This window comes from Leptodactylus fuscus, chromosome 9 (genome assembly GCF_031893055.1).
Source record: "Leptodactylus fuscus isolate aLepFus1 chromosome 9, aLepFus1.hap2, whole genome shotgun sequence".
Taxonomy (NCBI): domain Eukaryota; kingdom Metazoa; phylum Chordata; class Amphibia; order Anura; family Leptodactylidae; genus Leptodactylus; species Leptodactylus fuscus.
The window spans coordinates 12,720,588-13,008,945 of record NC_134273.1 but is presented as its reverse complement, the minus strand read 5'-3'; the positions used below and the strand labels follow the sequence as shown (position 1 = coordinate 13,008,945).

At 45.4% G+C, this 288,358-nt stretch overlaps 9 protein-coding genes across 13 annotated transcripts; 4 read left to right on the top strand and 5 right to left on the bottom strand.

Annotated features, from left to right (window-relative positions):
* The first annotated feature begins 5,058 nt into the window (after window positions 1-5,058).
* On the top strand, window positions 5,059-22,703 carry ZYG11B (zyg-11 family member B, cell cycle regulator). The gene is made up of 14 exons (XM_075287861.1): window positions 5,059-5,238; window positions 7,296-7,461; window positions 8,333-9,087; window positions 9,879-10,019; window positions 10,097-10,273; window positions 11,673-11,737; window positions 11,901-12,000; window positions 12,686-12,736; window positions 13,077-13,238; window positions 13,437-13,484; window positions 13,577-13,774; window positions 14,015-14,067; window positions 15,438-15,535; window positions 16,481-22,703. Exons 1-14 carry the CDS (start codon window positions 5,236-5,238, stop codon window positions 16,663-16,665), a joined length of 2,202 nt encoding a protein of 733 aa, XP_075143962.1. The 5' UTR covers window positions 5,059-5,235; the 3' UTR covers window positions 16,666-22,703.
* A 63-nt stretch (window positions 22,704-22,766) lies between these two features.
* ECHDC2 (enoyl-CoA hydratase domain containing 2) lies at window positions 22,767-31,997 on the bottom strand. The gene is made up of 10 exons (XM_075287531.1): window positions 31,894-31,997; window positions 28,461-28,528; window positions 28,191-28,278; window positions 26,471-26,557; window positions 25,323-25,415; window positions 25,179-25,235; window positions 24,879-25,066; window positions 24,193-24,243; window positions 23,747-23,794; window positions 22,767-23,005 (listed from the first exon to the last, which is right to left on the bottom strand). Exons 2-10 carry the CDS (start codon window positions 28,509-28,511, stop codon window positions 22,928-22,930), a joined length of 741 nt encoding a protein of 246 aa, XP_075143632.1. The 5' UTR covers window positions 28,512-28,528; window positions 31,894-31,997; the 3' UTR covers window positions 22,767-22,927.
* Window positions 31,998-32,238: 241 nt separating this feature from the next.
* On the top strand, window positions 32,239-46,464 carry SCP2 (sterol carrier protein 2). Its single transcript, XM_075287750.1, has 16 exons — window positions 32,239-32,382; window positions 33,840-33,891; window positions 34,222-34,293; window positions 34,465-34,596; window positions 35,647-35,711; window positions 37,355-37,481; window positions 37,846-37,909; window positions 38,155-38,241; window positions 39,070-39,220; window positions 39,307-39,454; window positions 40,366-40,473; window positions 42,589-42,745; window positions 43,945-44,035; window positions 44,825-44,954; window positions 45,266-45,345; window positions 46,133-46,464. Exons 1-16 carry the CDS (start codon window positions 32,332-32,334, stop codon window positions 46,226-46,228), a joined length of 1,611 nt encoding a protein of 536 aa, XP_075143851.1. The 5' UTR covers window positions 32,239-32,331; the 3' UTR covers window positions 46,229-46,464.
* Window positions 46,465-51,043: 4,579 nt separating this feature from the next.
* PODN (podocan) lies at window positions 51,044-85,960 on the top strand. 2 transcript variants are annotated; one of them, XM_075286263.1, is made up of 11 exons: window positions 51,044-51,230; window positions 60,415-60,670; window positions 61,074-61,167; window positions 61,309-61,373; window positions 70,037-70,146; window positions 79,740-79,896; window positions 80,487-80,602; window positions 81,378-82,035; window positions 83,146-83,294; window positions 83,372-83,530; window positions 84,729-85,960. In XM_075286263.1, the coding sequence occupies exons 2-10, from the start codon at window positions 60,419-60,421 to the stop codon at window positions 83,511-83,513; spliced, it is 1,743 nt and encodes a 580-aa protein (XP_075142364.1). In that variant the 5' UTR covers window positions 51,044-51,230; window positions 60,415-60,418; the 3' UTR covers window positions 83,514-83,530; window positions 84,729-85,960. The 2 variants fall into 2 exon arrangements, with proteins under 2 accessions (XP_075142364.1, XP_075142363.1); XM_075286262.1 differs by lacking the exon at window positions 51,044-51,230 and having other exon boundaries at window positions 60,311-60,670.
* Window positions 85,961-87,630: 1,670 nt separating this feature from the next.
* SLC1A7 (solute carrier family 1 member 7) lies at window positions 87,631-127,732 on the bottom strand. Of its 2 annotated transcripts, none has more exons than XM_075287862.1 (11): window positions 127,466-127,732; window positions 125,162-125,241; window positions 106,747-106,962; window positions 105,005-105,047; window positions 104,536-104,758; window positions 103,012-103,111; window positions 102,047-102,280; window positions 98,976-99,170; window positions 91,516-91,650; window positions 90,997-91,102; window positions 87,631-88,889 (listed from the first exon to the last, which is right to left on the bottom strand). In XM_075287862.1, the coding sequence occupies exons 1-11, from the start codon at window positions 127,604-127,606 to the stop codon at window positions 88,665-88,667; spliced, it is 1,698 nt and encodes a 565-aa protein (XP_075143963.1). In that variant the 5' UTR covers window positions 127,607-127,732; the 3' UTR covers window positions 87,631-88,664. The 2 variants fall into 2 exon arrangements, with proteins under 2 accessions (XP_075143963.1, XP_075143964.1); XM_075287863.1 differs by having other exon boundaries at window positions 91,003-91,102.
* Window positions 127,733-130,133: 2,401 nt separating this feature from the next.
* Window positions 130,134-136,035, top strand: CPT2 (carnitine palmitoyltransferase 2). Of its 2 annotated transcripts, none has more exons than XM_075286131.1 (6): window positions 130,134-130,168; window positions 131,066-131,246; window positions 132,348-132,428; window positions 132,520-132,626; window positions 133,596-134,900; window positions 135,110-136,035. In XM_075286131.1, the coding sequence occupies exons 2-6, from the start codon at window positions 131,080-131,082 to the stop codon at window positions 135,439-135,441; spliced, it is 1,992 nt and encodes a 663-aa protein (XP_075142232.1). In that variant the 5' UTR covers window positions 130,134-130,168; window positions 131,066-131,079; the 3' UTR covers window positions 135,442-136,035. The 2 variants fall into 2 exon arrangements, with proteins under 2 accessions (XP_075142232.1, XP_075142231.1); XM_075286130.1 differs by having other exon boundaries at window positions 130,147-130,234.
* Window positions 136,036-136,654: 619 nt separating this feature from the next.
* On the bottom strand, window positions 136,655-143,141 carry CZIB (CXXC motif containing zinc binding protein). Its single transcript, XM_075287786.1, has 8 exons — window positions 143,090-143,141; window positions 141,933-142,016; window positions 140,466-140,522; window positions 140,215-140,296; window positions 139,860-139,891; window positions 139,341-139,418; window positions 138,444-138,509; window positions 136,655-136,895 (listed from the first exon to the last, which is right to left on the bottom strand). The coding sequence occupies exons 1-8, from the start codon at window positions 143,093-143,095 to the stop codon at window positions 136,818-136,820; spliced, it is 483 nt and encodes a 160-aa protein (XP_075143887.1). The 5' UTR covers window positions 143,096-143,141; the 3' UTR covers window positions 136,655-136,817.
* Window positions 143,142-145,289: 2,148 nt separating this feature from the next.
* Window positions 145,290-149,106, bottom strand: MAGOH (mago homolog, exon junction complex subunit). Its single transcript, XM_075287287.1, has 5 exons — window positions 148,942-149,106; window positions 147,125-147,183; window positions 146,149-146,259; window positions 145,880-145,962; window positions 145,290-145,512 (listed from the first exon to the last, which is right to left on the bottom strand). Exons 1-5 carry the CDS (start codon window positions 149,027-149,029, stop codon window positions 145,413-145,415), a joined length of 441 nt encoding a protein of 146 aa, XP_075143388.1. The 5' UTR covers window positions 149,030-149,106; the 3' UTR covers window positions 145,290-145,412.
* An 8,734-nt stretch (window positions 149,107-157,840) lies between these two features.
* Window positions 157,841-273,968, bottom strand: LRP8 (LDL receptor related protein 8). 2 transcript variants are annotated; one of them, XM_075287858.1, is made up of 19 exons: window positions 273,844-273,952; window positions 272,168-272,290; window positions 208,630-208,758; window positions 199,572-199,700; window positions 174,687-175,055; window positions 174,335-174,457; window positions 173,306-173,434; window positions 170,524-170,643; window positions 169,490-169,615; window positions 168,425-168,596; window positions 164,484-164,711; window positions 164,152-164,270; window positions 163,536-163,675; window positions 163,139-163,280; window positions 162,325-162,477; window positions 161,156-161,395; window positions 160,793-160,861; window positions 160,431-160,609; window positions 157,841-159,001 (listed from the first exon to the last, which is right to left on the bottom strand). In XM_075287858.1, the coding sequence occupies exons 1-19, from the start codon at window positions 273,917-273,919 to the stop codon at window positions 158,963-158,965; spliced, it is 2,805 nt and encodes a 934-aa protein (XP_075143959.1). In that variant the 5' UTR covers window positions 273,920-273,952; the 3' UTR covers window positions 157,841-158,962. The 2 variants fall into 2 exon arrangements, with proteins under 2 accessions (XP_075143959.1, XP_075143960.1); XM_075287859.1 differs by lacking the exon at window positions 272,168-272,290 and having other exon boundaries at window positions 273,844-273,968.
* Window positions 273,969-288,358: the final 14,390 nt, after the last annotated feature.

The window sequence follows — 288,358 nt, the reverse complement described above, 5'->3', positions numbered from 1 at the left end:
CTGTATTTATGGGGTCATGACTGTATTTATGGGGTCATGGCTGTATTTTTGGGGTCATGGCTGTATATATGGGGTCATGGCTGTATTTATGGGGTCACTGGCTGTATTTATGGGGACCCTCTACAGTCCATTGGTTCTTCTGACAGGAGATGAATCCGTTATGATTCCTGTTACGTGTGAATAGTGTCTTTATGTGGTAACCAATTGTGTATAACCACAGTGTGTCAGCTCCGTGTGACCTGGGCTCTCTAGCAGTTATATAAGCCGCTTTAGTCACTGACCCCCTCTGTCCTCACTGACCCCCCTCTGTCCTCACTGACCCCCTCCGTTCTCACTGACCCCTCTCTCCTCACTGACCCCCTCTTTCCTCACTGATCCCCCTCTGTCCTCACTGATCCCCCTCTCTCCTCACTGATCCCCCTCTCTCCTCACTGACCCCCTCTGTCCTCACTGACCCCCCTCTGTCCTCACTGACCCCCCTCTGTCCTCACTGACCCCCTCTTTCCTCACTGATCCCCCTCTGTCCTCACTGATCCCCCTCTGTCCTCACTGATCCCCCTCTGTCCTCACTGATCCCCCTCTCTCCTCACTGATCCCCCTCTCTCCTCACTGACCCCCTCTGTCCTCACTGATCCCCCTCTGTCCTCACTGACCCCCTCTCTCCTCACTGATCCCCCTCTGTCCTCACTGATCCCCTCTGTCCTCACTGACCCCCCTCTGTCCTCACTGACCCCCTCTCTCCTCACTGTCCCCCTCTGTCCTCACTGACCCCCTCTCTCCTCACTGATCCCCCTCTGTCCTCACTGATCCCCCTCTGTCCTCACTGACCCCCCTCTGTCCTCACTGATCCCCCTCTGTCCTCACTGACCCCCCTCTGTCCTCACTGATCCCCCTCTGTCCTCACTGACCCCCCTCTGTCCTCACTGATCCCCCTCTGTCTTCACTGATCCCCCTCTGTCCTCACTGACCCCCTCTCTCCTCACTGACCCCCCTCTGTCCTCACTGACCCCCTCTCTCCTCACTGTCCCCCTCTGTCCTCACTGACCCCCTCTCTCCTCACTGATCCCCCTCTGTCCTCACTGATCCCCCTCTCTCCTCACTGATCCCCCACTGTCCTCACTGATCCCCCTCTGTCCTCACTGATCCCCCTCTGTCCTCACTGACCCCCTCTCTCCTCACTGACCCCCTCTCTCCTCACTGATCCCCTCTGTCCTCACTGACCCCCCTCTGTCCTCACTGACCCCCTCTCTCCTCACTGACCCCCTCTCTCCTCACTGACCCCCTCTGTCCTCACTGACCCCCCTCTCTCCTCACTGTCCCCCTCTGTCCTCACTGACCCCCTCTCTCCTCACTGACCCCCTCTCTCCTCACTGACCCCCCTCTCTCCTCACTGACCCCCTCTCTCCTCACTGTCCCCCCTCTCTCCTCACTGACCCCCTCTCTCCTCACTGTCCCCCTCTCTTTCCTCACTGACCCCCTCTCTTTCCTCACTGACCCCCTCTCTCCTCACTGACCCCCTCTGTCCTCACTGACCCCCTCTCTCCTCACTGTCCCCCTCTCTCCTCACTGACCCCCTCTTTCCTCACTGACCCCCTCTTTCCTCACTGACCCCCTCTTTCCTCACTGACCCCCTCTCTCCTCACTGATCCCCCTCTCTCCTCACTGACCCCCCTCTCTCCTCACTGACCCCCCCTCTCTCCTCACTGACCCCCCTCTCTCCTCACTGACCCCCCTCTGTCCTCACTGATCCCCCTCTGTCCTCACTGATCCCCCTCTCTCCTCACTGATCCCCCTCTGTCCTCACTGATCCCCCTCTGTCCTCACTGACCCCCTCTCTCCTCACTGACCCCCTCTCTCCTCACTGATCCCCCTCTTTCCTCACTGACCCCCCTCTGTCCTCACTGACCCCCTCTCTCCTCACTGACCCCCTCTCTCCTCACTGACCCCCTCTGTCCTCACTGACCCCCCTCTCTCCTCACTGACCCCCCTCTCTCCTCACTGACCCCCTCTGTCCTCACTGACCCCCCTCTCTCCTCACTGTCCCCCTCTCTCCTCACTGTCCCCCTCTCTCCTCACTGTCCCCCTCTCTCTCCTCACTGACCCCCTCTCTCTCCTCACTGACCCCCTCTGTCCTCACTGACCCCCTCTGTCCTCACTGACCCCCTCTCTCTCCTCACTGACCCCCTCTTTCCTCACTGACCCCCTCTTTCCTCACTGACCCCCTCTTTCCTCACTGACCCCCTCTCTCCTCACTGATCCCCCTCTCTCCTCACTGACCCCCTCTCTCCTCACTGACCCCCTCTCTCCTCACTGACCCCCTCTCTCTCCTCACTGTCCCCCTCTTTCCTCACTGATCCCCTCTCTCCTCACTGACCCCCTCTCTCCTCACTGACCCCCTCTCTCCTCACTGATCCCCCTCTGTCCTCACTGACCCCCCTCTGTCCTCACTGTCCCCCTCTCTCCTCACTGACCCCCTCTCTCCTCACTGATCCCCCTCTCTCCTCACTGACCCCCTCTCTCCTCACTGATCCCCCTCTGTCCTCACTGTCCCCCTCTTTCCTCACTGATCCCCTCTCTCCTCACTGATCCCCCTCTCTCCTCACTGTCCCCCTCTTTCCTCACTGACCCCCCTCTCTCCTCACTGACCCCCTCTCTCCTCACTGACCCCCTCTCTCCTCACTGACCCCCTCTGTCCTCACTGACCCCCTCTGTCCTCACTGACCCCCTCTGTCCTCACTGTCCCCCTCTGTCCTCACTGACCCCCTCTGTCCTCACTGTCCCCCTCTGTCCTCACTGACCCCCTCTCTCCTCACTGACCCCCTCTCTCCTCACTGATCCCCCTCTGTCCTCACTGATCCCCCTCTGTCCTCACTGACCCCCTCTGTCCTCACTGTCCCCCTCTGTCCTCACTGTCCCCCTCTGTCCTCACTGACCCCCTCTGTCCTCACTGTCCCCCTCTGTCCTCACTGACCCCCTCTGTCCTCACTGACCCCCTCTGTCCTCACTGTCCCCCTCTGTCCTCACTGACCCCCTCTCTCCTCACTGACCCCCTCTCTCCTCACTGACCCCCTCTCTCCTCACTGACCCCCTCTCTCCTCACTGACCCCCTCTCTCCTCACTGATCCCCCTCTGTCCTCACTGATCCCCCTCTGTCCTCACTGTCCCCCTCTGTCCTCACTGACCCCCTCTGTCCTCACTGACCCCCTCTGTCCTCACTGTCCCCCTCTGTCCTCACTGACCCCCTCTCTCCTCACTGACCCCCTCTCTCCTCACTGACCCCCTCTCTCCTCACTGACCCCCTCTCTCCTCACTGATCCCCCTCTGTCCTCACTGATCCCCCTCTGTCCTCACTGATCCCCCTCTGTCCTCACTGACCCCCTCTCTCCTCACTGACCCCCTCTCTCCTCACTGATCCCCCTCTGTCCTCACTGACCCCCTCTCTCCTCACTGATCCCCCTCTGTCCTCACTGATCCCCCTCTCTCCTCACTGATCCCCCTCTGTCCTCACTGATCCCCCTCTGTCCTCACTGATCCCCCTCTGTCCTCACTGACCCCCTCTCTCCTCACTGACCCCCTCTGTCCTCACTGACCCCCTCTCTCCTCACTGTCCCCCTCTGTCCTCACTGACCCCCTCTCTCCTCACTGTCCCCCTCTGTCCTCACTGACCCCCTCTCTCCTCACTGATCCCCCACTGTCCTCACTGACCCCCCTCTCTCCTCACTGATCCCCCTCTGTCCTCACTGACCCCCTCTCTCCTCACTGACCCCCCTCTCTCCTCACTGATCCCCCTCTCTCCTCACTGACCCCCCTCTCTCCTCACTGATCCCCCTCTCTCCTCACTGATCCCCCACTGTCCTCACTGACCCCCCTCTGTCCTCACTGACCCCCTCTGTCCTCACTGACCCCCTCTCTCCTCACTGATCCCCCTCTGTCCTCACTGATCCCCCTCTCTCCTCACTGACCCCCTCTCTCCTCACTGTCCCCCTCTGTCCTCACTGACCCCCTCTCTCCTCACTGACCCCCTCTGTCCTCACTGTCCCCCTCTGTCCTCACTGACCCCCTCTGTCCTCACTGACCCCCTCTCTCCTCACTGACCCCCTCTCTCCTCACTGACCCCCTCTGTCCTCACTGACCCCCTCTGTCCTCACTGACCCCCTCTGTCCTCACTGATCCCCCTCTGTCCTCACTGACCCCCTCTCTCCTCACTGATCCCCCTCTGTCCTCACTGATCCCCCTCTGTCCTCACTGACCCCCTCTCTCCTCACTGACCCCCCTCTCTCCTCACTGACCCCCTCTCTCCTCACTGATCCCCCTCTGTCCTCACTGACCCCCTCTCTCCTCACTGACCCCCCTCTATCCTCACTGACCCCCTCTCTCCTCACTGATCCCCCTCTGTCCTCACTGACCCCCTCTGTCCTCACTGATCCCCCTCTGTCCTCACTGACCCCCTCTCTCCTCACTGACCCCCCTCTGTCCTCACTGACCCCCTCTCTCCTCACTGATCCCCCTCTCTCCTCACTGACCCCCTCTCTCCTCACTGATCCCCCTCTGTCCTCACTGACCCCCTCTGTCCTCACTGTCCCCCTCTGTCCTCACTGACCCCCTCTCTCCTCACTGACCCCCTCTGTCCTCACTGATCCCCCTCTCTCCTCACTGACCCCCTCTGTCCTCACTGACCCCCTCTCTCCTCACTGATCCCCCTCTGTCCTCACTGACCCCCTCTGTCCTCACTGATCCCCCTCTCTCCTCACTGATCCCCCTCTCTCCTCACTGTCCCCCTCTCTCCTCACTGATCCCCCTCTCTCCTCACTGATCCCCTCTGTCCTCACTGATCCCCCTCTCTCCTCACTGATCCCCCTCTCTCCTCACTGACCCCCTCTCTCCTCACTGATCCCCCTCTGTCCTCACTGACCCCCTCTGTCCTCACTGTCCCCCTCTGTCCTCACCGACCCCCTCTCTCCTCACTGACCCCCGCACGGTTCCTATCTGCGGGCCCTTTAAGACAGGTTGCGTAGCAACGCGTTCATTTCCCGGCCTCCTGCGCCCGGGCCTCCCACCGCTCTCCGGGCCGGAGCTTGTCACTTCCTTACGGGCCGAACTTAGGAGCTCGGGGCCGAGACGAGGCAGGAGCCCGCAGACAGCCCGGTCCGAGGTGCGGGGCCTTCCCCAGGCAGCAGCCCAGGCCGACACGGAGGAAGATCGGCCGGAGGAGCAGCGCCTGATCCTGGAGTAAAGATGGTGGGTGCCCCGTCTATAGCCGTGTGTGCTGCACCCTGCCATGTCACCCTGCTCTTATAGGGCACTGGCAGCACCTGGGGCTCAGCTGTTGTCACCCTGCTGTATATACCTTGTATACTGTACATAGTGGCAGTGCCATAGTCTTAGGCTGGCATTATACCGCACTATGGCCGTCACACACCTGTAACACCGCTATATGGTGCTATATAATGTGTGCACGGACCCTATACGGGGCAGCAGGCAGGTGTATGGCGCACGGTGCAGGGAACCGCTCCCCCAGCAGCAACATTATGGCCGTTTGCAGCTAATAAGTGGCTTATCCACATTTTTACCGGATTCCTTGAGCAAGTTGCAGGACCGCCACCTGTCAGGAGCCCAGCGGGCATCAGCAGCTGTTCCTAGAGAGATCACCATTAAGGGAGCATTCACACGGCGCAGTTAAAACTCCACGGGGAAAAAAATTGCATGACATTTTTGGGCCAATTTTTGATTTTACAGATGAAACATGGCAAACTAGAAAACCCAGGGTGCTAAAATAAATAAGAAGCAGCGTTCTCCATTCTGTGACAATTTTGGCTGGGCCGGAAGCGTTTAGTAATTAGCAGAGATGTCACCAGTACCCAACATGTGACCGCTGAGGACAGGATTATATACAGGATAGATCATTCGGGGTCTGACTGACACCCCAAGGATTGCAAAAATAGAGGTGCTATGGTTGCAAAGTTACGATGACACCCCTATGATTGCAAGAAAAGAGGTGCTATGGTTGCATAGTCACGATGACACCCCTATGATTGCAAGAAAAGAGGTGCTATGGTTGCATAGTCACGATGACACCCTATGATTGCAAGAATGGAGGTGCTATGTTTGTATAGTCACGATGACACCCCTATGATTGCAAGAAAAGAGGTGCTATGGTTGCATAGTCACGATGACACCCTATGATTGCAAGAATGGAGGTGCTATGTTTGTATAGTCACGATGACACCCCTATGATTGCAAGAAAAGAGGTGCTATGGTTGCATAGTCACGATGACACCGCTATAATTGCAAGAATGGAGGTGCTATGGTTGTATAGTCACGATGACACCCCTACGATTACAAGAATGGAGGTGCTATGGTTGCATAGTCACGATGACACCGCTATAATTGCAAGAATGGAGGTGCTATGGTTGCATAGTCACGATGACACCGCTATAATTGCAAGAATGGAGGTGCTATGGTTGTATAGTCACGATGACACCCCTACGATTACAAGAATGGAGGTGCTATGGTTGCATAGTCACGATGACACCGCTATAATTGCAAGAATGGAGGTGCTATGGTTGTATAGTCACGATGACACCTCTACGATTGCAAGATTGGAGGTGCTATGGTTGCATAGTCACGATGACACCCCTATGATTGCAAAAATGGAGGTGCTATGGTTGCATAGTCACGATGACGCCCCTACGATTACAAGAATGGAGGTGCTATGGTTGCATAGTCACGATGACACCGCTATAATTGCAAGAATGGAGGTGCTATGGTTGCATAGTCACGATGACGCCCCTACGATTACAAGAATGGAGGTGCTATGGTTGCATAGTCACGATGACACCCCTATGATTGCAAGAATGGAGGTGCTGTGGTTGCACAGTCGCACTGATATTTTTCTGGAAGGGGAATTTCTAAAATGGCTTTTGCATCTCACAGCAGAATTTCACTATCCCATTCTGATAACAGATCTGTCTGCAGACTGTAGGTCGGCTCAGTGGGTATACTTCCTCTTTCTATGAGAATCATTGATAGATTTAAGCCCTGTTCACATCTGTGTTGTGGTTTCTATGGTAAACAGTAACCACAGCTCAGTGCTGGGTCCGTCACACAATGGTCCTCAGTATCGGTCACCCCCGCTGACTTAACCAAAAGCAACAGAATTTGCAGTGGAGATTACAATCATTTGGACGTTCCCTCTAACACAATGAAAGTCTCACCAATGTCTCTATTTCTAATATGCTCTGAAGTTATAACATTGCACTGACTCCTGTGAATTTCCCATGAACGCTCTCTTTCAGGAGGAGGCCACCCCAAAGTCCTTGATCGACATAGCCTTACATTTCTTGAGCGCGCACCTTGAGAAGTTTTGCTGGAAGAGATCGGATGGGACGTTTAGCTTGCACGATGCGGCGGTGTTCCCGCAGGAGGTGGCCGATCAGCTGCTGCGCACGATGGCTGTACAAAGTAATGCAAACCTACAATAATGTTGTATAAAACGTTGTTTGTACAGTATGTCTATATTTTTGTATCAATTTTGGGCTGGAGTGTAATATGCTAGTCGTGATAATCTGCTGTGCCGGCGTCAGATAGGTCACCGTTATTAAGAGGCCTCTGCTGTGCGCCAGAGCTGAACGCCAGTTATGAGCGACTTCAGCTACAATTAGAGATGAGCGAGTACTGTTGGGATCAGCCGATTCGAACAGCACGCTCCATAGAAATGAATGGATGCACCTGGTACTTCCACTTTGACGCCGGCCGTTTAACCCCCCGCGTGCCGGCTACGTCCATTCATTTCTATGCGAGCGTGCTGTTCGGATCGGCTGATCCGAACAGTTCTCGCTCATCTCTAGCTACAATTGATAATAAATCACTGGTGTAAGCCTATATACAGTGCGGGCTGAATTGGGCCAAAAAGCACTGTCTCTGTATGGGTTGGATTACTAGCCTGAATACGGCTAACTAGGTTCATACTAGCATTTGGGCACTCCGTCCCAGGTTCCGCCTCAAGTCGGCTCTGCCATGTGAATCCACCCTAAGTGCTGGTGGTCCATGTACGTACCTTGGTAGCCACTTTCAACACATTTTCCTGCAAATTTTGGAACAAACAGGTTGAATGGGCAAAAAATAAATAAATTCTTAATCTTCTCACCAATCGCTTACAGTTCTGACACTTACAAGGTCGCCTTTAGTTCATGGTCCCATCTTGAAAGACTGGAATCTCACTGCTGTGGCCAATAATTGGTGGGAGCCCAATCTCCCTCTTTGTCCCCCTTGACCATTTTACTTGCCTGATTTTGTCTACTAATAATTTTCTTCCACTTTTCCTTTCCTTCAGGACAACTCAATGAGGTAACGGTAGGAATTTTCCGTGGGAGCCAGTTGCGTCTGAAGCGTGCCTGTATCCGCAAGGCGAAGATCTCTGCCGTAGCTTTCCGTAAGGCTTTCTGCCACCACAAACTAGTAGAACTGGATGCGACGGGGGTCAATGCAGATATAACCATCACTGACATAATATCTGGCCTCAGTAGTAGCAAATGGATCCGGGACAATCTACAATGCCTGATCCTAAACTCCCTGACTCTGTCGCTGGAGGATCCTTATGAGCGATGCTTCAGCCGACTCTCCGGACTTCGCGCTCTCAGCATCACTAATGTCCTGTTTTACAATGAAGACCTTGCAGATGTCGCTTCCCTTCCCCGGTTGGAAAGCTTAGATATATCCAACACGTCAGTGACTGACATCTCGGCCCTACTGAACTGCAAGGACAGGCTCAAATCCCTAACCATGCATCACCTAAAGTGTCTGAAAATGACTACAACGCAAATATTGGAAGTGATCAAAGAACTGCAGCACCTCAGTCACCTGGATATATCTGATGACAAGCAGTTCACATCAGATATAGCTTGCCGCCTGCTGGAGCAGAAGGATATCCTCCTCAGCCTCGTCTCCTTAGACATCTCTGGGAGAAAGCATGTGACGGATAAAGCGGTCGAGGCGTTCATCTTGCAGCGCCCTCAGATTCAGTTTGTAGGTCTTTTGGCCACAGAGGCTGGATATTCAGAGCTCCTGTCTGGAGAAGGTAGTGTGAAGGTAGGACATTACTATATTCTGATGTCGCCCATCTATGTTGCCCTGTTGTCTTGCATTAGTATACTTTCTTGCGGCCTGTACCCAATATCTAAATTTAAAGGGGTTAGACACAGAACAAGTTATCACTTATCCACAAGTTAGGTTAGAACTTGCTCAATGGTGGGATCCCAAGCGCTGGGACTCTTACTAATCGGAAAAATGGGTGTGTTGGTGCATTGTCACTGGTTTGCATGTTCATAGGGGGAGTAGGTCATCGGCAGTCCTAGCAATACCAATAGGTACACTGAAACCTAATATTTAGAAGGCTTGGCACAAAACGTGATCATTTGTTTCACTTGTCGGCTGACTATCCCCCTTTTCCAGTTGTAATAAACATGAAAGCTTGGCTGCTCCTAGAGTGCATGTTTACGGGGGTATTTGCAGGTTGCTTCTTGGCCGAACCCTTGTTCTGTCAACAGAAACCTTTGGTGATTTTTATCCCCAGAAATCTAATTGGGCCTAATGTCCTATAGGAAGCGAATATTTGTCAATTGATAATCTCTGTAAGGGCGGGTCCACACCAGCGCCCAGTCTCCGCTTTGCAGGTTTCCGTCTTCTGCCAGAGAAACTGGACAGGAGACAGAAACCCGATGATCAGTTTTCAGACCCATTCACTTTAATGCGCTTGCTAAGTGTCCGCCCGTGAGCTTCTTCTGGTCTCCGCAAAAACCGCCCAATAACCCCTCCATGTTTGTATTACTATGGACATTGCACATTATGATGATCTCTCGAACCCATTGTATGTTTTGAAGGTTTCCGGCGAAGCCAATCAGATCCAGATAGCAGAAGCCCTCCGCAGATACAGCGAGCGCTCCTTCTTCGTTCGTGAGGCCCTCTTTCACCTGTTTAGTCTGACACACGCCATGGAAAAAGCAAATCCAGAGATGTTGAAGGTATTGACTCTTTTACGGCTGGAAGCCCATTGGCAGGATTTCCATACGAGCGACTGACCCTTCTGTTTTCTTCCCAGTTAGTGGTGATCGGCATGAGAAACCATCCTACCAATCTTCCCGTACAGCTCGCTGCCAGCGCCTGCGTCTTTAACTTGACCAAGCAGGATCTAGCAGCCGGGATGCCTGTCAAGCTTCTGGCCGATGTGACGCACTTACTACTGGAAGCCATGAAGAATTTCCCAAACCACCAGCAGGTATGGCCTAATCCACCATCTTGGATAACCAGTTGGTGGTGGATTGGTGGCCTCATGTATAACCATCATTTGTGGGGCGTTATATTGGGAACACTTTAGTAATATAGCTTATTAACTTACTTTGCTTCACTTGATGACAAATAGCAACATTCTGAGCATTGTTACATAGTTAGGCCTCAAGCGGTGTGCTTGAAGCCTAACTTGTATTCATTTCTGCCTGTACTAAGCGATCCAGCTCTCTGCTCTTATCTCTCTTACAAACTTGCCCATGTACTAGGAGATAAGATAAGTCAGGGAGAGGGTGAGACCAGGTCATGTTTTCACTACAGTATATGAGGGCAGGGCCTGTAGAGATAGATAGGCTAAGGCGTCTGCCCGTACATGCAATACTAGATGTCTAGAACGCAGCGATGAGTTTGAGCATGCTCAGAAGAGATGGAGAAGCTGCTTATACTATAAAAAGAAGCTGTTCATAAACTATATTGCAAAAATGCTCCTTCTCTAACCCCTTACACAATAGCAAAATGAAAACTGCGGTTACACTTTAAGGAAAATAAAATCTGTCACTTGAAAGTCCACTGAGCGTATTGTACACTGAAAAGCATAGGGATTTTCCAAGCACACTGGTATAAGGGCTGCAAAAATGGCCACGGGCTCAGCTCTGATTCACTTAGTGAGAAACGCAGATGAAATGGTGGCATTTCCTAGTCCTGAATGTACACCCCTTCCTAATATCATAGATGTGGATTTTGATGGGGAATCTGCGATGTATCCTGTGGATTTTTCACTTTAGTGAGGTCTATGGGAAACCTCTGCTTGTAATCTGCACTGGAAAAGAGAAAGATATTGCTAGGCTGCCCTATAGTATGTTACAGTTCTGTACCGTAGATCAGTTTCGACACTTGAGGGAGCGTGTTTATCGGGGGAATGTCGAAACCCTGCCTGACCTCAAAGACTGCATCACATTGGAAGTGCGCAGAGATGTTACATGCAAGCGTCGAGCACGTTCTGTATAGGATGACCATGCTCACCATGCATGATGGCGGCCACCTTGAACAGTCATGCTAGTCGGTGGTCCAAATGGGACATCCCCAAGTATCGACAGACGGGTTTTGCGCCGCGCGCTCACTGTACAGCCCCACATTATCCTCTGGTGGGGAGTTTTGGTATTACATTTTTTTTCATGCCGTCCGTTTCCCCATGCCTTGATTAGCACACATACGAATTTTCAGGCAATTCCGTCCATTGGGTCAGCCTGCACACGACTCCAAACACCTGAGGTTATATTATGGCCACCCTGTACATTACAGTCCAGTCTCTTGTGGCCTGTTAGCTGACTTTGTGATTTCTTGAATCCCTCGTATTTAGTAACGTTTGTTGTTTTGATCTCTTGGTTTAGTTGCAGAAGAACTGTCTACTGTCCCTGTGTAGTGATCGGATCCTGCAAGACGTCCCATTCAACAGGTACTAACTAAATGCCCAATTCCTTAGCTGAATACCAAATGTAGCAGACCTGTGTTACAGGACACATTCTGTATTCTCATGTAGATGCCCTATACTGAGACAGTACGTAGGTTACACTGACCATTACAATGACTTCCATGATGATCGTCCCCTTGTCTTCCAGGTTTGATGCCGCAAAGCTTGTCATGCAGTGGTTGTGCAATCATGAAGATCAGAACATGCAGAGGATGGCGGTGGCGATCATCTCTATTCTCGCTGCAAAGGTGTGTGCGTGTAATGTACAGTATCTTTGTAAAGCGCACAGATTAAAGGCGTTATCCAGGGACTCTTTTCCTCAGCTTCCTCTGTGGTTCTAGTTTACCCAAAGATCCGGATTTCCAGACTGGTGCTGACTTGGATCACGTGACAATACCTACTCCACTCCACATCTGGTAGGATTACCTGTACTATGGGGGCCGGCTAAATAGATTATTGTAATAGTAATGCCAGCCCCCATAGTAGTGCCAGTGAACATGGCAGAGGCAAGAGGAGCAACTCAGATGCTAAGCTAGAGTCAGAGCAAGCCCGAAAACCCAAGGTTCAGGCAAAATAGATCCCTGGAGGAAGTAGGATGGGAAAAAAATCTCACTTCATTAATCTCATCCACATATTGTAGGAAAAAAAAAAACTGCAAAACTCCTAAACACGCACACTTGGCTTGGCCAATCATCTATGAATTTGAACGAACGCTAGCGGTCTCCATAGACCACCATTGTGAGGGGGCGGATTATGACGTGGATTCCTTGCCATAATCTGCCCCCTCTGTGCCCGTGTGAACTAGAGTCTGTATGGGAGTCTGTCACCTGTCCCTGCAGACTCCAGGTCACACTGAATGCTACTAGAAGGTTCAGTACAGTTGTGGTGTTATCTGCTTGTGTATCTGTGTATCACATTTTATTTGTCTTACAGCTATCTACTGAACAAACGGCACAGTTGGGAGCCGAGCTCTTCATTGTGCGGGTAAATTTGCACTATAACGTATATTTGTTTCTCAGGCTTGGTGTGGATGATCGTGTTTCACGTCACATATTCCCATTGCATGTCTGTTTCTTGATATCAAAGCCATCCCTAGTCCTAGTGTGCAGATCCCCCTTATGTCATCACAAACTGATATGGCCGAGTTTAGAAAAGCTGCTCATCCGCTCACTGTATGACCTCGGTGGAATCCTATATTCGTTATTAGAGGAGGCTTCATAGATTTGCTAGGCCCATCCTGAGCTTTTGATATAATGGTACATTTTCGGCAAGGATATGTTACATGCACAGAAACTAAATTTTTTTTTTCTTTTCCCTGCCAAAGCAACTTCTTCAAATAGTGCGACAAAAGACCAGCCAGAGTCTAGTGGACACCACCTTGAAATTCACTCTCAGTGCTCTGTGGAACCTGACGGACGAATCCCCGACCACATGTCGACATTTTATAGAAAACCAAGGTCTGGAACTCTTCATGAAGGTCCTTGAGGTAACGGAAAATTGGCATTTTTTTTCGGTTACTTCTATAGCGCCATCATACTCCAGAGCTCTGCACATAGGTTGTATTCATTCCTATCACTCAGTAGTGCCAGAGATGAAACCTATAAGAACACCATCCAACATCGCTCCTCCTTGGACTTGAACTCAAGACCCAAAAAATAACCAATTCTTTCTTCTCTTTTCCAAGACCTTCCCATCCGAGTCTTCCATACAGCAGAAGGTTCTGGGTTTGCTGGTAAGAATTTGAGAAAACCTCACTTGCTCACGCTGCTTTCTAGTGTCTGCCTTCAATTTAGTTTTTGACACAAATGTCTCTGTTTCTTGTAGAATAACATAGCAGAGGTGAAGGAGCTGCACTCAGAGCTCATGTGGAAGGATTTTATTGATCAGATCAGTAAGCTCCTCCATAGTGTGGAAGTAGAGGTCAGTTACTTTGCTGCTGGGATTATCGCACACCTTGTGTCCCGGGGAGAAGAGACCTGGACGCTAAGCTCAGGCCTGCGGACTGCATTGCTGGAGGAACTAGTGAGTCAGAATATATCCTTGAGCTTTCTATAGTCCTCGGCACACTCTGAAAATCCCTTATTTGAGGGCCAAAAACATGTCAGAACTTGAGCTCTTTCAATTTTGTGATTTAACTCTTTATTTGCATGCAAAATCTCTATTCCCCTATGAGCCGGACTCCCCAGCCAACATCACGAATGATTATGGATCCCTGTCGTACAACTCTGTATTCCTAATTCTTTATGTATCTGTGTTTTGCAGCATTCTGCCATACTCAGTTGGCCGACACCTGAATGTGAGATGGTGGCGTACAGGTGAGGAATGTTTTAGAGCCTTTGTCTTAAGGTTGTCTTAAAGGGGCTCTATCAGCAAAATTATGTTGTATGAGCCCCACATATGCCTGAATAGGCTATTCAGGCACCGCTAATCTTATTTTAACCCCCCCCCCCCCTGTTTAAAAACATATATGCAAATTATACTTGTCATGCACGGTCCGACCTTATCTTTACGCCTTCCTCTTCTTTCTTCTTCTATCGGCGACGCCCTCCAGTCCTGGTTCTTCCTCAGCTTCATCGTCCTCTTCTTCAAATCTGGCGCGTGTGCAGTATCGCTCCCTCTGGAGCAACTGCGCACGCTCCAGCGCCATTTTTCTCAATGGCAGTACACTCACCCCGTTGAGGAAAGCAATACTGGATTTTAACCAATCCCGCCGGATGAAGAGGAGGAGGAAGCCAGGACCAGAGGACGTCGCCGATAGAAGAGGAAGGCGTGCCAGAAGATGACGTCGGACCGTGCACGATAAGTATAATTTGCATATATGTTATTATGGTTTTATTTTAAAACGGGGAAGGGGTTAAAATAACATTAGCGGTGCCTGAATAGCCTTTCTAAAGGCTATTCAGACCTATGTGGGGCTCTTATAGCATCATTTTTCTGATAGAGCCCCTTTAAGCATGCCTCGTCTTTGGTTCCCCTAGGACCAGACCACCAGGAGATAAGACCCCCCCAAAATATAACTGCAGCATATTAATTCCTTTAATTATGGCAAGATCTTCCAAAAATGAATCTAATAAATGTGGGATCCATCATACGATCACTTTTTCTTTTCTACTGTCAGCTGCAGTTTCGTCCCTTTCTGAATGTCGCTGATCATACTTTACTGATCCTTTGGCTCTATAGTAAGAGAGCCGGTCGCGATTTCCAGATCCAAATTAGCACATTCAGAAACCGAGCTGTCGCTGTTTATTGTTCCCTTTATTGACGTCCTGTGGCTGGCGATGTACCCGCCATGTATGTCCTGCAGCTACGTCTCGTGTTCAGTCACGTGATGGTTTGACAGCCTGGTGTGACCCCTTGTAATCCTGACTATTATGAAAGCAATGTGCTAAGCTCTGCTCCAGGAATATCCTGCCCTGCCGGGTTATGTAAAATTGTCAGTGGAAGGAGACATTGCACATTGTCTGACCTATATTAATGCTGAGGGTAGGGGATAAGTATTTGGTGGGGTCCAATTAAGGGTAGAGCATTACTGATCATACAAGACACCAGGAGATCCAGAGAACTCTGTAGGTTGGTGTTATCCATGGTATTACAAACATGTTATATATCGATGTCACGGCTGCGCTACTTTGTCTTGGTTACATTCTCCGATTATAATGTGAATTCTCCATCTTCTTCTTTGCAGGTCCTTCAATCCCTTCTTCCCTCTCCTCGCCTGTTTTAGTACACCTGGGGTACAACTCTGGGCAGTCTGGGCCATGCAACATGTCTGTAGCAAAAACCGTATGTACTTTAGAAAATCTTTACAAACTCTTTACTTTTGTTGCTTTTGTCGTATCTCTATATAATATACACTCATAGACATAAAAAATATCTGGCACCAAGAAGTTGTACTAGACTGAGGCTTTCTTGGGATGATGTAATGATGATCTATGGAGATGACTACAATATAACAGCCAAAGGAGAAGGTTATTGGGTAATACTGCCTCTAGCTTGGATACAAGATGAGATACGACAGGATATGGAGGTATATACAGGTTCTGTATGGTATATAGCAGTACATTTACCATAGAGGTTACAGCTTGTATGTGATGGCGCCCCAGATCATCACACCAGCAGGGGGCAGTGTGTTGCCACAGCAAAGGCAGGGTTGACGCGCTTACCACAAGGCCTCTACACTTGAACCCGATCAACATTGGAATCTGTATTAATTCCTAAAAACAATTCAGTCCACATTTCGTGCAATGGCACCAAATTTCCTTCCAAGTGCTTGGAAATGGTGCAGGCAGAGACAGGGGGTGTAAAGAAGGCGCCCCCTGTGTCTGGAGCTGCTTGTACTTGTCAGTGGTCTGTCTGGGGCCTGGTTGCCACATACGTGACCTCATGTAACCCCTGCTTCCAACCAGTCGGAACAGCTAGGCTAGCCTGTCAACTGGGCAAAATGTATGTGTACGTCATAGAGGCATTTCTAGTAGTACACTACCCAAAAGTAGCCTTTGAGAGCCTTTTTATAGGGCAATTTCATGCCCCCTTGTGGCAAGACCCAGCGGCGAATCTGACCACTCCTGTAATCTTTTTCCTATCTGCGGGATGGGTTTTGCATCGATCGACCTATTTACCTGTGTGCGGTATTTTATCAGTGAGTGTATGATTAGTACTATTAGGTCACACTACACCCACTGCTGCCATCCTTTATATTCTATTTATATACATCCTTTATATTTCTAGCCGTTCGCTACTGCAGCATGCTGATAGAAGAAGGCGGCCTGGAGAAACTGCACCGCATCCGAGACCACGCAAGTGCCAACCCAGACGTACTGCAGATCACGCTCGCCATCTTGGATAACCTGGATCGGCACCTTACACGGCACGGTAACACTTTCTGTCCAAGACCTCCTCCATCTACTAAATGAGCGCGGAGCCGTCTTCTCCCTGGTGTCAGCCGTGACGCTGCGTCTGCCACGTGGGCGCTTTCTTCCTGTGTCCCGGCGGATGTCGCGTTTTCATTAGGTAGCAGAGACTTTGGTATCGAAACAGGAATTGAGCATTACCACTCACCCGAGCGCCGCTCACTTTTTGTTTTGTTTTTTTGTTGCATGTGAGTGTGTTTGGAAAGCAAGATGTAAGAAAACAAACAAAAAAAAATTAAGTATTGCAAATTATGATGTTCGCCATCTTGTGGTCTGGCTTCTGGTCCGGGTAGTTTTGCTTTCAGTATTTACAGTACTGGTGAAAGCACATTTGCTAGAATATGGAATTTACTGCTGATATCAATTGTGGCATTGATCACTACAGTCTTAAAGGGATTCTCTAGGACTGTCCTATTGTTCGCTGCTTACCGAGAACAGCGCTGTACATTGTGTAGTGGCTGTGCTTGGTATTGCAGCATGGCCATGTGACCGACAGAAGTGACTTCCTTGGCCAGTATCATAGTCCCCGAAAACCCCTTTAACCCTCTGCAATGCATCCCTTTAATCACAGATCCTGGCAGAAATGAATTCAGGTAAATCAGAGTTATTTTTTTCGTATGTTTGGTAGGAAAAATAATGAAAATCGGAATCTGTGGAAGACTAAAGAGTGTAAATATGTTACATGAGATGTTCTATTGTATAGAGAGAGGATTTATCATCAGTGAGGTTGTACCGGAACCATCTGGAGGAGACGTATAATGTACATTCATGTTAGAGAGGATACCTGAGTTTCTTATTTATTTATATAGGTCCGATATTCTGTAGTAACCTATTTGCCAAAATGTAAAATCAGAACATGGAAGGTCCAACCCTGGAACGTCCCCGAAACCTCTGCCATAAAACCTATCCTGTGTATAGTCTGGCCTGGTCATACTCTGTGGTGACAAGTATGGTCTGAGCTGCTGTCTGTAGGGCAGTGGATCCCAAATTTTTTTAAAAGGGGGGCCCCCTGTCAGGCAATGTTTTTGTTCAGTACTCCTCACTAGCGTACTTAGTCCCCCACTCAGCAATGCTACTTCCGCATTTCCGCCAGTCTGATAGAAGACAGATTTATAATTGAGCCCAATGGACTTTGTTATCCTTGAGCTCCCCATTGTGTTCGGTAACTTAGGGATTTGGAGCATGGCCAATATCAGATCTGTGGGGGTCTGCCTGCACCTTCCACCCCTACGAATCAGATGTTCTCACCAGCTCATACATGGAAAATGGAGCAGGACGCAGACAGCGCTGGTCACTGTATAGTGGCTGAACTGAGTCACTGCAGCTTAACTCCTGTTTAAGTGAATGGGATCTGATCTGCAGTACTCTGATCTGACCACTACACAGAGAACGGCGCTGTCCGCTTCCTGCTCCATTCTCTGTATATCGGCTACTGAGAACAGTTGACTGGTGGGGTTGCTGGGAATCCCACTCACCTGATATTTATGATCTATTCTTTATGGCCTGGAAGATGCCTTTAAATTGTCGGAAAAATTTGGATCTGTTTAAATTAAAAAATAAAATGTAAGGTTATGTACCTTTTTAGAAGTGACCTTTAATCCAACGGCCCGATTCTCGTCTCCCCTGAACTCTGCATTTAGGGGAGAGGCAGGAGACCCCTATAACCAGTCGATAGATGGTTAGTCCCACAAAAATCAGCCGCTTGGGCCAGTATTGACCTGATGTGTATGGGCAGCTTAAAGGGGTTTTTGGCTCCAACAGCGTCTTTATACTCCTGACCTATCTACAGACTAGTCCGCCAGTATCAGTTTGGTGGAGGGTCTTGTACCCGGGCCCCACAATGGTCAGTTGATCGAGGTGCTGTAAGGTTCAGAAGCGGCTCTACTCTTATAATGGATAAGTTTAGGGGCAGTCACTTGTCGCCCCCACTATACAGTGGATGGGGTTGTAGCTCTGGGCCTACTAGATGAATAGGAGTAGAGCTGCGTCCGTCCCCGTCCATGTCTGTTTATCTATGTGGAGTCCAGTTATCAGACCCCAACCGATCAGATACTGATGGGGTTGGATAATCCCTTTAATTCATTGTATTTAGGTTTATCACTTATTATGAGACACCATCGATAACGTGAGTCTGTACGGTGCACTCGTGGCCAAGGATTAGTGGCAGTCCGTATCTGGCCAAAGCACTACAACAGTATACAGATCACTAAGTAACGCTAGACAGGGTCTGAGCAGTATACAAGGGAGTGAGGGGGACCATTGTTTGTATAAGGATTAAATGTGATGTACGATATAAGAGGAAAGGGTCTGTGGTTTTTTTCGTTTCACTGTCTGGTATTGCTGCTCAGCCCCATTTGTTGCATTGGGACGGAGCAGTAACGCCACATGAACAAATATGGCGCTGTATCTGGAAACGGGTAGATCCTTTACCATGAAGTTATGTGTGCACATGTATTGTGACTGCCTGCAATGAAATTACTACCAGTGTTATGTCTGGTTGCTGACTATTAAAGGGATTGTCCAGGAGTTTAAAGGGGTTTCCAAAGCTTATAGGTTGATGACGTGCCTGAGGATAGGTCGTCAATATCTGATCTGCACCCAGGACCCCCACCGATCAGGCTTTAGAAGCGATCACAATGTTTGAGTGAGCACTATGGCCTCCTCACTATTTGCCTGGCACAGCACCGTACATCATACAGTGGCTGCACTTGGTATTGCAGCTCAGCCCATTCGCTTGAATGGGACTGAGTTGCAAATAGGCCACATTCCCTCACTGGCATGCAAAGCAAAACTCCTTACCTGACTAATCTGATATTGATGAGCCAAGTCCTGCAGGGAATGTTAGAATAAAACACACCCAGTACTCGCCTGTTCTCAATGCGTCCCTGGAGTGATGACATGGGGATGTCACATGAACGGTACACGGGTGTCGGGGTCACATACACCACATCATCATTCCATGACCTCCTGCAGCCAATCACAGGCCTTGGCAGATACTTCCCATAGATGCCAGCATTACTGCAAGGCCAGTGGTGGGCTGCAGAGGTCGTGGGCATTGGCACTGGGCCATGGGGGATGTCAGCATTACTATATTATGAAGGGGGGGGGTAATATTCTGCCATGCATTCATTCACCCTTTAGATCCCGGTACGTTCCCTTCCTTTGCAGTGTTACTGATTTCCTATCCCTAGTGGCGCCCCCTGCTGTGTATATGGTGGTAGCCTGTGCCTCTGCTATTCCGTACGCCGCTAGGTTGCACCAGTGTATTATAATAAGGACGTGTGTACGATTTCTTCTGGTTTCCATCATGGTTCTCCAGATTGTCTAGTCGCTGTATAACTCACAAGAGTGCAAAACATTTGTTGTAAAACTGTAGAGAAAAAAAAAGTATGGAACTTGTATATAGGTCGAGTGAGTTCTTATTATTCAGAATTTTAATTGACCGCTATGTGGAGTGGGGGGAGTTTCAGATTTAACCATGTAAGTTATTATTTTTTTTATTTGGAGTGTGTTCATGAGTTTAGAAGACTTTACTTATTTCACCATCGTGGCCCAGCCGTGATATAGTTCTATTTTGTCTAGGTCTATGGGCTTGTTCATGTGCATGGAGCTGAGCGCTGTGTTTCCTTTTTCACCATAGCTCTTCTATAAATGTTTCCAGTGCGCCCTGCTGGTCTCCACTTCCTGGACCCTTACAACATGCAGGAAATTACCTCTCAGCCAATCACTGGCCACAAGGGTGCTCAGCCTCAGACCGTGATTGGCTGAGCAAGTCACTTCCTGTGTGACTGAGAAGGGCCAGGAAGCAGAGACCAGCAGGGGGCATTAGAACAACTGCAGTGGGGGAGCAGTTAGGAGAGTAATGCTCCCCATTAAAAAAAAAAAAAAAAAAAACTCCATGCTGTAACCTTCCTCTGAAGAAGCTGTCTCCTCGGCACTGGTTGTGGCAGTAGGGGCATTAAAGGGATCCTATCATTGGATACCCCTTTTTTTCTCGATAACATGTAGGAATAGCCTTAAGAAAGTCTATTCGGTAGAAATCCGGGTTTTCTCCGGTATGCAAATTGGCTCTCACAGCACTGGGGGCGGGTCCCAGCACTCAAACAGCACTTAGGGCGTCCCCAATGCTGCGAGAGAACTTTCCAGCGATGCCTCCATCTTCTTCTGGAACGGCCTCTCCCTGTGTCTTCTTCCATCCTGGGTTTCAATCTTCTAGGCTTCAGGCAGAGCTGACAGCGCATGCCCGGGCCACAAGAATATGGCCGCTACACAATAAGCCGGTGTAAGCAGCCATTTTCTTGTGGCCCAGGCATGCGCAGTCGGCTCTGCCCAAGGCTTAGAGGATTGAAATCCAGGACAGAAGACACAGAGAGAGACTGTTGAAGAAGATGGAGGTGGCGCTGGAGAGTTCTCTCGCAGCATTGGAGACGCCCCAGTGCTGTGAAAGAGCTCATTTGCATACCGAAAAAAACCCGGATTTCTACTGAACAGCGGCGCGGAGAAGACAACGAAAAGTAAGAGAAGAATAGCCTTTCTTAAGGCTTTTCCTACGTATTATCAAGAAAAAAAGGGTATCCAATGATAGGATCCCATTAAGACTAAGGTCCCAGGTAGCGAGTCGCAGCCAAAAAGCTCTGTGGCAAAAATCACAGTAGATACGCATTGCTTTACCCAGAATCCCTCCACTTTGCAGGTACCGTAAAACACTGCGGCGAAATCATGACGTTTACGCTACATGGGGCCTAAAGGGTTTTTCTGGGGCTTATTAATTTGATCTGTAATCTTCAATTGAAGATCAGGAAAGGTCTGACAGCCGGGACCCCTCTGGATCAGATGTTTGAAGTGGCACCACTTCCGCCTGTTCACAGGACACTGTCCCATTCAAGTGAATGTTTTGAGCTGTGATACTAAGCACAGCCACTATACAATATACGGCGCTGTACTTGGAAAGTAGTGAAAAGCCTGCAGTGCTCACCTGAACGCTATGGCCTCCTCATAGGGTGTCAAACCCCACTGATCTTCAACTGATGACCCCTATATAAAGAATAGGTCATCCATTATTAATCCTGGAAACCCCCTTTAAAATGTGGATTCCTCAGTCACGGAGCTTCATGGCCATGACTACTAGTATGTTTGGTCTTTGCGGCAAAGAAATTGCACGTTTTTGTACATTTCAACTTGTGCAAAAAAATATGGAAGGTAACACAGATCTCCGGTCCGGCGTGACAAGCCTTATGTGTATAGATGATGTACTTGGCTCATTCTGTAACAACCCTGGCCAAAATTTCTAGGCTGAAAAAACATTGTAATAATCTGTATTTAAGCTCCTGCCTCCCCTTTTTGTGGAGCGCATGCAGTAACCCCAGCGTTTCTCTATGAGAACTTTTGTAAGGTGCATGAACTGTTCCTATTGTACGAGAATTCTTATTATTTTACTACCTACAGGTTATTGTACCTTAACGTTGTGACTCTGGAACCAGCAAACTCCAGCCTAGAGGAACACTAAATGTAGAAAATGCACAAAAAGAACGAACATTTTTGTTGATTCCTTCCTCTTTGTCTTGTATATCAAATGTAAAAAAAAAAATATATATGTCTTGTCTCCGTGTCCCAGGAGATGGGACGTCGCCCTTGTTGGCTGTAAGGCAACTGGCTGTAGCAGCAGAACCTCCCCAGGCAGGCTAAGCTCCGCCCATCAGCAGTTATGGGAGGAGCTTAACATGCCCATGGCTAAGCGTTTCTTGTTGTTCTATGTTTAGTGTTCCTCACTGGGCCACAATCATGTACCGGGGGCTCCCTGTAGTGCGGAGCGGGCAGGACTGGGGGATGGGGGTGATGACATCATAGCACAGTGTTTACCGTCGGTGTAAATGACGTCTCTGTATTCTTTCAGTGTCCGCCACTACTCATGTCAGTGATGCCTAGGATTGTACTGTGACAGCGGTGTCCGCTTGCTGTGTATACATCACACTGTATGTGTATAGGGCAGTCTTGTGTATTGCACTAGAACAAAACAACCAATTAAACCTGCGGTGACTACCTGACCCTCGTCTGCCTGACTTCTTATATACACACACACACACGTGCAGACATTGTATAGGTGAGATGCAAATACCACAATTTTATTGTAGAAGTTTTCCCAATAGGCGATACTCTCTTACGTATTTCTGTATCCGGTGATCCAGGTCGTGGCGTTTTATAGGAATTCTTGGCACGTCGGCATCTTGTGCGTTTCTAGCAATGATGGGTCCAGTAAGGAAGTGACTTATTCGCCAGTGAAACGGGGCAGACGCTTCTCCTTAAAGGCTGCCATTCCTTCTAGGCGATCCTTGGTAGGAATGACCTGCAGGAGGTGAAGCCGGTTAGATACGTACAGCGAACCTGTGTCGTTCATTAGACATACAGGTGATATAACGTAGCACTGATGAGCGGCTACCAGGTCTCACACGCTTATCTCCAGGACGAACACGTAAGACAGGTAAATGCCAGTTATTTTTGTGATTTACTGACATCATTTTATGGCTCTATGGTCCAGGGCTGATGCTCATGTGACCGCGGTAGGTGCTTTAGTCAGTGGACAGGGGTAGGTTTGGATACTCTGACCAGTCTTCAGCTGTGATCTAGGTCTAGGTTCACAAACTGTAATATGGAGATTAGTTTGGCGCAGGCTGATGGATCCTACAGTGGAAAGCAGAGCATAGCCCCAGACACAAGGAGGCCTGAGCCTCGCACCGGACATAGGGCGTCATATTGCAACTCTTTGGGATGGGTAATGATAAGTCTGTGGTCATTTCCGCATCACTTTGGAGTGATTGTAGCACAAGTGAACATCCCATAGTCTGAGCAGAGCCTACAAACTATGCGACCTCAGCCTTTACTAAAATGGGCCGAGCACCGTACGTCCTGTCCTAGGTCGGCTTTGTCAGGGCCCCCTGTCCTGTATAGCAGAGCTGTGTACTGTAGGTCTCTATTTGTCACTTTGTGCTGGGACAGTTCCTACAGTGAAGTCATCGTAGAAAACTATAGCACAAGGTCCGAACCTATAGAGTAAATGTCCGTCTGAATAGATAGAGCAGAAACCCACCTGCCCGTAGCACATCCCCTCGATGGCCATCCCAGACGCAATGTCCACCTGTAGAAGATAAAGGTCAATGGCAAACACCAGTAACAAAGTCACATCAGTAAGGGAGAAATGCAGTGAAAAATCGGGGGTCCCCGAGTGGTGGCGCATGTACGGGACCCCCGACAGTGCTCTACTCTTATCTCTATCAGTCTCATAGAAGTCAATGGAGCAGTGGTCCTGCACCGCCACCCCATTCTCATGATCACCGGGAATCCCAGCAGCCAGACACATAGCCAAGGATGAAATTGGATGAGAATACGCCCCAGATTTCTATATATTATATTCATTTTGTATGTGGCATTTCAAGTGTAAATCAGGAAAACCCAAAATACAACAAAAGTGTGAAATTCAAGCCCAGAAAATCTGGAACCCTGGATACTATTGGTAGGTAAAGTATAGAGGTTTACCTCAATGCCTTTATTCATCGCCAGCTTGGCCATCCTCACAGCAATCGGGGCCTAAAAGATAAGACAGGGGGTCAACCAGCAGCACAACGGACAAGGACAACGGCCTGAAAACCTTCACCCTAGCATCAAATAATATGGACATCGCTCCAGGCCATGGCTAGGGAGCAGGAACTGCAAACTGACTAAAGGTATAGTCACACACAGCAGCTTTATTGCAGAAATTTATTTCAACAGATTTCTGCAAGTCCTATCCGGATGAATGAGGAAGTTGCAGAAATTTCTGCAATAAGTTTGCAGCGTGTGAATATACCTCAATAACACTGAGTCTCTGCTTTTACTTAGGCTTATTCCACCTTCTATCATTGGTGCATCATACGTTATAGTGCTTGACACAGAACTAGCAGCAGGTGGCGCAGCGGTTATACTGGCACGTAGAGCTGGCGGCGGGCACACCACTGACAATGGCTAGACTTGTCCGGATCTATAATATCATCCATCGGGAGAGTATGGCGGCCTACAACAGCAGTATATACCAGAATACAGAGCTTTTACATGGGTTAATATTCTGCTTATGGTTTGATAAAATTGAGGTTGTTTGATGTCACCACTAGAGGGAGCTCTAAGGGCACATGCACACAACCTTGAGATAGAATAGGTCATCGATTATTATTATTCTCAGACTGTACCTGTGGCAGGATTTCGTGGGCCAGTTCCAATGCTTTCTTGTAGGCAGAGTCCCCCTCCTCATTTTGGGGAACGGCGTCATTCACCAGTCCGATCTGGTACGCCTGCGTACCCTCGATTTGTCTCCCGGTAAAGATAAGCTCTTTGGCTAAACCCATCCCAACCAGGCGAGGAAGTCGCTGTGAACCCCCTGGAAAGCAAAGAGCAAGTCAAGGAAAATCCACATAACTCCATTACACTATGAGGATGGCTGTACCGTATATCGGGGGGCTAGTCATATAGCAGGGGGGCTATTTACCTACCTGCCCCAGGAAGTAGTCCTCTCGTCGTCTCAATGAGCCCCAGTTTCGCAGAGGACGCTGTAAGACATGTCCAATAGTCATTACCAATAGGTGTAGTATATAGAGGTCTGGGCGATATAGCCGTCTTATATGACCATTACATACCTGCCACACGGAGGTCACAGGCCAGGGCCAGCTCCAGGCCGCCACCCAGGGCATATCCATCTACTGCTGCAATTGTGGGCATGGGCAGGGCCGCTGGGTACAGACAACAAATGGTATTAATATCTCCGGCAATGCGGTTATGACAGCTATAATCTCAGCCAGGCCTATGGATCGGGGGTGCGCAGGTACACCCAGGCCCTAGTGCCTCAGGGGGGCCCAAACGCTCCTCTGTCACATAAGACACCAGTATTGTAAATGGCACACAGCAGGGGGACAGGTTTTGCATTGGGGCCCGTGAAGCTTAAGTTACTCAAACATGGCCACCAATGATCAAAAATAGAGATCAGCAGGTAGTGCCTGTACTTATAGGACACAGTCAAAGCACTTGATATCTTGAACCGTCCCTAAGAGTTCAGATTCTGCAGTTTTGGCAGTTTTCCCCTGTGCAGGTTCTGTCTCTAATTCTCAGTTCTCCCTGAGGTAGCGGGTGCAGACTATAATGTCTCCCCATAGACAACACATGGAGATAATAAGAGATTCTGCTCCCTAACTCACTCAGAAAACTCTATATCGTTAATAAAGCACTTGGGGCGAGATAGAAAACTTAATACTAACTGCTGCAGGATCTCTCTGCTTCTTTTTCGCTCAAATTAAATCCTCACTCCATAGACTTCTATAAGCAGCAAGTAATCTGTTACCTCAGTGGCTTAACAGTCTATCTTGGGAGACCAAGATGGATTCAGCAAAGAGGATTCAGCAGAGATTTCAGAATCGTGTTGAGATTTTTAGGCAGAAGAAGGAAATGAGCAAATAGTGGAGAAAGAATATTACATATATTCACCCGCAGGGGTTGTCCCGGATTAGAATTGTTGCAGCCACTTCACTATTTACAAGCACAGCGCCGTATACTGTATTCTGGCTGTACTTGGTATTGCAGCTCAGCCCCAATCATGTGAATGGGACTGAGCTTCTGGATGGCCGATGAATGTGATGTCACAGGCTCAAGTCCTGAATTACCCTATTTGAAAGACAGTCCTAAATCTACAGGGTCTCTAATGGATGTCAAGAACCACTCCGACAGTACATTCTTCTCAGGGCCATGTGGACTCCAGAGCGCCACCACCTGTCATCTGACACAAGGCACTCACCAATTTCATTCATTAACTTTCTCAGGTTCTGAACAAACAGAGACACCTCAGGATTCTCCATCTGCGCTCGCTCCTTCAAGTCTGCACCTGGAGTAGATACAAGGAAGGGGAGAAGTGAGAATATTCCAAAATCAGACATAATGGATTAGACCGAGCGGGAGGAACCAACTGATACAGGAATCATAAAAGGGGTGAATCACGGGATGTCCTCAGAGATCAGCGGATGGTAGGTGTTCAGTTTTCCTGCAGCGCCACCACAGGGAAAACAGAGTACTGCATGTTGCCTATTACATCACTATCTTGTACAGACAGACTGGGGTCTTCAAAGAGAGATGAGCGGACATTTCTACCTTACATATATTCTTACATAGACTGTACATGTCATTACATCACAAGTAGTAAGATACAGCACTCACCGGATCAGCTCCCCTGCAGCCAAGAACAGAGACAAGAAGAGGTAAAAGAAGTCACTAAGTCATCTCCATATTCTTATATACTTGTAATGTCAGGGCAGACGAAACTGTACTGTAGTATATAATGGGAAGCTGGGAAGAGAGTCATATACCCCTATATATCACAGAGCTCAGCTTCTCTCCTCTATCATAGATCTCTATATATCACAGAGCTCAGCTTCTCTCCTATCATATAACCCTATATATCACACAGCTCAGCTTCTCTCCTCTATCATATATCTCTATATATCACAGAGCTCAGCTTCTCTCCTCTATCATATAACCCTATATATCACACAGCTCAGCTTCTCTCCTCTATCATATAACCCTATATATCACAGAGCTCAGCTTCTCTCCTCTATCGTATAACCCTATATATCACAGAGCTCAGCTTCTCTCCTCTATCGTATAACCCTATATATCACAGAGCTCAGCTTCTCCCCTCTATCATATAACCCTATATATCACAGAGCTCAGCTTCTCCCCTCTATCATATAACCCTATATATCACAGAGCTCAGCTTCTCTTCTCTATCATATAACCCTATATATCACAGAGCTCAGCTTCTCTCCTCTATCATATAACCCTATATATCACAGAGCTTAGCTTCTCTCCTATCATATAACCCTATATATCACAGAGCTCAGCTTCTCTCCTCTATCATATAACCCTATATATCACAGAGCTCAGCTTCTCTCCTCTATCATATAACCCTATATATCACAGAGCTCAGCTTCTCTTCTCTATCATATAACCCTATATATCACAGAGCTCAGCTTCTCTTCTCTATCATATAACCCTATATATCACAGAGCTCAGCTTCTCTCCTATCATATAACCCTATATATCACAGAGCTCAGCTTCTCTCCTCTATCATATAACCCTATATATCACAGAGCTCAGCTTCTCTCCTCTATCGTATAACCCTATATATCACAGAGCTCAGCTTCTCTCCTCTATCGTATAACCCTATATATCACAGAGCTCAGCTTCTCTCCTCTATCGTATAACCCTATATATCACAGGGCTCAGCTTCTCTCCTCTATCGTATAACCCTATATATCACAGAGCTTTATGTCTCCAGCTAAACAGCGGGGTCGACCACTCTTTATTAACATTACCATCACATCATGGTGCTGACCAACTAATATGGCGGCATAAAGCTTCATAGTACAGAGTAGTAGGGCTCCATATACCGCCATACTGTCTCTGGCTACAGGGTTCTGTATACTTGAGAGCTTGTGTATTAAGAGACTGATGTGACTGACCTGCACAGAACACCCCGGGTACGGCGCTCCGAACTACAATCACACGGACGCTGCTGTCATGGCGCAGACTGTCTACTGCATGGAAGAACTGGGGAAATAAATGAGAACAAAATACATTAATATATATCCAAGAAGACAACGTAACGCTATAAACAATGGCTGCCAATACCGATCCCCTTGTATTCTCAGGTCTGGAGTCCTGTGAGCTATAAGAGTTGTCATAGGGCCAGACACAGAGCCAGAGACCAATCACTATTATAAGGTGACTACCTCATTGATAAAGACTTTGCCCAAGGAGTTGCGAGCACGAGGGCGACACATGACGATCTCTGCAATACCTGAAAGACAAGACGCAAGAATTACATTACAGATCATGCTGAGACTTGTAGTCCAACACTAAGGGGTTATTCACACACAGCAGAGCTGTAGCAGGATTTCCCATGCTCTGCAGAAGTCCACGTACAGCCTAAGGCAGTGATGGCGAACCTATGGCACGCGTGCGGTCGCCCGGATCGCTCACCAACAGGGAATCCGGTACAGGATTCCCCGTTGATGAGCGATCACTGCCTTCAGTTGTATGTGCAAATGCACATACAGCTGAAAGCTGTCAGGGTAGGCCACGGATCGCGCGACCGCGGCCTACACTGGCTGCAGAGTTTGACCTCTGCCCCGACGCGGGCGCGATGACGTCATCAGCGCCGCCAGTGACAAGAAGGTGGATGCCGGCGGCTCTTCAGGGGTGAGTATGAGAGTGGCTCACTGTGTATATGATGTTGGGGGGAGCGCTTATAATACTTGGTGGGGTGTATGATACTGGGGGGGAGTGTATAATACTGGGTGGGAGTGTATGATACTGGGGGGGAGTGTATAATACTGGGTGGGAGTGTATAATACTGGGTGGGAGTGTATAATACTGGGTGGGAGTGTATAATACTGGGTGGGAGTGTATAATACTGGGTGGGAGTGTATAATACTGGGTGGGAGTGTATAATACTGGGTGGGAGTGTATAATACTGGGTGGGAGTGTATAATACTGGGTGGGAGTGTATAATACTGGGTGGGAGTGTATAATACTGGGTGGGAGTGTATAATACTGGGTGGGAGTGTATAATACTGGGTGGGAGTGTATAATACTGGGTGGGAGTGTATAATACTGGGTGGGAGTGTATAATACTGGGTGGGAGTGTATAATACTGGGTGGGAGTGTATAATACTGGGTGGGAGTGTATAATACTGGGTGGGAGTGTATAATACTGGGTGGGAGTGTATAATACTGGGTGGGAGTGTATAATACTGGGTGGGAGTGTATAATACTGGGTGGGAGTGTATAATACTGGGTGGGAGTGTATAATACTGGGTGGGAGTGTATAATACTGGGTGGGAGTGTATAATACTGGGTGGGAGTGTATAATACTGGGTGGGAGTGTATAATACTGGGTGGAGTGTATAATACTGGGGGGAGTGTATAATACTGGGGGGAGTGTATAATACTGGGGGGAGTGTATAATACTGGGGGGAGTGTATAATACTGGGGGGAGTGTATAATACTGGGGGGAGTGTATAATACTGGGTGGGAGTGTATAATACTGGGGGGAGTGTATAATACTGGGGGGAGTGTATAATACTGGGGGGAGTGTATAATACTGGGGGGAGTGTATAATACTGAGGGGTCTTATAATACTGGGGGGAGTGTATAATACTGGGGGGGCTTATAATACTGGGGGGTGTACTAAAGAGCATATAATACTGGGGGGGGGCCTATTTATAAGCACACAATACTGTGTGTGGATGCCACTGTGGAGCATATAATCCTGTGGGGGGGGGGGACACCTACTGCGGAGCATATAACACTGGGGGGCTACTGTGGTACTGTGGTGAATATAATATTGTGTGGTGGGCCCACTGCAGAGCATATAATACTGTCTGGGGTCCCCTCACTATTTATATCACACAGTATCTGTTTTATAGCAGACGTGATATTAGTACAGGATGTAAGAATATTACACGGTAACTATAAAACAGATCCTGTGCGATGTAAATAGTGAAAATTAATTGTTCAAAGTACCAAATGCCGAGACCTTTACATTTCAGTACAACGTTGTTTGTATTATTGAAAGCTCTGTAAAGCCCCACATGACTGTAATTTTTGGTGTAGTAACTGTCCGCAATTGTGGATCCGCATAGTATTAAGTCTATATTGTCGTGTTGACACTCCGCGAAAATTTTGTGGGTTTTGGGTTGCAGTTTGGGCACTTGGTCTCTAAAAGGTTCGCCATCACTGGCCTAAGGGAACGTGCAGGAGCAAATTTTCTCCAAACTGCCATATGGTACACAAAAGGTTAAATCATAAATGTACAGAATTAGAAAATTATGGCTGTTCTCTCAGGAATAGCGCCACCTCTGTCCTTAGTCTGGTATTGCAGCTCAAAGCCACAGAAAGGGGATGAACTGCAGTACCATATACAACCTGTGGACATAGGTGGCGCTGTTTTTGGAACCCAAACATGTTTTTTTTCTAATCCTGTATAACCCATTTATAGGGTTAATATCGCACCCGAGAGGTGACAATAATCTAAAAATAATCACTTGGACCTGCCTAAAGCCGGGACAAAGTACAGATTTTTGGTTACAGTTTAACCCGCTATTCACTCACCCGCAAGGCCCAAGATCCCTGTGGTACTACTGACGAGAACTCAGCTCCACATAGGGATCCTTGGCGATCTATAGGCTCTGATCAGTAAAGCCGAAGACACTATAATCCCGCCATATTACAGCCGGCCGGCTCCATTCATTGCTATAGGAGTGTGCTATTCAAAACTGCTTGGATTAAAGGGGTTTGTCCATGTCAGTTTGTCAGCACTGCCTGGAGCAGATCAGATAATATGCAAATGTGTGTACACAATCCACTGAGGGTTAGCGTGTGTTTACACAGAGAGATAACAGCCCTGTCTGAGATAAGTGGCTGCAGGACCAATGTAATATAGTATGTGAACATAAATTCATGACAGTCGTGAAGCCATGTCATTTACTGGGATAAAAAGTAGCCGATGTGTTAATTGAGGTTACAATCTATCTATGTGCCAAATTTCATTCGAAGCCATTCAGCCATTTTTGCGTGATTGAGGAACAAACACACAAACTTATATAATATTAGTAGGATAGGATTAGTAGGATGATTTGCACAACAAACAGCTTACAGTGTATCACATGATGCCATTTTTTTATTGCGTTTTTTTCTTAACTCCTTACAGGTGAATACATGTTTTTCCTATAATATTAAGAAACTGCACCAGACCTGCACACAGTCATTTCTCATGCAGTTTTAACTGCACCATGTGAATGCTCCCTTAGTACCTGGATGACCCCAGTGATATAGGGCCACATTATATGGGATTCCAGGGCCATAGGTATAATATAGACTCCATAGAGGAAGGAGAAGAAGAATGCAATGACATTGAGCAATAGAGGAGCATTGCAGAAGGGGTGAGTGGGGGCAATGCAGATAGATTAGATTAGATAGATAGATAGATAGATAGATAGATAGATAGATAGATAGATAGATAGATAGATAGATAGATAGATAGATAGAGGGGCCAACAACACAGCATGTGGAGGGCACGCTGGGAGTTGTAGTTCCACGCTGGTGGCTGACCCCTACACTGGTCAATGATACAGTCCAGCACATTGCAATGGCATCACTCACCCGCATTGTGCCCTTGTAGATGGGTAACCTGCACCTCTCTGTGCCCCGCCGCAGTGCTGAGCCCCCTGACCAGCCCCCATGTCAACGACCCCCGGACCCCTGCCAACTGCCGCACTACACTGGCCATGGTGTCAGATCCAGCAGCGCGCCACCTGGTGCTCAGACAGGTGCTCAACACCGGATCTGGCGAGGCGGGACAATCCTTCTGATTGGCTCCCCGAATCTCCGCTGTCACCTTTGCGCTTTTTGATTGGTGGTTGCGTTGACACTGACCACGCCTTCTTAAAGTAGATTGTGCACTGGGTATGGAGGCCGCAGTCACACAAGTGTTATCGCCGCTTTAAGAGGGGACAGAACGCAGCTCCAGGTAGCAGAGCAGAAGTGTCCTGGTCACACTAGAGCTAAGACTGAGAAGAACCGCAGGAAGACTCTGCAGACATGGGGCCCAACCAGAGGAAGGTCTATGTGGTGGGAGTTGGAATGACCAAGGTCTGGCTGTCACAGCGTCTTATTACTTTGTATCTGTGTATACTGTGCGCTTCCTGCTCTCTGACCTTTGGGCTGTGTTCACACTGGCGTTTTTGACACTTCTGTGAATGCTGTTGGCGTTACTTTCTCAGTTTTGTAGAATTTTGTAACAAAATCAATCAATTATAAAAGTTACAAAGTTGCATTGTGTGGTGGGAGCAGTAACAGGGCGCCGTTCACACTATGCGGGATCCAGCTGCTGTATCTATAGGACCACACTGATTCCCAAAAGTGTCTTTGTACCTCCATTGGGCTGGGACACATTTTTTGGGGGCCATAAGGCAGACCTCAATCCGTCTCTACATCCATTAAAACCAGACAGATTGATTTGTTGTGCATCTCTCAAAACCGACATAAATGTGAACACGCTCCTAAGCAGATGCTAACAGAATTTAGGGCCGTGTTCATATTTGCTCGGTTGCTTATGTTTTAGAACCGTTTTAACTATTTATAAGCCTCGATCTGTGGTCCGATGGATCCGATCCTCACCCAGCGGACCCCACTGACTTATAACAATCACATGACACAAGTGTGCACAGAGCCTACATACGGTATATGTGTCCTGTCCGCTCGGGCAACACGGTGGCTCAGTGGTTAGCACTGCAGCACTGGAGTCCTGGGTTTGAATCCCGCCAGGAACAACATCTGCAAGGAGTTTGTATGTTCTCTCCGTGTTTGTGTGGATTTCCTCCCATACTACAAAGACATACTGATAGGAAAAAAATGTACATTGTGATCCGTTTTTGGAAACTTTTTGGTAACGTTTTATTTGTTGTCTATTACATCACATTCCGCCCTTTGACCAGACAGTAAACCTGCCGCGGCCTCAGAATAGAAAGTGGGTGAAAGTTACTTCCCGGGTATTGGCGGAGATCTAATGTATATCTATGGGATTGGCAGGGTTATAGATAGATAGATAGATAGATAGATAGATAGATAGATAGATAGATAATGTATGTCAAGTAAGGCAGAGTTCACACATTGATGAAAAGCTGTGGTTTTTATGTTGCAGATTTTGATGCGTTTTTTTGAGCCAACGCCAAAGGAATGGGAAATATATAGGGAATACTTGGGCCACATTCACACGACTGAGTCTGCCAATTTTGCAGCGTGATGGACGGCTTGTGATCCGTTCTGCTGACACGCAGCAGGATAGGACCCGGGACAGAACAGACCACCAGTCGCCCCCTTGGAGCATCACATGGCACACTCGGGCGTGCGCGTTACGCTTTACATGGAGGCCTATGGCTTTGGCTAAAAAATAAGCAAAATCTGCAACAAAAAAACACAACTTAAAGCTGCTAAGAGTCTTTCTATCATCATACTTGTTGACTGTTTCCAAAGGCAGCCGATAGCAGTGTGCCGTTGACTCTGGGCCCTATGACAGGTTGTGATTCTGTTTTTCTGTCTTCTTGCAGTTTATAAAGCCCCGGGATACGGTCGATTATCCCGATATGGCCAAGGAGGCCGGTGAGTGTCACGGGGGTGGGTGGGAGAGGGACGTGGTGAGTGTCATGGGGTGGGTGGGAGAGGGACGTGGTGGGTTGTAGTGTGAAGTGGCCAGTCTGTGTATAGCAGGTGTCCCATAGAGATTTATTGAGGGGCAGTATACTTCACCTGCCGCTGTAAGGGCCACACAGAGCCCCCCATTCTAGTGATTGGTGGTCTTCACTTATTTTAGGCTATGTTCACGGCCCCGCTATTTGTCCTGGTGACCCCACGCATTGACCGTGGACCCAGATGTGAACAAGATCCCTTATAGTCCTTTATTATTTTTGACTTTTTCCCTCTATATAACAGGGCAGAAGGCTCTGGCTGATGCAGGAATCCCGTACAACCTGGTGGAGCAGGCCTGCGTGGGCTACGTCTATGGTACGTGATATTACGTGTCTTATGATGATGACAAACTCGGCTCTGCTACATCCATACATACAATTTTTCCTAATAGGTCTGCCTTTCTATATGTCATGGTATATGGCGGTCTTATATTTGGGCTCCACACTACTCCTATTCTTACTGTAAAGTGCTGTTTTGGGGTTTCAGGTGACTCCACCTGTGGACAGCGGGCGATCTATCACAGCCTGGGGCTCACAGGAATCCCCATCATCAATGTGAACAACAACTGCTCTACGGGCTCCACGGCGCTGTTCATGGCCAGACAGCTGATCCAAGGAGGTGAGAGATGGCGACAGATCCCGATATAATGCACATATACCATAGAGACCTATTGGATTAACACTTTGTATCCCTACTCTATGCGTATGCATGCTCGGCTCAGCCAGGCATGCATGTATCCTGTATGAGAAGACGGAAGAAAGCTGGTGATTGCTTATCTTCTTTATGGAAATCCAGCAGTCCGATCCTTCTTTCCTCTAAAGTTTTCCACCTCCATTAGCTCAAGCTCTGTTCATTGTTTAATAGCCGCCGCTCCACTGATTCAGGGGCAGTTGGAATAGTTTCTCTAGCCCCCACCATTCCTAAGCAATGAGTGCAGTTCTCTTCAGTACCTGCTATGTCAACTAGACTCCCTAATCTCAAGTGGGTGCAGCAGGGAAGGGGGCGTGGCTCAGAGCTCTGTGTCTGATTGGAGCCCCGAGGCACGCCCCCTTCCCTGACACCATCCACTTGACATTAGGGAGTCTAGTTTGTATATTGGATACCAAAATGAACTGCATGGGATCAGTGGTGGCTACAGAAAAAAATCCAACTTTGTCAAAATCAGTGGAGTGGTGACTAGTTAAGGATGAAAAGAAGTGGAGGTGGAGACAGGTCCTATTTTAATTAAAAAATGTTACCATTTGTTTGGGCTAAACCGTGCGATCTCCAGGCTGATAAATTTTACCAAGCACAGCGCCGTATATTGTATAGTGGCTGTGCTTGGTATTGCAGTTCAGCCTTATATGTTTGAGTTTCAATAGGACTGAGCTGCAGTGTGGCCATGCGACCAGTGGTCGTGTGACCAGTGGCCTGAGAAGAGGACATAGAGCCCACCCAAGCCCTGCCGGCTCTTCCACATCAGAGATCCCTTGTGCATCACTTTTCCTATCTAATTTTGTGTTGAAAGACCGGGTGAACCAGTTTAGGATAAGAACCTCGCACATAAGCGGTGTATAGCCATAGGCTCTATAGAGGCATACAGTATGTTGTATGGCTATAATATAGCTACGTTGCATAATTGGTGATTTTTGCACACCCCTAACTCGCACCCTTCTCTTCTCCGTTCAGGACTGGCAGACTGTACCCTTGCACTTGGCTTTGAGAAGATGCAGCGAGGCTCCTTATCAAACATGGTCAGTATTTCTCTTGTTTTTTTTGTACAACTTTTACTGGGTTGACAAGTTCAGAAAGACTTGCCTGCGATTCCAGAAACAGCGCCAATCTTGTCTATGGGCCATGTCTGGTACTGCAACTTGTCACTGGAATGGGGTTGAGTTACAATAGCGGGTAGCGCATTGTCTTTGCTGCCTTTGGGGTGAATGTGTTCTTGTGTAAATACTTACCTTTAGTCACACGTTGGATTTGCATACAATAAATGACCAAGGGCTGTTTGTCTGTTTGCCACCATTGTCTAGAAATAGGGGAGGGTCCCGTGAACTCTTGAGCCTTTCTGGAACAGATAGAACAGACGTGTCTCTTTCTACCCTACTCGGCTTATAATACAATTCTAGAAACTTTCCAGACTAAGCCTGTGTTCACACTATCATGAAAGGCACCTGGTGACTCCATTGACTCACAGTAGGGTGGTCCCAGCTCATGTAATAGGAATAAGAAGAATGATGAAGGCAGAAGTATTGCTCCCATCAAAGCCTCAAATACTGATGGGCTCCATTGCAAGTCATTTGGGGCTATTGGGCCCTGGTGGAATCTGTTGTGTGACTGATCCCCTTCACTGAGCAGTAGCGTTAAAGGGATCTGCCCCAACTCCCCGGTTAGGAAGAGCGGTGGGATTTCAAACAGATTGACAACATTCTCCCTATTACTATGCATAGGTAATTGACAGCATTCTCCCCATTACTGTGCATAGGTAATTGACAGCATTCTCCCTATTACTATGCATAGATAATTGACAGCATTCTCCCCATTACTGTGCATAGGTAATTGACAGCATTCTCCCCATTACTGTGCATAGGTAATTGACAGCATTCTCCCCATTACTGTGCATAGGTAATTGACAGCATTATCCCTATTACTGTGCATAGGTAATTGATAGCATTATCCCTATTACTGTGCATAGGTAATTGATAGCATTATCCCTATTACTGTGCATAGGTAATTGACAGCATTCTCCCTATTACTGTGCATAGGTAATTGACAGCATTCTCCCTATTACTGTGCATAGCTAATTGACAGCATTCTCCCCATTACTGTGCATAGGTAATTGATAGCATTCACCCTATTACTGTGCATAGGTAATTGACAGTATTCTCCCTATTACTGTGCATAGGTAATTGACAACATTCTCCCCATTACTGTGCATAGGTAATTGACAGCATTCTCCCTATTACTGTGCATAGGAAATTGACAGCATTCTCCCCATTACTGTGCATAGGTAATTGACAGCATTCTCCCTATTACTGTGCATAGCTAATTGACAGAATTCTCCCTATTACTGTGCAAAGGGAGAAACTCTCATTCAGATCTGGATGGGGGAAGACTGTTTGCCAGACGTTCTTTATGGTGTTGGTTGCACACTGCAGTAATTTAACCATGGGAAGGCTGTATTCGGAGCTCTTTTGGAAGTGATAGGAGACACACATACATGGTCACCTCTTCCTTCTCAGTAGCCTCAGAATCAGACTGGTTGTGGAGCGCGGACGCTGCATCTGTCAGACTTCTACCATACTTTAATGTCTTGGGCAGATCATCTTTGGGATACTTGCTCTTCTTCAGTTTCTTTCCTGTAGCGTCCTGATGTTTCTGTCGTATGTTTTAGTTCAATGACAGGACCAACCCAATTGATAAGCACATGGAAGTCATATACAAGAAGTACGGCCTGGAAGCTGCTCCGATGGCTCCTCAGATGTTCGGTAGAGCCGGGCAGGAACACATGGAGAAGTATGGTAAGAGAATAATATTATATAAACCACAGTGGGTGTCTGATCCCCGTTGCACATTCTGCTACACTGATATATAGTATATTTGTTGTTTCCCATGCGCACAACTGGGTCCCTGCCGTGGAGAACTCGTCCATGTACATAGAGCTCACTGCACCATAGTCAGCTATCCGGCCATTCGGCAGCTCCCGGCATCATAACTGACTATTCTACAATGCGCTCTATGTGCACGGCCAAGATCAGTCTGGACTCTGTTGTGTACATGAGGCCTAAATGTCTCCAACTATTAGATATTGTAGTAACCGGACCGGCTAGGTGGGAACGTCGTGTGCGAATCCCTTGATAAATTCTGTTTGATGTTTCCTTGCAGGAACCAAGCCGGAACATTTCGCTAAGATCGCCTGGAAGAACCACAAGCATTCAACCAACAATCCGTAAGTGTCGCACGAGACGTCAGGATATCTGTACTTAAGGGGTTGGTCTTACAGTCACACCTTATTACCTGTCCCCTCTATGGTGGCTCAGTGGTTAGCAGCGTCCCCTTACAGTCCTGCAGTTTGTATGTTCCCCCTATGTTTGCCTAGGTTTCCTTGCACACTCCAAAGACCTCCTGATGGGGAATTTTACCCATTTTACTGCAGTCTTACCCCATCCATTTCACGTCCTCCTCTCTCTGCAGATACTCACAGTTTCAGGAGGAATACAGCCTGGATCAAGTGATGAAATCCCGCAACATTTTTGGTTACCTGACGATTCTGCAGTGCTGGTAGGTGCGGCGACCTGACACTAGGGGGCACTAAGAGAACTGAAGCCACTTTATCTGGAAGTATGGAAAGTTCTGGAGTCGTCAAAAAAAATATCCATGTTACATCTCGTTATATACTGTGTGTGTAAATTTGGAAAAATTTTAACTCCTTCCTGTCATCCATTATATGTATATAGTGCTGTACATATAGGACATGGCAATGGTGTGGGCTCTGGAGTGGACACCCTACCGTAATGGCGGGGATTGGAGACAACACCTTTAGTCCTGGCCATTGCAACCCTTAGTATATATGCAGTTAGATGGAGGGAGGGGTCCAGCCTAGATTTTTCATTCCTCCTCCAAAATATTGGGGGGAAAAAAAGTTATAGGTTCCCTAAAATGGTACTAATGTAAATGTCAGCATTAACAAAATACAAGTCAACCCACAAAAAACAAGCCCTCGTAAAGCTTGCCTTTAACCAGAATGATGTCTAGTCTACACTGAAGGGTTAATGGGGCATCTTCACTTCTTTGTGCCCTTAGGTGCAATTGTTGCAACATTCTTCAAATCTGGTTGTTTCCAGGGTCCTGGATTTGATGGGTTCCTGGGGGTGCATATATTTGATGGGCTCTTGGGTGCTGTGTATATTTAATGGGATCTCATGGGGCTGCATATATTTGATGGGCTGCATATAGGATGGGCTCCGGGAGCTGCATATATGTGATGGGCTTTGAAGGGCTGTATATATTTGATGGGCTCCGGGGGGCTGCGTATATTTCATGGTCTTCCAGGGGGCTGCATATATTTGATGGGCTCAGGCAGATCTGACACTGCTCTCCTTACTGCAGTCCAACCTCTGATGGAGCAGCGGCGGCCATTCTGGCCAGTGAAGACTTTGTGAAGAAGCATGGCCTGCAGCACCAGGCAGTGGAGATCGTGGCCCAGGAGATGGTGACGGACACGGCCAGCTCATTTAATGAACAGAGCACCATCAAGGCAGTAAGCGAGGCCTTCTGTATGGGGGGATATTTATCAAATCTGGTGCAGAGCTCGGGCCGAGCAGTTTTACCATTTGTGTTTTTTAGGTTGGATATGACATGTCCAAGATCGCAGCGGACCGGTGTTATCAGAAGACTGGGCTGAGACCAGAAGACGTGGACGTCATTGAGCTTCACGACTGCTTCTCTGCCAATGAGCTCATCACCTATGAGGCGCTCGGACTGTGCCCACCGGGTACGCCATCTTACAGAGTATTACCTGTAGGGCTTGGACCACAAGATAAACGTGTCCCCTGTCCACAGTTGGTATCTGACCGCTGAGACCCCAACTAGTCATGAGAATATGGGGGCTGCGTCCCACCATGTATATGGGATGGCGATTGCTCATGAATGCTGCATTCAGCTCTATGGGATGGCTGGAGATACTGCGGCCGAGCTCTGTACTCAGCTTCAGCAGTCCCATAGACATGAATGGAGAGAAGCAGGGGAACTTAGGACCCCATTCAAGTGATCATGAGGGTCCTAGTGGTCAGACATTGTGAATAGGGGATTAGTTTAAAGGGGTTATCTGGGAGTTTTATTGATGACCTATCCTTAGAATAGGTCATTGATATCTGATCAGTGGGATCGGACTCATGGGACCCCCCCACAGATCAGCTGCTTGAACTGGCAGCAGCATTCAGTTGAGCACTGCTTTGGCAAAGGCCATTTGAAGTCGCCTTTGTCATGGCCTGTTCACAGCTCAGTCCTATTCAAGTGAATGGGGCTGAGCTGTAATACCAAGCACAGCCACTATGTAAATATACAGCGCTGTGTATGGTATTCATTAAAGAGTCTGCAGCCTCTTCAAGTAGCTGATCTGTGGGGGTCCCAGGTGTCAGGTGCCCACCAATCGGATAATGGTCATCAATAGTAACTCCCAGAAAACCCTTTTAGGAGTGCACTTGGGTGCATTGCAAAGTTGCATTGCACGACCGGGCTTGTATTGCACGACCACTATGTATCAGAAGGCAGGCAGTGCAAGCAGTGAAGCTTTTATTGTGCATGGGACGATCACAGAACCTTGTGCTAGAAATCTGCCGCTTGCGAATTTCCCCTTACTGAGTGATAACATCTGATCTGCTTTCCTTGGTTTCCCTTTTGCAGGTGGAGCTGGAGACCTGATTGACAGAGGAGACAATACATATGGAGGATGCTGGGTTGTCAATCCGAGCGGAGGGTTGATCTCCAAGGGGCATCCACTGGGTGCGACAGGTCAGTTGCATAAATTGTGGTATTCAGCAAACCTTATGATAAAATCTGTAACCAGGAATCAGAAGCTGCATCATTTGGGTGCACATAGGCCTGCAGAGGAGCTGCGTACATGGAACGGTAGGTTAGTTAAGGTGAATTTGCAAAGTTGCTTCAATCTCTATCTGATACAAGTTTAGGTGAGTATATTTGTGGCAGAAATCTTTGCAATTGGAAATCCGTGCCATTGATCTAAATGGGGTGGAAATATGTAGAAGAATGGGATAGTTGTAGAAATTTCTTCCATAAATATGCCCTAATAACTATACCACTGCGGCAACGCATTGCAGTTTGTCCGGAAAGTTCGCAGATGACCTGACTTATTGCAGCAGCTTATTGATGTCCCTATTAAGGTAACCCGCAAACCTTCGCCCTGTGCGAAGGTTTTTAGCTGCAATCTTTACTCCATATTTACAAGGTGCGATGCAGAACTCGGATTACAGCTCTTACTGCTGCTCAGACTTTACAACCTCACTATGGCCTGTGTTGACCTGGCTACATAAGGCCTAATACACATGTAGGCTAAAGACCAAAGCAGAGCTTGACGATATCTTGGCCGGGCTCAGCTCTTATCTGGTTGTTTATAGGATATTTTGGAATTTGTGCCGCTTTTATCTCCGTGCCTGATAGAGATGCCCGGACTTTACCCCGCACACCTTGAACTTCACTTTCCTCTATCCAGGCTACCTCTGACACACATCAGATACAGGGACCTGCAAATCTTTGCCAGTCATAAGTAAAATGCTACAAACTGGCACCTGAAAAACCGCCATTGATCCGGGATAATGGCTGATAAGTTTGAGGACTTGGGTCTGTCTGGTTCGGCTCCAGGTATCCGTCCTGCGTTGCAAAAAAACAAGGTTTCTCTCATTGATCTTTCTCATTCATGTCCTTAGTAAGGGTCAAGGGAGCGCGACACCAAACCTGCTGACACTGCGTCGGGTGCAGACTGACATTGTGCAGTCACAGCCAGGACCTGCCACGCGGTCAATGATTTTATTATAATATCTTATCTCATTTTCTGTTATCATTGACTTATACCATAACCAGTCTAAAATCCCATTCAGCAAAATTCAGGTCACCAGGCAGCAGTGTCCCTACGACAACTCTTCCTGATTCTGATAATTGAACTTTGTCATAGGGACATGTGCTAAGAATACTCCTCAAATGTGTATTCACTGGACCTACTACTCCATAATTTGACTCTGTGGTCTCTTGGGGCTTGTGATATTAGCAATGAGGTAGGGGAGGGAGTCCAGGGGAGGTGAAGGAAGGAGAATATCAGGGTTTATTAAGTTTCTGCACCACCCCTAGACCTCTACATATACCTCGGGGTCTTAAGAGAGCCCAGACTATAATAATGTCTTGTGGTTAACAAAGCCCAAAAGTTTTGGGTTTGGATCGAGCCTGAAACTTTTTGAAAGTTCTTGTTCCAGTTCAATCCAAACCAGTTGTCTCACCGGTTCCAGTCATGTGCATAGAACACCTAAAATCCTCTTTGATATAGGGGTATGGGGGATTCCTCTTGCCCCTATTGCAAGTCCCAGTCTGCTTCATAGGATGTGGGTAAGGCCAGAGCGTCAGAGATTTTGGAATTGTATGGTTACTGCTGTCTGTGCTGTCGGGTATGGAAAAAATGTCTATTTAAAAACGTGGGGTTATTAGTAAAGTTTGGTAAGCTGCGGACATCCTGCATAGATTAGTCAGCTACTAGGGGGTTACTTACATATAGACAGGGGCTGCTGTAATCCTGTATTGGGACCCCATTGCAGAGAGCCCGGGCGGTGTGTGAGCCACTGATGCTGCACAATATTTTTCCCGGTCCGTTGGCTATATTACAAGATGGATGGCTCTGCTGATGTCTGTATAACTTAACCACTTAACCGCTGCAAAATCTGAAACAAAAAGAACAATACATGAACACAACGTGAAGCTGTAGCCTAAATATGCTGAATGCATATTAGCAGAATGAGTGTGGGCAGTGAGGGGTTAAATGGAGTTGCAGTACTACCTTTCAGCAGCTAGGGGGCACTCACGAGGCGGAAGCTCATCTTATCGGTGTCTTTTCTGTCTCCACAGGCCTGGCTCAGTGTGCAGAACTCTGCTGGCAGCTCAGAGGTCAGGCCGGGAAGCGACAAGTCCCAGGAGCCAAGCTCGCCCTGCAGCACAATATCGGAATCGGGGGAGCCGTGGTGGTTACCTTATACAAGATGGGATTTCCAGACGCAGCAGCCAGGTAAGGGATTGTGGTATATTGTAGTAGATTATGTGTCTGTGCAATGCACTATTGTGTGCACTTCTCACATCCCATTCTATTATGTAACCTATGCTGTTCTGTATACGGTATATTTGGTGCACAGCAGACGGGGATCCCTGCACAATACTCTGCCTACATCATGTAAGTGAGGCCGGTGATCCCTGGCAGGGAGGGGGTGACATGACAGCAGTGCTATTGTTTGCTTGTAGCTGCCTATGAATGGTCACCTATAACCCAGAGGGAGCATTGCATCCTGGGAAGCTGCTTCTCATGCTGCACTATAGGAGGGAGCTTGCTATGGAATACACGGCTTCATATCCCACACCCTATACATTTATCAGTCTACAGATTCCTTACATGACGATAATTCTGAATGTGTTCATTTTAGTTGCTTTTAAAACAATGCAACATTTGCAGTTGGCTGCTATTGCTTTCTGTTATCAGCCTTTGAAGCGTGATTATAAAAAGGAGGGTGATAAAAATGTCTGATCTCCCCCATGTGCCTCTTTAGTTCCCCAAGTATGACTGATTAGACTTCAAGCAATTGATACTTAGAAATGAAGTCTCCCTCCCCGATCTGATCCCGTGTCTACATACCGTCTAGGTGTGAATGATGGTCACCACTAGTCTACATAGCCGCGCTTTAAAGGAGTTGTCTAGGACTTTAAAAACATGGCTGCCTGCTTACCGAAACGGCACCACCCCTGTCCATAGGCTGTAGCTGGTATTGCAGTGATTGAAGTTGAGCTGCAATTTCACCTGCAACCTGAGCACAGGTGCGGTGCAACACGACTGCAGTTCCTTGTTCAACCAGGGAGCTGGGAGCGTCACTGTGTCCTAGAAGTCAGAGATGGCCATCACTTGATGAGTACCCCTTTAAGAGCAGGGTCTGTGACTGACCTATTGAGTAACCATGAACCGTGTCCAAAACTCAATACCGGTTAAAGTTCAGGCCCCGCTATGGCCCCCGGGCACAGAATTGTCACTTATTTTGTATAACAAATTGCTGCGTGTGAATAACGCCAATATGGGTTCAGGGTTTGCAGGGCACCTGGACATCTGCAGTCTGTAAGAGTAGAGTTTTCTTCCACAAACACAACCATAGTGAATACTAAACTGAGACTCCGTATCGGTAATGGTGGAGTGCTCCTTTAAATAATCCCAATCTGTCTCTCCAGATCTTCCCGTATCCAGCTGAATCCGACCAGCGCTGAAGATGGATTTAAGGCCCAGTATGTATTCAAAGAGATTGAGAAGAAACTGTCAGAGGTCAGTAAGTCAAGGGTTAACTGGCTTTCCCTTTCTTACCATAATTCAGGGATTTTTCCTAAAAGGAAATCATTAGATGGAAGTTCCTGATTTTTTGGATACTGTAGTTGTCACATAGAGCGGGCATGGGGGACGTAAAAATGGCGAAACATCGACAGACCCCATTGGCAAGAGATTCCAGGAACAGTGTAGCCTGGCCTAGGGGTCGGGATAGGGGGTCGGTGTTCCCATCTTAGAAGGCGATTTGCTAAGATGGGAATAACCCTTTAAGCTCCTGGAGGTGAATAGTCTGTAAATAATTGGATTTCACAACCGAGGTTACAGTAATAGATTCCTATGGATCGGATCAAAGATCACTTGTCTAATCTGTGTAACTGCCCTCTGATAAGACAGGGCGTGAGGGCAAAATCTAAATTCTAGGGCCTTCCCTCGGGGATCTGACATTTGTACTTTATACCGTGTATTATGGCGGCGTCATCCTATACCGTACCATACTATCCTGGATTTTTAGGGGACGTGCGACTGATATTGTGCTAATTTTCTGCAATGATGAGGTTATTGTATAGCGTATTTGCCACCAATTTTATCTTCTACATGGTGAAAAATATCAATCGACATGCTGCAGGCAGTGTCATAGAATCTCTTCCGCTTTCTGATACTGTAATACGCTGCAGATTTCCGCATACAATTCCATAGCAGACACTGTGCAGCATATCCATATGTTCTGCAATGGCAGCTGATAACACATACCCTACCCTTATCTGTTTCTTGTTACCACTCCTCTTCCAGGAAGGAGAACAATTTGTTAAGAAGATTGGAGGAGTCTTTGCCTTTAAGGTGAGGGACGGACCTGATGGAAAAGAGGCAACTTGGGTGGTGGACGTGAAGAATGGCAAAGGCTCTGTCCACTTCAACTCAGGTGAGGACCTTCACCATCTCAGTATGGACCTGCATTGTGGTGGTCTTGGCATGCTTCATATAGGAGCACCATACACAGGATGACTATATGTCTGTAGTATAGATCTATATACTGTGTGTGCCGCCATTCAGGGTCCATGCACCTTGCTTCGCTGTGTGCGTGAGTCCTAGTGGTTCATGACACTCTCTAGGAAATTCTACAAGTCCATCTTATAAATTGTCGTCCTATCGATAAATTCTAAAATATAATAAATCTCTTATTCACTGACAGCGAAGAGTCACTTCTGTTTTCTTTGATTCTGTGCGTTACAGATAAGAAAGCCGACTGTACAATCTCCATGGCGGACTCGGACCTGCTAGCCTTGATGACCGGCAAGATCAATCCACAGACCGTAAGTATGACACGTACCAGAGAATCCAGAAATTTTCCCTCTGCAAAGGGGAATAGTCTGGAATTAAAGGGATCCTATCATTAAAACACAAGTTTTTTTTGTCCCGAACACGTAGGAATCGCCTTAAGAAAGGCGATTCTTCTCCTACCTTTAGATATCTTCTCCGCACCGCCATTCGGTATAAATCCCGGTTTTCATCAGTAGGCAAATGAGTTTTCTCGCAGCACTGGGGGTGGGCCCCAGCACTCAAACAGCACTGGAGGCGTCCCCAATGCTGCGAGGGAACTCTCCAGTGCCGTCTCCATCTTCTTCAAGAACGGCCTCTTCACATGTCTTCTTCCAGCGCTGGTGGTCAAACTTCTAGGCCTCGGGCAGAGCAGACTGCGCATGCCCACAGGCCACAAGAAAATGGCCGCTTACTTACTGTATAATCAGCCATTTTTCTGTTTGAGTGCTGGGGCCCGCCCCCAGTGCTGCGAGAGAACTCATTTGTACACCTGATGCAGCTCCTATACAATATATTAACTAGTCAGACCGGAATTGTCTTTTTGGCCAGATGCACAGCCATTTTAACACAATGGTGGGTCCAGGGCAAAGATATAACATGAGCATCCTCAGCCCATACGGGTACTGCACAGCCATAGCACTGTGCACCTTGGTAATACAATACTTCTCGGATCTATGTATATGGTGCCATTTTGCAGCATGTTACATCACAACCAGGGGTTACTTACTTTTCAGTCTCCATTATACATTGACTCTTACTAATCTCTTTGACGTCTTGCAGGCTTTCTTCCAGGGCAAGCTGAAAATCACTGGTAATATGGGCCTTGCCATGAAGTTGCAGAGTCTACAGCTGCAGCCAGTGAAAGCCAAGCTCTGAAGAGATGACGTGTCCGATATGACAAATGTGAACAGTGCAGCAGATGCCCAGATGTCGCTGGTGTTGACGTCTAAAGGACCAACTGCTGCTTCCTCTACCTAAGAATAATAGAATTGCTGTATGTCCTCTTTATTTCTGAGCAGGCGGCATGTAGCACATGTACAGTCCTATGAAAAAGTTTGGGCACCCCTATTAATCTTAATCATTTTTAGTTCTAAATATTTTGGTGTTTATAACAGCCATTTCAGTTTGATATATCTAATAACTGATGGACACAGTAATATTTCAGGATTGAAATGAGGTTTATTGTACTAACAGAAAATGTGCAATATGCATTAAACCAAAATTTGACCGGTGCAAAAGTATGGGCACCTCAACAGAAAAGTGACATTAATATTTAGTAGATCCTCCTTTTGCAAAGATAACAGCCTCTAGTCGCTTCCTGTAGCTTTTAATCAGTTCCTGGATCCTGGATAAAGGTATTTTGGACCAAAATTCCACCAAATTTTACAGTGGGTAGCATGTGTTTTTCTTGGAATGCTGTTTCTTTTTGGACGCCATGCATAACGCCTTTTTTTATAACCAAACAACTCAATTTTTGTTTCCAAAATGAAGCTGCCTTGTCCAAATGTGCTTTTTCATACCTCAGGCAACTCTATTTGTGGCGTACGTGCAGAAACGGCTTCTTTCTCATCACTCTCCCATACAGCTTCTATTTGTGCAAAGTGCGCTGTATAGTTGACCGATGCACAGTGACACCATCTGCAGCAAGATGATGCTGCAGCTCTTTGGAGGTGGTCTGTGGATTGTCCTTGACTGTTCTCACCATTCTTCTTCTCTGCCTTTCTGATATTTTTCTTGGCCTGCCACTTCTGGGCTTAACAAGAACTGTCCCTGTGGTCTTCCATTTCCTTACTATGTTCCTCACAGTGGAAACTGACAGGTTAAATCTCTGAGACAACTTTTTGTATCCTTCCCCTGAACAACTATGTTGAACAATCTTTGTTTTCAGATCATTTGAGAGTTGTTTTGAGTAGCCCATGATGCCACTCTTCAGAGGAGATTCAAATAGGAGATCAACTTGCAATTGGCCACCTTAAATACCTTTTCTTATGATTGGATACATCTGGCTATGAAGTTCAAAGCTCACTGAGGTTACAAAACCAATTTTGTGCTTCAGTAAGTCAGTAAAAAGTAGTTAGGGGAATTCAAATCAATAAAATGATAAGGGTGCCCATACTTTTGCACCGGTCAAATTTTGGTTTAATGCATATTGCACATTTTCTGTTAGTACAATAAACCTCATTTCAATCCTGAAATATTACTGTGTCCATCAGTTATTAGATATATCAAACTGAAATGGCTGTTGCAAACACCAAAATATTTAGAACAAAAAATGATTAAGATTAATAGGGGTGCCCAAACTTTTTCATAGGACTGTATGTATACTGTATATACATGTATATGATTGGTCTACGCCACCGGGCTGCTTAGAAATAAAGAGACTTGTTAGGGACATTGCTTCTAACAGCGTGACTTAATCCCTTGTCTCCTCGACACTAATGGATAGATATCATTTGTGAAGCAGATCTATAGCTCAGCGGTGATCGAACTAATCCCTGTGATTTTAGGATGCCAGCCTGCTACTACTGCCCGCTGTCTATACGCCACAGCCGTGGACAGCGCTCACTGCAGAATTCGCTAACTTGTTGATACTTAAATTAACGTTTAATAAAAAATCTCTACTTTCACAAATTTCAGGCTTTGTTTTCTACATAAATGGCCGGTCATATGTGCAAAGACGTGTTACTGGATGCCGATGCAGTACACTGGCTTTTAGTCGCGGCTACCCAGCTTTTGGATCAGAACCTGACGCGGCCTCCATCTCAGGTTCCGATCCAAAAAACCCTGTGTGAACTTACCCTTTGCACTGATGTATACAGTCTGTTTACAACAAGGGTTAATTTTGCATGCAGTAACTCCAGTTAGCCTGCAGATGGCAGTGTAATAACTGGAGATATCTTATATGGCCTTGCAGTTCTTCAGAATTTCGGATTTTCTTCTTTCCTCTTTCCTGTTTTTGGCTACAAATGTGCAGATGAAGCATGAACAGAAAATAGAGCCCTGTCCGTACACCCTGAAATCTGCAGTGTGGCTTATATCACACAGAGAAAATGTCTGGATAGATGTGGATTACTGTGAATACTGTATCTGATACCTGGCTGTCTGTTGACGGACCAGAACAATGGACAAATAGGCTGCTAATACAGCAGACTCCAATAGTGAATGACAGCACCCACTGACTATAATGGGGTAAATTGGGTGTTCATTGTTTTAAACGGAAACTGCTGGTCCAAAAAATTGGGCAATGGAGACTCCAGCACAAATGTGATATAAACTAGACAACATAGATGGGCTGAATAACTAGGGAGAAGTGAAATATCTGACCACCAGTCGGCTCTCATGATCATTGGTCAGACCCCCCCAAATCAGAGACTTATCCCTTATCCTGGGGTACAACCCCTTCGTCTAGAATAGAAAACCCATTGTCCTATAGTCTATCCTCTCAAAAAAAATTTTAGGGTGTTCCCAATTCTGGATCCTCATCTTGGCCAGAGTAGAGAGAGCGTCTTGTTTTCTGGAGGACTTGATTCAAATGGATGCTTTGTAATGCTTAATTTCTCCTGTGGTGGCGCTGTAGGATCTTGATGCTATTAGGTGTCCCACAGATTGCAGTAAGGGGACACAAATCAAATCAAAAATGCTTTATTGGCACGTCCGAATAGGTATTTGGCATTGCCAAAGCTAGTAAAGTGGGCGGGGGGGGGGGGGAGTTGGGTGGGTGGTGGGTATGGGGGGAGGTTTGGGTTATAACAGTCCATGGAGTCTCATCTTCCTCTTCGTTGGTGACCGCTATATGGGGGGGGGGGGGGGTTTGAAGGTGGGGGGGCGGGTGTATTGGGATAAATATAACAGTCCATGGAGTCTCATCTTCCTCTTCGTTGGTGGCTGCTATGTGGGGGTGGGGTGGGGCGGGTGTATTGGGATAAATATAATAGTCCGTGGAAACAATGTCATAAATTTTATTTTTGCTAGAAAGCTGACTGCATTGGCAGTATGCCACCCGGGTGTCGGAGATATCGGTGCTGTTAGTTTCGGCACCAATATCTTGCCACTGTCAGAAGGGCGGCCCTTACAGCCGAGCGCCCCACCACCTCCCTGACAGTATTACAATAGTACCGCCAGCACCAGTCTCCTTGAAGGGTCCTCTTTAAGAGATCTTTCTAACAAGTAGGGGCTGTGGTACAGAGTATCCCTTTAACTACTGGCCGACCATCCTGTCAGTATATGTTTATCTCTGCATGGATGAAGCTGTATGTCTAGAGCGGGGAGGCGGCTGTCAGTGACACCAGGCTCCTCAGACAGGAGACAGGAACAGTTTATTACCCCCCTGCCTCCCCAATCGCTCCTTGGGGCAGATTTATTAGGCTATATAACAGCAAATCTGCCCCATTGTCACTGTGTATAGAGCTATGGGAACTGCCATGATGCAAATTACCCCGACCCAGCGGTTACATGATCATGGAGTGTCGGGGGGAATATGCCGGAGCCGCTGGGTCCCTCCTGTACATGGGGCTAATGTATCAGCTCCTGATGGGGATGGGGGGGGAATGTGATGTTAAAGTGTTTGCCATGGTCTATTATGAGTTTATGGGGAACGCAATGTGATAGATAGATAGATAGATAGATAGATAGATAGATAGATAGATAGATAGATAGATAGATAGTAGATGGATAGATAGATAGTAGATGGATAGATAGATAGATAGATAGATAGATAGATAGATAGATAGATAGTAGATGGATAGATAGATAGGAGATGGATGGATGGATAGATAGATAGATAGGAGATAGATAGAAGATGGATAGATAGGAGATGGATAGATACCATAGATAGATAGATAGATAGATAGATGGGAGATAGATAGATACAAGATAGATACGAGATAGATAGGAGATAGATATTAGATAGATAGGCGATAGATAGATGCGAGAGAGATAGATGCGAGAGAGATAGATAGATAGATAGATAGATAGATAGATAGATACGAGATAGATAGATAGATAGATAGATATTAAAACAATACACAAATAAAAATAACAAAAAAAAAACTAAAGCCCTATGTATCATGGAAAAAAGATGCAAAAAATACCTGAATACTCCAATAAAATAAAATGTTATTGCCTTCAAAACGTATAAAAAAAAATTAAAAAAACCATTAATGTGTCTGGTTCTAAACCAGTGACAATGCTCTGGCCCTGAAGTGGTTAATGCACCATCTATAAGGACACAAGGCAGTATATTCTATCAGGTCATTCCTATAAGATTATTCCTACCTTGCATGTCCTTCCGTCAGCGAGGAATCCATCGCACATCGCAGCGAGGGCGTAAAATCTAAACTATGAGATAGAAAAAAGTTTAGATAAATAAGTAAAAAGTGACGTCTTATTATATTAAACACATAAAGTCTGACTATGAGATGGGCAGGCGCGGTGTTAGGATTATTATATGTCTGGCTATCCTCTCGCCAAGTGTCTGTAAGACGTCTCCGTACATCCCAAGCCTTGTCCGCACAGGTGCAGCCCAGACTCCCATCTATAGGATGACGTGCAGTGTGCACAGTGGTCTACAGGTGGCACAAAAACATCAGCCATGTGGGAACTTGTCAGGTCTTCCATCTCTAGGACAAGTCGTATGGTATGGAAACCCCAACATACAAAAACACAAAGCCAAATCTGCAGTGAGCAGGTCCTGCCGGGCTTCTCCCCTCCCCTCAGAGGCTCCTAGATATTTCCACAAAGCCCCTCACATCTGCCAGGGAAGGCAGGACATCCCCGTCCCACATCTGGGCTGGATCCTTGTGACGGGGAGGTTGCGATTAGAGGGATCCTTGACATGGCATGAAGTGATTCTCTTCTCCTTCATCGCTGTCTCAGCAAGGTGAGGGGGAGTGGTGAGGAGACAATAAGAGGGGTGGGGGTCTGAGGGAAAACTGGGGGGGCTACAGATAGACCAGAATTGGGAAAGGCTTAAGTGCTGGGATTCAGTACTAAGAGAGGCTGTAAAGCAGGGTCCATGTATACGCCAGCCTATAGAAGTGTTGTCTTTGCATGCATGCATATGTATAAGTGGTGTGCCCCTTTAAGTACTCCTGTGACTGCAGATAATCCCCAATATCTGATTTCCCCATTGAGATATGGGGTGTTGTTTGGTTGTTCATTGATGGTTGCTTTCCTGTCTGATCCCAGCGCTCAAAGCCTTTGCTTTAGGGCTTGTAGTTGTAGCTGGAGAGCAACAGATTGGAGATCACTACATACTGTATATTGTCTAATTTTATATGTAGATGGTTAGCCCCATATAGGGATCACAATGTACATTTTTATTCCCATCAGTAAGTCTTTGTAGAATGGGAGAAAATCCACGCAAACACGGGGAGAACATACAAATGCCTTGCAGATGTTGTTCCTGGCAGGATTCGAACCCAGGACTCCAGGGCTGCAAGGCTGCAGTGCTAACCACTGAGCCACCGTGTTGCCCTTGTCTTAGGCTTATGACTTGGGGCACAGGACAAACTCAGCTCTGCTGAGGCTATGCTAAGACTACACAGTGACCTCGGCCAAGTCTCCCATCATGTGACCAAAGATCGCCGTGTCCCCCTGCGACTCCTTCAGTGCACGGAGTCACACTGCAACCCCAAAACTTCTAGCCACAAAAAAAAATCCAGCGATGTTTTCGAAACCAGAAGTCGCCTTCAGGTCACAAACATTAGTGAAGGAGTCACGGGGCGACACGGCGATCTTTGGTCATGCGAAGGAAGTCATGGTCAAAGCAGTCTTAGATTCATCTGTGAGCCAGATGTAGCAGTGCTGAGTTTGTCGTGTGCTGCAAGTCACCATGTGTCATCTGTCATTTTACTTAGGGCTGCAGGAAATTCTTCCATTAACACGGTGCATTAACAGCGCAGTCCCCAAAGAGTTAAAGAGAGGTTCGGCTCCGCTACTTCTGTGTGTCTAATCCGTGACATTTTTATAATTTCGCCCACATTTGGCATATGATGGGTAACTCACCGCTCCCCTTGGCAGGCAGATATCGGTGTCCCCTCTGTAAGACGTATTACCCAGCAGCTGTAGCTCATGTTATATTCTGGTTCGCAGCATGTGTCGGAATGATTAAGACCAGCGCAGTTCTCCGGAGACGGCCGCGTTATTACCAGATGCGATCAGACTGAGAAATACTAAATTTGCTCTGATGATTGGCCAGGACCTTATACAAGGAGCCAGCGAAAAGAAGGGAAAACTCCGACTCATGTGACATATCCTTGTGCAGGCTGCCAGTGCGACAGCACCGCGCGGTGACTTACCATGTAGTGTTGAGGTCCCCATCCTAATATCATTGTAGCTGTTTTGCGGCAAATTTCCAACCGTGAATAGTTATTGTTTTCACTTATATGGGACTAAATTTCTGACCGGAAGAATTTCTGAAGATATATTTAGAACTGTGTTAGATTGATTTCTCTATAGGCACCACTAGGGGGAGCTCAGGAGCTTACTGAATACTGTTCCACTTAAAGGGGTATTCCAGTAATATTAAGGTGTACCCTATACACTGGTGTATCAGAGGGTGGGTGGTCTGACTGTTGGCATCCGCATTGATCATGGGAATGAGGGTTACTAGTGTCTTTTAAATGGGGGTTGGTCAGTCAAGCATGAGCACTATCGCTCTATTCACTGTCTATGGGGCTGACAGAAGTTGCCAGGTAGCTGTGTATGCTGGACCACCACTCCATTCACATGATCGACTTGGGGTCCCTGTAGGTATTGGTGGTCCTAACAGTTGGACCTCCACTAATTTATCCCTTAGGTCACTCTATTGGATGGGGGATACGTTATAAAAACTGGAATACCCCTAATTAGTCATTCCTGCGCCATTCCTCCGACCCCAATACAAACTAATCACAAGATGAAATGTTTGCTGAAATTGTTCAGTGTGGAGTGGGGACCCATATGTATGTATGTCATATTTATTTATCTAAGTCATATCTATCTATCTATCTATCTATCTATCTATCTATCTATCTATCTATCTATCATCTATCATCTATCATCTATCTATCTATCTATCATCTATCTATCTATCTATCTATCTATCATCTATCTATCATCTATCTATCTATCTATCTATCATCTATCTATCTATCTATCTATCTATCTATCTATCATCTATCATCTATCTATCATCTATCTATCTATCTATCTATCTATCTATCTATCTATCTATCTCCTATCTATCTATCTATCTATCTATCTATCTATCTATCTATCTCCTATCTATCTATCTATCTATCTATCTATCTATCATCTATCTATCATCTATCTATCTATCATCTATCTATCATCTATCTATCTATCTATCTATCTATCTATCTCCTATCTATCTATCTATCTATCTATCTATCTATCTATCTATCTATCTATCATCTATCTATCTATCTATCTATCATCTATCATCTATCTATCATCTATCTATCATCTATCTATCTATCTATCTATCTATCTATCTATCTCCTATCTATCTATCTATCTATCTATCTATCTATCATCTATCTATCTATCTATCTATCTCCTATCTATCTATCATCTATCTATCTATCTATCTATCTATCTATCTCCTATCTATCTATCTATCTATCTATCTATCTATCATCTATCTATCATATATCTATCTATCTATCATCTATCTATTTATCTATCTATCTATCTATCTATCTATCTCCTATCTATCTATCTATCTATCTATCTATCATCTATCTATCTATCTATCTATCTATCTCCTATCTATCTATCTATCTATCTATCTATCTATCTATCTCCTATCTATCTATCTATCTATCTATCTATCTCCTATCTATCCATCTATCCATCTATCTATCTATCATCTATCTATCTATCTATCTATCTCCTATCTATCTATCCATCTCCTATCTATCTATCTATCTATCTATCTCCTATCTATCTATCTCCTATCTATCTATCTATCTATCTATCTATCTATCTATCTATCTATCTATCTATCATATATCTATCTATCATCTATCTATCTATCTATCTATCTATCTATCTATCATCTATCTATCTATCTCCTATCTATCTATCTATCTATCTATCTCCTATCTATCTATCTATCTATCATCTATCTATCTATCTATCTATCTATCTATCTCCTATCTATCTATCCATCTATCCATCTATCTCCTATCTATCTATCTATCTATCTATCTATCTATCTATCTATCATCTATCTATTTATCTATCTATCTATCTATCTATCTATCTATCTATCTATCATCTATCTATCTATCTATCTATCTATCTCCTATCTATCTATCTATCTATCTATCTATCTATCTATCTATCTATCTCCTATCTATCTATCTATCTATCTATCTATCTATCTATCTCCTATCTATCATCTATCTATCTATCTCCTATCTATCTATCTATCTATCTATCTATCTATCTATCTATCATCTATCTATCTATCTATCTATCTCCTATCTATCTATCTATCTATCTATCTATCTATCTATCTATCTATCTCCTATCTATCTATCTATCTATCTATCTCCTATCTATCTATCTATCTATCTATCTCCTATCTATCTATCTATCTATCTATCTATCTATCTATCTATCTATCATCTATCTATCTATCTATCTCCTATCTATCTATCTATCTATCTATCTATCTATCTCCTATCTATCTATCTATCTATCTATCTATCTATCTATCTATCTATCTCCTATCTATCTATCTATCTATCTCCTATCTATCTATCTATCTATCTATCTATCTATCTATCTCCTATCTATCCATCTATCTCCTATCTATCTATCTATCTATCTATCTATCTATCTATCTATCTATCATCTATCTATCTATCTATCTATCTATCTATCTCCTATCTATCCATCTATCTCCTATCTATCTATCTATCTATCTATCTATCTATCTATCTCCTATCTATCTATCTATCTATCTATCTATCTATCTATCTATCTCCTATCTATCTATCTATCTATCTATCTATCATATATCTATCTATCATCTATCTATTTATCTATCTATCTATCTATCTATCTATCTATCTCCTATCTATCTATCATCTATCTATCTATCTATCTATCTATCTATCTATCTCCTATCTATCTATCTATCTATCTCCTATCTATCTATCCATCTATCCATCTATCTCCTATCTATCTATCTATCTATCTATCTATCTATCTATCTATCTATCTATCATCTATCTATCTATCTATCTACTATCTATCTATCTATCTATCTATCTATCTATCTATCTATCATCTATCTATCTATCATCTATCTATCTCCTATCTATCTATCTATCTATCTATCTATCCACCTATCTATCTATGCACCTATTTCAGTCTTTTCTGTGTGCCGCCATCTTGGCGTTGATCTATTGTTCCTCCGTGCTCAGCCTGACATATAGCTCCATGCCTGGGCACTGTTAGTGCGGTTATGAGTTATAACCCATGGGGCGCCATCACTTTCCAGACAACATTCATTTATAAAGCCTTTGTATCTATAAACCTGCATTCCTGGCGTGATATTCCGCAGGGCGCTCTGAGGCTCAGATATATACGGATTGCAGATAACACTGTTATAAAGCTGTGCGGTACATTTTTATCATAACCCTTCATGGAAGGAGGCGAAGCTGTGCGGACATATTTAGACGTCTTATCCCAGAGTTTACAATCTATCAGCCATATGGTTTAAGTATCTTCTAGATGATGTGAAGTCCAAGCCACTAACTTGTTCTTATTTCATAAATACAACTTGTTCCCGGGATATAGAAAGGTTCACAACAAGAAACACTCCGTCCAAAACACACTGTAAGGAGCGCACAAGAAAGTCATCAAACCATAACTAAGTATTAGACTCTGAACCGATCACAAGAAATCACCAGAAAATAGAATAAAAAAAAATCTACAATAGGAAAATAAAAGCATCAAGAAAAAAGTCATATATCTGGTATTATTACATAATTATACATTCCTTTAAAATGCTTTACTGTTTTTTGCATCTTTTAGTAATTTGTCCAAGCATAGAGCGCCCCCTGATTTCAATGCGGACTGGGGTGATATGCTGGGTCTGGTGACAGTAACCTATCTATCTGCAGGGCTGGGGTGATATGCTGGGTCTGGTGACACTAACCTATCTATCTGCAGGACTGGGGTGATATGCTGGGTCTGGTGACAGTAACCTATCTATCTGCAGGGCTGGGGTGATATGCTGGGGTCTGGTGACAGTAACCTATCTATCTGCAGGGCTGGGGTGATATGCTGGTTCTGGTGACAGTAACCTATCTATCTACAGGACTGGGGTGATATGCTGGTTCTGGTGACAGTAACCTATCTATCTGCAGGACTGGGGTGATATGCTGGTTCTGGTGACAGTAACCTATCTATCTGCAGGGCTGGGGTGATATACTGGGGTCTGGTGACAGTAACCTATCTATCTGCAGGGCTGGGGTGATATGCTGGGTCTGGTGACAGTAACCTATCTATCTGCATGGCTGGGGTGATATGCTGGTTCTGGTGACAGTAACCTATCTATCTACAGGACTGGGGTGATATGCTGGTTCTGGTGACAGTAACCTATCTATCTGCAGGGCTGGGGTGATATACTGGGGTCTGGTGACAGTAACCTATCTATCTGCAGGGCTGGGGTGATATGCTGGGTCTGGTGACAGTAACCTATCTATCTGCAGGGCTGGGGTGATATGCTGGGTCTGGTGACACTAACCTATCTATCTGCAGGGCTGGGGTGATATGCTGGGTCTGGTGACAGTAACCTATCTATCTGCAGGGCTGGGGTGATATGCTGGTTCTGGTGACAGTAACCTATCTATCTGCAGGACTAGGGTGATATGCTGGTTCTGGTGACAGTAACCTATCTATCTGCAGGGCTGGGGTGATATGCTGGGTCTGGTGACAGTAACCTATCTATCTGCAGGGCTGGGGTGATATGCTGGGTCTGGTGACAGTAACCTATCTATCTGCAGGGCTGGGGTGATATGCTGGTTCTGGTGACAGTAACCTATCTATCTACAGGGCTGGGGTGATATGCTGGGTCTGGTGACAGTAACCTATCTATCTGCAGGACTGGGGTGATATGCTGGGTCTGGTGACAGTAACCTATCTATCTGCAGGACTGGGGTGATATGCTGGGTCTGGGGACACTAACCTATCTATCTGCAGGGCTGGGGTGATATGCTGGGTCTGGGGACACTAACCTATCTATCTGCAGGGCTGGGGTGATATGCTGGGTCTGGTGACAGTAACCTATCTATCTGCAGGGCTGGGGTGATATGCTGGGTCTGGGGACACTAACCTATCTATCTGCAGGGCTGGGGTGATATACTGGGGTCTGGTGCCACACTCCCTTTAAGAGTTGGGAATGTTTTACTAAGAGATCTTATGTTACATGGAAGACGTCGCCTTTCAGGAGTTTGTTTATTGGAGATACTTCAAGTGTTGGTTGGAAGTGAGAGAAAGAGAATAAGACGTTAGGAATGTAGAAGTAGCAGTGTAAAGAATTATAATCACCCCCTCGGATACTTTGTGGTACGGTCCTGCACCCCCCCTAACCACCGGGCGTCAGTGACCACCCATACATGGCTATATTATGGGCAATAGTTTGGGATCAGACTGCACTGCAACTTAGAATAAACCTCAAATATTAGGACTTGGCTTACGCTGGACCCCCGCTGGGCATAAAGCAAAATGTCATTCTTTTGGTAGAAACCACTGCTGACACGTCTGTTTTAGCAAAAACTTGTATTCTTAATTTTTGAAATAACAATTCTGGAACATCTTTACTTCTATCTCATGCTATTCCTCTGTTATAAGGATGCATTGACATCTGGGTGTTACCGCTAGGAGGCGTGTCTCTAGACAGACAGATACTGTCCAATCAGATCTGCCAGTGCCAGACAGCGTGGGGACACACCCATTTGACAAGGTGGTGATAAACGGACAACTCAGACCAATTTCACCACCTGTAAAACTGTCCATACCCGAGATACGGGTCGGTGGTCATAACTGGGCCAGTTTAGGTAACAATTGTTTATCATTTATGTGAATGACCATAGAGAGCAAGCAAACTGGGCGAGATGGTGCTACAGTATTGCAATATTAAGCCAAGATGGATGTCAAGGCAGCCCTTGAAAACAGCGTCTACCTCTTCTGTGTAGGAGGAGAAGGAGACTTCCTCCTGACAGGGCGCTGCTTAAAGGGATTCTACCATTAAACTACTTTTTTTTCTAATTACCACGTCGGAATAGCCTTCAGAAAGGCTATTCGTCTCCTACCTTTAGACGTGGTCTCCGCCGCGCCGTTCCGTAGAAATACCGGTTTTAACCGGTATGCAAATGAGCTCTCCGCAGCAATGAGGGCGGGCCCCAGCGCTGAAAGGCCGATGAGCGCATCCCCATTGCTGCCCGAGAGCTCTTTCCTGCGCCGCCTCCTTCTTCTGCAGCAACTCCGCCTCTTCTGGCTTCTCTTGCTCTTGTAGTTCTATACAGGAGCATAGAGAGGCCACCCCAAAATGGCCACCGACTCCTGTATTGAACTGCAAGAGCGGCTACCCAAAAATGGCCGATTTTTGGGTAGCCGCTCTTGCAGTTCAATACAGGAGCCGGCCGGCAGTCATTTTGGGGTAGCCGCTCTTGCAGTTCAATACAGGAGCCGGTGGCCATTTTGGGGTGGCCTCTCTATGCTCCTGTATAGAACTACAAGAGCAAGAGAAACCAGAAGAGGCGGAGTTGCTGCAGAAGAAGGAGGCGGCGCAGGAAAGAGCTCTGGGCAGCAATGGGGATGCGCTCATCGGCCTTTCAGCGCTGGGGCACGCCCTCATTGCTGCGGAGAGCTCATTTGCATACCGGTTAAAACCGGTATTTCTCCGAATTGGCGCGGCGGAGACCACGTCTAAAGGTAGGAGACAAATAGCCTTTCTTAAGGCTATTCCGACGTGGTAATTAGAAAAAAAGGTAGTTTAATGGTAGAATCCCTTTAAGTCCGGATCCCTCCATAGTGCTCGTATTGCTTATAAGTTGTATAGTGTATACTGTTGGCGTTATATAAAACATTTGGGGGTTTATTGCCTCTGTTATCACCATTACCATAGGGTTGGACTCTTAGGTGGTCACATAACATATAACCTTCTTCGCGGCCTCTCTGCCAGTAGAGTCTTGGTCATGTGAGCTTTATACACAATGCATTACACGGCGACTCTTACACTTTGGCTTGGTTGATATTTGGACTTCCTGTTGATGAAACTCTAAACCCTATTCCGTCCTTATTTAATGCACTTCAAAGAGGCGGCGTTGCGGCACGAGCGCAGGTTCTGACTGTGAGTGCTCGGCACATGCTGGGAGATCGCTGTCCACTCTCTTACAGACCTCATTAACGTGTCTGTTGTTTTCTCATCTGTCATTGTGATTATAGCAATGACACAAATATGCAGAAATTCTCCGGCTTTTGTATATTTTCCACGTCTTAAGAGGCCCCAGCGAGCCTGATGTGGAAACCACCAGCACCGCTCACACACTGAGTCTGTCAAACATAGGAGAAATGCTAAGTATTGTGCGCGGCGCTGGCCAACTTATTCCTTTTTTATGTGAACTTTTGCAAAGAAACTTGGATGTGGTGAGTGGTGGGACAGCTGGGAATATTCAGGGTAAGCCTTGGTGGATAGACTGCATCTGGGACTGAGAAGTCAGGAAGTTTTACGTCTCTGCAGACCCGATGGTGTTATGAGGGTGATGTATGAGCATTATCTTAATGTAAACCATCCACCGATCAGCCATGACGGCTCTTATGACAATGACACCTGTCATGGGGTGGGATACGTTAGGTAGCAAGTGGTCACTTCTCGTCCCAATCAACCTTACAGTGACCACCTCTTTGAGAAGACCACTCCCCTAGCAGACCAGATTTCCTTAAGGTCCACCTCATAGGATGCATCCTCTAGAAGACCAACATGGTCTAGATGAGAAGACCACAACCATCCATCTAACGTTCTCCTTCCTATTCCCCAGTGCAATGCGTCTCCGCAGTTTGGCTTTTCTCCTTACTCTCCTGTTGGTCTCCTCACATGGAGTACGAGGAGAAGAAGAGGAGGAAGAAGAAGAAGAGGAGGAGGAGGAGGAAGACTTTGTCTTCGTGACTTCCGCACCCTTAGAGTGTCCCAAGGACTGTACGTGTACCCAAGAAGGAGTAGTGAACTGTGCCGGAGTAGATCTCAAGGAGTTTCCTACTGATCTTCCTGAACATACAAACCACCTATCCTTGCAGGTCTGGTCTGAGATGTTGTGGGAGATGCTTACAAGTAGATAAGGAATATGGTGGGGTGGTGGGAGGTCATCTGGTCATGTCCTCTGAATCCTCATATATAGTAGACAAATCCTAGGCCTTATAGAATTCGGTTATGATTCCCAAACTAGGGATTTCATCTTATTGTCTGCGAGCTTCCAATGTTACTACCCTTTTGGCGGGGGGAAGACTCGTAGCATATGTGAAGTCTTCTATACATAGCGATTGTTTATCTAGGACTTCCTTATAGGCAGCATCAACCCCTGTCCTTATGGGATATAAGAACGTACGCTCATCACAGAGAGGGATCTAGTGTATTTAATACATGTATCTCATCCAGTTGCCGAAATATGATGAGTGATCCAGTCTCATTGTATTAACGTAGAATAACCGGATAGAAGAGATCCCTCCAGAAGATCTGGTCCGACTTCACAGACTGGAGACTCTGAACTTACAGAATAATCGTCTTACATCGAGAGGTGAGAATAGTAACACTCCTGGGCCCCAATGTCAAATCTGTACAGGGCTCCTAACTACCATGTGTAATGTATACAATTGTCGAATATACAAGTTCCACCCATGAATATCTCACAGAAGATCTTCCCTCTTCTACCCCTTAGGACTCGTAGATGATCTCTTTGAACAGTTGGAGAATCTTAACTATCTATACCTGGCAAATAATAAGGTGAGGCTATCTTCTATCTTATCTTATGGAGACAAAAACTGAATTGAAATTGCATAGGATTCAATATAATCTTCAGAGCTGCATTCACAATTCTGCTCAATATTGGAAAGTCGCCATTTTTGTCACCAGCTGTACTCCTCTAAGACTGGTCGTACATATCATATACCTAGCTGTTGGTCCAACCTTATTCCTTCCTATCTCCATACACATGCGCGATTGGATTGGATTGGATACGTATGCTATCAGTATGGCGAAGGTAGTAAGCTTTTGCTAGACAGCTCCGAAGACTTCCTTGAAATTCAACACGTCTGACCTTTCTTTTCCCCAAGTGTAAAGATCCCACTTCCAATAATGCAAATCACCAGAGCAACATCTGCACCGACACTAAAACAACCCAGAATGCTGCAAGAGTTCAGCTCTGGAGTCTTCAGAACTGTGAATGCAGCTCTGGGCTTTGGTACAGACTGTAATCAAGGAATGTGATTTTTTTTGTTGTTGCAAAAATACGTTTCGATCAATTCTATATATAAATAGTATACAATGTGATACGGGTTCCAAAATTAAGAAAAAAAAATAGATATAGTGCAATGGTCAGAGTAAAGCAAATACAAATTCTTTTTGTTCCATGTAGCTCATAGGGTTAATATCACCATGAGCAGATGAAATCGTTTGCAGACGTATGGTACAGCCTTCTATTAAGTGTAAGCTATTCCCACTATTAAAGGGACGGTTCTGTGACAACCCTGTTCTCTCCACTTTTATGACCCGTCGGTTACTCGGGTCGGTAATTCACAGATCTTTATGGGATTCGCTTGTTCCAATTCTGCTGGAAAGAATTAGTAATAAGAACTAAATAAAACACGTTCTGGCGTTTCCATGTCTTAGACCAAGGGCCGAGAGGAGAAGCTTAAGCTGGCCCGGGGATGACATTTGTAGTACGTACAAATGCTGGGCTGCCGTCCATGAGAGCTGGCTGCGTCTTCACTTTCTTACATAGCTTTAACCCTGTCAAAATACTCTGCGACTCCGGGATTGGCACCAGCAATGTTCCTGGAAGCCTGAAGGAAACACTGAGCAGACACCAGAACGTGATGGTCCCCATCATCCGCGGTTATGGAACATCCATGCGGCAGGAGCATTAACTTACTAACCTAATTGGGAGATGTCTTGGCTTTGTCCAAGGTTATGGAGATGGATTTTCCCAGCCAAGACTTAGGCAGATGGCAAGAACAAGTCTTGTGGTTCCTTTAATTATTTCCATCAGGACAGAAAAACTAGAAGCAAGATTGTGGAGCAGAATGGAAAGAGAGATGTAGCATTGCCTGAGTTAAAGGGGTTGTTAGTAAAGATTCTGAAATCCCCAGATACCCCCTTTAAAGGGGTTTTATGGGGACTTAAATATTGATGACTCTTCCTTATGATTGGTTGGAGTTTGACACATGGCACCCCCACCAATCAGCTGTTGGAAGAGGCCATGGCACTATTGATACATTGGCTGTTCCTGCTGATGCCCCACCCACGAGGAGCATGCATTACTCTCTTGTATTGACAGACAATGTACATTTCCAGACTTGGAGCCATGCCCATATACATGTAGTTCTAGCACAGACTATAGATCAGCATGGAGAAGAACCAGTCGTCTTCTAACTTATTGTAAATGGGATTATACTGATGATGCTGTCCCTGTATGCAGATTGTATCACCGTAATACAGTTCTATGACATTTGGAGCGCCAGGTGTTCGGGTCTCCGCCAGTTTTCTCATGGCTTCTAATCAAACATGTCAAGGTTTCCTGACTCTGCTCCTTCTACTCCCAAGGCCAGCTGTACGTCTGTGGTCACTCCGAGTCACTGTCCAGCTAATTATTATTGACAAGCCAAATTTCCGTACATGTAGCGAGCGAAGATCTTCTGGTTTGGCCAAAAATAACCACAAAAATTACTGGATATGGACATGGAGCAACCGGAGTACAAAGACTTTACTAATATCCAATGTACATTTATCTGATGTGGGTAACAATAACTCTAATGTATGTACACAGTGACTGCACCAGCAGAATAGTGAGCGCAGCTCTGGAGTATAATACAGGATAAGTAATGTAATGTATGTACACAGTGACTGCACCAGCAGAATAGTGAGCGCAGCTCTGGAGTATAATACAGGATAAGTAATGTAATGTATGTACACAGTGACTGCACCAGCAGAATAGTGAGCACAGCTCTGGAGTATAATACAGGATAAGTAATGTAATGTATGTACACAGTGACTGCACAGGCAGAATAGTGAGCGCAGCTCTGGAGTATAATGCAGGATAAGTAATGTAATGTATGTACACAGTGACTGTACCAGCAGAATAGTGAGTGCAGCTCTGGAGTATAATACAGGATAAGTAATGTAATGTATGTACACAGTGACTGTACCAGCAGAATAGTGAGCGCAACTCTGGAATATAATACAGGATAAGTAATGTATGTACACAGTGACTGTACCAGCAGAATAGTGAGCGCAGCTCTGGAGTATAATACAGGATAAGTAATGTAATGTATGTACACAGTGACTGCACCAGCAGAATAGTGAGCGCAGCTCTGGAGTATAATACAGGATAAGTAATGTAATGTATGTGCACAGTGACTGTACCAGCAGAATAGTGAGCGCAGCTCTGGAGTATAATACAGGATAAGTAATGTAATGTATGTACACAGTGACTGTACCAGCAGAATAGTGAGCGCAGCTCTGGGGTATAATACAGGATAAGTAATGTAATGTATGTACACAGTGACTGTACCAGCAGAATAGTGAGCACAGCTCTGGAGTATAATACAGGATAAGTAATGTAATGTATGTACACAGTGACTGTACCAGCAGAATAGTGAGTGCAGCTCTGGAGTATAATACAGGATAAGTAATGTAATGTATGTACACAGTGACTGCACCAGCAGAATAGTGAGCGCAGCTCTGGGGTATAATACAGGATAAGTAATGTAATGTATGTACACAGTGACTGCACCAGCAGAATAGTGAGTGCAGCTCTGGAGTATAATACAGGATAAGTAATGTAATGTATGTACACAGTGACTGTACCAGCAGAATAGTGAGCGCAGCTCTGGAGTATAATACAGGATAAGTAATGTATGTACACAGTGACTGTACCAGCAGAATAGTGAGCGCAGCTCTGGAATATAATACAGGATAAGTAATGTATGTACACAGTGACTGTACCAGCAGAATAGTGAGCGCAGCTCTGGAGTATAATACAGGATAAGTAATGTAATGTATGTACACAGTGACTGCACCAGCAGAATAGTGAGCGCAGCTCTGGAGTATAATACAGGATAAGTAATGTAATGTATGTGCACAGTGACTGTACCAGCAGAATAGTGAGCGCAGCTCTGGATTATAATACAGGATAAGTAATGTAATGTATGTACACAGTGACTTTACCAGCAGAATAGTGAGCGCAGCTCTGGAGTATAATACAGGATAAGTAATGTAATGTATGTACACAGTGACTGCACCAGCAGAATAGTGAGCGCAGCTCTGGAGTATAATACAGGATAAGTAATGTAATGTATGTACACAGTGACTGTACCAGCAGAATAGTGAGCGCGGCTCTGGAGTATAATACAGGATAAGTAATGTAATGTATGTACACAGTGACTGCACCAGCAGAATAGTGAGTGCAGCTCTGGAGTATAATACAGGATAAGTAATGTAATGTATGTGCACAGTGACTGTACCAGCAGAATAGTGAGCGCAGCTCTGGATTATAATACAGGATAAGTAATGTAATGTATGTACACAGTGACTTTACCAGCAGAATAGTGAGCGCAGCTCTGGAGTATAATACAGGATAAGTAATGTAATGTATGTACACAGTGACTGTACCAGCAGAATAGTGAGCGCAGCTCTGGAGTATAATACAGGATAAGTAATGTAATGTATGTACACAGTGACTGTACCAGCAGAATAGTGAGCACAGCTCTGGAGTATAATACAGGATAAGTAATGTAATGTATGTACACAGTGACTTTACCAGCAGAATAGTGAGCGCAGCTCTGGAGTATAATACAGGATAAGTAATGTAATGTATGTACACAGTGACTGTACCAGGAGAATAGTGAGCACAGCTCTGGAGTATAATACAGGATAAGTAATGTAATGTATGTACACATTGACTGTACCAGCAGAATAGTGAGCGCAGATCTGGAGTATAATACAGGATAAGTAATGTAATGTATGTACACAGTGACTGTACCAGCAGAATAGTGAGCGCAGCTCTGGAGTATAATACAGGATAAGTAATGTAATGTATGTACACAGTGACTGTACCAGCAGAATAGTGAGCGCAGCTCTGGGGTATAATACAGGATAAGTAATGTAATGTATGTACACAGTGACTGTACCAGCAGAATAGTGAGCGCAGCTCTGGAATATAATACAGGATAAGTAATGTATGTACACAGTGACTGTACCAGCAGAATAGTGAGTGCAGCTCTGGAGTATAATACAGGATAAGTAATGTAATGTATGTACACATTGACTGTACCAGCAGAATAGTGAGCGCAGCTCTGGAGTATAATACAGGATAAGTAATGTAATGTATGTACACAGTGACTGCACAGGCAGAATAGTGAGCGCAGCTCTGGAGTATAATGCAGGATAAGTAATGTAATGTATGTACACAGTGACTGTACCAGCAGAATAGTGAGTGCAGCTCTGGAGTATAATACAGGATAAGTAATGTAATGTATGTACACAGTGACTGTACCAGCAGAATAGTGAGCGCAGCTCTGGGGTATAATACAGGATAAGTAATGTAATGTATGTACACAGTGACTGTACCAGCAGAATAGTGAGCGCAGCTCTGGAGTATAATACAGGATAAGTAATGTATGTACACAGTGACTGTACCAGCAGAATAGTGAGCGCAACTCTGGAATATAATACAGGATAAGTAATGTATGTACACAGTGACTGTACCAGCAGAATAGTGAGCGCAGCTCTGGAGTATAATACAGGATAAGTAATGTAATGTATGTACACAGTGACTGTACCAGCAGAATAGTGAGCGCAGCTCTGGAGTATAATACAGGATAAGTAATGTATGTACACAGTGACTGTACCAGCAGAATAGTGAGCGCAACTCTGGAATATAATACAGAATAAGTAATGTATGTACACAGTGACTGTACCAGCAGAATAGTGAGCGCAGCTCTGGAGTATAATACAGGATAAGTAATGTAATGTATGTACACAGTGACTGCACCAGCAGAATAGTGAGCGCAGCTCTGGAGTATAATACAGGATAAGTAATGTAATGTATGTGCACAGTGACTGTACCAGCAGAATAGTGAGCGCAGCTCTGGAGTATAATACAGGATAAGTAATGTAATGTATGTACACAGTGACTGTACCAGCAGAATAGTGAGCGCAGCTCTGGGGTATAATACAGGATAAGTAATGTAATGTATGTACACAGTGACTGTACCAGCAGAATAGTGAGCACAGCTCTGGAGTATAATACAGGATAAGTAATGTAATGTATGTACACAGTGACTGTACCAGCAGAATAGTGAGTGCAGCTCTGGAGTATAATACAGGATAAGTAATGTAATGTATGTACACAGTGACTGCACCAGCAGAATAGTGAGCGCAGCTCTGGGGTATAATACAGGATAAGTAATGTAATGTATGTACACAGTGACTGCACCAGCAGAATAGTGAGTGCAGCTCTGGAGTATAATACAGGATAAGTAATGTAATGTATGTACACAGTGACTGTACCAGCAGAATAGTGAGCGCAGCTCTGGAGTATAATACAGGATAAGTAATGTATGTACACAGTGACTGTACCAGCAGAATAGTGAGCGCAGCTCTGGAATATAATACAGGATAAGTAATGTATGTACACAGTGACTGTACCAGCAGAATAGTGAGCGCAGCTCTGGAGTATAATACAGGATAAGTAATGTAATGTATGTACACAGTGACTGCACCAGCAGAATAGTGAGCGCAGCTCTGGAGTATAATACAGGATAAGTAATGTAATGTATGTGCACAGTGACTGTACCAGCAGAATAGTGAGCGCAGCTCTGGATTATAATACAGGATAAGTAATGTAATGTATGTACACAGTGACTTTACCAGCAGAATAGTGAGCGCAGCTCTGGAGTATAATACAGGATAAGTAATGTAATGTATGTACACAGTGACTGCACCAGCAGAATAGTGAGCGCAGCTCTGGAGTATAATACAGGATAAGTAATGTAATGTATGTACACAGTGACTGTACCAGCAGAATAGTGAGCGCGGCTCTGGAGTATAATACAGGATAAGTAATGTAATGTATGTACACAGTGACTGCACCAGCAGAATAGTGAGTGCAGCTCTGGAGTATAATACAGGATAAGTAATGTAATGTATGTGCACAGTGACTGTACCAGCAGAATAGTGAGCGCAGCTCTGGATTATAATACAGGATAAGTAATGTAATGTATGTACACAGTGACTTTACCAGCAGAATAGTGAGCGCAGCTCTGGAGTATAATACAGGATAAGTAATGTAATGTATGTACACAGTGACTGTACCAGCAGAATAGTGAGCACAGCTCTGGAGTATAATACAGGATAAGTAATGTAATGTATGTACACAGTGACTTTACCAGCAGAATAGTGAGCGCAGCTCTGGAGTATAATACAGGATAAGTAATGTAATGTATGTACACAGTGACTGTACCAGGAGAATAGTGAGCACAGCTCTGGAGTATAATACAGGATAAGTAATGTAATGTATGTACACATTGACTGTACCAGCAGAATAGTGAGCGCAGATCTGGAGTATAATACAGGATAAGTAATGTAATGTATGTACACAGTGACTGTAACAGTAGAATAGTGAGCGCAGCTCTGGAGTATAATACAGGATAAGTAATGTAATGTATGTACACAGTGACTGTACCAGCAGAATAGTGAGCGCAGCTCTGGGGTATAATACAGGATAAGTAATGTAATGTATGTACACAGTGACTGTACCAGCAGAATAGTGAGCGCAGCTCTGGAATATAATACAGGATAAGTAATGTATGTACACAGTGACTGTACCAGCAGAATAGTGAGTGCAGCTCTGGAGTATAATACAGGATAAGTAATGTAATGTATGTACACATTGACTGTACCAGCAGAATAGTGAGCGCAGCTCTGGAGTATAATACAGGATAAGTAATGTAATGTATGTACACAGTGGCTGTACCAGCAGAATAGTGAGCGCAGCTCTGGAGTATAATACAGGATAAGTAATGTAATGTATGTACACAGTGACTGCACCAGCAGAATAGTGAGCGCAGCTCTGGAGTATAATACAGGATAAGTAATGTAATGTATGTACACAGTGACTGTACCAGGAGAATAGTGAGCGCAGCTCTGGAGTATAATACAGGATAAGTAATGTAATGTATGTACACAGTGACTGTACCAGCAGAATAGTGAGCGCAGCTCTGGAGTATAATACAGGATAAGTAATGTAATGTATGTATACAGTGACTGTACCAGCAGAATAGTGAGCGCAGCTCTGGAGTATAATACAGGATAAGTAATGTAATGTATGTACACATTGACTGTACCAGCAGAATAGTGAGCACAGCTCTGGAGTATAATACAGGATAAGTAATGTAATGTATGTACACAGTGACTGCACCAGCAGAATAGTGAGCGCAGCTCTGCAGTATAATACAGGATGTAACTTAGACTCAGCAGGGGTATAACTTGAGGTGCAGAGTGTGCAGTTGTATTTGTGCCCAGAAGCATTAGGGGGCCCGTAAGGTATCTCTTTCAAATGTGAGGAAACCAATACTATAAACATTACTGCCATTACAGTGGATAGCGGCTACTTTTTGCTTCTGGAAAACCCCTTTAAGTCTCCCAACTGGGATGTATACAGTATATGGAGTGTGTATGAACAGCATGGGGCTGTTTTACTAAGTGGAGTATTAAGCCCAAAATACCAGGTCATACCTCGGTTGAGCTATGACCTGGTAGTCTATGAAACCCATATAGGACCGCCTTTCATGCAAAAATTGGTCGTGCTCCTACGTACTTTCATGTGTGTGGCACTAGTAGGGTTGTCTGGCTCGGAGAAGAAGCCGCTGAGGCCCGAGTGAGGGCGGTTTCCCTTTAATATACTATGCAGACGTCTGGCAGCCTCCTGGTCCAGAGATGGAGGCCAGATAACACGTTGGGATGTCTTTCGCCGGCTCCGTCCAACGCATCTCTCTTCCAACCTGTTTTTTGTTTGGCCAATAATAGGGCGCGGATTGAGTTCAAGATTAAGTGAGATGCGTCAGGGATTTGTCACTTACTTTACAGCTTGTAAGCGCAGGCGGGGTGAGGATTTCATTCCACTTTTAGCCTATTAACATGAATGGGGCTGAGCAGACAATAATTGTCTTACTCGCTGTCTCTTGTCTCACCTACACCAACATTGTACGTACGGAAGTGACAGCCGATAAAGGACATAATGTATTTTAAGGGTTTAAACCCCCATAATATTAAAGGTAAAGATCACATTTATTGCTCTAGCCCTGTATCTAAATAACCGAACCAGCTGCACCATCTGTCTTATGTCATGGTAGGAATGGAGATCTAACTCTAATCTATTGTCATTCTAGTTAACCCTGGCGCCCAGGTTTCTCCCAAACTCTCTCATAAGTGCAGACTTTGCCGCCAATTATATCACCAAAATCTACGGGATGACATTTGGACATAAACCAAATCTACGGTAAGATCGGCAGAACGTTACGTGTTATATGTGTGTATGTGGCCGCTCATCATCCCGAAATACAACAAATTCACTAATACCCTAAAGAATATTACCAGGTACCCGAATGTAGGAAAGAGGTACAGGGGTCTGCTGAATGTAACATAAATGGGGGTGACCAAAGCTTTCAGAGATTTCCATTGGATGATAGCCCAGTATAAGTATGAAAGACAGAAAACATTAAATGGAGTCCCAGCCCTCAATTACCACTCCTGGCAGCAAGATCAGAACATGAAAAGCTTATGGTTTACCTGATACATCGAAAAACTGCACACAGTGATGTCACAGTACAGGGATAATATATACAGTGATGTCACAGTACAGAGATAATACACACAGTGATGTCACAGTACAGGATAATACACACAGTGATGTCACAGTACAGAGATAATACACACAGTGATGTCACAGTACAGAGATAATACACACAGTGATGTCACAGTACAGGGATAATACACACAGTGATGTCACAGTACAGAGATAATACACACAGTGATGTCACAATACAGGGATAATACACACAGTGATGTCACAGTACAGGGATAATACACACAGTGATGTCACAGTACAGAGATAATACACACAGTGATGTCACAGTACAGGATAATACACACAGTGATGTCACAGTACAGAGATAATACACACAGTGATGTCACAGTACAGAGATAATACACACAGTGATGTCACAGTACAGAGATAATATACACAGTGATGTCACAGTACAGGATAATACACACAGTGATGTCACAGTACAGAGATAATACACACAGTGATGTCACAGTACAGAGATAATACACACAGTGATGTCACAGTACAGAGATAATACACACAGTGATGTCACAGTACAGAGATAATATACACAGTGATGTCACAGTACAGGATAATACACACAGTGATGTCACAGTACAGAGATAATACACACAGTGATGTCACAGTACAGGATAATACACACAGTGATGTCACAGTACAGGATAATACACACAGTGATGTCACAGTACAGGATAATACACACAGTGATGTCACAGTACAGGGATAATACACGCAGTGATGTCACAGTACAGGATAATACACACAGTGATGTCACAGTACAGGGATAATACACGCAGTGATGTCACAGTACAGGGATAATACACACAGTGATGTCACAGTACAGGGATAATACACACAGTGATGTCACAGTACAGAGATAATACACACAGTGATGTCACAGTACAGAGATAATACACACAGTGATGTCACAGTACAGGGATAATACACACAGTGATGTCACAGTACAGGATAATACACACAATGATGTCACAGTACAGGGATAATACACACAGTGATGTCACAGTACAGGGATAATACACACAGTGATGTCACAGTACAGGATAATACACACAGTGATGTCACAGTACAGGATAATACACACAGTGATGTCACAGTACAGAGATAATACACACAGTGATGTCACAGTACAGAGATAATACACACAGTGACGTCACAGTACAGGATAATACACACAGTGATGTCACAGTACAGAGATAATACACACAGTGATGTCACAGTACAGAGATAATACAGTGATGTCACAGTACAGAGATAATACACACAGTGATGTCACAGTACAGAGATAATACACACAGTGATGTCACAGTACAGGATAATACACACAGTGATGTCACAGTACAGGATAATACACACAGTGATGTCACAGTACAGAGATAATACACACAGTGATGTCACAGTACAGAGATAATACACACAGTGATGTCACAGTATAGAGATAATACACACAGTGATGTCACAGTACAGGGATAATACACACAGTGATGTCACAGTACAGAGATAATACAGTGATGTCACAGTACAGAGATAATACACACAGTGATGTCACAGTACAGGGATAATACACACAGTGATGTCACAGTACAGAGATAATACACACAGTGATGTCACAGTACAGGATAATACACACAGTGATGTCACAGTACAGGATAATACACACAGTGATGTCACAGTATAGAGATAATACACACAGTGATGTCACAGTACAGGGATAATACACACAGTGATGTCACAGTACAGAGATAATACACACAGTGATGTCACAGTACAGAGATAATACACACAGTGATGTCACAGTACAGAGATAATACACACAGTGATGTCACAGTACAGAGATAATACACACAGTGATGTCACAGTACAGAGATAATACACACAGTGATGTCACAGTATAGAGATAATACACACAGTGATGTCACAGTACAGGGATAATACACACAGTGATGTCACAGTACAGAGATAATACAGTGATGTCACAGTACAGAGATAATACACACAGTGATGTCACAGTACAGAGATAATACAGTGATGTCACAGTACAGAGATAATACACACAGTGATGTCACAGTACAGAGATAATACACACAGTGATGTCACAGTACAGAGATAATACAGTGATGTCACAGTACAGAGATAATACACACAGTGATGTCACAGTACAGAGATAATACACACAGTGATGTCACAGTACAGAGATAATACACACAGTGATGTCACAGTACAGAGATAATACACACAGTGATGTCACAGTACAGGATAATACACACAGTGATGTCACAGTACAGGATAATACACACAGTGATGTCACAGTACAGGATAATACACACAGTGATGTCACAGTACAGAGATAATACACACAGTGATGTCACAGTACAGGATAATACACACAGTGATGTCACAGTATAGAGATAATACACACAGTGATGTCACAGTACAGGGATAATACACACAGTGATGTCACAGTACAGAGATAATACACACAGTGATGTCACAGTACAGAGATAATACACACAGTGATGTCACAGTACAGAGATAATACACACAGTGATGTCACAGTACAGAGATAATACACACAGTGATGTCACAGTACAGAGATAATACACACAGTGATGTCACAGTATAGAGATAATACACACAGTGATGTCACAGTACAGGGATAATACACACAGTGATGTCACAGTACAGAGATAATACAGTGATGTCACAGTACAGAGATAATACACACAGTGATGTCACAGTACAGAGATAATACACACAGTGATGTCACAGTACAGAGATAATACAGTGATGTCACAGTACAGAGATAATACACACAGTGATGTCACAGTACAGAGATAATACACACAGTGATGTCACAGTACAGAGATAATACACACAGTGATGTCACAGTACAGAGATAATACACACAGTGATGTCACAGTACAGGATAATACACACAGTGATGTCACAGTACAGGATAATACACACAGTGATGTCACAGTATAGAGATAATACACACAGTGATGTCACAGTACAGGGATAATACACACAGTGATGTCACAGTATAGAGATAATACACACAGTGATGTCACAGTATAGAGATAATACACACACAGAAGGTCATGGTGTACTAGGTGACATCATAACACAAGACAGAGAAACATGATGATGTCATTACACAGATACAATCACCAGTGACATCACAGGACTGTAGGGGATGTAAATCCTCTTTCCTTTGCCCTCAGTCACATTATATCTCAGTGTAGCTCGGCCTCTGTATCCTATGACGGACCTCGGGCCTATTATAGTCGTCACTTTCACCCTCAAACCTATGAATGGACATTCAGAGGTTTTCTAACTTCTAGTTATCTCAATGGATAGATTTGCATCTTGAGACTCCGGCCACTTTACTTTTATGATACGTCTTATTGTCCTGCCATAAAAGACAGTTATGGAAAATCCCTCTAAGGCTTCCATTGTAAGCAGTTGATGTCGCTGTCTGGATACCGCGCTGGCGTCTGTATTGCACTTTATATGAGGACATGTTCCTTATTAGCTTTTGCTTCTATGATATTGTGTTGTCCGTCTTCCAATTCCTATATGAAGTATTAACTCTTTCAGGGTAGCAGTAACCTATAGCACTTACTGTATACTGCAGATATTTTGTATATACACTTGTACTGCACATGTTTCCCGCATGCCATTACCTTCTGGACAAAAATTTGAAGTATTCTCTGCTCTCGACTGACCCAGTGTAAACCTGCACAGGCTATGTATAGTCAGCGGGGCAAACGCTTTGCCTTCAATGGTCCTCTGTTTATTAATACCAGTCGGTTCCCTTAAATGCACTGAACACATATGGTGAATGCGTATAATAGGAAACATCCCATCTTATATAGAAATATGGAGTCACAAAGCTGTTAGTAATTGTCTCTCCAGAAAATAAGAAATATTAAAGTGAAACATTGGACAATAAATCAGGAATATTTCAGAGTCCCTGGGCTGTCATTTGCTTCTTTCTGGGGAAGGAAAGAAGGAAACACAAATGTCTAGACCCTAAAACTTCATCTATAACCTGTCCCACAATGTCACCTCAAATATAGTAACTGTATTACCCTCTTATGTGCAATACACACAGTGATGTCACAGTACAGGATAATACACACAGTGATGTCACAGTACAGGGATAATACACACAGTGATGTCACAGTACAGGATAATACACACAGTGATGTCACAGTACAGGATAATACACACAGTGATGTCACAGTACAGAGATAATACACACAGTGATGTCACAGTACAGGATAATACACACAGTGATGTCACAGTACAGGATAATACACACAGTGATGTCACAGTACAGAGATAATACACACAGTGATGTCACAGTACAGGATAATACACACAGTGATGTCACAGTACAGGGATAATACACACAGTGATGTCACAGTACAGGGATAATACACACAGTGATGTCACAGTACAGAGATAATACACACAGTGATGTCACAGTACAGGGATAATACAGTGATGTCACAGTACAGGATAATACACACAGTGATGTCACAGTACAGGGATAATACACACAGTGATGTCACAGTACAGAGATAATACACACAGTGATGTCACAGTACAGGATAATACACACAGTGATGTCACAGTACAGAGATAATACACACAGTGATGTCACAGTACAGGATAATACACACAGTGATGTCACAGTACAGGGATAATACACACAGTGATGTCACAGTACAGAGATAATACACACAGTGATGTCACAGTACAGGATAATACACACAGTGATGTCACAGTACAGAGATAATACACACAGTGATGTCACAGTACAGGATTATACACACAGTGATGTCACAGTACAGGGATAATACACACAGTGATGTCACAGTACAGAGATAATACACACAGTGATGTCACAGTACAGGATAATACACACAGTGATGTCACAGTACAGAGATAATACACAGTGATGTCACAGTACAGAGATAATACACACAGTGATGCCACAGTACAGAGATAATACACACAGTGATGTCACAGTACAGGATAATACACACAGTGATGTCACAGTACAGAGATAATACACACAGTGATGTCACAGTACAGGGATATTACACACAGTGATGTCACAGTACAGGATAATACACACAGTGATGTCACAGTACAGAGATAATACACACAGTGATGTCACAGTACAGAGATAATACACACAGTGATGTCACAGTACAGAGATAATACACACAGTGATGTCACAGTACAGAGATAATACACACAGTGATGTCACAGTACAGGATAATACACACAGTGATGTCACAGTACAGAGATAATACACACAGTGATGTCACAGTACAGGATAATACACACAGTGATGTCACAGTACAGGGATAATACACACAGTGATGTCACAGTACAGGGATAATACACACAGTGATGTCACAGTACAGAGATAATACACACAGTGATGTCACAGTACAGAGATAATACACACAGTGATGTCACAGTACAGAGATAATACACACAGTGATGTCACAGTACAGAGATAATACACACAGTGATGTCACAGTACAGGGATAATACACACAGTGATGTCACAGTACAGAGATAATACACACAGTGATGTCACAGTACAGAGATAATACACACAGTGATGTCACAGTACAGGATAATACACACAGTGATGTCACAGTACAGGGATAATACACACAGTGATGTCACAGTACAGGGATAATACACACAGTGATGTCACAGTACAGAGATAATACACACAGTGATGTCACAGTACAGGATAATACACACAGTGATGTCACAGTACAGAGATAATACACACAGTGATGTCACAGTACAGGATAATACACACAGTGATGTCACAGTACAGGATAATACACACAGTGATGTCACAGTACAGAGATAATACACACAGTGATGTCACAGTACAGAGATAATACACATAGTGATGTCACAGTACAGGGATAATACACACAGTGATGTCACAGTACAGAGATAATACACACAGTGATGTCACAGTACAGGGATAATACACACAGTGATGTCACAGTACAGAGATAATACACACAGTGATGTCACAGTACAGAGATAATACACACAGTGATGTCACAGTACAGGATAATACACACAGTGATGTCACAGTACAGGGATAATACACACAGTGATGTCACAGTACAGGATAATACACACAGTGATGTCACAGTACAGAGATAATACACACAGTGATGTCACAGTACAGAGATAATACACACAGTGATGTCACAGTACAGAGATAATACACACAGTGATGTCACAGTACAGAGATAATACACACAGTGATGTCACAGTACAGGGATAATACACACAGTGATGTCACAGTACAGAGATAATACACACAGTGATGTCACAGTACAGAGATAATACACACAGTGATGTCACAGTACAGGATAATACACACAGTGATGTCACAGTACAGGGATAATACACACAGTGATGTCACAGTACAGAGATAATACACACAGTGATGTCACAGTACAGGGATATTACACACAGTGATGTCACAGTACAGGATAATACACACAGTGATGTCACAGTACAGAGATAATACACACAGTGATGTCACAGTACAGAGATAATACACACAGTGATGTCACAGTACAGAGATAATACACACAGTGATGTCACAGTACAGAGATAATACACACAGTGATGTCACAGTACAGGATAATACACACAGTGATGTCACAGTACAGAGATAATACACACAGTGATGTCACAGTACAGGATAATACACACAGTGATGTCACAGTACAGGGATAATACACACAGTGATGTCACAGTACAGGGATAATACACACAGTGATGTCACAGTACAGAGATAATACACACAGTGATGTCACAGTACAGAGATAATACACACAGTGATGTCACAGTACAGAGATAATACACACAGTGATGTCACAGTACAGAGATAATACACACAGTGATGTCACAGTACAGGGATAATACACACAGTGATGTCACAGTACAGAGATAATACACACAGTGATGTCACAGTACAGAGATAATACACACAGTGATGTCACAGTACAGGATAATACACACAGTGATGTCACAGTACAGGGATAATACACACAGTGATGTCACAGTACAGGGATAATACACACAGTGATGTCACAGTACAGAGATAATACACACAGTGATGTCACAGTACAGGATAATACACACAGTGATGTCACAGTACAGAGATAATACACACAGTGATGTCACAGTACAGAGATAATACACATAGTGATGTCACAGTACAGGGATAATACACACAGTGATGTCACAGTACAGAGATAATACACACAGTGATGTCACAGTACAGGGATAATACACACAGTGATGTCACAGTACAGAGATAATACACACAGTGATGTCACAGTACAGAGATAATACACACAGTGATGTCACAGTACAGGATAATACACACAGTGATGTCACAGTACAGGGATAATACACACAGTGATGTCACAGTACAGAGATAATACACACAGTGATGTCACAGTACAGGATAATACACACAGTGATGTCACAGTACAGAGATAATACACACAGTGATGTCACAGTACAGAGATAATACACACAGTGATGTCACAGTACAGAGATAATACACACAGTGATGTCACAGTACAGAGATAATACACACAGTGATGTCACAGTACAGGGATAATACACACAGTGATGTCACAGTACAGAGATAATACACACAGTGATGTCACAGTACAGAGATAATACACACAGTGATGTCACAGTACAGGATAATACACACAGTGATGTCACAGTACAGGGATAATACACACAGTGATGTCACAGTACAGAGATAATACACACAGTGATGTCACAGTACAGGGATAATACACACAGTGATGTCACAGTACAGAGATAATACACACAGTGATGTCACAGTACAGAGATAATACACACAGTGATGTCACAGTACAGAGATAATACACACAGTGATGTCACAGTACAGGATAATACACACAGTGATGTCACAGTACAGGGATAATACACACAGTGATGTCACAGTACAGGGATAATACACACAGTGATGTCACAGTACAGAGATAATACACACAGTGATGTCACAGTACAGGGATAATACACACAGTGATGTCACAGTACAGAGATAATACACACAGTGATGTCACAGTACAGGATAATACACACAGTGATGTCACAGTACAGGATAATACACACAGTGATGTCACAGTACAGGATAATACACACAGTGATGTCACAGTACAGGGATAATACACACAGTGATGTCACAGTACAGAGATAATACACACAGTGATGTCACAGTACAGAGATAATACACATAGTGATGTCACAGTACAGGGATAATACACACAGTGATGTCACAGTACAGAGATAATACACACAGTGATGTCACAGTACAGAGATAATACACACAGTGATGTCACAGTACAGGGATAATACACACAGTGATGTCACAGTACAGAGATAATACACACAGTGATGTCACAGTACAGGATAATACACACAGTGATGTCACAGTACAGAGATAATACACACAGTGATGTCACAGTACAGAGATAATACACACAGTGATGTCACAGTACAGGATAATACACACAGTGATGTCACAGTACAGAGATAATACACACAGTGATGTCACAGTACAGAGATAATACACACAGTGATGTCACAGTACAGAGATAATACACACAGTGATGTCACAGTACAGGATAATACACACAGTGATGTCACAGTACAGAGATAATACACATAGTGATGTCACAGTACAGGGATAATACACACAGTGATGTCACAGTACAGAGATAATACACACAGTGATGTCACAGTACAGAGATAATACACACAGTGATGTCACAGTACAGGGATAATACACACAGTGATGTCACAGTACAGAGATAATACACACAGTGATGTCACAGTACAGGATAATACACACAGTGATGTCACAGTACAGAGATAATACACACAGTGATGTCACAGTACAGAGATAATACACACAGTGATGTCACAGTACAGAGATAATACACACAGTGATGTCACAGTACAGGATAATACACACAGTGATGTCACAGTACAGAGATAATACACACAGTGATGTCACAGTACAGAGATAATACACACAGTGATGTCACAGTACAGAGATAATACACACAGTGATGTGGACATTATAGATGACGTCTGTTCTCTCTCATCAGGTCTGTGTATCTGCACAACAACAAGCTGACGGACGCCGGCCTACCAGACAACGTGTTCAACCGCTCGGACAATGTAGAAATCCTGATATTGTCCAGTAACTTCCTGAGACATGTCCCCAAGTACCTGCCTCCTGCACTGAATAAACTGCATCTAAAGGTATCAGAAATGTTATCACAACAGAAGTCCCACATGCAGATTAGATGTTAGCTTTGGCATTCTGAGTTATCACGTGGGGACAGTCTCGCATATACAACCTCCATCCAGTAGTCCAGACAGAGCATCTCCTGCTCTAAAAATCCCTGAACAATCGTACATTTCACAGAGAGATCCTTAATTTCTTTGGGCACAGTGTAATACTTCATTTTACCTCTGGGGGAGCTGCAGGAGAACTAAATACTTGGTGTTAGGCTCTCCTGCAGATTAGTATTGATCACTGGGGGTTCTAGCACTGGCATGACCTATGTATGTGCATGCTTAGATCTACAAAATTGCTTCCTCATGTGATCTGGTGAGCACCACAGGACCATATTCTAGGTGAGTACGTCAGAATCTGCATGTGGAAAACTTTGATTGTCAGAAACAATGAGGAGAATTATGGAAATCAATGAAAAAAAGACTTATAGATGACATTCCAAGTGTAGAGTCTGACGGTCATGGATTGCAGGGTTGGAAGGTCACTTCTAGCACCTTAGACTGCCGTGATCTATTGTACATTGTGGATATAAACATGTCTCTATCTCCCATAGAACAACAGGTTGGAGAAGGTTCCGGCAGGAGCATTCAGCAATCTCCTGGGTCTGCGCGAACTTTACCTACAAAACAACTTTCTTACCAATGAAGGCATGAACAATGAGACCTTCGTGTAAGTGGATTCTCATGTCAGGTCCTACCTAGAGAAGAAGTCATTGGAACGATAAAAATATACCCCAACTGAGTAGTGGATACAAAAACTTCCACATTATAGAATTAAAGGGCCTGACCATTGATGACCTTGCTTAGGATAGGTCATCCTTATCAGATTGGTGGGATCTCCACCGATCAGCACTGGTTCCATTTCAGGGGCCAACAATGTCGTGTTCATTGGTCACATGACCCGTTTGCAACTCAGTCCCTTTTACGTAAATGTATCTCCATTGCAGTGCTAAGCACGGCCGATATACTGTATGATATACTTGTCATACAGTATCTGACGTCCACCAATCTGACGTCAATGGACCACCCTAAATCAGAGCCCTAAAATCGGTAACAAGGCTTCATCTATAATACATTGATAGAGAAGCCTATGGGCCCATCACCCACCAGGTTGACCAAGAATTCTGCCAGATTTTTGGGTGGCATAAACATAGACCTCTTCGCAGGCCTCACTCTTTTTATATAGACCATATCCCCTTTATATGATGCTGTTCCCTACATCGGGAAACTTCAGTGACACCCAGTAGACTCGCCATCTCGCCCAAGATGTCTTCCCTTTATCTGGAAGCCTCCTGGATATTCCAGGAGAGGTAGCGGCAGGTAGACTTTCTAGACAAATCTTGAATATTTTTGAGGGTCCCTCCACCTTTGCGTCTATAATATATCACTAATAATGTCACAGATCATTACTGTCTTAGTATTTCATGTCTTTCTTGTCGCTTTAGGACCCTGAACAGATTGGAGTACCTTGACCTCTCGAGCAATAACTTGACACACATACCCAGCGGTCTACCCCGTAACATTGTCATACTTCATCTGGAAAAAAATTCCATCAGGTATATCTCTAACAACGTCTTGACTCAGATAAGAAACCTGGAGTATCTTCTACTTCACAACAACAAGCTGAGGGCCCGAGGGATTCATCCAGCCGCGTTCCTTGGTTTAAAGAAGTTGCACACTCTCCATATGTACAACAACTTGCTGGAGAAGGTTCCTGCAGGACTTCCCCGCAGGGTGAAGACACTCATGCTCCTTCACAATCAGATCACCGGGATTTCTAAGGATGATTTTGCCACCACTTATCTCCTTGAGGACCTGAACCTTAGATACAACAAAATTATGAGTAGCGCGGTACATAAAGACGCTTTCCGCAAACTGAGGCTCCTCAAGACCTTGGAACTGTCTGGTAACTTTTTGAGATCTGTGCCGCATGGACTGCCCAAAAATTTGGAAATTCTGAGACTAAACGATAACGAAATTAGCGTGATTCCCCAAGACGCACTGGCCGGGATGTCGAAACTTAAAGAACTTTATATGAAAAACAATAAACTCAAGATCAACTCCATCTACACCGGGGCCTGGGCCGAGCTCAGTAGCCTCCAGGTGAGACAACTCTTTACATGGCGGTATATAGAAGTTTCTATAAAGTTTGCTCCCCCTTAGCCTGTGTTCACATCACTTATTTTATGTGTTTGACATGGAATCCTCCACTTAGTGACATGGATATCAATTCAAAGGGATTTCTTATACAAAAATATACTGAAATCAGGGGTTCATGGGCCCTGGTGCAAAAGCTCAACTTGGACGCCCTGCGCAACTTCCCCTCATGACCATTAGCCATGTACATCTCAGCAAAGCTTTCCTTCTCTATCTGGCCCAGACCACCATGAAGACTTACTCACAACATGTTTGTATATACAAGATATACATGCCCTACCATTGCCTCCCACATAGTAATCGTGGCCCCTTCTGCACCACAACCTGCCCCATCCCCCACTCCTTGACTAAACCTTGCTGATTTGGCATTGATAGATATATTTTCTCCTTTCTGACAGTGGAAGGCTGTGTATCATAAATCTTATTCCCCGACCCATTCCAGTGCACCAGAGGGGAGGGGGAATACATTTATGATACACAAACTACCAGCGATGAAAGGAAATCAGAAAGGAGATCACTGAAATGTAACTAGTCTTAGTGTGGGGAGGGCGACCTGTGGTCCTATCATATCTGCAGCTATGCCAGTGCTTATGGACCCCTTATGGGCACCTCCTGCACCCACTCATGTTAACACCCTGACTGAAATCCACATGACTAAGGAGGTCAGACGGTCACGCACCCCTGGGATGGGGACCTGTAGGAGCAAAGTTAGCTTCCTTTTCTTTACAGACTACGGTAATTTTTGATGGAGTCGGACATCCCCCTTAATGTACCTACACACCTGCAATACCTATCTGCTATTCCTCCTTAGCTTCCTATAACCATGCATGCTCAGTCAAGACTAAGACTAAGTCACTGCCAAATCCCTCTGGTCAAGGCTTATCTCCCCGAGAACAAATTCATCGTTGTAGTCCCTGACGTCCTCATTCACTGAAGCCTTGGTGTCCCCCATACCCATAATGTGCCGGTTCTTTCCAACCACTGGGCCCCATCTTTCTAAGGGCCTTTTCATGTATGGCCAGGCCATATCATTCTTGCACTTCTTTCTTCTTTCAGCTCCTTGACTTGTCTGGAAACCTTCTGTCTTACGTCCCACCGGACCTTCCAGAGAGTCTCGAGTACCTGTATCTTCAGAGTAACAAGATCTCCACCGTCTCCGACAGCGCCTTCCATTCTACTCCGAACTTAAAGGGCATTTTCCTCAGGTAAGACGACGTCGTTCCTCCAGTTACAGTCTGCGTTACTTCATCCTGTAGTCTTCCTAAGTATTTGTTCTCGGCAGGTTCAATACGCTTACTCCGGAGTCAGTAATGGAGGCCGCCTTCCAGGGCCTGGAGAAGCTGCAGGTTTTAGACATTGAGAACAATCTGGCATTCAAAGTCACCAAGAAGAAAAAGGAAGAAGAAACAGAAAAAGAGGATTAAAAGCAAAAATAATGGTGGTAAGTCACAATATTACATCTTACAGTATATTGACTTGCTGATCTTGTCTAAACCATGGGTTACATGACCCAAACTTAGCATCAGAGATCCCTTGACAGGATTTCCACCTGCAATACAGTTTGTATAAGACTAATGTACTATGATCAGAACCGGGGTTGGGGGAACAAACTGGAAAATCACCCGGACCCCCACACTTATAGGGTCTCCCATCCTGTGGCAAACTTTCCCTACTATGGGGAATAAAGATTGGGAGAAAAAGACACCATTGCAGGTGCAGCATCTAGTAATGGTTTCTTATATAGCTTCCCAACACTTAGCAGCACCAGCAGGGCCAGAGATGCAAGGGGCAAACTGGGAAATTGCCAAGGGACCCCCACCAGTGGCATACTTTCCCTACTATGGGGAATAAAGATTGGGAGAAGAAGACACCATTGGCAGCTGCAGCATCTGGTCAAGGCTTCCTATAAAGTTTCTTGATACTTAGCAGTAATAGCAGGGCCAGTGTTTGGGGGTTGCAAACCGGGCAATTGCCCAGGGCCCCCATACCCATAAAGATTGTGAGAAAGACACCATTGGCAGCTGCCACATCTAGTAATGGCTTCTTATATAGTTTCCCAACACTTAGCAGAACCAGCAGGGCCAGAGTTGCAAGGGGCAAACTGGGCAATTGCCAAGGGACCCACCACCAGTGGCATACTTTCCCTACTATGGGAGACAAAGATTGGGAGAAGAAGACACCATTAGCAACTGCAGTGTCTAATGGCTTCATATAAAGTCTCTCAACACTTAGCAGCATTAGCAGGGCCAGTGTTGGGGAGTTGCAAACCGAGCAATTACCCAGGGCCCCCACACCCATAGGGGCCCCCTTCCAGTGGCATAGTATCCCTGCTATGGGAAATAAAGACTGGTAGAAGACACCATTGGCAGCTGCAGTGTCTGCTAATGGCGTCTTATAAAGTGCCCAGACACTTAACCTCAGGACTTGGTCATCTTCATTAGGCCTTATAAGGGTTTTCCGACTTCTGGACCAAGCTAAGCAAAAAAGGGATGTGTCACAGCCACAAAAGGGATGGACTTTCTTAAAGGGGTGGGCCAGTATGATAATGACTAAGTGATTGGCTGAGCGGTCATTTCCTTTATGCCAAGAGGGACCAGGATATAGAGAGAAGAAGTGACTTACAGTATACCCGTTTTTAGGATCCGCCATCTTGTCTAGCCTTGATGAACATTGTGGATTCCTCCGGCAGTAAAAAGAATGAAGAAGACTCCGATTCAATCAACATGAGAGAAATGTCCGCCACGGACCCTGCAAAAGCTGGCTTTTGTTCTATTTTTATATTTTATGTCAGATTTATGTGTAAATCAGTAGATGACCGAGGCTTCAGATCTCGCGGTGACGTCCGGAGGCGTACGGTAATACAGCCGACATAAATTATTTTTATAGCTATCATCATTCTTATGATACTGTATAATAAAAAAGTAAGTATTAATCTACATTGTGCAGTCCCATCCTGTGTATAGGAAGCGTAGTCACTGTATGATAAGAAGTTCCGCAGCTTTCCGATACTTTGCTATTCAATTCCTCGCTATCACAGCTGAGAGTTCGTTACAATTGCTCTGTGAGCGAAACAGTCTAGGCTGTTATATGTTACTTACATGGAGAGGCTATTGTTTCTCCTTATGGAGACCCCCAGTTGGTTTAGGCAATGCTTCCTGGGAATAGGGATATGCAAATGGGTTCTGGGGCAAGAGGACACAAGTTGCCTCTTTAGTGCCACCTGTGACAGAGCTGCAGTACAACGACCTGGGCACTGCATAGAGTACAGAGCTGTCAGTTTCCAGATCTGTAATCTGTGTGCCAAATAGCTGATCAGTGGGGATACCAGGCTCCCCAGAAAATGGTTCCTGGAAAAGAGGGCAAATCTCTATGGCTTGCGGAGCGTTCCTGCCACTGTTAGGCTAGCTGTCAGTTTATATGTAAAGTATTCACCTTATATACCCATCACGTCCCAAATGGGTCTACATTATACCCCAATAGGGGGCATGTCCTTGCCCCATCGCCTTCCCCTGGAAGCCAACCTTTCAATGTTGGCAAGTATGTAACCTAGTCAATCTGGCCCATGATGTGCAGTGCTTGGGACCCAAGGGGTTTGGTCGTGACCGGTATACTATGGGAACAATCTAGTGATGGCCAAGACACTACGCTCTATAGGTCCTTGCTACAACAATGACACAAGGTATAGGAACAAGGGGGAAAATTAGGTAGAATTTGCAAGAAAGCTCTTTTGTTTTGCCTGGAATGTTCCTTCAAAAACACGTCTTCGGGAACGTAAAGCAAAGATGAAAGCTTGTAGTGCCCGTTCTCATATCATGTCCCAACGTACAAGAGATAAAGATACAGTAAACGGAACTACGAGCATCTGCCCAAAGTTTTCATTATATGTCTAAGTGTTATAATAAATCAGACTGATTCTCAGTTGGTCTTGTTTTTCTTCCTCAAAAATAAATCATCCAGCAATACAAAAATACTCAGCGTAGTTCCTAAAGGTGACTATACATGAGATGCATGGGGGTATCCTGACTCTCCACCATAGGCGGAGCTATAGGGGGTGCAGAGGTAGCAGTCAATACCGGGTCCTGGAGGCCCCAAAGGTCCGTCTACCCTGTAGGGTTATTTGTATGCGGCATTCAGTATACCGTTATATCAGGCAGCAAAAAGAAACTCCCTACTTGGCACGTAGACCCTAATTTGCACTAACAGGGCTTATATCTTTGGAATAGCTGAACAGATTTGGATAGGCAGAAGAACGAATTGCCGATCAGATGATGGTTGTTATTGGGCTTTTCAGACCTGGTGACTACACAGTGGCCAGAAACATTAACTCCTTCCTTTGTTGTGTCCCGTGATAAGATATCACGCTGCAGTGTCAAGTTAAAGTTTACCACATCTGTATACATAGGAGACCTGCGCCGGTGAAGTTCTGGTTGTTCTCTGGTTATCCTTGAATGACCCGCACCCAGAACGTGAGACATTACTAACGTGACATGGTGTTACAACTGGAATAATCTGATTGTACAGTAACACAGTTTTCCATGGACACTTTATAGCGGAAAAAGTTTGTAAAATAAAGTTGTATGAATCACTAAATATGGGATAAAGCAGGACCCCTTACATAAATGCAGACATGCCCAATTACTGACACCCCACCCAACTTTCACAGAGGATTTCAATATCCTTACATCACTTGGGTCATCAATTCTCACCAACATATCAACAGGAATATAATGTATACTGCAGACATATCATGGATTCCAGCCGCTGTGACCGACTACTGCTCCCATCCTCCCTGCATTCCTCCTCTGGGTTGCTCCTTAAACACAATTTATGAAACTTAAAAGATAATCTTTTACCAACTCCAGTACTTTACATCCTTTAAAGATGTCTCTCCGCTGATTCTGGCGCAGTTGAAATTTTTTCTCTAGTCCCCACCGTTCCTGAGCAATCACCATAGTAAGTTACAATAACTGATAATGGTAACTAGACTCCCTAATGTCACGTGGGTGGTGTGAGGGAGGAGCAGTAAGGGGCGTGACTCAGAGCTCCAATCAAAGGATGACAATGACAGAGCAGAGCGTCACACCCTCTTACCTGCTCCTGCCTCACACCACCCACTTGACATTAGGGAGTCTAGTTTGGATATCAGTCGTCAAAACTTACTGTGCTGATTGCTTGGAAATGCTGGTGTCTAGAGAAAAAATTCCAACTGAGTCGGCATCAGTAGGGAGGAGCCTATTAAGGGATGAAAACAAGCTTGAGTTAGTGAAAGGTCCTCTTTTATACTTGGTCCCAAATCACTCTCAGTCCAGCCCTGACAAGAAGGACCTCAAGATATGTGGCTCAATGGTTAGTCTTGCAGCGCTGGAGTCCTGGGTTTGAATCCCGCCAGGAACAACATCTGCAAGGAGTTTGTATGTTCTCCCCGTGTTTGCGTGGATTTCCTCCCATTCTATAAAGACATACTGATGGGGAAAAAAATGTACACTGTGATCCCTAAATGGGGCTCATAACCTACATGAACGAAAAAAAGAAGACAAGATATTTCCAATTCCTTTTATTACCTAAAAAGAGATAAGAAAACCAAAAGAAACAAAATCGTCCTCTTTGAATCGTGCCTTCTAGTTTTGTGTGTCTCAGTTATAACAATATAGGCAACCAGGAGTCAAATTTGTCCAACTTTATCAATTTTACAAGCAGCAATGGGAACCCTTCAGAGACTGTAGAAGTCATAGGTTCAAGTTCGGCCCAAGACCATCGTCAATATTATTCAAAAACTGATCCTCGCAAGCTTCGCCCCTCCAAAGATGTTCACTCGTGACTGGCATTTCCATAGCTAGAGACCAACATGGACGTGATGTCCAACGTCACTTGACTTTTTGGCTTTTATACCAGGTTGACATAGTACACCTTAAAGGAGTGGCAAAAGATTGCAAAAACGTGGCCTCTTTCCTCCAAAAACAGCCCCATGACTCTCCATTGGATATGTTGGTTACATTATAGCGAACGGCTGCAATATCAAACACAACCTGAGGACAAGTGTGGCGCTGTCTTTGGAAGGAAGCAGCCATGTTTTTTCTAAACCTGAGTTCTCTAGATCAACTCGATCATCCTATTGTATCCAAATAGATAAATGGCCCTAAAATATACAAGACACCACACAGTTAAGTGTTATTTCAAGCGGAGGATTGTAGGCACCTTTTTTTGTCTACTCTACGCACACAAATATGTCACGTGATATAAAATTTCTTTTACGAAATGAGGTTAAGTCATGTAAACTTCCTTATCCTGTGATACGTCTGCACGGTGGATTCGCGGCATAACTATGGCGGCAACTGGATGGTGTTAGAGCAGAAGAAGAAGAAGTCCCCAACATTTGTCCTGCGCGTTCAGATCATTCCAAGTTGGCAGCCGGGTTGATGCGAGTTTATAAAGCAGTCCTCAACAATAAGAACCGGGTATAACACTTGGTTGGTATGATGTTCCCTCCGTTTCTGGTGGAAGGGTCCTACCAGGTGTCCAACATCATCCTCTTCCATTGACATAGGACCTGTTCTCGAGGAGACCATGACCTGCGCTTACACGTTAGTCTCAAGTTCGCTGATCTCTATCGTACAGTGATCTTTTTCTGTGCATTTTTCGGAGGATTCTGGGACTTCGGGCTCGGGATCCACTTGAACTTGGTGAAACTCTTGGGTGGCGTGAGAAAGGTGAGGGGCGCTGCGGCTCTTCACGCATCCATTTCGTTGGTACGCCATGATCTGGTGGATACTTATCGGCTTGGTCTCGCAAATTAGAGGAACCTGGAAAGAAGATGGGTGAAAAGAATAAGATAGTTTCTAATCCTAGACATCCCCTTTAAGTAAGTTGAATAATTGGATGACTTAGTCTAAATCAGTGGTGGTCAACCCAACGTGTTTCGGGTGCTCAAATGAGGCCCCTCTCTTTAATGGGCCACCGATTACATTCAACCAGGATTGAGTCAAGAAGTAGGCATGGAAAAACTATAGGAGAGACGCCGGAGTGCCCCCATAACAGAGCACAAAGCAGAGGCGCTCTTCTGTTCCATATGGCTGGTAGGAGAGACCACTCATTGCATGGTAATGATTATACTAGATCCTTATCCCACACCACATGAACGTGCCTTACCCTGGGGGGCCAAATACAGCTTCTGAGGGCCACACACAGCTCCTGAGCCTCCAGTTGGGCTTCCCTGATCTGAAACTTTAGACCTGGTCAGAAAGTATAGATTGAGAGCCTAATATGATCCCACGTAAGGGCAGAGGGCAATGAGAATATCCTAGACTACAGAATTGATCAAACCTACTGGTTAAAAAACAGCGCCACACCTTCATCATGGGCCGTTCATGGTATTGCAGCTGATTTCCATTGACTTGGAATAAAATGGAGCTGTACTGCAATACCACACACAACCTGTGGACAGGTTTGGCGCTATTTGTGACAGTAAGCAGCCATGTTTTTCTAAGGGCAATACCATTTTAAAGGGGTTATCCAGGGATTACTACTTCCTCCACATTCTATTTGGGCTGAAGCCTGGGATTCTGGGCTAGCTCTGACTCTGGATCATGCGATCAGAACCAACACCGACTCCAAAATTGCTCGGCCTCCTCCCGCTTCTCCTGTGTTCATTGCTAGCTACCTGTACTACGGCACTGACTTTACTATTACAAGGATCTATCCGGCCACCAGTGAGTGCAGGAGAAGAGGTGGAACGATTTGGGTATCGGGTGCTGATTCGGAGCACATGACCCAGTGTCAGAACCAGCCTGGAAACCCGAGGTTTGACCCAGTCCCTGGATAGACATTCAACTACTGTATAGGACTTTTTGGAAACCCCTATATATATAGTTGACTTTGAGTGGATTTCTTGTTATCTCACACATAGACCCGAAACATTCTCCTCCGCATAAGCTCCATCTTCTGTTTGTATGACCAACACGAGCGCTCCAAACATAGAAACTTCCACTAGCAAAAGCAAACCACTTCAAAGCCCTAGAGTACCCCAGCTGAGCGTCATAACTGAGCGCGCCTTGTTACTGAGCCCATTAATACCCGGCCCCTCATTTCCTTCCTATCCCACCCTGTAGATTGTACTAAAGAAGCCAAATTAACTCCTACAACGATCAAGGGCTCAGCATCACTCACTAGGAGATCGATGATGTCACCAAACCCGAATCTGAGCCTAACATGTGGTGGATCAAGCAGGTCGTGTATCATCTGCTGCAGAGATGGAGGGTCACATGTGCACGGTAGACGCCATAGACGCTGCCGTACTGGATGGAAAAGGTTAATAGAAATATCTCTTGATTTCCCGTCAGAGACGCCCAAAGTCAAAGAATTTCCAGATTTCCGTTCTAACTCACAACAGGTTGAAAGATCAGTAAAAATAGTCCCAGACGTGAGGAAATAAAAGGGCAGGCGCAGATGGAGGGGAGAGAGGGGACGACACACAAAGGGAGAGATTTATGGAGTCTGAATAGTGGAAACCGTGAGGGGAATCTAGAGATATCGGAACGAGTATATTCAGGGCAGCGCATGATGCGACAGTCTTACAGCGGCGAGCAGTGTTGGCTCCGGCCTCCTAATATTTGTAGACGTCCCTTACACCAGAATTACAATCTACACCAGGGACTGACATAGACACCTGAAGCCCAGGGACAAAATTACCGCCATAGCCGCCATAACTGTGGGGCCCCCTGACCTTAGGAGGGCCATGATTTACTTACCGTTTCCAGATCCTGCCCACTGCCCCTCCCCCTGCAGCTCTGCCTCCTCTGATTGGCTACTAAGAGTCAGAGTATGCAGAGTTAATTTCTAATGACCAAAAAATGAGGCATATTTAGGGGTCCCGGGGGGTCGCTGTAAGCCCACTTATTAGCAGTGTTTTACTGTTACCTCATCACTCTGCTTGGCAAAGTCTTTCCTGCAGATATGTGCCATGATCCCGGCTGCCAGCGCATCTCCGAGCACATTGATCATCGTCCGGAATCGGTCCCTATTAAAATACAATCACTGTTCATTATTCAGTTCTGTCTCTTGGTCTTATCCCTTTTATAAATGATGTGGTATAGATGTTTCAGTAAGTACTTGTATTCCACATAACAATATCAAGTCTTAGAACTCAGTGTGCCATTCCTCAGTTATTCCTCCTGCCAATTATGAATATATTGCCTACTGGGAGTTTCCATTCTCATTATTAATAGGAGGTGTCCCTGCACAGTCTGACACTGTCAGCCCTGACTACAAGCGGCAGAATGAAGAGGGCACTCACATCTCAATTTATTAATATATTTCCAGGAGGAGTAACAGAAGAATTGCACAATGTAGAGGTGAAACAAAACGGGATGGTGTGTTATTTTATGGTGAATACAAGTAAACAATAAACATAGAGGGACAGAAGATACTCACAGCGCCCAGTCTACTGCTATGATCAGGGTGATGTCATCAGTGGGCAGGCCAACAGAGGTCAGTACAATCACCATCGTGACCAGGCCAGCTTGGGGAATCCCTGCTGCCCCAATGCTGGCTGCTGTTGCTGTAATGCTGGGGGAACAGATAGATAGGTTACTGTCACCAGAACCAGCATATCACCCCAGCCCTGCAGATAGATAGGTTACTGTCACCAGACCCAGCATATCACCCCAGCCCTGCAGATAGATAGGTTACTGTCACCAGACCCAGCATATCACCCCAGCCCTGCAGATAGATAGGTTACTGTCACCAGAACCAGCATATCACCCCAGCCCTGCAGATAGATAGGTTAGTGTCACCAGAACCAGCATATCGCCCGAGCCCTGCAGATAGATAGGTTACTGTCAACAGAACCAGCATATCACCCCAGTCCTGCAGATAGATAGGTTAGTGTCACCAGAACCAGCATATCACCCCAGCCCTGCAGATAGATAGGTTACTGTCACCAGAACCAGCATATCACCCCAGCCCTGCAGATAGATAGGTTACTGTCACCAGAACCAGCATATCACCCCAGCCCTGCAGATAGATAGGTTACTGTCAACAGAACCAGCATATCCCCCCAGCCCTGCAGATAGATAGGTTAGTGTCACCAGACCCAGCATATCACCCCAGCCCTGCAGATAGATAGGTTACTGTCACCAGGACCAGCATATCACCCAGCCCTGCAGATAGATAGGTTACTGTCACCAGACCCAGCATATCACCCCAGCCCTGCAGATAGATAGGTTACTGTCACCAGAACCAGCATATCACCCCAGTCCTGCAGATAGATAGGTTAGGATCACCAGACCCAGCATATCACCCCCGCCCTTCAGATAGATAGGTTAGTGTCACCAGAACCAGCATATCACCCCAGCCCTGCAGATAGATAGGTTACTGTCACCAGAACCAGCATATCACCCCAGCCCTGCAGATAGATAGGTTACTGTCACCAGACCCAGCATATCATCCCAGCCCTGCAGATAGATAGGTTACTGTCACCAGAACCAGCATATCACCCCAGCCCTGCAGATAGATAGGTTACTGTCACCAGAACGAGCATATCACCCCAGCCCTGCAGATAGATAGGTTAGGATCACCAGACCCAGCATATCACCCCAGCCCTGAAGATAGATAGGTTAGTGTCACCAGAACCAGCATATCACCCCAGCCCTGCAGATAGATAGGTTACTGTCACCAGAACCAGCATATCACCCCAGCCCTGCAGATAGATAGGTTAGTGTCACCAGAACCAGCATATCACCCCAGCCCTGCAGATAGATAGGTTACTGTCACCAGAACCAGCATATCACCCCAGCCCTGCAGATAGATAGGTTACTGTCACCAGACCCAGCATATCACCCCAGCCCTGCAGATAGATAGGTTACTGTCACCAAAACCAGCATATCACCCCAGCCCTGCAGATAGATAGGTTAGTGTCACCAGAACCAGCATATCACCCCAGCCCTGCAGATAGATAGGTTACTGTCACCAGAACCAGCATATCACCCCAGCCCTGCAGATAGATAGGTTACTGTCACCAGACCCAGCATATCACCCCAGCCCTGCAGATAGATAGGTTAGTGTCACCAGAACCAGCATATCGCCCCAGCCCTGCAGATAGATAGGTTACTGTCAACAGAACCAGCATATCACCCCAGTCCTGCAGATAGATAGGTTAGTGTCACCAGAACCAGCATATCACCCCAGCCCTGCAGATAGATAGGTTACTGTCACCAGGACCAGCATATCACCCCAGCCCTGCAGATAGATAGGTTAGTGTCACCAGAACCAGCATATCACCCCAGCCCTGCAGATAGATAGGTTACTGTCACCAGAACCAGCATATCACCCCAGCCCTGCAGATAGATAGGTTACTGTCACCAGAACCAGCATATCACCCCAGCCCTGCAGATAGATAGGTTACTGTCACCAGAACCAGCATATCACCCCAGCCCTGCAGATAGATAGGTTACTGTCACCAGACCTAGCATATCACCCCAGCCCTGCAGATAGATAGGTTAGTGTCACCAGACCCAGCATATCACCCCAGCCCTGCAGATAGATAGGTTAGTGTCACCAGACCCAGCATATCACCCCAGCCCTGCAGATAGATAGGTTAGTGTCACCAGAGCCAGCATATCACCCCAGCCCTGCAGATAGATAGGTTACTGTCACCAGACCCAGCATATCACCCCAGCCCTGCAGATAGATAGGTTAGTGTCACCAGACCCAGCATATCACCCCAGCCCTGCAGATAGATAGGTTACTGTCACCAGACCCAGCATATCACCCCAGCCCTGCAGATAGATAGGTTAGTGTCACCAGAACCAGCATATCGCCCGAGCCCTGCAGATAGATAGGTTACTGTCAACAGAACCAGCATATCACCCCAGTCCTGCAGATAGATAGGTTAGTGTCACCAGAACCAGCATATCACCCCAGCCCTGCAGATAGATAGGTTACTGTCACCAGGACCAGCATATCACCCCAGCCCTGCAGATAGATAGGTTAGTGTCACCAGAACCAGCATATCACCCCAGCCCTGCAGATAGATAGGTTACTGTCACCAGAACCAGCATATCACCCCAGCCCTGCAGATAGATAGGTTACTGTCACCAGACCCAGCATATCACCCCAGCCTTGCAGATAGATAGGTTAGTGTCACCAGACCCAGCATATCACCCCAGCCCTGCAGATAGATAGGTTACTGTCAACAGAACCAGCATATCCCCCCAGCCCTGCAGATAGATAGGTTAGTGTCACCAGACCCAGCATATCACCCCAGCCCTGCAGATAGATAGGTTACTGTCACCAGGACCAGCATATCACCCAGCCCTGCAGATAGATAGGTTACTGTCACCAGACCCAGCATATCACCCCAGCCCTGCAGATAGATAGGTTACTGTCACCAGACCCAGCATATCACCCCAGCCCTGCAGATAGATAGGTTACTGTCACCAGAACCAGCATATCACCCCAGCCCTGCAGATAGATAGGTTAGGATCACCAGACCCAGCATATCACCCCCGCCCTTCAGATAGATAGGTTAGTGTCACCAGAACCAGCATATCACCCCAGCCCTGCAGATAGATAGGTTACTGTCACCAGAACCAGCATATCACCCCAGCCCTGCAGATAGATAGGTTACTGTCACCAGACCCAGCATATCATCCCAGCCCTGCAGATAGATAGGTTACTGTCACCAGAACCAGCATATCACCCCAGCCCTGCAGATAGATAGGTTACTGTCACCAGAACGAGCATATCACCCCAGCCCTGCAGATAGATAGGTTAGGATCACCAGACCCAGCATATCACCCCAGCCCTGAAGATAGATAGGTTAGTGTCACCAGAACCAGCATATCACCCCAGCCCTGCAGATAGATAGGTTACTGTCACCAGAACCAGCATATCACCCCAGCCCTGCAGATAGATAGGTTAGTGTCACCAGAACCAGCATATCACCCCAGCCCTGCAGATAGATAGGTTACTGTCACCAGAACCAGCATATCACCCCAGCCCTGCAGATAGATAGGTTACTGTCACCAGACCCAGCATATCACCCCAGCCCTGCAGATAGATAGGTTAGTGTCACCAGAACCAGCATATCGCCCCAGCCCTGCAGATAGATAGGTTACTGTCAACAGAACCAGCATATCACCCCAGTCCTGCAGATAGATAGGTTAGTGTCACCAGAACCAGCATATCACCCCAACCCTGCAGATAGATAGGTTACTGTCACCAGGACCAGCATATCACCCCAGCCCTGCAGATAGATAGGTTAGTGTCACCAGAACCAGCATATCACCCCAGCCCTGCAGATAGATAGGTTACTGTCACCAGAACCAGCATATCACCCCAGCCCTGCAGATAGATAGGTTACTGTCACCAGAACCAGCATATCACCCCAGCCCTGCAGATAGATAGGTTACTGTCACCAGACCTAGCATATCACCCCAGCCCTGCAGATAGATAGGTTAGTGTCACCAGACCCAGCATATCACCCCAGCCCTGCAGATAGATAGGTTAGTGTCACCAGACCCAGCATATCACCCCAGCCCTGCAGATAGATAGGTTAGTGTCACCAGAGCCAGCATATCACCCCAGCCCTGCAGATAGATAGGTTACTGTCACCAGACCCAGCATATCACCCCAGCCTTGCAGATAGATAGGTTAGTGTCACCAGACCCAGCATATCACCCCAGCCCTGCAGATAGATAGGTTAGTGTCACCAGAGCCAGCATATCACCCCAGCCCTGCAGATAGATAGGTTACTGTCACCAGACCCAGCATATCACCCCAGCCCTGCAGATAGATAGGTTAGTGTCACCAGACCCAGCATATCACCCCAGCCCTGCAGATAGATAGGTTACTGTCACCAGACCTAGCATATCACCCCAGCCCTGCAGATAGATAGGTTAGTGTCACCAGACCCAGCATATCACCCCAGCCCTGCAGATAGATAGGTTAGTGTCACCAGACCCAGCATATCACCCCAGCCCTGCAGATAGATAGGTTAGTGTCACCAGAGCCAGCATATCACCCCAGCCCTGCAGATAGATAGGTTACTGTCACCAGACCCAGCATATCACCCCAGCCTTGCAGATAGATAGGTTAGTGTCACCAGACCCAGCATATCACCCCAGCCCTGCAGATAGATAGGTTAGTGTCACCAGAGCCAGCATATCACCCCAGCCCTGCAGATAGATAGGTTACTGTCACCAGACCCAGCATATCACCCCAGCCCTGCAGATAGATAGGTTAGTGTCACCAGACCCAGCATATCACCCCAGCCCTGCAGATAGATAGGTTACTGTCACCAGACCCAGCATATCACCCCAGCCCTGCAGATAGATAGGTTAGTGTCACCAGAACCAGCATATCGCCCGAGCCCTGCAGATAGATAGGTTACTGTCAACAGAACCAGCATATCACCCCAGTCCTGCAGATAGATAGGTTAGTGTCACCAGAACCAGCATATCACCCCAGCCCTGCAGATAGATAGGTTACTGTCACCAGGACCAGCATATCACCCCAGCCCTGCAGATAGATAGGTTAGTGTCACCAGAACCAGCATATCACCCCAGCCCTGCAGATAGATAGGTTACTGTCACCAGAACCAGCATATCACCCCAGCCCTGCAGATAGATAGGTTACTGTCACCAGACCCAGCATATCACCCCAGCCTTGCAGATAGATAGGTTAGTGTCACCAGACCCAGCATATCACCCCAGCCCTGCAGATAGATAGGTTACTGTCAACAGAACCAGCATATCCCCCCAGCCCTGCAGATAGATAGGTTAGTGTCACCAGACCCAGCATATCACCCCAGCCCTGCAGATAGATAGGTTACTGTCACCAGGACCAGCATATCACCCAGCCCTGCAGATAGATAGGTTACTGTCACCAGACCCAGCATATCACCCCAGCCCTGCAGATAGATAGGTTACTGTCACCAGACCCAGCATATCACCCCAGCCCTGCAGATAGATAGGTTACTGTCACCAGAACCAGCATATCACCCCAGCCCTGCAGATAGATAGGTTAGGATCACCAGACCCAGCATATCACCCCCGCCCTTCAGATAGATAGGTTAGTGTCACCAGAACCAGCATATCACCCCAGCCCTGCAGATAGATAGGTTACTGTCACCAGAACCAGCATATCACCCCAGCCCTGCAGATAGATAGGTTACTGTCACCAGACCCAGCATATCATCCCAGCCCTGCAGATAGATAGGTTACTGTCACCAGAACCAGCATATCACCCCAGCCCTGCAGATAGATAGGTTACTGTCACCAGAACGAGCATATCACCCCAGCCCTGCAGATAGATAGGTTAGGATCACCAGACCCAGCATATCACCCCAGCCCTGAAGATAGATAGGTTAGTGTCACCAGAACCAGCATATCACCCCAGCCCTGCAGATAGATAGGTTACTGTCACCAGAACCAGCATATCACCCCAGCCCTGCAGATAGATAGGTTAGTGTCACCAGAACCAGCATATCACCCCAGCCCTGCAGATAGATAGGTTACTGTCACCAGAACCAGCATATCACCCCAGCCCTGCAGATAGATAGGTTACTGTCACCAGACCCAGCATATCACCCCAGCCCTGCAGATAGATAGGTTAGTGTCACCAGAACCAGCATATCGCCCCAGCCCTGCAGATAGATAGGTTACTGTCAACAGAACCAGCATATCACCCCAGTCCTGCAGATAGATAGGTTAGTGTCACCAGAACCAGCATATCACCCCAACCCTGCAGATAGATAGGTTACTGTCACCAGGACCAGCATATCACCCCAGCCCTGCAGATAGATAGGTTAGTGTCACCAGAACCAGCATATCACCCCAGCCCTGCAGATAGATAGGTTACTGTCACCAGAACCAGCATATCACCCCAGCCCTGCAGATAGATAGGTTACTGTCACCAGAACCAGCATATCACCCCAGCCCTGCAGATAGATAGGTTACTGTCACCAGACCCAGCATATCACCCCAGCCCTGCAGATAGATAGGTTACTGTCACCAGACCTAGCATATCACCCCAGCCCTGCAGATAGATAGGTTAGTGTCACCAGACCCAGCATATCACCCCAGCCCTGCAGATAGATAGGTTAGTGTCACCAGACCCAGCATATCACCCCAGCCCTGCAGATAGATAGGTTAGTGTCACCAGAGCCAGCATATCACCCCAGCCCTGCAGATAGATAGGTTACTGTCACCAGACCCAGCATATCACCCCAGCCTTGCAGATAGATAGGTTAGTGTCACCAGACCCAGCATATCACCCCAGCCCTGCAGATAGATAGGTTAGTGTCACCAGACCCAGCATATCACCCCAGCCCTGCAGATAGATAGGTTACTGTCACCAGAACCAGCATATCACCCCAGCCCTGCAGATAGATAGGTTACTGTCACCAGACCCAGCATATCACCCCAGCCCTGCAGATAGATAGGTTACTGTCACCAGACCTAGCATATCACCCCAGCCCTGCAGATAGATAGGTTAGTGTCACCAGACCCAGCATATCACCCCAGCCCTGCAGATAGATAGGTTACTGTCACCAGAACCAGCATATCACCCCAGCCCTGCAGATAGATAGGTTACTGTCACCAGAACCAGCATATCACCCCAGTCCTGCAGATAGATAGGTTACTGTCACCAGACCCAGCATATCACCCCAGCCCTGCAGATAGATAGGTTACTGTCACCAGACCCAGCATATCACCCCAGCCCTGCAGATAGATAGGTTAGTGTCACCAGACCCCAGTATATCACCCCAGCCCTGCAGATAGATAGGTTAGTGTCACCAGAGCCAGCATATCACCCCAGCCCTGCAGATAGATAGGTTACTGTCACCAGACCCAGTATATCATTTATCTCACATTATTGTTTCTTCCTACCTGATGGTTATGATCTGGCCAAAATCGAGTTCATAATTGTTCACTTGTGCGATAAAGATGGCAGCTACGGCTTCGTACAATGCGGTCCCGTCCATATTGATGGTGGCTCCAACGGGCAGCACAAACCTTGCAATCCGTCTGTCTATATGGTTGTTCTCCAGAAGACACTTGAATGTTATTGGCAGTGTGGCAGAACTAATGAGACACAAATTTGTAATGTGAATACATGTAGCCGTACACCTGACTGTTTCCAATAGCAACCAGTAGAATTGTGAATGCAGCTCTGGAGTATAATATAATATAATATAATATAATATATGTTATATGTTCACACCTGGACCAGCTCAGATTGCAACGAAAATCAGCGGAACGTGCAGGACTTTTCTCTCTACCGGTTTCAGTCTATGGGGTCCAGGGGTGTCGTGGGTAACTGCTGTTCTGGAGGATGGGCTCTCCGTTGTTCAGGTTCCCGGGCGGAGAGCCCGGTCCAAGTGTGAACATAGCCACACAGAAGTATCAGGCAGATGGAGGGTAGAGATGGGAAAACCTCACAAGATTCATTGTGCAAATATTCGCAGGACGTTCGCCTGCCAGCTTCAGTTCAGTTCTAGCCAGGAGTATTATTATTGTACTGCAGAGTCTCTTCTGACCTCAGAATCGGAGGCCATGGAGAGGTGCGGAAAAATAATACACAGATTCTCATCTTCTCTCACCTCCCATGGGCACGCTCACAGTGTCTGGTGATGCGCCCATATGATTAGACCCCAGAGACTAATAACAATTTGTGGGTGGCGAAACCCAAAATCTTTGTAATATTTGTACTGAACCTGGCTCATTATGAGCTCAATTCACTCATCCTAATGGAGGGAACCAGTAAGAAAGAATCAAAGAAACGCTCCGACACAGAGACCGCAGCTGCTAGTAGTAAGTTTCTATTTTACCCCAAGTGTTCTATTCACATCAATACCATTCTCAGTATAATTCTGAGTAAGTGGCAGAATATTAGGATGCGGCGTCTCCTCTGCTTTTTGTTTACGGTGTATGGCAGAAATCATAGTAGTCAGACTCTGCCCACAAGCTCAAGGAAAACTGTATATTAGAAATGGAGCCTACAGAGGGTAAACTGGTAAATATAAGTCATATAATGACCAGAAAGAGAGTTACCAGAAAGTTGACGGTATGCAAATGAGTTCTCTCGCAGCACTGGGGGCGGTCCACAGCACTCAAACAACACTGGGGGAATCCCCAATGCTGCGAGAGAACTCTCCAGCGCTGCCTCCATCTTCTTCATAAACGTGTCTCCTTCGCGTCTTCTTCCGGGGGTTGGCTTCAAACTTCTAGGCCTCGGGTAGCCGACTGTGCATGCCCGTGGCCACAAGAAAATGGCCGCTTACAATACTGTATAAGCAGCCATTTTCTTGTGGCCGGCGGGCATGCACGGTCGGCTTTGCCCTAGGCCCGAGGCCGAGAAGCTTGAAGCCAGCGCCGGAAGAAGACGCAAAGAAGACCCTTCCTGAAGAAGATGGAGGTGGCGCTGGAGAGTTCTCTGGCAGCATTGGGGACACCCCCCAGTGCTGTTTTAGTGCTGGGGACCGCCCCCAGTGCTGCAAGAGAACTAATTTGCACACAGAAGAAAACCTGGATTTTTACCAAACGGTGGCGCAGAGAAGACATCTAAAGGTAGGAGAAGAACAGCCTTTCTTAAGGCTATTCCTACGTGTTAGGGACAAAAAAAATTGAGTTTTATTGATAGGATCCCTTTAAAGCAAAATATGTAATGTAATAGAGCCCCTTTTAATTGACCCCTAAGACACCAAGGCCCAGTAGTGATTGCTGCCTCTGTATCCCTGGAGCTACACCCCTGTATCCCTTCTGCATACACAATGCACTACTGATTTATGCAAAGTTTTCTGAAAGTTTAGTGCAGAGCCTTGATATCTTGTGTTTGCACAGTCTTGCACATATCATGAGACGCTATACAAGCCTATGAATATACAACCACAGTCACCATAGGCCTGATGTCAGGCTCTGCTGCTAGACTTGAGTCTGGTATGACTTAAATGATGGAAAATGTTAACAGAATAAAGCATGGCCATCTATGTTTATCCGTGTTTAGATAACATGTCAGGACTAGAACCTGTGTAGTGAGCCGCCATTAATATAAAACATCTGCATGGCAGTGTCTGCAGACTATTATACCCTTATGTAATGTAATATAGACCCGAGGCGGCGGTATTACTGCAGAGCAATGACATGGTCGTGTGCCAGGAGCTCGTAAAGATAATAGCTGTGCAATCTATACACAATCTCTGAGCAATACAAGGCACGATAAATGGAGGGAAGTGGAGAGGAAAAATGGCCCTTTGCAAGGTGTAAATTTTGCCCTGTGGTAATGTCGAAATCCCATTTTAATGTAAAACAATACTGGAATATTTTGCAGACCCCAGCATATCACCCCAGCCCTGCAGATAGATAGGTTACTGTCACCAGACCCAGTATATCACCCCAGCCCTGCAGATAGATAGGTTACTGTCACCAGACCCGGTATATCACCCCAGCCCTGCAGATAGATAGGTTACTGTCACCAGACCCAGTATATCACCCCAGCCCTGCAGATAGATAGGTTACTGTCACCAGACCCGGTATATCACCCCAGCCCTGCAGATAGATAGGTTACTGTCACCAGACCCGGTATATCACCCCAGCCCTGCAGATAGATAGGTTACTGTCACCAGAACCAGAGTCATCAGACCCTTTGGAGCAATGAGGATTAGACATTGGTGAACTGTTTTGTTAGGAGCTGGGTGTATCCCAATTGTTTTGGTTTTTTTTCGAAACCAAAACAAATAGGGATTTGTCTTGGACAAACTAAAATGTCACCACAACAATTTGCAGCATACGGCTACATTTAAAATACGCAATGTCACACAAATGCAAAGTTTGTCACCTCTAATGTGAGATCTGTCATTTACATGTTTGAGATTGCAGGTGGACATGGTCAGTCAAGCAATGAAGAAATCCACAACATCAGCTGTTCATTATGACTTGTGTGGGCAGAGAGCAGCTCCTACCTGGAGGACGTGGCCAGCGCTATGAGGAGAGCCTGTAGTACGCCCCGGATGAAGACAATGGGGTTCTTCTTCGTGATAAACAGATACATGAGGGGAAGAATAAAGAGGCCGTGCACCACCAGTCCACATACTACAGTGATGGCATAAAATCCCAGCTTCTTCCCTATGGCGGTAGGGTCATCCATTTCTAGGATCTTGCCTGCAATAAGGAAGACAATCCCAAATGGAAAGTACCTGAAGAAACAAGGAAGCATACATAGTGGTCAGCGCAGGGTAGGGATATGTGCAGAATCAGACGGCGGGGGGAGGTTAGGGCGACTTTTGTGTTCTAAATTTGTTCAAAAATGTAAAAAAAATCTAATTTACAGTATTGTGCAAAAGAAAAATGAAAAAGTAATAGAAGGGTTAATAGGGTATTCTGTAAATGTAAATCCCATCAATATTTGGTGCGACCTTTACCCTTTGGATGGGGAGTGATGATACAGTCCCTATAGATATAGCCCTGACCTCATCATCCTCCAGTCTGTCTGGGATAACATGAAGAGACAGACGGATTGGAGCAAGCAACATCCACAGAAGATCTGGGCTTAGTTCTCCAAGATGGCAGCGGGAACAACCTCTCTGCCCAGTGCTGCCAAAAACTGTCTGCAAGTACCGAGAAGAACTGATGGAAGGCAAAGGGCAAAGGTCACACCAAATATTGAAGGGATTTACATTTCTCTTTCCTTCATCCACTTCATTTTGGTAATGCACAGAAATAAACCATTAACCCTTCTATTACTGAAAGCATTCCTTCTGCACAGCATTTTTTTTTTTATACCTGCCTAAAACATTTGCACAGTACTCTACAAATTCATAGTTATGGGTCCATGGATCAAAACAGTCTAATAAAAAAGTTGTTGCCCGTAGTCGGACATCAGACCATTTTACCATGACAAAGTGTGTAAAGGCGACGACAAACTCACCACACGGCGACGGCTACAATTTTCATGACGGACTCATTCAGGCACTGGCAGAAACTAACAACAGGTACTCCGCTTGTCCCCATACGACCCAACATGATACCTTTAAGACAGAGGTGGAGAGGTGAGCCACAGATCTCTTACACAGCAAGTTCTGTGCTAGTCACTGATAGGGTTGAGCAATCGGGATCTGGAAAGATCGGATCCCGATCGGCAATCAAGCAAATTTCACTATCGGGATAGGCTGGAAAATGATCGAAAATCAGATTTTAAAAATTATCCTGAAATCTCAAGATCGGCTCAACCGTAGTCACTGATGATGATGATGATGAAAGGTGGCCATTAAGGTTGAGCCGATCTTGACTTTTCAGGATTGATTTTGAAATCCGATTTCCGATCATTTTTCATTCGAACCCGATCTCAATCCCAATTCTGATCCCAATGTAAGTCAATGGGATTTTTTTTACTAATCGGAGATCGGATTTTAAAAACAATCCTATTCACTATACAGCATGGAATCTAACAAGTGAACACTTTAATTGTTAGAATCCACGCTTTATAGTGATTTTTTTAAATCACTAAGTAGACAGAGGATTTTTTTTTAATCCTCTGGCTACTTAGTCCCCCCTAGTGGCCACTTACCTGCAGAGATGGCTGGTCCGGTGCCCGGTGTTCTCATTCTTCGCCTCGCTGCCCCCTGCCTCCCAGGTTAGGAGAGTGTGGGTGGGTACTCGGAGGGGAGACGTCATGTCTCCCCACCCTGTACCCGCCCACACTCTCCTAAGTCACAAGCCCCGCCTTCTTCCTAGCTCTTTAACACTAACCTGGGAGGTGGGGGCAGCAAGGCGAAGAAGAACGAGAACACCGGGCACCGGACCAGCCATCTCTGCAGGTAAGTAGCTACTAGAGCTGTTAGCTAGTCTCCCATTAGAATAAATGGACGCAGCCGGCACGCAGGGGGTTAAGGCTGTGTGTCAGCTGCTTCCTTAATTCCTATGGAACCGCAGCGGAGCCTTCACACTGAGTATACACTCCGCTCAGAATGAGTGGAGCGTATACTCAGTGCGAAGGCTAACATTGTTAGCTTTTCCCACAATGCTTGGCCAGTAGCAAAGCATTGTGGGAAATAATCACCGATCTCGATCCCACCTAAAAAGATCGTGTTCGGAATTCCGATCGCGAAATTTTCTGATCTTTTCCAAACACAATCACTCAACCCTAGTGGCCATGTTTGCACCGTTGCATTTTTGCTGTGTATGTTTTTGCATTATTTACTTTGGTAATATATTACATATCAGTTTGTGTCAGCTTTCTATACACATTGGATATGTTACTGTTTCTAGCATAGTCATATTATAAGGGAGCCCCCATCTTGAAGCCCTAGGAGAAGTCTACGACCTACCATGCATGTGTTCCTGGCATAACCCTCAGCAGGGCGGACCATGGACACGTACGTCCACTTCTCCTATAGGGGGGGCTAGTGTGACCTGGGTCTCATATGCCTTACATATTTCGTATACCACATACCCATGGTGGCAGAGAATATGACAATCCCAAGTACATTCATCCCCTCGCTGGTTCCAGGCTCTGACTTGTAGACTACATCTGGGGACGGGGTGATATCCAGAGCAAAGTTCTGTATATGTGATCCGTTTTCATCCTGGATCCCATAGATGAGGATTCGGTGAGTTATACTTTCCGATGACGTTGTCTTCCCACTTTTTACCACCGGTACATTCTTGGTGCGGTACTAAGAAATAGAAGCCAAGTATATATGTATAGACTGTATACTCTCCATAGAGCGTGATGAATACTGCCAGGGATATCTACAGGTGGGTCAAGTGGCACAACATGGCGCTACCTCCAAAAATACCCAATGTAAGAATTACAGCCCCGGGGTATGAGAACGTTTAATATTAGTCATCAGGACACAGGATCGGAACATGTAATAAAGCAAAGGGGCTTACAATAGTATAACGGATAGAGACCGACTGACCTGCTTAAACGTTGCCTCCACCAGATTAGAAGGAAACATGTTCCTAAAGAAATAAGATAAAGTTCATTGATATTACACAATCTGGAATATACATTATTATATCGTGCAAACAATATGAGAAATATCTGATAGCCCTCCGCCCCATCCCTTTTATTGTTTACCAAGAACAGCGCCACACAGTTAGTAGTGGCAGAGCCCGGTAATGCAGCTCATAGTTGCTCAGTCCCCTAATATGTGTCACCTCTCACAGTCTCTTTCCATACGGTACGCTAATATCTATGTATACAAATAGTTCAGAGGGTTCCCAGCACTGCAGATATGTGACCACAGGGAGCTGTATCTGCCCAGCACATGTGTATGAGATATATTTCGGGATATGGCGTGCAGTGACATCACGTAGTCGCAGGTCAGCGGGATAAGCGTACAGACGTAATAAGCCACATTCAGGTCAGTTTCAGATTGCTGCGGAGAGACCAGACCTCGTGACCACCAGATTGTTGTCCCGCTTTGAAAGGGATTAAAGTATTTTGATTCCTATAACTCAGCATCATGTAGTGAATTACACTGAGAGCGCGGCCGGGATAATCTCACACATTGTTATAAGGTCAATTTGTCCCTACATGAGGATCGGAGATTGATATCATTTATGACACACATTTACGCATCGTCATCCTCTATCATATAAAAGATAGTAAGGGGTTAGACCGACATCACATATAGAATATATCTGAGGGGTAAAGACATCTGCAAATGAAAGGTTTGTCTGGAAACAGCGCCACATCTGTCCACAGGCTATGTCTGGGATTGCCGGTAAATAGGGAGGGACTTCAATGCCAAACACACTGAAAAAGAAAGCAAACAGGGTGCAGAGGCTGCGATGTGCCACAGCGCCCTGATAAATGTGGGCCAGGGTTCTAGAGTATTGGTCTACAACAGGGGTAGGGAACGTACGGCTCTCCAGCTGTTGCATAACTACAACTCCCAGCATGCATACTTGCTCTGATTTTCTTGGAACTCCCATGGAAGTGAATGGAGCATGTTGGGAGTTGTAGTTTCACAGCAGCTGGAGAGCTGAAGCTTCCCTATCCCTGGTCTCCAACCTGTGGCTCTCCAGCTGCTGCAGACTATAACCCCAAGGCTTTTCAGGCATGCTGAGGATTGTAGCATTGCAGCAGCTGGAGAGCCACAAGTTAGAGACCCCTGCACAATGTCTCCTTATGACGTCCTCTCCGTATCAGTACTAACTTAGCAGCATTTACATTTTCCTTTTATTCTCCATCTGGCCCAGACCACCATCTGGCCCAGACCACACAATCATTCCCATCTCCTGTCGATGCCCTCAAGTAGTAATCTTGTTCCCATTTTGTGGCACAGTCCCTCGACAGAATCCATCCTTGACTTTATGCTGCTGTGCAATAAAGGGTAAATGTTCTCCTTTCTGACAGTGGAAGGCTGTGTATCATATATTTTCTCACTCCAGTGCACCAGAGGGCAGGGAGAATAAATTTACAATACATAGACTACCAGCCATCAAAGTAGATCAGAAAGGAGACCAAAAAAATGTCAGTGCGGTGACCTACAGACCCCCCTGAATTATGGCCTGCGATCCTTCTAGTTCCACCAGTGTCCTCTATAGATATGATAGCTCCATACTCCTCCTTGGCTAACCTCTGATAAACCTCTTCCATTTGATGCATCTCCCGAGTGTTACACTATAACTGAGCCACGGGCTGCGCAGTTACCGGATCAGGTCCAGCAGGGCGTCCGCCGAGCTCATAACCGGCTTCCCACTGTGTTCTGTGTTCTCCTTCTGTGCAGCGCCCCCGGGGTGGATGATGGATACCATGATGATTCCCACAATCACCGCCACAAAGGTGGTCCACAAGTAGTAGGCAATGGTGATTATACCCAAGCGACTGGAAGTCTTGGCATCGAGGGCGGCCAAACCGGACATCAAGCTACAAATGACACAAAAGAGGAAAAAAAATTACCAAAATGATCGCAATATATAAAAATAACTTGTGTCATTGCAAACCTACAATATGGCCACTGACTAACTTTACAGAAATTTGTCTGATTTTCAGAATTCCCACATACTGTAGTTGCAGTCATAAAAATCATGATTTTTTTTGTGGATTTTTGGTCATTTTTATGTGTTTTTTGCAAAAACATTGCACTGAGCTGACATGAACCCCGTGATACAGCTTGTGCATAATTTGCTACAGAAGAAAATGTACAAATGGGGGATTTTATAGGGGACGTTGCCTCCCAAATAATTGCTTTCCAGGCTTGGAGAGCTGGCAGAACGCTCAGAACATGACCCGTGAACTTGTGGCTCGTGTGATGTTTTCTCAGTCTTCGCACCTGTTTCTATACAATGTATTGTTGTGTTTTAACTTTTGGATATGGAAAGAAAACACAAGACAAGTGCAAGAAACCATCTGGAGAGCGCGGAGAACATGTGGATTACTGAAGGAGCTGTCTGGGATGCTTACCCTGATCACACAGACGCTAATCTCTGCCACCTACGTCTAAGGAACACCACGGAGAGAGAAGAAGATTCCACAACATATGTGTCCACGCAACAAATCTCACCCGTAACCCTAGGGCAACAATGGACAACCTACAATATTACATCAGATGCAAAAAGCAGCAAAGTAAGTGCATAAATACACGCGGAAGCAGCCAACAACAACAAGCAGTCAATGGACAAGTCATTTGCACGGATGCTTTCACATGTTCAGGTTTTAAAATGCAAAAGTCCCGGGCTATTTCACATAGTATGATGCGAAACCCTGAACATGTACGTAAACCCTAATCTATCCTAAAGCCATGGCGGCCTGTATGGTGGCCACAGTACCCTAAACCAGCTCATGCTGTTCTATGTGATGGCTCCACACATCACACCAGCAGGGGGCAGTGTGTTGACCCACGGTGAAGGCAGGATTGAATCGCTCACCATGAGACCTCCATGCTCCAACGCGAGTGTTACCAGATCCTAAAGGACGATACAGTCTGTAGCAGTCCACGTTTCTTGTTCATGACAACACTGTGAACAAAGGTGAAGGTAACTGGCTGGCAGGACACGTTACGGGCGCCATGATGCCACATTTCCTTCTGCAAACGGCCTGGAAGTGGTCCAGACAGAGACAGGAGTATGTAAAGAAGGCGCCCCCTGTGCCTGGGTGGTAGACAAGGGAACTGTAGGAGCTGCTTGTTAGTGGATCAAACCACCCTCTCTACTGGGCTATGTCTGGTCCGTCCGGAACCTGTAGCCACCTAATAGCTAGGTCAGAATGACCAAGATGGCAGCAATTCAACGAAACCACCACCCTGCCTCTCTCAGTCCAGTGATGCCTCATCTTTGTATAACAACTGCCTCAAAATGCCTTTGAGCATGTCATAGCAGTCATCAACCACTCACCAAGATGTGCACTATCCAAAAGTAGCTCCTGAGAGCCTTTTAACAGGGCAGTAGGGGGAAGAATTTTTACACCCTCTCATAGCAAGACCCAATGTCTAATCAGAGCATACATATAATAATTTACACATCTGCCTGAGTGAGTTTTGCAGCAATCCAACATTTGGTGCTCTCGTTCCATTCATGGCAGGTGATACATTGTTATTCCCAGTGCTATGAATGTCTCTGTCCAGTATGGTATAAGGTAGACCTTGCTCTTCAACCTATACTTCTAGGAATACGGCCCAGATCTTTCCTCTCATCTGTTCCCAACAGGGACGCTTTTGTTCTGCACTAGCACCGAGCCCTATGGTTGCAGGGGGCCACAGCCCCCAATCTGAGCAGCAGGCTCTCTATGACAGAGCAGGGAGCTGTAAAGTCTTTGCTCCGCCATAGAAGACTTACAGTTATGTGCAGGACATCTTGGCATAGACAATGACACTGCATCGCATCACCTGCACCGGGTAACAGCAGGGGTAGGAGTCCGCTGCGACATGGGATCGCGGTAAGATTAGTATAAAAAAAATTTATTTTATTTTTAAGGTAAAAGTCAGCCATTACAGCTGAGGGGGAATTTATTTATATACTTGGACATATTATTTCTGTGGGGGGTATTATTTTTGGAGGGGGAACTATTATTTATAAGGGGATTATTATAACGGGGTTTAAGGGGTGGTGAGTGAAGGGGCGGCCCACTTGAAATTTTTGCACCGGGCCCACCAATGTGGTAAAATGGCCCCTGGATCCCGCACAAATTCTGCCAGCTGATTTCTAGATATTTACTGAGCGTTGGCAGCAGATGGAGAGGATACTCTGTAATCCGGCTCACTCATAGTCTTATGGATGCACCTTGTTTGTATGGATTTGTTTTCATGTTCTTGACATGTCACGTAGCCGGGGGCCAGGAAATCGACATCTTATTAACAATTAGGTAATTCCTTATTCTGGGCTATTTCGGGTAATCTAAGGCCATCAAAGGTCACTACTAGTGCTACAAGAAACGCTGAATCCGTGGTGGAGTTATAGGGGCGAAGAAGGGCAAGACGTACCCTGCTCGAGTCATAAGAAGACACCAGTCTTATCTGGGGGCCATGGTCGTGGGGCCCAGAAGCTTCAAGTTATTATTATCCGGTGCAAAGCCGGGGACTCTTGGTAAATCTGTATCCCGCTATTTCCACTCTGGCCCTAAACCAAATAATAATCTGACACTTGCCAGTTGTTTAGGGGCTTTCTTTGCAGCAGTAACCTCATTTACAGCACAGGCAAGATTACAATAGAAGATAACACCTCTATAGATTACCCATAATTACGTCCACTACTGACGATGTCACATGTTATTTACTCGCTCTCCCTACACAAAGCATGCCCCATAGACATCAATAATTCGACTCTAGTCTATGACTATGCTGTAAAGCAGATTAGAAGCTCAGACAAGATGGCCGCCATCTACAGATAGAATGATAGATTTCACTATTTGGTTTTATTTAAAAAAAAAATGGCAATAATTCCATTCCACGTTCACCTGATCGCTTGGACCCAACAGTCGAACACCAAGTAATTCTACAGTGTGGATGGGGGTAGATGTATGTAGTGGTAACCCCCTTTAACTCCAGTAGAACTGATGCAGATTGCTGTTTTAGAAGTCCCATACAAGTCAATGGAGCGGTGACCACCCTACGCACCAGTGCTCCATAGACTAGGGGTACTGGGGGCCCCCATTTCATGGTTTATGGGCGTTCCATCAGTCGGGCCCCCAGCATTAAGGCACTTATCCCCTATCCTGTGGTGTGTGGAGCCCCTTTAAGTCATATGACTTGGCTGCACTACTAGAGTAGATGATGGGTGAGGGTCTCGTGAGCTCCAGGAACATTTCACATGAGAAATAATATATTGTATGAAGATGCTTTATAATAAATCTTCTTCTATTTTTCTCAGAGCTTGTCCCTATTGTTGTCTCGAGAAGGTGTCTCCATCTACCTGAGGGAAAAGACACAGGATCCTGAAAATCCTGAATAGGATCAAAAGGTAAATGTAGAGGCTCAAGCCCCAAGAGGACAACCAAACTCAACTGGACAGCCTGGACCAAAACAATGTCCTTCCAGAATAGCCAGTCTGAGGACACCCTCCATGGCACCAGAGCTGCCTGCAGATAAGTGAGGTCCACCTCTACCGGGATGTTACTAGGACCAGTGAGGAGTTTAGAGCATTGCATGTACCGAGGAGTGAGGACTGCGCGTATCGTCATGGAAGACTCAGCCATTGTGATTGTCGTCCGACCTGGAGACTGAGGATCTGGCTCTGATAAAATCCCTCTGTATGATGTAGTATAAACATGCATAAAGCAGTCTGTCATACAAGCCTTGGAGACTTCAATAGACTCCCAGCTGTCAGGGTAATGAATCTCTGGCCCTGGATCTCATTCCAGGGACCGGTGATCTTCCCAAAATGGCAGTGTCCATACCCCATTGGGAAAACAGTGCCTCGGTCAGCTTTGATCGAGGTGACGGGGACCCTAATGCCTGCGATCAGTGCAGACACTGATCAAGGGAATTAGCGCTGGGTCTCTGCTGTATAATACAGCAGAGACTATGCGGCTATGGCGACCTCTCAGCTCCTGAGTGGCCTCTATATTTAAATACCCGATATCCATAATACTATTACAGCGGATGATGAGAAGGGATTAAAAAATATATATAAAAATTGTGAAAAACAGACAATTCCCCTCCTTTTTTGTTTAAATCTTCTCAATTATTAAAATAAAGAAAAAACATGGAAAAATAACTACAGCACAAAAATAAAGTCCTGTTTATCACCAAAAAAGAACCAAAAATTATTTTAATAATACGAAGAAAAAAATTCTTTTAGGCCACAAAAACGGCTGAACGGATTTGAATGAAATTTGGCACATAGATAGATTGTAACCTCGATGAAAACATAGGCTTTTATCCCGGTAAATGACATGGCTTCACAACTGTTATGAATTTATGTTCACATACTATATTACACAGCTCTTGCAGCTGCTTATCTCAGCCAGGGCTGTTATCTCTCTGTGTAAACACTGGATTGTGTACATGCATTTGCATATTATCTGATATGCTTCTGGCAGTGCTGACACACTGGAAACACTTTGAATCCAAATTGTCGGTTTGCTACTTTTAAACATGCCGGGAAAAAGAAAAACTAATTTGTTGCAAAATTCTAAAATAATGAGAGCTATAAAGATAGACAGAAGTCACAGAGTTCTCCTCAAGCGGAGCTGACGGGGATCATCGACACCAACAACACACTCATTATATGGTGTCCCACCGAGTTGCTGAGTTGCCGTAACAATCACAGGAACAGTGTGGGGAATGAGTTCAGTGGCAGGCCAGTTTAACAGCTGCCAAAACGCCAGAGGAGGCGTAATATCGACGCCAACAACACGCTCATTATATGACATCCCAGCCAGCTGCTGAGATGCCAGAACAATCACAGGCATGACATGAGGAACAAGTTCAGCAGCAGGACAGCTTAAGAGCTGCTGAAACACCAGAGCAGACAAACCATCAACGGCAGCAATTTGCTAAATATAGGCGGATCATCGACACAGACGAAGTCGCGGGCACAGACACACACACAAACGACATACAAAATACACAAGTGCAAAACTGGGCAATTCTTATAGGGCCACTACACAAACAAAAAATGAAATATACCCGTGCAAAGCCGCGTCCTCGTGCTAGTAAGCTATATATTATAGATGTATCAGGGCCACAATGGGCATCAACAGTAGAGGTGTTATCTTCTATTGTAATCCTGCCTTTCTCCCGACACATTCCCTTTAAGTCAATCCAATAAATGATGTGCTGCACAATTTGCCAAATGGAACGCCAATAAATACAAATAGAAATCAGAGATAAAAAGCAACTTTTGTATAAAAAAAACAAACACAAATAACAGATTTGCGGTGAATAATTGAAAGCAGACGCGGCATTGGATCCCGGGATATCTGTCACATATTAACATCACATTTCTGCTATTCCTAATAAATTACATTTACTCAAATGCAAAGGTATTTTGCAAATTGTAACAGGATGTTCCTTAAAGGAACATTCCAAAAAAATGACTATCATTGTCCTCACTGTTTTTTACCCTTTTTTGCATTATTTCAACACAGAATCGAAGAAATCCTGCACAGGGGATAATAGCCACTGAGTTATTACATCTTTGGCTGGTGGATATGAATAAGGGGCGTGGTTTAGAAAAGGGGAGGGGCTTATTCTTGTACAAACAAGGCAGAGGGAGGAGACTGCTGCTCCAGCCAGTTGTCTTGAATCCTGAAGAAGACAGTGAGGAGGAGGAAGACTTGACTGAGCTGGGACATAGATAGAAGATTTCTTTATATGAATGTTGGCCGTAGACAGGTTAAATTTTGCACAGAACGTCAATTTTTTGACACTGTTTCTCCACATTTAGTTGTCATAATATAACGAATATGATACAATAATTATTATATAATCCACCATTTATCAGATGTTTGGTAACCGTTTTTGTACCAACTTATCGACTGACCGACAACCCCATTGGTGACTCAATTGAGCCCTGCAGTAATTTGTCTTAAAATATTTGTCCATCGGGATTGGTAAATTAGAAATTTGTGCGACATGACTGTAGCAAGCTTCTCAGCTTCTAAGACATAAGACTACAACATGAAGACCTTTTGACTAGAGATGAGCGAACACTAAAATGTTCGAGGTTCGAAATTCGATTCGAACAGCCGCTCACTGTTCGAGTGTTCGAATGGGTTTCGAACCCCATTATAGTCTATGGGGAACATAAACTCGTTAAGGGGGAAACCCAAATTCGTGTCTGGAGGGTCACCAAGTCCACTATGACACCCCAGGAAATGATACCAACACCCTGGAATGACACTGGGACAGCAGGGGAAGCATGTCTGGGGGCATAAAAGTCACTTTATTTCATGGAAATCCCTGTCAGTTTGCGATTTTCGCAAGCTAACTTTTCCCCATAGAAATGCATTGGCCAGTGCTGATTGGCCAGAGTACGGAACTCGACCAATCAGCGCTGGCTCTGCTGGAGGAGGCGGAGTCTAAGATCGCTCCACACCAGTCTCCATTCAGGTCCGACCTTAGACTCCGCCTCCTCCGGCAGAGCCAGCGCTGATTGGCCGAAGGCTGGCCAATGCATTCCTATGCGAATGCAGACTTAGCAGTGCTGAGTCAGTTTTGCTCAACTACACATCTGATGCACACTCGGCACTGCTACATCAGATGTAGCAATCTGATGTAGCAGAGCCGAGGGTGCACTAGAACCCCTGTGCAAACTCAGTTCACGCTAATAGAATGCATTGGCCAGCGCTGATTGGCCAATGCATTCTATTAGCCCGATGAAGTAGAGCTGAATGTGTGTGCTAAGCACACACATTCAGCACTGCTTCATCAAGCCAATACAATGCATTAGCCAGTGCTGATTGGCCAGAGTACGGAATTCGGCCAATCAGCGCTGGCTCTGCTGGAGGAGGCGGAGTCTAAGATCGCTCCACACCAGTCTCCATTCAGGTCCGACCTTAGACTCCGCCTCCTCCAGCAGAGCCAGCGCTGATTGGCCGAATTCCGTACTCTGGCCAATCAGCACTGGCTAATGCATTGTATTGGCGTGATGAAGCAGTGCTGAATGTGTGTGCTTAGCACACACATTCAGCTCTACTTCATCGGGCTAATAGAATGCATTGGCCAATCAGCGCTGGCCAATGCATTCTATTAGCGTGAACTGAGTTTGCACAGGGGTTCTAGTGCACCCTCGGCTCTGCTACATCAGATTGCTACATCTGATGTAGCAGTGCCGAGTGTGCATCAGATGTGTAGTTGAGCAAAACTGACTCAGCACTGCTAAGTCTCTGCATTCGCATAGGAATGCATTGGCCAGCCTTCGGCCAATCAGCGCTGGCTCTGCCGGAGGAGGCGGAGTCTAAGGTCGGACCTGAATGGAGACTGGTGTGGAGCGATCTTAGACTCCGCCTCCTCCAGCAGAGCCAGCGCTGATTGGTCGAGTTCCGTACTCTGGCCAATCAGCGCTGGCCAATGCATTCTATTAGCCCGATGAAGTAGAGCTGAATGTGTGTGCTTAGCACACACATTCAGCTCTACTTCATCAGGCTAATAGAATACATTGGCCAATCAGCGCTGGCCAATGCATTCTATTAGCTTGATGAAGCAGAGTGTGCACAAGGGTTCAAGCGCACCCTCGGCTCTGATGTAGCAGAGCTGAGGGTGCACAAGGGTTCAAGTGCACCCTCGGCTCTCCTACATCAGAGCCGAGGGTGCGCTTGAACCCTTGTGCAGCCTCGGCTCTGCTACATCAGAGCCGAGGGTGCGCTTGAACCCTTGTGCACACTCTGCTTCATCAAGCTAATAGAATGCATTGGCCAGCACTGATTGGCCAGAGTACGGAATTCGGCCAATCAGCGCTGGCCAATGCATCCCTATGGGAAAAAGTTTATCTCACAAAAATCACAATTACACACCCGATAGAGCCCCAAAAAGTTATTTTTAATAACATTCCCCCCTAAATAAAGGTTATCCCTAGCTATCCCTGCCTGTACAGCTATCCCTGTCTCATAGTCACAAAGTTCACATTCTCATATGACCCGGATTTGAAATCCACTATTCGTCTAAAATGGAGGTCACCTGATTTCGGCAGCCAATGACTTTTTCCAATTTTTTTCAATGCCCCCAGTGTCGTAGTTCCTGTCCCACCTCCCCTGCGCTGTTATTGGTGCAAAAAAGGCGCCAGGGAAGGTGGGAGGGGAATCGAATTTTGGCGCACTTTACCACGTGGTGTTCGATTCGATTCGAACATGGCGAACACCCTGATATCCGATCGAACATGTGTTCGATAGAACACTGTTCGCTCATCTCTACTTTTGACCTAAAGGTTCCTTCAGATGGAACATATAAGGTAAGGCCTTAATCCTACCCAGAGACCATCACAAATGGCAGATTATTTTAAGTGAGAAATTCTAGGAATACGGGCTTTACTCTAGCAAATCCTTGTTAAGACCCAAAGAAGACTCAGCTGATCACACGGCCTACTTGTGCCATGTCTTGGATTCTGTGTCTCTATGGTTTTGCCCATCTATTGGGGATATTGTACTGTGTGGGGGCCATTATTGTGTGTGTGTGGGGGGAACATGGGGAACATTATAGTATGTGGGGACCATGAAGGACACACAGGGTATGATCATTTCACGTTCCAGTTCTATCCGAACCCAAAATGAATCAGGGACCTGAGCCAGCCGAAACTAAACGAATCTTGGGAGGTTCCGCCATCTCTAAAGGCCACGTACAAGGATCAGCCCAAATCACATTATCGATGTCGGACCCTTGGGCCCACCAAATAAAATCACTCTGGAAGTAGATGATAGGACCCTTTAAATTTGGTTTAACATTATCTATAGCACGGACTCTATGGGGAGTTTTTGGAGAGGTTTCTAGGAACCCTGTATAACCACTATATTACATACGTTCTGCCATAAATATCAGGCACTTGGGCGTCATTAAGCAGCTCGGCCCATCTGAGGTACAAGCCTTAAGTAAGTGTTTTCCTCCGGACTCAACGGAAGCGTGCGATTGTTTCTCATTACAGATACATCCCGTGTGGATCACATTTTTCCATAGTCTGCACTTCTTGAGAACTGTGAATCATGAATCAGCTCGGTCTCGGCCTCTACCCTGGATTGTAATGTTCTTCGTGCATTGGAAAAATGTCTGTGGTATTTTTTAAGAGATCTTTAAGTTGTTGTTATACAGAATACGAAGGAAAAATGTGGGACGGAGTGACCAGAGCGGAGGAAGGTATAAGAACATTGCCCAATGTTTACTCGTGCTGAAAGTAACACTAGGGTCTGATTTCCGTCCCATAATGAACCGTGAACGCGCCGTCATGTGACATGGAAGTTTTAGAAAACATTGATAGATTTTTGTCATAGACCTTTAGGGTAAGTTCACACAGAGATTTTTGGTCAGGTTCCACCTCAAAATCCTGAACAAAAAGACAGCTCCCATTGAAATCAATGGGAGCCGTTCAAGAGTGTTCTGCGGCAGCCGTTTCTTCCGGCACCCGGAAAAAAGAAGCGAGGTGCTCATTCGTTTCGCCTCGCTTTTCGGCCTGAAGACACTATCTCCATTCATTGGGCCTAATCTGGAGCGGAGTGTGCGGTTGGATGCCAATGCAGTGCACCGGCTTTCAGTCGCGGCTACCCTACCTGAGGCAGGTTCCGGACCAAAAATCTCCATATGAACTTACCCTTAGACATACAAGGAAATCCAGAACCAAGTAAGTTTTTGAATGACCACACCCCTTTTTTTACAAACCCTGTCCCCTTTACGGGCCTGACACCCGCACTTCTCTTTTCACCGTCCTGTCCTTTTTAGGGGGTGAAATATCCCCCTTTTGTTGTGTATTACCCCCTTTCTGTGATGGGGACACAAAATGTGGCGTTCACATCCCCTTTTCAATGCCTTGGCACAATACCCCCTCACTTTTTGTTGGATATCACACCCCTTATTGTATCATGGACACATAATATGCCAGTAACACTTCTGTTCCCTTTATAAAGGGTGAACCACATCCCTTTTTTGTTGAGCTTTACCCCCTTTTTGTGATGGGGACACAAAATATGCCAGTCGTTCCCCATATGTAAATGTCAATGGAGGTGCAATCCCCTGGACTTGGGAGATTTGTACTCTCATGGTCCCCAGAGGTCGTCTCTTTTTGCAGAAGTCTCATAGAAATTTTGGAAAATTGGCAAATATGCTTTGAGATAATCTAACACTAAAGGTAATGATGGTGGTGGAAATTTATGATCGAGGTGCATTTAGTCCCATCTAAAGTTAAATAAAATTTTTACAACTCGTTTGACAAGTGGGTGTGGTTTTTCAGGGTAGGGGTCTGGCTTCCTAGGAAATAGGGGCACCAACAGGGACGTAACTACCTTAGAGGCAGTGGAGGCGGTTGCCACAGGGCCCGGGCCATTAGGGGGCCCGGTGACAGCCACTACCGTTGTGTTTTTTTTGTTTTTTTTTAATAGGCCGCTCCGGGCCCTATTCACTTGCCGATCCTGGCTGGGCCGGGATCGGCAAGTGACACCGCGGGCCCCACAAAGACTATCATCTTTGCAGACCCCCGAGTATAATGATCGGCGGAAAAGTCTGAAAAGACCCCAGAGTACAATAATTGTATATGGGTGTCCACAGTGGGACATAATACTGTGTGCAGGGGCCTCTAATGGACATAATACTGTGTGCAGGGCTTAGTAAGGGACATAATAGAGTGCGGAGGAGGGGTCAGTCGAGGTCTTCGGCGTCGGTTGGGGGGGGGGCTATGTCAAAAGTTCGCCATGGGGCCCCGCCATTCCTAGTTACGCCACTGGGCACCAAATTCTTGGTGTAAAATTCTGCCCCAAAGTAAGCCAACTTATAGGTGGGGTAAACTTAGACTAGACAGACAAAACTTGTCGCTTGATGTCATTGCCCCGGGGTCACCGTTCCGATGGAGAATCTCATTGCATATGATAAGCAGCCCCCAATAAATCTCATTCACAACGTGACCTCTGTTACTTTTTCTGGGAAAAAAATGGAAAATACAAAAAAACTCAGAACCGTCAAGGATTTCATAAATTATAGAGATCTTCTGGTATGAAAGTGGCTCCAAATACGAGATCTTGGCCCTCACTTTCCGTTTTTATTGCCTTTTATTATGTGATTTTTGAGTATTTGTGATCGAAATGGAAATTAATAAAATACATCAGAGCGACCAAATCCATCAAAACATCTGTTATAGAGATTACCGTACGCGAATGATTTGTGCATCCCCGGACGCAGCCAGCAGACGTGAACGTAACTTATATGGAGACTACGAATGTCTGACACTTTGGTGTGCTGTAGCCTCGTATCAAAGGGGCTGTTAAGGGGTCATTCAGACTTTAAGGAAAATTTTTTACCAAGCCCATGACTTAGTGGTGCCCCCTAATATCGCTCTTGGTAGTCAATGACACCACTTAAAGGAGTATTTGCCACCTTGGTGTGTGGCCCTGGGAGGTCTTTGCTCAAATCTGACACTTCCATAGCCGGCTACAATGATGCAGAATTTGCAAAATCTGCATCAAATTTCACGGCAGAATCTTTAGGAAGAGCTTGTACAAATTACAGCGTGTGACTATACCTAAGGGGGCGTTCACACTACCGTCGGTGTCCGACATGTAGTGTCCGCTCAAAATCTGTCATGCAGGGTTCCTCTGTCCGCTTGAGAAGTTGGACATCTTCTCTTGCGGACAGGGAAGGACGGGCACGGAGTGCAAAAGAACGCACCCGATGCCCATTAAAGTGAATGACAGGTGTCACGGACACATCTAGTGTCCGCTCCTAGTGTCCGTGACAGATTTTGAGCGGACACTAGGAGCGGACACTACATGTCGGACACCGACGGTAGTGTGAACGCTCCCTAACCTTTATGGAAACCCTGCACATATCAATAGACTGTGTATAAGGGGTAAGACAATATTTGGCCATTTTATGACTTACATTTCGCATTATTTAGACGTTATCCCCACTATAGGGTCTATCTGCAGTTTGCAGTTCTCCCTGAGCTAGAGACCAAAGACTAGCTGCCATACTCTGCCCATGGTCAGTAGAGGAGAGTCTGCTCCAGAACTTTCTCTCTCAATCCAAAACAGCTCTATAATAATACAGGACATATGTAGAGAAATGCTGACCTGTACTGATGTGAATACTGCACTGTGGGTGTGATAGAAAGCTCTCTCTCCTTCTATTTACTCCTCCACTTCCCCTCTCTATAGACCTCTATAAACAAGCGTAGTCAGAGTCATATGACCTGCAGTCCACCTGGAAGCAGTTCTAGCAGAGATTTTCAGAGTGAAAGTCAGATTATCAGAGCAAGGAGGAGGAAAAGAGTTTGATAAGAAAAGAAGCATTTACTAAGAGATAATACACACAGTGATGTCACAGTACAGGGATAATACACACAGTGATGTCACAGTACAGGGATAATACACACAGTGATGTCACAGTACAGAGATAATACACACAGTGATGTCACAGTACAGGGATAATACACACAGTGATGTCACAGTACAGAGATAATACACACAGTGATGTCACAGTACAGGGATAATACACACAGTGATGTCACAGTACAGGGATAATACACACAGTGATGTCACAGTACAGAGATAATACACACAGTGATGTCACAGTACAGGATAATACACACAGTGATGTCACAGTACAGGATAATACACACAGTGATGTCACAGTACAGGGATAATACACACAGTGATGTCACAGTACAGGGATAATACACATAGTGATGTCACAGTACAGAGATAATACACACAGTGATGTCACAGTACAGAGATAATACACACAGTGATGTCACAGTACAGGATAATACACACAGTGATGTCACAGTACAGAGATAATACACACAGTGATGTCACAGTACAGAGATAATACACACAGTGATGTCACAGTACAGAGATAATACACATAGTGATGTCACAGTACAGGGATAATACACACAGTGATGTCACAGTACAGAGATAATACACACAGTGATGTCACAGTACAGGATAATACACACAGTGATGTCACAGTACAGAGATAATACACACAGTGATGTCACAGTACAGGGATAATACACACAGTGATGTCACAGTACAGGATAATACACACAGTGATGTCACAGTACAGGTATAATACACACAGTGATGTCACAGTACAGAGATAATACACACAGTGATGTCACAGTACAGGATAATACACACAGTGATGTCACAGTACAGAGATAATACACACAGTGATGTCACAGTACAGGATAATACACACACAGTGATGTCACAGTACAGGATAATACACACAGTGATGTCACATTACAGAGATAATACACACAGTGATGTCACAGTACAGGGATAATACACACAGTGATGTCACAGTACAGAGATAATACACACAGTGATGTCACAGTACAGGATAATACACACGGTGATGTCACAGTACAGGATAATACACACAGTGATGTCACATTACAGAGATAATACACACAGTGATGTCACAGTACAGGATAATACACACAGTGATGTCACAGTACAGAGATAATACACACAGTGATGTCACAATACAGAGATAATACACACAGTGATGTCACAGTACAGGGATAATACACACAGTGATGTCACAGTACAGAGATAATACACACAGTGATGTCACAGTACAGAGAAATGCACACTATGACATCATAACACAGGAGTAATACACACACAAAAAGATCACTTTGTGCACTGTGACACACTTGATGTCACTTACAGGTACTAAGATGTCCCGGTACAGTAATGGAGTTGTGGTCAGTTTTCCATCGTCCATGTCGCTCTTGCACCGCATAGGGAATAGGTCTAGGACTGCTGGGCACAGTTGCACGTTTGCCAGGTAAAGTTGTTTTTCAAGGCTAAGCCCGCCCCTGTTACTAAGAAATGTATCAAAATTGGTAGTTTATATATTTAGGGGCACGTGGCCGGGGCCTCATACCTTTAGTCTCGGATTAGGCTGAACGTCCTCCCGCCCACCCGGCCCCTATGTTTATTTCTATGATGTTGGTTTTTTGTGTGTGTCTTTTCTTTTTTGCAGTTGTCACAGCAGGCGGGTGTCTGATCCATGTCCCCGGAAGGAACACAAGTGGTCTACATGTCAGCCGTGGTCAACAGTTACCATAATGATGAAGATCAGAGTCAACAGGGACATGGAGGAAATGCATTATTGATTGTTTGGTCAAATTCGGTTAAATATTTACTCTAAATTGTGTTAAGATGAATTTAAATAAAGCTGTGGCCAGTCCCACTAACCAAAATATAACGGTGTCCGTGTTACTTGGGGTTTAGGGGGCGGCCTTACTTATTCATGGCTTTAGGTGTGTTATAGGTCCCAGCCGCCATAGTTATTACAACGTGCCCCCTAAGTCTCAGTGTTGTTGGGCCCTATAACATATTTGCTACCTTGCACTTATCTCTCTATATTTTCTGTCCTCAGTATTTTCTCCTGTATATTTAGAGCCTGAAAACCAATTGATAAATATTCTTACAGGGTTGTGGATACGGCTGATTCCGAAAACATAGGAAGAATGTGGATGATGTCAGTGCGGTAGTCTCCTAACACTGCGGCCATAATTCTGACCTATCAGGGAGATAAGCCGTATACTTCTCCCTGTCACCACTATAACATCCATCACTCAGACTCAGGGACGTATACACATATACACACGTGGTTCTTGTTATATCAGCAGATACAATGCAAACCTGGAACAATCCTTCATATAGGTAATATTACACCAGTATAAAGAAGACGCCAAACGAATCCATCACCCGTCCTATGTATTACTGAAGGACAACCCTATAGGGGTAGTATAAGCCTAATGGCCCGTCTTTATAGGTCATCAGTATTAGTTCAGTGGTATACGACCCCCGGAGCCCCATCGAAGCGAACCATAGCGTGCTCTGTATACTGGATGTGCCGCACTATGGCACCCGATCAGGTGTAATGAATGGATGGAGAGATGATGTCATGGCGCCGGCAGGGACTGATCCTAAGCAGCATCGGAAACCTATAGCGGCCTAGAAGATATAACACTGATACGTTCCATCACAGCATATACAGGATACTAGGATTCACACCAAACCTATATATACCGTAGATAGTTCGGCAGCTCTTCACCACCTACAACAACTACCAGACATGGCTGCAAACCAGGAGACATGACGAGGAAATTACATAATGCATTATATAGGTGACGTTCTATAATATAGAGGTGAATACTAAGAGCTAGGCCAGACAGAGCGGCAGCCATATGTACAATCAACGTCCAATCAATGTACAATTAAAGTTGGATATTTTTGAGAGTTATTGATTTATGGATTTTGATCATTTTTTTTATTAAAGCAGTGACCAGTCCCCCAACAAACATAACAATAGCGTGCGGCCATTTTTATTCATTGTATAATATTTGCCTTATTATCTGTTATCAGCGGATCAGAAATATGGGGGAAAAAGTGTAAAATCAGATATAAACAGAAGACTGCGCTACTCTTAATGTCAGATAAACAGACACCTGGTATGATGTCCCTATAGTGCCCCACACATTGTAATGCCCCCACAAAGTATAATGTTACTTTGACCCCACACAGTATAATGTCCCCATAGTATACCCACACAGTATAATGCCCCCATAGTGCCCCCACACCATATAATGCCCCCATAGTGCCCCCACACCGTATAATGCCCTATATTGTTCCTACACAGTATAATGTGCCCATAGTGTACCCACGCAGTATAATGTGTCCATAGTGCCCCCACACCGTATAATGCCCCCATAGTGCCCCCACACCATATAATGCCCTATATTGTTCCTACACAGTATAATGCCCCCCACAGTGCACCCAGTGTAGTGTCACTACACAGTAAGATGCTCTTTCAATGTAATGTTACCTTTAGTAGCCCTCGCACATTATAATGCCATCTTGTGGCCCCCACACTGTATAGTACTCTTCTGTAGTCGCCACATAGTATAATGTCCCCTTGTGTCCCCCACACAATATAATGTCCACTTATGGCCCCCACACAGTATAATGTCTCCATGTGGCCCCCACACAATATAATGTCCTCTTGTGGCCCCCACACAATCTTGTGGCCCCCACACTGTATAATAGCCTTCTGTAGTCGCCACACAGTATAATGCCCCCTTGCCCCCTCACTGCAGATGTCCTTATCCTGCCCTCAGTATTCTTCATACACTGCTTACATCACGCTGGTCAGTGTTTCTGCCATTTCACAAAGCTACAGAAACACAATGCGGGTCACATGAAGGCCTCTAATATTATTCGGCAGATGTTCCCCGGTACAGTAGCGGAATGTCCCTGTTCTGCTGCCCTCTGCTGGAGATCAGGTTGGCTTCCATCTCCTTCCAAAATAATCCTATCCTACTACGAAAGTTTGTGGGTTTGGATGTTTGCGGATCAATCACAACCAAACGGCTAAACGGATTTTTCGGAAAAAAAAAGTAGTGAGGCCACCCGGGGGAGTTGGCATCTGTAACACTGGCGGGGGACGTTGTTGCGTGCCACGGCCGGGTACTGGATGCTGTGCGTGGATGGGAGTGGCGGGCTTCGGTGCGGTACGGCGAGGAAACTGGCTCGGTGATTCCGCGCATGCGCGGGGAAGGCGGACGGGTGCGCGGGGGAGTGTGGGCCTGTGTAAGTAGTGATTGGCGCAGGGAGTGAGGGCGGCGCGGACGAACTCGAGGGTAATGCTACTACAAAAAAATCCTGGACATACAAATGTGCTTGAAGTCATTTATATCCCGTTTACTGGGTTAGGCTCCATTCACACCACCATAGTCGTGTGCGGGTCCAAGGAAACTGGAACACGGAGGATATTTATGTGCAGTCTGTGTTTTCCCTGGATCAATGGAAAAATGGACTGAGCCACAAAAATTTACAGAAATAGGACCCGCACCATAGTGTGTCTCGGTCCTGCGATCCCGACATGGATCTGTAAAAAGCATGGATGTGTGTATGCGGCCATAGCAGTTGATAGGTCCCTACGGCTCGGTTTATACCACGACCACTACTGCTTCTGACCCTGTGTTGTGTATAGTTTGGCTCTCTACAGCTTATCATCAGTGGCTGCCCAGTTATGGATAGGCCACAAAATCCATATTCATGGACAACCCCTTTAAGCCAACCATCTAATAAGTATTTATCCGCATATAACTCTGACTAATACCAATATATACCAACTAATACCACCGATCCCAGGGAAGGAGAGTCCGGCATCACCACTCTGTGTCAGCCCTGAGGGACACACAGGGTAGTTGTTCCTCTCTGGCTAGTGTTGTGATGCCCCTGTAGGCCATGTGCATGGTGGATTGGGCCTTAGTATCATCTCCAGTGACTCTATGGTATCTTTACTCTTGTGGATATACATCATCCCACATTTTTCTATCACCTTACACTCCATGTAGTTCCTATATCTCATATTGAAGCAGCTGCCGAGCGGCGTCATAATATAACGTATAGCTGGTACCATCTGCCGCCACAATACCGCCATGATGTTACTAATCTGCCTTACAAGATCTCTCCACGTTGTATTGGATTGACGTATGTAATTAATATATGGATTAAAATAAGTCTTAGTCTTTATCCGCCCCCTCTGAGTCTCCAGATGCTCATGTGCTTGTCGTGCCAGTTACTGTATACAACCCCGGGCCGCAAAATACATCACAATGACTATAGGGCAGCACAATGTTGGCGCCTTTGTGTGTTGGTTGTGGTGGTATGACAGATAGCACAGGCCAGGTGAGGATCTATAAAGAAGGTTGGGCGCCGTTCTGACACCAGGGTTGGCCTCCATTCACAACACAGACATAATAGGCGGATATTTTTGTGACGGAGATTAAGCTATAAGTATTTTTATACAATGACGACCCATCCTACAATAACGTATAACCCAAGCCAGACTCCATCAATCATCATACACTAAGGACAAGGGGTGAACTCATTACGGATCAGTGGCCGCAAGTCACGAAAAATAACCCAATATTCTCAAAAATGGAGTAGATACAACATTTTTTTTTACCTTGACACCACAAGGGGCAGGATCAGCATCTTCAGCATCCGCATTAGGAGTTCTCCAGGAAACTGAAAGTAACTAATCTCCTGTAAGACGCAAAACAAAGAGCGGTCCGTCAGGGTCACGTGAGAACAATGGCAGGAGACAAATAGCTCACACATTGGCGTACATGTGAGCGCCTAATATAGCTAAGTGATTGATGAGATCTCGGTGGTGGTGCCCAGAGGGGTCTGAGGACTCGAACTCTCCTAATGGCCTCGCATGACCTTATACTGGACAAGGGGCCCATACATTTTACTTTTCAAGGCCTAGATTATTCCGTCCTTTCTTGATATAAGGACACAACATGGCACCCAACTGGGGTAGACCTACCATATGTGCAAGAGACAGTTGATAAGGGGCCCATAGATTTTACTTTTTAAGGCCTAGATTTCTTGATCTAAGGACACAACATGGCACCCAACTGGGGTAGACCTACCATATGTGCAGGAGGCAGTTGATAAGGGGATGTCCCCCCCAAAAAAACAGCTTCCTACTGTCTATTGCAATAAGGGACCGGGTTAATGAATTTAACACCTAATGGATTGTTAAAGTGTCTTAAAGGAGATCTTTTAACACTTCCTCCAACGCCATCTCTTTTGCATCATTCAATAGGCGTCTCTCCGCTGATTCCGATGCAGTTGAAATTTTTTCTCTAGCCCCCACCATTCCTGAGCAATCAGTGTGGTTAGTTTCAACACATAATATGCTAATTAGGTTCCCTACTGTCAAGTGGGCGTGTCCCTGGCGGCCTGCTCTGTCCAGGACCACCCACTAGATAGTAGAGAGCCTATGAGCCTTGTAAATAGCGGTGGAGTGAAAAAAATTCCAACTGCACCAGTATCAGTGGAGTGGAAACTATGGAAGGAAGAAATAAAAGAGTTAGAGGAGGGGGTGACTGGTCCTCTTTAAGGGGTCGGTCTCTGATGAGCAATTGGTGGATAAGGAGCTCATGAATTGGCCTTGTGCATGGTGCTTCTGCTCTCAATGTCCGCCCCAGATATATTAACATCACATCATGGCAGTCACCCGGTTTAGAATTGTCATGCTTGCAGATTGCAACATAACCACATTCAGGTACACTAGCTGCAATATAGACATCACAACACCACACTCTTTGGGTATCGGACGTGTCATGTGGCCAAACACTCTGCATAACCCTAACCTAAGATACTGCCAGATGGTTTCCATTGCTCATATTGTAATTGGGAAAACCCAAGGTGTCAATGGATGTATTCGAGCTAGAGCTCAATGTATAAGGTGCAATAGTTGGTCCAAGGGAATCAATAAAGAATTGCACCAAGTATTGACCATCAGATGGTCATGGACAGCACAGTACGTAGAACAATCTCCGATGTTTATAGGAGTGGAAGATACTGTTGGTATAGCTATATCCTGCGGCCTGGTCATTATTATATTATACATAGCTTTATCATGGATGACCATTGTACGGATCAAAATGTAAAGATCACACCGCATGGGCAAGAAGCAAAATGCAAAAGTCAACATGAAGATAATCCAGACGCGACATTTGGTAAGCAGGCCTATGCCGCTGTTTGATCTCCTCTGGGTTTTTATGTATTTTCTATGCAATATGTTCACTTTGTTCTATTTTACTCTGAAAAACTTTAATAAAGACGTATTTGGACTTTATTGACTATTGTTCACATGACGTCATTGTCAACGTAACAAAAAGGGAATCTGCAACGGACCCAGTAAACAAGGAGGGTCCGAACTGTCACCAAATATACTTTAAATACTTGTTCGTAGTACCAACCCCCAAAATAACATCTCTCAACCTCTTCTGGTGTAGACAATATCTATTCACATACACTATGGAAGATTTAAGAAATCGGGTTAAGAGACAGACCTGCCCTAGAGGGTTTATAGACATCACAAGGGTACCCTGTCCAATATTCCTAAATGTGGAAATGACATTTTCGGATATACGCAAAATCCTGCCAAACTAATAAGCTTTACCCTGACATTAGACATTATGAACACAACAATCTGGGCTGCCAGGGTCGGGAGGGGCGCATGGATTACAGATGTGGAGGTATCCTATGGAGAGTCAAAATTAAATGTAGACAAATACGTCAACGCTTTACCATTGGATAAGACACTGACCTACATGTAACACACACATATACAATACCTTGCAACGCCAGGATCTGCAACCATTTTTAGTCTCATTTGTTCAGTATTATAATATTCTCGTTTTTGCAAGATTGTATCCCCCCTCCCCATATAGACAGTGTGCATGATACTGACCTGCTCAGTGAGACGTCTGGTCCTAAGGAAGAATCCCAAGAGACATCCCACAATAACAGATAGCACCGAGAGAATAAGCAGACCATTCCTCTTGCACACATCCTTGGCCCTGTCCAGTACTGCATCCAGTGCCCCTGCCATTGTGTCCCAGAAATGCCCGGGGGGATGATCGGTGTCCCACAGAGGGACTACGCCACTCTGCGAAAAGCCAACTCACGTTCCCTAGAGATCAGATCAAAGCCAGCACAGGCTGGCCAGCCCACAAGGTCACCCCTCACCCATAAGCCATGCAGCTGGCATTACCGTCCCAAATTAATACCCCCAATCCTATTACTGACTTCATCATTAGGAGCCTGGGAGGAGATTAGGGAGCTTGGGATAATTTGAAAAGAATATGCCCGTACAACAAGAAGACGCATGGCAGGGGGAGCCGGCCGTGACTGGTAGCCAGCCGTGATATCGTGCAATATTCACCGAGGGTGGCCTGCTAGAGACCTGAAGCTGTAATATATCACAGACACTTAATGGTTAATGTGATAAAAAAGTATAATGAATGAGAAAATATTATAAGTCCCTGTATGATGAAAAATAATACGTCTCACGCCACAACTATATAGAAGATCTCTGCTTGCTGTCAGTGAATAGGAGTATTTTTGTATACGTCTTGTTTTCACATATGGCAGATTTATCGGCAGAATTTCTATAGTGGTCCCAATCACTGTCCCATTAACTTTAATAGGGCTTGCAGAAATCCAAGTGACCCGATTTAGATAAATGGAATTGATTCTGAGTTGCAGACGATTCTACAACAAACTGCATCGTGCATGAGCCATACCCTAAGACCTTATGCACAAAACCGGATGTGCAGGCCAAGGCTCTCTGCATGGGGGGTTCGATGCTCCATTCCGATCCGATGATTATAGAAGGTCCTATCCTGCTCTGTGATATCGGAACACAACCCCCCATTGCAGTCAATGAGGGATGGATGACACTTAGTCGTGTGCCAGGTAAATAAGCCAGAGGTTGCTGACCCCTGGTATAGGACTATAGTGTAGGATTGAGCTGATCTTGAGATTTCAGGATAATTTTTAAAATCTGATTTTCGATAATTTTCCAGCCGATCCCGATCGTGAAATTTGCTCGATCACCGATTGGGATCCGATTTTTACCGATCCCGATCGCTCACCCCCCCTATAGAGCAGTTTCTCCATCTGTATTTTTCCCTAGCTATTTAAACATTCAGTATTTTACATGGAATTCTGCATACAATTTCTATTCCGTATCACATGCATATGAATGAGGTTATTTTGATTTTTTTTTGCAGCATATTTATCAGCATTTTTATGTCAAAAAAGCAAATCCATGTTACTGAGTTGTTTCTTGCAGTGTTGTTTTCACCTGTGATTCACTATGCATGGCCTTGCCTTAGGGTATTACCATTGTGGCTTTTATGGCTATATCCATAGGACGTAGCAGCAGCGCCTGCCCCATGTCAGTTTGTGTTCAATGGTTTTTAACTTTTGCAGTCCAAAGCTTCAAACTGTGAACGACCCCTGAGAATCCAGTGATTGCCACAAAAAAAAAACAACCCATTTTGGCAGGGTTTTTTTTTTTGCTATGGTGGCTTTCAGACCAACCAGCTTAATAGAATATTCCGTCATGGAAATTTATTATGTGAGACCCCCTAAGAATATATTTACAAGGCGTCTTCTGCTTCAAAGTTCTCTCCAAAAACCGGCCATTTGGAACCCACTACGCCTTCATATTTGGGTTGGTAAATTTGGCAGATTTAAGTCCTACAATGGGAACCCAGCTGGGACCAGCGATAGCTAAACCGTTTTTGTAGACAAGCCAAATTTCCCGGGACAAATGTAGGCCCGGTATAACTGTAGTGTGCGATATAACTAGAGATTAGCGAGAAGTATTCAATCGAATACCTCCTCGCCATAGGTATTCGTGTAAGCGGCTGAACACCAGGGGGTTAAACGCATCGAATATCTCTAAACACTGTTTAAATCCTGTTCTCATCTGCGTTCGTGTTTTCGTTCAGAGAGTCCCCTTGGGGTCCCCCCCGAATGGAAACCTATCCGCATAAGAAAGCGGTTACCTTAGGAAACCGGGGGACCCCATAGACTATAATGTCTGGTTTCCGCTCGGTTTTTGCACGAAAAATGCAGAGAAAAGTGGACTTTTCTCTCTGCCTATTTCATGTGAATAGGGGAACAGAATGGCGCGTGTGTCACACGCGCCATACCAAACACACAATTATTTTTGCAGGTCACAAGTCACACACGACTTTGCCACCAAACACCGCAGGTCACTGGCTTGTGACCTCTCTCTAAGTTGTTTGTTTCACCCAAATTTAATAGAGCGACACAACAAGTCGCAGATAATCTTTTCGGTCATGTGACTTTTTGAAGACTTGTCGACCTGTGACTAAAGTGTTAAAAAACCCTTTATGTTCTACAAAGGAAACCATATTGACGGCTATATAGAGCTTTCTCCCATACTGAGGACTGAGCCGCCATCATGAAGGACAGCCTTGTACTTTAGCCCTATAGTTATTTTCCCCGGAACGTCCGCAGCTGAGGGAAGTTTCCGGGGGCCGGAGTTGCACGTTGCACTCTCCTTGATTTGAAGCCGAGTATGACATAAGGGGCGGGGCAAAGGTGAGACCGGGGAGATGAGGGAACTGGGGCAAAGGTAAACGGGACGTGTTAGAGGAGACAGAGAAGGGGACGGTGCACGGAGCGGGAGGACACACACTGGGTATGGCGGGGGGCCAGGCCAAGACTCAGTGCGTATAGGTCGGGTAACAGGGGAAGGGAATCTTGCAGCGCACCTGGGGGAAGACTGAGGGGGTTGCACACCTGTCACTGCAGTTTTGGGCAGGTGCTGGGGTCTTGGACTCTGCTGCACTTTGCATTGGTTTCTATGAGCTTTGTATTTTGCACCGGTGTCTGTGACTCCATGACAACTGAGGGCGCACAAGGTTGTGGTTATTGGCAGCTTGGGGTTGTCAGCCTGGCACAGACGTGGGGGGTAGATTGGTAAACATTGCATGCCAATGACTTATTGTTAACCCCCAAACTGCCACAGTCTGTGCGTCATCCAGGTTGCATTGTGTTTTACTAAATACTTGTATCCCCCATGTAGTAACAATCCTTATATTCTGCTGTTCCTCTACTGTTCCTCCGGGAACCGACAACTAGGCGTTACCTCCTGGGTTGTATCCTAACTAGTAACACCCAGCTATCAGTTTACTCACAAATTTCCAGGAGGAATAACGAGAAGAACGACACAGGGCAGACTTATAAGAAAAGATGTTCATGGGGAAAGCCGACGTGTTCCCTGAGGACGGTGACTTTACATCCCCTTTAATAGCTTCCGCCTTTCTGTGCTCGAACGCCAGTCTACCCACCATGGCCAATTACAGTGTACGGCCATTGTCCATCGCAGGTTTATGTTGCAGAGAGGATGCTGGCGGGGTCGTATCACTTGTCCTCACCCTCAGTTATATGATACGTATACTGTGTCCCCCATTTTTAGGACCCTTGTACACCACCCCAGTGTTATCCCTCTTATTCTCTGTTTGGCCAGGTTTCACGGTTCCCATGACTGCTATGGCTCGTCTTCTGACTCGATCCTGCTTCCTGAGAGGCGGTTCATCATGTGCCCCGGGGTCCGTCCTGCTCAGGGCCTACAGCGCAGGAAGCGGGGACACCGAATACCTGCACAAAAGCATCGTCCCAACCATGCACTTCCAGAAAAGTCTCCCCAGGTAATCCCCGCCGCTTAGTGGGTGTAGATTCAACCAAGGCCGGGACCACCAACTCTGACTCTGACTGGCAGCCGTGGTCTAATCAGAAGCCGTAAAGATTCTCCAATTCAGGAAAACTCCAGTGACTGATTCTATGGAAGTAAATCTGTAACATTACGCACATCCAATTATTAGATAATATTCATCATTCAATAATATCATTCTATCACTGACTTTTTTTCTTACTCCCACTCCACCCAAAACTAGTCCCAACTCCCGCAGCACTGGTTTCAACAAAACACAACATTCAGCTCTCCACCCTGGACGGGTGCACAGACTCTATTCAGGACTGGGGTGCAAAGCACCCTGATCCTTGCTATTGGTGATGTCCCAGCAGTTGCACCTCCACAGTTCAGTGACTGGAGTACCCCTTTAATGGGCACCTGATTTGGCCAGAAATGCTGTAGTTTTATGCACAAAAATGCTAATTTTAATTCCTTCTTTAAAGGGGTTGTCCTGGAATTACAGATCTCCGGGGAAGGTGATAAATGATAAAAATGAAAAAAAAAAAATACACTTCTGTCCCCGGCGCTCCGGTGTCCCCACCACTGTCTGGTCCAGTGGTGCCAGGAGGCTTGTTCTGTTGGAAGTCCTCGCCACATGTAACTGCTGAAACCAATCAGGGGTCACGGGAAAGGACATGGAACGTCACAGGTGACATATGTGAATGACGTCCTTTGTTCTTTCTTGTGACCGCCAGAACAAGGCTCCGAGCACTGCTGCACTGGACAATGGCGAGGGACACCAGAGCACCGGGATAGCTAAGTATGGGTTGTTTATTTTTCACTTTCCCCGGCCTACTGCAAGAGATCTGTAATTCCTGAACAATCCCTTAAACTGCAAAATGATGTCCATAAATGAATAAACAATATGGAGGGCATTGAGTCTATGGACCTACGTGGGCAGTGCCCGGCTGTGCTACATGGTTATGCCAGGAGCAGCTGCTGAGGACACGGCTTGTGTATTCCTACATCTGTGTCATTTCATTTGCTTTGGCTTTCTTCACATTGATGCGCATTTTTGTGTCATTTCTCATGTAAATTCCTTCTCTTTTGTCTCCAGGTTGCCAATTCCAAAACTTGAAGACACGATAAAAAGATACTTGAATGCGCAGCGCCCTCTCCTAGACGATGAGCAGTTCCGGTATGGACATGATCTATCCGAGTGGCATCGTGCCATATAAACCGCTATAAGTTCTCATATTTAACTCCATAATGTTCATTCTATCTTTCAGCAAGACTGAGCAGCTGGCACATAACTTCCAGAGCGGGGTGGGAAAACAGCTGCACGAGGAGCTTGTGCTACAGGACAAGCAGAACAAGCACACCAGCTACATCTCCGGTAAGGGGCCGCACTAGACCGCCGGCTACCAGACACATCTACGAAACCAATCCCTACAGACATATTAATATGATCTGTGACATATGGTGGCAAGTACTCAGGATCATGAACCCTGTCCAGTGTCTTATTCCAGGCCTGGGTTCATGGTAGATTCAGACATATTGTGCATGGGCAACAGCCGTCATCCGTACACTCAAAGAGCTGACAAAGTAGTCTGAAGTGCACCAATGGTGGATGTGGTGTGTGCATGTGGGCTGGAGAGTTCATGTTGAAACCAGTGATGTCGGCAAAAGCAAGCAGGGGGTGATGAGCAGGATTTACGAGAGATACTCAGAGCACTTGCCCCCACTGTTCACAAGAATGAAGGTCCCTTGAGTCCCCAAATGAATGGAGCAATGGTTGCAGGCGTGTGACTGCTCTGTTCCATTCGGATAGTGGAGTACAGAGCACAATAGTCCCTTAGAGAACGAATGGAGTCCTACACATACTTGACCTGTCACTTTATTCTAACAATGGGACAGGACTCCTGTTTTCATAATCGGTGGTGGTCTCAGCGGTTGGACCTAAAGTTTTTGCAAAGTCACTTTAAAGTTCATTTCTCCAAGGTGGGAAAAAGTGGTATATGCCAAAAAAGAGAAATTTGGGCCGCCTTCAGTCACCACTAGAGGGAGCTTCATGCACTCTGACTTGTACATTGAACGCTATAGGCTCTCTAGCTCCCTCTAATGGTCACTGCTGTAACAGAATCTAGTAATATACAGGGCAAACAGCTCTGTCCACTGTATAATCCATGGACCATAGACCCCCCCCCCCATATCAGATATTCCCAGACACCTCCTTTAATCCTGTGTATATTGGGTACTTGGGGTTTCCGAAAAAATATGCTCTGACCCACGAATTGTATTTGTAGGCGGACATTTTAGTTTCAGGCCTTTTATGACACTGATTTTCTCCCTCTTTCACTTGCAGCTCCGTGGTTTGACATGTATCTCTGCGCACGGGACTCCATTGTTCTCAACTCTAACCCATTCATGTCCTTTACTCCGGATCCAAGACCAGAGTATAACAACCAACTTCTCAGGGCTACAAACATGACGGTGTCCGCCATGCGTTTTCTAAAGACCATTCGTGCCGGCCTTTTAGAGCCAGAGATTTTCCACTTGAACCCCGCTAAAAGCGACACGCAGAAATTTAGGAAGCTTATCCGATGGGTGCCCTCCTCCCTCTCTTGGTATGGGGCGTACATGGTAAACGCGTACCCCTTGGACATGTCTCAGTATTTCCGTCTCTTTAACTCCACTCGCCTACCCAGGCTGAACAAAGATGAACTGGTGACGGACGAGAAGGGACGCCATCTTCTGGTGCTGCGGAGGGGGAACGTCTATGTCTTTGACGTATTGGATAAAGATGGAAACATAGTGAAGGCGTCAGAAATCCACGCCCATCTGAAGCACATCCTGTCCGACACCAGTCCAGCCCCAGAATTCCCCGTGGGGTATCTGACAAGTGAAAACAGGAACACATGGGCGCTGGTGAGGCAGAAACTCCTGGACAACGGCAACGAAGAGGCGCTACAGAAGATCGACTCCGCTGTGTTTTGCTTGTGCCTGGACGACTTTCCCTCTAGAGATCACGTTCACTTGTCGCACAATATGCTCCATGGGTCTGGTATGAACCGCTGGTTTGATAAATCGTTCAGCGTCATCATGACGGAGGACGGGACGGCGGCCATCAATTTTGAGCACTCCTGGGGAGATGGAGTCGCCGTTCTACGGTTCCAAAATGAAGTCTTCAAAGACAGCACAGAGAGGCCCAGTGTATCGCCCCAGAGCGCCCCCGCAGCTGTCGACACCAGTACAGCAGTGCAGAAACTTACCTTCCACCTTGATGACCCCCTCAAAGCTGCGGTATCGGAGGCTAAGAAGAAGTTTGATGCCCTAGTGGGTTCCCTGACCATTGAGGCCATGGAATTTAAGAGAGGAGGGAAGGAGTTCCTGAAGACTCAGAAGCTCAGCCCTGACGCCATAGCTCAGCTCTCCTTCCAAATGGCCTTCTTCAGGCAGTACGGCCAGACCACCGCAACGTATGAATCGTGTAGTACGGCGGCCTTCAAACATGGCCGAACAGAGACCATCCGCCCCGCATCCATCTATACCAAGAAGTGCTCTGAAGCTGTTGTGAAAAATCTTTCCAAATCTTCCCCAGCAGAGCTGAAGGAAATGCTGCACGACTGCTCCAAGTATCACGGCCAGCTGACCAAAGAGGCCGCAATGGGTGAGTGATAGACGGCCAAAGCTACTTTACACCTCTTACCCCCACCCCAGGTACATCAAGATGGGTATGTTCATGTAGGACAGATATGAAGCGTATCCATCCCATGTGGACAGGTCCAAAGGCTCCCAATTATTACTGAGGGGCTTTAGATCAGTTACATTTATTCCATATCTGCTCACTTAGCATTGACTCTTTGTCTCCCTCTGCAGGTCAGGGCTTTGACCGCCACCTGTTTGCCTTACGATACCTGGCAGCCGGCAAGGGCATGAACGTTCCAGACCTCTTCCAGGATCCCGCCTATGCACGGATTAATCATAACGTCCTATCTACTAGCACCCTGACCAGCCCAGCCGTGCAGCTCGGAGGCTTTGCCCCTGTGGTCCCGGACGGGTTCGGAGTGGGCTACGGCGTACACGATGACTGGATCGGTTGCAATGTATCTGCTTATCCTTCTCGTGACGTGAAGCAGTTTGTGCAGTGCGTGCATCAATCCTTGGAGGACATCTTCAAAGTATTGGAAGACAAACGTGGGAATAAATAAATGACACCCCGACAGCGGGATGATACCACTGCCTTATCTTCTTACCACTGTACCCACAGCTGAGATTGTACCATGTAGTGGAATAGGCTATAGACACAACAGTCATGATTGTAAATGCATAAAGGATGTGAATGAAAGGAATAACAAGCCAACAAAATGTTAAAATTCAGTAGCTTGTATATCTGAAAACGTCCAAAATAGGTAGCCTTTATGCTGCAGGATTCTCTGCGGGTCTCCTGCAGCATTTGCAAAGATTGACAATGATTGCAATAATTCACGTTGTGGGGTTAAAACCGTCAGCGCACTTAAACTTTGGGCTGAGGGTATTAGTCACAGCACCCTTTTCTTTGAACATGATGGTGCCAGTGAAGGGAATCTGTACCAAAGCACTTGTTATGCAGTAGCTGATCCTGTATAGACCTGCAGCACTTCTGTCTGTACATCTGAATTACTGTGCGACACCGGTCTCTAATATATACGGTCAGATACCACTGTGTGTCATGGCGTCTAATTCATGATGACAATTACTGGGTAAAGCCTCCGGTTTCACAAATAAACTATTCTCGTGTAAGATTTTGCAGCCTATGTCATTGTATCAGGGCATTCTACTGTTAACCGGCCAAAGTCTGTCTTGTGGGCTGCGCTTATCTAGACGGCGCTCTGATCTGGGTGCTAAGTTGCCCTAGTATGTGCAAAGATAGTGCCGTAGTGCAAAGTCCTGCTCTATATGTGAAAATGGAGGTATGTTATAGTGTAGCCTGCAAAATGGATGCAGGGAAGGGCATCTGTATGGCGCCATATAATATGTAGACATTGGCCCACGTTAAGGCCTCATGCACACGACAGTGTACAGGCCGAGGCTCTACCAATGCTCTGTACCGTTATTTATAGAGCAGATCCTACCGCGCTCCGTGCAAATGGATCGGAACAGAACCCATCATTGGAATCCATGGAGAATGGAAGGGCTCAGATGTCACCCAAGTGACAAAAATCCCCAATCCTTCTCATCTGCTGTCGTGGACACCCAGGAGCCTCCTATAACATTACATGGTTGGCAGGTCCCGTTAGTCGGCGACACTCAGGAGCCTCCTATAAGTCCCGTTAGTCGGTGCGTTTGGCCGATGCTCATATGTCCAATGTTCTTCATAGTCAGTAAACACCAAAGTTACCAAAAATGATCAGCTCTCTACACACTGAATGAGAAGGTGTCGGGAGTTTTACTGCGCTTTATTATCCGCAATGATCAGACACGGGCCGTATTTACAATTGTATCGCAGGCTGAATGTGAAAGTTTTGGCAATGTCCATATCTGATGTGTAACAGAGGGGGGGTGAGGGGCTCTGACCGGTCACAATGACATATAAATAGGGCCGGCGTTAACACTTCTTAAACTGATGCGTCACCTCGTAGATCCCCACAGACTCTTGTGCTTTCTCATCGTAATCCGTCCAGTCCTGCGGGAGAACAAGTGAATGGCAGTCAGTATTAACCCCTTAACAACTAGGTCTGTAAAGCCAAAAACCAGACTTTTTTTTTTTGGCAATGAGCCGTCCGAGAGCTTGTTGGTTATTGGGTAAGTTTTTATGTGGCTCAAGCCAAAGGTCATAGGAGAGCGCTGCGGCCCTATCATAGGAGAGCGCTGCGGTCCTATCATAGGAGAACACTGCGGTCCTGTCATAGGAGAGCACTGCGGTCCTGTCGTAGGAGAACATTGCGGTCCTGTCATAGGAGAGCGCTGCGGTCCTATCATAGGAGAACACTGCGGTCCTATCATAGGAGAGCGCTGCGGTCCTATCATAGGAGAACACTGCGGTCCTGTCATAGGAGAGCGCTGCGGTCCTGTCATAGGAGAGCGCTGCGGTCCTGTCATAGGAGAACACTGCGGTCCTGTCATAGGAGAGCGCTGCGGTCCTATCATAGGAGAACACTGCGGTCCTGTCATAGGAGAACACTGCGGTCCTGTCATAGGAGAGCGCTGCGGTCCTATCATAGGAGAACACTGCGGTCCTGTCATAGGAGAACACTGCGGTCCTGTCATAGGAGAGCACTGCGGTCCTGTCATAGGAGAGCGCTGCGGTCCTATCATAGGAGAACACTGCGGTCCTGTCATAGGAGAGCACTGCGGTCCTGTCATAGGAGAGCACTGCGGTCCTGTCGTAGGAGAACACTGCGGCCCTGTCATAGGAGAACACTGCGGTCCTGTCATAGGAGAACACTGTGGTCCTGTCATAGGAGAGCGCTGCGGTCCTGTCGTAGGAGAACACTGCGGCCCTGTCATAGGAGAGCGCTGCGGTCCTATCATAGGAGAACACTGCGGTCCTGTCATAGGAGAGCACTGCGGTCCTGTCGTAGGAGAACACTGCGGTCCTGTCGTAGGAGAGCACTGCGGTCCTGACGTAGGAGAACACTGCGGCCCTGTCATAGGAGAACACTGCGGTCCTGTCATAGGAGAACACTGCGGTCCTGTCGTAGGAGAATACTGCGGTCCTGTCATAGGAGAGCGCTGCGGTCCTATCATAGGAGAACACTGCGGTCCTGTCGTAGGAGAACACTGCGGCCCTGTCATAGGAGAACACTGCGGTCCTGTCATAGGAGAGCGCTGCGGTCCTATCATAGGAGAACACTGCGGTCCTGTCATAGGAGAACACTGCGGTCCTGTCATAGGAGAGCACTGCGGTCCTGTCGTAGGAGAACACTGCGGTCCTGTCATAGGAGAACACTGCGGTCCTGTCATAGGAGAGCACTGCGGTCCTGTCGTAGGAGAACACTGCGGCCCTGTCACAGGCATCACTGGAGCCCACTATATCATACACATTACTGGTGTATTCACTGCCAGCCTTCACATCCCCTTTGTGCAAAAACCTGCAGCTTTTTTACGTCTTGTACGCCAATTTATACGGCACATTAAATCTCCGATGAATCCGCTTTGCCTGGCGTGTTCCTAGAATATAAAGCTGATTTGGTAATTTAGGTTTTTGGTTAATGTGCCACTAAACACAAACCTTTTCCTGCAGATTAATGTCATTGAATGGAGTCCCAGTCTCTGCCCCTTCTGCAGCAAATCCGGCCTGTAGGAAGATAATAAAGGGCAGTTGTCATCTATATACACCTATGTCATTTTAGGCTAGGGTCACACAGTGACTTGGACTTTGTCTGAAGAATCCGGTATCACACCTGCGACTCCTTCCCTAATGTAAGTGACTGGAGTTACGTAATTATTTCGGACCCGTTTCAGTGTAACCCCATTCACTTCCATTAGGTAAGGAGTTGCAGGGTGAAATGGTGATCCCTGGCCATGTAGTCGCAGCCTTCATCCTCCTCATCTGCAGATCGATGTAAATTGCCAATATAATAAAGCAGCGTTTGCTTTGTGTGACTATAAGTCGCCATGATACATGTGACCATCTGCCAGTGAGTAATGCCATTGTGTAACCCGGGTCAGGTCTATTGATCTGAGTCCATGTGAGCGTTTGCTTTTACATAATAGACAATAATCAGTGACATGAGACGGCGCAGCCATAGAGCGGCCACTAATCTGTAATCTACTAAAGAGATTACGGCACAGACTTAACAAGGTGCAAAAACCTGCAAACATCGCTATCCCAACCACAAAGGAGGGCGGGGAGAGTTTACTGGAGGTGCTCACACACACACACGGGGTACATATCATCCAAACCAAGTGATTTTGTTACAACTGTTGACCACTAAATGTGTATGGGCACCACCAGACTCTCCTTATATCATACACGGCAGGAAAGAAGGATTGGCCATGTTACCGGATACTGCAGGAGATAAGCTGCTGTCAGAGGTGTCTGGGCCACTTATCTCCTACTCCCCAACATGCACAACTGGCGGAACCGAGCAAATTTGGTGCAGAAACCTGGTGGACCCCATTATACCTGCGGCTGAAAATCGATCGGCTCCAGGCCCCGACACTCAAATTCCACTATAGTTTTGAAACGTTCGTTGTCTTCCGCCTGAATAATGTAAAAGACAGGACAGAAACATTACATGGAAGATAAAACTGATAATAGGGGCACAGAACGCCGCCATAGTGCCCGGACCTGGTATGTCCACAGCTCTCTCCACATTCACTTCTATGGGCCTTACAGAGACAGCAGGTGAGAAATGGAAGATAAGGAGGGGATACCCCTCAAGTAATCAATCTTGTACAATAACTTGTGCATAAATCTCAAGATCTTCCTTGCTGGGTCTCTGCTAGAAATGCCACATTATATTCTGCAGGATTATCAGATTAGTGGAATTTCACTGAACCATTATTGGCCTGGTTTATGGAATAGCGTCTAATACAGAACATCTAGGCAATAACCCAATTGGTGTGGACATATCTGGTGAAGACGTCTTCATAGTGTATGACCACATAGTACTAGACATATTTATTCCCTCGAGTCACTTACGTTGTACGGCTGCAGCGTAGGGCGCAATATATCTGTGCGAAAGAGAGAAATAGGCAGGTTAATACTACTATATTACACAGTGCAAATTTGGACTAGATAGTCTTATACTACACCAGATTTATCACAGTGTCTGATGCGGTCTCATAAATCTGCCGCACTTTTACACTGTCTAGTCTAACGTTACTAGTTGGCTTAGTATTGAAGAGTAGGTAGAAATCCAAGTATAAGATGTCAGGTTTCAGTCTGCACCCTAAGACCTTCATCAGACACAGACAGAGGAGAGAGGAGCTATATGGCTAAGTATAGGGTCCTATCACTCTCGGTCCAGAGCAGTCCCCCCTGTAATATGTCTCACCTATGGAGTTCTCCCGAGAGCACAGCTTACACTTCTGTACCATACTGGCGCTGCCTCTCCCTCCCTTTAGAGGGACGCTGTCCTAGGAGAGAATACAGAATAATGTAAGTCACCAGACTCTCTCTATACATGAAACCTACAATACACATTCATCCAACCTAAACATACACAAATCTGCCTCATCACGTTCTCATCCCTACAATGTATGGCTGCCACTCCCTATAACTACACGGTCCCCCCCCCCCACTCACCATCAGTGTGATATACTGCCATTTGTCCGACACCTCGCCACAGTTTCCGCATTTCAACTAAAGAGAAAAAATACAAAAAAATATTAAAAGATCTAGATCAGAAACCTTCAACTCTGCACAGGCTGCATGCTGGGAATTGTAGTTCTACAACAGGAGAGACAAATGTTTGCAGACGATGAGTTACATGACCTGCACAGTGTGTACAGATAATAGAGGAGAACGCGGGGGTGTCACTGACCCGGAATAGGATATTGGGAACTTTAGGCTGTATTCACATGCAGCATGTCAGGAACACCTGAATGGGACTTGCAAGAACAACCCTATTTAGATGTATGGGACTGAAATACAGTGACAGGAATGTCTGCGTCGTGTAGTCATATGAAGTGGTTTTTGCAGGGATTATATTCGGATATCCTATCCGTAGGAAAGGTCATCAATGTGCGATTGTAGAAGTCCTAGGACCCCACCGATCAGCCTCCTGAGGAACCCGCGTCACTCACAAGCACTGCAGCCTCTTCCCTGTCTCATGCTTATCACATGTACAGAAGCAGCTCAGGCCCATTCAAGTGAAAGGGCCTGAGCTGAAAGTGACGCCAAGACGCCTAGCCTGACCATTTTGCTTACTGCTTTACTACACTAGACCGCATTCAATTTTGTACTTACTGCTTCCAGTCTGCACCCTTTGTTTGACTACACAGATCTGTTCTGAGGAAGGTCTAAGGACCGAAACGTCACTTACTGCGGATCTAGTTATTTTTGTCTAATCACTATTTGCATTGTGTCAATGGCGTTAATCACCATGTAAAAATAAAACAATATTTGCATTTATTCCAATATTGTGTGCAACAAAATTATTCCCTACTGAATTACTGGGTTGAAGGACCCTTTTTTGTTAGCACCAAAATTGTTACTACTCATTAGTGTGCGGTACCACTGATTGTTTTGGCATTCAAGTGAAAGGGGCTGAGCTAGGACTGGGCGATTAATTGGGCATTTTACCTTGATTATGGTTAATGGTGATTATTTAGGTTACGCCCCTTACAGTATGACTTAGAGTCAGGGGGACCTTACAAGATCCATCTCATGAGGTTCACCCAGTGATTTTGTTCGGACTGAACCAAAACTGCCAATATACAGACCCAGAGTATAATAAGCGGAGGACCAGGGATGGTGAGCAGACATGAACTGTGTTACTCATCTCTCCCGGGTTGCGGCATGACTCCCTGCTGTCTTTGGCGACCACTGAGGCCTGTGACTGGGCTGTATGGGCTTCCAAATCCAAGCAGCACTTACCTTCTGTAACACATCTCGGCCCCTCACACAGCAGATTAGTATAATGGCGGTATACCCAGTGCACCACGGTGCAGATAACACTTCTCATACATGGCAGAGACTACACGTCCTCCCCTGGCCATGGCATTACGTCCTGTAAATTCTCAACGTCTAAAAAGCAAACTATCGTCTCACCTTTAGGAACCAGCGGAAGTCATCCCCGAGCGGCCGCACCCTCGTCAGGTTTTCTAGATTGGCCTTAAACTGTAACGCAAATTTCTACAAGACACGAAAAAAACAATTATAATAGAAAATTTATAAATGAATGAAATTGTAGTTTCACAACAGCTGGAAAGCCACAAGGGGAGACAAGGTGGTGGACTCTACTAAGAGCCAATGAGTAAAGTCCAATAAAGTAGTGTAAATCAGGTGAATGCAAAAATTTGCAACATTTTTGCACAAAAAAAAACTTTGCATGTCCATTTATTAAAGGATCGTATCACTATGTATTTTTTTCCTTAAAAACAGCGCCACCCTGGCTCACAGGCTGTGTCTGGTATTGCAACGCAACTTATTCTCGTCTATTGGTCCGAGCTGCAACAAATACAACCAGTGGAGACATTTCTTATTCTTGAGGGTGGGGGCTTATTTGCTGATCAGTGGGGTCTGACTGCTGGGACCCCGTGGTCACAAGAACAGGGGTATTTGGCATCCCAGTCTCCATAGTGCAGCGTTCCAATAGCAATGAATGGAGTGGGGGAGGGGGGAGATCACACATTTCTGACAACTCATCTCTTTACACTACACCATTGTCATGGTCGGTGGGGGTCCCAGCAGTCAGACCCTCACCTTATGGCAAGTTACCCCCTATCCTGTGGGGCGGACAAGTGCTGGAAACAGTTTTGGGGTGTAAAGAGGCACATGGGCTACAAAGCGGGACACACAGACACTTGTAGGATTTACATTGGGTACGATCGGATATGTTTTGGGGGTTCAGTCCCCGATCTAAGGCTTTCTAGCTGTGGGATCATTGCAGTATCCAGTCTGCGGCTCTCAGGGCATGCTGGGAGTTGTAGTTTTGCAATAATTGGAGAGTCACCATTTGGGGATTACATTGCAAAGTGCAACAATTCAAGGGATATAAATCCTAAATAGAGACAGACAGGCAGCCCTATTGCTCATTTCATTGGCATTACATGACATAGACAGCTGTGGTATACAGAGGCTGCTCTGGTATACACCATGCACATCTATTTAACCCTCCACCTCCCTGCAGGCTGCTGCTCCAGAGCCCTGACGTAATACAAGGTGCAAACAATCCCATAGTAATGGAAACTTAATCGAGAACTTACCACCATGACGTCACGGGCTGCTTGCTCTACGGCATCCACAGGTCGCAAAGAACTCTGTGACAGCAGTGTCACGTGACCAGGGCTTGACTCGCTGAACACAAGCCGCTGTATTGGAGGCGGGAGGACATCGCCATCTGCTGGTAGATCCCGGTATTTGCTGGTCTTAAAAATTCGTATTTCTTTACGGTTTCATATTCGATTAACCCTTCGAGTGCTTTGCATCACAGATGTTTTTGTTTACCCCAAATCTGATTGGGAGGGGGGGGGGGGGTCTAGCAAGAGGGTTGTCACTAAATGTTGTCAAAAACAGTAAATATACCTAATAACTTGTCAGCAAAAACCCCTATTTTTATTTGTTCCATGGATTCGAAGCGTCAGTCCCCTAAAGTAAGCTACATGTAAGGAACTTATCACAAGCCAAAGGAATGCTCCGGTGTAGCAGAGGGGAGTTTGTCATCTGACGCAGCGTACCCAGATATCTCCCTGTATTTACCGGTGGTGCTCTGTAGGGATCAGGAGCTTGTGTGTACACGGGTCGGTCTGCACTGGAGGAATTACTGACGATAAGTCGGCCAGCACAAACCATTCGACATCATCATATAGTCTGTATTATGGCCAGCAGCACATGACTGGTGGCCACCGGAGCCAAGGCAGCGCCCCCTCCTGGATCCATGCCGGGTCAAGGAGAAGTGACATCGAGGCCCCACGTTGCCTTTTCCATTACTTGCAAAGTCTCTGGGAGTCTGGCTAATCCCATCCACACATTGCAGGAAAAAATCCACAACGGAAAAGCCATTACTGTAAATCTCAGACCGTGGGAACGCCGGCGTTTTCCATATAGGTGTCATAGAAGCAGAAAATCTACAGAGGAATAAGCTGCAGATTATTTGTGAAAAATGCTGCAGGAAAAACTGCGATGTGTTTCTGCAGGTTGATCCAGCAGCCTCCAGGGCGGCGCTGTAATTCCCTTTTACCACCACTATGCAGCCAGCGTGCACTCACCATTCAGTGGAACCTCCCAGCACCGGAGGCTACCAGCATGGCTGATAGGGTGGATTAGTATGAAGACTCTACTTGGGTCTTGAAACCCCCTTTAGGCTAAGAATCCACATTGCATCCTGGGGCTTTAGCCTTAAGTGCTGCACTCTAGCATCTACTGCTGCTCCACCATATACTGTATCTACCACCATATCATATCTGCACCGGAGACTCCATTAGACTTTCTCCTCCACCAGGTTTAAAAATGACAGACCCCTTTATAGTCAATGGGGTCCGCTGGTCTCAGAGTGTAACCACTATTTAGCAGTCCGCCTCTCCAGTGTTTGGGTCCCCAATAGGCCTGCACAACAGAGATGCAACACTAGTGTGAGCCTAACATAAGAGGTGAAGAGCCACAGCTCCCCCCACTGTATAGTGATGGCACTAGGGTACTGCAGCCTTGTACCTATTACTCGAGGAGAAGGAACACTTCCAGCAGGCAGGGACAGCAAGATCAGCAGATCACGGCAGGGTACAGGGGTCACCCCTCACTGATCAGATATGGAGCGATCCTGTGAATTGGTCATCAGTATGAAAAATGATCTTAAGACATTTCTGCAAAATAACGTGTTTGTCTACATGAAGAGTTGTTCATGATGAATACAGCCGTTCTATAGTTCCCTGCACATAAGACAGCAGCAAATCCATTAACATGATGATATACTGGAGGCCTCATAGCCCGCAGGCATAAGGAGAGGCAGCCGGTGTCAGCGAATGGACCCACAAGGTGAGCACAGATAGTATGGAGGCAGGTTAGTAAGGTAAAAGTAAAGGGCCCCCAAGACTGATCCAGAAGCTGCTGCTGTGGCCGGGGCTGAGAACAGTCCTATTCAAGTAATAGACACAGAGCTGCAGTTCGCCGCTACCACAGCTGTAGAGTGGAAGGGGAGGCAACCTGCACCTATTAGAAAAGGTCCAGGATCAGGTGTCAGACCCCTCCGACCAGATACTGATGTCTGATCCTGAGGACTGACCATCAGAATAAGAAGCACTGCTGCTGTGAGGAAACTGAACGAGGACACCATGTAATCTTATTGTAAGGACAGACTAGTTCCCATCCTAGACCTTCTGCTCTGGATTCAGACGTTTGTGACTCTTCATATTACGAGGGATCCATCTATAAGTGCACAGACAATTACATTGACAATAAGAGGCTCACGTGTTAGAATTTCACCATTTTATTCTGAGTCAGATCTATAAAAACAAAAGATACCAAACATAAAAACATTTCAGAGTCGAATACAAAGTAAATAAAATACACTGTGCACCCATCACCCCCCAACACTTAGATGGGTTTGATCTTGAAGTGAAGTCCAATCAAACTGAAGACCAAACACTTGAGGTCCTGGACGAGGTAATAGAAAACTCTCAACCCTTCGGGGTCTCTGCAAGACAGAAAAACAAGGTGGTTATAAGACTGTACCTAACACCTACACATGACCAATGTACGCCTCTATACCCAATACCGTGCTAACAGGGATTACAATGTACGCTAATCCCCTAGGGTGTGTGTATAATGTATAAATATATAGATCTCCGCATACACAGGGCAGAGCAAACATATTATGGCAAGCACACAGACTGCAATTGCGTTTGGTAGTCCGTTCAGGGGGGGTCCCATGCAGACTTCCCTGGACGGAATACCTACACAAATATGAACCAATCCTCACATGTATGGTCTTTGCAGATTCCTGTAACATCAATTCATTGCCCTGGGCCAAATGCAAAATATAACAGACGACAAAAACTTACTTGGACTGATTTACATCTATAAGAGAACCGATTTTTGATGTAGTAAACGATATATGCTCATCTCCGATCACAATCTCCAGCTCCTGTAATATGAGGAAGACATCCATTAATATACTGAAGCCCCCCCCTACCTCCATCCACAACAGCTGAATACATCGCATCCTACGTATACACATGCCAGTATATATACTGTATATGATACTTGTGCCCCTTAGCCATGAACATAAGGTAGGACCATCACCATTCAAGACCCCCGACTTAAATTTTACCTGTCGACCAACTCTATCAGGCGGGGGCCACAGGGCATCGTCTTCTTTCGTGATTTCACTGTCGTCAATGATCCGCTTTAACTCTTCCATCACACTCTTGTGTACATAGGCCTAGAATGAGAGATGGCGACATGTTCAGGCTGCAATGAGCCACAGGAATACGATTTATAACTGAAGAAGAAACCAATACTGATAGGTTGTCATAATCTGATTTGGTGAATGTCAACACTAGAGATGAGCGAGTACTGTTGGGAATCAGCCGATCCGAACAGCACGCACGCATTGAAATGAATGGAAGCACCTGGTACTTCCGCTTTGACGCCGGCTGCTTAACCCCCCGCGTGCCGGCTACGTCCATTCATTCCAATGCGTGCGTGCTGTTCGGATCGGCTGATCCGAACAGTACTCGCTCATCTCTAGTCAACACCCTACAGATCAGCTGATCCGGCTACCAACAGGCACATAAGCAGATCTGTTTTTATTCAAGTACTAGCCCTGCCCGGTGTTGTAGCTTCCTCCATCATGACACAGCCAGATCAGCTGCTTGACGGCGGATCCAGGTGTCAGCCCCGCACAGATCACATATCAGTGACCGGACCCATCATGTCGCTAGGTCATCAGTATAAAGAAACCACATGAACCCTAGTAACCCCTTTAAAGTACTTGTCCAGTTTGGACAAACCTTTCAAAACTGTAGTTGCCCCAAAATCCCAGTACATCAGAGGGGTCACTTATGGCCGGTGGAACCAATATGGTATCTATAGGGATATAGTTACATGCTGCAGATTTATTGCAACTCATCTGAACAAGGTTTGCAGAAATCTGTATACTTTCTACAGAAACAAGCTCAGACGGACGGAAGTGATTTCATGTAGCAAAGACTTCTGCTTGGTGTGAATACATCCAGTCTGAGATCTGACAGGCCGCTCTAGAAATCTTCCGCCATCCTGATGCGACATGCGCTGTGGCCACTTACCTCCTTCCTGATCATCACGTCGTTCTTGTAGTTACTGTTATTGGCATATCGAAGCTTGCCTGTTGAGAAAGAAAATGTCTTCTGTTAGAAGTTACTTGCAGGAATCACTACAGTCACCTCCTCTATATACAGGACCAGGACTGTCTGTGCTATATGTATACACATTGTCTAATCTGTAATGTCACAAGCCTTCATCCATCTCAGGAGCCACCCCCCTCCCCCTCTGCTGGACATTTTGTGTTACAAAAGGAAACAAACGACAGAAGTCGGCGGCCGCCACGTTGTTACTATTAGAGTCAATCGGAACGGACACAGACTGAGGGGGGCTCCATCTGTATCCGCTACTATTAGGGCTTGTTCACACAGCAGAAAATTTTTCAGCTGTGTGTTTTTTTGGCACAGCATCCCGCTCTTGATTAGGCCTGAATGAAGGAGTGTGTTTTGAGCTGCAGCTGAATCAAATCGGTCATGTCGCTTCTTTTTTCTGCCACTAGCTAGCAGAAAGAAAAACAAAATTGAGCGACGCCTATTGAGGTCAATGGGAGCCGTTTTTGCAGGCGGAGTCTGCATCAAAATCCACCTGCAAAAAACATACCCTTTGTCTGTTGCCCTTACCATGACAGCACTGGACATTACTAGGGGTTGAGCCGCCGTGGTCACTTACCCCCTGTCCTGTGACTAGGGTATAAGGGTCTGACTGCTGGGCCCTGCCTAAGACCACCTTGTGCCCAGCGCTCCATTCACTTCTAAGGGGCTCCCAGCAGTGTAATGTTTTTTTATGTAGATTATGAGCCCCATATAAGGATCACAATGTACATTTTTTTTCCTATCAGTATGTCTTTGTAGAATGGAAGGAAATCCACGCAAACACGGGGTGAACATACAAACTCCTTGCAGATGTTGTTCCTGGCGGGATTCAAACCCAGGACTCCAGTGCTGCAAGGCTGCAGTGCTAACCACTGAGCCACCGTGTTGCCCTAGCTGTGCAATGTTCTGTGTGGGCAGGTTCACACCTGCACCAAGGGTCCACATTGTGGGTTTCCATCTTCTGCCACGAGAAACTGGACAGGGGACAGAAACCCGGTGGTCAGTATCCGCCCATGAGCCTCTCCACGCCAAAGCCATTTTTTTTTTTTTTTTTTAAACCAGACACTAAGTCCTGCATGACCAGTTAAAAAAACCTGGTTTTGCAGAAGAGAGGCAGAAGACACTCACAGGCGGACACATTCAAGTGAAGGGGTTTGAAAACTGACCGCTGGTATAGATTTCTCAGTAGACGCACTGCCCATCGGAGGCTGCAGCCTATTTATGGGGCGATGAAGACCAGTGTCGTCATAAATATCCCCTAAACATCAGATCCATGGAAGGTGAGAGCACATCCTGTTATATCACAGGCAAGAAACACTGTCATGTGAATAAAGCCTTAGGGGGACAGTCACACTAGGCAGTTAACGCTGCATTAAAGTAAAACGAATCCCTTGCAGTTTTTAGTGCAGTTATATTATAAATGTTTTACTTGTAATATTATTTCACTTCCAAAACAAAAAACGCATCATAACTGCGTGTGGATTAAACCGCACCGTGTGAATTCGCCCTACGGCGACAGGGACACTTACAGCTACTTCCTCACAGACACGTGACTTCACCTGCAGCTGTAGAGCCGGAGTCGCCCTTTAAGACCACACACAGTAATTAGAAGCTCCCCGGCCACTGAGGAGACATAACGTACCGCCACCCCGGGACCCTCAGCCGCTTCCTACCGCCACCGAGCACCCCAAGGCCAGGCCTCTACCCCGCCACTACTTCCCGGTTCTTACCATCAGGCCGGAACTCAAACTCTAAAAACTCGTGGCCGAACTTGCCCTTGTGCCCCACGTAGTAACGGAGGTAGAAATCGCTGCCCATGATGTTACCGTGCGCGCTCGGGAATGACGACTCCTCGCGCAACAGGCGCAGGCGAATAACGTACTGACTGCTGATGACGTCAGAGAGTGCGCCTAGGGAGCCAGCCAATGAGAAGAAGGGGCGGGCCTACCAGTGGCGTGTGCTGCCGCTTATCACTAGAGGGCGCGGGTCACTTCGTTTCATGGAGACGTGAGCGGGTGATGCTATGCGATGCTATACGGTTTGGTCTCCGACAAAATGGCCGTTGACCGTACAGTGAGAAATGTATGGCCTGTTCATAGCCTTATTGACTTCTTCCTTATGTACTATAAGGAGTCCAAATAAAGTGCCAAACATTTGAGGGGATGGAGAGGCAAAAAAGTAGTTACTTAATCATGGCAACCAATAAGATACCTATAATTTTGTAAAATGAAAGTAGTGAGCTGACTGCCATGAGCAACTACTCTGCTTTTTTTTTTTTTTTTTTTGCACCTGTTTAACCCTCAAATAGCCACATAAAATACCAAAGACCCTCCCAAAATTGTCACATTTTTAATGCAAATGTTGAATTTAAAGTTCAAATAAATATTCCTAACACAGTTCCGGTGCTTTATGTGTATTTTACCCCTTAGTGAGAGAGTCAATACAATGGGGCACTAAGGGGACATTATATTGTGGGGGACACAAAGGGACTAGATAGGAATGGTCAGGGCCACAAGGGGCTTATTATACACATAGGTTCTACGGCGTGCGACACAGATTTTGTTCCTCTGAAAGTTCATAGATGGAGACGTTATTCAGGCCATAAACCTGAAATCATATGGTCTAGTTTTCGGCCAAGAGTGTATTTGTGGTATCCGACCCTCCACGATCACCCATTACATTGTAAAAGTTACTGCAAGAAATGTCGCACTCTGTGTTATCAAAGATAAATATCTTCTTTCCCCTCTTACCTGATACCAGATGAAACAAGTCTCTGTGCAGGACTCAGACAGGACCATGCACAGGTGCAAAATACTAATAAAGCATTACAAATATTCACAGATAATACCTATTAGAGATGAGCGAGTACTGTTCGGATCAGCCGATCCGAACAGCACGCTCGCATTGAAATGAATGGACGTAGCCGGCACGCGGGGGGTTAAGCGGCCGGCGTCAAAGCGGAAGTACCAGGTGCTTCCATTCATTTCAATGCGTGCGTGCTGTTCGGATTGGCTGATCCGAACAGTACTCGCTCATCTCTAATACCTATTTAAGGTGCACCTCACATTATGGGCTAGTTCACATGGGGCGGATTATGGTGCTGAATCCACATCATAATCCGTCCCCTCACAATGGAGGTCTATGTAAACCGCCAGGCAACATGTCGCTCACGGAAAAAAGAAATGAGCTGTCCTTTCTTCAAGCGGATTCTGCAGCTGAATCAGTTGCAGCGTCAGCCTCGCGACAGCACCCTCCAGACCAGGCCCATTTGCCGCGACGGGATGCCATGCACTGCACCAACATCCCATCGCGGCAGACGCGACGGAATATGCACACGCGTAATTGTGTGTGCACTAGCCCTAGCATGGGGACTAGCACCTACAATCCATGAGCGGGGTGGGTGCCTACATTACAAAAGCACACAGACAAAGCTTCTATAAGATGCGCCCTATATTATCATGTGACCAGTAACTTATATAAGCTTTATCTGTGTGCATATGTAATGTTGGGATCCAAACCCTAATGAATTGCAGGTCCAAGTCACATAATACTATGCCTCATCTGTGTGCATTTTTAATGTGGGCATCCGCCCCTCTCCTGGATTGTGGGCCTGAGAGCGGTTGCTTTAATAGCATTTTGCACCTGTGCCGTTTCTATCACATACTACGTGGGCCTGCTTGTGTAATGCATAGAACTATGGCTTGGTGATTTGGGGGCTCTTTGAAGAAACAAGGTCGTTGTCATTGCCCCAAAGAGGTAAGTGGCAATACCCTCTTTGCTCCTCTAGAGAGGTGTTATCTTCTATTGTAATATATGATGTAAATTATATAACAAGGTCCATGTGTTTTTCGCGCAGTGTCCACGCGAATCATGCAGAGGAAAGAGTACTGCAAGCAGCACATTTATCTCCGCATGATTCGTGTGGACATCGTGCGGAAAACACACAAACCCCACTAAAGTCTATGGGGTCCATGTGGTTTCTTAACTAACCGCTTTTTAATGCATTCTGTATTCTGGACTCCTTGAATGCAGATATGAACCAGGCCTCAGGTGTTCTGGGAATATTTAATGTCTGTGATGCTCTCACTTCTTAAGCTCCCTTAAGGGTGAAACCGGAAAGTCTGGCCAGACACCTGACCCATAGTCTGTATGTGAGGCCTCTAGAAATGGCTCCGCAGTTTGTTTATAGTTTCAGGTCTTACAAATTCAATCTAAGTGACATCACCTGCAATCTGAATTGCCATAGTAGACAAAAGTGATTTCTTGCCATGCATAGACTGGGGTTAGGGGGACACCTGCAATCTATTCATCAGTGCTCATCCTAACACAATGGTCTGCAATAGTGAAATTGTGTTTAACCCTATATGCACTGAACAGTTTAACATTTCACAGGCTTGGGGTTGTCCTCTGGATTGGCTCTAGGCTGAGGTTCTTGAATATTTGTTTATTTTGGGTACATCAGACTGCACATTCACTCAGATCAGATAGCCGCCTAACACTGCTAAGATAGTGGGTGCAACTCCTGACTTGCAGGGAACCAAATTGATCTATCATCCACCATGAGGCACTGTGATAAATATGATGCATCTAGTGTAATCTCAAATTTAGAGAGAGTGTGTTACCAGACCCCAGTATCACCCGAACCCCACATTTAGATCAACTAGGGTCACCAGAACCAGCATATCACCCGAGCCCTGTAGATGAATAGGTTAGGGTCATCTTGCCAAGATAGCACTATTTTTTATCAATATGACAAACTCTTTGGAGCAGCCAGTATGTGGCCATTTCTCTAAAGTGCTTATTTACGCATTGACAAAAGCAGCGATATCTCAGCAAAAGAGAAACAAGGTTTGATTCAGGAGATCTTAACCTATCTATCTGCAGGGCTGGGGTGATATGCTGGTTCTGGTGACAGTAACCTATCTATCTGCAGGGCTGGGGTGATATGCTGGGTCTGGTGACAGTAACCTATCTATCTGCAGGGCTGGGGTGATATGCTGGTTCTGGTGACACTAACCTATCTATCTGCAGGGCTGGGGTGATATGCTGGGTCTGGTGACAGTAACCTATCTATCTGCAGGGCTGGGGTGATATGCTGGTTCTGGTGACACTAACCTATCTATCTGCAGGGCTGGGGTGATATGCTGGGTCTGGTGACAGTAACCTATCTATCTGCAGGGCTGGGGTGATATTCTGGTTCTGGTGACAGTAACCTATCTATCTGCAGGGCTGGGGTGATATGCTGGGTCTGGTGACAGTAACCTATCTATCTGCAGGGCTGGGGTGATATGCTGGGTCTGGTGACAGTAACCTATCTATCTGCAGGGCTGGGGTGATATGCTGGGTCTGGTGACACTAACCTATCTATCTGCAGGGCTGGGGTGATATGCTGGTTCTGGTGACACTAACCTATCTATCTGCAGGGCTGGGGTGATATGCTGGGTCTGGTGACAGTAACCTATCTATCTGCAGGGCTGGGGTGATATTCTGGTTCTGGTGACAGTAACCTATCTATCTGCAGGGCTGGGGTGATATGCTGGGTCTGGTGACAGTAACCTATCTATCTGCAGGGCTGGGGTGATATGCTGGGTCTGGTGACAGTAACCTATCTATCTGCAGGGCAGGGGTGATATGTTGGGTCTGGTGACAGTAACCTATCTATCTGCAGGGCTGGGGTGATATGCTGGGTCTGGTGACAGTAACCTATCTATCTGCAGGGCTGGGGTGATATGCTGGGTCTGGTGACACTAACCTATCTATATGCAGGGCTGGGGTGATATGCTGGGTCTGGTGACACTAACCTATCTATCTGCAGGGCTGGGGTGATATGCTGGGTCTGGTGACACTAACCTATCTATCTGCAGGGCTGGGGTGATGTGCTGGGTCTGGTGACAGTAACCTATCTATCTGCAGGGCTGGGGTGATATGCTGGGTCTGGTGACAGTAACCTATCTATCTGCAGGGCTGGGGTGATATGTTGGGTCTGGTGACAAACTCCCTTTAAGGGTGAATTCACACTGAGTAAACGCTAGCTTATTCTGAACGTAAAACACGTTCAGAATAAGCGGCGTCTAAAGCAGCTCCATTCATCTCTATGGGAGCCGGCATACGAGCGCTCCCCATAGAAATGAATGGGCTGCTTCTTTCACTCCGTGCAGTCCCATTGAAGTAAATGGGGAGTGCCGGCGTATACGGCAAGCTTCGGCTCCCATAGAGATGAATGGAGCTGCTTTAGACGCCGCTTATTCTGAACGTGTTTTACGTTCAGAATAAGCTAGCGTTTACTGAGTGTGAATGCACCCTAAGACAGTATTAAGAAATCTACCTCAATGTTTCCAAACGACACTAGGAGCGAGTTTTGAGGCTTGTACCCGCTCCTCTCACTGGTCTGATGGTGTCACAGGGGGCAAGATTGTATTTTTGGGGAAATAACCGCACACAACACAAATATTTAGGGTAAAAAAAGTTTAATTTGTCTATGTAGAAACAGGTCGTAATTGTACAACAAGTTAAAAATATGGGTTAAGACATGGCAAATATATACAGATGTATCTCCTAAACCCCGACATCAGAAACCACAGCTCATGCCAAACCCAATGCCCACCACCAGCTAGAATGTCAATCTCCACGCCCACTTGGGGGCAATGTAGGGGTTAAATGACCTCTCGAGGGCACCAAAGTCCAGATAAACATTATATATAAAAAGACACAAGAAACAAAATGTAAATCTTAAGAAATTCAACCCTTGTTTTAAAAAATATGAACAGCTTTGGTTGATCTGTATCTATGTGGGTTAGATTCATGTAAAGTGCCCTCGTACAATGCTAGGCCCGCCTGCAATGCATCCACTGACAGATCTGCATGATGTGCGCCGTATGTAGCGATATATACACATCCACACAATCATACACACACGCATACACATATATACACATGTACCAACATGCAGTAGTTGGCATTATATCTGTGCTCTGAGTCACTGACTATAAAGAGTTGGAGATTAACTCTTTTATGGCCAAAAATTCTTGTCCTGGGAACCAACCAAGAGCCCTATTAATATCCGAAAGCCCAAAGAGAAGACGACGAGAACTGGTTTGTGATGAGGAGAAGCCCCTCACCTCCCGAATGTCCAGATTTCCTACCCTGAGGTCCGTCATGAGATGCCCCATCCTTACTCAGAATCCTTTGCATCTGCAGGTTTATGGGGGTATGAACAGTCACTATAACCTGCCTCCTGGTTTATTATATATGGCTTCAGAATAGTAGGCGAATCTCCCGGCCCTAGCAGTCTGCTCCTGTATCCGCCAGGCCTGGTCATATTCTATGGGACATGGGCACTTATTGAAGTGGTCACAAAATGTGACCTGCCCGGTACGTTAAGCGTTATGTCATTTATTGATATGGATCCCAACTATGAGCCCTATAAAGGTCAGCGTGGGAGACAGATTTCATGTGGAATTTGACACTGGACACGCGCCAAAATCTATATTGGGGGGGGGGGGGGGGGGGATCCATGTGAATATATGTTTCGTTGTATTACACTTTTGGGTTGAGGTAAAGCTACCACTTGCAGTGTATTGCGAATCGCCATGTCGTGCCCTGACATTGGCAAGCCCATGTGTATCCTAGCCATCTGCCTGGTATGCTGTGGATCCAGTAGGTGGCGCTACCTCCTGTGACTTAGTATGAGGCACCCCCTGCTGTATCCACGTCAAACCAAGTGGCTTAGGGTTGTATATAGGAGAGGGATAGATCGCCTCTACTTCAACAATGCAACACCCCAAAATATCAAGGCTCCGGGGGTGTTAGACGGACTGAAGTCAAAGTTAACCCAATTTAAACCACTCCATTCTAGACTTAACCTTTATAGCTCCCTACCCATAGTGCGCGCTGCAACGTACACCACCGTTTTTCCATATAGATTGAAGGCTGCAGGATACATTACTTTAGGGGATATTGCGGAGGACACAGAATTGGAGACGATTATCTCCAACAACCTCCAGTTTGTCGCCTCCGCGGGAAACAGACTTAACACTCGTATGAAAAATCATAGGATCATGTGACCCTGGCATTGGTGGGGAGGCCCTGCCTAAATGGAGAACTGGCCGAAACTTCAGCTCACCCGTAATTTGGGACAGCACACGGGACTGAAAGACGCGCGCCATTTATTTAAGGCAGTAGCAAGAGAGAGAAAATATCAGAAAAGAAAAAAAAAAAAATCATCAATGCTGGTGAAACCTAAAAAAATCAAATAAAAAAAAAAATCACATTTTTATTATTAAAAATAAAATCTTCTCTTTATTCTAATACAATGACACAACCCTCTACCCCACATTCCCACTTTCGGCAAAATTTGACAAAGGTTAACCTACATAACTTTCCGAATTCTTTACTTATGTTGTGCCAGGTTGGAGTTGTCCCATGTCTTTCTCATTGAGATCAAGAGAAAATTCTGCTGGTTGCCATCAGAAACAGACAACAGTTTAACTCTACTCTGCTGTCAGACATGTGACAGTTTCCCGCTTAGCGGCACCCATTGAAGTCCATGGGAGGCTTTTTTTTTCAGCGCCAAATAAGGCGCCATTTTCCTCTGTGTGAATGGACCCTGACGTACAGCAAATATTTCATGTACCTGGAATGTCCAAAACTGCTCTGAGGTGGCGCAAACTGTAGGGGGCGCACACAGAATAGGAATGCCTGAGAAGCGGCTTTTACACATGGCTCCATCCATGGATTTATGGGATTGTGTGAAATCTACAAAGAAGTCAATAGTTAAAAGCCCAACGCCAGTGACATAGTAAAGTGTACAACGTACTAGCACCCCGGGTTAGTCGTATAAAGTGATTGTACGGTATGTCCCGTCTACCTATAAACTATCAGTAAAGATGACAAAGCAGCCATTATAGACACAATGGATGAAAAGTGCCTATAGGAACCAGATTCCAGGTAGGAGAAATCTGATTGGTTGGTAGAGGATAAGGCCCATATTGTACAAAGGTCAGCACCATTACCCGGTTACTCGGCCTTTGGACTCAGCCGCGTCGCCCAAAGCCCGTATGGCTACACTATGGAGTTGTACAACCTCTGTGCACTAATGTCTAGGGCCTGTCGCACTTTGTGTATTTAGAGATGCAACGCCTCTGGGGGAAGATTGTACGAATGGAGTGCGAATCCAACCTTACAAGAAAAACCTGTCTCTCTCTGGAGGTGCACAGGGTTACAACAGAGATCCCAAACATAAGGCTGCCCTATACAACAATGTTCACACAGTCACAGCTTACTCTCTTTCCAGCATTTGGACCCTACTAGAACACAACAGCCACCAAAATGGCTTCATTTTGTGCATATGGTAGATATAACACTACACCCCTTCTAATAGTCGGCAAATATGGCGACCATCCAGACAGGAGCTCAAAATGCTATACAAGTCCCTACCTCCAGGGGGTGACCTACAGGCCATTAGTTGTCTTCAGATCTTACTCCTTGGCCAGGGTTGAGCTCCGCTCCTTTAAAGTGATTTTTGGAGCTGCTGCACCATGTGACAATGAATGTGACGTCATCAGCACAAGGAAAAGGCCGCAGCCTCTTCAACCAGCTGATCATTGGGGGTCCTGGGTTTCAGACCTCCACCTAAGGATAGTTCATCAATATGTAAACCCCCTATAATCGGGCCTAGCATTACCGCCTCTTCATTGGTTACTCTGTGTATATACCTGCAGACACCACTTACTTAGAGGTCGTATTGCGACTTTCTCCTGTTTACGGAGCGTGAAGCTAAGATACCCAGTATGTCTGTTACTAACTCGACAGCGCATAGATAGGCCGAGACAGTCAAGGTAGAGTCTGCAGAGCTTGACTGACTGGTGAGAGTCCAAGACTCAACAATCTGATATTAAAGGGGTTTGTCCGGGGGTTAAAGTTTTCATGGCCTATCCTCAGCTCTATACAGCTGAGACAACCAGGAGTCAGCTATTGCTCCCCCATTGATTTAAAGGATAGGTCATAAAAAACTTTAACCCCTAAAAATCCCCTTTAGGCTAAGGCCCCACAGGCCGCTGCGTGAACACATTGTGGTTCTTTCCGCAGCACTTTTAAGAGAAAGTTCACAGAGTTTTCCTCTGGGGACTTTCTCTTCCCATTATATTTAAGGGAAAGCCGCCGGCATTTCCATAGATATAATCGACATGCTGCGATTTGCAAAGCCGCAACGGCTTTGCAAATCGCAGTGTGTCCGCACTGCGTTTTTTTCCTGAAAATTGGGCATGAGATTCACATGAATCCCATCCCCTTTGCTTGCACTGTGAAACGCCACAATTTTTCCCGCAGCGTCTCCGACATATCGCGGTGTTTACGTCCCGTGGGGCCCCGGCCTTAAAGCAGAGCTGTGATTTTGGTCTGCATTTTAGCTATTAGTCTCTAATGGGAGTCTAAGGTAGTTTGAAACACGCCCCCTATGTCCTCATTGGTTTAAAGAGTCAGGGGCGTGTCTTAGACTACCTCAGACTGTCGCTAAACTGTAGTCACTTCTGTCCTAATGGGTCTGAGCTCAAAAAGCAGCCGAAGAGCAAGATTAGGGGGAAATAAATAGCAAGTGATCACCCCCTGTAGGTACCAACTTGCCTATCACATTAAGACCTGAAGCCATGGCAGCCATTTTATAATTTGCATACACAAAATGGCGCCTTTTTTCATCTACGTCTCAGTCCATTGATTCGTTGAATTCCTTATATCCTATTTCCTCACCCAGCAAATACACAACTAACATCTACTCCCCCTGCCCCATAGAAGACGCATCGCTGTTTAGCGTATTAGCCCACTATATATATATATATTTGAGGATGTCAAGGGTTAAACTCAGCTTCCAAAAATTTTTCTTCTATCCTCCTATCTTATTTTAATCCTAAATCGTTTACTCCTTTCGTAAATTTTTTTGCCTCCGGCCACCAGATTACAACTGAACTCTACGTCTTTTTACCGCCGGCCGAGAACGGGATCCTAAAAAATAATGGTAACAAGTATTTAAAGTTACAGTAAGCGAACAGATCAGAGATCTACTACTGCAAACATCCAAAAAAATAAATACTCTCATCCCTGCCATATGTACACAGCGAACCTCCCCTCTCCCAGTCGCCCCCAAACACACCCAAGGTTAATAAATATCCTACAAGATTTTCTAAATTTTTTTTCTTTTCATCATTAATTTAACGCATATGTTGATGGAGAACCACAAAGTTTTTTTTGTTATGTACAAAAAGTTCTATAAATATAATATTTTAAAACGGCAGGTTGTCCCAGGAGACGGCTATATACAGACTGGACGGGGGTGGGGTGGGGGATGGGAGAAGGGCATGCCTCGGCCGAGGATCAAGTAAAAATCTGTATAAAAGATTATACATAGAAACCCTTACATCCTTTGGATGTTTGATTCATTACAATTTTGTGGTTGTCCATCACCAAAATAAATAACAGCGGGTTTGAAGGAGAATTTTTCAGCGGAGAGTGTATAAAATTTTTTTTTGTCTGCTGCCCGTCACATGAGATCTATGAAAATCTTGTAAGTTTCGGGATCCAGGACACCTTAGGCGTCAGACACCATCTGTTACGTGTCACAGATCGGTAACAGATCTGCCTCGCCGGGGCCACGTAACGTCAGATTGTTGACTTGTCGCATGCTGAGAGACTCTGGGACCGGTGACGGATTTCGTGATGTTCCTCGTTGAACTGAGAAAGTGTCAGATCTTGTTTCGATCCTCAAGGCAAGCCGTCGTCTTCCAGGCTCAACGCCACACGCTGGGAGGGAAAAAAAAATAGAAGAATATGAAATGAGGACGTGATGTGAGGCTGCGACTGTCAGGAGAAGAACAAAGTGACGACTCGGAGGAGATTCCTCCACCGGGAAGAAGGCGACACATCAATCAGAGCGCACAGCGGGGCGTCTGCAACGTCTCATACAACCTGAGGCTCGCAGGGGGCACTAGACGGGTTTTTGAACCTGGATTAGAAAATAGGAGAGAACTTTATTCGCCGCTTCGTGTCGTGTTTGTCTTCGCAACAGGAATGAATATTTTTCTGAATGGCGACAATGCAAGGATGTGGAAGGGAAACGGTGAAGGATCCTTACAAGGGTTAGGTGGGAATCTGAAACAATCAGGAAGCGCCGCCAAATGGCTCTGGCGTGATGATAGTGAGGGGTTAAGTATATGGTTGTATCGTATAGGAGTGCTGGACATCCATGAACTAGACTGACTGACTACATGTGATATGGATTTTATTGTATATAGAATTTTAGATGTGATGGTTAATAAATTCATAAAAGCGTTGGCGCCGGTCAGTACACTGCAGGTATAGGTGACTAATATGGAGCTACTCTGGTGAGGACATGGAGCTACAGTATTGGAGTATTGTCTCAGTGACACAGCATGTGGTTTATACTTGTGTGCTCCTACTGGGGTACTGTATGGCCTTGTTATCGGGACACTGTAGGGCCCTGATAACTGGGCGCAGTATGATACTATTATCTGGACACTTTATGGGGTTGTTGTTTGGGCACTGTATGGTGATGTTATTGGGGAACTCTATGGTCTTGTTATTGGGACACTACACCTCGCTGTTATTTGGGAACATTAGGACACTATCTGCGCACTGGATGGTGCTGTTATTGGTGATGATATTTGAGCACTGTATAGTACTATTGGTGATATCTGAGCACTATATAGTACTATTATTGGTGATATCTGAGCACTATATAGTACTATTATTGGTGATATTTGAGAACCGTACGGTATTGGTGATATTTGAGCACTGTACAGTACTATTTTTGTTGATATTTGAGAACTGTATAGAACTATTATTGGTGATAACTGAGCACTGTACAGTACAGTACTATTTTTGTTGATATTTGAGAATTGTATGGTGTGGTTATTGGTGATAATTGAGCACTATATGGTACTATTATTGTTGATATTTGAGCACTGTATAGTGTGGTTATTGGTGATAATTGAGCACTATATGGTACTATTATTGGTGATGATTGAGCACTGTATGGTACAGTTTATTATTGCGGTTGTATATGTTGCTGTTATTTGAGCACTAGATATGATATTAATTAGCAATAAAGGATATCATCATCATCGTAAACCCAGTCACACATTTTTACGCCATCACATTAAAAACCAGGTATCAGCAGACACGTCTATGTATTTGTGTCCATAGTACTCACAGCTGGATAGACATGTCCAATCTGAGATGTTCGGCCGATATGAATCTCTTCTTCCTCCTCTTCTTCCTCTTCAGTTGTTTTGCGGTAGACGGGATTATCAAAATTCATGCTTTTTGTATTCTTCCTCTTCCAGTTCCTCCAAATGAGATATCCGGACAGGCAGAGGAGGGCAAGAACAGCTAAGGGGGAGAGAAAGAGCTGGTACATTAAGAATGACATTTGGTTGAGCACACAAAGGGGTGTTGAGTGAGAGATTTTATTGAAGACACTTTGTGGTATTATTTATTTTAGGTCTTTAACCCATTCTAGGCCAACATTGAAAAATGATTCCCTGGCAGGACAGTAACCCGTATTTTACTTACCCACTGGCACTGCTACACCAATAACTGCGGCAGTCAGTGTGGACCTGAGGTCAGAGTCTGCATTACCATCTAAAAGAACAAGAAAAGATAGGTTAAGTAAGAAAAATCTGACATCAAAGCATGTAGACGAAGCAGCTAAAATCTGACTACACAGGAACACTATGACAGCCAACACCTATAGTACCACGGATGGATGCCCAAAGAGAGGGCTCTGAGTGCCACCTCCCGCACCCGTGCCATAGGTTCGCCATCACAGATATAGACTGTGCCAAAAATGATCCTTGTATATTCTTAGGCAACATATACATTCTAGGGCAGCCATATTAGACGAGATGATAGCATGATAGAATGAGAGGCTCTTACAGTGCTGGTATCTAGTGTTGTTCCCAGTAGTTGTAATGTGGATTTCTCTGTGGCTGGACATAGAGGTAGTTCGGAGGTTGTCAGTAGGGCTGGAGCTGTGTGTGGTCTCAGTGGTAGTGACTGTGGTGGTGGCGGCGGGCTTAGCGGTGGTCTTAGTGACTGTAGTGGGAATAGGCTCAGTAGTAAGAGACTCCGTGAGATGCGGAGGTAAAGTTGCTTGTGTAGTCGTAGTCACTGCAGCTAATACGAAGACAACAGATTATTAGAAGAAACTAAAGTAGTGGCAAAAATATATAGTGTTATCGTTCCCATATTTACATGTTCAGTAGTAGAAGAGGATTATTGATGAGGTCTCCTATCTGAGAGCGGCATGAGGCAGGGGGACAGGCTGAAGTGGGGATAGTTTTCTTAAAGGGGTTGTCAGATGGCTGATAAGAATCAGACCGCAGGGTTCCCCAGCTTTCAGGAGAACAGGGGACCAAAAGTCCTCCTTCCTTGTAAATAGAGCGCCAGTGAGCTTGTGTGACCGGAGTTCATTTCACTTCTATGGGACAGGGCACGCAATCCCAAAGCATTGAATGGTGCACCGGCTACACAAGCGTACTGGTGCTTCATTTACAAGTGGGAGACTTCCGGTCCCCTATTCTCCTGATCATTGAGGAACCTGGCGGTCAGACTCGTAGAGGCCGACGCTTCTCTCTTGCCCTATGACTCCCCAATAAGTGTCCATAATAAAACAACCCCATTAATCGCCACCATAGCACCCCACCTAAAACTTCACTACATCAGCATATTTGGGTTCAGGACATTGATATGCCATAAATATCATATTGGTACGGTTTTGACTCTCTTCACACCTCCGACCATCTATTTAAAGGGCGAGTTCTGCGGACTCTTCCGTGTTTATATTAGTCTGTCAAAGAAAACCATATATCCCTGTACTCAGCATTACCCCCTCTGTATACCACTGCCCTCATATAGGAGACCTGGAGAGGCCACTTAAAATTTTCTTATCTATCAATAACCATGGTGAGATTTAGAAACTGTCCAAAACAGTCTTTGTTGCGACCAATCACAGCGCAGCTTTCATTTTGTATTCTGTTGTTGACACATGAAAGCAGTGCTGTGATTGGTTGCTGCGTGTTGTATAAGTCTGCCCCTACTCTTACCTTTGCCACAGCTCCTCATATCCGGCCCCAGTTCCACGCCGTCTGCACAGGCACATGTGTATTTGGGCGAGTGGAAGGAAATCTGAGGGGCCGCCAGGCACAAGTACTCGCACCCGCCATTCGGGAGTGGACCTTGGTTACAGGCGTTTACAGCTGTAAAGTGTAAAAACATCACGGTCACTAAGGGTAAAATCAAACATGGCGGACAACAACCATAAGGCTGTGCAAGCCTATATGGGCCCGTGGGTAAACTGCAAGACCATTAAACAATGAAAAAACAAACCAATCTAGTAAAAAATAAAAATACTGGACCATGCATAGCAGTATGGCCGCCAGTCACATTGTGGTTGTCAGATCTGGGCAAAATTCCAGCGAGTATTACACATAGGAAGGGCTGGAGAGATCTGTCCGAGACTACGGGGAAAGCGGCAAAGAGACGTCATACCGGTACTAAAGCCGAATTACAGGGCTGAGGCTGATACAACTCCTTTAACCCCTTAGGCTGTATTCACACAGAGTAACGCCAGGCGTTTTTTGTGTGTTTTTTGCACATAGCGCCGCGTTTACGCCGCGTAGCGTCGCGTTAACGCCGCGCTATTTAGCGGTGGCGTTGCCCGGCGTTAACGCGGCGTAAACGCGGCGTAAACGCGGCGCTATGTGCAAAAAACACACAAAAAACGCCTGGCGTTACTCTGTGTGAATACAGCCTTAGCAATATTTTTGGATAGCACCATGGGGTAGGGGATACCCTGACAACCATATTATCTACTCATGCCCACCAATACGTTGTCTCAGAACTGGACACGTCTTGTACCTTTCGGTTGCTTTAACTGGTGAACAACAACGATATCATGCGGATTGTTCAGATTCTCGGCCAAGACCGAAATGTCTTTTCCTGTCAATCTGTTGGCGCTGAAGATGGCTTCATTCTCCAGATCTGTCCAGAACACTTTATCCTGGAGGGAGATGATAATGGCGACATACAATATGCAGAGTTAGACTTTTTATTACGTTTAGGATTGCCAATAAATCTCTGACCACTAGGGGTCCCTCCGTCACTAGAATAGGAGGAACAAGTCGTCCATTTCCCTTCTTAAAGGCATGACTGAAGTCCAGCGTACACATATAGGAGTGACAGAATAAGATGAGTTCTGAGGGACCCCCAATAGTCCAACATTGTATACTATAGTATTACAGTATGGGGCTTTCACCTCAAAAACTGCCAGACCAAACGGGTGACTGAGCTTATCCTCGGAGAAGATGAGCAGCTTCCTGTTCGAGCCATTAAAGTCCACGCTGGAGAGAGTATGGAGCTTCGAGTCCACCCAATACAAGCGATGGGTCAGCACATCTGGGGTCATAAGATGGAGGAGTCAGTGATGGAGCACACAAACATGTAACGCCAATACTGCCAAGCGAGCGGCGACATTAACAGACGTCTGTTCTGAGATCATGGACTCCCTTCTCCGTTTCTGAATATACCGGTCACCATCTAAATTTGGGAAATGGCCTAGACGGTTGTGATGCATCAAATTTAAAGGGAACCTATCAGGATAATTTGGGATAATAAACCACTCACAGATCCTTATGGACCAAGGGTTTAGTGTCGCAAATTGTCCTCTTTCAATGGCATCAATGCCCCCGATAGAAAAAAATATAAAAAATACTTGCACCATAGTTCTTCAGTGAAGCCAATGGAGTACAACACCCCCCCCCCCCCCCCCCCGAGTTGGGGGTGCACAATCCCGTTCTGTATCCCACATCAATTCATAAGGTTTCCTTGAATATGGCAGATCCTGACATGTTTAGGGTTACTCCGTGACCTACCTAATGTGATCCCATTGGGCCACTCAATGTTATCAGAGACCAGCACCTGTCGGTCAGCCCCGTTCAGTCCAGCCTTCTCGATCTTAGCTGGGTCTCCCCAGTCGGACCAGAACATGAACCTAACATGGAAAAGGGAAAGTTAGATCTGTATAAAAGTAACAGGACACAAAGGGTTAATGCTATGTGTATAGGAAGAGACCGAACAACCAAGCCCAGCTGGCCAGGAGAGGCTGGAGAAGGCCATACAAAGGACACCTCTCCCTGTCCAAAATCTACTGATGGGTCCCTTTAAAGATACCTCCAGATTGTTCCGTCTCCCTACTAGAACTCACCCTGTTGTCGGGTCCACCGCAATGGCTCGCGGGTCCCCCAAACTCTGGTTAAAGAGCGTTTTCCGTTTGCAGCCGTCAGTGGTGGCGACAGAAATGGTCTTATTTCCGGAATCGGTCCAGTAAATGTTCTTGTGGATCCAGTCTACAGCAAGACCCTCGGGGGAGTTGAGATGGCTGTTAACTATGACGACGTGTTCTGCGGGGTCTGCTGCTCGATCTAGAGGGGCACTAAGAAAAAAACCCCTGAAAATTAGTAACGTAAGGGTTCACGTACATTGAATACCATGTGAACAGGGCCACTTGATCAATGAATGTGATGTCGCTGGCTTGTGAAGAGGAGACAGTGCTCACTTACCTAACACAGGCTGCAGCATATACCTGAGCACTGTGGCCTCAAATAACTGATCGGTATGGGTGCCAGGAGCGAGACCCTCACCAATCTGGAATTAAAGGGGTTGTCCCATTACAGATAGGGTATAAGTGTTATATCACTGTGGGTCATCCTGCCATATCCCCCAGTAATCAGACACGCATGCGTGACCACCGCTCCACTCATTGCTACGGGCGCTGCCAGAGATTACGGCCCGGGCAGCCCCATAGCATTGAATGAAATACCAGTCCCCTCATTCTTCTACTCGCTGAGAGATCCAGCCTGACTCTATTAGATGCGGGGGTAAGTTTTTGTACTGGCATAACCCCTTTAAAGGGGTTTTCTAGACAAAAATAATTCATACTCATGACTTGTCAGCTGAACCCCCAAAGATCAGCTGTTAAAGTCGCCTCCGGGTGCCGGGAACTCCTATTGGACCGGTAATATACGCAGCACCGTTCCTATACAAGTAATAGGGGTGACACTGCAATCTCCCTAATTCCTGACCACTCGCAGCTTCCGACACACGAAGGATACTGCAACAGCTGATCTGTGCAGGGTCTGGGTGTCAGATCTCATGTATAAAAAGATGATTTGGGAGCAAACAACCCCTTTCATGGTCTCTCTTATGGATAAGTCATCAGTATAACCCCTGGAGAATACATAGAAGTTAAAAACGTCCTTCTCCTTGCAGCTGCAACAGGATTCCTTCATACACAACTTGATCTGTCAGTAAATTCTCACTGTAAGCAATCATGAGAGATTTATATAATACAGGGTCTTCCATTTAGGTGGAGAGTCAGGAGCAGGGTGGAGTAACTCTATAGTGCAAACCTCATTAACATGCTCATTGTTCGCATGGATTCTCATATCAAAAGGTCTCTGGGGTTCCAAGGAAATCTTACAGATACAAAATGGGAGCCAGAACAATGGACAGAATCTCATCCCAACTGTAAACCAGTGCAAATAGGAGATGGCCTTAGGCCGGGTTCACACTAGCATTGACTCTACATATGGGAATTCCTTACCCCTCTCATTTGGGGGTGTGTGGTCCTGAAGTGAACCCCTGAACGGATACCGAACGCAGATGTGAACCTAGCCTTAAACTGCAGCAGAATTCCCAAAGTCAGAAATCCAGCCATGATGTCCTTAATGTGGACAGGTTATCAGGAGGACACTACATGTATGAGAAGATAACCTGACCACAATAAGGACATCATGGCTGGTTATCAGGAGGACACTACGTGTATGAGAAGATAATCTGACCACAATAAGGACATCATGGCTGGTTATCAGGAGGACACTACATGTATGAGAAGATAACCTGACCACAATAAGGACATCATGGCTGGTTATCAGGAGGACACTACGTGTATGAGACGATAACCCGACCACAATAAGGACATCATGGCTGGTTATCAGGAGGACACTACGTGTATGAGAAGATAATCTGACCACAATAAGGACATCATGGCTGGTTATCAGGAGGACACTACGTGTATGAGAAGATAACCCGACCACAATAAGGACATCATGGCTGGTTATCAGGAGGACACTACGTGTATGAGAAGATAATCTGATCACAATAAGGACATCATGGCTGGTTATCAGGAGGACACTACGTGTATGAGAAGATAACCTGATCACAATAAGGACATCATGGCTGGTTATCAGGAGGACACTGCATGTATGAGAAGATAACCTGACCACAATAAGGACATCATGGCTGGTTATCAGGAGGACACTACATGTATGAGAAGATAACCTGACCACAATAAGGACATCATGGCTGGTTATCAGGAGGACACTGCGTGTATGAGAAGATAACCTGACCACAATAAGGACATCATGGCTGGTTATCAGGAGGACACTGCGTGTATGAGAAGATAACCTGACCACAATAAGGACATCATGGCTGGTTATCAGGAGGACACTGCGTGTATGAGAAGATAACCTGACCACAATAAGGACATCATGGCTGGTTATCAGGAGGACACTACGTGTATGAGAAGATAACCCGACCACAATAAGGACATCATGGCTGGTTATCAGGAGGACACTACGTGTATGAGAAGATAACCTGATCACAATAAGGACATCATGGCTGGTTATCAGGAGGACACTACGTGTATGAGAAGATAATCTGACCACAATAAGGACATCATGGCTGGTTATCAGGAGGACACTACGTGTATGAGAAGATAACCTGACCACAATAAGGACATCATGGCTGGTTATCAGGAGGACACTGCATGTATGAGAAGATAACCTGACCACAATAAGGACATCATGGCTGGTTATCAGGAGGACACTACATGTATGAGAAGATAACCTGACCACAATAAGGACATCATGGCTGGTTATCAGGAGGACACTACATGTATGAGAAGATAACCTGACCACAATAAGGACATCATGGCTGGTTATCAGGAGGACACTACGTGTATGAGAAGATAACCTGACCACAATAAGGACATCATGGCTGGTTATCAGGAGGACACTGCATGTATGAGAAGATAACCTGACCACAATAAGGACAACTTTTTATTGTCTACAAATTGAATTATATCCATGACCCCCCCAACCCCCCCTTTCCTCTATTGGATTTCTCTGAGAAGTTGGATGTTAAGTTGTGAATCTTAGGAGATGTCAGTAGATAAGCACCAGGATTGATTTCAGTCTAAGGGTCAGCGTATTGTTTGGATGTGAAGCCTCCAGCATGTGATTTAGTCCCTGATAAGCCCTGGAAACCTTGGTGGTCAAGCATTGGGCAAATTTAGGACCATGAGTGGGGCCTCTTAGACAATAGATAAGCTGAGGCAGAATGTCTGCAGTGTTAGTAGGGGGTATGCGAATACCTTAACATGTCATTAGGAGGTTTCTTTGTGTAACACTGGTATAACTCCCCCTTGTACACTAAGCTGGGCCGCACCCATCAGTGCTGTCCTACCTGTGACCATTGTGTCACTTTATTCTATATATCCAACAAGGGAGAGAAGGAATAACTGTAACCAAAAAGGGGAAAAGATCCAAGCGCGGCCCAGACCGAGGGACCTTACTGAGGACCTCCACCATCTGGAGTCACACCAAGCGCATGGAGCGGCCATTTTGGTAACTATCACATCATATATTCATATTAAGTCAATCTATGCTGAACCCGCAGATTTCGTCAGGACCTGCCAACCGTCTGATCTGCAGCGGATCACTAGCTTTATGTAATGGACATTGTTATAGATTTAGGCCTATTGGTCTAAGGTTGGATGACACATGGTTGAGATCTGTATGCCATCCTCTTACCTGTAGCGATCAGAATTGTATTATGTGACTCTATGGATGTGTGTAATAGATATGTTACCCCTGCGTGGTCGAATACCACGCAGTAAGCGTAAAAGGCGTTTACCATGTGGTATTCGACAGAGTACGAGTATTTCGAATACCGTAGTATACGATCAAATACCTACTCGATCGAATACGACTCGCTCATCTCTATTTATGACCTATCCTATCCACCCCTGCCTAAGACTTTTGCACAGCAGTGTAGTTCACTATACCAGATGATATAAATGCTTACCTGTAAATTTTGCGATGGAAAAGGTCACACCAGTAAATCTTTTTGCTGATCACTTCCACGTCCAGAGACACAACATTTTTCAACTGCGAGGCGAGACGCGAGTAATCTCTGCGGGCAAGGTCGATTTGGCGGAGTTCATGGCGGTTTGAAAAGACGAGATAAGGGCTCTGTCCTGTAGGAGGCAGAAACAGAGGCAAAACCTCTTCGTCAACATTAGAGGGAAGATATTGCCAATTTTCTAATGTCTTTATTTTACAATTGTAGATTTTTTTTTATTCCATTTTCTGTCCATGATGATGGGGGCGGCCATCTTGTCTGAGCTTCTCCTCTGCTCTGTTAACAGCATTTAGTGATATGCTTTACAGCACAGTCCTGGCCATAGGTAGTAATAGTCTGGAGCCGACTCATTGAGGTCTATGGGAGAGTTTTCTAGGCATGCTTTGTACAGCGAGGTGGGGGGAGATAATATGTGGCATCAGCTATTGCCAGCAGTACCTGCAATGATGGATTAGTGGTGTTATCTATTGAGGTGCTCTCTTTTATTGTAACACTGTCTGTGATGTAAATGATTTGACTGTTGCAAAGAAAGCCCCTACAGAATTGCAAAGTGTCAGGCAATTATTAGGCTTAGTGGCTGGAGTGAAAATTGCAGGATACGGTACTTTAATTTTTTTTTTTTAAGTCTAAAAAATTCTCAAAAATGTTTAATATAAAAACTTAGTTTAAAATTATGCTCTGGGTGTAAACCAACGTATATGTATACAGAAACATTCCAAGTATATACAAACACTACAAACACACACATATATATATATATATATATATATATATATATATATATATATGTGTGTGTGTGTGTGTAGTATAACATAGGTGCGCCCATAGCCCAGTGAACACCAGGACAGCCTTATAGTCTACACACTGAGCTATTCCCTCAAGCCCCCAGATACAAGGTTTACGCCATCACATCTTGTATACATGTTCTTGATTGTAGGCTTGTGAATAATTCACATGGCCGCCGTGTTCTTGCTCTCCCCTTAGGGGCGCACTTGTCCCGCCGCTCACCTGCTGCTTTGCATGTCTTAGACACGCTGTCCATCTGAAACCCTTCATAACATTCACACTTGTAGTCTCCTTTATAGTTGACGCAGATCTGGCTGCAGGCATCCGGGTTCTCGCACTCATCGATGTCTGAAACGACACGTGTAAGACAATAGATGGAATCTATTTATATACTGTATGACCTGCAGGGCTGCTGTGGTGGGACATGACTTATAGGGGGCGACATTCCACTATATGGCACCGCAAAACCAATAGGCACTTCTCAGAATTCCTATAAATCTCCCTATACCGATACAGCGGACTCTTCAATGAGACAAAATAATCTTGACCTGTACAGGAAGGTGTCTAGCATAAGTGAAAAGGTCTGCTAGATTTCTAGAAAGAGCGCCACTCCTGTCTATGGGTCGTATCTGGTACTGCAGCTCAACCCTATGAGGATGAGCTGTAATACCAGACCCGGCCTGTGGACAAAAGTGGCGCTGTTTCTAAAAAATACAGACCTTTTTTCTAATCTCTCACGGCCCCTCTAAGAAACCGGGCACCTCAAGTTTCTATACTATGTAATATAAGATCTGTAAAAGCACCGATCAGAAATTCGAGGGGCGTGGCTCAGCCAAGTGGGCAGGGCCATTACTTAAAGGGGTTTTCCCACACTTGTCCTATTCATGGGATGGGTAATAAGGGTCTGAACGCTGGGAGACCTGCAGTAAGGAGGCAACAGGCAAGTCAGAGTGGCACTGAGCATGCTCGACCATCGTTCACCTCCCCGTGGGGTCATGTGTGTGGTCAATGTGGTACTTGGGTCACCTGATCTAGAAATCTGTGAGGATTCAAGGGATCAGGAGCACATTAAGAATTAGGGGCTCACTATGGAGAGTGAAGAAGAATTTGAGACCGATTCAAAGGCAAAGTATGGATTCTGTATCCGCCTAAAAAAAAAATCTGCTCGAAATTCCAGTGTGTGAACGAAGCCTAACCAAACAGAAGAGTGGCAGATCAGGGACACGGGTACGTCCTAGATCTTGTACGGTCCTCACCTCCGCAGGTTTTCTTGTCTAGTAGCTTGTATCCTTTGGGGCAGTCACATTCGTGTCCCACCTTCAGATCCTTGCAGATGTGTGAACAGCCGCCATTGTTGATCGTACACTCATTGACACCTAAAAAAAAAAATTAAAGAGTCGTAAACAGACCTGCTCGATCCATGATGGATTCAGCACCCTCATATTACCCATTGCGGCTTGGTCCAGGGGCACCAAGCAAAAATAATAATAATAATACATTTTATTTATATAGCGCCAACATATTCCGCAGCGCTGTACAATTTGTAGGGTTCAAATACAGACAGAAAGATACATTACAAAGAAAGTCATTCCACACAATGGGACTGAGGGCCCTGCTTGCAAGAGCTTACAATCTATGAGGTAGAGGGGGTGACACAAGAGGTAACAGGGGCGGCATTGCTTATACAGAGGTCAGACACTTTTATAATAGAGGTGACTGTCGTTACACAAACATAAAACTTGGAGCCGTCACCAGTCGTGTCCTTTAATATGTGGATGGAGCTCGGACATATAGAGTTAGCTTGAAATGGCATCATATCATGTGGGGTAATGTGGGAGCGAGGAGGGTTAAATTTTGGGGGATTCTAATTAAGGTACGGAAGGGTTTACATTAGGAATTGTGATATGCCTGTCTGAAAAGATGCGTCTTTAGTTTGTCCTTGAAGCTGTAGAAATTGGGAGTTAATCTGATTGTCCGGGGTAGAGCATTCCAGAGAAGTGGTGCAGCTCGGGAGAAGTCAGGGGCATCGGAGGTGTCTCTTTGATAGGAAAGTTGTCTATTTATTCGTACATTTCCAAGAGGATTAACGGAGGAACTGCTCAATGCAGAATCAATTTTGCACCGTTGCTCTGTTGTTACTCCTGGAAATGTTTGCGTAACACTGAGAATCTCTGCAGCCTGACACTAAGGCCTCATGTACAAAAACCAAGTGTGCAGGCCCAAGTGGGTGCTGAATTTTTAATGGAAGGCACTCGATTGACACTCTAATGGCGGTTCCAACCAGATATCACAGGGCAGGATAGGGCCTAGCTCTACAAATACTGGATTGGAACGGAGCATCAGAGCCCCACTCGGAACCACAGTTGTACGAAATAGTCAGTGTCAACGAGGGATAGGCCCCTTTAATTTATTCATCTATATCCAGGAGGAATAACAGAGGAACAGCACAATAGCAAAGCTAATCTGCTCCAGAGTTATTCCACAATCTCTATTTACTAAATCAGACCTGTCCATGACCAGAGATAACGTAGACTGATAAATTATGACGGTCATGGTTACACTTGGAGTTTACTGTAAGATTTGGGGAAGAGCTCCAAGAGCTGAAATCCTGAAGTTTGTTTGAGTTATAAAAGTTTAATGAGAATCGGGATCCAAGTTTCCATTATTATTGCATGAGGTTTGCTTAGCCTGTAAGTGTTATCCGCTGCCGGGTCCCGTGTGCCCGGAGCGGCTGTAGGATCCAACAACGTCTGCGCTCTTCATCTGGAAGAGACAAGTCTGAGCTCCCTCATAGTCAACACTCACTATATAAATTTTTTTTTTTTGGGGGGGGGGTGAATTTACACCCTTTGCACGTTTCTCATAGACATCAGGAAAGTTCCAGCGTCAACATGTCTAACTTTCCACAAGTCCCCAATCCCCACCAGTGTAGAGCAGAGTGCGCTCAAGGCCTCTTGTTGGCTGGAATACTTTAATATATATTGAATAGCGGAATCCGCTGCGGTATCTCACACAGACATCCCGCAGAAAACCGTATACCGCAACACAACGCCAACGCTCGGGCTAGAACATGAGATATGGGTATGGTAGTGACTTTTTTTTTTTTTTTTAATTATTTTTTCCTTTGTTTTGTATTTTGTATTCTACTGTGTGGGGGCCACTGTGGAGCATATTATACTGTGTGGGGGTCACTGTACAGCAAATTATATTTTGTGGGGGTCACTGTGGAACAAATTATACTGTGGGGGGGCCACTGTGGAGCAAATTATACTGTGTGGGGGCCACTGTGGAGCAAAATATACTGTGTGGGGGCCACTGTGGAGCAAAATATACTGTGTGGGGGCCACTGTGGAGAAAAAAAAATACTGTGTGGGGGGCCACTGTTTAGCAAATTATACTGTGTGGGGGGGGTCACTGTGGAACAAATTATACTGTGTGGGGGCCACTGTGGAGCAAAATATACTGTGTGGGGGCCTCTGTGGAGCAAAATATACTGTGTGGGGGCCACTGTGGAGCAAATTATACTGTGTGGGGGCCACTGTGGAGAAAATTATACTGTGTGGGGGTCACTGTGGAGTAAATTATACTGTGTAGGGCCCCTTCACTATTTCTATCACACAGTATCTGTTTTATAGCAGACGTGATATTAGTCCAGGCCGTAATAACATTGATCGGTCACTATAAAACAGATCCTGCGCAATGTAAATAGTGAACATCAATTGTTCAAAATTATGCCAAATGCAAACTCTTTCAGTACAAAGTTGTTTTGTAAAGCCCCATTCACACAACTATTTTGCGTGTCCGTAATGGTGGATCTGCAAAGTATTAAGGTTAAATTGCCGTATTGGCACTTTGTGATAAATTAGTGCATTTTGGGTTGCAGTTTAGGCCCCAGGCCTCTAAAAGGTTCGCCATCACTGCTATAGGCGGTTTACGCCACTGTAAGACTATACAGTGACATCCATCAGAAGTATAAGTCAGGAAATCCTACCGACATATACTGCAGACATAGTATGATTTGACCCAAGAGACACTCACCGCACTCGTGTACAGGTTCATCGGACCAGTCCCGGCAGTCCTTGTGACGGTCACACACTTTCCGAATGTCTATACATTCGCCACTCTTGCACTGAAATGTTCCTTCCTCATCACATGGCGCCTCCACAGCTGCAAAGATGAATGGGGGTTGTTAGAACTTACTATATGACTTTGGTTTACTTCTTAAAATGAGTCTAGCCCTAATATTGATGGCCTATCCATTAGATCCACCAGGGGCGTTTTAACACGTTGGTGGGCCCAGTAATGTCCCCCCCCCCACATAGTATAATGCCCCTGCAGTGGCATCACACATTATCCTGTCCCACCCCAGTGGCCGCTCCGACATTATAATGTCCCCCTACAGCATTCTCTCATAGTTTCATGGTCACCTCCAGGTTGTCAAGACCGCTCCCAGTTTTGTTGCCCTACTTACCCAGCACATTGGGTCGGTACTGTGCCACTAGGCTGTCCTACTGTGCAAGACCCCCCCCTAACCCCAGACCACTATGGCCCTGGGTCTAACTCACGTGACCCATGCAGACCCTTTTTCGCCAGTGCATGCAGCCCTCCCCATGGTGTCCCCCTGGTCTCGGCGCTGCTCACTCGGCCATCTTTTATCATCGGTGGTTATTGGCCCTGCCACTGTGCCCCATTCAAGTCTATGAGCTATTGCTGTAGTATCGATAACCGCCATTACCAAAACTAAGGCATGTGAACAATGACAGGAGCTGCGCGCACTGAGAAACAGCCAATTTGCAGGGGTCCCGGCAGTCAGACCCATCGCCCAACTAAAATTCATAGCCTGTGTTATGGATATGGTCCCAATCATTTGGCTAGCAGCTGACCTGCAATACTTCATATGGCCACTACACAGAGAACAGCGCTGTTTGCTTCCTGCTCCACTCTCTGTATCCACTGCTGAGAATAGCTGAGGGGGTGCTGGGTGTCAGACCTCTACAGATCACATACTGGTGACCTACCTTTAGCCTATAATGTCCCAGCCTGTCTCTTGTATAAAGCTGGACTTACCAGTGAGGCATCCTGTCTCATCGCTGCCATCTCGGCAATCTCTGACGCCATTGCACTGAAACATCCCAAATATACAGTCCCCGTCTCCACACTGAAACTCGTCCGGACGGCAGGTCACCATAGCTGTGAAAGGAGGAGAGAGCTATTAACATTGTCATTTCTCACTAGGCAGCCCCTAGCACAGGGATCGGCAACCTTCAGCACTCCAGCTGTACTCAGACTACAACTCCCAGCATGCATTCTTGCTCTAGTGTTCTTGGAACTCCCATAGAAGTTAATGGAGCATGCTGGGAGTTGTAGTCTGACAAGTGGCGTGCTGAATGTTGATGCCACTTTTCCTATGTATACTCACGGCAGTCCTTCTCATCAGAGTTGTCCTTACAGTCCTGGTCTCCGTCACACCTCCAGTTCAGGTGAATACACTTGCCATTGCCACATCTGAACTCTTGTGCGTTGCACTGTGTGACCGCCTGCGGCTGACTCTTCAAACCACAGAGATCCTCCGATTCATCTGACCGGTCCGCGCAATCGGCCTGCCCATCGCACACCCACTTCTCAGGGATACACACACCCTTCCCACAACGAAACTGTCCTGCTTTACACGTGACCACGGCACAATCCTCTTCGTCGCTGCCGTCACTGCAGTGTTTGTCGCCGTCACATCTAAAACTTGCAGATATACACGAATTATCGCTGCACTGGAACTCGCCACGTGGACAGCCTGCAACAGATAAAGACAAAAATAGAGAAATGCCACAACAAAATAGTGGATCCGGCTGCGTTTAGGGTGTCGTTTCCAGCAGCCTCCTCTCCATAGACTTCTATGTAATTCGGCTTCATAAGCGGAGAAGGAAGCATTTTTCTTTAACAAGATAGATTACAAAGTTTCTTATAGGCCCCTGTACTATTCATTTATGAAAAGATGTAGATACTCGGACGTAGACTTTAAGGGAATGTCTATGTAGGGGATAGTCTGGAGCTCTAGATCAGAAAAACAAAGCTCCGGCCACTATATAGACGTATTAGGGGTGAATCAGCTCAGAATATAGATTAAAAAATAGCAACAGTATTCAGGAGCGGAAATTCACTTTAAGGGGTGTCCATAGAGCTGAATGGTCTGGTTATCAGTCTGGTGCCCCCTATTGGTTGTTTTTGTTATGTTTCCTCCTCCGTTGCCATAAGAGATAAGAGAGGATAGTCTGTACCTAGAGGAAGGAATATTCTATTATAGCCAAGGATTTATCTGCGCTCCTGGAATGTCAAGGTTATGGGATAGAACAAACAAAAGTAACAAGGAAACGAGATGACGGGGAGACCATAGGAGGCCCTGTAGTTCATGGTTCTTCAGTTTCCACCCACAATACTGACTCAGCCTGGCATGGACTAGAGTGACTAGTGTGTGTACAGCGCCGCGGAGTATGTAGGAGTCATATGTAACGGGATGATGATATACACTCACCGGCCACTTTATTAGGTACACCATGCTAGTAAAGGGTTGGACCCCCTTTTGCCTTCAGAACTGCCTCAATTCTTCGTGGCATAGATACAACAAGGTGCTGGAAGCATTCCTCAGAGATTTTGGTTCATATTGACATGATGGCATCACACAGTTGCCGCAGATTTGTCGGCTGCACATCCATGATGCGAATCTCCCGTTCCACCACATCCCAAAGATGCTCCTCTATTGGATTGAGATCTGGTGACTGTGGAGGCCATTGGAGTACAGTGAACTCATTGTCATGTTCAAGAAACCAGTCTGAGATGATTCCAGCTTTATGACATGGCATTGCATTATCCTGCTGAAAGTAGCCATCAGATGTTGGGTACATTGTGGTCATAAAGGGATGGACATGGTCAGCAACAATACTCAGGTAGGCTTTGGCGTTGCAGCGATGCTCAATTGGTACCAAGGGGCCCAAAGAGTGCCAAGAAAATATTCCCCACACCATGACACCACCACCACCAGCCTGAACCGTTACCGATACAAGGCAGGATGGATCCATGCTTTCATGTTGTTGACGCCAAATTCTGACCCTACCATCCGAATGTCGCAGCAGAAATCGAGACTCATCAGACCAGGCAACGTTTTTCCAATCTTCAATTGTCCAATTTGGATGAGCTTGTGCAAATTGTAGCCTCAGTTTCCTGTTCTTAGCTGAAAGGAGTGGCACCCGGTGTGGTCTTCTGCTGCTGTAGCCCATCTGCCTCAAAGTGCGACGTACTGTGCGTTCAGAGATGCTCTTCTGGCTACCTTGGTTGTAACGGGTGGCTATTTGAGTCACTGTTGCCTTTCTATCAGCTCGAACCAGTCTGGCCATTCTCCTCTGACCTCTGGCATCAACAACGCATTTCCGCCCACAGAACTGCCACTCACTGGATGTTTTTTCTTTTTCGGACCATTCTCTGTAAACCCTAGAGATGGTTGTGCGTGAAAATGCCAGTAGATCAGCAGTTTCTGAAATACTCAGACCAGCCCTTCTGGCACCAACAACCATGCCACGTTCAAAGGCACTCAAATCACCTTTCTTCCACATACTGATGCTCGGTTTGAACTGCAGGAGATTGTCTTGACCATGTCTACATGCCTAAATGCACTGACTCGCCGCCATGTGATTGGCTGATTAGAAATTAAGTGTTAACGAGCAGTTGGACAGGTGTACCTAATAAAGTGGCCGGTGAGTGTATATATGAACTAGGACAGAGGTAACATGGAAACCAAGACTGAGAGCGCATAGGAATTAGGAGTGTAAGGACCATCTTATGGTCAGAAAGCCAGAGGATCCTCCAATGAGATCAGACTGGATGGTCCAGCACAAGACACCCAAATATAAGGGGTCCTCTAGTCTCGTTCCTAGGGATTGTCGGAGGGTGGGCCCCAAGAATATTTGGAGTTCTAATAACAACCCCCACCAGTACCACCCCTTATCATTAGGAAGTCTAGTCAGTATATCAGGCATCCAAACTATCAAAGGTGAGGACTAGAGGAAAAAGTCCAACTGTGCCGGAATCAGCGGAGCGTCGCCTATTATGGGGTGTAAAGAGCCCAAGTTTGGGGAGGTGGTGAAAGGTCTTCTAAGACACAAAACAGGAGGAAATCCACTTTTTGTATTTTAGCTGCCGACACCATCTCCTTCGTTACCTGGGATAACCTCGGACGCGCTCACCCTACTGACACGGTTTACGACTTCGGTGGTGTATTTTTGGTAACCTGCCAGGAGCACCGTCCATGTAAACTGCTACAAATCCATTGTGAGCCGCACTTGTCCTGCACTTCTGTCTCTCGCTGATGCAGTTTATTGATTCTCTGTAAACGCTATAACAGCCCCAAGAATAGGAATAAATCTGTAGGCGGAACGTGACCCACATGGTAAACCTCATTACCCCGAGAACGCCACTCATTATGTCCTGTTCTACGCGTTTTGGGTATGCCCACAAACAATTAGAGAGACGGCGTCTATTATACAGTTACCGGCGGGTCACAAGACATTACACAAGTACTGTTTTTGTATCTAATCCTATAACGCACAACGTCATCTCGGATACAGCGCCCTCCAGCCTGTCACTATTACAATGGCTGGTAAGTCGTAAGTGGAGATAATAAGACTCTAGATGTGGCGGCTTATTATGGAGAGAATGGTCAGAAATATAAGTGTATATAGAGTGGCCCTCCTCCATGTCTTAAAGGGGGAGTCTATCTTGAATTGTAATTGCATATATATATATATATATATATATATATATATATATATATACACCGGTATTTTCTTTAGGTGAGTGTTCTGTCTTGGAGGAATGTGTCTCATCAGGACATAAGATGTGTTATTTACCCTTCTTATCACATCAAAGGAACCCAAGTGTCTCCCAAGTGTTTCTTACAGATGCTAACTAGTAGCGGAGACAATAGTTCTCACCCCGCAGGGTGCCAGACCCCCTGGTAGAAACCATTGTTTATTCCCATGTGACTAGGAGGGTCTTTGATCAGGAAGGTGATACTGTGTCCTCAAATCTGGGTGGGCAAGTGAAGACTTGAGGTCAGACTTGTTGGAGTAAGACGCACAGAGTGGACATATTTAGATCTGAAGGTTTGTATGGGCTCCACGTTTGGTAACTATAACATTATTGTACTAAATTATAGGATATTCTAATTATATCAGATTAATATGATCGTTGTTTATTAACCCCTTCCTACTGCAGGTATGTTTAGATTTTTGGTTTTAACTCCCTGCCTTCCAAACAAAAGCCATTGCTTATTTTTTGTATCAGGGTTTCGTGTCTGCAGGACAAGTTGTACTTTGTAATGGTAGCCTTTAATATTCTGTGCAATGTGCTGAGAAGAATGGGGTAGAATTACAGAAAAACTGACTCTCTTACACACTAGGTTTTTACGATGTACGCTGTGGTGCTAAGATGGCATGTTATTTGGATTCTGTGGGTCGGTCTGATTACAGGGATACCAAACTTCTATAGTTAGTGTTGCATTTTAATAACTTAAAAAAAAAAATGCCAAAATTCCAAAAATTCTTGAGGTTTCCTTATTCGGACATCCATAAGTTGTTTTTTTTTGTTGTTGTTGTTTTTTTATATTTCAGTGTATGGGACTGAATAACAGATCTTTTAGTCAGATCAGGTGGACTTGTCTGATGTTTTGATAGGTTTTATGTACGCCAGTTTTTTTTTATGTTTCACTTCCCATAAAAATTTGGTACGGCTCTTTTTGATTTGTTTTTTTATTGCCACGGTGTATGGAATTATTTTTTTTTAAAATATTATTTTGTGTATTAGGTTTGTAGACTGGTTATTTTTGGACGAAGGGATACCTAATGTTGGGGTCTAGGGAATGGGAGGCGATTTGAACTCCTGCTTTTTAAAAAATTTTATATATATATTTTTAGACCACCGATCACCAATATAATGTACTGCACTCCTAATGCAATGTAAAATCCATAGACTTCTATTACAGGGATAAAGGGATATCTGGGGAGTGGTAAAGTTTAACAGGGCATACCCTGCACCAATATATATATATATATATATATATATATATATATATATATATATATATATATATACACACACACATACACACACACACACACACACACACAGGTCTCTTGGAACCCTGAGGATTAGCTTTGCAGAGTGTAGCAGGGGTGTTGCATTTTTTGTGTACACCCCCTTCCCCCCTGCTGGTGCTCTGGCTCCCTGCTGCATGTCCCTGTGCAAATCTAATCTTTTTTGCTGGAGTGCTTCCTTAGCAATTCAATTAAGAGATTACAATCTAGGAGGAAATAAAGACCCCAAGGCAGGAATGTTTGTATTAGAAGATTCAGCCATATAGCAAAGTACATACAAAGCTGCACAGCCTGTATAGGTGAATGCACTGATATAGGGTGCAAGGTGTGTGTGAGAGGGTGGGGAGGGGTGTGGGGTTGGGTATTGACCCTGTTGATTTTCAATCTTAAAGACAGGTTAGGGTCCACTGAATCATATAGCATTTTCCTCTTGTGATTCGCTGCCTCTGTGGCTGAGAAATCACGGTTGTTGCACATGAGCTCTTTGGAGCAATGAGGGGGCCTTCATTGCTCCAAAATGTAGCAACGCCCACATTGTTCCAAGATCTCATTTGCATGTTGACAAAAATGGAGAGCGTGATACACAAGGGGGAAAACGGTTTGATTCCAGTGACCCTGACCTATGATATGCTGTGAAAACTGGAAATCCACATAAGAAATCTGAAGCGATCCATCACGTTTCTGCAACAGATTTTCTTTAAAATCAGAGGCTAATTTCTGAGCAGGTCTTAACAGGCTCCAATTCTGTAATAGATCTGAAGCTGCAGTCACGGGGTACATACAATTCAGTTTCACTGTTCTCCCCTATCTCTGGCCTTGGTGTAAATACCGCCATCCACAAAATGGGTGGTGGGCTTTAGTAGGGGTTTCCTCTACTTGTCTCTAAATCAGTCCGTTCTCATTTTTTCCAGAAGTGATCTTGGCTGGACAGGGAGTCCTGCAGCAAAATCATCCTGGACTCTCAGAAAAGGGGAAGAAGAGGTGAAACGGCCCAAAGTGTGCAACCCTGAGAGGGGGCATCGAAGTAAGTGCTACAACCAATATCTACTGTATGATGGCGCTGCGTCAAATATCTACTGTATGATGGCATGTCGCTAAGATGTGATCACTTTAGGACATGAGGGGTGTAAATGAGAAAGGCACTGCCCCACTGGGGTGTAGGGTAGGGGGTAAATGTTATCACTGGTTGTCTTGACCACTGGGACCACCAGAGATCACAAGAATAGGGCCTACAGGTGCCCCACGTACATGTAGTGGTGCTGTACAAACATGGCCACCACTCCAATCACTCCGACGGGACTGTGAGTCTGCAGTAGACGTGTATGGAGTCCAGTGGTGTGGTGGCCAACTTGCAGTCCGTGAGACTCTCACTGATCAAACCTTCATGGCAAATCCTTATGGCAACAGGACTACTACATGCTAATAGAAAACGGAGCTGTAATACCTACAATAAATCGTCATTGGACACTACAACTTTTTCTTGCCTAACTAGTCTTTTTCTTTCCACAGAATGGCTTCAGCAGGGAGCCTACCCCCTTATGGGATTTATACATTCAACTGGTCACGAAGCCGGATTCTACGTGTGGACCTCAATGGGATGGAGGCGACAGCAGAAGCGGATCCTTGTTCGTTCTACACCATCCTGAATGTGTGTCCAGCAGACGTCCGCCTGGGAGAGGAGATCAAAATTTCTCTAGATAACGGAAAGACTAAAGTGAGCGCCTTGGTCGTCGAAGACCCAATTCACATTAACAGCAAAGCAACCTCCGGCCAAATCATCTACGTAAGAGCCTCCTCGAAAATCGTCATCGGATGGAAGCAACTTCACGATTTGGATTTGATGAAGGAATATGCAAATGGGCGTTATCTGACCGAAGTCCCCCCTGTAGTAATAAAGGGAGCCAAAGATCCCAAATATTTTCATGTGGCCCATTTAACTGGGTATCTGCTGCCAGAAGCAATAAGTCTGATGGGTTATTGGCAGAGATACGGGTACCTTGAGAAATGTGAGAGCGTCTGTAATGCCCGTTTAACACTTGACAGAAGAATTAACGGAAATATCGAATTTCTATTTGACTATGTGAATCTAAATTATTATGCAGAGAAGGATCCTCCTCACCCACGGGAAAACTCAGTGAACGCCATTGAGTCTATTACCCTGGCGAAATATTATTCAGTTATTAATCTTTACTACGCGGAATTGGAAATCCCTCTCGACACGTACACCAAGTACAAAACCGCCTTCGATTTCCTAGGCAAGCAATACGTCTGGAACAGGCTGCCGACGGACTATCACAATAGAAACACTAGACTTTGCGAAGCTGTAGAGAAGATCCTTGATAAGTTACCTCACAACATGAGCAAACGGGTGACCTTCTACGTAGACACTATTTTAATCTCTGCAGATACCAAGGAGGAGTGCGACATATTTACGGAGAAGCTAATCCAGCATCTGGAGGACAATCGCTTTCGGGTCCGCGCTACACAGCGTCAGATCAGCAAACCTAAGGTGGACTTCATAGATAGAGAAGTTAATGAAGATGGAGTTACACTGAGCAAGGATTATTTGGAAAAAGTGAAGAACACAGTGACCTCTCCTGAAAATGTATCACAGCTACGATCAACCCTTCGCGTTCTGATTAAGGCAAAAGATTACACTCCGGGGTACGAACTTCTCAGTAGCAGCTTACAGGAACTAGCCAGAGAAAAAGAACTTTACTGGGACGACGACGACGAGGAGACATTGAATCGTTTGAAGGCTCTTGTTATGGTCCAAAGATTCTTGGTTCCTGCCTTGGCCGAAAACGAGCCCTGTACCGTCCAGATATTTATCATGCAAAGAACCTGGATGGCGCAGATCTTAAATAGAGCGGGGAAAACCTATCGCTTTAGGAGCGGTGAACTTGCAAGTATCAGGAGGACGGAAACCTTTACCACTAAAGAACTCAAAGCCATGACAGGAGTTTGGACTACATACAGGGACATTCTGAAAGATAGAGATGTAGAATGGGAGGTGCAGAGTCCGGACATTGCGAGGTGTAAGAACAACATTTACAGGATTGCACGGAATCAACTCAAGCTGGATTTCCTCAAGTCTGAGAGGTTCAAGATCAAGGTGGTCAAGGCAGAGGGCCGTGAACCACCGATTCCATGGTCAGAAGTTCAATGAAGGCCCCATCTACAATACAACTCGTATCAAAACCAAAATCGCCAGTTTCCATTTTCACTGATTTTTTTTTTCACATTTGGGCCTAAATATACAGAGTTTGTCTTTCACCAATTACAATTCTATACAAAACATTCATTTTCTACAAGATTTCAGTTTGCGCTTCATGATATTTAATGGCGCCACCTCTCGCTCAGGGGTTAATACTCTCCGGTAGCATTTTGTAGGTTTCTTATTATCAATACCAATACAGTAGTCTTTGGGAATGGCCAGGGTTTATAATAGTTCACCCTCTCCCATAATCGTGTTTTGGCCCATGGGGTTTCCAGCCAAATTCCCCCATCTTTTTGCTTACTGCACCACGCCACCATCTCCATGAAAACCTACCAAAATACAGTCCTCGAACATCAGGTCAACACCGCTCACTCCTACGTCCCCACACTCTGGAAATTCCTTACCTACCATTGTGACCCCAGAAGGTCAAAGAGAATGGGGCGTTTCACCAAATTCCTCAAAAATACCTGCAATGTTTTTGTCTTGGTCTTGACAATGGTTTCCCTTTTGTGGTCCTGAGGCCTACTGAAACCTACCAGAGAAGCCTTAAAAGTCAGAGACTCATTGACCGTCTGGCCCGTATCATTTTCTTTTTACCATATAAATGTGTGTTGTTGTTGTTTTTGTTTTTTTTTTGGGGGGGAGGGGGTTCTGAGTTTGACACTCTTTAGTCCTGGAAAAGGCCTTCATCTGGTTGCTGAGACTTCACATTTATAACCCCTACCCCACAGTATTTATCCTCCGTTCCAAGTATTTTTGCTTTTAGGCATTGGGTTTCCTTATATGTATTATCTTATATGGTGTGTACTACCCCCTTCAGTTTTTGTGTAAAAAAAAAAAAAAAAAAACATTTTCTTTGTTGTTTGTTTTATACTATATTAATGTGTGTGTTTAGCGTGTGTATGGAATCGTACAGAGTTTTCCTCTTGTGAATCGCTGCCTCCTTTGCTGAGATATCACTTTCACTGCAAATGAGCTCTTTGGAGCGATGAGGACGCTGTCATTGCTCCAAAGAGGTAAGTTGCAACGCCTTCATTGCTCCAAGATCTCATTTGCATATTGACAAAAACAGAGATCTCTTGGCAATGGAGACAGTGATTCACAAGGGGAAAACCGTTTAATTCCAGTGACCCTGACCTACGTGTGAAGGATCTCTCCTTACCAAGCCGCCTGGCGCACCTGCGATCACCTTTCTTACGTTCCACTCACACCCCGTGGTGTCTGATTTCATAAGATAAGATTAAATGAGCTTTATAAATTTTATATATAGTTATTAAGCCAAATGGGTCGGAACTAGCCACAGAATTATATATTAGTGGATCTCAAGCAAATACAGGTAAAAGTACAATACAGAAAATACAATGGGAATAAAAGATTAGAAAAGTATAATACCAAACAAAGTTGTGGTCTGGTTCGCTGGAGCCTCAGTCCTATTCCTCAGGGAGATTACTTATGTCAGTCAAAAAGCCAGTGTCCTCTATGTGCCACCCCAGAGTCAGAACTCTCCTTGCAGCCCCTTTGCTAAGTGACCAAGGATCTAGATCTGCCTTGCAGTGAAAGGCTGGTGTCTAACCATACCCCCCTCCCATAGTCCACTGCAGGATCTGGGGAAAGAGGGGTGTTTTCATGGCTGGCGTAAAGCTGTGTCTAGGGTTCAACGGAGGGTCATTAGCAAAGTCTCTCCCTCCAAGGACATTTGCCATCCAGGGGCAATAAACTGGCTGGCTAGAAAGGCCAATCTCCTAAGGTATACACATAAAACCACTGGAGTGAATTGACCACCATTGTAAACACAACATTCCTATAGCTACGTGTAGGACTGATACCAACAAGGAATAAAACATAACGGAGGGTCTTCATCACACTATATGCTGGGAAAACTGAAAATCCACCTAACGCTGGGTTCACCCCTGCATCGGGGTTTCGGTTCGGTGGCGGGGAGGGGGGCCGCTTGAGGATTCTCTGAACAGAAACCAAATCCACTTAAGGCCGGGGCCCCACGGGACGTAAACGCCACGATGTGTCTCCATTGCGGGAAAAATCGCGGCATTTTACAGTGCAAGCAAACAGGATGGGATTCATGCGAAGCCGTTGCGGCTTTGCAAATCGCTGCATGTCAATTATATCTATGGAAACGCCGGCGGCTTTCCCGTAGATATAATGGGAAGAGAAAGTCCCCAGAGGAAAACTCTGAACTTTCTCTTAAAAGCGCTGCGGAAAGAACCGCAATGTGTTCACGCAACGCTTTAGCACTGTGATTACGGCCCGTGGGGCCTTAGCCTAAAGTGGTTACCTGCAGAAAGCCGCGCACCCCAGAGACTATAATAGGGTCCGCTTTTCTCTCTGTATTTTTCAAACGGAATGGGAAACAGAAACCCCAGCGGAGACCGGGCACCGGTATGAACCTAGCCCTAGAAATCCGAAGCGATCCGCCAGTTTTCTGCAACAGATTTTCTTTAAAATCAGAGGATGATAATTTCTGAACTTGTCTGAACATGCTCCAATCCTGTAATAGACATGAAGCTGCAGTCACTGGGTACACGGACTTTCAGTTTCACTGTTCTCTCCTATCTCTGGCCTTGGTGTATACACAGCCCTCCCCTAAGGGGGTGGTGGACTCCGCAGAGTGGGGTGGGGTAGGGGATTTCCTCTACTTGTCTATAAATTTAACAGTCTGTTATTTTGTCAGAAGTTATCTTAGCTGTACAGAGACCTGCAGGAGGAGCGGGATAAGATATAGCACAGCCTTCAGAAAATCATCCTAGGACTGCCAGAAAAGAGGAAGAAGAGGTGAAACTGGCGGAGGGTGCAACCCTGAGACGGGACATCGAAGTAAGTGCTGCAGCAAATATCTACTGTATGATAGCGCCGCTGCAAATATCTACTGTATGATGGCACCGCTGAAAATATGTACTGTATGATGGCGCCACAGCAAATATCTACTGTATGATGGCGCCGCTGCAAATATCTACTGTATGATGGCACCGCGGTAAACATCTACTGTATGATGGCACTGCAGCAAATATGTACTGTATGATGGTGCTGCAGCAAATATCTAATGTATGATGGTGCTGCAGCAAATATCTAATGTATGATTGCGTTGCATAGCGAATGTAGTGGAAATCTTCTCCTTGTGCCAAAAATCCACACAAACTACATATGTCGCAATGCATAGTGTATGTGATAGGTATGGTCTGGAATCCTCATTGGAAATCTTCCATATCTAATCGTGGCCTTACAGCTCTACCTGACCCCTAGTCAGAATTTTATAGGAACTGCTATGGAATTGAAATGGTTAAAAAGGGTTTTCAGGCATTAAGAATCTCAGCTGACCATTTATTTATTTTTATACTAAACATGCTTTTTGCGATCTCGAAACTACTGCTCTCCGGCGGGGTGACAACTCTTAGCATGCCCTGATCGTTGTTGTCGGCACATGCTAGGAGTTTCGGTTTTGTAAAAGCTGCAGACTTGCACAGTGGAGATGGCCACCTTCCAAGATGCTGAGAAGAAGCGTCCTGCTTGATCTTTCTGTGGACTCCATTGTACGAGGCTCGGGCTGAGGCCTGGTTCACATCTCCGTTCGAGAAGTCAGCTTGGGGACCCTGCGAACGGAAACCTATACGCATTAAAAAGCAAAATCGGTGAGCAATGAAACTACATGGACCCCATTACAGTCTATGGTTCGTGTGGTTTCTTAGCTAACCGCTTTTTAATGCGTATAGGTTTCCGTTCGGGGGGGTCCCAAGCGGACTCACCGAACAGAATACCGAATGGACATGTGAACCAGGTCACAGTTTTAGTTTACTATATCAATAGTTGTGCTCACACATCCAGGAACAATGACTGATTTATTTCATCGATATTAGTGCTGAGTTGTCTAAAACCACAGACATGACAATATGGCGTCCCGAACCGTAAGATAATGTTATCAGAAATCAATATTCAGCAGGACCTTGGCTGCCATATAACAGATGGACTTCAGCTGCCATATAATAGAAGAACTCTTTGATACGGGTAAATTTTACTTGTTTGATTAAATACAGTCCTATGAAAAAGTTTGGGCACCCCTATTAATCTTAATAATTTTTAGTTCTAAATATTTTGGTGTTTGCAGCAGCCATTTCAGTTTGATATATCTAATAACTGATGGACACAGTAATATTTCAGGATTGAAATGAGGTTTATTGTACTAACAGAAAATGTGCAATATGCATTAAACCAAAATTTGACCGGTGCAAAAGTATGGGCACCTCAACAGAAAAGTGACATTAATATTTAGTAGATCCTCCTTTTGGAAAGATAACAGCCTCTAGTCGCTTCCTGTAGCTTTTAATCAGTTCCTGGATCCTGGATGAAGGTATTTTGGACCATTCCTCTTTACAAAACAATTCAAGTTCAGTTAAGTTTGATGGTCGCCGAGCATGGACAGCCCGCTCTCAAATGATCTGAAAACAAAGATTGCTCAACATAGTTGTTCAGGGGAAGGATACAAAAAGTTGTCTCAGAGATTTAACCTGTCAGTTTCCACAGTGAGGAACATAGTAAGGAAATGGAAGACCACAGGGACAGTTCTTGTTAAACCCTGATGTGGCAGGCCAAGAAAAATATCAGAAAGGCAGAGAAGAAGAATGGTGAGAACAGTCAAGGACAATCCACAGACACCTCCAAAGAGCTGCAGCATCATCTTGCTGCAGATGGTGTCACTGTGCATCGGTCAACAACACAGCGCACTTTGCACAAGGAGAAGCTGTATGGGAGAGTGATGAGAAAGAAGCCGTTTCTGCAAGCACGCCACAAACAGAGTCGCCAGAGGTATGAAAAAGCACATTTGGACAAGGCAGCTTCATTTTGGAAGAAGATCCTGTGGTCTGATGAAACAAAGATTGAGTTGTTTGGTCATACAAAAAGGCGTTATGCATGGCGTCCAAAGCAAGAAAAACACTTGCTACCCACTGTAAAATTTGGTGGAGGTTCCATCATGCTTTGGGGCTGTGTGGCCAATGCCGGCACCGGGAATCTTGTTAAAGTTGAGGGTCGCATGGATTCCACTCAGTATCAGCAGATTCTTGAGAATAATGTTCAAGAATCAGTGACGAAGTTGAAGTTACGCCGGGGATGAATATTTCAGCAAGACAATGATCCAAAACACCGCTCCAAATCGACTCAGGTATTCATGCAGAGGAACAATTACAATGTTCTGGAATGGCCATCCCAGTCCCCAGACCTGAATATCATTGAACATCTGTGGGATGATTTGAAGCGGGCTGTCCATGCTCGGCGACCATCAAACTTAACTGAACTTGAATTGTTTTGTAAAGAGGAATGGTCCAAAATCCCTTCATCCAGGATCCAGGAACTGATTAAAAGCTACAGGAAGCGACTAGAGGCTGTTATCTTTGCAAAAGGAGGATCCACTAAATATTAATGTCACTTTTCTGTTGAGGTGCCCATACTTTTGCACCAGTCAAATTTTGGTTTAATGCATATTGCACATTTTCTGTTAGTACAATAAACCTCATTTCAATCCTGAAATATTACTGTGTCCATTAGTTATTAGATATATCAAACTGAAATGGCTGTTGCAAACACCAAAATATTTAGAACTAAAAATGATTAAGATTAATAGGGGTGCCCAAACTTTTTCATAGGACTGTATATACGCGCCCACTCCAGGGTGTATATAAGGAGATGATCTGCACAATAAAATACGCCTTTTTTAAAAATTAAGATTGTGAGCCCCATATAGGGATCACAATGTACTTTTTTTCCCCCCTATCAATATGTCTTTGTAGAATGGGAGGAAATCCACACAAACACGGGGAGAACATACAAACTCCTTGCAGAGGTTGCTCCTGGCAGGATTCGAACCCAGGACTCCAGTGCTGCAAGGCTGCAGTGCTAACCACTGGGCCACCATGTTGCCCCAATAAAATATACCTTTACCCACATTCATCCTGACTGTGTTGACTGCATCCGGCTAGCTAGAGCCCCCCTCTCTAATCTGGCTACCATCCCATATACTTATCGGTCCCATTGAGACCAACCCAATATATTGCATCTGGGCCGTATCAGCCGGCAAAGCTGCGGCGAAAAAACAAACCTCTGGTTCGGCCTTTTGCCGCAGGTATATCAGGAACGTATTTTGAAGCGAAATCGGACACAGAAGACTTCCTCAAATTTCTCTTTTTGAAAGACCCTTTGAAAATTCCCAATTTTCTCTTAAAAGGGATGGAGGTGTCCTATTAGAAGAACAAAACAAGGGACTCGACAAGGGCATGATAGCATGTCGCTAAAATGTGAACACTTTAGGACATTAGGGGTGTGAACCTCTGCTTGCGAACGGGCGTGCTGCTGTGCATGCATAGGGTAGGGGGTAAATGTATTATCACTGGGTGTCTGACTATTGGGACCACCAGAGATCACAAGAATACGGCCTACAGGTGCCCCACGTACATGTAGTGATGCTGTACACTCATGGCCACCACTCCAATCACTTCTACGGGACGGTGAGTCTGCAGTAGACGTGTATGGAGTCCAATGGAGTGGTGGCCACCCTTCCAGTCTGTGGGACTTGCAATGATCAAACATTCATGGCAAATCCTTAAGATGGTAAAACAACTACTACAGGCTAATAGGACTATTGGAGTGGCTGGGACGGAGCTGCAATACCCGACGCAATCTTTAGTGTAGAGGGGCACGGATTCTAGAAAACCCCTAGACAACCTTTTCTGAACCCAAAACAATCTTCAGTAGACACTACAACTTTTTCTTGCCTAACTAGTCTTTTATTTTCCACAGAATGCCTGAAGCAAGGAACCACCACACTAATGGGATTTATACCGTCAACCCGTCCCCCGAGGACCAGTATGTGAACATCAATGGGATGGTGGTGATCGCAAAAGCAGATCCTTGTTCGTTCTACACCATCCTGAACAAGTATCCAGCAGACGCCTGCCTGGGAGAGGAGATAAAAATTTCTCTAAATAACGGAAAGAGTATAGAGCGAGGCAGGGCTATCGAAGGACCGATTTATATTGACGGCAAAGAAACCTCCGGACAAATCGTACATGTAGGAACCTCCCCGAAAAACATAATAGGATGGAAGCAACTTCATGATCTGGATTGGATGAAGGAATACACAAATGGGAATTATGTGACCGATGTCCCCCCTGTATTAATAAAGGGGGCCAATGATCCCAAAAGTGTTCGCCGGTCCTATTTAAATTATATGCTGGAAGATGCCAAAAGGGTTATGAATAGTTGGCTGAGAGAGGGCTACATTGAGATGTGTGATAGTGTCTATAATTCCAGAGTATCACTTGGCCAAAAACGGAACAAAAAAGTCAACATAAGATTTCACTTTAAGAATCTGAATTCAGCTTCGGAGAAGGAGCCTTCCCACCCGAGGGAGAAGATACCAGAGACCACTGAATCTATTACCCTGGGGAAGTATTATTCATTTTTTAAGCTTTTCTATGGAGAATTGCAAATCCCTCTCGACACGTACACCAAGTACAAAACCGCCTTCGATTTCCGAGGCAAGCAATATGTCTGGAACAGGCTGCCGGGAAACTTTCAAAATAAAAACACTAGACTTTGTGATGCTCTACAGAAGGTACTTGATAAGTTACCTCACAACATGAGCAAACGTGTGACCTTCTACGTAGATACCATTTTATTATCTGCAGATACCAAGGAGGAGTGCGACAAATTCACCAAGAAGCTATTGGAGCATCTGGAGGACCACAGCTTTCGGGTCCGCCACAGTCAGAGTCAGATCTGCAAACCTAAGGTGGTCTTTATAGGAAGGGAAATAAATGAGGAAGGAGTTGCACTGAGCAGGGAATTCATACACAAAGTGAAGAACATGGTGAAATCTCCTAGAAACATAAAAGAGCTGCAAACAATCCTTGGCCATCTGAATGAGGCAAAACAATACACTCCGGGGTACGACATTCTCAGTAGCAGCTTGTCAAAACTAACCAGACAAAGTGAATTTTATTGGGACGATGAACACGAGGATCTATTGAATCGTTTGAAGGCTCAAACTCTGGTCAAAAGACTCTTGGTTCCTGGCTTGGCCGAAAACGAGGCCTGCACCGTCCAGATATTTGTCAAGGATGGAGCCTGGATGGCGCGGATCTTAAATCGAGCGGGGAAAACCTATCGCTACAAGAGTGGTGTATTTGAAGGTCTCAAGAAGGAGGATAACTTTGCAACTCAAGAACTCAAAGCCATGAAAGAAGTTTGGAAAACACATGGGAAAATTCTGGAAAGCAGAGATGTCGAGTGGGAGGTGGAGAGTCCGGACATTGAGAAGTATAAGGATGACATTGACAGGGTTACAAATGGAAAACAACTCAAGCTGGATTTCCTCAAGTCTGAGAGGTGTAAGATCAAGATTGTCCAGGCGGATGCCTGTCAACCACCGACTCCATGGTCAGAGCTTCTATGAAGGCCCCATCTATTATACAACCAGTTTCACAGATTTATTTTTCACATTTGGGCCTAAATATATAGAGTTCATCTTTTAGCAATTACAATTATATACAAAACAGTTTGCGCTTCACGATATTTAATGGCGCCACCTCTCGCTCAGGGGTTAATACTCTCCGGTAGCATTTTGTAGGTTTCTTATTATCAATACCAATACAGTAGTCTTTGGGAATGGCCAGGGTTTATAATAGTTCACCCTCTCCCATAATCCTGTTTTGGCCCATGGGTTTTCCTGCCCAACTCCCTATCTTTTTGCTTACTGCACCATTCCACCATCTCCAAGAAAACCTACCAAAATACGATCCTCAAACATCAGGTCAACTCCGCTCACTCCCATGTCCCCACACTCTGGAAATCCCTTACCTACCATGGTGACCCCAGAAGGTCAAAGAGAATGGGGCGTTTCACCAAATTCCTCAAAAATACCCGCAGTGATTTTGTCTCAGCCTGGACCCCGTGGTTTCCCTTTCGTGGTCCTGAGGCCTACTGAGATCCCCTGGTGAGGCCCAGTCTCATATTCTGTTTCCCATATAAATGCGGGTTTTTGTTTGTTGGGCTTTTTTTTATACGGTTGATGCTCTTTAGTTCTGGCGAACGCCTTCTTACCGAGACCCCAGATTTATAAGTCCTACCCCACGCGGGTTTACACTATTAGTCCTCCGTTCCAAGTCTTTTGCTGTTGGGTATTGTGTTACGATTCATATATATGACTTTTCTTATATGTTGTATACTATACTTTCAGTTTTTGTAAAAAAAAAAAAAAAAAAAAGAAAAATGAAAAAAAAAAAACCAATTCTTCTTCTTTGTGGTTTATTTTATCGTCTGTACAAGATTATGGGGCGGCCATCTTGTCTGAGCGGATCAGATTTACAGCTGTCACGTAGAGATTAGAGATGAGCGAGTAGTATTCGATCGGATACCTTCCCGTCATAGGTATGCGTGTAAGCGGCTAAGCACCAAGGGGTTAAACGCATTGAATATTGCTTGGTGTTCAGCCACTTACACGCATACCTATGGCGGGGAGGTATTCGATCGATAAGATAAGAAACCTCAGCCCAACAAGTCACAGACGACTATAGGAGTGTTGTGGGCATGCTCTTTGACCTGCACAGGGACATAGAGGACAAGTTGAGCGTTTTTTGCCACCTATTATGAAAGCAAGACCTCTGATATAAAGCTGTGGGCAGATAAGACAGGATGACTTAGGGTATGTCTGCGAATATAGGATAACAATCAGACAGTATATTAATATAAGGTGTATCGGTTATAGTTGCTCCACTTAAGGTGGCCCAATATTTCTCTGCCAAAAGAGAGTAACGTGCGATAATTTACTATAAAGTTAGGTGGCTCGGTTCCAATATTATCACCTTGGAGCTTAGGAATCACTACTTCTAGCTCCTGCATAACCTGGCCCACATGATCAGGGACAGGGTACAGGTTTTAGATAAGGTGAAGGCGTTGATAGGTGAAGTGTTCAGATAGAGCCACGTATACTCACAGCACAATATTTTATTAAGAATCACGTATAATAAGTCAGCGAGATAGTAAACGGTTAACCACAATTTCCTTAGAGAATCAGAAAGCCACTTATCAGTTGCAGTAGACTGAATGCAGTACTACGGAATAACCACTAGAAGGAGCAGCAATACAGGAATCCAATCAGGCGACAGTCACTGAACAATGGCTAGTAAGTGCACCGAGCATGTGCTTCAAGTGCAACGCACCAGGCAGCTCTACGCCACGTAGTGAAGAGCGCCAAACACCTAATAACGTGAGATCAAAATCGTAAAGATTCAGAGCCTGCGCATCGGGTGGTCAGGGGTCTCTGTGCAAATGCAGAAAATTCTCCGCTTGATATTAACAAGAAATTAGATGCAAAATACCGCCTGAAAATAAAAGGTGTAGGTGTAAGAGCGAATAAATGCCACTACCGCCTAGGTCTACAGGAACAGATTTACATAAAATTACCAGAAATGAAGAGACCAAAAATCAACTCGAAGAAATAAAAAAAAATATGCTGAATATATTTTTATTTTTTCTTCATTTCCACGTCACTATATTTTCTTCTATTTTCACTCCGGCCAAATTTTGTAGGATTTTTTTTTTCTGCGCAGTCATCTCATTAACATCCCAGACGAAATTACAATAGAAGATAACACCTCTATAGAGAACACCACTGAGCCTTCATTACATCACTACGGACAATAGATGATGTCATAGCTGATCTCCCGCACAGATCATGTCTAGAAGACTCTCCCATAGACAGTGTGTCATCTCCAGACTATTGCTGCCTATGGCTATGATGCGGTTAACAGTGCAGAGGAGAAGTTAAGGCAAGATGGCCGCCCCTATCATGTAAAGAAAATAGAATTTAAAAAAAAATAAATAATAATCTACAATAAGAAATTAAGAACAGATTATAAAGAGTTAAAAGATTAAACCGGTTGATTTAAAAAATTAAAATAAATGGCGACATCTTTCCTCCGATATCAAAGCGCGAACAACGAGAAGAGATTATGAGGGATGAGGAGAGGTCGCCATGATAGCAGTGACCATTACAGATTGAGGAAACACAGCGGATGCCGTTCCCTGAAGTCGCTCATCCTTGACCTTTGCTCTATGACCTGAACGGCGGTCTAGGCCTTGACTTTAAAACCAACATATCACAGACACATCTGAAGGGCTCCCCTTTACAGAACTCCTTGGCAAAGTAGGTAAAGGGTTAAAATAAGCGAACCCTAAACCTAAGCCGACCACGGAATCGGGCTGCCAGGATCCCCAGCATTCAGGAACACACCTTTAAGGAAGTGTTCAAATTCAGTGCAGCGCCCCACAAGGAGAAACTAGGTATGACATGTTCTTTATTGAAATGAATGGTGTGTCCATATAATACGTGAACAGGCTTGGTCCTCCCAAAAGGAAAAAAAGAGAGTCACGTTCGTTGTTGCCGTTCGCTGCTCTGGTCATGACGTCATCAGGAAAGGATTGGTGGGGGTCTAACCTCTGGGACCACCACTGAGGGCCACAGCCTGGAGTCAGAGTCAGGGCCCCTTCGCTGTCTGTATACTGGGTATCCTAGTTCTACGCCATCATTTTATGACACAGGAATTCCAGTGGCGATGATTTTTACTGTACAATTTTATATTTTATGATGGACCCTTTTCCTCACCCCATATACTGTATTATGGCAGATATATCCCAGCACAGAGTATCTGGTCTAGAAAATATCTGCGGCGTGCCGATGGAGAGTGCAGAGGGGAAGCGAGAGTTAAAGATGGGGGCCCACTGGACAAAACCCCTGACCCCGTGTCACGTCACATGACTCCGGGGCCCCCCGTCAGTCATTTAATCTTTCTGGGAAGACAAAGAGACGCGTGCGCGAGGGTCCTCCCCGAATCGGAGGCGGTTACCACAGCAACCATTAGGAACAAGCCAGCCAGATACAAAGCAAAGGAATGGAGGAAATCCAAAATCAAACATCAACACCAACAGAGAGTCCTAGACAAACACGCCAAGATTAGCGCCGATACGGAGCAGCTTGGCCTGTGATCCCCGCAGCAATGTGAATTGTAAAACAAAAAAAATGGTTAAAAGGATTTTCTAGAATTAAAAAATGAACCAGAGGTAGAAAATGTGACAAAATAAAAAAATAACTTATATCGTGCCCTATAGGGATAATGTGTTGTCCATTGTAAAAGTACGGCTCAAAACTGCTGAGGCCATGGCTATATGTATAGTACCAGACCGCTGAGGCCATGGCTATATGTATAGTACCAGACCGCTGAGGCCATGGCTATATGTATGGTACCAGACCGCTGAGGCCATGGCTATATGTATAGTACCAGACCGCTGAGGCCATGGCTATATGTATAGTACCAGACCGCTGAGGCCATGGCCATATGTATAGTACCAGACCGCTGAGGCCATGGCTATATGTATAGTACCAGACCGCTGAGGCCATGGCTATATGTATAGTACCAGACCGCTGAGGCCATGGCTATATGTATAGTACCAGACCGCTGAGGCCATGGCTATATGTATAGTACCAGACCGCTGAGGCCATGGCTATATGTATAGTACCAGACCGCTGAGGCCATGCCCATATGTATAGTACCAGACCGCTGAGGCCATGGCCATATGTATAGTACCAGACCGCTGAGGCCATGGCCATATGTATAGTACCAGACCGCTGAGGCCATGGCTATATGTATAGTACCAAACCGCTGAGGCCATGGCTATATGTATAGTACCAAACCGCCGAGGCCATGGCTATATGTATAGTACCAAACCGCCGAGGCCATGGCTATATGTATAGTACCAAACCGCCGAGGCCATGGCTATATGTATAGTACCAGACCGCTGAGGCCATGGCTATATGTATAGTACCAGACCGCTGAGGCCATGGCTATATGTATAGTACCAGACCGCTGAGGCCATGGCTATATGTATAGTACCAGACCGCTGAGGCCATGGCTATATGTATAGTACCAGACCGCTGAGGCCATGGCTCTATGTATAGTACCAGACCGCTGAGGCCATGGCTATATAACACAAGACCACTGAGGCCATGGCTATATGTATAGTACCAGACCGCTGAGGCCATGGCTATATGTATAGTACCAGACCGCTGAGGCCATGGCTATATGTATGGTACCAGACCGCTGAGGCCATGGCTATATAACACAAGACCACTGAGGCCATGGCTATATGTATAGTACCAGACCGCTGAGGCCATGGCTATATGTATAGTACCAGACCGCTGAGGCCATGGCTATATGTATTGTACCAGACCGCTGAGGCCAGGCCTATATGTATAGTACCAGACCGCTGAGGCCATGGCTATATGTATGGTACCAGACCGCTGAGGCCATGGCTATATGTATAGTACCAGACCGCTGAGGCCATGGCTATATGTATAGTACCAGACCGCTGAGGCCATGGCTATATGTATAGTACCAGACCGCTGAGGCCATGGCTATATGTATAGTACCAGACCGCTGAGGCCATGGCTATATGTATAGTACCAGACCGCTGAGGCCATGGCTCTATGTATAGTACCAGACCGCTGAGGCCATGGCTATATGTATAGTACCAGACCGCTGAGGCCATGGCTACATGTATAGTACCAGACCGCTGAGGCCATGCGCATATGTATAGTACCAGACCGCTGAGGCCATGGCTATATGTATGGTACCAGACCGCTGAGGCCATGGCTATATGTATGGTACCAGACCGCTGAGGCCATGGCTATATGTATAGTACCAGACCGCTGAGGCCATGGCTATATGTATAGTACCAGACCGCTGAGGCCATGGCTATATGTATAGTACCAAACCGCTGAGGCCAGGCCTATATGTATAGTTACCAGACCGCTGAGGCCATGGCTCTATGTATAGTACCAGACCGCCGAGGCCATGGCTATATGTATAGTACCAGACCGCTGAGGCCATGGCTATATGTATAGTACCAGACCGCTGAGGCCATGCGCATATGTATAGTACCAGACCGCTGAGGCCATGGCTATATGTATAGTACCAGACCGCTGAGGCCATGGCTCTATGTATAGTACCAGACCGCTGAGGCCATGGCTATATGTATGGTACCAGACCGCTGAGGCCATGTCTATATGTATTGTACCAGACCGCTGAGGCCATGGCTATATGTATAGTACCAGACCGCTGAGGCCATGTCTATATGTAAAGTACAAGACCTCTGAGGCCATGGCTATATGTATAACACAAGACCACCGACGGCCATGTCTATATGTATAACACAAGATCTCATCATCATCCAGTCTGTCTGGGATGATAGGAAGAGACAGACAGATTGGACCAAGCCTACATCTACAGAAGATCAGCGCTTAGTTCTCCAAGATGGCGGCAGGAACAACCTCCCTGCCCAGTTCTGCCAAAAACTGTCTGCAAGTCCAGAGAAGAACTGATGGAAGGCAAAGGTCACACCAAATACTGATTCTAAAAATGAATTGACAAAATTAGACTATTAACCCTTCTACTTCTGAAAGCATTCTTAACTGCGCAGTATTTATATTATTTTATTTACACACCTGTCTAAAACTTTTGCACAGCACTGTATATACGTGAACGCAACCTTAGAATCCACTTCTACATGCCATAAATCAACTGCAAGGAATCCATTACCATGTAGGTGACCTGATTTTCTCGGTATTACCTGCCATGGTGTTGGACACGGCTGGAATATATCTGCGGGTAGCCTGCGGCAGGCCAGCGTGTAATGTGTAGGTGTAGATTTGCATCCCCGTAAGGGGGCTGTTTACTTCTAGTTAAATGTGGATTTGTTCCTTTTGACATCCTAATCTGCATATTCTCTACAGAATCCTGTTTATTTAATGCTCTCGCCAGTATGTTTTGCTCATGGTATTAGTAGTGGGCCGTCTCCGGGGACCCCCCTCATTTAGGTACACCGGCAGCGTGCCCTGATCTGCATTCACTGTGTAGAGAGAGAACTCGGTGCCAAGTTTTTATCATGAAACATATATGAGGCGAGCTTGTGATGTTTTATACAAAGCCGGCTGCATGAGGCCTGATCTTACAGAAGGAAAATGCTCGGGACAAGCAGACAGCTCCCACAGTCCGTCTTGTATTTGATGTCTGCCAGGCGGGCAATGCGGAGGGTGGACGGCAACTTCTGATTTCATTGGAGGTTTCATCTCATCTGCCAAAATGTTGTTTTCTCATCAAAACTTTCTTCGTGTTTTGAGTTTTACGCCTGGAGGGTTGTTGGATTTGTTGCGTTTCCGTTTGCCGCCGTGCAGGCGCTGTCCGCAGGATACAGGCCCAGGATACCGCGACCCGTACTCACAGAATACAAGCTGCTGTAGGAGTTTGCAGGGCCGACGTCGAGACTGTGATATCAGAGTATCAGAATACTTTATACTTAGAAAGTAATTTCTCAGACTTATCAACATTTCCAGCTTTAGTACTATAGGTGGTCCAAAGTTTACAACCCTAATAAGATGCTATACCGCACCTAAAAGAGCGCCACACCTGTACACAGGTTGTGCATGGTATTGCAGCTCAGCCCCAGTCAATTAAAGTGAATAATTCTCCATTTTCTGTATTAAAACCAGATAATGAATTAGATCCGTTTTTTCCTAATTGTACATTATTTTATATTATTTTCTGTACATGATTATGGGGCTGAGCTTCTCCTCTGATTTCTTACCGGCATTTAGTAATATTCTTTACAGCACAGTCATGGCCATAGGCAGCAGCCAACTCACTGAGGTCTATGAATGCAGGGAGGGGGAGGAGATAAGATGTTGTCACTAGTGGATGCAATGATTGGACAGTGGAGTTATCTATAGAGGTGTTCTCCTCTGTTGTAATCCTGTTTGTGATGAAAATGAGTTGACTGCTGCAAAGAACACCTCTACAGAATTGGCAAGTGGCAGTCTATTCTTAGACTTAGTGGTCAGAGTGAATATTGCAGAATATATTATATATATATATATATATATATAAAAAATAATATATATATATATATATATATATATATATATATATATATATATATATATATTATTTTTTTATTTTTTTTAAAGTAAGAAAACCCAGGAAGATAAAGCTGAAAAATTCCCCAAACTCCAATGATCAAATCCTTCTCCGCCTCAGTCTACATTTCCTTGTCCCTTGTTCAAGAAGAGGACACTTGTTTAGTGCGATTATCATGGTAGATTATCAGATTACTGCGGCCTTTCATGTAAATTTGGTTACTTCCCAAAATGATTCTACCCCAGACACAGCCATTGTTATAACATAAGGGTCCTGGTCTCCATAATCCCTGTAGAATCGTTGCACTTCTATGTGTCTAGCCAAGTCTACTGATCTAGTCATTGTAGGGAGAGATGCCAACCAAAACCACTCGAGGTTTTCCATGACGGCGACTCCGAGGGGGTTACTAGCCCATCACATTAGTCAGGACTATGTATCGAGGCTCTTGGATAAGGGTAACCAATGCCACCCAACGTACCAAGAATACTAAGTACTTACCTTACCATGAAAAGGATCAACAATGCAACAAAACCCAACAGATTTAATCAGAAGTCAATGGGATTCGATAAATTACGCTGGATCTGCCACGCCATGGATCCAGCACAGCGTCATGGCTGACTTTACGAACGTAACCCAACCTGACATAGAACATAACCCAATGTAGAAGGGTTTTGAGCTTTGTAACTAAACCGAGCTCCTTTTTTGATAATTTTTTGCAATACCATGTGAAGCCATAGTTAGCCAACATGGCCGCCCTCCTGCTGCAGCATTACATGATCCTCAGTTGCTCTTATGGTCACTGGGAAGTGAAGACATGTCAGATCATTGAAGAAGAAGCAGCAGCCATCTTTTCCCTGTGAAACTTAGTGTTCAAGTTTTACGTGAATATATTTTGGATCTTGAGTGTAACTCACCGGTAGGACAGCCCTCCTCATCCACACCGTTTTCACAGTCCCTCTCGCCATCGCACTTCCATGTGGCCGGGATACATTTATTGCTGAACTCTCCACAGCTAAACTTCTCGGCGGCGCACATCTGCTTCACTGCAAGAGAAAGTGATAAAAACTCTGAGGTCAAGATGAAAGAACAAAGCAAAGGATTGTTATAGGGATATATCCTTACCAGAGGCCTTACAAGTACCCATCAACCCAGGGGTGTAGGCAAGTGGTGAAAATGGGGGGCAAGAGCTCACCACACACAATATAATGCACTCCTTAGTGCCCCATACAATATATTGTCCTTTAAATGCCTCCTCGATGGCCCACACACAGTATAAGGCCCTTCAGGTGATATATTGCCCCTAAGTATAATGCCCCCTGTACAGTATGATGCCCCCCACGTGGTATAATGTCTCCACACGCCATATAATGTCCACAGCTCCAACTCAGTATAACGCTTTGCCCCAGCTCAGACCCCACACAATATGATGCCCATAGGCCCCCACATTATAATGCCCCCAGCTTACAATATCCTAGTATGCGGCCTAGGGTGTGGGTATACTTCTACCTACTAGCCAAACACTAATACGACCGACAGCTATTTCCCCCATTACTCTCAGAAGGAAAAGGAGAGTCAGTTCTGGTGACATCTTATCTCCTCAATAACCAAGGACTCTGCCATGCTGATATCCAACATGTCTGATCCTTTTCGCCCCCTACATCTGCCATCACGGTCACCCACATACATTAGACGGTTGGCCAGTCTTGCCATATTGGTCAGGTTTGGCTAACGTACATCTAATGTGTATCCCAGGCGTACTCTTTGACTTCCTCCGTTTCTTCGAAACCAGACATTACATGTAGCGAGGTTTCCCATTTTATGGACTAAATGTTATTTATGCACCGACAGTGACTATGTAGCGCTAGGAACAGGCAGAATTACACCGCGCCATGCTGTACCCTGCAGCCATGTAATTTAGTGCAATCTGTTCTATTGGTTTTTCGAGGAGGAATCAAACAGAGCTGAAAAGTCGCAAGGAAGGAAGAAGGAGAACAAAGAAGAAAAAGGACAAGTGGGTGAGAATGGTATTATATGGATTCTAAGACAGTCCATCCTATGCTAGAGGCAGGAGCACATTTCCACCCCATCAGGACCGGGAAAAGTGTCGTCATGTCATGAAATGCGAGTGTGAACATTAACCCGAAAGGTAATAATAAGAATATAGGTGACTCTTCTACACTACCAAAGAACATGGTGGCCCTACATAAAAGGTAATGAACTATAGAGTAGAGGACAAGGAAAAGGGCAAACAGATGGCTATCCTCACACGTAACAGGATTCAAGACAACAAGAACAAAGAATCCACTGGTTACGTGCATATTAACAGGCGGCCGTCCACTTTGTCTCATTAGAAGTATTTACTTGAGAAACTCAACCCAACCAACCATAGCGGATTTTACATTGGCTGCATCCAAGATTGGCAGCACCAGGCGACCCCAGGGAACGGGATGCTGAAGACACACACGAAGACCAGCCAAGCAATTACTTATCTAGTGGTTAAAACCAAGAAAGCTCCATTTAGGACGTACTGGTGCAGGACCAGAACAGACAAGACGTTCCTCAGAGGGATTATTAAGGAGAAAGGAATATCATAACAAGCGATGACATCACTGCTCATTACAGAGAACCTCTCGTAACGGGGCCGCTAAAAATATAGCCTGCTGTAACTCCGGAGCTCCTGGTCCATGGATTGTTCAGGCCTGCGTCTTGTCCAATATGCCAATGGACCGTTTCTTTAGTCTAGCTTGTAGGGCATTGAACCAGATGGTGAAAGTCTGGTAAGATGCTGGTCATTTGTATGCATTTAGGAGAAGGGATATTGGTGGTCTGACTCTCTAGACCTTGGTCATTACCCAAAATATTACTAGGCGTTACAATCACACCAGAGGATTCTGGTCATAAACAGTTTTTTCAAGATTAGTCTCCAGTAAGCTAGGACTACTACTACTACCACTACTACTATGACTACTACTATGACTACTACTACTACTACGACTACTATGACTACTACTACTACTACTACTACTACTACCTCTGCTACTACTACAACTACTACTAGGACTACCTCTGCTACTACTACTAGGACTAATACTACTAGGACTACTACTACTAGGACTACTAGTACGATGATGATTACTACTACTAAGACTACTACTACGACTACTAGGACTACCTCTGCTACTACTACAACTACTACTAGGACTACCTCTGCTACTACTACTAGGACTACTACTACTACTACTACTACTACTACTACTACTAGGACTAATACTACTAGGACTGCTACTACTACTACTACTACTAGGACTACTACTACTAGGACTGCTAGTACGATGACGATTACTACTACTAAGACTACTACTACGATGAGGACTACTACTACGACTACTAGGACTACCTCTGCTACTACTACAACTACTACTAGGACTACCTCTGCTACTACTACTAGGACTACTACTACTAGGACTACTACTACTACTACTAGGACTACTACTACGATGACTATTACTACTACTAAGACTACTACTACGACTACTAGGACTACCTCTGCTACTACTACGACTACTACTATTACTAGGACTACCTCACTACTACTACGACTACCTCTGCTGCTACTACTACGACTACTACTAGGACTACTAGTATGACTACTACTACTACTACAATGACTACTACTACTACCAAGATGACTACTGTTACTAGGATAACTACTATTACTACTTTTCATATACTACTAGATTATATTGGTCTAGAAGACTTATCAGTGGTCATCTCAAGGAGGTTTCACTATAATGTATTGCCATACACCTGAGATGTTCCCAGACTCCATTAAGACTTCCATTCGGTCCTCACCGTCTATGACATGTGCAACACACTAGGACAAGTAAAGCATCTGCCATGAGACGCCACCTATGCCACTCATGACAATACCTCGACCGCCACATGGCACGGTCAGTGCGCCTGTTGTCTTAAAGCGTCAACACCAATTCTACCAATTCCACCTTGAACAAGCTTCCTAGGATCAATGTGACTGAGTCATTATCATATTCTAATGCTTATTGACTACATCTTCTAGTCTCTCGTCCTGAACTCAGATCTGAACAACATGGATTTCTTTTGTAAAGTAAATACCCCTGTAAGGGACACTTTAGGGTGAAAAATGCAAAAATCCTAAATGGGTGTTCGCACGTAAGAATTTTAATGGAAAATTTGTCAAACAGAAAATTTCTGATTTAGGGTTTGCTTTAAAGCAGATCTTTTCTGCTTGACAAAAACAGTTGCAGATTTTGATGTGGAATTTAGAGAAGAGTATCCCTCGGCCCAATCCAAAAGCAACTCACTGTATTCACTCCCACTCCCGAACTTTGCAAGACGACAACCTGCAAACTTCATGCAGATGCTATGCTTTATGTATCATAGCGCCCCTAGTGCTTAGTAGCAGTACTAACCCCTAAGCCGCGGTGCAATTTCTTGTTCAATTTATTTTTTTAATGCCCTTTGTGCATGGTAAGAGTCGATTTTGGATAGGTTGCTTTGGATTGCATTATAGTAAAAAACTTCAGCTTCTACCAAGCATGTACTAGGGCAAAATTGACCCTCATCTCCGCCTTGTAATCCATCGACGGCGCTAACAATTTTCTTTCGTGCTCGGAAAGGCGCACTATTTACATTGTAGTACTCTAACTGGCTGTTCACAAAGACGCAGCAGGTAGTGAAAAAAAAAATAAGGACACGGGACGTTAAAGTTACCGTTCTTGCCAAGACATCCGAATCAAGCCTTATTAATAAACGCCATCCAGGCGGCAGAAGGAAATGTCATTTACGACTTTAAGAGAGATGATTATATTTAAGTAGGGGAGTAACAGAGGGAGGGGATAGAGTAGCAAGTGAAAGACTAAGGCCTATGAAAGGACTAAGGATCTGTGCACAGTGCTGGGTCGGTGCCAGTGCCCCCCCACCCTGCGTGGCACATGGCTCGTAAACCCAGCCGGGTTCTTAATGAATATGCATGTCCCTAATTGCATTGCCTCCTATCGGAGTCCTGAATGGCGCGGGCTCGTCCTCTTAGTTAATTAGTTCTATATTTGTAGAACTTCCTATATAGAAAGCCCAGATTACTTCTGTGCGCTGCTCTCCAAAAGGAGAGAGAGGTTTGGCTGACAGAATTGCTCTGCAAGCGGCTTTCCTCCATTACAACAATGTCACATTCTTTGTCTCCACGTTCCGGCTGTACTCGCCGCTGTGATATCTATGTCTGAACGTTGAATTAAGACAGATTTTCTGGGCTGATTTATTAGGGTACAGCGAGTCAATTCATTAAGAGCTTGTAACATTAATGAGGCATAAAACATACAGTACGCCGACACAATACACGCCATCATTGGCCTACCGGGTACTGGGGACATAGCAGTGACAAGGGACATTATATAGCTACTGGAAGAGTACACTATATACTACTGGCGACAGGATACTATATACTACAGGTCTACTGGTGACAGGGAATAGTATATACACCACAGGCCTACTGGTGACAGGAGATCCTATATACCACTGGTGGCAGGAGATACTATATACCACTGCTATACCAATGACAGGGGATACTATATACCATGGACATACTTGTAAAACTAGATACGATATACCACTGCCATACCAATGGTTGGGGAAACTATATACCAATGGACTAATAACAGGGCTCAGTATTATAGGCCACTTGACTACCAGTAACAAGTATTATAAGATAATTTACTAAATTAGTAATGGACGGGGAACAGTAGAGAACTATTGGATTACTGTAAAGGCATACTATAACACTGGACTGATATAGGGCACTGTATATACCTCTGGATTGATATAGGGCACTGTATATACCACTGGACTGCTATAGGGCACTATATATACCACTGGACTGCTATAGGGCACTATATATATACCACTGGACTGCTATAGGGCACTATATATATACCACTGGACTGCTATATGGCACTGTATATACCACTGGACTGAAATAGGGCACTGTACAACAGGATACAGTACGTAGAGAACTACTAATGACAGAGGTAAGGATATACCGTATTCCAATGAATTATCAGTAATAGAATCTATGGTGGAAATTTTTTTTGCAAAAGGACCACCAGATACCTGGTAATGTATAGAATATATAGTCACCGTCCAGTTGTATATACCAGTTATAGGCATGGACTAGATAAGACGAGCTTATTGGGCTATATTTTAGACCGTGTTGCATGAAGGCACTTGACAAATGTACATTTTATTAGCAGCATTCTGCTTACAATGATAAGCGGACTGGATGCTTTGCAGCTGCATATAATATACTGTACGGGTGGTGAAATGGCTCACCCTGGCACGGCGGCTGGCATATTACAGAGCGATTAATGATCTGTCTTTGTTCCCAGTGACTTTGTACTCTACATTACAGTGATCTGCCGCATTGGATAAAATGGCTGCGTCCTCTGTGAGCCGGAGCCGTTAATACATCCATATTCATCATCATAAATATCAAGTGCTGTGCGCTTCCTATTGAGATTACGTCTTGCACCTAAAGTCTTCACTTATGCTAATGGCAAGCGCGCTTCAAGCTGTGACATTTATAAGACAAACATTTTACTAAAATACCTGCACTCATAAACAAAGCCTTCAAAGATTACGTCTGGTTTACACAGGCGCCATGTTTAGCGTACACGCTTGTGCCCCTAGGCCAGCTACTTATACATAAAGGGCACGTACTTCGAGCAATCGCTTAATTCTTCGGGATCTAAAAAGCAACAAGATGAAGCAAACGAAAGATTAAGATGCTATTTCTTCATACGTTGCTCTGCTCCTATTTAAGGAATGGGGACAGAGTTATAGCTCCCCAGCGACACCACTACAGTGTACGGACAGGAAGATGTATACACAGGATCAGATCAACGGACTGAAACAGGAATAGAATGACCAATGCAGACTGCAACCCATTACAGTGGAGAAAGTCCTGAATGGAGAACCGATGAAACATCGCTAGTGGGCAAATAGCCCGAGATGGATCCAATTTGATTTAAAATGGATCCAAAAGTAGCTTTACTAAGAGACTACACTAAAAATGTTAGTGACAGTGCATTCATATATGAAAACCCAACTAAATTCCAATTCTAACAAGGCCTTCATTTCTCATGAGGCCTAAAAGTCTCAACCGAGGCCTACAAGTCTCAACCGAGGCCTACAAGTCTCCAACGAGGCCTACAAGTCTCCAACGAGGCCTACAAGTCTCCAACGAGGCCTACAAGTCTCCAACGAGGCCTACAAGTCTCCAACGAGGCCTACAAGTCTCCAACGAGGCCTACAAGTCTCCAACGAGGCCTACAAGTCTCTACTATATTCACTCTATGGGGAAGATTTATCAAGGACCATCGGTTTCCATAACCTCTGCACCAGTGAAGGATGCTCTGGATTTATTATAAGGCGAACGTCTTGTCATAAATCAGGTGCATCCTATGGCAGGGCCTGTCCATACTAAACTCCACGCCAGCTCAATTTCAGGCATCATTTACTTCCTATTCACTTCAATGGGAGTTATCAGGCAGAGTATTGTATGAGGCCATTTTCTCGTGGCCGGCGGGCATGCGCAGTTGGCTTGCCCTAGGCCTAGAAGTTAGAAGCCACCGCCAGAAGAAGACGCGGTGAAGACCTCGTTCCAGAAGAAGATGGAGGTGGCACTGGAGAGTTCTCTGGCAGCATTGGGGACACCTCCAGTGCTGTTTGAGCGCTGGGGACCGCCCCCAGTGCTGCTAGAAAACTCAACAAGAAACGGAATTTCAAGAGAACAGCGGCGCGGAGAAGACAACGAAAGGTAGGAGAAGAATAGCCTTTATTAAGGCTATTCCGAAGTGTTAGTTAGAAAAAAAAAGTGTTTGAAAGATAGGATCACTTTAAGACCGAGCTTAAAAAATCATCTAGGAAGAAAAATTCAGTCTGACCCCATTTAAATCAATAGAGGCTGCTTTCAGGCTGAATCTGGAACCTTAAATTCAGCACCAAATTCCGCCGTGTGAACATACCCCTAGGGTGTTTGATAGGTCGATGTTGCATATAAAGATCGCTTTACTTTTCAGAAAGATTCTGCAGCATCTGAGGTGTCATTTATGAGTAAAACTGTATCCCTACTATACTATTGATGGCCTATGCCTAAGATTTTAGATCAGCAAGTGTCCTACTGCAGATCTTTTAACTGCTACAATTAAAGAGACCCCGGATGAAAAATAGCTGATCTGCAGAGGACCTGAGAGTCAGACCCCTACCGGTCTAAAATTGATGCCCTATTATACAAGTGTATAATCCCTTTAAGAAGATTATAGTCACCAGGGAGTCTCGTGACCCATTCCTTTACATGGTCATGTCTCTCTTTGGTACCCTTATAATTTACAGAAGGGAGTGTTGTCCATTTTTCTATATAGTATGAATTTTGAAGCGCATTTTTTTTTGCATGGCGGTTACACAGATATCAAAACGGGATCATCAAGCAAAGACCCGACCAATGAAGATCAGCCGACACGTCTTGCTCCCATGTCATCTGCCTTCGTAGCTTCAATTTCTATAATTGTACCGTGCAAGGCTACAGAGACTAAACGTGTTATGAAATCACAAATGTTACCTACAATCTCCGGGGACGCTGACATTTTATCATCATCACACACAATATTCTCAGGAAAAAAAAAATATGGCTGTTTTTCTATGAAGTTCACCCCTCCCCCACTCCAGAGAGTTGAAGAGATGGGTCTCTATCAGATCTGCGTCCCTGAGACAGATGTCAGATTAATTACAGTCTCGGAAACATCTCGGCCGCTCTTCGCACTGATAATGAAATCTCAGTCGTTGTTATTAAGGCAAATAAAAGCATTACAAAAAAATCTGATCTCGCAGATTCTGCCGGTCCGATGTGAAGATTGTGTGATGGACGGGAAAGTCAGAGAACGGCTGATGCATGAAATAGCGTGGGAATTATCCGCTCTGAATCTGCTGCCGTGACCTGCGGCTCCAGAACAGCATGGAATCCAACATTATATTAAACTGCAAGGCTAGACATCGCTGTTTGCCCTTTCCACACCGATTAGCTCGAGTAAAAAGTACAGAAATTCCAAACAAAAGGGAAACCGTACGGGGTTAATTCTAAGCATAAAGTCACGCGGGGTATCATAATAGGAAAAGAGGGAGCGACCATGCAAGAGTCAGCGGTGCAAAGCGTCTTACAGCGAGTTTGGCTTGTCTTGTCCTCAAGGCCAAATGTAACCAAAAGTGAAGGGGCCAAGACACCAGCTGAGACTTGTAGTCATGGGGTGGATGGTGGGTCGCTAAAAACAATGGTTGGGGTTGTAAAAATTATAGAATCTGGAACTTTTTGTAGTACAAAAAGAAAAGCCCTACTTGCCTTTATCTAGCAATCCTGGTCCCTTCTCCCTTATGAGTTGGGGTTTGTCGGGCCCGAAGACGAGAGGCTCAGTGATCTACGTGGTCACAAGAAAGGAACTGATCATGTCACTCACATAGGTCACCGTTTCCTTACCAGAGACAGCTGAGGTCACCGATTGGTCTCGGCGACAGGTCAGCCTTTATGTTTTAGCTCAACGAGCCTTGGCACATGAAGTAAAGTGGTCCAGGACCTGACAAAGGAGCGCCAAATATTGAGCAAGTATGCTTTTTTTGGGGTTTATTTTATACTAACCCTTACTGCCCCTAAGTTTTCTGTCATTCGTGGACAACCCCTTTAAGCCACCACCAAATGTACGTTGCTGTGCCTGGTAAACCCTGAAAAAGGGATTCCAAAAATGTCAACTTTTTCTTCTTGACCCAAGGGACAAAGCTCTGCCTTTCTTTCCTACAGAAGACATCTAGAAAAAACCAACTCAAGAACTCCCGACATCAGGAACATACCCACACATCTTTAAGATGCTCCTTTCTAAACCCTTGTGCGGTACTTACAGTAACTGCAGGTGGCTTCAGACTCGTCACTTCCATCAGAACATTCCGACTCGCCGTCACATTTCCAACGGGCTGTAACGCAGTGGCCATTGTCACAGGTGAATTCATCCTCTGTGCAGGTTGTTTTAGCTGCAAGAAGAAATAAGGTCCAGTCAGAGACAGAAAAACTTTATAAAACTCTTAAAAGAGATGAATTACACTTCATCGAAGACTATGCCACAAAATTTATTCCACCTAAGACCACCCTTACTTCTTGGACCCAGTTCTAAACCAGTTGTCCCATGGAGCAAGTCACCTCTAGAATGGAAGGATCTGTTAACCTCATATAAAAAGTGGAATCACTAAATTTTAGGCTGATCTCTGATCTCACTACCTAAGAACCACTAGCCAATACATTTTTAGTTTTTGACGTGTTGTCTGGACATAGTTGGGGAGCTTGGAAATAAGATGGAGAACCATCAAAACCAAGAATCCTACATCGTTGATCCAAAAGAAGACAAAACCACTAGGCGATGGATACTAAATATCACATATTGGAGAGAGAACGTCTTCGAGGTTTAGCTCCTTAGATCATGGTCATCTCTCCAGAAAACTAATGCTCATAACTTGAGATATTATATCTTCCAAAAAAGTCACCCAAGCTTGTCTTCAAGATATTTAATGGATCAACCATCATAATATCCTGTGGCAGCGAAGTTCATGATCTCACTGTAAAGACTCCCCGGTAAACATCCCCTTCTCTCCAGATCGTAAGTGATTTCTAGATTACAGGCCTAAGGTATAGAAATATCAATACAGGATAAAACTGGCCAATTTTCTTCACTGGATCCCGGCCACCATCTTCCTGTCCATGGCAGCCAGAGCTGAGCGTGCTGCTGTTCCATATGAATACGGGCCAATAGTCATTCTAGTCCAATGGAGTGACAAAGAGAAATCTCTGCAAGAGGGCAGAGATCGGGTGAAGTCACCCATGGGCTGTGTTGCCGGCTAAGTAAAAAGTTGAACATATCCAGCTGGCAACTTAGTTAACATTAAGGCCAATAATTATTTAAGTCTAAAGTTGGCCGTGCATATTAAAGGGGTTATCTAGGGAATAGTAAAAGCTTGGCCGTGTATTCCCTGCACTAATCTATAAACTGGTATCCCAATGATTCCCTTTGCACAGTGCAGCAAGGGACAGCCAGACCTGCACGAGTCCTGCCTTCCCTGACTGATGTCATGGCTCCCATCTATCCCGATCACAGGTCCACTGAATAGAGTGGAATTGGTTATGAAACCAAGAGTCGGAGAGCGTCAGCAGGGAGGCAGAGGATGGAAAGTTCCGGCCAACCTAGTTGACTTCATGTCCGGGGATATGCTTATACTGTATATTAGTAACAACGCTTAACCCGTGCACGGATGGAACGGTAAGCAAACTTGACATTTTAGGTGGAACCAGACAACCTAAAATGTACATGTGGGGTCCTAACACCCCCCCCAAAATGAGAAATCCAACAAGAGAAGGACAGCAAACCTAGATTTCAACATGCCCGATCCTACTGATAACAGTCATACCTAACAAATGTGGCACATACACTTCGCTATGCTCTCAATTTCACAAAATTTTGGTAAATTTTGCAATAGAATTTTGGTGCATTTTGCTTCATAAGTTTCCCCATAGTAAAAACAACCTACTTTGTGACATGGGAAGTATCTATTGACTGCATTCTCAGAAGGGGATCATCACTATGGAAGTCACATAAGCAGTTACAAAATCCTAGATTTTACCAAAATGGTTTCTTAAAAGTCTCACAAATCATGCCCGAGATCTCACCGCCCGGCAGGTTTTCCTATAATCGGCGCAGTACTGTCCAAGTACCTTGACAACACTTATTACCTGCAAACAGGAGACAATCATCTGCCTGGATCTGCCTTAAGAGGACACAAGGGACCCACTGGAGATGTGAGGAAGGGACGGTAAGACTAGTTATTGATATACACTTCTCTACCCACGATTTGGAGGAGATACAAACTAATAATTTTCCCAGAAACTCCAGCCCAGGTATCATGGGACTGAGTTTTTCTCATGTTGCAGAGCTGTAATCTTAAAGAGACAACACAGCATTTTACATAGAATGTGTCACGAAAAATGGGCTATTTTTTTAGTTTTTATGTTCAACATAAAAAAAATTCAATGTCACGAGAAAAATAAATAAAAAAATTCAGCAATTTTCACTGCTGCCACTAAACCCAATATTAGACCGATCGTTGACAATTCCGTAGGGGGTTTTCTTTGCAGCAGTCACCTCATTTACATCACAGGATTACAATACACGATAACACCTCTATAGATAACACCACTGATCAATAATGACATCCACTACTGACAATACATGATGTCACGACTAATCTCCTATTCCCTCTAGAAAGCTTATAAGGGTCAGCTCCAGGCTATTGCTGCATGTGGCCGTCACTATGCTGTAAAGAGTATCGCTAAATGCTGTTAACAGAGCAGAGGCAAGCTCAGGTAAGATGGCGGCCGCCATAATAGAGTAGAAAAAAATGGAGAATTTTGAAAAATGGAGAATTCGTTTTCTATAGGACTGACAGAATGTATGTTTGTATGTTGTTGTAGCTGGGCGCTAATCGCTTTATGGAATGGAGCTGCAGTACCAGACAGAACCTATAAATAGGGGTGGCGCTGTTCCTGGAAGAAAGCAGACACGTTTCGTTGGCAAGTAACCCATGGCATCACCAGCCCCTCTGCTTTGAACGCTGAGCACACTGTTAGGTCCCAGTGGTCACATATGATGCAGGACTTCCATCAGCAAGGAGATCGAAAGGACCCTGGTGGCCAACAATGGAGCTCCGGGGTTTGTTTGTTTTTATCCTTGGTCTTCACTGGGGTTTGTCCATTTCTTGGACAACCCCTTTAATCGGAGTCTGACCTATGAAACCTCCACGTGAGGTCTGGGATCAGTACCCCACATAGCACCATCCTTCTCAGTGCGCCATGACCAGATAATAGACATGCAAATTGTCCGAGGAATTGACTTGTCCAAGGTTGTAAGTGGCAGCGAAGTCCAGAAAGTCTGCCGGTGTCATTACTATTCCGGCAGCGCATCTAATCACCGAGCCGCCCCGGCAGCAGGTAAGATGTATGAATATAAATTCCTGCTGAAATATCTTCATAAAGCCGTGTACCGCAGTGCACAGCGGCCAGGACAAGTATTACATTAATATCACTGACTCGCTGACACACTTTCCATAAATACACTATACTACAGTACGAGCAGATACCAGGCGAAGTGTGACAACGCACGCAACATTTACATAATGGCTCCGGGCAACTCTCGTAGGGCTATGCAAAAAAAAAAAAAAAGTTATTCAAAACTTGTGACCCAGAAAATACTTACCAGGAATAGAGAGGCCTTCATTCAAAGGAGATGACGGCTATAGAACACCCCATTTTGTTACCATCATGTTACCCCACTAGTGTGACCCCATCAGATGACAAATATTCAACGTCCCATTCATGGACATCAGGTTTATTATCTGGTGACAATGGCGCCTGTCCAGCACTGAAGGATCTGAGCAACCTTGACAAGGAGCTGATGGCTAAACGACTTGGCCCGGGCATCGCTAAAATGGCGGGTCTTGTGGGGTGTTCCTGGGAAACGGTGGTCTGAACCTACCAAAAGTGAGCCAACGTAGGTCAACCAGAGACTCAGAAACAAGGTCATGAGCGCCCAAGGCTCATGGGTTTCCAAGGATAGACTGCATGGTACAATCCCATAGATTTTTATTAAAGCCAATTAGAAGTTAGGCGAGGAGAAGGGGTTCAGTTTAGGGACTTATTTTTCTATTTATCCCAGACAACTCCCTAACTGGAGGTTGCAGACCAGATCAAGCATCCATACAGACCCCCGTCCACCACTGGGAAGACATTACATAGGAATGGGAGCATCAAAACTGGATCCTGGGGCAATGGTAAAAGGCGGCCCGATCTCATGGATCACGTTTTCTATAACGTGGGTGGTTGTGTACATGTACGTCGCTTACTCAAGTACGAGAGGACACCAAAAAGCACGATGGAAAAAAAAAAAGGTACTGGCGGAAGGAGAGTGATGCCCCGGGCAATGATCTACTCAGCGATCTTGGGACTATGGACCATGACACTAATCTGCATAAGGCTCTATGTGCCAAAAAAGCTCCAACAGAAAAACTGGGCCTGTATTATTGGAAGTCCATACAATGGTGCCCCATTAACGGCTAGAAGGGACACAAAGCAAGAACATATCTCCATATCGCTTGGTGGCTGTGCTGCAAAGATTTTCTATGTGGATTTATTAGGGCATATGGGCCTGCTGAGAATTAAGAATACTCGGTACTGGTGGAACCATAGAATGGGTAAGACGTATCCAAATAAGCCCGATGACATGAAGACCCTTAGAAGTGTCAGAAGCGAACCCTGACGCTTGGTCTTTAAGAGAATGGAAATCAATGGCTTCCTACACACGTCTTTGCCGTTTTCTGGAGGAAGAATTTATCGATTCCAATTACAGAGAAATCCATATCTTTAAAACCTGGAAAACGTTCATAAATCGTAAAAATTCCACGTGAATATTTCCAGAATCGGAACGTCCATGTAGACCATAGATTTTCAACTAGAAGAAGTAAAAGAGCCCATCATTAGGCGATCGATCTGTCGCTATTATGGTAACTGTATATCCGACGCTCACAATGCGCCCGTCTCCTGAACCGGCATGTGCACAACAGGGGGATTAAATTTTAATAATGTGTAAAGCCTTGAATGTCGCGAGGATTAGAGGAGGATGTGTAGGCATAAAGGGACGCCAGGACGGGATGATAACCTATGCCAACCTCTAGCTCCGGTAGGACCACGACACGGAGCCTGGTTTCTCGCTCAGGCGAAGGATCGGCAAGCAACGCAGAAAAACTTCCCTTTCCTTACACGAGTTTCCAGGTCTCCAGCACGTTGCCAAGACAGCAGCCGCCATTAGAATACAAATCACCTCTGCTGCAGCAAGCACCAAAGCTGCATGCAAATGTGAGGGGCGACTGAGTAAACAGGGAGTCATCGGGGTCACGGTAGACAAACAGAGGACAAAGCGGTAGGTTATTAATGTCCTACTCCGTCCCTTTCTCCATGGGAACAGCAATGGCTCATCCGTTATGTCCCGGGCCCTGCATATCATCAATTGTGATACCGCACCGCAATGCCCAGGTCACATCGTAACCCTGGCCTCCGTCACTTAACCACAGCAAGGCTGCAAAAGATCTGACTCCTTATAGTACCAGGATTATGGAACGAGCCAGAAACATAAGTAGCGTAAAATTCGACCATTACCCAACCCGCTAAGTCTCTATGGAGCCAGCAACAATCTCGCACCGCATTGGTCTCTGGTATACGATAAAAGTGAATAGCAGTAATTGTGTTCTATAGCGGCAGGTTGCCACATGGCGTAGGCGTATAACAAAGTGAACAAATTACGTGCCGTCTCCATTGCTACTCCATGTTGAAGTGCCGTATGCCAGATACCTAATGTATTATAATATCCCCAGCCGCGGATACGCTCTCCATAGCTGTAGTTAATATGACCAAGGCTTGCACTGACTATGTCGACGCCGGCCTGCAGTGCTCAAGCACAAGGCTTGTTTTTCTCTGCTGGGAGAATTAGGCCCCTTAATCCTCTGACCTAGGCTGTACACACAAATACATCCTCGGTGGGGATACGGCCCCAATCGTTTGTATCCACAGGAAGGGAATCCTCCCCCCCAGACTCAATCAGGCTAATGACGTCCAATCCTCAATGTTCGGCACAGGGAGATTCTTACTGAAGACATGGGATATCTGAGACAACCGGGGATATTCTTTAGGATGAATACAAAAGGGAACCCTACGGAGACAAAGAGCCGGAACGTACAGGACGGAGTTAAATGCTTATTGTTTGTTCAGTCTAGATAGGAAAGTGGAAACACAACAGAGCGGTCACTAAGAGTAGATCTGCAGTAGTGTCGGAAAACAAAAAATGTCATGTGCTTTATACGCAAAATGCTCAGATACGCAGAGATACTACAGAAAGTCACCAGCATACACTATGCCTGCTGCAAATAATAATACCGCAACCACAGTACAGGATAATACACACAGTGATGTCACAGTACAGGATAATACACACAGTGATGTCACAGTACAGAGATAATACACACAGTGATGTCACAGTACAGGGATAGTACACACAGTGATGTCACAGTACAGGGATAATACACACAGTGATGTCACAGTACAGGGATAATACACACAGTGATGTCACAGTACAGGGATAGTACACACAGTGATGTCACAGTACAGGGATAATACACACAGTGATGTCACAGTACAGGGATAATACACACAGTGATGTCACAGTACAGGGATAATACACACAGTGATGTCACAGTACAGGGATAATACACACAGTGATGTCACAGTACAGAGATAATACACACAGTGATGTCACAGTACAGGGATAATACACACAGTGATGTCACAGTACAGGGATAATACACACAGTGATGTCACAGTACAGGGATAATACACACAGTGATGTCACAGTACAGGGATAATACACACAGTGATGTCACAGTACAGAGATAATACACACAGTGATGTCACAGTACAGAGATAATACACACAGTGATGTCACAGTACAGAGATAATACACACAGTGATGTCACAGTACAGAGATAATACACACAGTGATGTCACAGTACAGGATAATACACACAGTGATGTCACAGTACAGAGATAATACACACAGTGATGTCACAGTACAGGGATAATACACACAGTGATGTCACAGTACAGAGATAATACACACAGTGATGTCACAGTACAGAGATAATACACACAGTGATGTCACAGTACAGGGATAATACACACAGTGATGTCACAGTACAGAGATAATACACACAGTGATGTCACAGTACAGGATAATACACACAGTGATGTCACAGTACAGGATAATACACACAGTGATGTCACAGTACAGGATAATACACACAGTGATGTCACAGTACAGGGATAATACACACAGTGATGTCACAGTACAGGGATAATACACACAGTGATGTCACAGTACAGAGATAATACACACAGTGATGTCACAGTACAGGGATAATACACACAGTGATGTCACAGTACAGGGATAATACACACAGTGATGTCACAGTACAGAGATAATACACACAGTGATGTCACAGTACAGGATAATACACACAGTGATGTCACAGTACAGGGATAATACACACAGTGATGTCACAGTACAGGATAATACACACAGTGATGTCACAGTACAGGGATAATACACACAGTGATGTCACAGTACAGGGATAATACACACAGTGATGTCACAGTACAGGGATAATACACACAGTGATGTCACAGTACAGAGATAATACACACAGTGATGTCACAGTACAGGGATAATACACACAGTGATGTCACAGTACAGGGATAATACACACAGTGATGTCACAGTACAGGGATAATACACACAGTGATGTCACAGTACAGAGATAATACACACAGTGATGTCACAGTACAGGGATAATACACACAGTGATGTCACAGTACAGGGATAATACACACAGTGATGTCACAGTACAGGATAATACACACAGTGATGTCACAGTACAGAGATAATACACACAGTGATGTCACAGTACAGGATAATACACACAGTGATGTCACAGTACAGGGATAATACACACAGTGATGTCACAGTACAGAGATAATACACACAGTGATGTCACAGTGCAGGATAATACACACAGTGATGTCACAGTACAGAGATAATACACACAGTGATGTCACAGTACAGGGATAATACACACAGTGATGTCACAGTACAGGATAATACACACAGTGATGTCACAGTACAGGGATAATACACACATTGATGTCACAGTACAGAGATAATACACACAGTGACGTCACAGTACAGGAATAATACACACAGTGATGTCACAGTACAGAGATAATACACACAGTGATGTCACAGTACAGAGATAATACACACAGTGATGTCACAATACAGAGGTAATACACACAGTGATGTCACAGTACAGAGATAATACACACAGTGATGTCACAGTACAGAGATAATACACACAGTGACGTCACAGTACAGGAATAATACACAGTGATGTCACAGTACAGGGATAATGGAGATCAGCAGGGATCCTTGCAGGTGGGACTTTCCTATGAAGATGGCGCTTCTAGCAGTGCTCCTATTATGGATGTGAGTCTTCCCGTTGACCCCATTTATAGGAGGGTGTACAAAGTACACTAAGACAACCTACAGCCGGAGTGTACACAGTATGCAGGATGCAGGGTCAGGAGAGAAAACAAAGGCACGGTAAACTAGGTCAGGATGACACAGTCTGGCAGAGGAAACAGACGTTGTAGACAGGCACCAAAACTAACACCCCAAATACCTCTGGAACTGGGGCAGACACCAGCAAAACTCAAAGTGCAACGAATTTTGCGTATGGTCAGCTTTGCAGCAGTACATAAGGGCTCGTTCACACGGGGCAAGAGGGGACTGATTCTGACGCCAAATCCACCCCCTCACAATGGATGTCTATGTAGACCGATAGCTCCCTTTTTACCAGGAGCGGTATATTCCGGCTCACGGAAAAAAGAAGCAGCTTCCCGCATCAGAATCAGGACCAAAATACGCGGTCCCGTGCCCCATGTGAACGAGGCCTAACCGTCATGATCTTGGAGGACATGATTGGTCCTCTTTAACACAACTTGTATAGCACTATAGCGCCACCTCTGTATGGAACTGGAAATATATATATATATATATATATATATATATATATATATATATATATTTATGTGTGTATGTGTGTCCATGTAAATGAGGCTTTAGGTAATATAATTCTATCACACAGGGCCGCTTGATTCTTTATTGGAAACCGTCTTCCTCATAAAATACCTCTGCGGTGATCCAGAATACAGTAACCGAATGGACGCAGGAAATTGAGTGACAGCGCGGCGTAATAACTCAGCTTCCCAATAATTACTGCACAGCATGGGGAGCCGCAGCGGCTTAGCCTGGGGATCGGGGCTTTAATTACGCCTCCATTGGCCGCACTTCACTACAAACTGTTTGAAGTGCCGTTCAATCCACATTATTGCTAATCTAGCGCAGAGAATCTTCATACCGCCATACACTTCCCAATGGCTTCCAATCTGGCTGTGCGCGAAAGGAAATTTCGTTTATTTAGCCGGCTTTAAAGTGAGCGACAAGGTTTTCATCCAAGTGAGCCTCAGTTCACACAAGGATACAAGGACCGGTTATACTTGCACTATAGGGGATCTTTGAAATATTCAGATCCTTTCTGATTTCCTTTGATACTTCATCGTAAATGTATTCCCTCTGGCCTCTGGGGCACTGAACTGAGAAGATTTATGATACACAGCCTTCCACTGTCAGGAAGGAGAAAACGAACCTTTTCATGGCAAATATCATCCGTTGTTCAGCAGCCATTTTTTCTGATCTCTTTGGCGAGTCACTCTGTGAAATCAATAGGAATCTTTGGACAGGAGACTACTTTCCTCCACAATCTACCAAATAAGCTTCCTCCGCTCCTACAATCTCTCTTGCAAGCCGTTCCTCCAAGCCAGCCAGTGCAAGAACAGGCCCCTTAAAGGAGATTATTCAGGCTAAATAATTTATGACCTACCCTTAGGATCAATCAGCAATTGAAGATTGTGGGGGTCCGACGCAGATCAGCTGTTTGAAATGGTTGAAGCATTTTGGGGAGCACTGACGCCTTCATGACTTACCAAGCACAGTACAGCAGTGCTCGATATCACAGCCCATTCGCTTTAATGAGACTGAGCTGTGATCAGGCCACGAGATCAAATAATGTGACTACAAAACAGCTGATCCGCAGGGGTTCCGGGGGCCTGAGCCCTATGGATTTTCAATTGATGATCTTTATTAGGTCCTTTAAGGCCTGGGTCCCAAACCGCAGCATTTTACAGTCACGGCAAAGTGGATGGGATTCTAGTGAATCCCTTACAGACTTTGTGGCGGGAAAAAAAGCGATGCAATTTCCAAAACAGTTGCATTTTTGGAAATTGCAGCATGTCAATTGCACCTAAAGTAACGCTGGCGGTTTCATTATAGGTATAATTGACGCAGAACGTTTCCTCTACGGGGAAAAACGCAATGCGTTGGCGCCGCGATGGAGTGAAACCATGGGGACACAACTTACAGAAACACTGCCCACTGCAGTTCAGAAAATGTATTACACCATGTCCCTACCATAGACGTGCAGGAACATCCAATGTATTTACAGAGAGCAGCCAGCAAATAACACTCCTATCCCCCATGCACATACAGATATGTAATTACGTAGGCACCGCTGAATGTATCATCATATATAGGTTCTATGTGAATCATTCCCTTTGTAAATGTCAATTTCTACGTAGGCAAAATACGCCAAGCATTTACTACACGTTTAACTGAAATAAACTGCTTTTCAGCCAAATTACAGGAATCTACTGTGTAACATCTATAGTTTACGCTGAGAGTTTGCAAATATGCATTTCTAGTTCCATACGGGATCTTCTCCAATCTGAGAATTTTGCTAATATTTGATGACATATCTGACCGCAACGAAGACAAACTGTAGTCTGCTTCCAATGGCAACCATTTTTTTTTTTCTTTATAGTAGCTAAGACTGAAGAAAAGTTAAAGGAGGCGTCCAAGGAGTTTTATTACAATGGCTTCCTGCGGGGTGACGTACACGTGACCCCACACAAATCCCAGCTCCAGAAAAAAAAGGTAATAAAATTCCTAGACAACCCGCTAAAATATTGGAGTACAAAAAAAAACAAAAAAATTGCAAAAATTTGAAGTAGATTTAAATTACGGCATGTTCTAAAAAATGAAATTATGCAAATTATGACAATTTAACCTGTTGTTTTCCATGTCAGTTTTCAAAGTCCACATGGCTGGTCTGTCTACAACGTCTCCATTATCTACGATAAGACAGCTTCGGATCTATTCAGCCCTATTAATAACGTTGGCAGCGTCCCATCTCACCAGTCACGCCAGTAACACGCTTGTCAGATGGCACCTGGGAGGGGCTTGGCAGAGGACTTTGCTCTCTTTCCCAGCTGGGTCCTACAGCTTGGATGGAGGAACTTGTACGATTCGGAGATATGTGTACACAAACATCCGGGGAACGTGTGAAATGTTATGAGGGTAAGTGGCCATATACATTAGAATAGGTTGTGCTGTATGTCAGGCAGTGTTACCGCCCACTTGACTATTAGACCGTAATCTGCATGAACAGTAAAAGGGCTTATAATTTTGGAATGGCTGAAGGGATTTGGTTAAACAAAACACCAAAATATTCAGGGTGACAGTGGCGATCACATGGGGTAAGTCATTGGGGTTTTTTTTGGACGTGATGACAAGTCCCATTTAATTCACATTTCAAGTCGAATGATGGACAAAAGTCAATATTAAAAGGATCCTATCACACAAACACATTTTTTTCTGAGTAACACGTAGGAATAGCCTTATGAAAGAGTATTCTTCTCCACGGAGTGTCTTCTCTGCGCCGCCGTTCGGTATATAATCCGTTTTTTGTCGGTATGCAAATGAGCTCTCTTGCAGCACTGGGGGCGGGCCCCACCACTCAAACAGCACTAGGGGTGTCCCCAATGCTCAGAGAGAACTCTCTCCAGAGACGCCTCTATCTTCGTCAGCAATGTCCTCTTCATCCTCTTCTTCTACGCCTTGGGCCTCGGCCAGAGCAGACTGCACATGCCCACAGGCCACAAGAAAATGGCCGCTTACACAGTATTCCTACGCCGCTCTGTAGGAATCCCAGTTTTTGTCAGGATTACACCGTAATCACAACAAAAACTGGGATTCCTACGGAACGGCGTCGCGGAGAAGACAACAAAAGGTAGGAGAAGAATAGCCTTTCTTAAGGCTATTCCGACGTGTTACTCAGAAAAAAATGTGCCTGTATGATAGGATCCCTTTAATAGTACAAACAAGACTGGTGGAAGACTGAAGCCATATTGTGATATAAAGGCATAGGAATATAAAGAACGGACAACTGATGGACCCCATAATAGTCAATGGGGTCCCCGGGGCTCCATTAGTGTCTGCTAATTTTGTGGCCTTCTAAAAGAAGATAACTAAACGTCAGGCCATGATGGGTAAGTAACACAACGAGATCGATTTTCTAGGATCCTAAGTGGTGTCAAAGAACAAAAAACAGACAAAATCATTAATATGTGACTTTTTGGGGTCACCAATCGATTCTGAGACCTACTTGTATGAATATTATTAACTCCACCGATACCGTTCCAGTAGAAGACAAGACACTGACCGTCAGATCCCCCTTTGGCTGATACCAGGGGACAATACAGTCAAACCTAGAGGAAATACAGAGAAGGCCGACGTATCATGACAGACATTATTATGTCTCCGTGCGCTCCTCAAGGCCGGAATCAGGTTCTATTTTGACACTGAGTCTACAATAAAGTTTCACACTTTAACAAACCAGATTTCTCAATCAATTAACAAGCGGCTCCCGCAGAAAACAAGTCGCACCATCACTAGGAAACGGACGGCTCCTGATGAAACACCTTCTGACAAAAAATCCCCCGGCTCTAACCTGCCAGCGAGCTCGGGGACACGCTGAGAACCCGACCACAATCTGCGCCGATGTAATTAACAGCCAGGTTAAAAATATAACTAGCACATCCTAATCCAACGCTGAGGACGCCGGTGACAAGGTCGCACTCCTTACACTAAAAATAAAAATATATATTCCCCCAACTCTTACCGTGTTCACACATTGCAGTTCTATGACAGTTTTCCAAAAAGTGCAGCTAATCCTGAAATACAGTGGTTAGCACTGCAGCCTTGCAGTGCTGGAGTCCTGGGTTCAAATCCCACCAGGAACAACATCTGCAAGGAGTTTGTATGTTCTCCCCATGTTTGCGTGGATTTCCTCCTCATTCTACAAAGACATACTGATAGGGGAAAAAATGTACATTGTGATCCCTATATCGGGCTCACAATCTACATTAAGAAAAAAAATAAAAAGAAGGGGTTAACTGGGGACTTAATCCCAAACCCGCAGGTGACTGCACCCCTCTCCTTCTCCCGTTTGTGCTATGGGGGTTGGCTTTACTATAATTAATTGGAACGACCTGGGGGATGGGGGCTGGTTCCGATCATGTGACCCGGTGATTCTTGATCCCCCCCCCCAAAGCCAGCATGAAGAAACTGCTGGAGGAACGTACATTTAATTCCACAGGTAACTCATTTAAAATGCCCTTAAAGGTAACCTCTCATCACCTCCACCAACTTTAACTCTGTGTATCGTTCAATAGGTTTGCTTTCGCCAATTCTGGCACAGTTGGAATTTTTTCTTTAGCCTCCACCATTCCTGAGCAATCACTTAGTTAGTTAGTTACATTACCCAATATGGCAACTGGGCTCTCTACTAGAGATGAGCGAGTAGTATTCAATTGAGTAGGTATTTTATTGAATACGATGGTATTCGATCGAATACTACGGTATTACTTGGTCGAATACCACGCGGTAAACGCCTTTAACATTTACCGCGAAGTATTCGACAGAGTTCAAGAATTTCGAATACCGTAGAATTCGATTAAATACCTACTCGATCGAATACTAATTTGCTCATCTCTACTCTCTACTGTCAGGTGGGTGGTCCTGAATGGAGCAAACAGATAGAGTAGAGATCCTACAGTGCCTCCACAGGATAAATGGAGCATTACACAGCACTGCTGACATCAATGGGCTGTAAGTAATGACGGATCCTCCAAAGTCAGAGACGCTCTTGAAAATAGATGAAGATCTTGAAACCAGGGAACTCCTCTATTTCAGAACTATGTAATTGAATAATCACAAATTGCTTCCAAAGGGAAAAATGAATGTAATAAATAAAAAAATAAGTTAGAAATTATATATACATATCTATCTATATATAAAAAATACCAATTTCAAATCTCTCCATTTCCCCATCGTTATTTATAAGAAAAAAAACTAAATCATATAAGGTTTCGTAATGTCCAAATATACCAAAACTATCAAAGTATTACAGTATTTATCCCGTATGCCGAATGCCTTAACAGAAAAAAAAATCTAAATATGAATTCCAATGTTTTATGGTATCTTCTCTCTTCCAAAAAATTGAATGAGCAGCAAATTAAAGTGTCTCATGTACCCCATAACGGTACCAACAAAAATGTCAGCTCATCCCGCATAATAAGAGCTCTTATACGCCTCTGTACACGGCAACATAAACTAAATTATAGGGGGAAAGGTGGCGTCGAGATATTGCAAAAAAAAAAAAAACATTTTGAAAAAAAGATTCAATTCTCTGAATTTTTGTATAACTGAATTCCAATTTTTTTCTAGCTTCCCAGTACATCCTATGGATTATTAAATGATGCTAACAAAGTACGATTTGTCCTGCAAAAAACAAGCCCTATACCACTATATGAAAAGAAAAATGTGAAAGTTACAGTTCTTGAAACATAGAGAGGGAAAAAAAAATAATCGAAAATCTGCCAGGATGTCAAGGGGTTAAAGTATGACACTTGTCAATGTAGTCATTAAAATAGCCCGTTAAATGGGGGGGAAAAAACTCCCATAAAAAACAGCAAGTAATCTTGTATGTGCAGTAATGGTGAAAAGACAGGCGTGGGCTTGGAGACATAACAATCTAAGGACAGGCGAAGGTATAATCATGGCCATCTTAGTGTCTGAGACAAATCACATCGCTTCTCAGATTCTCCACGAGAAAGCAACCTTGAACTCCGCCGTGTCCCCGGGGAGCGTCTCCAGTCTAATAAGACTAATCTTATTCTGCGATGTGTGAGGGCTGACAGCAAACTGGTCACCTTCCTGCTCCCCCGTAAACTAACCTTGTGACAAAGAAAAGATGTTCCGGCTAATGTATTCCCGACATACCAGATAAATGGCAGATCCTGTAAAAGACAGTAAAACCGAGCGCGGAAAGAAATTCCACGTACCGTCATCTAGTCGGGGTTAATCATCGCCGCGGCCTCAGGCGTTGACATCTTAGACATCCCGTACTTGTATCTCTTTGGCTAGATTCTGCCCCATGTGCGAATTACCATCAGCATATGGGGAAAATTTACCCATGGCATATAATGGACCAGATGTATGCCTGAAGGGCGTACTTTCGGCTTGGCTTGCACCTCTCTGGCATCATCACGCCTTTTTACACCTGTAATCCTTGGACTGATTTAATCAGATTTGGACATCCGGTCATGGAGCTGGAATAGATGTCTCAAGTGCGGACTATGACCAGGGTCCAGGATGGTGACCGTATATCATCATCCTATTAATAATGGAGGATTTCACACCAATTAAAATGGAGAGGTTGGCAGGAATCGCGCTTAATTTCTAAAATATCCAGGCCTCAAAAATCTGGTGCTTTTTGGACTGACGATTTCAATCTTTTTTTATGCCAGCTATGAGCAGCTGTACATTTGTGTCACTAAGGCCCTGTTCACATCACGATAATGGCTTCTGTCTGATGTACACACAGGGAGATACGCCCAATACGCCTCTCTGATCAAAAGCTGCACGTCGTTGCCATAGGAGCCCATTGTGAAATAAACAAAATCACATACACCGAGCGATATCCATTTTCTTACCACATATTGTTGTATGGAATAATACAGCGTGGGGGAGGGGATACTCACAGCTAGCGTATTTTTGTCTGTTTTCTTTGGAAAAAAAAAAAAAAAGGAAAAAAAAAGGAAAACTTTTAACCAAATTTGGCACAATTTTAGATCTGACCCAGTCCACTCCTAAAAAAATTATGTCACAATCAGGGTGGGGATTCTGGAGCTAGAGACATGTCCTATATTTCTTAATATTTTGGCAAGTAGACATGGGTTAGTAGCAAAGGAGGTGGAGTCAACAGAAAAGAGTGTGGAGCTCAAGACGTGTCAAAGTTCCACAAAATCGTGACATGAATTGGTATGGAGGAATTCAGAGAAGAATTTGAGAGGGTCTTCCGCCTCAGATTCTTCTCCAAACTTCCAACCTTGTGGATCCCAAGATGGACTTAAACTTAGAATTAATCACATGGGAGCCCGATTCCAAATAAAATGGGGAGCCAATTCCAACCAGAATGTGGAGCAGATTCCAACCAAAATTTGGAGGTGGCTCCAACCGGAATTTGCAGCCAAGTCCAACCAGAATTTGGAGCAGATTAAAACCAGAAATTGAAGCCAAGTCAACCAGAATTTGGAGAAGATTCTAACCAAAATTTGGAGCAGATTCCAACGAGAAATTGAAGCCAAGTCAACCGGAATCTGCAGAAGATTCTAACCAAAATTTGGAGCGGATTCCAACCAGAAATTGAAGCCAAGTCAACCGGAATTTGGAGAAGATTCTAACCAAAATTTGGAGGGGATTCCAACCAGAATTTGGAGCAAAATCCAACAGGAATTTGGAACTAAGTCCAAACAGAGTTTGGAGCAGATTCCAACCAGATTTTGGAGCCGATTCCAACCAGAATTTGGAGCAAAATCCAACAGGATTTTGGAGCCAAGTCCAAACGGAGTTTGGAGAAGATTTCAACCAGGTTTGGGAGCATATTCCAACCGGAATTTGGAGTCAAGTCCAACCTGGATGTTGGAGCAGATTCCAACCAAAATTTGGTGCATATTCCAACCAAAATTTGTAGCCAATTCCAAATTTTATCTACGTGAACATACCATTAGGCAAAAAGTATATAAAACTGCGCCAAATGTGTCATCCATTATAAATCACATTGATAAATTTGACGCATCTCATCTAGGTGTAAGCTGTCTGAACTTAAGACACTATTAATAAATTTCCCTTCCTATGTCTTACAGCGGCAAGACACAGCAGAACATGGAGGCCAGGATAGAGAGTAATGATACCAGAATGTAACATGGGTCTTAAGTTTGCACACCGAGCCTACAGCAGCGCCTATAGATCACACAGACATCGGATTCCTATAGTAATTTCCTCCCAGATTAATTCTGTGTTCAGCTATTTATTCTACAGCATCTGCTTGCCTAACGCTCGGTTTGGTCCCATCTTCCCAGCAGCTGTCAGACTCCGCAGCAAATAATGGATGGCGCGGCTGATGGAATCAGACAAGTGCATTGATTACATGGCCAAAAGAAGCAACCTGCAAGCTGCTACACAGCATTAATATCAGGCGCTGGAAAGTGATACCTGCTGCAAAAGAAGGGAAACCCTCACCCTGTGCTCCATCTCTGTCCGCTATGTCCCACCCTACTAGTCCTCCAGCCGACTGGTCTGAAGCCGCTTGCCTAACCCTGTGTGATTAGTAATATCTATTGTCCATCATCAGCCTGCAACTACTACTTCCCCCAAGATCGCGCCCTATCGGCAATCCATTCCAAATTCTACACGGTGAATTTACTAATATTGTCTTTTCCTGAACGGTTCTTAATCTTAGGCTGCTCCGGCCTCTTAATATTTCAGTGCCGCAATGGAAATCTACGCCAGTTAGGATCTAAAATTTTTGTTGCTCAAATTTTTGACCAAAGTCACATCCAAAGGAGGCCAATCCCATTTTTGTAACATAGATATGAAATGTGCCAGCCATGCCCCCTTTCAGGATGTGCCCAAGTCATGTATAAAAGGATTGCTGACAGGAGAATTCGGCTGCGCACGGGAATTTTGCCAGCTCTTCCAGACTCTGGGAGGTCGCCCCTTTTTTCCGAAGCCTCCAGGACCTTGCGGGAGAGTTGGCAAGTATTGGGTATAGTTTTCTGGTACGAGTTATAGTAAATTGAAAAGGCCGAGTCAACCCCACACTGGCCCATCTTGCTCCTTGCCCCATTCTGCCCACAAAGTTTTGGGAAAGAGGAGAACTTGTGGCCTCCCGTCTCCAGAAATCCGAAACGGAACGTGACCAGGAAATCAGAAAATGACCACCCCAGGAATATGGGTAAAAATACCTTTGCTTTAAAGGGAGTATATTCGAAGTTAGGCGGGGGAGGGGGTTTAGCTTAGGGGTAAACTTTTAATTCATCCCGGACAACCCCTTTAATAATATAGGTATATCTGGCACCAGTGGGAGCTGGCATACCTAAATACCAGCCTTAATTTGCCCTTTCCCTTATAGGTGACTATAGGATAGGGGTGATCACTCACTTAAAGGGGTTTTAAAAAAAACTTTGGGATTTTAAGATTTTTGGCATGTTCTTGTTTGGCCCTGTAGGTCTGACGGTGCCTCAAACTGAACGGGTAAGACACCAGTCTATGGGAACATTTTATCGGTACAGACCGAATGCATTAAAACACCCGTCTATTCCTACAGATGAAATTCTTGCCATTAGTTCATGTCCCCAGGCATTGCCACTTAACATGTATTGAACAAGACTTTTCCACACACAGTAAGCAAACCGAGGCTGGAAATTCAGTTTTCTATTTATACATGACATTTTTTCTGTTCCCAAAATTACATGATGGGACTTTTGGGCACTGGATGTCTAATGACTTGCACCCCATAGAAAGGGAAAGGGGAACTCATGACCGCCATGGTGCTCACTGACTGGAGGGAATGTCTTATTGGCTTTATCCCAGCCTTTTTGATGTTTTGCACCCCACGTGCCAACGTCAGTGTGTCTAGGTGGAGCTTAGTCAATGGGGCATGAACGCCAAGATTCCGGCGAATTCGTCACAAACTACGACTCAAGGTTACGTCAGCTCATAGTCACGTGTCCATTCCAGCGTACAGAGGATCAAGACTGGAGTAGGAAATGCCAGGCTTGATTAATATGGCCACTGTCTTTAAGATGTCGAAGGTGCAGTATAGTTGGGGGAGGGTGTCGTTCTCCTCATGAATACACTGGACTCCTTAATAGGAGTCTGCCATATTCTTTTAGCGCTTGTATAAGGGTCAACTTACACAGTCAAATTTGGGCCTGAAAGCAAGTTCCGTGCAATGTATTTTTAAAGGGATTTTTTGGCCCTACGGGATTGGTCATCAGTACCTTAATTGTGGGGGTCCGACACCCGACCCCGCACAGATCAGCCTCTGTGGTCACGTTGTCAGTATGAAACAAGCATTTGGGGGTGGGAGTCGAGAAATCCCTTTAAAACCCCAATTAGCCAAAAGGCACAAACCATTTGCGCCATTTTGACTAATACGTGTACTAACGTGTTGCCCATACATAAGACGGGATATTAACCTGACAGATCTGCTATAAAGGAATCTTTAGTGTGAATTGCTGTGTTGCGCTCGGGATTTTTACAGGCATGAAAGAGTCAGGCATTGGCGGATGTGGCTTTTCTAAAGGTCTAAACCTGTTGTAGTCATAAATCTATAAATCCCCAGACATTAAGAACTTAAAAAGATAAAATCTAAAATTTTAATATCCTCTGCTGGCACTCCGCGCAGACAGTCAATGCTTGAGCTGAACTAACATTCATGAGGATCCAGACGATCGATTTTCGCCAGTCCGTCAATAACCTGCATTCTCCTGAACATTGATTTAGTCTATGAAGGCGTCTATATGTGTACATGCGAATCCTTATAATGGACGGCCAGGCAGAAAATACACCCCAGGAAACATCACTCGTACTAGTATGGGAGCCCATCATTCATACCTGACAAATGTATTCAGATAGAACCGTATATATGGACTGTATACATACACGGTGAAGACTCTCCAAAAGACCGCCCTCATATCAGGACCTGGACAGGGTTAATCAAGGATGGGCTCAGCGGACAGGCCGAGGTCAGGGCAGAATTCTTGGCAGACAGGTAAATAATCACTTTTTGGGTTATTTTAGGCCATTTACATGCCAAGTGTGTTGATCTTCTACGGTATATCAAAAGTCATGATGGGGGGGGCTGTACAGTATTCGTGCAGAATCAGGTAGACAGGCAAATAGAACAAATAGTAAAAATACAACTTTGCAAGATACTACATAACTAGGAACCTTATTGCTCAGGCACTTTTCTCACTTTGTCCAGAATAAACTGTTTTTGGCAAGGAGGGAAGGTGAAAAAGTAACAACCCATACTTGACTGTCCCTGAGGCTTTGTTGTCACCCCCTGCTGCTCCTGGGGTCTTGTTGCAGCGGAGGTTCTCATTGCATGTGACTGCTGAGGCCAATGAGGTCAAAGGTGATGTATGCGAGTGGCATCCAAGTTCTTGGCCGATGATTGACTTCAACGGTTACGTGAGATGGTGACCTCCGTCAGAAGAAGAACTGGGGGCGCCATTGGACTGGACCATGGTGTGAGAGACCGGAGCACTGGGGGTAGGAGGTGTGGGTTTTGTTTTGTTTTTCTCACCTTCCCCAGCCTCCTTGCCAAAAGTGATTTATCCTGGACAACCCCTTTAAATAATCCTGGGACATGGGGATTGAGTAGCGGAGCCTTAAGCAGGTGGACAAGAGGCAGGACCCAATGCCAGGAGGAGACCAGAAACTGCCAGCCATCACCCTATCGCAGGATGGGCCACCAGTATTTTACACTCGGGAATCCCCTTTAACTTTTTGGTTGCATTTCGCAACGTCTTTCTTTATGACAACACAAGCTCTCCACGTATTTCTACTGTTCACTCACCTATAGATTCGGAATAACACGTAGACCCATTACTCATTTCCAGCCTTACTGCTACATCGTCGGTCACCTTTATGGGATCCGGCAGCGTCTTTTACATCTCTTCATCCCCATAAAGCAGTAAAACTGGCATAAAACAGTAATTCTATATAGCACTCCGGATGAATGAATGACACATAATTCAGCATTTTTGTGGAAATTTCTTGCATTATGGGCAATAGATAATGAAACATTTATACGCGGCTAAATGAGCAGCTGGGAAATGTAAATGCATATTCCGTACACCACGACTCCGCTCATTAAAAAAAAACGGAATTCATGGAGGCCGAGCACGTGAAGGCTCCCCACTGGGAATGGCAGCTCCTCCACCCACCAGGGTATGGACTGAACATTAGCATGGGGCAGTCTCATCTACCTGTGCGATTAATGTATTCAGAGTCCTGGTGGATTATACCACGGGACCCCCAGTGTATATACATGCACAGGGAACAGCTACATTATATACCTTCACTACTACATCCCCTTCTGTCTCTTCCTCCTGTGAGTCATTCCGCAAATATCTCCTTCATGATGGAATTACCTTCCAGGTGAGTCATTGCACATACTGACGTGGAAGATCAGACATGTACATACCTGATAATAGACGGGGGAGTAAAAATTAAAAAATTGCCATAAAGACGAAGATGCCTGACTGACAACCTGTGAGGTATCTGCTGAATCCTGGGCGCCGAGAACCAGAATATATTGCAGTCAACATCCGGAGATGTCTCAAGATTTGGGGACATCTTAATCTTTCAACAATCCAAAGGAATGGTCAACCTCTACATCTATGATTCGCAACCTGCTTGGAAAGGAGTATATGGCCCCAGGGCCCCCTAGATAAGGAGATTCAACTGTTAGCATTAGTTTGGACAACGATTTCCTTCCACTGTCAGAAGGGTGAGTCTTACAGCCTAGCGTCATTGCAATAACGCAGTAAGGCCCGCCCTTCTGAAAGTGAAGGGATATCGGTGCCAAAACTAAGTGCACCAATATCTCTGGCACCCGGACGCGTACCGTGAAAGCCAACAGTACACCGAATTCAGCACATGGTCGGCTTTCCAGCAGTATATAATACCACCGGTGCCATGGAACGTGAAAGGTCCTCTTTAAAACCCATTAAAGTCTATGGGTGTATTCACACATCTATTTTTGTGTCCATCAAAATGTGCAAGGATAGACCACATCCGCTCCCTGCCTCCCAATGAACACCATGATGGCCCTGTGTCCCTATCCACCCATGTGAGGGTTTAGGAGAGATTTTCGGTGGTGTAGACTCGCTTTACTAGTAAAATTCACATGAAGTATCAGGCAGATCCATCACTGACCCAGTAGGTTGCAAAATTACTCCTTACGGCACAATGGAAAGATAACAATGATTATAGTCGGGCGGTTCCTTCTTTCACCACATAGTTATCTTCTCTGCGAGTTATAGACGTTTGCTTCCTATTATTTTCTTCCTATAATATGGGGGTTTCTTCCATTTCACCAGCACAAGCAAAAAGTGGGAGGATAGTTAGAGCCTTACACTGTACTCTAGAGACACTCGAATGGGAAAAACCAAAATATAGGCCGGACACATTACAGACGAGGCCGGACGCATTGAAGAGGAAGACGGACGCATTGCTGAGGAGGCCGGACCCATTCCGGAGGAGGCCGGACCCGTTCCAGAGGAGGCCGGACGCGTTACAGAGGAGGCCGGACGCGTTACAGAGGAGGCCGGACGCGTTACAGAGGAGGCCGGACGCGTTACAGAGGAGGCCGGACGCGTTACAGAGGAGGCGTTACAGAGGAGGCCGGACGCGTTACAGAGGAGGCCGGACGCGTTACAGAGGAGGCGTTACAGAGGAGGCCGGACGCGTTACAGAGGAGGCCGGACGCGTTACAGAGGAGGCCGGACACGTTACAGAGGAGGCCGGACGCGTTACAGAGGAGGCCGGACGCGTTACGGAGGAGGCCGGACGCCTTGCGGAGGAGGCCGGATGCCTTGCGGAGGAGGCCGGACGCCTTGCGGAGGAGGCCGGACGCATTGCGGAGGAGGCCGGACGCATTGCGGAGGAGGCCGGACGCATTGCGGAGGAGGCCGGACGTATTGCAGCGGAGACCGGACGCATTCCAGCGGAGACCGGACGCATTCCAGCGGAGACCGGACGCATTCCAGGGGAGGCCGGAGACCCTGTTCCTATATGAAAGTGGATCATTTTTGTAAGAAAAATTTTACAGAATACTGAGATTTATCAAACTTGGTGTAAAGTGGCGTATTTGCCCATGGCGACCAATTAAAATCGACCTTTCATTTTCAAAGGCCAATGAAAGTATTGTCCTGGCTGGTTGCCATAGGTTACTGATACTATTACTGTAGGTTTCCTTTACATGTAGTAGGTAGGCCCCATTCACATGACTATAGTTTTGCGTGTGCCGTTACTACGGATCGGTGATAATGGACTCAATTTTTTTGGCCTAATCCACACAGCGTGGTTTTTGTTTTAAGGATGGCGTTGGGGCCATAGGCCCCAAGTCGCAAAATATAGAGCAGGTCCTAGTCCAGTCACAGTCTATTCTATTGCTATAGTCCAGGGGTAGGGAACGTACGGCTCTCAAGCTGTTGCAAAACTACAACTCCCAGCATGCATACTTGCTCTGTTGTTCTTGGAACTCCCATGGAAGTAAGTGGAGCATGCTGGGAGTTGTAGTTTCACAGCCGCTGGAGAGCCGAAGGTTCCCTACCCCTGCTGTAGTCTGTGGAAAGCACAGACGCCATTCCTTTGGTGTTGCAGTTCCATTTTCCATGGACTGGCACCTGACTACGACTACGTACTTACCAACCCCAGCAGACGTAACCTTTGATCGGGCTCAAACCCAGAACCCCTAGCGGTGCCAATCAATGACCCAGCAAAAATACTATTTTTTTTAATTTTTTTAGGTCTAGACATGATCTGCAAATAACATCACATTCCCATGTGGTGAGTGCAGAGCCCCTGACGTGACAATAAGACGTTTCACATCGGTAGCTGCTTCATGTAAGGACCACATGGGTTAGAGCCCCCACCGGTGACAGCGCGGCATCCATCACAGATAAAGTGACAAAAACATTTAATGCAGAGTAATAGACAACAAGCGACCAAAATATTCATCATCTCTACACAAGTGGTGCGAGTACACTGTATGATACTGGAAGCCAAAAATCCGGAGCAGCCATCTGCAGGGTGTTCTCTAATTGGGACCGAAACATAATTATCCCGCTAGACACTTGTCACCAGCAGCATGTCCCCAATTTTCCCTTGATGCATAAGTCTTGCCATGTACAGATGGGCACAGAACTGGACCAGAATAACCAATTATTGAAACAAGACATGATAATACAGTTATATCTATTAAACATGGCCAGGGTCGCTGTTACCCACCATACAGGGGGCCCAGAAATCAGGTTGGGCCCCCAATGGCCACATACCGACCGTCTATTACCTATTATGTCAACGGGTAACAGCCAATATTATATAACACTCTCCCCTAGTTCCACATCTACTCCGGTACATGACGCCCTGATGCCGTCAAAGTGAGGAGCCACAAGAGGACGGCAGCACCAGAGCCTTCTAGCCAAGTCCGCCAGCTCCTCCAAATTGTCCAAGAGGGTCCCAAAAAAGATGCAACAGGGCAGGCATCAGCATCCCATGGTGGGTAGCCCGCTGCCAAATACAGTGGCGGAAAATGGAGAGGAATTCCTATTACCCTAAGGCCGGGTTCACACGGAGTATGTGATTTGGTACGTAGACGCCGTGGGAGCCGGGCCGTATACGCTCCCATTGTTTTCAATGGGAGCCGGTACCGTATAAGCGGCGCTATTTTGCGGCCGCCGCAAAATCACGGCCGCAAAATAGCGCCGCGTATACGGTACCGGCTCCCATTGAAAACAATGGGAGCGTATACGGCCCGCAAAAGCTCCCGTGGTGTCTACATACCAAATCACGAGCCAAAATACTCCGTGTGAAGCCGGCCTAAGGCTGCAATATGCAGTGTGGGGGACACTAAGGGGGCATTATACTATAAGGGGGTGTTATTCTGTGTGCCGGGGGGTATGAAGGAGGCATTATAATGTGTAGTGACACTAAGGGAACATAAAAGAGACAGTACCCTGTGTGTAGGGGAACCAATGGGGCCTTATTAGGGGGTCCCCGGATATAACCGTTTACGGCCCCAGAAATTCCAAATTCACTCCTACACACAACTGTAATGGAACATATTACAGAACAGGCCTGGGCCAAGATTTGGAGCTATTTTGGGTTGCATCTGAACCTCCTGTCATTATAACCAGACAGACAGATTTCCAGGAGGAATAACAGAGTGACGGCACCACGCAACGTCCTAGGAAAAGACGCCCTAGGACAATTATTTTATGTGGAACACAAGTATCTACTATAATAGAGATGTCAGCAGAGGCGACAGGTCCCCTTTGTATACACAGTCGGCAGACTGTCTATATACTGTATACAATGTGTACGTTTTACTCTGCAGTATAATGATTCATTATCTGCGGCTGGCAGGGCATGCGGGATAGTCGCTTTCACGTCACCTGGGAAACCGCAGCTTACCCACCTTTGATCTACAAATTTCAATAAGGCGCACAATCTAATGGCTGATATTATGCCAGTGCAACGCAGACAGTCCGCGGAGATATCCGATTTTGTGAACGCCATCTTTATTCATTATTTCGCTCTCGCACAGCGCTGGTTTTCAGAAAATATATATGTAAAAAGGAGACAAAGCTTTAATACCGGTCCAACCTCGGCTCCTGCACAGAGATTACATGTGCTTTACATTGGGGAGGCTTTGTAATGCTAATATTCTATGCTATTACTACATCGTAGCATCAAGTGGTGAGCTCACGAAGGGTTAATTCGCATATCGCAGTCACACCGCCGTTCATGCCGTGATATAGAAAATAAAAATCAGAACAAAAATGTAACCATGAAGCCGTATACAGATAACCTTACTTTACATAGGTGTGGATTATAGGCTTAGACCTTAGGAGTCCAGGGGGCGGTCCTACAATACAGGCAGAGAAGCACCACCCCCTGGACTCCTAAGCTGAGGTTTAGATCCGTATATGGCGAGCACATACAGTGCAAAAAAACATAACACATAGGGCACATACAACTATATACCGGTCCATTAAACCCACAGGGCACGTGCCTGGAGTGTTTTTCAGGACAGTGTGAACACCGCCCAACACTGGTTCTCTCACATTTCAATCTCTCTTTATTATATAAAATTGATGCAGATTTTTCCGTGGGAGAAAATTTACAGAAAATATTAGAGAACGGCATCAGCAGGAAAGTCTATTTCACGTCACCGTTTCCAGCGCTCTCACACTGGCAGATTCAATTACGAGGATTTTCCAGTTCAATATACATGAAATAGTTAGAAATGTGAATCAAGAGAACTGCATTAGGAGGAACGTCTTAAAGGGGTTGCTCACATTACACAAACATGCGGATTTTGACTCTGAATTTGGAGAAGCGTGCCTCTGCATTTCGGCAATGTTGCCTTTCTTGGGCAATGTCAAATTTCGTGATCGGATTTTCTCTTGGAATTGGTCGAATTCTACGTCAAATTCCACGCCGACGGAAAAGGTGGGTTTTCCGCCTCCCATTCATTTCGATGGGAGATTTTGCAGCAAATTTAGCCTCATTGCTATACAGTAGACAGAGCTGCGGGTCTGTTCCTAAGGGTCAGTTCACACGTGAACTGCCCGCGCGAGTTTTGACACCGAGAGAGACGCGGTGAGCCGCGTCTCTCTCGTCAAAACCCGCCTGCCGCGACCATCGCGGTCGCGGCTTTCCCCTCCGCTGTCGGCTCAAATGAATGAGCCGACATAGGAGGGAGCTGCCGGGGGCGGAAGCCGCACGGCTGAGCCCGCGCGGCTTCCGCCTGAAGAAAGGGCATGTCGTTTCTTTTCTCCGCTAGCGGCAGCCCGCCGCTAGCGGGGAAAAAAAAGCCCGGTGGTCTACATAGACCACCATTGTAAAGGGGCGGATTTTGAAGCGAAATCCGCTGTCAAAATCCGCCCCTTTGCCTACATGTGAACTAGCCCTAATAGTAGCAGAGCTGCTTTCGGAACCATCTAGTGCAGCTCAAGAAAGCCGGAACACCAGATCGTTGCACGGTACGGGTGTCGGACCCCCACCGATCAAACACAGTGGCCCAATAACATAGTTAGGACATCACTATGAAAAACCCCTATAAGGAAGGCTGAGGCCCCACGTTGCGGAGACGCAGCTTTTTTTGTTGCAGATTTTGTTGCGGTTTTTTGAGCCAAAGCTAAGAATGGCTACAAGAGGAATGGGAAATATATAGGAAGTTCTTATACTTCTATTTTCTGCTCAATCCACTCCTGACTTTGGCTCAAAAAACCGCAACAAAATCTGCAACACAAAAAGCTGCATTTACACAACATGGGGCCTCAGCCTAACATCGCTTTAGGTTCAGTTTTTCTAATATTCCATAGACACAACTACTTGATAACATTCTGCCACCACTAGAGGGCGCGTACACTGCTATCGTGTTGACTTTATAAACAGTATGCGTAAGCTCCCCCTAGTGGTGGCTGGATTTTACTGTTTTGTTACATTCTACAGTCATTGCTCTTGTATGTATACAGTTAGTGCACTTATCAGGAAACTGCTCATAGTGCAATCCCCTTATATTGCCTTAAAGAATTAGTTTAAGCTATTCCCCAATATTTGAGGCACCGTCCCTTTAACATATATCTTACATAGGCCTTGCATTGCTACCGCAGCACCATAGTAACAAGATCTCTTCAAGGTTGGTTATTAAGTACGGCGGTCCGAGACATTTCACCATAATGTCACACTGACAACTCGACAAAGTCTCCTTTATGCGCACTCCGAATGATCTAATGCTCAGGACACGGCCACAATCCACCTATCCCCCGCACGCTGTGACGGCTCATTATGGCGGGGGATCAGGGGGCCTCGCACATTAGTTAATTTTTATTTTGACAGTGTAACGTGAACAATGACTCTCCACGTTTAATAAAATGGACCTCGAAGTTGGCAGGAGATCTTAAGACCCCAGAAGAGTAACTGGCACAAGACGAAGACAGACTGAGGAGCCAGGCCGAGGCTGGCAACTTATATAACTGGCTCCCATCTGTCTGTAGGAGCCGGGTCTATGTGCGATGTCCTGATCTGAGGCTAGGAGATAAGCAGGAGATGATCGGGATTAACCAGCTGCAATCATACACGCGTTTCATTCCTACAGCGGCAGGAGCCAGGGCCGGACCCCATGTGTAAAAAGGTTAACCCTGGATTAAGCTGCCAGGGGCGAGCGCCATACACGAGACGCTGAACTATCTCCGCTCTCATTACCTCTCAATACCTGGACTATTGTGTTGTTTCTGTCTAGCTGGGAAGTCTTTTGTACTCGGGGCCAAGAGGGCGGACATTTTTTTAAAAAAAAATCTGCGCTGAATTAAATGGCTGCCTATAGAAGGGACGGCAGAGATGTCACACACATAATAGACACACAAAACCGCGAGAATACAGCCAAAGATAAGTCAGGCATTGTGAATGTGGAGACAAAGGTGCGGAGAATTTTGTCCATCGCTCCCAACAATACATTTTTTTAAAAAAAATTCACCGCTTGTTCAATAAACATTAGACCAATTTCACGTGTCCGTATTTTAGTAACACCGGGCCCTGAGGTGACATAAATTCAGAAAAACCGCAGGGTGGAATTTATTCAGACTGATGTTGTATCTACCAGTCTTAGGCCTTATTCACACCATCGTGAAAACAGACAAAACCATGTGTTTTTAACCATTCCGTGTCCGTTTGTACAGGGGGGGCAGATTCACGAAACGGTCTTAGTTGCCTATAGCAACCAGTTCATTTCAACAGGCTATTCGCACGGAACAAAACAAAGAAATTTTTTTTGGCCTCCAGCACACACGACATGGTGCGATGCAGGGTATTGGAATTTAGTCACGACTTTTGGTGCCGCATAGGCCCAGGTGAATGGGCCTAACCACCAGAGTGATTCGACCCGCGGACTCCGTAGCAAGATGGAGCAGAACGCTCAATTGTTCATCGTCCTGCTGCAATCTCTGCCTCCCACAGTTTTCAATAGGAGGCAGAATCTGTCCGTAATCCGCTCCCAAATCTGCATCAAATTACTACGGGGTAACAGCCCCTGTGCTTCTAAAAAATTAAAACTGGACCATGATTGGTCAGTAGGGGCAACTAATAAAATTTTTATAAATCTGCCCTATTGATTTTAAAATGGCCACGTACCAGGTGTTAACCCTTCCCCAACATCCAACGTCACAGTATCGCGAATGTCAGATCGGTAAATATGGCGGCCACTCAGGAGCTAAGCAGCTGCAATGGCCTGGTCTCCTCTGTATTAAACCATTACAAAGTATAGTTTGTCCCACAAAAAATAAGTTATGGCCTTTTGGAAATGGACACGACAGGAAGGGGAAATAACAGTCCTAGGCCTCATTCACACATCCGATTTTTTAATAAGTGTTCCATATATATTTTTTATGGACAGAGTTCGGTCTCATCGATTTCAATGTCATTTTTTCGCATGTACATTTTTATCTACAGACAAGGCCATACAAACTCAAAAACAATACGTGTTGTATTATGTCCATTTGACTATTCAAAGAAGCCTATTGATTTGATAAATACAATTGATCGATTTTTCACGTATGTCTGTGTGTACAAAGCCGTGACCACACACCTATAGATAAAAACGAAGAACCCAACACTCCCCCAAAGTCTTTCTTCTTCCAATAGTCGATGCTAGGGTCCACATACATGTTACATTACTGGTGGATCCAATGGAAACCAGTTGGGCCAATCTTAGGGACCCTTCTAAACACGTTAACAGATGGGCCACAGGCCTAGAAGACCGCAGAGACCAAGGGACCTCTCATTTTTGATGGATGAGGTTCCTGAAACCCTTCAGAGAACACAGGGTCGATCTGTTCTTTGGCTCAGGATTGACTGAGGGGGCACGGCCTAACCATCTAACTGACTGGGAAAGTGGGGGGAAGCTCCTGCTGCAGCCAGTTATCTTACAGTCAGGCTCAGGATAGATATCGTTGATTTCCTACGACACAGAAGACTTTCTTTTGTATATATATCTCTCACCATCTTCTCAAATTATATTGCGACAAAATACGATCACAGTAAAGGAATCTTTCTGGAGGAACCATTACATTTTTTGTTTTGTTTTTTTTAACTGTGTTTAGTGTTCCTTTGAGAATCCGGTCGGCCCCCATTCTATAAAGTGACCGAGCAGCCTCACCCGCTCTTCCAGTGACATGGTGACATCTGGGGCGGAGGTGGTCACCACTCTTATTGCGACCAGTCACACAATTTGTGAGGTTTTTATATATGTTTTTTTTTTCAAATTTATTATCCTATGTTCACATGTGTAAGGATTTTCTCAGATTATCAGTTCACCGACACAAACAAATAGATTAGTTCCCCATAGTGCAGACGGATGGCGGCGTTACTATCGATTCCGGTGTACTGTAAATAACAGGGTAAATATAGAACGCAGCCGGGCGCTCTAATATTACATCATTAATATTAAATAGCAGCTACTTACAGACGTGGCTTCTGCTGCCGAAAGAAAGGAAATGTACAAGTCTTATTTTTACACTAAACGGAATAATATATAAAAAAATCAATAGTGCAGAGTCAGTCCATGTATACGGCATAATAAATACACAATATACCGTATAGATGAACTGGTATAGAACAGAATGATGAGGGTTTCGAAACAACATGCTATGAGCTGTATACAATGACTAAGAACCAGAACCGCCAAGTGCTGGGTTTTCATGTATTAAAGGGGTAGTCCAGTCCATGGAAATTTTTTACTAAAAGCGTAGAGTGCTATAAAGTGACAAAGTAAATAATACGCTGTATATCCTCCAACTCTTGCCAAGTCTTCTGGCCTCCAGCAATGCACGTGGTAGCCAGCGATTGGCGCACATGGTAGCCAGCGATTGGCAGCCGTGGTCACGTGTGTGTTGAAATGTCATCGCTGGAGGCCAGGTACAAAAACTGGCATGGAACCTGGGAGGTGGTGGGACGGCAGGTGTAAAATATAGTAAGGATATACTGTGTGTGTATATATTATAGCTTTCTAAGATTGGGGTGAAAACATTGAAGGGGCTAGACCACCAAACTTTTTAAAAAGTTGGTCACCAGACTCCAGCCTCGCAGATAGATAGGTTAGGGTCACCTACGTCAAACCATGTTTTCCCATTGTCAATTGTGATGACAGAAGGGGCAACACAGTGGCTCAGTGGTTAGCACTATAGCCTTGCAGCGCTGGAGTCCTGGGTTCGAATCCCGCCAGGAACAACATCTGCAAGGAGTTTGTATGTTCTCCCTGTGTTTGCGTGGATTTCCTCCCATTCTGGACATACTGATAGGGGAAAAAAAATGTACATTGTGATCCCTATATGGGGCTCATAATCTACATTTTAAAAAAAAAATGGCTGACAAACTGCAAAAATCATTTAAATTTTTTTTTTTATTTTTTTCACATACACCTGAACTGGCTCCAATTCCACCTCTCCGGAATTTGGCACTGCGATAGAGGCTACTTCTCCGATATATTCTCGTGCTATATTGTTGGTTTCCATATACTGATACATTAAGGATGAAGTTGCTCCTTAAATCTATTTAGCTTTTTCCCTTTTCGGAGCGTATTCATTTTGCATGAGGTTATAGTCCGGATATGCGGCGGAGGAAATTTCCAAGTACGAGGCCCAATTAAATACAAGAAGAAAAACTCTTCTTGGCGTGTGACGTCCCGGTAGGCTCGTAGCCGAGAGGTTGTAGCACATAATGCTCCTAGGATTATTATATCAATTGAATCCCATTTGTGGTCACCCTATTAGGATGGTGAACCAAGTGACAAATGGGAGCTATACAACACCGCGCAGCCGCTAGCACAATAGCCCTGGCGAACAATAGGTTTTCTCTGTTCTCACACCTCGCCTGTCCTTGTTCTGTTATACATCGATTTCCTATTAATAATGAGCTGATTCTGTCCAGGGATCCGCTGCAGATAAAGCTACCGTTTTGTTCTCCGAAGACGGATGTCCTATTTCCGTCTTAGTGCCGGGTTGTGACAAACCCCAATACAAGCCCCCATCATGACACTCTTGTACGAGTCTAGACAGGACATTAAGAGCTGTTTGTTTTATTCTCAATAGAAACCCTTGGTGATTCGGGGCAAAAAGGCAGGAATTTGACTGCAAAAAGGGAAATCTTTTGTTTCGGAAAAACTTAAAGTCAAAGCAAAAATGCCAAACACGAGATGGATGGGAAGAGTCGGGACCTAATCAGGCAGAATAAGAGGATTGGGGATGGAAAGTGCCCCATTTTACTTGGGGCCGATGACTTAAAGGGAACTGCCCTATGGACAATGGGTAGGTACATAAATCATAATTACCGCCAACCCCATTCATGAAAAAGACACGTCATATGATTCATAGCAAAAACACCCCAAAAAAAGAGAAGTAAAACAATAAACACAAAAGCCAAATCCACCCAAAAAGACAGAGTTTCACCATTTACAATGTTCCGCCTGATTTATTGGGGAGAATCGGCCATGTTGCGATGGTGGCGCCATGCTGAGCCTATTATATATGGCTATTTGAATATCCCTTTAAATATCGATGGCCTATCCTCTGGACGGGTCATTGATATGTAATCTGTTTGGGGTCCGATTCCCACAGATCGGCCCCTCGAGTGAGTACCACTTCACAGGCCAGGGATGTCACATTCATTCATCAAATGTCCCCTTTACAGCCGTATCCTACTCAAGTGAATGCAATACCAATCACAGCCACTATACAATATGTGGAGCTATGCTTGGTATTTAGTGAAGAGGCCATAGCGTTCACGTCCTGGGTGCTGGAAGCCTCCTGGAAAATCCCTTTAAATTGGTCCTCCTGATCAACTAAAGCTCATGGATAGAGCTGGGACTGGGTAGAGCCAAAAAGCACCTCTAGTAGGAGACTAATAAATTAAAGGGGTTGTCCAGCTTAAAAAACCCCTTTCCACAAATACTGTTGGTGAATTCCAAGAAAATTAAAGGGAGGGGTCCTTATAGTCTTGCAAGAGGGCAATTCTCTTTCTGGAGGACCTGTCCTGTCCTGGACTAAGACGACTTTCGATTTATTTAACTGGACATTGTGCAATTCTTCATTTCCCCTGTGGAGGCACTGTAGGGAAATTTACCACCAGATTTACTACAGATTACAGCTGATCACTGGAGATCCAAGGGGGATGGGTTGTAGCCAGTTTATTAGCAGAATTCATTTTTAACTATTAGAAATTGTCCGAACCCTTTAAATAATAGTAATTAAATAATATTTAATTAATAATGTAATTAATGGTAATTACTTTTGACATTTGCATATAGGTTTTTTTGCGAGTCCTTTATGACAGAACCTTAAAAAAAACAACAACCCATGATCCAGGTAGATGCCCATGAAACATTGCTGGGAGTTGTAGTTTTGCAGCAGCTGTAAAGCGACAGGTTGGAGGCCTTGGCCTTAGCGCTCATGCTCACAGATGTAATACAAGTCTGTTTTGTACAGAGCCGCAGTAGGGCTGCCATAGAGGTCCAGGAGTGCGGCAGGACAGAAGTAAAAAAAATAAAACCGTACTGATATTCGAACTACAATGGATCAGTCATGGCACCAGTAAAAGGGGAAGCCATGATGGTATGAACAGAGAATACAGTAAAGAAATCCGAAAATATGGAAAGAATATAAATCTCATTGTATAAACTACAGTTCTGCAATGGTTTACAAGGGGTTAACCTCCTTACAATATTCAGTCATATTATCCGGAGCTGTACTCCGCAATGTAACGCTGAAGTTTCCGAAGGGTGAATGTAAAGCTGAAGGTGAGCAGAGTTCTTATCGACGCCTGCAGCAGCAAGCACAGACAAACACTGGGAAGTAGCAGAGAACGTGCCGGCAGCCTTCAATACAATCTTATTTATAACTGGAGTAATAGACGTCCCGAAAACCGTTATCTCATAATGTACAGCATGGATAGTGCCCATCAGGAGACCTCATGATGTCATTGGTGGTGATATGTCAGGGCAGGATGCTCAGCGACATTCCTTACCAAGAGACACGGAACGTGTAGATGGTGCAGCAAAGTCCATTCACAAGAAACTGCCTGTACATACAGGAGGATTGGTCCTGTATTAGACAGTCCATTGATGTGAATGGATGCTGTGCAATATTTAAATTTCAACTGTGGTGGCGCTGCAGAGAAACTGAACACTTACCGCCAGGTAACCCAGAGATCACAGCTGATCAATGGGGGTCCCAGCAGGGGGAGACTTTGTGATCATCTTATTATCAAGAGGCCCTTGTATCCCAAAGTAAACCACCGCTTTCATATTGAGCCTGTGAACATCCCAAAACTCCTACCAAACCGCATGCAATGAGAGGGGCCTCTCTTGAAAGGAATAATATATTACAGATTAAGGGTTTTAGATTTTTCTAGATGACGACAAGTTGATCCAGGGTGTTATACCCATTGCTAAATTTGGAGTTGAGAAGGAATTCAGCAATATTCTACTGTCAGACACCTTTAGCAGTGTCCTTTGAGAACAAAGGATCGGACATACTGAAATTCAACCTACCCAACCTTTCCTCCTTCCAAGATCTGCTGATGGGGGAAAGCTGGGACACCCCAATACACGTTACATGGCCAGTTGGTGAAACAGACAACGCTTTACAGCACCCATTGATGGGGTGAACCGAGTTCCTAGATCCTAATTCCGGGCTGTCTATAGTTACAGTCCAAACAACAGACAGACGGACTGCTAAAATAGACAGTCGGAGGCCGATGGACTATTGATTTTAAATTATTTTGTATTACTATGATGCTAATTTATTGGTGACAAATGAAATCCACCCACCCCCAAAAAATTAAAAAAAATTCATCATTTAGCAAGAAACTATCACAGTCTAGCACAAAACGCAGAGTGAATTCTCCTTCGAGGAACATGCAAGAAATAACAACGCAATTCAGTCCGTCAAGTAGAAGTAGAAAATTAACATGAAGAGCAAATCATTCCCCAGAAGGCCGCAGGTTTCTCTTGACACCAGAAAAATTATAATCATCTCAGAAGACCTTAGGTCCCTCAAGACCACACCTTATACGCGAAAGATGATGAAAGAAGAACTCCGAAACATATGTAATTATAGGCTTGGGAAGAATAGTAAAGTGCTCTCGGCGGTACACCCGACACTAGGTAGAGGCCGAGCGAACCCAATTAATGGGGCCGATTATTTAGAGAATTACATTTTATACTAAGTACAAGCTGGTAACACCGGGGGTCAGCGCGGAACGTAGCGTGAAAATTAAATCATTTGCATGTTTGATGCTCCAAAAAGGGGATCGAGAAAACCAGAAATTACGTTTTTTTGTATTCAGATACAGACGGTCAAAAGTAGGGCAAAAACTAATATGCACTTCGCAGCATATGGCATAATAACCTCAGGAGACACGGATAGTACATGGTTATGGTCATGGAGGGACGCGGCTTACTGGAAAATGAAATTAGCAAATTAGAAAAACGCAAAAAAAAAAATACAGGAAAAAAACCTGTAATATAAAACACAGCAATGGAACGAAGAATAGTGATGCCATATACCCCATCTATATGACTGCGTCAGGAAATATTCCATAAGAGTAAGTTTAGGGTGGGGCAACACGGTGGCTCAGTGGTTAGTACTGCAGCCTTGCAGCGCTGGAGTCCTGGGTTCGAATCCAGCCAGAAACAACATAGGCAAGGAATCTGTATGTTCTCTTCGTGTTTGCGTGTATTTCCTCCTATTCTACAAAGACATACTGATGGGGGGGGGGGGGGGGGGAGTACATTGTGATCTCTATATGGACACACTCATTAACAGTGACTAGCCAGCCTTCGGCCTTGTGACTCAAGAAACTGGGGCAAGTCCAAGACAACTGGTGTGTGGAAAGTAGAAAAAGTACCGCGCAGAGATGGATGTGGAGATCTCATTTACTACCAAGTGGTGGCAGCTTTTAGGTTCCTCTCTGTTGGGGCAAAATTGAGATCTACTGGTAACCGCGATGGTGCATCTTTGGCGCATGGGTCTTTTTGCACCAAAGATGCACCACTTCGTTCTTTCTGTGCCCTGCTCACCTCTTGTGGGTGGAGACTGATGAGACGAAAGCGGACAAGGTGGGGATGCCAGGAGCTGACAAATTTGCTAGAACTCATGCCAAAAAACTGGCATTAGTTATATAGAAGATCTATGCCAGGCAGGGATGAACCTACCCCTTTTGCCGCCCTAGGCGAACTACAGTAAGCCCCCCCCCAGGGGAGGGGGCGGAACGAAGGGGCATGGCCGATGGGAGGGGGCGTGGCGGAGCGAGGGGGCGGGGCTTATCGCCGTTCGCAGGCAGAGAGCAGGCACGAAGATGGCCTGCTCTCTGCCTGAGCGTGAGGGGAGGCTGCTGGAGCAGCGCTGCTCCAGTGGCCTCCCCAAACCACCGCTCAGTGCTAAGCTAGTCCAGGACAGCTTGTCCTGGACTGGCTTAGGTAATCAAAAATGCCGCCCTCCCTGGGGCCCTGACATAGCGCCGCCTGAAGCGGTCGCTTCAGGTCGCCTCATGGGAGGTGCGGCGCTGATGCCAGGTCCCAATAGGAGTGCGCGGGACTTCATTTACGGTTAGTTCACACGGGAAGCAGTAAGGCGGATTTTGGCACCGAGAGTGACGCAGGGAGCAAAACTCGCCTGCCACGACTGTTGCGGCTTCCGACAGTCGCGGCTTCCCCCTCTGGAGCAGGCTCAAATGAATGGGCCAACCCTGGAGGTTGTTGCCGCCAGGCAGACGCCGCAGCTCAACGAGCCACGGAATCTGCCATGAAGAAAGGGCAGTCCGCTTCTTTTTTCTGTGAGTGGCAACATGCCGCTCACGTTAAAAAGTAGTCTGGCGGTCTCCATAGACCACCATTGTGAGGGGGTGGATAATGACGTAGATTACGCGCCATAATCCACCCCCTTTGTGCCTGTGTGCACTATCCCTAAGACTGGCAAACAGAATACCAGTCAAAGGAATTTCTAAACTAGGGTTCAGAGGATCCATCACCCACCATATTGGCATTTGATGTATTTTTTGGCTCACGATGAAGGTGTTTTTGAGCTGTAGATGCTTTTCTTTATGACGTCCGTACATTCCCTTCCTCTCTCCAGATCATTGAACATGAAGTCGACGCACTATCTAATCTGCCCATCTCAGACACATACACAGCAGGTTCTGGGGCCAATATCTTGAGAAGCCATTAATTGACCAGTAGGCCCTTCTTAAGGCTCCTCCACTTTTAGGAGAAATCATCAAGAGTTAATTTTCAGACATGTAACGCTGCACCACTTTTTATCTGCCGCTTCACAGCACGATTCTCGTCGGTTCAGGCGCTATATTTATTCCGGTTATGGCCAGCGGTACAGTAAATCAATAGTCACTCCCCACCGTTACGATGAAGAAAAACATTCAACGCCAGGATGACAAAAAAAAAAAAACGTGATGACTGCGGCTCAATATATAAAACACTACACGCAGTCTAATTTCAGAGAGTGAATTATATCTAATGAATTTCTCCAGAAACTTCATGAACATCGGACCTTATCCTCGACTAGTCAGCATGCCCGAAGGGCTTTTCATCTAGGCCAATTTGCGGCAGATATCAAGCACTTTTATGTTGAGGAGATCTTAGAAAGGCTCCGCGGTTTTATTACGCTTTGTAATATAATCACTTTTTTTTTACCGCCCTATGATTTTATAGATTTTTGTTATTTAGTCAAAGTACGCCCTAAGTCGTGAGGTTTTAAAATGGTAATTCTGAAGACTATCAAGAAAAATGCTTCTTTTAAGGCTCCACATACAGAGCCGTGTACAGGTGCGGGGTCCGTGATTCAACGGCATGAACATAAGTGTCACCCGTACCTTCATGGTGGAATATCATGGACAGTCCATGGAGGATATCCTTGTGTCACCTGTGCCTCCATGGTGGAATGGCATGGATGGTCCATGGAGGATATTCTTGTGTTACCTGTGCCTCCATGGTGGATGGCATGGACGGTACATGGAGGATATCCTTGTGTCACCCGTACCTTCATGGTGGAACATCATGGACAGTCCATGGAGGATATCCTTGTGTCACCTGTGCCTCCATGGTGGAATGGCATGGATGGTCCATGGAGGATATCCTTGTGTCACCTGTGCCTCCATGGTGGATGGCATGGACGGTACATGGAGGATATCCTTATGTCACCTGTGCCTCCATGGTGGATGGCATGGACAGTCCATGGAGGATATCCTTGTGTCACCTGTGCCTTCATGGTGGATGGCATGGATGGTACATGGAGGATATCCTTGTGTCACCGTACCTTCATGGTGGAACGTCATGGACGGTACATGGAGGATATCCTTGTGTCACCTGTGCCTCCATGGTGGAATGGCATGGACGGTACATGGAGGATATTCGTGTCACCCACACCTCCACAGATCCATTCATTTACTTCAGTGAGCCCGGAACACAAAATGGACAGTCATAAGACCTGACCTGAATTTTGCTCCAGGTTCACAGCCCTATACACGGACCCATGATAATACACGTGCATGTGTATGGGGACATAGTATAAAACGGGTCCATGTGCTAGCTGTAAAAAAACATGGCTAGGTTTTACGCCATTATGGGCACGTATACCCTATACACAGGACAGGGGACAAGTGACCGATTGCTAGAGGCCAGTCTTGCTTTTAGCCCAGTTTAATAAATCTGCCCCATTATTGCTAATTATTTCCACCTACGGCACTGGTCTACATCACAGCGTCACAGACACACCAATCAGATGCATATGGCGCCATAATACAAAAGATACTTCCCCTTTAAGAAGCCAATAACTCAATAATATAGCCAAGGCCCCTGTGAAAGGCAACTTGTCACCATGAAGGTGCCATTTAATCCAGAGGCCCCATGTTATAGAGCCGGAGGAGCGGAGCTCAATGATATAAAGGCTTAAAGGGATTTTCCAGGCGTATAAATTGATGACCTATCCTTAGCGCCTGCCGCCTTTGGGGGAGCGTTGCGGCCTCTTCACAACAAACCACAGTCATGTACATTGTATAGCATTGTATAGCGGCTGTGCTTGGTATTACAGCTCAGCCCATTCACTTGAATGGGACTGAGCCAAGATAAACCGATGTGACCAGTGAACGTAACATCACAAGGACTGTGTAACAGAAATGGCGGCGTCAAGCATATGATCCTTGATGTGACCGACTTTAGATGTGACCGGAGAAGAAAAAAAAAAAAAAAAAAAAAACGCGCACGGGCCAACATTTTTTGTAAAATTGCTTACAAAAATGCTGATCTTGTTTTTTTTTCTTTATGGAGACGGCACTCTGGAGGACGCCATGCACCATTTAGCCTTCACTTAGCGTAGACGTATTGGTATACAGTATACAGGCTATGATATTGCGGTAAGCCACGTCTTGATATACACCGCGCTGTGATCAGTAACTTCTTCCTAAATTATAGATGAGGGTTTTAGCCTTTCTTTACCACCGCCTGACACAGCTGAGTGTATATCAGCATTACAAGGGCGTACGTTACTATACCGTACCTCGTCTTCATCTCCTGCAGGTTGATGCAGGTAATTGCGCCTTTCGTGACCAATAACGGCTGCGATTCGGAGAAGATCTGAGACGGCCTGACCACGTCTTAACGCTCCCCTCGTCACTTTGAGGATAATGAGAGCGTGCCTCATACATTCCTCATCTACCATTCCCTTTCTTCTTTCCAACAGAATGAGTTCACTTCTAAAAAGCTTCAGATCTACGAGGATCTGGCGGTTTTACTTGTTTACAGTCTCACCTTCCTTGGCTAAGTTATAGTGTAAGAAGATGAGGAGTATGGAGACCAATTACAGTGACCCTTAAGAGGTGATAAACGTTGGGGTGGTATATGGCGGCGTGTTACTTATTGGGTCTGGTGTCTTTCTCCTCCAATGCTTAGATCTCAAAAATGTCAAAAAGAAAATGCAAACTGGTCAAATGGATGAAATGGAGAAGTTTTTGTAATGTTCTGGAGATCTTCAAGCAGTGGTTGGAGAACGGAGATGGGATAAGACAGCCTTAGGGTAAGTTCACAGGGGGTCTTTTGGTCCGCCTCAGGTTCTGGACCAAAATACGGGTACCTGCGACTGGATGGCGGTGCAGTGCACCGCCATCCAGTTGCGCACTATGCGCCAGATTAGGCCTAAATGAATAGGCCTAGTCGGGAGGGAAAAAACATATAACCCCTTTAATGGATCAGCTGTCTACATACGCAACTGCTGCCATTCTCATGAATAATGGTGGACCCACAATCATCTTGCAGACAGGTGTTAAATTGTCGCTAATTTTTCACCAACTTCACATAAATCAATAGTACAAGTGAATACAAGAGAAACTTTGCAATATTCTGGTATGTTTTCCGGAAAAAAAAAATGCTCTTTTCTCCATTTACCCTCTTTTCCCACCCAAACTGACATTCCTTCTGAATTCTCAGCCAAAATCAATCTTGGCCTCCCAAGATGGACTGGTAACTCGCACACTAATGAGATTATAACTCTACATAGAAGTCTATGGAGTGGAGCAGAAGATCCCCAGGAGAGAGAGAAGCAGAGACATAGGGGCTAATTTATCAAGACTGTTTTTTCCACGCCAGTCTCAATAAACCCTGCCGCACCGGAATTTGCGCCCAATTTATGATGAGGTACAGGCAGTGTTATAAATTAGGCACATCCTCTGGGCTCTATGACCTTAGACAGAAATCTACATAGAAATCCGGCATTATTTATGCCAGAAAACTGGTGTAAATGATAAATCCGATGGGGCTGTTGAACCTGCCCCGTCACGCCCTGCTTGAGGAAAGCGGCCTGTAGGGTGCAGAACTTAAAGAGTCACAATTTTTGCATAAAAAGTTTGGCTTGCAAAAACAGTGCCACTTTTTTTCATTGCCTATATACCAGTTTTATAGGGCACAAGACATGCTATATCATCCCTATAGGCCAACAGAGACTGCTGCAGATAACAGTACGTATTTTATCTGATCCAAGTGATTTATTCACTTTAATACCAAGACTTTTTTTTCACATAGAGTCTTCCATGATGTTTCTGAGTGGGAGAGGCTTAAGGAGCGGAGTCTACAGAGACTGCTGCAGATAACAGTAAGTATTTTATCTGATCCAAGTGATTTATTCACTTTAATACCAAGACTTTTTACATAAAGTCTTCCATGATGTTTCTGAGTGGGAGAGGCTTAAGGAGCGGAGTCTCCTATATATACTGTATATTATATAATGGCCAGAAATAATCCTCATATACGCACAGATTATCCTGAAGGTCATCCAAATGGTTACGTTCACTTTAGGCAGGTAGGAGCAAATTTTTTGTCACGATTGTAGGGATATAGTGATAGAAATCTGCAGCACAGGATACGTTCATCCACCATTTCTCATCAGAACCAGGATGATCAGGATGAGCAGCGATATAGGTCCATACCAATACAGGGCAACAGCGGGGGAACAAAACCAGCGCAGATCCTTGGAGAATATCAGAAAGCCGTTCCGCCTCTGTAACTGCAGTCTCCGGCGTCTGGAACGGCTCTTTAACATAACGCTGCGCTGTACAAATACCATAAATCTATAAATATACACAGGGGACCGAAACCACAAAATAGAAACTTTGCCTTCCGGCAGTTTTTTTTGACAGAGGTGAAGGATTTCTAAGGATTTTTTATTTTTTAAAAAACATGGTTTTGCTGCAATTCTGCTAAATGCACAATAGTGTGAAGAGAGACGAAACCACAGAATCTGCGTGATTTTTCCCACTGCAGACCGCACCTCAAATTGGGGACAATTTCTCATCATAATCCACATTACTTGCAGATTGTGCGGTGTGTCTGCCTTTACATAGCCCGACACAGCGCCATACATTGTGTAGTGGCAGTATCCGGTACTACACATAACTCTGTACCATTTATTTCAAAGAGAAAGAGCTGCAGTGCAACATAGCCCCTAAAAACAAATAACAACTGGTGGAGTATCGGGGGCTGCACCCTCGCCTGCCTGCAGCCACCACAAGGGGGACCTTAATAACTAACAATACGGTTATACAGTAAACTTAAAGGGGTATTCCTGGTAAAGCAAGCTACCCTCTATGTTGATTAAACGTAACTTGCTAATCGGTGGTGCCGAATAGAACGGCTAGTCCTGCACACACATGGCGGCTCCATCCACTTCTATGCAACTGTTGGAGATAGTCCGGTACAGCAGTTAGCCATCTCTGGCAGTCCCAAAGAGAATGAATGGAGAAGTTCATACGTCGAAACATTCAATAGCCGGAATCAGACCCCATTCTGTAGATCAGTGCATATCCCAGTGGCTAGGCTAACTGGAACTTTCCATAGAAGTCTATGGAGAAGGAGGAGGAGCCCAATAATGCTAGGTTCACATTAGCGAGGCCTTTCTGTAGTTCTTGGTCCAGCGGAGGACCAGAAGAATGGATAGGCGGACCACCACAACAAGGTTCACATATGGACCCCAGTGGACACCATTAACTATAATGGGATCAGTCAGGTGTCCAATCTTTAAACTGAAACCACCAGAAGAAAAGTCAGACTTGTAGGAATTTTATCCGGTGATTTTGGACACACACTGCGATGGAGTCTCCAATGCACATGTGAACATGGCCTAAGAGAGAATCATAGACATAAGCAGAGAGGGGCTGCTGCAGCGAATAGTAAGTTTTCTATCTCACCCAAGTCAGTATTTTTCCATGAATACTCCTTTAATAAAAGAGTGTAAGAGTCTGGACCTATTTAGGGGATCGGGGTGCAGTAGTAGCACGACAGAAAGTCCGAAAAATCCAACATACTGGCGTCAAACAAGTCTCAGTTGCTGAATTACTAGGACTTTCCTGCATATACTATGGTGAACATACCAAGCATCATCTTCTGCCCCCTAGTATGCATACTTGTCATTACACCCCTTCAAAAAAAAAAAGATAGATTTTGCGCATACCTGACACTAATTAAAATCGTTCATTTAGGGTAATGCAAATCTGGGGAAAACCTGAATCCTCCATCCTCCCCCCTTCTTGGGGAGCCTTGCTGGCCTACATGCCCCTCCGCACAAAGCCTCCTGTTCCAGATCATACTCTGCAGTCAGATCGCGTTCAGGAACTGCTCAAACTCCGACATCCTTTGTCCACTTCATGGCCGGCCTGGCATCTCTAGCATGACGTATATGGCCGCATACTGCTTCCATGGAGAAAGGAAACAAACCTTTTAGGAGACAAGAATGGTACATACAACAGGGGCTCTATACATCCGCCTATAGGTGGAGGGATTCGCAACGTGCATGCAAATACAATTGTACATGACACAAAGCCCCCCTCCCCACAACACCCTCTCTGCCCCACTCCACATACAAAAGGCTGTTCAGAGCCGCAGCGGCAGTAACAGGGTATGAAGTGGAGCGCTCTTAATAAATAGCTGCCAGGAGATTAAAGTGGGCACAGACAGAAACGGCATTGTGCTCCTTTAAATATCAAACGAGGGTTTAATGGAGTGTGTGTTATAAACAGAAAGGAACTATTGCAATTCCATTTCCTATCCCTCCCCAAAATCACAAGGTCAGCAGCCATTTTTCTCCTAGGTGTCGAAAAAAAAAACCCTCAACTGAATCAATTTCCTCCGTCTAATTGCAAAAAGGAGCCGGTGGCAAAGTGGGCCGGGGGCAGAAACATAATAACATAAAGATGGGGCCTAATAGGAGATGAAAATCCAGGGGGTAAAGGACGTATTCGCCTGCTTCTAAGCCTGCATTCACATCTGTGTCGGAGAAGCAGTTATAAGTCATTGGGGTCCATCAGGCGCCATTGGAGTAGGGTCACAGATTCTGTCTCTACCGAAAACAATCACGCAAAAGTGAACAGAGCCTTGAGTATGATTGGCTCAGGTATAAGAGGACTAGCGATATCAGGGCGCAGCGCCACAGCTTTGGCACAGGACTGGGGGCGCAGCACCACATCTGCCCTGGGGGTCGTCCCCATACAACTGCTCAGCAGGGCAACTAGATGCAGGATTTTTTGGAAATATCCTGTACACTCTATCTTGCTTTGCAAAATACTGAATTTGGATAGAGGGAATAAGGTGGATTAAACCTCCCACCAAATAAATTAGGAGGTTTTTGTGGTAATTATTCAACCGGATGCAGAGCCAGGGGTTGTCACCAAATGACGCAACTCCAGCAGGGGACCAGGGCATAGCGCCACAGCTCCCTCAGGGCTTGTCGTCAAAGGACAGCTACCGCGGGGGACCAGGGTGCAGCACCAAAGCTGCCAGAGGGGTAGTCACCAAATGACGCAGCTCCCGCAGGGCTTGTCGCCAGAGGACAGCTCCCATGGGGGACCAGGGTGCAACACCATAGCTGCCAAAGGGTTAATACCAAAAAGCAGCTCCTGCAGGGGTCGTCATCAAACAGCAGCTCCCGCAAGGGACCGGGATGCAGAGCTACAGCTCCCGCAGGGGTTGTCACAACATGACACAGCTCACGCAGGGGACCAGGGTGCAGCACCATAACCGCCAAAGGGTTGTTACCAAAATGGCAGCTCCCGCAGATGTCATCATCAAACAACAGTTTTCACAAGGGACCAGGATGCAGAGCTACAGCTCCCCTGGGGTTGTCGCAACATGACCCAGCTCCCGCAGTGGACAAGGCGCACCGCCACAGCTCCTGCAACTTTCTTAGACTTCTGAATGGCCTTATATTACAGTCATATGCAAGAACAAAAATAAATAAGTGACTACTCCACAGTTGAATGTGGTCGTGAACTAGACAAGACTGTCCCTCAAACTGGCCCAAACCGCAGCTCAGCTTCCTATACGTGACCCTGTGATGAGGTTTGTCGCACCGCTGTGCAATGTGCATGAGGACGTACATAGCACACAGTGCAGCATGTGATCAACTAATGTCTAGGAGAGTTTCCTACCGTAGCTCACAGTCTACCGCAGCAGAAGATACGACCGCCTCCGGCTATGACAAGTAGCTGAAACATTTACATGCAAATTTACTTAAAATATAGGCCATAAAAATTGTGTAAATATATTTATTGTTTAGGATGAGCGATGGAATATCTTCTAAGTAGTGAGAAAGCGATTCGATGCGCCATTTTCACCTGTTTCATGACTGTTCAGGCTCATCTATCCCAATGGCCAAAAACAAACTCACAACCAAATTACATTAATAAAAACTGAAAGAGCGCAACACTTGTTCTATTGGTCTTAAAGGGAGTGTGTCACCAGACCCAGCATATATACCCAGCCCTGCAGATAGATAGGTTACTGTCACCAGACCCAGCATATCACCCCTGCCCTGCAGATAGATAGGTTAGTGTCACCAGACCCAGCATATCACCCCAGCCCTGCAGATAGATAGGTTACTGTCACCAGACCCAGTATATCACCTCAGCCCTGCAGATAGATAGGTTACTGTCACCAGAACCAGCATATCACCCCAGCCCTGCAGATAGATAGGTTACTGTCACCAGACCCAGTATATCACCTCAGCCCTGCAGATAGATAGATCTATCTATACATAAGTTATTGATTACCTAACCTTAGGACAAGTCATTGATATCAGATTGGTGATGATGTGACATTTGAGACCCCATTGATCATCGGTTTGGACAAGTGCTGTGAACCCTTCACTACTTACCAAGCACAGCGCTGTACACCATATAGTGGCTGTCCTTGGTACTGCAGTCCGGGCCCAGTCATTAAACACTGCACACCCCTCTGTTTTAGATATATTACTTGTATTATATATGCCGCTTTCTTATTTTCCTATGGCTATTTGCATATCTGCCATGAACATCAGCACTGAATCTCTACATATCCCCAAGATGATGAAGACCCCAATAAGGATACAAGTACCCCCGATCTACTCTTGGCACTGGTGGGATTACTGTACTGTATCTAAATTTAACTTTACACGCTTTATTAGGGCACGTTTACACGGCTCAAATTTGCATATTGCAAATGCGACTCGTATCTTACTACAAGATCCCTGGCGGGGAGCCAAGGCTTACAATCAGATGTCTGCTGCGGTTGTGCTGTGGATCTGCAGCATATTGGCAGGAGAATCAGCCCCATTGTTATTCAGTGGTGGTAATTCTTGGTTCTCTGTGTGAGATAAGCAGCCTGCCATTTACTGTGGAGTCAAAAAATCCACCTAGAAATTTTCCACGGCAGGTGAACGACGTTGCAGAAACACCATTCACATATATACAGTACGTGTCGGGTATAATGAAGATCTCTGGAGGAATCTGCACCGAAGTCTTTGTCAAATCTGACTATGATCAGACCCATCGACAAATGCAGGAGACAGGCTTCATCTCACGGTGTGGGCAGTATGGATGAATTAAAGGGGTATTCCAGGGCTACTGTACATTATACTGATAGGATAGGTCAATAACAGATCGGTAGGGCCAGACAACCAACACCCCTATTGGATTTGAAGATGTCGCAGCATTTGGACAAGTCTATAGCGGTTTAGCTTTCTTGTTCATGACCCCACTACAAGTGATAGGACATGTAATGGGTGCAGAGACATTAAATTCCCTTCGGCTAAACTCATGGAAGAGACAGGTGCATGTTATGAAGGCGCCCCCTCTGGATGGAGGACCAGGAAACGGCAGGAACTGCTCGCGCTGGTTGGTAGATCGAACGATCCGCTCTAGTGGAGGGCAGTCTGGCCACCCCAAGTCTATTCGCCGCGTGTGTGCCCTCACATCACCCCTGCTCTCAACACCCCCTAACAACTAGATAAGAACAGTCATCAAAACCGCCATCTTGCTTCTCTCACTCCAGTGATGCCCCCTCTCAAAGCCTGCCAACTGGGCAAAATGTCTTTGAATGCATTGTAGAGACATATCTAATAGTCAATGATCACTCACCAAGAGGTACACTACCCAAAAGTAGCCTCAGAGTTGTTGTTTTTTTATAGGACTACGCCCTCTGGTGGCCAGACTTCGTATCTGATCAGACCACAGCTGTAATCATTTATAGATCTGCTGGATATGACTCGTAACGCATGAAGGCTGGGTTTTTTGGACCGGATTTTGACGAGGAATCCACGTCGGAATCCTGCTCAAAGAACTGCCTCCGATTGAATTCAAAAGCGGGAAAAGAAGCGCCGTGTCCTTTCTTACCGCGGATTCCACAGCGCGATACTCCATTCATTTGGGCCCAATCTGGAGCGGAATGCCGTGATTGTATGCCGGTACAGTGTGTTCAGTCGCGGCTAGCCCTCCTTTGGACCGGATTCTGCCTTAAAATCTGGTCCAAAAAACTCAGTGTGAACCCGGCCTAACAGCATTGCTGCACGGAAGGTTAACTTGACTCTTTCAATGGGTTTTTAAAGCAAACCGCCGGTGTCCGTATGCAGCCTCTCCGCCATGAAACCGCTTTTTTTTTGCACGGACACAAAGTCCTGTATGTCCGATTTTGCATCGGTGCAAAAAAAGCGAGAGGCTGCATACAGACGCCAGCGGTTGGCTTTAAAAACTCACTGAAACGAACAGATTTTTAAACCGCAGTGCCCGAGCTGTTTTTTGTGGGATTTCGGCAGAGGGTGGACAGTGGCACAAATGTGAACACCCCCTTACCAGCAGGAAAGAACTTACAGCGGGCATAATAGGGATCGGAGTGGGTAAACAAGCCGCGGACACACGAAGCACCTATAGAAGTCACCTGCAATCAAAACATCCATACAGTCCTGAGAACAAAGACACGGCACAGACCAAGCAGAACATTACAGCACAGCCGGCACACTGTTTACCGCTCCCACTTTCTGCATGTATACCGCTATATAATCCCTCCACTTTTTTCAGAAGTTCTTCTTTGCCGGAGCGCCCGCAGAGACTATCTCCATCACTCCTTATTTATCCCGGCAGGGAGTTTCTTGTTCATTGTAGGATATATGTGGGAACGGTTATTAACAGCCCAGCAGATAAAACAAGAGGGACTCTCTGCCTGCCTGCATCCCCCCTCCCAAATAAGCACCCTGGAAAGCAAAAAGAGACTCTGTGCCCCGGGGTAACCTCAGAACAGGTATTCATAGGGAAAAGCAATTATCGTGAACCTTAAAGGGAAAGGAGGACGAAGAACAGGATGAACTACAAGTACAGGAATGGAATATCGGTCCAAACGCACTTAAAGGGGAATGCTACAAAAGCAAAATTTAAGGAGAACTCTAGAATTAAACCCGTTACATTAGTTTAAAAGGGGTTGTCCATAATTTACAAAAATAGAAAAAATAAGGACACGCTCACCTATCTCCGGTGCTTCATGTTACAGTCCCTGGTCCCCTTTCCCTCATGTGCAGGGACACGTCGGGCCAGGCTGCAAGGATACTCAAACAACCAATGGGACCAATCCATAGCCTCAGAGTCACTGGACAGGCCACTTATTGGTCAGGTGAGGCTCCCACCGGGGACCAGGACCATACAACGAAGCGCAGGGCACAGACGGGTATGTTCATGTTAATTTTATTTATGTGCCAACTGTGCCGACTTTTCACAGATGTAGGAATAAGCCCTTAAAGGGGTATCCCACAACAAACCTTTATCACCGACCCAGTGTCCGACTAAGGTACCTTGGGCCTACTTTCTGGTGTGCAGAGACTTACAGATGATGCATGCTCTGCTAAGAACTCTGGGTAAATAACATGCAAATTAGTTCTCCTTGACGAAAAAAAAAAGGAAAATTTACTCAAGTGCCAACTTTTGGAAGGCAGCTCCCAATAGATCAGCGTCTGATTTTCTAAGAAACCTAGCGACATGACCTGGGATTAAAAACTAAACAGAATATCTCCTCCAAAAGGAAGAGACAGAACTTTCAGGGTTTTTGCTCCACATATGGGTCAAAAGTGGTACCTTACAATTTCCCCTTCTGACCCATGCCAGCCATAGTCCTTCTCTGCACCGATGACGGGCAATGACCCTAAAACCGCTGTCTCCAGATGGGTCTCTTCCTTTTGGAGGAGATATTCTGACTTAATCCCAGGTCATGTCACTAAGTTTCTTGAAAACCATGCACTGATCTATAGGGATATACCTTGCAAAAAGAGACACTAGAGCAGGAGTAGGGAACGTACGGCTCTGCAGCTGTTGCAAAACTACAACTCCCGGCATGCATACTGGCTCTGCTGTTCTTGGAACTCCCATGGAAGTGAATGGAGCATGCTGGGAGTTGTAGTTTCACAGCAGCTGGAGAGCCGAAGGTTCCCTACCTCTGCGCTAGAGCAAGTTTTCCCATGTTCCACCTTGTAAATTAGCTTGATCTAGGTGATAAGTATCTAGTCCCTATGTTAATGTAGCAATCCGCCGCTTCATAGTGTAAAGCTAACGATGCATGACAGATACAAGGTAACACAGAACAGCGAAGAAGCCAGCAGCACGCATCCCAAGCCATCCCCGTACTACAGACTCTTACAGCAGGATGGCGCTACCCGTGATAATTGCTCTAACGAAAGGAACAACACAAGTAATTAAATGTACTAATCTGTGAAACAGAAGAACCAATTATAAGACACAATAACTATAATTCTACAGGGTGCAAACAAACCAGGCAAAAAAAAAAACCGTACAAAATAAAACCGCACACTCTCAAGATACCTAGGACCATTCATTCACAGGTCTCTCCAGAGACATCCCAGTGCACCCGCGCTCTCTATAAAGCCCTTTGTATCTATACCCCATAGAATGGATCATCAGTGATTTCACACAGTAACAAAAGCCATTTGGGGTCGCACACCCTGAAGCGGAACTTCAGCTGAAAAGAGACAGCGGGATAAAACAGAGGTTTGATCAACAGTGTCAAAGTAAGAAGAAAAGGTCGAAATCGGAAAAGAATGCGTAAAATTTCAAGAATAATCTTTTTTTAAAACTGGGGAGGGAGCAAAGACGACTGTGTAAGAGGAAATCCCTGCGGTTATGGACATGGAGTCAAAGGGAACCTTTTTCTTTTTTAATGTAGATTGTGAGCCCCGTATTTAAAGTCTTTGTAGAATGGGAGGAAATCCACGCAAACACGGGGAGAACATACAAACTCCTTGCAGATGTGGTTCCTGGCAGGATTCGAACCCAGGACTCCAGCGCTGCAAGGCTACAGTGCTAACCACTGAGCCACCGTGCAACTTTGCTTGAGGGTCTCTCACAAGGGAAGTCAATGGAGAGTGTATGACTGCCCTGTGGTTCCAATATAGACTTGGTAATATTTGGGTGAGAACCTTACAGACAACAGGAACGTTCTCAGATGAGGCCTTCTTCCCCATTTACGTGGTAACTCCCCTTCAAGACATCACAATGGCTACTTCCTTTTAATGTTGGCACAAAATGTGGAGGGAAAGTTCCTTTTTGGGTGTGATTGGAAAAGTCATATTTTTAGAGGAGCTTCCAAGTCATTGGCAAACATGATCTACTATAATACGGGGTCTCCACACGAAGACTCCCACTATTGTCCAGTAGGGCCTAAATAGCATTTAGCGAACTTGACTGGGGGCCCAACCTCTAACTAGCCCTAGGAAATTTGGGTGACCAATTATCAAGTTAGGGCCTGGGCCCATTGGAGGATCTTCTGGTACTTTGGTGGACCAATCTGACATTGCCTGTCCCCCATTCATAAGCCTTGGTATTGCAAAAACCAGTGACGAGTTGTCGTGGCCATGTTTAATACATGTGACCTCATCACCATATAAATTAGGATTGGCCATGAAGTACTGGAGCGATGGCACTGGAATGGTAAGTGATGGGTCTTTTGTTATGGGTCTTACTTAGCTAGATATCGTCCAATCACAGAAAGCCCTTCAATGAGGAAGGACGGCCCCTGCGGAGCCTGCTCATTCCTTCAAGTGGTTTCTAATGCTTCATATGGACTTCTGTGTTCATCAGGTCTCCAAAAATATTCTTTGACCCAAGAAACTTTCTATAGGATGTAAAAATAAAAAGTAGGAAATCAAGGAAACATTAGACAACATGGCTCCTGGCTGTAGTACTGGTAAGGAATACATACAGGCGTGAGGACTGCAACCGTGAATCAGAATACCTTCTCGTACACCATGTTCCACCAAGTACAAGGGGTGGATCATGTTCACCAAAAATATAAGATAAGCCTCACCCCATACTAGGCAGTCTACAACATATCAGTACACATATCAGTGCATCTTGGAGTGTTCCTTTAAGTCCAGGTCAAGACATTTCCAGGCAATCTCAAGAGTTATAAATTTGCTCCCGATCCATCGCAACGTTCCCAAGACTAGGAAAATCAATGGATAGCAGATTAACCTATTTGTACTGTAGACTGCTGATGTCACCATGCACACACAGCATACGCTGGGCCATGCCGTGTGTATCCTAATAGGATACAGTTCAACTTTTGAACCCACATCGGGGCCTTTGTATTGATAAAGATGGCGGCCGTAGTGAGCGCGGTTGTACTAGTCCTTATTTATGGGGCGAGGATATTCCCTCCAGTGTTCAGGAATTGGAGGTTTTCATTGACTATAGTCAGACGTCCCCAGATGTAGTACACAAACCCTATATCATAAATGTCAGGTATGGAGAAAAACTCGATTTTGCTAAAAAAAAAAAAATACTTGTATATGACATTTTTCACCTTCGTCCTCCATGATAAAGGTTCCCGTTCTGGTCGCCATCAATGTTGAGGTGACATCTCATTGGAGTATAAAGTACAAGTAAAAGATGGAGAAATATTCACAGCCTTTACCCAAGACTAACATGTACTAATGCACAGGACGTGTTCTGAGGGTCCTTCACGGGGACCACTAATGGCGGTAACACAGGGTAAAAGGTTTCCTCACAGACAATCTCACTAATGGATGTGATGTTCTTCAGAAGACGCTCACCGGGGACTCGTGTGTGCCAAGATCAGAGTGAGACGACCTTGTCTATATACTGAGGATATGTCACATGAAACCCAAAGTAGAGTACAGACCAAAAGTTTGGACACCTTCTCATTCTAAGAGTTTTCTGACTATGGAAATTGTAGATTCACACTAAAGGCATCAAAACTATGAAGTAACACGTGGAAAACAACTGAAAATCTGTCTTATATTCTCGCTTCCTTTTGCTCTGATTCCTGCTTTGCACACTCTTGGCATTCTCTTGATGAGCTTCAAGAGGTAGTCACCTGAAATGGTCTTCCAACAGTCTTGAAGGAGTTCCCAGAGATACTTAGCACTTGTTGGCCCTTTTGCCTTCACTCTGCGGTCCAGCTCACCCCAAACCATCTCGATTGGGTTCAGGTCTGGTGACTGTGGAGGCCGGGTCATCTGGCGTAGCACCCCATCACTCTCCATCTTGGTCAGATAGCCCTTACACAGCCTGGAGGTGTTTGGGGTCATTGTCCTGTTGAAAAATAAATGATGGTCCAACTAAACGCAAACCGGATGGAATAGTATGCTGCTGCAAGATGCTGTGGTAGCCATGCTGATTCAGTATGCCAATTTTGAATAAATCCCCAACAATGTCACCAGCTTGGCCCCCCCACACCATCACACCTCCCCCTCCATGCTTCACGGTGGGAACCAGGCATGTAGAGCCCAGCCATTGACCTTTTCTGCGTCACACAAAGACACGGTGGTTGAAACCAAAGATCTCAAATTTGGACTTATCAGACCAAAGCACAGACTTCCACTGGTCTAATGTCCATTCCTTGTGTTCTCTTCTGCTTGTTGCCTGTCCTTAGCAGTGGTTTTCTAGCAGATATTTTATCACGAAGGCCGGCGGCTGCACAAAGTCTCCTCTCACCAGTTGTTGTAGAGATGTGTCTGCTGCTAGACCTCTGTGTGGCATTGACCTGGTCTCTAATCTGAGCTGCTGTAACCTGCAATTTCTGAGACTGGTGACTCGGATGAACTTATCCTCCGCAGCAGAGGTGACTCTTGGTCTTCCTTTCCTGGGGCGGTCCTCATCCTCTGCAGCAGAGGCGACTCTTGGTCTTCCTTTCCTGGGGCAGTCCTCATGTCAGCCAGTTTCTCTGTAGCGCTTGATGATTTTTGCAACTGCACTTGGGAACACTTCATGTTTTCCCAATTTTTCGGACTGACTGACCTTCATTTCTTAAAGTAATGATGGCCACTCATTTTTCTTTACTTAGCTGCTTTTTTCTTGCCATAATACAAAGTCTAACAGTCTATTCAGTAGGACTATCAGCTGTGTATCCACCTGACTTCTCAACAACACAACTGATGGTCCCAACCCCATTTATAAGGCAAGAAATCCCACTTATTAAACCTGACAGGGCACACCTGTGAAGAGAAAACCATTCCTGGTGACTACCTCATGAAGCTCATCAAGAGAATGCCAAGAGTGTGCAAAGCAGGAATCAAAGCAAAAGGTGGCTACTTTGAAGAACCGAGAATATAAGACAGATTTTCAGTTGTTTCACACTTTTTGTGTGCGCCTGCGTAGTAGTATATAATTCCACACGTCTTACTTCATGTTAAAGAGCCACTAACTTCGGATCTGCTCAGGTCTGGAGGCCATGATGCGGTAAACACATGGAGAAGTGCCTGGGACTAAGATATTTGACTCAACCACCAACCAACACCTCTTGCAAGCAACTCCAGGACACAGGGAGGATCAGGTCAGGCCTCTCGTGCAAGGGTATGTTCACACGGTGCATTTTGCTGCCAACTTTTCAGTAGACAGTCAGGAGGGCCCCATAAAATTGGCGCACAATTACACAATGTATGGGCACCTTTCAGCAGAGGCCCTGGAACACACTTTCAGGACAAATGCAACTAAGCTGCAATACCGGACACAACCTGTGGTCCAACGTGGCGCTGCAGTTACGTTTTTCTAACCCTTTAACTATAAGTGAGCAGACGTCATCCAGAAGTCCCCATTAAACTATCCACTTCTGTATACAGTATCAGAACTATGGAAGTCACATGGGTAACGCAAGTCACTCTATAAATTCTACCGTTAATCCGATTTTGGAAACACCAGCCCGAACCGGCTGGGAAGCGATGCCCCAGATTATACGACTTCATGTAACAAATAGATTACAGAGCATAAAAAAAAAATCCAATATAAAAATGTGGGGGTTTTACCTCATTACGCGTCACGTTGTGTATACGCCATACAGGCGCTCGCCACGCGCAATTTGTAAATCTCCATTGGATTAAATTATTCAACAAGGTTATTATAAAAGCAGACATTAAATTGGATTATACAAATCGAGAATGAAATTGCCAGATCTCTAGGTAAACACGAAAGCATCGGCGCTCTCCAGTCAAGTCGATGCAAATCCACTTAGGGCAGGATATGAAAAGATAAGCCACTTGTCCCGCTCCGCAAATTAAAAATTAAGGCAAAAAGTTACATTAAAAAAAACACGGGAAAATAAATACATTTTCTACTGGATTTACAGAGGAAAATATTCGGAAGTAATTGCTTGCCTGCGGCGTCCTCTCTGACTAAGGCCTAGGCCCTGTACACACTTTGTCCAGGCCTAGAGGCGGAGGGACGTGATGTGAGGACTCCCCGACGTATAATTCGGACATAAATCCCCCCGGATTATAGTGCAAGGATGTCTCAGTTATAGATAGGTTCACATTGGCACCGCGGTCTTCGTCGTTTGGGTCCCCAAACAATGGTTACATATGGACAAGGGTGGACGCCATTGACTGGGTAGGTCTTTACTCTCCACAAATTTGGGGCGTCTTTCTCCCCCAGCAGTCCCTAGGTTAGTAGAAGACCTGAAGAGAACAGGGGGCCACACCAGAGCCCCGAAGAGATGAGTAAATGGCCAAGGCCAATGGATATCGTGAAAGCAGCCTGAACCAAACTTCCCAGATTCTTGCACAAAATGGCCCCTGACCTTCACCAATTATGGTCATGCCTCATTCCCAAAAAATTATGGGTGCAAATTTGTCTATCATGCCATGGCTGGGACGATAACAGATGACCCCCAAGCTTTGTGTTCTGTATAGATCAGGAGTCATTCCTTGCCCTCTTACCATGTCATCTTCTTCTGCGAGTCCCTATATATCCTAGGAATTATTGCAAATTTTTGGATAGCCCCCACCCTGTGGGACATTATCAAATAGCCCACTCTACCGATTAGAAAATGGATCTCACAACGCTACTATGTGTGAGTAGCTTCGTACAGGACCCCAGCGTTATACATTTACACTATATGTGGCCCTGTGACTTATTTGGCCCAATTCTTGCTCTAGAGAGCAAGAATTGGGCCATAGCTGAATTGTACATGGCGAGCAATACGTTACCATTCTCAGTAGCTGATACACATAGAACGGCGCAGGAAGCAGACAACACCGTTCTCTATGTAGAGGCCAAAGCAGGTATTGCAGTTTATCTCTGATTCAGTTGAATGGGAGCTAACCTGCAATGACTCAGTTCAGCCACTATGCAAAGAACGGCGCTGTCTGCTTCCTGCTCCATTCTCTGTGTATCAGCTGATCAATGGGGACATTGATCTGATACGGATGATATATTCTTAGGATAGGCCATCAATATTTTTATGCTGGAAAATCCCTTTAATGCAAATTGCAAAGTCATCAAACCTGTTATAACCAGGAAACATCTCGTCATCTATACATCTATAAGAAACTACAAATGTGTTTGTTTTATTGGTTGATATCCAAAAACTGTCTCCAGTCACAGTGGACGCTTTATTTGTATTTGTAAAATAATAATATAATATCATATATATATATATATATATATATATATATATATATATATATTTAAAAAAAAATTTAATTTATTTTATTTTTTTAATTAAAGAAAAAATAATAAATTAAAACAAAAAACAGGAAAGGGGAAGACCAGCCGCTTATCCACATGACGGTACTTTCCACAGAACTGCAATAACAGGACGTCATTATAGAAAGTCTTTGTAGATAAAGTTTATTGCACATATAAAACCTCTGCGTCCTGATATAAAGGGAGCCTGTCAGGTCCCAAACCAATAATAGTGGTGTGCGGACAGTGCGGGGGGCCTTTGATCGGAGCAAACACATCCCTTTGTGGCTACAAAACGAGGAAGCAGCTCAGAGATAATCCTCTATTCATGGCTATATAAATCAATCTGCAAGTGCACTGGGGGCAGGCCCTAATTTTCCAGCTCTGACTAAAGACCATTGCAATTACTCAGCTCGTAAGTGCTCCGCCCCTTTAACTTTGATTAACACTTTTACGATCTGCCAATCACAGTGTATAGGTAATTCTGGCACATCAGGCCCCGCCCCTGGTGCACTTGCAGACTAATTTGCCTATGCATAAAACAATGATCATCTTCACATTGGTTTGTGGCTAGAAAGGTTCTCAATAATGGACGACCTACCCATAGGATTCACTTGAATGGGGCTGAGTTGCGATCTGGTCATGTGATTGATAAATATGATGTCATAGATCCTTTAAACAGCTGACCTATGGGGTGGGTCTCGATTGTCGGCCGCCATGGATCTTCTTACGATGGCCTAGCCTAAAGACAGGCCATCAATTACAATTAGAGAACCCCTTTAAAGGCGCCTATTACTGGTTTGGGGTCACTTTGGACCCGACAGACTCCCTGTATAATATCGGACAGTCCTGACTAGAGGTGCGGCCCTAAGAGAACATTCATGACCTGCAAAATATTACGTATAGTCAGGTGTCCACATTGGACAGACGTTACTGATGTCGCTTTAGGCGGCCACTAGACGGATGCTGGCGCTGAGTGACATCTCCTGTCTATAGGAATGCGAACAAACGTACCGGCAAATGTCAGCTCAGTGTAATGGGAATTTTTAGAAGTAGCTAGACTGGATTTTTTTTTTTTTGCAAGAAAGGAAAGAAAAATTACAGACATTTTTTTTTTTGCAGTTCTTATGCAATTTGCTACATGGAAAAATAAAGGTAGGTAATTCGGAGTTAACATAGCAGGACCTCTCACTCTGGAGGACCTGTCCCGTCTTATGTTACATGAATCATCATATAATGTTATAGGAATGGTGTAATGCTTCAGTTCTCCTTTGGGGGCACTGTAGGGAAAATGAATATGTGTTACCACATTCCATCGATAGGGCATTGGTGTAAATGATGGAGGATGTTGTGCAGCCGCCAATGATTGGGACAGGACAGCATGGTGGCGCTCACGAGGCCCTCCAAAAATATGCATCCTAATAGAGGTCAGAGAACAGATCCTGATCACTGGACGGTCACGGGAACATGAAACGCTGCTCACCACGTAGATGTCAAATAATACGACGTCACATCCAGGATGTCAAATATAAGGTCCTATAAATGTGATATCATAAATGTAATAAATACTGACAGGCCCTGGGGGGGTCAGACTGTAGTATGTGATACACACTATGGCCATAGGGGGCACACATGCTCTCCTCCTTGGGATAAGTAAGATACATCTGAGTATGGGGTACAGGGTTTACAGACATTAAAGAGTATATCTAGACATTCCTAGACAGGGCCATACCAGGCCAACGAGCGCCAGACCAGGCCAATTAGCAATAGACTCAAGAGCGCCAGACCAAGCCAAAGAGCGCCAGACCAGGCCAAAGAGCACCAGACCAAGCCAAAGAGCACCAGACCAGGCCAAAGAGCGCCAGACCAGGCCAAAGAGCACCAGACCAAGCCAAAGAGCACCAGACCAGGCCAAAGAGCGCCAGACCAGGCCAAAGAGCGCCAGACCAGGCCAAAGAGCACCAGACCAGGCCAAAGAGCACCAGACCAAGCCAAAGAGCACCAGACCAGGCCAAAGAGCGCCAGACCAGGCTAAAGAGCTCCAGACCAGGCCAAAAGAGCGCCAGACCAGGCCAAAAGAGCGCCAGACCAAAGCTATGACATAACCAGTACCAATTTATAATGCACTAACTCAACTACCACCACATGCTCAGAACAGGCGCAGTCAGGACAGGGGAATTAACCCTTCCCTTGAAGTGCTTGTACAAGGTATGTGCCCACAGCTTACATTAGCAGTGAAGCCCTGTCAGAGTATACCACAAAGGGCCCAATACAGACCACCCCTTTAACACGACTCTACACTGCAGAATTAAAACAGGTAGATGATGGAAACCCTTTCCTGATACGGCGGCCATCATGACCCCATTTTAATACACCTATAACCAGTAAATATATCACATGTAACTGCAATTTAGAGGAATATTCCTTTAAAGGAACGTTCGAGGCCAAGCTGTCTCAGGCTGCATTCACACTGAGTAACGCTGGCGTTTTTTGTGCTTATTTTTGCACATAGCACCGCGTTAACGCCGAGTATACGCCGCGTTTGTGCCGTTCAATGCGAACGCAAAATAGCGCGGCGCAAACAACGGCGTACACGTGGCGTTAACGCGGCGCTATGTGCAAAACTAAGCACAAAAAACGCCAGCGTTACTCAGTGTGAATGCAGCCTCACGGTGTTATACCTGGTGCGGGGCATCAGCTTTGATGGAGTGTTCCTTTAAATCCTGGATGAGTGATGTCACTGGGAGCCATGTGAGCGCTGTCCTCTGCGAGCGCTGCTGATTCAGCTCCATTGTGTGGCAGGACTAGGCTCAGCGCGAGCACAGTCCAGGGAAGTGACATTAGTTATACGGTATAAATATAGCAGGCGGTATTACAACTCTATCTGATCTGCATAATCTCCTCCAGGATTGCATGTACATTACCATTCTCCGCCATGGCGGTGCTGGAGGAGCGCGATATTTACTTATCAGATAAGTGCACACTAAGCAGATCTCTATATACAGCCCTCACATATACAATGTCAGGATCCTGCGTGTAGAAATCCACGCTCACATCCCAATGCCCAACGTCAATTAGTGTTACATCCGCCAAACGCACATTAATAATTCAGCTTAACATTCCCGTAACCCCTTCCGCCTGCATTGTAACTTCACACGTCTTCGCAAGACGTCTCAGGATTCATTCAATCTCCACGCTTCAGACTTATCACAACAGAAAACGTGTGCAGCTTAAAGGCAGATCCGATCTACAAATACTAGAAATGCTGATCTGTATCCGAGATATACATTCTGCAGAGATCAATCGCAGAGTCAGGAGGTGTTCACACCTGCAGGGGGATTTAGCAGCAGTTTTTGCCATTTTCTTCTAGGAATGTTACCTCCTTCAGTGGAGACCCCCCCCCCCTCCCCCATCTCCAGCACATGACCTCCCAGCCGGCGCCAGGGTCACACCAGTATCAGGTGCCTATGGGGGAAACAGAACAACGGACTGCTAAGATAGTGGGCAGTAGTGGAGCCGCACAGACCCCTAAGACTACAATGAGGACCATCAGGTGTCAGTCCTGTATAACTGAAAGTGCTGGACTGATGGTAGGCGGACACAGATGTGTACAGAGACTTATACAGAGACCTGGTAACAGCTTATATCCATACTGTAATAGTTACCAGGGATTTTGGCTATTAGATGTATAAACAATAGGGTCACCTAGGTGATAGGTCATCAATATGTGATCAGTGGAGGTCCGACAGGAATAATACACACAGTGATGTCACAGTACAGGGATAATACACACAGTGATGTCACAGTACAGGGATAATACACACAGTGATGTCACAGTACAGAGATAATACACACAGTGATGTCACAGTACAGAGATAATACACACAGTGATGTCACAGTACAGGGATAATACACACAGTGATGTCACAGTACAGAGATAATACACACAGTGATGTCACAGTACAGAGATAATACACACAGTGATGTCACAGTACAGGATAATACACACAGTGATGTCACAGTACAGGGATAATACACACAGTGATGTCACAGTACAGAGATAATACACAGTGATGTCACAGTACAGGATAATACACACAGTGATGTCACAGTACAGGGATAATACACACAGTGATGTCACAGTACAGGATAATACACACAGTGATGTCACAGTACAGAGATAATACACACAGTGATGTCACAGTACAGAGATAATACACACAGTGATGTCACAGTACAGAGATAATACACACAGTGATGTCACAGTACAGAGATAATACACACAGTGATGTCACAGTACAGAGATAATACACACAGTGATGTCACAGTACAGGATAATACACACAGTGATGTCACAGTACAGAGATAATACACACAGTGATGTCACAGTACAGAGATAATACACACAGTGATGTCACAGTACAGAGATAATACACACAGTGATGTCACAGTACAGAGATAATACACACAGTGATGTCACAGTACAGAGATAATACACACAGTGATGTCACAGTACAGAGATAATACACACAGTGATGTCACAGTACAGAGATAATACACACAGTGATGTCACAGTACAGAGATAATACACACAGTGATGTCACAGTACAGAGATAATACACACAGTGATGTCACAGTACAGGGATAATACACACAGTGATGTCACAGTACAGGATAATACACACAGTGATGTCACAGTACAGGATAATACACACAGTGATGTCACAGTACAGAGATAATACACACAGTGATGTCACAGTACAGGATAATACACACAGTGATGTCACAGTACAGAGATAATACACACAGTGATGTCACAGTACAGGGATAATACACACAGTGATGTCACAGTACAGAGATAATACACACAGTGATGTCACAGTACAGAGATAATACACACAGTGATGTCACAGTACAGAGATAATACACACAGTGATGTCACAGTACAGAGATAATACACACAGTGATGTCACAGTACAGGGATAATACACACAGTGATGTCACAGTACAGGGATAATACACACAGTGATGTCACAGTACAGGATAATACACACAGTGATGTCACAGTACAGGGATAATACACACAGTGATGTCACAGTACAGAGATAATACACACAGTGATGTCACAGTACAGGAACCCTGATATTAGGTTACACATTAGTAGCCACCTCCTGACTTCATATAAGACCATGTTATCATCACATCCTGACATTCTTTATGTTTTAAAAAGAAAGTAAAATAAATCTCCCATACGTCTGTGATGTGACTACATTATTAGCGACACACAAGACACATGAAAACGTCTTATCAGAACAAGTTCTATCCCAGATGTCAATATTAAAATATGAAAGGATTTATCGTTGCCGTTAACCACGTATAACCAAAATATGTATAAAGTCTTCAGTTGCCAAGATCAGCGGCGCCAAATGGTACCTTGTAGTCCCTCTTAATACTAAAACAAGCTAAACCAACACAAACATGACCCTGTACCCGTGTGTCCTGTATGGGACAGTCAAAAACTGAATAGGTGACCTATGGATAGTAGCGACCTGCCGTCCATCACAGATCTATACACTCCAATGACTGAGACAGGACTACCAAACATGGACCCAAAAAACACAGCGGTGGTAATGGAGCCTTAATAAATATCGATCGATAGATAGATAGATAGATAGATAGATGGATAGATTCTACACAGTGTATATATATATATATATATATATATATATATATATATATATATATATATATGTTCACCATATGGTTCCTCGATATTCAGATATTACACAGTAAAAATGACGTAAACTGAGGAGCGAAGTGCAGCTCTAAAGCTCTTAATGGGGACGTGTGGCTGCATTAATGCCCCATATGTCACGGTGAGGCGTGGCGATTGACAATGCCCTGACAGCATGACAAAGCAGGACTCGCATTCATTTCCTCGTGTAACCAGAAGCCGCAGTTTGTGTGTACACAGAGAAGACGTGCAAGACAAGAGCAGCGTCGTCGTATATCACTGCAGATATCACACATACACCCCATGTGTCACTCATCATCAGCCATCATTGTACGATCAATGCCACCAGACCCCTGCAGGAAGGAAATGGTTAATGCTGGATCCAGCCTGTAATGCACCAGGTCAGGGGTGTGTAGACGAGCGCTGCCTTACTACTGGGCCCCTCCGATACATGTGACTACATCTGATGCCGCACCGCAGCCAATGACTCCGGGTGATCGCGTTCATTCAGAAAGAGCGGCTGTATCCAGTATCCGATCAACACCAACATGACAATGTGAATAAGGAGACGCAGGGACCTCCAAAAATACGTCTCCTAATAGAGGCAGCAGGTGCCAGATCAGCAGGCGGTCACGGGAACACAAGGCGCTGCTCGCCACGTGGATGTCAAATACCCGGCTAATACACAAATAATAAGACGTCTCAGCCAGGATGTCAAATAGAAGGTCCTATACATGTGATACCATCAATCTAAGAAATACTGACAGGGCCTAGGGGGTCAGACTATGTGATACACACTATGGCCAGAGGGGGCGCGCATGCTCTGCTTCTGGGGATACAACCTGTATATTGGAGTCAGATGGATATTACTCAGACATCTATGACATATCCGGTGCAGGTCCCATCTATCCTACCAAGGAGGGCCCTGACCCACATCCCATGGCCACTAGGAGTACCGAGCGAACCGCGCATACGCAGCCCTCTCCATTGACTTCTAAGGGAGTTTCAAAAATATCCCAGCAGATGGGCTCAACTCCTTTTAGCAATACCAAAGAAATGGAGAGAGCGGAGCATGTTAAGCCACTGTCAGACTGGAGTATCGGGGGGCCCAGGCTCCAATACAAGAGAAGGGGGGGTCACCCAACTATTGGAGGGGCCCCAGAGCAAACATCAGCCTGACACTTGCCCACGTTGTCACCATACTTGCCCACATTCCCGGGAGGATCCTGAAAACTATGGGGTGACCTCACAGATGAGTGGGCAGATCTCCCACTCCCAATATTCTGCATCCATTCAGTTGTCGTTTTATACGTAACCTGGGTACATCATGTGCCAAAAAGGGGGGCGGTCAACACATTGTACGTCCAAAAAACTTTCACATCAAATGTTGACAAAAAGGCGGACTAGAGGCGTAGTCAGGGGACCCACTTTCTAGAGGCGGGAATACCCCTTTAAGAAGGTTGCCCCACAATCACAACTTCCACTTATCCACAGGATAGCACCAAGCCCCCCACCAAACATGAGCACAGGGGTCCCATATCTAAATGGGGTGATCATCCATCATATCCCTTTAAGAAACAGAATCCACAACATATCTACTTTACAGGTGCCACAGACTCCTATCACTGCTTCCTCGGGGCTTCAGTCTGTATTGTAACACCCCAGGCAAAGGTGAAATACCACGTTGTTGCCCCTCCGGGCCGTCTGTACATAGGCCCCACTAGCACCCCCTTCAGGCGCCAAATATAAATGCAACTTGTCAATCTCATAGAAATATTGCACAAGTATCACAGGCTACAGACAATGGCCCACCGTAAATGGCGCGCGGTCATTTGTTGACAGGTTCCCAGAGCAACCCCCAGGAATTTGTTTCCCCCCCTCAATTTGCCCCCAGATCACTCCAGCATACAGTAAAGCGTTTCTGCTGCACAGATGTTTAATGCTCCATGTAACGCCTCCTCCATGCCAATCTATAGAGATGCCTTTGCCCACAGGGGCGATCATGTGCCCCCAGCCCCCGCCGCTCCCCTATTATCATGCACAGTGCACGCTAGTAGATTATAAAGCCTTCTTGGCATGGTAGTTGGAAGAGCAGAGAACCCCCCCCCCCCCAGGACCCCACACTCACGGCAGCCCTCCTCATCACTGTTATCGGAGCAATCATCATCCTCATCACATCGCCACAGGCTGGGGATGCAGCGCTGGTTGGAGCACTGGAACTGGTTCTCTTCACAGTCAGAGGGGGGCAGCGCTGGGGAAGAAGCCAGAGGGTGAGTGGGGGGCACTGGGTGAATGGAGGATGGATGATGGGATGATGGCATAATGTATACAGCCCCCTACTCTATATATATATATATATAATGTATACAGCCCCCTACTCTATATATATATATATATATATATATATATAATGTATACAGCCCCTACTCTATATATATATATAATGTATACAGCCCCCTACTCTAAATATATATATATATATATATATATATATATATATATAATGTATACAGCCCCCTACTCTATATAATGTATACAGCCCCCTACTCTATATATATATATATATATATATATATATATATATATAATGTATACAACCCTCTACTCAGTGATGAGTATTAGATGAGAGGTGCACTGATGAGAGTAATGTGGGGGAAGGTTGGAGGTGATGACCCATCTACATCCTGGGGCAGGGGGTGCACCAGATCATCAGTCAGCGGGTAGAAGAGGAGCAGAAGGGGGAATCAAAACTGGGATGTGTGCCAAGTGGTGTAAGCGTGTTACACAAGGGAGTTGCATCAATGAAAATGCAGATTCCTATTCCTCCTATTGACATCCCTGGCACTCTATAGACATTCCTGGCAACCCCACCAACTTCTATGAAGGGTGACAGTCCCATATAATACAACAGTTATATCACCCCACAACTTTGCACTGCACATTGTGCAAATTTAGTCACCATATGGGTGGCCGCACACTAGCAAAAGGCAGATTTGGCATTTCTGGGGCCCCCAACAGAGTTATGTCCAGTGGGACCTTTACTATTCCAACACAGTATAATACTCCATAAGTGCCCTCACACACAGTATACTGTCCTAAATTCAGTACCCTACCCCCTTAGCACCCCCATATGCAGTATACTGCCCCCTTAGCACCTCCACGTACAATGTACTGTTCCCTTAGTACCGCCATATGCAGTATACTGCCCCCTTAGCACCCCCAGATACAGCATCCTGCCCCCTTAGAACCCCCATACACAGTATACTGCCCCCTTGGCATCCTCAACCCCAGAATATTGCTCCCTTAGTGCCCCTGCACTGTACTCAGCAGGTCACCTATAGCGCTTACACACCTGGGCACCACTAGGCGGTATTGTATTATAATGCCCCACTGCCAGCTCACAACACACCGCATGTGGCATCTTCTATAGGGCAAGTTTTGCAGCCCCTGAGGGTGCCCAGTAGCCCACCCAATACCCTGCCTCATAGGACAACCTGCAAAACTTTACAATCACCCTCCATAGAAGTCAATGGAAAATATACAAAACTGTCACAAGGAAGTCGCATTGCTGAAATCGCAAGAAAATCGCAGCCTATGACCTGACTGGTGCGGGGAAGGGCATCAGGTAGAGGTGTCTGAGACGGGCAGAGGTCTGCGGGAGAATAATGGGGGGCAGCCGGAGTCAGAAGCGGCTGCTGGTGCTGATGTAGCCCGGCCTGGATGTGATGGAGGAGGAGACACCGCACAGGAGAAGGATGAACATGAGCAATGATCCCCGCACTACACAGCCCGACCCCGGCTTACCTCGAGCAGTGCGGGTCCCCAGCACCAGCAACAGTAGGAGGCCCGGGATGGCCCCGCTGCTGCAGCCGCTCCTCATGGTGCCTCCGCCGGGTCCCGGGGCGCATGGAGCCGGCAGCCTGAGCACTGACGGCCAGCGCTCCGCCCACGGGGTGTGTCCGAACGGGGGTGTGGTCTCCAGGAACCTGCAAGCGGTTACACGTAAGGATTGACAGCGAGGGGCGGGGTAACGCGGAGACAATCAGAAGGAGGGGCGGGGCCTATGTCATCCGCGGTGTGTGTGTGTGTGTGTGTGTGTGTGTGTGTGTGTGTGACACGCCCCCTGTGGGCGGGGAGAGGGAGGATGTGCAAAACAAACTGGAGCGTTAACCCCTTCGTATCCCGGAAAGACCTCACAGGTAACCAGGAACTACAAGTCCCAGCAGTGCAGGAGAGAAGACATCTGCTAGTAGCCTGTCACTGGCATCCTGTAGCCCGGTATACATTCGTGTTATAACCATTCATCCTTGGGCTATGTTCACACTGCGTTTTTTTTGCAGCAGGATTTTCTACTGAAATATATATAAAAATTACTCATTTACAGTAACAGTCCCATTATGTTCAATAGGGAACCACATCACACAGCAAAAACAGCCCTAACATTGTCACCGCACCCTGAAAGCGGCAGATTTGGAGCTCCAAGTTAAGTCATGTCCGGGAAGACAAGTAATACTGCCCCCATACAGAGTATAATACCCCCGCACAGTATAATACCCCTATAATGCCCCCAAACACAGTATAGTCTCCCTTAGTGCCTCCACAAACAGGATAAGGGCCCCTTATATTACACAGTATCCCGCCCCTTTAAGACGCCATACACATAATGCCCCCTTAGTGCCCCCGCACAGTATAATGCCCCCATCTATTATAATCTCATATAATGCTGCCACATACAGTATAATATCCACTTACCCCATGCCCAATATTCTGCATCCTTAGTGCCCCTCCATATTGTATAATGACCCCTTAGTGCCCCCACCTATATAATACCACTCCCCACCCTGACACTGCCATCATGGAGCTGCTTCAGGGGCTTCGGGGGCCTGCGGTGGTCACCTAGAAATCTGTGTCAAAATGTCAGATTCTGCGAAAAAGTTTTTTATTTGACCCGTTTCACATCTGCGTTCCTGTTTCCGTTCACCCCTCAAACAGAAACCTATACCTGGGGAACCCCGCGAACCCCATAGACTATAATGTGGTCCGTGTGGTTATCACTCGGTTTCCGCACAAATCATGCAGAGAGAATAGCGCTGCTGCTGGTGACAGGGCATGCTGGGAACTGTAGTCTTACAACCGGGTAGAGACCAAATCTCCAGACTCCAGTCCTACAAGATCCAGCCGACAACTCTGCAGAAGAGATGATTTAGGTTTTGCTGACTCCCACCTGTGTTCACTTGTAAATTTTTTGCAAATTTTTGACATCACAACCAGGGACATTGGCAATATTGGGATTTATTCTCTTCATTGCAGCCCCTTAATAAATTTCCCTTAATTTCTTAATATGACTCATTCTTAAATTATTATTTTTTTCTAAAATTTCCTTTGAAATTTCCTTTTACAGGATTAATAAAGTCGCCGCTATCTCTCCTTTCAAGTAAACGTGTATTACTTACTTTATTGTGGCAAAAGCCTCCATTGCCTTTGAAGTATCGCACGCACCATATCAAAGGCCTGGCTATGAAGCGGATGGTGAGGCCTCTCAATATTCATGTCACAGGTTATCTCATTCATGATTTCTCAATAAATATTTGAAAGGTTCCCAATTACATGAGAATAAGGATCAGCCGGGCGCTGTAAATGGTTCCTAATAACACCCTAATAATTGTACAATTCACAGGAATATAACGGCAGGCGGCTTTGATCAACTTGTTTCTATTCAGGGAAGTGATTCCAACAAAAATCGAATCCTTTGTTTTCGCGCAGCAGGTAAATTTCGTACCGACCTCCTCCCAACAGTTGGTCTATGCTGCTCAACCTCTGCTACATACAACCCTGGATCCCAGGAGGTGTTATCTGCAGCCAGGCACATGCAGAGAATTATCCGGCCCCCGATTATATATTTATCTTAAATTCTAATTTATCTTAAATTCCCTGCCGCCAGCCCTTTAAGAAAAACTTCCATAGGGGTGTCATGAGGTGTTTGGACCAAACCCCACAATCAGTAGGCTGCATGTCCATTAGAGACCGCAACCACTAAGATGTGTGCCTGCAGAGACTGTAACCACTAAGCTGTGTGCCTGCCAGAGACTATAACCACTAAACTGTGTGCCTGCTGGAGACTGTAACCACTAAGCTGTGTGCCTGCCGGAGACTATACCCACTAAGCTGTGTGCCTGCTGGAGACTATAACACTAAGCTGTGTGCCTGCCAGAGACTATAACCACTAAGCTGTGTGCCTGCTGGAGACTATAACCACTAAGCTGTGTGCCTGCTGGAGACTATAACCACTAAGCTGTGTGCCTGCCGGAGACTATAACACTAAGCTGTGTGCCTGCCGGAGACTATAATACTAAGCTGTGTGCCTGCCAGAGACTATAACCACTAAGCTGTGTGCCTGCCAGAGACTATAACCACTAAGTTGTGTGCCTGCCAGATACTATAACCACTAAACTGTGTGCCTGCTGGAGACTGTAACCACTAAGTTGTGTGCCTGCCAGAGACTATAACCACTAAGCTGTGTGCCTGCGAGAGACTATAACCACTAAGCTGTGTGCCTGCCAGAGACTATAACCACTAAGCTGTGTGCCTGCCAGAGACTATAACCACTAAGCTGTGTGCCTGCCTGAGACTATAACCACTAAACTGTGTGCCTGCCTGAGACTATAACCACTAAGCTGTGTGCCTGCCGGAGACTATAACCACTAAGCTGTGTGCCTGCCAGAGACTATAACCACTAAATTGTGTGCCTGCTGGAGACTGTAACCACTAAGCTGTGCGTCTGCCAGAGACTATAACCACTAAGCTGTGTGCCTGCTGGAGACTATAACCACTAAGCTGTGTGCCTGCCAGAGACTATAACCACTAAGCTGTGTGCCTGCTGGAGACTATAACCACTAAGCTGTGTGCCTGCCAGAGACTATAACCACTAAGCTGTGTGCCTGCTGGAGACTATAACCACTAAGCTGTGTGCCTGCCAGAGACTATACCCACTAAGCTGTGTGCCTGCCGGAGACTATAACCACTAAGCTGTGTGCCTGCTGGAGACTGTAACCACTAAGCTGTGCATCTGCCAGAGACTATAACCACTAAACTGTGTGCCTGCCAGAGACTATAACCACTAAGCTGTGTGCCTGCCAGAGACTGTAACCACTAAGCTGTATATTATGCTCTTGTAAGACATATGGATGTTTTTGTGTATGCCCTTGTTTTGTGGCAATTTTAACCTCCTGGCATGATACCGTGTCAGCAAACTCTGAGCTTGCAACAGGTCACATCCGATATAGTATTAGCATTGCATCATACTATCCTGTCTGGAAATGTGTAACAATATGTAGCCGTGCTGCAATGTGGATTGTGCAACAGTCTACGCATCGCCATAGTGGAGCTGTAGGGATCTCTCCTCTATATCCACAACATGGTGATATTTATGTCATATAGCACAAGGTCCTGAGCCCTGGTGCAGACTAGGAGCCTGACTGCAAACAGTCTCAGGCATGTTGTGTGCAAACACATTTCTAGATCTAAGGCTAGTGAACTATACGGACACAGAGTCAGCTCTGCTACATATATACACACACACACACCACAGCAGCGTTTATAAATGTTAAATGGGCTGTCATGGTGCATTATTGATCTGTGAGAGAGTAAAAGAGCCGAGCGGATCTGAGCCTCTGTAGTATGGCGAGACGCCGCACTGCCACCGCTGCTCCAGGGCAAATTTTCGTGCTTTAACCCCTGTTGCTATGCCACGAGCCGTAGGTGGCTCGCTCATTATTCAGGAGGGGCAAAAGGCCGCAGCACAGCCGGCTTCAAAAACGATCAGTACATAAGCCTGCCTCTGAAACCCCGGGAAAAGCTGAGTTATCGGCGGGTGTTCTCACTCTGCTGTTACATATATAGGACATGTTGTTATACTGAGACAATCGTGTACAGAAATCCGTATACTCCGATGGGAAAGAAGATTTCTAGATATTATAGATTTATAGATATTATACTGCGTATACAGCTCCTATGCAAGTCTATGGGTTTCCATGTTTACAGACTACACACCTTGTGTAGTCTGATCCTCCCTTGTACCCAACCAAATATACGTAGGGGGAAGTAAGGGACGGCTAGAAGGGAATAATGACCGCAGGCCAGGGTTTGTTTGTAGTCTGTTACCTTGTAGACACACAAGTCTGTTTCAGAGCTGTGTGCACAAAACGGTAGCAATTGAAGTTGGCAAAGTCGTACTGGAGAAATAAAAAAAAATGGCCGCAAACGTGGGCTGATACATAAGGCCAAGCGGTTTGTGCCCACTTCCATGTTTGGCAATGTCGCAGAGGCTGTGAAAGATTATACAGTCCCCTCATTCGTAAGGTTTTAACCTTATTTCCATGTTCTTTTATGGCCAGCGCTGACCTTTAAAGGGGTTGGGCCAAGATTACAGCTTATCCCCTATGAACAGGATAAAAGGTTCTAGATCTGTTGTGTTCCGACCACTGGGTCCCCCACAGATTATGAGAATGGGGGTCCTTTGTAATCCCGTCTTAATGGAATACAGGGCTCGGCTGTCCCATAGAGTTGAAAAGGTCGCAGTGATACCTGCCAACATTCCCAGTATATTTCATTATGGCAGTGGGCTCGGAGATTGGTCGGATCAGTGTCAGCCTGAGGATCCTTGGGCCCATCATATAAAATGATTCTGCAACAACCCTTCGAGAATAGACCATAGCAGACTACGTATTTGGATGTCTACTGATTGACCATTACTATGTTAGAGCCCGGGCCCCCCCGGGAGGATCCTCTGGTACTCTGATGGACCATTACTATATAAGAGCCCGGCCACCCGGAGGATCCTCCATTACCCTGATGGACCATTACTATATAAGAGCCGGGTCCCCCAGAAGATCCTCTAGTACTCTGATGGATCATTACTGGGTTAGAGCCGGGACCCCAGAGGATCCTCTGGTACTCTGATGGACCATTACTATGTTAGAGCCGGGCCCCCCAGAGGATCCCCTAGTACTCTGATGGACCATTACTGGGTTAGAGCCGGGACCCCCCATAGGATCCTCTGGTACTCTGATGGACCATTACTGGGTTAGAGCTGGGGCCCCCCATAGGATCCTCTAGTACTCTGATGGAAAATTACTATGATAGAGCTGGGGCCCCCCATAGGATCCTCTAGTACTCTGATGGACCATTACTGGGTTAGAGCTGGGCCCCCCGGAGGATCCTCTAGTACTCTGATGGACCATCACTATGTTAGAGCTGGGCCCCCCGGAGGATCCTCTAGTACTCTGATGGACCATCACTATGTTAGAGCCAGGCCCCCCGGAGGATCCTCTGGTACTCTGATGGACCATTACTGGGTTAGAGCCGGGCCCCCCGGAGGATCCTCTGGTACTTTGGGGGGGGAGCAGTCTGACACTCGGTACCCCAGGTCTCTAAGGAGTCTTACATTATCTAACACGTAGAGACATACTCAGAGATGTGACTGAATACCCCCGTTCTGACCCCGCTGATAACACAGGGGATATTTGTAGCCCTGCACCAGTCACTGATCTTTCAGGACTATACACACTGCTAACAATGACTGCAAAGCTGACGGTTTATCAGACTGGAAAATTTTGCCTTGAAGCTCGTGTCTGTGGTGAGGATTTGCAGTACTATATCTGTGCAGGGAAAGCAGGCTGGCCAATGTACATATATATACTGCAAGGCACGCTGGTGAATGTCTATACAGTACTGTGCAAATGTTTTAGGCAGAGGTTAAAAAAATGGGTTAATAGTTCAGTTCTATTTCTGAAAGCATTCTTACTTTTTTTCTACATCTGCCTAAATGTTTTGCACAGTACCCTACATATAGTGCAAGGCAGACTGGTCAGTATATATAGATATATATAGACTTGTGTATATAATGCAAACCACAAGTGTAGCATCTATAGGCGTGCGTCTGGTCAGGGACGTCCCTTCTGAGTCAATACAGGAAGGAAGAAGAGATTTTCGGCAATTACTATAACACGGCTCCTATACAGGAATGAGGAAGCGTCCATGTTCTATTAACATGTCGTTGTCTGGTGGCATCGTGCCACGCCGTGGTTTATGTAAATAGGGCTCCATCGCTGTATAATCATGCTTTGCAACTTTCTGACGTGCCTTGTGTTGCGATTCTTCACCATTTTCTAGATCACTGCCAGCTGTCAGTGAATCGAGAACATTCTTCGAGACGTCTCACCTGTATTACAATGGCGTCTGTCAAGATCTGGGATATATTAGGCAGCAAGAGAACAGTCAGGTCTTAAACTGGGTGTGTTGGAAGCGGCAAAAATGGGCAAGCGTAAGGAGCTGAGCGACTTTGACTAGGGCCAAATTGTGATGGAAGACAAATGGGTCATAGCATCTCAAAAACGTCAGGACTTGTTGGGTGTTCCTGGTATGCAGAGGTTAGTACCCACCACTGGCGTAACTATAGGGGTCACAGTGGTCTCAGATGGGCCCAGAGACCAGGGGGGCCCACAGGTCACTCTCACCACATTAACCTTCATTGATTTCCTTTCTGGTTCCCTTTGATGGCTGGCAGTCTGTGCATTGTAAATTTATCACCCCGTCCTCTGGTGCACTGGAGGAAAAAGATTTATGATACACAGCCTTCCACTGTCAGAAGGGAGAAAATTAACCTTTTAGTGGCAAAGTAGCAGTTGGACATCATATAGTCAATGCGAGGCAAGCTGTGGCACAGAAATGGGGCACAATTACTATGTAGGGTCACCAGTTGGGTTGAGCCGATCTTGAGATTTCGAGATCGATTTTAAAATCCGATTTCCGATCATTTTCCAGCCGATCGCAATTGTGAAATTTACTCGATCGCCGATCGGAATCCGATCTTTTCCGATCCCGATCGCTCAACCCTAGTCACCAACAAGGGGTGGGAACAATGGGACGCTTGCGTGTACAGATACTCTGCGATCAAGTCTTCAAGGTGGTCTGGGCCAAATACAAAAGGAAACGTCAATGCTACTAAAATGTACAGATGGGACACAGCTGATGTTTGTGAGGAGAAAATCTAACTGCGAAAGACTCAGTGTGAACATACCCTTAGGGCCTGTCATCCTGTGGATGATATTATGTCATGTACCACGTACCTGAACATTGTACAGACGAGGTATAACAGAGAATGGCAAAGGGTTAATGATCCTGGACATGATATGATGATAGGAGTGTTATCTCAGGTTATGGGTAGGATTTCAGATAGCGCCTCTAATCTGTACTTATCAGAAGGAGCTAAGAGCTCAGCTGGATTATTTTATGACAGTCGTGTAATTACAACCGGAAGGAAATGTGATCCGTGAAATACACAAAGCCTTAGATAAGCGGGGGTACAATTCCAGAGAAGTAAGAAGGAACTAGAACTAGTGCCAGGACATGGGCACAGGCTGGGAATAGGCGGCATGGGGGCAGCAATTCTAAAGGGCAGCTGAACACAGGGGGCCGTCAATAGGCAAATTGGCTCCGCCCCTGTTGCACTTGCAATTCGTGATTTGCACGTTGATAAAAAAAAAAATGGCTATCTCTGCTGGGTGCCATTGGTTTGTGGCCGCAGTGGCCACACTATGTGATCAAAAGTATCCGGACACCTGGATGAAAATGACTTACAAGTTCGTGGTGCCCTCCATCGGTAATGCTGGATACAATATGGTGTTGGCCCACCCTTAGCCTTGATGACGGCTTCCACTCTCGCAGGCAGACGTTCAATCAGGTGCTGGAAGGTTTCTTGGGGAATGGCCGCCCATTCTTCATGGAGTGCTGCACTGAGGAGAGGTATCGATGTAGGTCGGTGAGGCCTGGCACCAAGTCGGCGTTCCAAAACATCCCAAAGGTGTCCTATAGGATTCAAGTCAGGACTGTGTGCAGGCCAGTCCATTACAGAGATGTTATTGTAGTGTAACCACTCCGCCACAGGCCGTGCAGTATGAACAGGTGCTCCATCGTGTTGTAAGATACAATCACTATCCCCGAATTGCTCTTCAACAGTGGCAAGCAAGAAGGGGTTTAATACATCAATGTAGGCCTGTGCTGTGATAGTGCCACGCAAAACAACAAGGGGTGCAAGACCACTCCATGAAAAACATGTCCACACCATAACACCACCGCCTCCGAATTTTACTGTTGGCACTACACACGCTGGCAGATGACGTTCACCGGGCATTCGCCGTACCCACACCCTGCCATCGGATCGCCACATTGTGTACCGTGATTCGTCACTCCACACAACGTTTTTCCACTGTTCAATCGCCCAATGTTTACGCTCCTTACACCAAGCGAGGCGTCGTTTGGCATTGACCTGCGTGGTGTGTGGCACCCAATCACCTGACCACGTTCGAAGTCCGTGAGTTCCCCATTCTGCTCTCTCACGATGTCTAATGTCTACTGAGGTCGCTGATATGGAGTACCTGGCAGTAGGGGGCAGCACAATGCACCTAATATGAAAAACGGATATTTTTGGGGGTGTCTGGATACTTTTGATCACATAGTGTATGTTTGTTCCCCTATTAAAGACCCCTACATGGAGCTGTTGTTGGTTTTGGAGGCATTTTGGACCTGACAGACTCCCTCCAAGCATAATAACTACAGACAATGAAGAGGTACGTTGTGCTAACATTATATTGGCAGTGGAGCAAAGAGGACGATCCCTCACGTCAGTAAGTTTTGCATTGCATCAGCAGCCAGGGACGCTCTGCGTAGCACCCAGGCCTTAGGCTAGGACTACACGGCATCGTGCACGACACAAGGAAGATGTGCGACAAGACAGTTGTGTGACTTGGCTGTGACTTATCATTTTGCAACTTTTTGAGAGCTGCAAAACATTGCAAAAAGTTGTAGATCTGTCGCATATCGCTGTGACTTGCATGAAACTTCCATTGAAGCCGACATTATAAAAATCACATGCAAGTAGCGATCTGAGGTCAAAGTACGACAGGTTTGGGTTTTCTGCATCTGTCGCAGTTGCATGATGAAACTTATGTTGTGCAACTTTTTGTTGCACCACACGTGTCGCCATGTAGCCCTAACCTAAGGTGACCAAAGATCACCAGATCGTCTTGCAACTCCTTCTCTAATGTTAATGAATGGATTGCATTGCAGCCCTAGTGTGTTGTGACCTTGACTTCTGGTTGCAAAAAAGTTGACTAGAGGTTGCGGGACGTTAGGGCTTGCAAGGCTACTCTATTGACTAATATTAGTGAAGGAGTCACAGGGCGATTTGTAGATCTTTGGTCATGTGACGGGAGTTGAAACCAAAGTTACCATGTCATTTTACCACAATCTCCTAAATTTCTCCATTGACCGCGATGTTGGCTTCTTCTTCCTCCGTCGTACCATCCTAGTTGGTTGCCCAGGTTGATACCATTACTAGCAGCACATCATGGTAGATGCAAGACTGTAGATATCAGAAAATGGCTCATGCGGTCTGACGGTGACCACTGGCTGATACGGAAACAAGTAGCCGTCCATGTGGGCCAATGACTTGGGAAGGATCATCTCATGATGGAGAAAGAACATCTGGGATTGAACAAACCCCTCTTATAAGGGGAAGCACGCTGAGACTTATGTTGGCAATCAGATGACTACAAGGTTTTCTTCTTGTCTTTCTCTGTTGAGTCTGCAGGTCTTTACACTGATCCTACAAACCAACATACAGCGAAAATCTGAGCGAGCAAGTCAGGACTCAATGGCGCCATCTTATGGAGTGCAGAGTGTGCAACGTGATCAGCTCCCAGTACTATCTCATCGGTCCGACATATAAACCCGCCATCATTATACGGTTTTCCTTCATGGTACTTGCCTTCCTAAGCACCATGGCCACACTATATGAGCAGTAGACCATCCTCTCCTTCCTGCCAGCTCACAAGATGTCAACATTGTCTTATAACTGCAGCCGATATTAGTCTGAGATTGTTAGGCTAGGTTCATACTAGTACTGGCTCTCCAGTGTTTGCGTCCATTGGAGGACCTGAACCATGGTGGACCACTAATACAATGGTTACACACAGAGCCTGGTGAACCCCATTGACTATAATGGGGGTCCATCGGGTGTCCGCTGTTTATAAACTGAAAGCAGTGGAGGAAAAAACGTCCTCTGTGCAGAATCTGATTTTTGGAAGATTCTGCAACGCCGATGCAGATGTGAACCCGGCCTTAGTCTGTGACTAGTAATGATATAGGTTGTTCTAATACTGTTAATACCTGTATACAAGGAAATTAATATATACCATATTAGAGTTATCTGTTCGGGGTCCCCCTCTATTAGCTGGAGAGTAGAGCCCCTAGATCAGAAGCTCAGCCCCCAGCCCAGTGAATGGCGCTGAGCTGCAATACCAAGCAAAGCCACTATACAACGTGTGGCACTGTGCTTGGTATTCAGTTCACCTGAACGCTGCCGCCTTTACAACCACCAGATCAGTGGGGGGTCCCAGGTGTCTGACCCCAAGATCACGTATTGATAACCCATCCTAAGGACAGGAAAAGCCCTTTAATTAATTGTGGAATGAACAAGTTTGTAATAGTTTTTCCATGTCAGAAGTTTTGATCGGGGTCCCGAGCACCCCCCCCCCCCCTCATCACAGCTAAAAGAGCGCTCTGCCAGCTAAAATCCCCCAATTGCTGAAATCATAACAACCCAAGGAGCGCAATACTCTGCAGAGCTCTGTATCTTCTCAGTATCTGGACCGCTGCAGATCAATACTTCTATGTCACTATGACATCTCCTAAGTTTTATGGAATGGGTTACCCGCTGGCTAGTTTGCTGCGAGTCTGTCCCGAGTGTCCCCAGCCGTAGATCAGGAGCATTGGCCACATGGATCAATATCTCCAGATAGCCGCTCACCTATGCTGAGCACACTTACCCGGAGTGTAGGATTCCTCTAATATGCTCAGAGTTTCTTGAAGTCTTTGTAGCTCCGGTCTGAGCTCCGTACTCTCAGGAGATTGATTTTTTTTACTGTTACGTGCCATCCAGGCTTCTGCGGAAACTCTTAGCCCTGACACATCTAAGGGATTATTAAGAAGACACTTCAGGTTCCTTCTCTATAATAAATGATTGCAGACTTTACGCTGAAGACACATCCAAGACGCCTTGAGCCGGATTTGTACCCTAGACTATTTGCTAAATATGATGCATTGTAACCTACAACTTTAGGGAGAAATACTATCTGTAGACTCTGTAAGTCACCGTTCCCCCTAAACTAGTGAGCGGAGACTAGCAGCCATGATGTCTCCCATAGCCAACACATGGAGACTCTGCTCCCTAACTGTTCAGGCCGCAACGCATAGGACATAATAGAAGAGAATGAAGCAGTACTGATGTGAATAAAGCACTTGGGCTGAGATAGAAAACTTACTAATATCTGCTGTACCACTTGGCCCCCTCACCTCTTCATACACTTCTATGGGCAGCTGTAATTTGATACTTCCATGTGCTTGCAATCTGTCTTGGAAGACCAAGACTGATTTAGGTAAGATTTCAATGTAACTGTCAGTGTAAGTGGAAGGAGACACTTGGCTCTCTCCATCCTGCTCCTCTCCTCAGTGAGCTGACAATTTGTCTTGGACAGAGCCCAAGACTGATTCAACTGGGATTTTAGTGTGAATATCAGTTTAAGAGGGCAGAGGGGAGGAACTTTTTTTTTTAAGGGAAGTACCATGTAACATTTCTAATTTGTAGTTCTCCTTAGGCTACGGCCCCACGTTGCAAAACGCAGCTTTTTTTTGTTGCAGATTTTGCTGCGTTTTTTTTTTTGCCAAAGTCAACAATGGCTAACGGGAAACATAATGCTTTTATACTTCTCTCATTTGCTCAATCCAGTCCTGGCTTTGGCTCACAAAAAAGCAGCAAAATCTGCAACAAAAAAAGCTGCGTTTCTGCAACGTGGGGACTCAGCCTTAAACTAGTGAGCGGAGACTAGCTGCTATGATGTCTCCCATGAACAAGACACGGAGAAAACAGGAGATTCTGCTTCCTAACTCTTTTCTTGTTTACACAGCATCAGCAGCCTCACGTAGGATGTTATAGAAGAGGACGGAGCAGTACTGATGTGAATAAAGTACTTGGGCTGAGATAGAAAACTTACTATTAGCTACAGCACCGCTTGACCCTCCTCCATCCTCCTCCCTTCTTCCTACACCTGTATGAGCGCTGTAATTTGATATTCAGTGAGCTTGCAGTCTGTCTTGGGAGACCAAGACAGATTCAACTGAGAGTTCAGTGTAAACTGAACTTCTGGCACATCTTGAATGAAATAAGAATGTCTTAATAAATTCCCCCCCCCATAGTGATTATATATAATAACTCCATGTCCGTGGCGGTCTATATCATATATATATACAATAATATCTACGGCATAGACCTAGCGCCTTATTTGCGTTTTGCCTATTCAGCATTGGCGGCCATAGGAATCTTGGCACCATCTCAGGCCACATTAAGGAAAAGTCATTCCATCTCAGTTAATTCCTTTTTCATTAAAATAAAGTAGCTTTAACTTTTTTTGTTCCCCCCCCCCCATCATTAAGTCCCCAATGTACAATTATAATGTCAGGATTAGGGGGGGATTAAGGTTGTAAAATCACACTTAGACAATGGGGCTTTCCTTGTAAGCCTCTCGGCCCTCTTGTGTTATGTGGCAAACACCTGATACCCCCCATTGTCTTCGCCGCCATTCTCTCCGCATTCGCCTTCTCGCTATAGAAAGCCAATGAATACATATTGCAATTTCAGCTGTGACTGAGACACGGCGCATTCAGCGGAGGCTTAGTGCAAATTATCAACTTCAATTCCCGTGACCTGCCGTCAGCTTTTATGTTGTCTGTCAGTCATTCGCTACTTGGTGGCATAAACTGCTGCCCCTCTGTTCGCGACTATAACCCTAAGGTCTTGTTCACACTAGGACTGATTGATTTACATTTCCATGCATTTTTCAACAAAGACTTAAAGTGCACCTATCGTGAGTCAGGTGCGGGATGAACAGGGGTATAGGCAAGAGTCTTAACAAAGGGTTAACGGTAATCAGGCGCTATTACCGGTCACGTAATGTGACGACCATCAGGAGACCGGGCGAGCCGTCAATCAGAGCAGAGGCGACAGCACATAGAGGCCACCTGCTGGACAATTGCCGTGCCAAAGATATTGAAATATGGATTTTTTGGTCATGTGACCATCACCCCATATATGTTTATGCTGCTCCCCCCTCCTCCATGTAGTGCTGTCAATGGTTTTAAAACATCAGAATGGCTATATACTCCATGCATTGGCAGTGTAGGGGTCAGGGGCACAGACGTAAGTTGAAGCTCCCGTGCCCCAATGCAAAATCTGTAATGGGTCCCCAATTACTCTGTCCTTTCTATAAGACTGGGGTCTCCTAATGTTGTAGAGAGGCCTTTGGTTCCAGGGTACAGTAGCAATTGCTACCGCTGCACCCCTATAACTATGCCGCTGGTCAAGGGCCTTTTCCAAGTGTCCCTTAGGGCTTGGCTCGCCTCCTCCAAGGAGAGCAGCCGGATCCCCAATTCTTGGGTATACAAGTCAGAGTAATAGAGAGGGAGGCCTCCAACCCGATTGTGCTCAAAGACTGTAAGTCAAGCAGTGCCAATGGGATGCCGTCCGTTGCCATCCTATAATGTCCCTATGTAAGAATACCGCATGTGATGGAGCCAGCTCCAAGGAGATATAGCATGAGCCTATTGGATTCAATGGGTGATATGTTATGGATTAGTATCGCGCATATCAGAACCAATAATCCCACGTAGTGTTAGAGCCCTGGGCCCACCTATAATATGCGTTACAGGGGCCCATTGTAAATATTTTATGACAACCAATTGCAAACCCTAGCACCAATTTCTTTGTAGTTTGCTGCCTAGCCAAACGTTTCCCCAGACATCTATTGTCCCGGGTTCCTTGCTTATTGTCTAGTGCCTTGAACGGGGGCCCTCCTAGCTGTATAGCTTGCAGTTGTTCCTAGACGTCCTCTCAGCCATGATCTACTAATCTACCCAATGTATTATATGGACGTATAGGCTGCATTAAGCCTGTCCCATAATCCCTATGGGCGTGATCCAATGCAGTAGGCACATAATACGCACCTGTAGGGACCTCATTGTGCTGATATATGGGCACCATGCCCAAGGCTGTGCAATACACATTAGACCTTGGTTGCACTTTAATGTCTGTGACAATTTGCACCTTGAAATGTAAGCCGCCAACACGTGGATAAGCGACCCAAGCTGCTTAACGGGAACAATTCTTCCTATGTTGGTACCACAATAAGCCTATGTTATAGCAGACTCC

Bases quoted from the DNA above. Each gene is read 5' to 3' on its own strand.
- ZYG11B (XM_075287861.1), top strand. The intron at 10,274-11,672 runs GTATGGCCTAAT...CTCTTGGTTTAG, and splicing joins ATTTCCCAAACCACCAGCAG to TTGCAGAAGAACTGTCTACT. The intron at 11,738-11,900 runs GTACTAACTAAA...CTTGTCTTCCAG, and splicing joins CAAGACGTCCCATTCAACAG to GTTTGATGCCGCAAAGCTTG.
- ECHDC2 (XM_075287531.1), bottom strand. From the start codon at position 28,511: ATGTGTCGCCCTCGTGCTCGCAACTCCTTGGGCAAAGTCTTTATCAAT. The intron at 28,279-28,460 runs GTAGTCACCTTA...TTATTTCCCCAG, and splicing joins GCAAAGTCTTTATCAATGAG to TTCTTCCATGCAGTAGACAG. The intron at 24,244-24,878 runs GTACAGTCTGAG...CTTATCTTTTAG, and splicing joins CCCACGAAATCCTGCCACAG to GCCCCGATTGCTGTGAGGAT.
- SCP2 (XM_075287750.1), top strand. From the start codon at position 32,332: ATGGGGCCCAACCAGAGGAAGGTCTATGTGGTGGGAGTTGGAATGACC. The intron at 33,892-34,221 runs GTGAGTGTCACG...TCTATATAACAG, and splicing joins CGATATGGCCAAGGAGGCCG to GGCAGAAGGCTCTGGCTGAT. The intron at 44,955-45,265 runs GTGAGGACCTTC...TGTGCGTTACAG, and splicing joins CTCTGTCCACTTCAACTCAG to ATAAGAAAGCCGACTGTACA.
- PODN (XM_075286262.1), top strand. From the start codon at position 60,335: ATGCATCCTCTAGAAGACCAACATGGTCTAGATGAGAAGACCACAACC. The intron at 61,374-70,036 runs GTGAGGCTATCT...TTGTCATTCTAG, and splicing joins TATACCTGGCAAATAATAAG to TTAACCCTGGCGCCCAGGTT. The intron at 70,147-79,739 runs GTAAGATCGGCA...CTCTCTCATCAG, and splicing joins GGACATAAACCAAATCTACG to GTCTGTGTATCTGCACAACA.
- SLC1A7 (XM_075287862.1), bottom strand. From the start codon at position 127,606: ATGGCAGGGGCACTGGATGCAGTACTGGACAGGGCCAAGGATGTGTGC. The intron at 104,759-105,004 runs GTCAGTCGGTCT...TCTATTTCTTAG, and splicing joins TGGAGGCAACGTTTAAGCAG to TACCGCACCAAGAATGTACC. The intron at 102,281-103,011 runs GTGAGTTTGTCG...TTGTTTCTTCAG, and splicing joins ATTGTAGCCGTCGCCGTGTG to GTACTTTCCATTTGGGATTG.
- CPT2 (XM_075286131.1), top strand. From the start codon at position 131,080: ATGACTGCTATGGCTCGTCTTCTGACTCGATCCTGCTTCCTGAGAGGC. The intron at 132,429-132,519 runs GTATGGACATGA...TCTATCTTTCAG, and splicing joins CTAGACGATGAGCAGTTCCG to CAAGACTGAGCAGCTGGCAC. The intron at 132,627-133,595 runs GTAAGGGGCCGC...TTTCACTTGCAG, and splicing joins GCACACCAGCTACATCTCCG to CTCCGTGGTTTGACATGTAT.
- CZIB (XM_075287786.1), bottom strand. The intron at 139,419-139,859 runs GTAAGTGACTCG...TACATTATTCAG, and splicing joins CTACGCTGCAGCCGTACAAC to GCGGAAGACAACGAACGTTT. The intron at 136,896-138,443 runs GTTTGTGTTTAG...GTTCTCCCGCAG, and splicing joins ACATTAATCTGCAGGAAAAG to GACTGGACGGATTACGATGA.
- MAGOH (XM_075287287.1), bottom strand. From the start codon at position 149,029: ATGGGCAGCGATTTCTACCTCCGTTACTACGTGGGGCACAAGGGCAAG. The intron at 146,260-147,124 runs GTAAGTGGCCAC...CTCTCATTCTAG, and splicing joins ACGTGATGATCAGGAAGGAG to GCCTATGTACACAAGAGTGT. The intron at 145,963-146,148 runs GTAAAATTTAAG...CTCATATTACAG, and splicing joins CTGATAGAGTTGGTCGACAG to GAGCTGGAGATTGTGATCGG.
- LRP8 (XM_075287858.1), bottom strand. From the start codon at position 273,919: ATGAGGAGCGGCTGCAGCAGCGGGGCCATCCCGGGCCTCCTACTGTTG. The intron at 164,271-164,483 runs GTGAGTTCTAGT...TTTCCATGTTAG, and splicing joins GCGGTGGACCCGACAACAGG to GTTCATGTTCTGGTCCGACT. The intron at 160,610-160,792 runs GTAAGTAAAATA...TCTCCCCCTTAG, and splicing joins TGGTGTAGCAGTGCCAGTGG to CTGTTCTTGCCCTCCTCTGC.